The sequence below is a fragment of the Rhinolophus sinicus genome, chromosome 4 (genome assembly GCF_057876585.1).
Source record: "Rhinolophus sinicus isolate RSI-liver-muscle chromosome 4, RSI-T2T, whole genome shotgun sequence".
Lineage (NCBI taxonomy): Eukaryota > Metazoa > Chordata > Mammalia > Chiroptera > Rhinolophidae > Rhinolophus > Rhinolophus sinicus.
This window is the reverse complement of record NC_142504.1, coordinates 102,544,192-102,832,549: the sequence shown is the minus strand read 5'-3', so window position 1 is coordinate 102,832,549 and position 288,358 is coordinate 102,544,192. Positions and strand designations below refer to the sequence as shown.

The window sequence follows — 288,358 nt, the reverse complement described above, 5'->3', positions numbered from 1 at the left end:
TTTCCATTATTCCATCTATATTTATTCATTGTAATTATCTTGTAAGAAAGAGTTGTCCCTTCTTCCTCTTTGACTCATTTATTCAATCATTTACTTATATCAGTATGGACTCATGACTGTTTCTTTTAGTCGTTGGGTTATATATTATTGTTATTTATTGTTTTGCTCAACTTGTTCCAGCGTTGGCTACTGGAGCTCCTTCCAGTTGGCTCCCGAGTCCTTTCAACACCCCGCATTCTTTCTGAGCACTTTCTTACTTTCTGGCATCACAAGGTTCTCTGGGTGCATCTTATAAAGTTTTCTTTGTCCCAACCCCGGAATCAACCACTTCTCCAAAGAGTCCCGATTCCTTTTATTACAGACTGGTGTTTAGAAACCAAGATATGAAAGGGAGGTCATTGATTTTAATATAGATTTATGAATTACGTTGTCTTTGGCTTTCAACACTTTTCTCTCCCGTGTGTGTATCTGTCATGTTTGTTTACCTGACATGCTCATGAGCTTGTTCAAGGCATGGAAATGCACACAGGTCCTTCCAGTTTGGAGAAGACTCGGACATATACTCATATGCCCAGAAAGAAAGCTTATGGTGAATGATACGCACACTCCGAGATATAACGGAAGCATCTGGAGGGAGGAAGAGGAGCCGGAAAGGCTTTAGGTGAGAAGAGATCTCTGCAGAGATCATTGAAGAAGGATCTCTTTCCTTGGGTAGGAGTTTGGGGGATAGCATTTTAGCGAGGCAGGACAGCATTCGCAAGAGCAGTGGCAGGATACAGGAGCACACAGAGCCTCTGGAGGATAAGCCAGGAGCCCTCCCTGTGTGTCTGCAGTGTTTGGGGCAGGAATGAAGGGGCAGTCCACCATGGGCCCCAGAAGTCCTGCACGTTCTTGCCGAGAATGCCAAGAATATGAGGCCCTGACCACTTCTGACCCAAACATTCAAGCAGCTCTGATTCTCATTGTGTTTGCAATGTGCAGCCTTGAGAGCTGACGTAAGGTCTTTCCTCAGTAAAGAACAAGCTTGCTTGTGTTTCCTATGGATGTGGTGAATCCCTGACTTCAGTGTTCCTCTCCTACAATGCAACCCACTACCTGTGCTGACACCCCAAATGGGCCCTTGCGTCACCACATGGGACGTGGGACACATGGGGAACCAGTGAGTACGTGAAGACCTGGCTACTACTTTCACCATAAAAACTAAAGACCTTTATCTCTGACCCTGGAGTCTTGATTCTTCTGCCAGTATCCATGAAATGATATCAAGCTAGTTTATTAGTTTAGAATAAGGAAATATCCCAGACTCTGCACAGCTCTTTATAAGAGAGGAGTGGGAGATCAAGTTGGGAAGGCAGGTTGCATTTCTGGCAGGAAGAGCCTGGCATCCATTTGGGTCTTGTGTGCAACCTGCTATGGAGACTTAAGGACAGTGGACACTGGCTTCTGGCTTCCCTTTTCTCCAAGTGAAATACTTTTATTCATGGCTCCAGAATGATGGTACACATTAATTATTTGTAAAGTCTTATTAGATGCCTGTTTATTTAGATGTCTGAGGATTGTGTTGCTCTTTCTTTGTCTCTCTAGTGTTTGTGGGTTTAGGATAGTAACTAGCACAAAGGCACTACTTAAATCTTTTAATGATTTAAATCTTTTTAATGATTCCAGGTTGAATTAAACTAAGGGTAATTACACAAGGCCATGGGTGTCCACCAGTTGGATACAGCAGAAGGAATCAGAAACAAGTTTGCTGACGCAAGAACTTGGCATAATAGAGCTTTGAGAGAGCAGTAAGTCATTAAAGGTCCACAGGCTAGACAAGGCACCCGGGAAGTGTGACATTTAAAGCATGGAGCAGGTCAGATGCCAGATGTACAGATAAGAACCAGGACACAAATGCCGAGTTGTAAGGCTAGATGCAAAACCCAGAGCATTGTAAGCAGCTGAAAAACAGGACACCTGAAAGGGCAAGATGGATTCAGGGCAAGGTGAGCAGAGACTCAGGAGATAGGAAAGACCTTGGTCACTGAGGTGAGCCCTCAGCCAGCAAGAGGTTTGATCTGTCTCCTTCCCCAGGCAGAGCCAGTCCCATGTGTGACTCAGTCAGAGCTACAAGTGACGGCAAGCTGAGAATAAGGAGAGGAAGTAAGTTCTTTGCAAGTTAGCCCTGGCTTAACTCATGGATGTGAAGTCAAGAGGGGAGAAGTGCTTTGAAAATGACATCTTATTTTTGAAACACTGTAGTAGATTTTCTTGAAGGAGAATAAAATTGCAGCACATCTTTCTTAGTGTGTCCTCATTAAACCCTGGGTCTGCTGACATTTATACTTCTTGGCATCCGCATTTTGCCAGCACATCAGACCTTGATGATCTTTAAAAAGTGATGCTATTGGTGAGAACAGTGTTGATCAACATCGTGGTACTTGACGCCAATTACAACCTCTAGATACTCATAATAGTCTCTGAAAAGTATATCAGGCTATGAAATTAAAAATATGTTTCAAATTCAAAATGTGAGATAATGGTTTTGGGGAAGCTGACAATGTAGAAATCAGCTTCTAAAAAAAGGTACAGTCTAGAAATAGACACATGCCCCCTCTGTCCTGGCCCACATAACCCCAAATTTGGACCCTCACATTTGTAACTCATGGGCATATGTAAGTGCCAGTTGGCAGTATTTTGAACACTTCAGCAGTTCTCCATGCATCCGTTTGAGTTGGGGCTGCTGCTGAAGCTCTATTTCAATGTATTTTGTTTTTCCTGCCATTTCAACATGAAGTCATGAGCTTGGGACCTCTTCCAAGAAGGTCCCGCATATAATTTATTTTCACCCTCTTCCTGTCCTATTTGCCATATCATTCGATATCTCTGTAAATCTTTGACTCGAGGTCTCGGGGTCATTTCAGTGAATCCCAGAATGTCTAACAGTGACTTTGGCACAACATTTGGGAAGTGATCCAAGGAAGATGGACCTTTTGGCTTCTGTTAGAATCATGGAGAGATTTTAGAAGAAAGTGAACACTGGCTAGAGGAGGCAAGGAGAAAATTACATCACACAAATTCCATTTTCCCTAAACTTCTAGCTCTTTTTCTAGGTTAGGTATTATTTTTTCCTTCTTTCCTTCTTCACTGTCCTCAAATTTCTTTTCTTTTCACCTCCAATAGTGTATCTGATAATTGATACACTAGTGTTTGGCTGAGTGATGTACAGGCAAGTTTGGTTTACCAACAGAAACAGTCATAATCATGTAACAGAGGTATAAGCTGGCAAATGTCTTTGACTAGTATAACTAAACAACAGGATGGTTTTTCACTTTCATGTTTACTTTAAATCTAGTTTTTCTTTGTAAAAGTCATATGTTAATAGTTACAAATGGGAATACAGGGAGATATGTCACCCAGCCCTGTATCTAAAGCCACCCACTTCCTCTCCTTGGAGGTAATCATCAGTTTCTCTTTATCCTTTCACAGGTACTTCATGCATATATCAGTGCTACAATGGAAGGTTAGCATTAGGCACCAAGAAACAAACCAGCTGCATTTGAAAGGAGGTGTGTGATAGTATGTCAGCAGGTGGTACTGGATCTCTTGTTCCAGGCAAAGATTATATTTGTTCTGTAATAAAAGGTACTTTGTGCTTCAAAAATCAGGCAATGTGAAGTCCAAAGGCAATTTCAGGCTGGAGAGCGAGGAGATAAGATGGTGACATTTTAGGAATTACAGAACCTTCCTTGTAGTCTCTGATATTTTTATCCAGATAAGATATGATGAAGATGAAAACCAAGGCAGCGGCCAAAGGATCTCTTGAGTCGTCGTCCTGCTACTCATATGAAAAGGTGGGGCGGGAAACCCAACTCTCATTCTGGGGGGTCAGATCAATCAATAGACCCTTGAATATTGATATGCATAAGTGTGTGTGTGATTCACCTGGGGGATCTTGCTAAAATGCACTTGGTGACTGTCAGTCCTGGGTGTGGCGTGAGTGTCTGCATTTCTAACAAACCTCCAGGCGCTGCTGGTCCTCAGACCACACTTTGAGTACCAAGGACCTAAACAGATGCCACCTCCAGAGACTCTGTTTCCATGGGTGTAAGACAGAACTCTGCCTTTTGATGTCTCTTCCTACCTTGAAAGGTAATGCTATTGTAGGTTGACCTTTGGACACACTTTGAGAAACCCAGTTCCTACACCTGGAATTGTCTTTCGTTCACATGCATAGCAAGGAGAACGTGATTGCAGAGGAAAATGGAGAAGACATGGGGAGGCAGAGGGTTCAATCAAGTGCATAGTCTGCAATTGAAATGAAACTTTGCTTCTCATCAGTGAGAAGATTTTCTTGGAAGAAGGATCACGGGACTTCCTCCATTTCCCTGCTTTAGATGTTAGGATATTAGGCACAGAGAATGTCACTCAACACACTATTCCTTGGAATCTTTCCTTCTCCATGAGCTTTGGTTCCAGTCATCTACTCTTTGACTTATCCCAATGAAGCCAGAGAAAACGTCTCAGGGCCCCGGATTCTGGTGGGCTGTCCTGTAGAATCTCATCCCAGGACACCCAAATGCCCTCACCAAGGCTGATTTTGTCCCTGGACTTAGATTAGGCTTCTAGATGTATAATGTGCAAATGCTGACAGGGAATGTACTCAGATTTTAGATATAGTCCTGACCTCTGTTCAGTTAACAGTGGGCACTGGTTCAGAATTAAGTTGGCTTCAGTGGAATGAGTAAGTCGTGTGTATTTCCATTTCCTGAGAAAATGGGCTCTATCTGTGAACTTGGGCACCTTTGGGGGGGCTTCCCAGGACATCTGCCTGGAAGTCATGGACATGTTGCCCGTGTGCATCTGCTTCTGGGGCTCTGTGGGGCAGCTGGCGAAGCATCCATTGGGTGTGAGGGAGAAAGGATGGAAGTGGCTGTAGATGATGAACTTCAGCAGGCATATTTGAGACCCGGGCTTAGGAGCTTCATGTAGAAATGACTTCCCTTTTCTCCTCGTCGCTTGCCAAGCCCCAGCTGAACAGGATAAGGGAAGTAGCGTGGATCGAATTCTTTGCTGCTTTGTGCCCCCTTGTGTTCAGTGTGCTGTTTCTAATCATAACAACTTGACCACACACAAACCCCCGAGGCAGACAAGGAGGGATTAAGTTCTCCATAACTGTGCACCTGCCACTGCTAATGTAGGAAGTGAAAGTGACATAAATGCACTCCATCCCACGCAACACAGAAACAGCAGCCAAAAAAAATCCCCTTGCAAAATGCCACCGAGACGCCCATTCAGCCCACACCCTTACACGGACACAGCCGCTGAGCACCTGGCCTGTGGAATATCACACCACACATCTCGCAAGCCTCCTTGCTCAGGATGGGAGCAGGGAGATTTAGGCATTGGCACACTATCCATAGCCCTTCCAGTGTTCCTACTTTATTTAATTCTCTCAGTACCTGTTTGAAGTGGCATTAAAGGTATTATTATTATTTTCCATAATAGTAAAGATTACACAAGCCTATATTATGGGTTGAATTGCATCCCCTCCAAATTCATATGTTGAAGTTCTAACCCCTCGTTCCTCAAAATGTGAACTCATTTAGAAATAAGGTCATTGCTAATGTAATTACTTATTAGGGTGCACCCCAATTCAGAATGACTGGTGTCCTTATGAAAAGGAGACACTTGGACGCAGACATGCACACAAGGCAGAACTCCGTGTGAAGACGAAGGCAGAGATCACGGTGATGCTTCTATAAGCTCAGACATACCAGAGATGACCTGCAAACCACCCGAAGCCAGGGAGAGGCATGGAATAGATTCTCCTTCAGAGCCCTTAGAAGCAAACCAAACCCTGCCCACACCTTGATCTTGGACTCCTAGCCTCCAGAACTGTGAGATGATCAATTTCTGTTAACTCACCCCGTTTGTGACCCTTTGTTATGACAGCCCTAGCAAACTAATACAGCCCCTAAGTAACAGTGTGGGTACACAAAATAGCTTTTGGGCGATCTTGGTTTATACTGCTAGTGCCTTGTTTGTACCAGTGAGAGCTGTGATTGTGAGGGCCATGGCACTCTTACCATTTGAAAAGCTAATGAGGAAGCACCTTTATCTCCCCTGTCTCCCAATTCAGTCCACTTGGCAACGTCAATTTCTAAACAATCATTCCTCTCCACCCCGAGATCACCTTCAGAATGGCTTTTGTCACTTATTCTCAGGCTATATTCTGTTCTGGTTACTACTGCTGCATAGCAAACTATCCCGAAACACAGAAATTTAATGCAACATATATTTTACTGTGTCTCATGGACTCTATAGTTCAGAAATTCAGTCAGCGCTTACCTGGGTGATTCTTTTGTTCCTCCTGGCTTTTTCCAAGGTGCATAATTAGTTCTTAGCTGGCAGAAGGGCTGGTCTGGAGGAACCAGGACCAACTCAGTCACAGGTCTGGTGACTTGGTGGGGATAACTGGAAAGGGGGCTCAGCTGGGACTGATGACGGAAGTCCTTTCACAGTAGCTACTGATTATAAGGACTTCTTACCTGGACACTGGCTTTCCCCAGAATAAGTGTCCCAAGAGAGCCAGGTAAAAGTTGCATCGCCTTTTATGACCTAACCTTAAAAGTCGCAAGTACCATTTCTACCACAGCCTATTGGTTAAAACTGTCATAGAGTGTCACCCAGATTCCAGGAGAGACTTCTAAGTCTTTGTCTCTTGATGGGAGGAGAATCAAATAACATGCGTCCATTGAACAACAACAACAATAGCACTCTACCTTCCCATCTCTTCAGGAGCAAAGAAAATAAGAAAAAAATCTCTACTTTTCTCCAATTTCTACTCTTGTGTTCCCAGAGCTCAGACTGAAAGGGTACCCCCCAAGGCATACTCATAGATGCCTATTTGCTTGTTTTACTGCTGAAGCTGTGTTCACAGAGATCAAAGTCTGGGCCCATGCAGAGTGCCCACCTCCAGGCCAGCGACCTCTCAGGAAGCCCAAATGGAGACCAGAAGGGGTTAACAGGATCCTTCACAAGTCAGCAAGATCTTAGATATTTCTTGTCTTATCCCATCATCTTCATGCTTCAGAAATTAGTTAGCAGCCTCCCAAGGGCTCTATCATTCAGTAGCTCTAAAGAAAGCCATGAAAGCATCTTCACCTGCTCTGTTTACTGTCTGCATGTGGCTCAATGACAGGCTGAGTCATCTGGAAGAGCAAAGGTCCCGGGAGACATGAAGACCACACCACCAATCTGTGCCCTTCGGAGCATACATCTCTTAAAACCTTAGCTCTATAAACAAAAATCATGGGAAAGGGTCTGGATTTTCTATTTGCCTCCTTTGGCACTCTCTTCTGTTGTTCTAGTCTTTCCCCTACTTCCATCTTGCTCTGCCTTGTAAATAGTCCCCAGGCTGTTTGAATTTGCCAGAAGGGTGACTCTCCCCGCAGAAGCCTAAGGCTAATGAAGCCCATTAGATTCAAAGCATTCTACCACTTACTTGACCCTATAATACAAGGAACAATACAAAAAACAGACCATATACAATTGTTATTTAACCCCAATAGTATAGCCGTGTGTGTGCTTGCGCGCGGGCATGGATGAGTGAATGAGAAAGAAAGGGTGGGAGGGAGGGAGAGAGAGAGAGAGCGTCTTAAATCACCATCTAGGGCAGGGGCGTCCAAACTTTTTTCAATGGTTTTCACCAAGGGCCATATGCGGTAAAATATACAAACAACCAGGCCACTCACTCGAGGTGAAATACGTATTGCCTCACCTGGCTTATTTAAGTAAACTAAATATATTTTTGGAATTTGCTGTGGACCAATAAAAAATGGATTGCCGGCCACAGTTGGCCCGTGGGCCGCAGTTTGGACACCCCTGATCTAGGGATTATGTTTCTCGAAATTAAAAACTATTATGATATTCACTTTTACCTTTGCAAAAATTAATTTTAATGTGTTTAGCACATAGTAGATATTCACCAAAGGTTTGTAGGAAGATGAATGGGAAAAAAGAGGGATTGGTCAAGCCAGTCTACTTTTTGTTTTATTGCTTTCAGCTGGAGACCTTGAATTATAATGACTGGCTGGGAAGTGAGTGGGTTGGTGGCTAGGCTACCTGGGCTAGCTTTGGACATAAGTGATAAGTATAAGGGGAACTAGATTGATCACCCCTTTTAAGCATGGAGAAATATTGTCAGTGCTCAGTGTCACATGCTAGTGGAGAGAGGCAGGGATAGACTGTGCATTTGGGGCTTCCCATGAAGGAAAATACTGGTTTCAGCGCATTATTCAAAACTCATTATTCAAACATTATTCAAAACTACGTGTCCTACTCAGGCCTGCTTCCCAGATACTCATAGTAGTCTGCCTCACAGCAATTTGCCATTGAGCTTTCAGTGCCACCATTCTACTGACACTTCTCTAAAGTGGACTGATAAACTTGAATTCTAAAACCAGTTACATTTTATTAGTCTTAATTCTTCTAGATTTTATTGTTCAACCTTAGCCTATACACAAGTTTTTGGAAAATAGTTATTTTATTATATAAATTATAGCTGCTCATGATTAGTTTAAAAATCCACCCCTGATGGTAGTTCATGCTGCTCTGGTGAAGGCCTTGGGGGTTGTAGTCAGACAAGTCACATCAGGACATCACTATCTTTGAAAGCTTTAGTGACAAGGTGGTGGTCAAGTTGGATGGAGCAGTGGACAGAGTGGGGAAAATAGTCATAAGGTCTTGGTAATAATTCAGTTGGGACGTAACAGAAGCTGATGCCAACTGGACACAAAAGTCATTCTGAAGAAGAATCAAAAATATTTGTTGACTGACTAGATAAAGAAAAAGAAAACTTGAGATGGTTTCTAAAGTTTTAAGTAGCGTGATTGTGATATTACAGCTGACAGAAACTGAGAAGTCTGAAAGGGGATTTGGTTTAGGGGGAAAGATAAGGTTTGGTTTTAGCCTAAGTTGGAGGTGTTCTGGATAAGAACTATTACATTGTAGACTATGGGTTAGTGATACTTCTGAAACCTGAGCTTCCTTCCCCTGTTTTTGTGCCCGAGAAGGAGGCCTCATATGGTCAAATTATAGCAGACCTTGGCGTTCGGGGTAAAGGCGCCAGGGAGGAGAGGTGGTTAGTGCTCTCTTCTGCATGCAGTCCCTGTTTCCCCTTTGATTCTTCTCAGCGGTAGAACCGTCTCTTATGCAGCTGGTGTGGTAAGGGGGATGCTGGAACTTTTCCTGGTATGGAGGTGTTTCATTTTATCTTTAAACCCTTCCCACCCTCCATGCACACACCTTATGTACCCAGAGAGGAACCAGGGAAGGACCTTCCAGAAAGGGGCGGCAGGGTGGTTGGGGAAGCTCACCCTGACCTTTTTTTTTCCTTCCCTGGTCTTAAACTAGTTGGATAAAATGAGTCTTTAGATTTTACATGTGGTCCAAAGGTAGGAGACCAGGGAAGTGTCTGAGTCCAAACTTCAAGCTGGAAATCATGCTCCTCTGTCTGGAGATGTAGGAGGAGGGCCAGTCCCCAATAGGGGAGGGCATGGTAGTCAAGGACTTGAACCTGGACTTTTTAAAAATGACTAACATATAATTTTGCTGGTGCTTCAGAGAGCAGAGAGATGGAGATATAAAATTGCCAGTTACTCATGTTTAGAGGATCATCCAATATATGATTATTGATGAAATCTGTGAAGGAAAATACGCTGAAAGAAAAGACAAAACATATGGAAGTATCTCACAACCCAACAATTCGACTCCTAGACAGTTACCCAATAATAATGGGCATATATGTTTACAAAAAAAAAAAAAAATCTATAAGAAATGTTATAGCAGACAAAAAAGGAATCAACCCAAGTTAATCAACGATAAATGGATAAATGAATTGTGGCTTATTCGCTCAAGGGAATACCATAAACAATGAGAATTAAGTCACTAGGAGCCACCTGACTGACTCACAAGCATAGTGTTGAGTAGAAGAGGCCAAAGTCAAAAGAGTGCATACTGTGTGGTTACATTTCTATGAAGTTCAAAAACAAGCAAAGTTATCTTTATTGTCAGAAGTCAACATAGTGGCTACATTTAGGTAGGGCACACGGGCTCCTGGGATCCTCTTTTTTTTGTTTGTTTGTTTTTTCTTCTTGATCTGGGTACTTGTTTTTTTGAGGTATACCCTTATGACTCATGTCTGTATATATGTTAGGCTTGATAAAATTTGCAAAATGGAACAAAAATCTGAGCTCCAAACATTGGGGAAAGATCTCTTACACCCTTGCTGTCTGAGAATTGGCCAGTCTCTGGATTAGTGCAATGGTGCCTTGGACTGGGCCGAAGACTCTTTCTTTAGTTTAACATCACTTCAGCTGGTAAGTAAGGCAAAAGACATCTCTGAGATCCAAAGTAATGATGACATAAATGGAGCAGATTTGGCCACACGTGGCCCTCAAGTATCTACAAGGACAAATTTAGTGACCTCAGTAGCCCAAAGGCAGTGGAGAATCCACTGAAAAGTGGGGGTTGTAGCCACTTGAATTACTCTGGCAAAGGGGATGGGCGATGGGGTGAAGGTCCACATCAGCCCAGTCTGCCCACCACCATGTTCTATTTCTTAACACACTATCAGGCTTTACACAAGTTTGAGGGCCACTGGCCTAGCACAGTGTCATGGCAAGAGTCAGTGTCAGAGATAGTGTGGGTGGGCGGGATCACATCCACGTAATGTTCAGATTTGTGCCAGACTCATGGCCTACAATATATACTCATGTACACTAGCATTTATTTTATCATAATTTATAAATTTTCATGTAATAACCAATGCAGTTTCTATAGGAACGTGTGAAAAACACAGAAGTGAAAATAGGCTTGAAGACACTGAACTCAGTTGGTCGAAACTTTGACCTTTCCGTGCCAGACTGCGCTGGATGGCAAGGGGCTGAAGCCAAGGGCTGTGTCTTTTGCACCTTTCCATCTCAGCACCTAGTACAATGCCTGAGCTCATGAAAAATCCATCCTGACACAGGAGATGTCGTACATTTAATTGGCTTTGTGGTTTATGGTCCACCTGAGTCACTGTCAGACCAGGTTGCCCTAGAGTGGGACCGCAGTACAACCATTCGAATGGCTGCATCAATCCTTTGGAAAAACCAGAGATGACTTTGATACATCTGTAAACTCACTGCTCATTGGCCCCTTCCTAACCAGGTCTTTTGCTGTGTAAATTTGTCTTGTCTACAGATAATTTAAATCTCATTATTAGATAGAAAATATTATAACTTTAATTGAAAATCCCTAGTTCATTTTAGGACTCAGAGTTGTCACTGATGTGACTGACTGTATTATTTTCATTAAATAACAGCTAGATATCAATATCAGTATTCTAAAATTGTAGCTCAAAGGAATTTTAAGAGAAAAGAATCACTATGATTTGATATACACGATGCATATATACTATATTTTGTATGTATCTATGCATATCATTTGGGTGGAGATTACTCTGTCTATTGCAAGTAAGTGCCACAGGTATTTAGTTTGTGCTACTTTTACACTTTTTACTCTTGGGAGAGTTAATTACAAACAATTTAATTAAGATCTCTAACTCATTAATGTTCTAGTAGCGTAGTGAGTTTGGGTTAGCTCAGCAGGTTGCAAAGGTTTAATTTTATCAGTTATCCTCCCATTAACTCATCTACCATCAGTACTGTTCTTGTTTTTTATCCTTTCCTGCCTGGGGTACTGACAGAATTTAAAATATCATTAAAACTAAGAATTCAGGAAAGACTCCGTTGGTTGCCACCTGTCCCTATGAGGCTTGGATTTCCATTTTGAATCTTTAGAATACAAGATCAAGGATGTCTCAATAATGTTTTCTTCAATGAGACCAAACAAACAAAAAACATATTTTATTTTTGATTAGAGTAAGAGCAATAACATGATTCTCATTAGCTTTGTGAGAAATACAAATTTCAAAGACGATCTATAATTCATTAGAAGCTCAAACACTAAGTTTTTGCTAAGAGTATCACAAAGAATATACACAGAGGGTACCAAAACAATGTATATACATTTTAAGAAAGGAAAACTGTATTAAAATTATAATACTCAATATATACTGATAATAAAAGATGAATACTGGGCACGTTTAACTTCTGCAATTACCATGTTTCCCCGAAAATAAGATCTAGCCAGACAATTAGCTCTAATGCGTCTTTTGGAGCAAAAATTAATATAAGATCCGGTCTTATTTTACTATAAGACTGGGTATAATATAATATAATATAATATAATACCGGGTCTTATTTTACTATAAGACTGGGTATAATATAATATAACATAATACTGGGTCTTATATTAATTTTTGCTCCAAAAGATGCATTAGAGCTGATTGTCTGGCTAGGTCTTATTTTTGGGGAAACATGGTAGAAGAGGTGCTCAAGGCGGTTACCATGAGCATCCAGACACTTCTAATTATAGCAAACTACAGCTTCAGCAAACTACAAGTTGACCAAAGTGTGCACTTGCATACATATTTTTGGCACCTCCAGTGTGTGTGTGTGTGTGTGTGTGTGTGTGTGTGTGTATACACACATGATATATATACATATCATGGGGTAAAATACAAATCTGGTCTTAAGGAAATATTTTTCTGTTTATTCTTTCTGAGAGTGTTATATATAGGCACAATTTATACCTTGATCTCGTTATCACTAACTCAGACTGTCTAGAATGCAGTACATGACCTGTGAAATGCAAACTTACTTGTTAAAAGTCAGTACAGGTTTTTTGTATTTTTTTAATTGACCTTTTTTCAGGTATCAATGGTTTAGTAAGCAAGGAGCCATTAGCTTTCTGATTTAAACAGTAAATAAGGAACAGTTAATGTTGTACCACGATGTTTTTTTCAAGACTCTGACCATTAATCTTATATTTTGTTATAACCATGATGTTTACTAATAATTATTGGGCTTGATTCTTGTTTCCGTTCATGGGAGTGCTGGGGGATGGATGCCAAGCTTTGTGATGCTGAGCTTTGTGATGCTGTATTTAGTTAAGCAAAAATGGTTAAAAAAGGAAACACACTTAGTTCTTTATTAGTTTTCAGTTCTTTAAGCCTTGCAATGAAATAACCTGGGAGCATTTGTTTTGAACTGTATAGATTCTAATATTCTGAGATTGTATCCAGAAATGATTGTATATTCATAAAAAATATGATAAATTCAAAGCATCATTGTAAAATTAGTGCAAAATAGAAATAGTTTTCTTTAACAACTTAAAGATTAGCAATTTAAAGATTAGGTAAATTCAGATTAGCAAAAATATTAATTGTGAATGGATAAAGAAATCAGAAAGAAACAGCTAAGAAAAGGACTGTGGGCCTCTGAAGATAATACTGTGACCCAGGCAGATTTGGGATACTGAACAAACCAATATATGGAATTCTTAGTTACTTTGAATTTCAGATAACAAAAAGTAATCTTTTTGGATAGTTTTATCCAATGCAATATTTGGGACACTTTTGTCCTGAAAAAGTATTTATTATTTATCTGAAACTCAAATTTAACCGGGTGTCCTGTATTCTATCTGGCAACCCTAGGCCCAGAGAACTTACAGGTGATGGGGTTCAAGGTCACACCGCTCCTTTTGTATCACAATCACCACTAGAACCTGGGTCTCACAACATCATATTATTTCCATTCTGTAACATGTTGCTCTATCTAATTGTCCTATGTACAAACAATGTTAATCAGTGATTTTTAAAAGTAAACCTTTTTTTCCCCATTTTTTCAGATGGCTCATGTACAGACTTTTCAGTTTCATAAAATGACACCATTAAAAACCTTAAGATAAAAGCCTCATTCAATTCTCCTGACGATTCTGTAAAAAGGGTTATTTTAACATGGAGTATCAAAATTGTTCTTCACTCTGTGATTTTATGGCCAAGTAATTTGACCATGTATTAAAACTTAAGGAGAATTATGACCAGGGAAATGACAATTAAGGATCAGACTTGCAATGTAAAACTTTGAATACTCTCATAAAAGCCATTTCCCCCCCTCCTCTCTATTATTTTACCATCAAAAATGAAAGCAGAGGATGGCTACTGACTGACAAAATGTACAAACAGTGTCTGAAAAGACAATGATTTTTGCAGCTGAGAAACCTAAATGGAAATGGGCAGCAGTTTGTTTCAGTGGCTGTGATTTTATAACCTAAAGCTGTGTTTTCTGGCAGGAAAATTCAGTGCCTGGATCAGAAGTGTGAAAACATGAGGTCCTCTGCAGGATGCTGGGAAATGAGGCTGGTGGTTCCCACAGCCTTTGAGGCCAGACACTAAAACAGTGGCCAGTTTAGGAAAAACAAACAAACAAACAAACAAACAAAAACACGTAAGAACCTGAGTCTAAAAACCACACTGCAATTTATTTCCTTACACCATCTCGATGGTTTATCTGGAAGGGAAATTACAAAGGGGCTGATTTACTTCACTCTGCACCTAGTGATTTAGGGCATGGGGGCTGATAGCCAGTGGTGGGAGGAAGAGTGTTGAGCTATTCAGTACAGTGCAGTTTGGGAAGCTCCTATCTGTTTGGCTAGGACCTCAGGCTTCCATCTCTCAAAGATGCTACTTAATTTTCTTCTAGAGATATATCCTGAAATATTTGCAAATAACTATGATATGATATCTGGGATTTGCTTCACAGAGACCTTACTGTGAGAGAGGAAAAATGAATGAACTAAGTTAGCCATGCGTTGATATGAGTTGCAGCTGGGTTTGAGTACATGGCACTTCATTATACATCCTTTCTAGTTGGTGTATCTGAAAATGTCTATGATAAAGAGGCAAAGTGTGTGTCTGTGTGGGAGGGAGTGGAAATAGAGACAGAGGTAGGAAGAGAGAGAGAATGAGACGGAGATTATAAAACAAGGCAAAGGTGCCTGGGAAAAGTGGAACAACCAGAGAGGACAGCTTGTTTCAAGACACCAATTTGCAAAACGGAGGAGGTTCAGTTCTTGCTCGGTGACCTCAGGAATGTGAAGGAGGCACAGTCAGGAACAGGGAAAGCTCCCAGAATTACTCCTAGCAATTAGTGAGAAGGTTTATGAAGGGTGGAGTAGGGGAGAATTCAGCCAGTCTGCTTACGAGGGAGGCCAGAGCTGCCCGCTCTAATTCACCTATAAAACCCATTATACTTTGATTGTCAAGTTCTTAGAGATCTACTTTCTAGGACCTAGCAAAGACAGCTTGGACAACCACTGCCAGAGGAATTATCCAGTGTTAGAGAGAGCAGGATGCAGTCGTCCTGCCCTCCTCCTAGAAAATCACAGGCCCATGAGCTCCTAAGCCAATGTTCCTTTGTTCTCTGTAATTCAGCACCCATTGGTCCTTCAACATGGTCAGTATTTGATAGCCCCCAAATGTTTGCCGAGCACGGCGTTGAGTGCTTGGAGGACAAGGGACTCACTGGACCTGTCTTTGCAGAGCTTAAAGGTTTGTTGATGACTTTACAGTCTTGCAGCGGGGAAGCAAGGGAACTGACACACATGACCTGTAGGAAGGGAATCAAGAGTCCTCTTTTTAAATGTAGCCATTTAGTGACAAAAGAAAGCTGAGTTTGAAACTAGTTCCTCTCTGTCCTTCCTCGGCTGGGTAATCTAATTTGAATGCAAGGAAGTCTGGCAGTTGCAAATGCTAGCTGGCAATAGAAGCGCATTTTCATTGACTTCCTGGGATTCTTTGCCTCCCTCAAATATTTTGGATACAGAGAACATGGCACAGATCCTTTAGTCGGTGCTAATGACGAGAAGAACTGCATAATGGAGAGGGCGCCTCATCCAGACAGAGAGAAGTCGCGCAGATGAACGCAGCCGATCAAAATGGAGGCCGCTTCCAAGGCTGCCAGGCTGGCGACTACGAGCGGCAAAGACTGTGACATCCAAGTGTCACAGCTCCAAAGTCGTGGAGTCTGCCAATTGAAGACAATTAGCAAGCGCGACTTCTCAATTGTGTTGACAGATGAGGGAGAAAAATCAAATAGATGTGAGAGCTGTGTTTATCCTGCTGCAGTGTTTTGCAATATTATGTCTATTGATTTGCTTTTTGTTCCTGAGTTATTGGGTGGATGGTGCACTGCTCTGCCTGTCAACCCGGCAAGCTTGCTCTCACAGCTGCTTGTCAAGGGAGAATTTCTACACAAATCACCGCAACCCGTCTCACAGGGGACATTAGGCCAAAGATACTCGGTTATGATTTAATGGAAAGGAAAAAGAAAAAAAACTGGAGCATGTGGCTCAATTTTCTTTTTATAACAATTGGTTATAGCTTTTGAATTCTGTGATGTGGCACAGCCCGCTGTAATTGGTTTTGCGAGTGTTCTACAATCCGGGAAGGTAGGCTGGGTTTGTGTGCCTGTTATTTGTTGTCCTGGCTGACCCTCCTGCTACAATGTGATATGAATGCCCATTGCTTGACAATACGTTGCAACACCTCGCAAATTAAGAGACGGTAGTCAGTCATTGAAAGGGTCTGCTATTTTTTTTTAAAGAATGCGGAACCTCAGAGCCAGCCACGATTGTTAAAGAAACAGAATTGATGTTTGTCGTTTTGACTTTCTCTCTCGTGTGGTTGCCCCTGTACACCTGGGCACAGAGGGGCCCCTCATGCTTCCCAGGGTGGAATGCAGGCCCCAACTGGGCCCCTAATCACACATCATTTTAAATTCTAAGCTTGAATGTAAAAGTGGATCTAATTCATGGACCAGTCTCAAAGAGCCCTATGACTAATACAGAGGAAACCCACTTGGGATAACTCAGGACTATATGATGAAAGCTTTATACTCAGCCATTTGTGTCACATTTGCTTTGGAGAGAGGGCCTTATCTAAAGGAATGACACTCGTGACAGGAAATTGGGAAGCTATGACAAGAGAATAGGGGAGGAATTGGGGGCCTCAGGACTTGTGAGCATCCTTCAAATCAAATTTCACACTCTGCTTCCCTCTCCTTTTATGTGTAGCTCCAGTCCTGCAATACATCTGAATTATGAAATATTATTCCCCCACCCCCATATTTATTAATTTGTTTTCACATGCTCCACCAATGGGGACAATTGTGGAGTCTCTCGGTTCAGAATCCCTACATCCGGGCTTCAAGGCTTCCTCTCTATGGAATGGGTGTCAAGCTGGGCTGTGAAGCTCCAGAAGGCAAAATCACATCCATCTTGGCTATAAAATTAAAATTCTGCATTGTCGGCATGTGTTCGTGTGTACACATTTCTCCGTGGTATTACATATCGAGGCCTTTGTGTCCAACTCATTCACTGGTAGAGAGTTAGGTGCATTTACGAAGATGCATTACTTTCCTGCAAACAACACAGGGACTGTTAAACAAACAGCAGGAAGACGGCTCAATTTTAAATAAAATTTACAGGCCCAGAATGAATGCCCCTCCCTAAACAACTAACTTAATGCTAGGGAATTTCTTAGGCACTGGGGATTAGAAACACCGATTCTAAAGTTAATTACAACACATAAACATGTATTTAAAAAGATAATTATTTGACATTATTTTGGAACTTGACTGAAAATTGCTTTCTAAGGACAGAGCTTCTTCTACAGGGCCTTATATGACTTAGTACATGATGGAAAGGCATGTATCACACAGCAAGTGGGACTCTTTCATAGCCACATATTCCTTACAAAAATTAGTGTTTCCAACTCTTTGTTCTGTCTCCCATTCTGTTATTTCCTCTCTCCAGAGTCTTCTTCTCCTGCTCCCTAAAATGTCATAAATACCATCATGGGAGAGAATGTGGTCTAGTGCAGTTTTATTAAAAAGTCTCACACTTTTTGCAGCCAAATCATCACCAACATATGCCGTTCCCAGCCTGTCCTCTGTTCCAACAGGTTCACAGGGAATAACATCAGTAGCATTGAACACTTCACAATTTTCAAATGCTATTTTATTCATTTAGACACATAGCCACCTCGTGCCAGTTATGTGCACAAGATGCTATAAAAATACAAATTGGTTCCAACAACAAATTCCTGTCCTCAAAATGCTGACCATCTAGTTGTGATTGGATGTTCACAGGAGAACATTTTAAATCACACTCTAACAAAAGGCAGGCATTTCAAGAACAGCCAAGGCTACTTCATGACAAGGAGAATGCCTTCCACATTCACAGGTTTGGAAGGTTGTGAAATGTGGCCACATTGAATCCTTCCAGCATGTCTGTGACATAGTGTTTTCATCTCTGTTCTATAGAAGTAGAAACTGAAATCCAGGCAAGTTAAATGACTTGTCTAAGGCCCCCAAAACTGATAAGTGACAGAGTCCAAGCCCTGTAAAGGCCACATGGGGTAACGAAAAGGCAAGAGTGTGGGGTCTGACATGATCGAGGCTCAATTTCAATTCTTTCTTTCTAGGTGAGCAATCTCCACTGCTTCTGCAAGGCTGAGAACACGGATACCTACTTCATAGAGTTGTTGTGAGAATTAAATGAGGTACATTGTATTTCCCAAAATCTAAGCTATTACTTACTGTGACATCATTATTTTATGTTTCACTAAGAAAAAAACGCTGTCAATCTGCAAATACCATCTTTCTTATTACTTAGGATTTTTATCTATTTATCCAGAGAGGTCTTTTAGACTTCTTTAGATATAGGCTTTCTTTTTTAAAGCAAATATGACTCGTGGGCATACATAAAAGGGAAAATATAAGGGAAATGAATAAGCCAAGTATTCCTACACTTCTTCACATCTAACTTTTCATAGTTACTTTTTGATTCAGAGTTCTTTTTTCTTTTCATTTCTTTTTTTTTCTTTTCCCTTCCTTCCTTCCTTCCTTCCTTCCTTCCTTCCTTCCTTCCTTCCTTCCTTCCTTCCTTCCTCTCTTTGTTTCTTTGTGAGGAGACTGGAGCACTGCACAAAATATGGAATGCTTCACAAATTCTTGCTCGGGGGCCATGCTAATCTCTGCACCATTCCATTTTTAATGTACTCATATGTGCTGCCGAAGTGTGCACTTGACTCAGAGTTCTTGAGGTTTACACTTTTCCTATAACATCACACTCTGGGCCTACAAGAAAAATGGTGATGCAGCATTTCCTAAAAGAATGTTCTACTTTTATATCTGGGATTTCACCCATGATGCTTTCACTAACAGTGCAAGTTTTGATGCTGGAGTGTCAATAGGTGTTCAAACACCAACTAGAACTTTCATTCTTTCTTTGAATGGTCCCTAAGTGTTTTGTTGATTAAAATGCCAAGGGGTTGGGAATTGTCCAGTCATTCCATCAAGAATAATAATTGAACAATGACAATTATGTTATGACTGCTGCCTGGTCAACAGTGATGGCTGGATCCAGTTGATTGTGAGGGAGCCTCCTGATTCCAGTGGCATTAACATGTGAAAAATACTGCCTGTTTTAGAATCAATGAGATACAGTACAGCCTTGTACCCAATACTTAGTAGAGACACAGTACAGCCTTGTACCCAATACTTAGTAGATGCTTTTAAAAGAATGGTTCCTTCCCCTTCTTTTTGTATACACAATAGCTATCAAATTGGTGGATTGCCAATAAAGTGTTCAGAGGAGAAATAGGTATCTTGAAGTAGAGAGATAAAAATTTCTTCATGGAAGAGGTGCCCTCAGCTGGAAAGAGGGATAAGCAGAGAGAGACTGGAAATACAGTGGTACTTAGTGATTGCTTCAGTCGTACCTTAACATTACCCCCCATAATTACCATCAGCCCCACCAAACCCAATGGGCTTGCTATGCCAAAATGACTTTAAGGGGAATTCTTAGCACCCTTCTTCCAGCTATATTGCCACCTCTAACTCTGGAAATTCTACTAAAATTTACAGAAATAATATATATGGCAAAAATGTATATGATATTTTGGGGTGAATGGCTAGTAATTAGAAAAATTGAGATATCTAAAATCAATTGAGTTGTAGGTTTAGAAATCAAGCCAAACTTGGTCCTAAATCTGGCTTTAGTCCTAATAACTGTAATATTGGGAACATTTCTTCATCTTTCTGCATCCCAGTTTCCTCTTTTATAAAATAGAATATTTACGTGTCATAAAGGAGTATTGTATTTAAAGACACCATGAATTAATGTATGTAAAATGTTGAAATGTGCTTGGTTCATATAAGCACTCATCAGAATTTACTCTATAATCCTAATTAAGGTCCTAGTGGCAAGTGATGAGTCAGTGCAAGATCTTAGAATAGTGAAACCTGTCTGCCTTCAAGTATCAGCTTCAGTGTGTACTAGCTGTATAACCACAGGCAAATTATATAATGACAGAGCAAGCCTATTGGGTTCAGTTTTCTCATCTGGAAAATAGGGTTACTAAAAGGACCTATTTCACAGTGAGGATTAAACATCATTGTTAATAATTTAGACACGGGGTGAATTTGTAAGTGCCAAATAAATGTTAGCCATTATTATCTATCCGAGAGGTATGTACTGTTTTCAGGGGATTTCTGGAAAAGGCAATAGCTTCATTCAGTCCCTTAATATTTATAACATACATACAGCCTTATGCAATATAGTAAAGTGCCAGGCAATGAATCAGAGCATTCAAGTTGTCTGGGGAGTTGCTTGTGAGGAAAGCGTTATAGAAACGATTACTTGCTCTACCCATGGGTCAAACTAGCTTTGAACCCTACCAGCTTTTACAGCCAGTTTAATGGGTCTCCCTGGAGCCATGGAGAAGTGTTAGAGCTAGCACCCAACATCTATCCTGAGTTAGAACAGGATTTGCTATAGGACTTGACTTCTAGTCTTAACAAGAGTACTGGATGCAGGAACGCCCTCCCCATTCTATCTCTGCTGAGGGCATGCATTTTCCCTCCAGAAGAGAAAAAAGAATCTTTCCCAACAATCTTCCTTTTCTTCTGCTCTGAGCAGCAACTCAGATCTCTATATTATAATGTTAAGTCTTTATTCGTTCTTCCAGAATTCCACAGTGAAAACCAGGGAATTGCATTGCCCTCTGCTGTGGTTCAAAATTATAATATGACTCAGTACAGATGCCATGCCACATTTACCAAAATGTTACATGCGCAGTCATTTATTTAATTTTCATTTTCAATGAGTCATTTATTTAATTCATCAATATTTTTTCCCCTTTGGTTTGGGTGAAAAGCAAGCTGATGAGTGATGTGGCTCGGATGGTCTGCTCCTCCAATATATTATGTTGGTCGCACTCCAGAGTCACATTTGAATTAAAAAAATAAAAAATAAAGACCCAGAGCAAGTCACTTCTTTTTTAATAGTGTTTGCTCTCTTTTGCATTCCATCTGCTTCTTTTACCAAGTACAGATCTAAACATTTAATTTTACCTTCTTCAACTCCCCAGCAAGACAAATGAAAATTGAATAGCTCTCTAAAAAATATTTCAGAAAATGGAGAAAGGAAAACCTTTGAAGTCAAGTTTTAATTTTTCTGTCAGAATGAGATCTTCCCAATCTGGCTGTTTGCTACTTCAGCAGCCTTCAGGCTCATGTAACTATGAGCCCTTTGGTTAATAACCTTATTATCTTTAGCACCTTGGGCTTTTGCAGGATTTGCACCCTCAGAAAGAGGGCCTTTCATTCCTGTCTTCCTAGAAAACTTCCAGCCATCTTTCAATATGCAAATAAGATGCCATTTTCTCTGCAGGACCTTGTCCAACCTTACCCTTCTCTCCACCAGGGCAAATGTAGCTTCTTTTCCTCTGTGTTTCAGGGGCATTTGGTATCCACACCCCTGGTAGAATATCCAACACATTGTATGTGACCACTGATCCATTTACCTCTTCTACTCAAGTGCACACTCTTTCATGGCCTGGCTTGTGAATTTTTGTCTTCTACTCCTAACTTTTGAGAACATGCCAGACTCACCAAGGGCATCCAGTTGTTACCAAAAGCCTTTCAGGTATATTTATGCAGAAATGGACATTTATGAAATTCTCATGATAAAGGTCTACATCCTATTGAAGATACACTTATGAAAGCAAGTATGACTGTTACTGATTTATTATCTCAGCTCAAATATGTCCTTTTGTTGCCTACTTTTCTGCAATAATAGAGGTCGTATTTGTAAATATTTTCCTTTTGCCAACTGGTAAAGCATTAAATGTTGTCATTGTAGAGAGTGCTGGAGGGACACTGGATAAAAGGGGTTTCTCTTCCATGTGCTGCTGTGCTTGCTTGCCAGATTCCTGCAGGGTGCAATTTCTCCAGTACCTGGCTTCTCTCTTGGAAGGCTGTTCTAGATCCCAGTTTCTGAAGCTTAAGAGGACCCATATTGTCCAGCAGCTGCCCAGAACCTCTTCTGATGGCTTCAGAGTGGGGTGTTGCTGGCAAGGCACAGGCCCCTAAACAGTCTCTCCCACCACTCTCTTGGGTAACTTTAGAGTGGGTTCTGAGGCCTGGCACCTGTCTGTGAATGGCTTTCCCCAGCACCCCAAAGCACAGATTTCCAGCAAGTCCTGTCAGGGTGGCACTTCAGCTACTCCTTGCTGTGCCATAGGCTACAGCCATGCCCGCTCCACTGAGGTTTGTATCTAAGCCCTGTCTGGGGAGGCCTCCCCTGGTGCTAACTCAGTCTGAGACATAGCGGCTGTTCATCGTATCTGTTATTCCTGTATTGTTTGTTGTTTTCTTTAACTCTTCATAACCAAATCCCTGTTACTCCAACCCTCTGTTAATTATCCTTTATGTTATACTGTCCCTGTTCAAATTGTTATGTGGTTTTATCTCCTGAGTGAGTCTTGATTGATTACATCAAGTGCTAACCATGAAAGGTATGAAGAGAATTTTTTATTCTCCAACTTTGGAACCAATGTCAGAGTACAGGGAAGTCTGCAGATCTATCTATCTCTACATTGGATATTTAATGTTGATTATACTAAATGTTGAATATTGAATTTGGAAGTAGTCTCTGCTAACATTTATGCCAGGACTGAGATAATAGAGAGAAAAAAAATACGAATTTAGACCCTCTCAATTTGGAATTTTTGATAATTTAGATGGGGACCGAATAAAAAAAAAATCTTCTTACCAAAAATTTCTTCTAAATATGATAAAGTAGCATTATGACCAAATCTGCAACGATAAGATTTAAAAATTACCATCTTACACTCAGACCCAATATCTTCTACACAGTAGGTCCTTACTAGATGTTGATAATGCTCTGACTGATTGGCAGTTGGGAGGATTCAACCAAATCTTTCAGCTCATTAAAGTAGTTTTTCTCGGATCCTCTTCTAAGCTACACCTATCCTTCCTAGCTGGATTCACTGCATCTACACAAAAGTCAGATTTCTATCTCTGAAGTAATGTCAGTCCTAGTTAATTAGTTCAAATTAGTGGAGTACTGGTGTTTGTTACTTTGTTGTTGCTAATGGTATTCTTTACAGTGCTTATGTGGTGATGTTAAGAATGCATTGAATGATTGATTATAAATTCTACTGAAATAACAGACAGAAGAAAAAAATTAGTGGGAGTCACCTACACACAACAGCCTCTTCTGAGAAATCAGAGTCACATGAGAAAACTAAATACCACTTAGATTACATTACTGAGCTTCAGTTTCATATCTGAATCAATTAGTTGCATTAGTGAAGACATCTACCATTATTAAAACCTGCTTAAGGATCTCATTCACTCCCAACTGCTACTTTTAAGACTTCCAGGGGAAATACCCACGTGATAGGGAACAATTTACCCTTATATTGTTTTAGAAGAGAGCCTGTAATTGTAATGGTTCATTCTGCTCGACTAAAGCATTATTCGCAGGCGTTTCCTCCTTCAGATACAATTCTCTTGGCTATAAAATTTGGCATGGGCCTCCTTACGGATGATATGGACTCCATTTTAATCTTAGAAACAGCGATAGCACGTTTTTTGCCAATTTTTATTCTCTTCACCTTTCCAAATCTTCCAGCTAACTAGTACTTCCAAGGTGGACCACCTCAACCTAAAGTACTTTCTCTCCCTCTTCTGTTCATGCAATTTTATAATATCTAGACTAGGAGTCAGCAAACTTTTCTGTAAAGACCAGATAGTGAATATTTTAGACTTTGAGGGCCCTACAGTCTCTGTTATAACTACTCATCCCTACTGTTATAATGTAAATGCAGCCATAGACAATATGTAAATGAGTGAACATGGCTGTATTCCCATAAAATTTTATTTACAAAATCAGGCAATAGGTCAGATTTGGCCCAAAGGCTATGGTTTGCTGACTGCTTAGCTCAACAAGAGTCTTCAATTTGGGGCATACACAAAGGCTTTCCAGAGGGTGTCCTGGTATGGGAAGCATTAAGGGGATCACTCTCCTGATTATGAACTTCAATCACATTCTTCCAGGCAGTTAATTTGCCTGGTGGGTCCATGCTCCTTTCCTGTCTCCTCTTCAGAAATTGCTCCACTTTATCAAAGAAAGGCATGTCTCTTCTCCATCCTGAATCCTCTTGCCGCACTGTGTAAAAGCTACTGGAGTACAAAAATCATTGTAAAGGGTGTAAAATAAAACAAGAGTGTTCCTTATGGATGACTCAGTCCTGAGGGGCAGTTCTTTGAGATTCAAGCAAAAAAAAAAAAAAAAAAAAATGCTGTAAGAAATCTTGAAGGATGCCTTATTTCATCAAGGTAGAACACTCAGGGCAAAGCACTGTGTCTTCTCTCTCTCTTTCTCTCTCTCTCTCTCTCTCTTTCTTTCTCTCTCTCTCTCTCTCTCTCTCTCACTTTCTCTCACTCTCTCTCAGATTTAATTGAAAATACAATTCAGAAATGAAAAGATTGCCATGGGGACATTCATTAACATGTTTTATGAATTTTTAACAAATGGAGTCAGATTTTATTTTTCTAACATAAAGTAAATCTGTTTGGTTGATTTGTTTGAGAATGAGGACTGACAGTCTATTTGGTAATATGGCAGATATTTTCCACAAATTGAGTGAGCTAAATCTTTAATATATATTGACAGCTCAAAATATATTGATAAAAGTATATTTAAAACACTTAGAGAATATGTAATTCACTGCAAGACATATCTGTTTTGGAACTATAAAATTACAATAAAATTTGTGTTTGTACATTTAAAATGTTTAAGGGGATGCATAATTTTTAAAAATCTAGCAGGAACATAAACAAAATTAAAAATTTTCCTGGTCTAGAAAAATCTTTGAATATTAATCATACAGTACCTCGTCATGCCTTTATTTTTGTCTTGAAACTTACTGAAGTATTTTTTCGTTATGTAGTTTTTCATGTGTGTTGGGTATTGTCTCCTAAATGAATTATAACCTTATCTGCTCTGCTACTTTCTGGAACTGTGATCTCATTTCTTAGTTTTCATCATAACAAATATCTATACTTCCTGCCACCATCATGATTAATCTGGGACGTGACCCAAAACTTCACTGCAATGGTTTCCGAAGGTCCCTGGTGGTCTCCAGTCCCATGGATCTAGTAACCTTTTCTTTGCCCATATCTTCTCCAACTCTTCTGTAGCATTGGACACTGTTACCTCCTTTATGAAAGTCTGTTCTCTCATAGTGTTTATTATACTCCACTAAGCTGGTTGGTCTGCAAGCCTTTGGACACCTTATTCTATCTTCTCTCTGTCCTCAGACATCTGTCTCAATGTCCTGTCTTTTGCTCAACTCTCTCACTTCAACTAAGCTTTGACTCCAGATGATTTCCTCACTTGTAGCCCTGCAGCCACAAAATCACCTGCAGCTCTGAAATCTTTATTTCTAACTAGATCATCCACTAGCACAAACAAGTCAAGGTAGTCAAAACCTAACTTGTTGTCATCTTTCCCAAATAAGCTGTGGCTTCTGAGTTTCCTACATTTGGTACAATTGTATTTTTATTCTGGGCATTTGGGCTCACAATCTCCAAGGCATCATTAATTAACTCCATTCTCTCCTTCATCTTCCATGTTCAAAAGCATATGCTTTTCCATTTCTGCCTCCACTCCCCTAGTTGAAGACTTTCTTTAATCAATGTTGAAATGTTTCAATAGCTTCTAACTGGTCAACTGTTAACCCCGATGCACCTAGGTATCACCTGGGGCGCTTTGAAAAATCCCGACGCCCAGGCTATACCCAATCTAATTACATCAGGATTTCCAGGGCTGGGTCAATGCATTAGTATTTTCTAACACTCCCCAGGATATTTCAGTGTGCAGCCAGGATTGGGAACTCCAACTTAAACTCTTTCCTTTTGTAATGCAATTCACATGTCAGTTTGTTTACACATCCTAAAGGGCAGATGTGATTTTGCCACTCACTCAAACTTTTCCCATAATTCCCTAATGACTAAAGTATAAAATAAGATGTCATCTTGAAATAGTGTTTCATATATTTCATATATATATATGTGTGTGTGTATATATATATAAAATGGGGGTGCCAAAAATGTATACACATGACTTGTATTCATTTTTTGTTATCGGTATATATTAAGTATTACAATTTTAATACAGTTTTTTCCTCTCTTAAAATGTGTATACATTTTTTTGGCACCCTCTGAGTGTGTGTATATATATATATATATATATATATATATATATATATATATATTTGTACAAAAAAACATTGTATAATATTTTCTTTTTTCTTTACTTATCTCTTATATGCCTGTTCTTCTAACATGACTGCAATTAAACCTTGTGTTTCCTTTTATACCACCCACCTATGGAGCCCAATGCAAAACCAATCACATAATCAACTCTCAAAACTGATCGGCGATAGGATTTTCTATCCAGATTAGAAGAAAAGAACAGCAACAATAACAAAATAACCATATCGTCTTGAAAAAGGTAAACTATTTCTATTTTAAGTTCATGATGCATTATTTAAATATGTACAGACAAACAAATGAGAAACAGAAACTCATAGACACAGACAATAGTTTAGTGGTTGCCAGAGGGTAAGGGGGGCGGGGGGTGGGGGGTGGGAGATGAGGGTAAGGGGGATCGAATATATGGTGATGGAAGGAGAACTGACTCTGGGTGATGAACACACAATGGGATTTATAGATGATGTAATACAGACTTGTACACCTGAAACCTATGTAATTTTACTAACAATTGTCACCCCAATAAATTTAATAAAATAAAATTTAAAAAAAAAAAAAATAAATAAATAAATAAATATGTACAGATCAGAATGTAAGCTTCCCATTTTTCTGAAAATTACCACAGCATTTTTTTAAAGTTTATTTTCTCCACTCAAGTAATCTACTGCTATTCCCTTAAGTCCCAGTCTCCTCTGGGAGAACTGCGAGGCAAAGATGGGAAGGTGATATAAAAATCTCAGGCCTCACAGGGCGCTTAGAATTTGGGACGGATGATTTTTTTTTTCAGTTCTGAGATCAAGATAGTTATTATAATATGGTGCAAATTAGAATGAAGATACTAAATAATTTACGCTAATGCTCTCAGTTATAAAGATAACTGCCTCACTTTGCAACTGATATAAATTAAGGGAATATATTTAAATGTATATTTTAATCAATCAAGAAGGCTCGTCTGCCAGCCGGTGTCAGATGCTAATGCATGCTCTCAATGAAACGGTCTGTTTATTAACTAATTAAATGCCAACTGACTGAGTTGCTGAATTCAGACACAGAGAAGGTGACAGTGTACAGTTCCGGTCACTGGGTATGCTTCACAGTCGGAAGCTCAGCCTCTACCTAACTGTGAAAGATAGTTCGTTGCTAAATGACCTAAACTGCTGTTCATCCAAAATGTGAGGTCTGTGGTGGGAGTAAGAGAAGTGAGATGTCAGAAATAAGAATATACTGCCGAAAGCAGCGTTAAGAAGAACTTGTCCATAGATTGAGATCCCTGAATCTCCGATGTTACTGACCAGCTGCCAAGTGAGCACATAGTAGGTTTTTCAGTGAAGGTGTGTGGAATTGAATGAATAAAGCTGAATGTGCTATTAAGTATCCTGTTGAGCTGGGAGAAAGACCTCTTTTCAGGGAATTTTGGAGACTTGATGAAAAGCATATCTAAACAACTGCCAGCATCAAAAGACGAAGACTGATAAAAGACGGAGGAGTGCAGGTATAGGTAGTGAATGCTCCATTGAAAGAAGAACCAACAAATTAGGGTACATTAACAGCTGAGGGAGCGGGAAACACAAAAGAAAAGGCTTTTGAAAGGAAAGCCAGAAGAATGAAACAAACTGGAAACTCACAATCAGGACCATTTCCTTACTAATCAAAATCCATTTTTTCAGCTTTTGATTTTTTTCTACGCTGGCATTTTTCTCATACATTATGGGCATAGAAAATAAAATCAGGCAGGAAAGTGGCAGCTCTCCGACATCAACGAGTTGCTAGCAAACTGATCTTATTTTCAGGCTTCTTCTTGTTTTTAAATTTGTGTGCTTTATTTTCGAAATTAAATGGGAAAACCTGAAGATGATTCATACAGAATCTAGCCTGCTCAAATAATGCATTTACTAAAGAAAATTCTCCTATCCAAATTTCATCCTCAAATGAATTGCCCTTTTCATGATACGTTAATTTTTTCACGTCTTACGGATTCACAAAACACTTTAAAAATGCACTGACTAGAATGAGATTCTGTGAAATGTGGTAGTTACTGAATGTAAAGTAAAAGTAAATATAATTTTGTATTGAAAGTAGTTAATATCTTTTGCAGCTATAAATTTGAAAGCAGACTTAAGCAGAAAACCCTAAGTGGCAGATACGAAATTCTTAGTATCTATAATTTTTGAAGTTCTGCTTTTGTCCTTTTATCTAGCCATCTTTTGATTCTCTATAAATCTTGAAGAGGCTTCCACAAAAAGATCACACCAAACTGGAGAGCTTATCTAGAGGGACACCCTTCTTCATGGAATCGGAGTGTGGGAGAACAGTTTAATGGTCTTACCTACTTTGATTAGGGAGACTGGCTTAAATAGTGCTTATCTCCAGAGTCCTAAGATGGCTGCTGAATTGATTTGAAAAGCTACAGTGCTTTTTTAAAAGAGATTTTATTCCATGACAGATGTAAGAAAGGCAAGTTAACAATGCCTAAGATGAGTTCCTTAATTCTTCTCAACTTAGATAAAACACGAACATGAATTTGGATTTGTACTGCTAGTTGCTTAACCTGGAGTTATTTTCTATGTGAAGGACCAGGTCCTGGATTCCTGAAAGTCTAACTGAACTATATAAATGGGCCAACCTCAGTCAGGACGCTCTGTATTCAAATGTACTTCTCTAGATAAATGATGATACAACCTCTCTCCCCAAACCAGCATTTCAGCTCAGAAAAACCATGGACTTTCCAGGAGACATAAATACTTCCTTTGTTTCCTGTTGGTATCAGCAGAGTTGATGATGTTTATGTTGACCAGAGGAGGAATTCTAATAACGCCTAATCACACGTGGCCAGATGAACACCACCTACCCTTTTTCCTGCAGTTTAAGGGATTCGGTAGTCAGTCTGAGGTTGAGTCCCAGGGCATTTTCATTCAGGTTACTCAGCTTCCTTTAATCCCAGCCCCTTAGCAGTAAAACTCCAAGGATGGTCAATTTCTTCTTACTGAAGTGCCAGCTGAAAAGGAGCTGGGTTCTAATTACTGTGGGAGTTTTACTCTTTTTCCTTCCACCCCAGGCACTTTTCCCCAATGCTAAGATCGTGTAAGGTAGAAAAGGAGGCTTTGGTAGGAGTTAGAAAACCAGGACCATTTTAATTTTATGTCTATGGCATCAAAACTTTATGTCCAATCGAATTTAATTTCCCATTTTAACCTTGTTATCTCTTTATTGCCCGTTTAACAAGTTAATATAACATTGTATCATTGAATAAATATTTTGGGTACCTAGTGCTGCATTAAGTACCCATGTTTCCTTTTGAAAGTAATAAATATTATTATTATTACTATTATTTTATTTCAGGAAGAGGGGGCTATATCTAGGAAGTCGGTCCCATTTATGAAACTTAGTGGGATGTATCATAGAGTTACTGGTATTGAGAAAAATTGTAGTTGTAAGTTGGAAGTGTCCTTAGAAATTAGGTCTTTAATTCTCTTCATTGTATTGGTGACGAAACTGAGGCCCAGGGAGGCCAAGTCATTTATCAAAAGTCACCATCTAATTAGAGGTAGAGCAGGAATTTGAACTTATATCTCCCGAGTCCTTGACCAGTATATGTCCCCTTTGTCTCACTGTCTCTTGTAATAGTTATTTGAGGAAATATGGGATCCTTTTGTACCTTAGTCCCATGATATGAAAAAAATATTCAAATGAATGAGGTCCGCTTTGAGCTGTAGTTCTTTTTTCTACAGTTGTATTTAAGATCAGCACTTTAGTTTGTCCTGAAATGAAAAGAACAAATGCACAATATTACATGATAACATTTCTAAAGCTCCATGAATCACTGGAAATGATATAGACGCGACAACATCGATATACTCTATGCCAATTATCGTGCCTCTCTTATGGGATAATTAGGAGATGCTCACTGAAATATGCTTTTCATTTCCATTCACTGGTAATGACCATGCACTCCTTCAGAGAAGATTTATTTTCCCTCCACCTCTGCTTCTACTAAGCTAAGCACTTATTTTGAACTCATGCAAATGAAAGGTGTGTATTCCTTGCAACACGGTATGTGTGTGTTTGTGTAATTAAGACGTACATATTAACTTTTTAGCTGACACAAGAAGATATAGCTTCAAAATATTGGAAATTTGCTCCAGATAGAACACATCTTCATGTCCTCCATTTTATATAAAACAAGTGATATTTACAGGAATAATTCTCTATGTAATTACACAATTATTAAAAACATAGTAGTGAAGTAGGAGCTTTTATCAAGTCATTCAAATTAGTGCTATTTCATACTAATCACTATCTGCTTGAATGTGTATTGCTTGGATGTGACTGTAGAAAGCTCATTAAATAAATTTTCTTTAAAATTTAATTACTGGGAACTTCTTCAGATAATAATGATTATGGGTATAATTAAGATCTTTGTTCCTCTTTGTTGTTAGACTAAAAGGTACAAAGATTCAGAGAAAAAGAGATCGAAATTGCATATCCAACACTTGGAGAAGTAGTTGTCACAGGCGGTACAGAATATTAAAGAGCCCAATCCAGCAATGGAACATCAAGTTCGAAGGATGGGGATTATAATGTGGCATTTGGTTATTTAGTCTTTCTTTCATTTTCTTCCAAAATTGCCTGGGTTGTATTCGCGAACTGTAAGTAAGAAACAATGAAAGGCCGTTCCCTTTAATGTCTGACTGTAAAAGGTGTTAGAAATTTATAACGTCTTCACTTATAAAAGCTGTAGGACCCAGATCCAGCACTTCGGTAGTTTCATAAGCTTACAGGAGAGGTACTGTGTGTTTTCCTTGTCGTGCTGAATGCGGTTTGCATGCACACACACTGGAATTAATGCCTTTTGACCCTTGCAATTCAGAAAAAGGTACTAGCGCTCTGACTAGTGAAGTTTGCTGTATCCTCTTTCTAAAATGGCGATTGAACTTTTGTATAAACTGAGAGCTATAACAAAGCCTTTCCTAAGATGAGTTTATTTAGAAGCGATAATACTCTTTGAGAAGAACGGCTGCATATCGTTTCTGGATTCCAATACTTTAACAACCTCCCAACTCCCCAGGCAAAGATTGTTCCAAAGCAGTTTTTAGTACACAGAAACATTCTCGACCAGGAAACTCTGGGCTAAGAAATGAATTGTGAATATTCTGTCAAAGACTTCTGACGAATGTAAGAAGTGAATATGCTTTAGCTCATCTAAACCTGACACAAATTATGTTTGTAAAGTATTCAACACAAGAAGTTAGAAAATATTATAGCTAAATAAGAAAGCCACTTACTAGAGTGAAGAGGACCCCTAAGCTCTTGTTCTAACGTTAGTGCTGGAGTGAGTACAGGATGAAGGGTGTTCCATATGACTTTAGGCATCAATCCTCTCACCTAGAACCTTCCTTCACATTGTCAGTCAGTTAGAACCATTGTATGTAAGCTGTTGTGTTGGGCGTCTCATAAAACCTCCCAACTCTCCTTGTCATCAGAAGGGTATAGAGAACCAAAGTGTCACCAAGCAGATCAACACATTAGGAAAAATAGAATCGGCTGTTTCAGAGGGAAACTAACTGACATTTACATTGTGTTTGACCCCCTCTTGTCACGGAGAGTAATACAGTGTACTTAGGGTCCCTAGAATCAGGTAGACTGAATAATAAATAGCCTCATGTTTTCACTTACTGGAGAGAGACACATGGAGAAGGAGAAGGAGAAAGAGGAGAAAAAGGAATACCACCACCACCAAAACAATAACAATAGCAACAACTCAGAAGTCTTGTTGGTTTTATTTTTTTCTCCGTCACTGAAAAAGCCATTTTTCTGTCAAGAATGCTGGAATTTATTTAACAGGAAACAGAAGGTATGGGTGTGATCATCTTTCCTTGGCTCCATAGGTTTCTACACAGTTTCGACAAGTATGGAAAACTTCTGTCCCATCCCAACCCTCAGTATGAGATGTAGGACTGCTGCATTCATTGATGAAATTCTGTGTATCAGTGGACCATTTTTAGGCCACATTCAGCAATGGACAGAAATTGGAGGCACATTTGACACAGGGGAGACCTGAGATTCCTGTTGTCAAAAAGGAAAGGAATGAGGTCATGGAAAAGCCCAGCCAGAAGTTCCTGTGTCCCTTTTAGTGGCCAGGATATTTAGCCTGGCTTGTCAACATATCAAGGACTATGTTTCTGCATCAGCCTTTCATTTCTCATATATGATCGCTTTAGCATGAATGCATGCACAAGACATGGTCTTGATAGGCAGTTCCAGTCTGAGATTTATGGGAGGCACAGGTAATTACTTACATTTTCGAGCATCTTAAACTACTTTGAGACAAGTGACACCCTCATTAATCTAATTTGGGGGGGTTACATTTGAGCCTGATGAAAGATACTGTGCGCCCTCATACTCAGAGAGATTCACACACAAATAATGGTTCATTCTTTTTAGACGTCTGCTGCTTTTGTTTCTCTAAATCATTAAAGGCTATTTAGAACACTTATTAAATCCACAGTGGGATCTTTGCACCCTTAGTTCCTGGGTGCGAGATGATTATGGATAACTTCTATGTTAATGGATGGCAGATTATCACAATAATATTTTTGAAGCAATAATGTTGTAAATGGAGGAGAATGGGTGAGATTATCTCTAAGACCCCTTCTGAATCCAGGAGTGCTTGATTTGATAATCTTGGGTGTGCTGGCTCAGATTGGCACCACCTAGGGGCAGTACATTATGCTGGGGGTGGTCACGTAAACATAGTTAAGAGTGGGTAGTAGCCAGGACAAGGGGTCCTTAGGCAAAAATTAGGTGAGCCTCCATGTCTAGCAGGTATGCTGGGGAGAATTTGTCTCTACAGTCTTTCTCTTTATTTAGATTCTCAGCATACATCTCCAGCTCCAGGTCTCACCCTCCTGGTGAACCCCAGACTCACCTAGCCAGCTCCTTCCTGGCTGCCTCGAAGCTAACGTATCTCTAACTGAATTCATCATTGTTTTTTCCCCACAAATGTTGTATTCTCCTATTTCCAATCCTGGTTCTTCGAACAGTGAGCTAGCAAGTTTCCCCTTCTCTTGTTTTGTCCTCATCAGATCAACCCACCCCTCTCAATATGTACGATCACCAAAATATGAAGGTGATCATGGTACTCTTCTATTTAAAAATTTTCATGTTTCCCTTTTGCCTCCAGAATAGAACCTGCACACCAAGAGATGGCACTCAAGGCTCTTCATAATCTGGTCTTCACTGGCCTTTATGGGTTTATCAGGACATCCTCTAGAACGAGTTCCCTCTACAATGGAAGCTTTATGAGGTCAAGGATGTCACATACTTTGTGACGTGATGATAGAAACCACTTAATAAATATTTGTTGAATAACAAACTGAGTGGATGAATGCAGGATTGTTGCTCCCCATCTCGTTTTTATTATAGATTGATTTGTTCTCAGGATGCACCATGCTGTCCACACCTTCAAACCTTAGCTCCTCTATTTCTCTCTTCTTAGAGCACTGACTCTGCCTTATTTTTTTTTCCTGGCTAATCATTCTGATCAACAATACTTAGTTCAGAACATGGGTTGTTTTTTTTTGTTTTTGTTTTTTGTTTTTTTATGAAGCCTTCCCTGAAACTCCAGGTGAGGCTAACCCACCTTCTTCTGTGCTTTCAGAGCATTCTGTGCAAACTTCTACCCAAATTACCTTGAAGTGCAATATTTGTGTCTCTGTCCATTACATTAAACAATAGTACATGCTCAAAAAGTGTTTAACAAAGTGGTCTTTACTAAGATGTGTTTTCATTCATTCAGATCTGTGCCAGATCTCATCTCTGGAAAGCCTTTCTTATTGGCTGTATATTAATCCTGTTATAATTCCCACAATGCATAGTCCCTGAATCACCACCTTCCAACTTCATCATATACTGGGTGGATTTTTTTTGTTTTTGTTTTTGTTTTAACTGCTTTAATAAAGTATAACTGACATACAATAAGCTGCATATATTTAAAGTGTGCAATTTGATCATTTTTGACAAATCTATGAGTATACAGCCATGAAATCATCACCACAATCAAGACAATAAACATATCATCTGTAATTCATAAAAGTTTCCTTGTGCCTCTTTTGCTTTTTAGTACCTCCCTAAGCAACCACTGCTTTGTTTTTTGTCACTACAGATTATGCATTTTGTATTTACTAGAACTTTCTATAAATGGAATCATAATTATGCACTTTTTTGTCTGCCTTCTTTCACTAAACATAATTATTTGAGTTCCATCCATGTTGTTGGTTCATTCATTTTTATTAATGAATGTATTCCATTGTATGGATATACCACAATTTGTTTATTCATTCACCATTGATGGACATTGGGTTGTTTCCGTATTTTTGGCTATTACAGATAAAGCTGTTATATATACATCTTTGTATGAACATAAGTTTTCATTTTTCTTGTGTTATTTGCATAGGAACTGAGTGGCTGAATTATATTGTAGGCGTATGTTTAACTTTTTAAGAAATGGCCAAACTATTTTCCAAAATGGTTGTACAATTTTATAGTCCCACCAGCAGTGTGTGAGAGTTCTCTTTCCTCCATATTCTAGTTAACACTTGGAGAGGTCTGTTCTAAAAAATTTAGCCATTAAAATAGGTGTGCGATCGTATCCCACTGTAATTTTAATTTGCATTTCCTAAAGATAGTAATATCAAGTGTCTTTTCATGTGCTGCCTTGCCATCTGTGTGTCTTTGGTGAAGCAGGTACAAATGTCTTGCCCATTAAAAAAAAATAGGTTGATTTTTATTACTGAGTTTTGAGAATTCTTTATATATTCTGGATACAAGTCTTTAAGCAGATATATGATTGCAAATATTTTCTCCCACTCTGTGATTTGTCTTTTCATTTTCTTAACAGTGCTTTTTGAAGAACAGAAGTTTTTTATTTTGATGAAGTCTAATTCATCAATTTGTTCTTTTATGCGTCATGCTTTTGGTGTCAAATCTAAAACATCTTTGCCTAACCCAAGGTCACAAAGATTTCTTTCTGTTTTATTTTAGCAGTTTTATAGTATTAGGTATTACATTTAGGTCTATGATGCTTTTAAAATTAGTTTTATAATGGTGCTAGGTATAGATCAAAATTATTATTATTATTTTCTATGTCTGGAAATTCAACTGTTCTGGCACTATTTATTGAAAAGACTATCCTTTCTCCACTGATGGCTTTTGCCTCTTTGCTGAAAATCAATTTCAGTATAACATATATGTTTCTGTCTATTTCTGGACTCTATTCTATTGCATTGAACTATTTATTTATCTTTATACCAATTATCATACTGTTTTGATTATTAAGGCTTTCTAATAAGTCGTAAAATCAGATAATACTAATCTTCCAATTTCATTCTTTTTAAAAGTAGTTTAGTTTACTGTTTTCTTATTTTTACAATGTAACTCTAAGCTAAAAGAGTTGACAATATTTTATTCTATCTTGCCCACCTTAAAATATTTTACTATGCACACTAAATACTTAGTTCTATTTTATCTGATTTATGTTTCCCAATAAACTTAGAAATACTGCAGCTTTTCCCAGTCTCTTTGGAACTTGTTCTTGCTATTTGTCAGAATTCTTTGAGAATTTTTGAAGTGTGACAGTTTTTGCCAAGTTTAGTTAATCATAAAGTGCTCACGTACTGACAAACCAGTCATTCTATATGTTGGGAGGCGTGCTTTCCCCATAGAACGAGAAGAAAGAGGAAGAAAAAAGTCATACACATTAGTGCACAATGCTGCAGAAGGTGTTTTTCTGAACTCTAGACAATGGACGCTAATGGATCATTTGTGCTGTGTGTTGAAGTCTTTTCAATTCACAACAAGAGAAATCATCTCTGATGATGCTTTGCTCAGCCAAGTTCTCCAATCAACCAAATTACAAACACTGAAACTTCAAGAAATGAGACCATCTTTGGAAGGACAGAAAGTCTGTTTGGCAGCTTGACTACTGAATAGCATGGGGAACAAGCTGGTAAATAGTCTAGAAAGGTGAGAATGTATGCGGGATCTATTATTCCATGTATTAATATATATTTTATGTAATATATAATAGTTATATAATATATATTATATATATTATATATATAATAAAATTTAATTATAGTTGGCAGTCAATATTATTCTACTTCAGCTTCAGGTGTATAGCACAGTGGTCAGGCATCTATACAGTTTGTGAAGTGATCCCCCTGATAAGTCCAGTGCCCATCTGGCACCTTACATGATCTTTACAACATTATTGATTATATTCCCTGTAATGTACTTCACATCCCTGTGACTATACTGTGTCTACTAATTTGTACATCCTAATCCCTTCACCTTCTCCCCCATCCCCACACCCCTCCCATCTAGAAACCATCAGTTTTTTTCTCTGTATCTCTGAGTCTATTTGTTTCGTTTGCTTGTTTATTCTGTTCTTTAGATTCCACATATAAGTGAGATCATATGGTATTTGTCTTCTCAGTCTGACTTATGTGTAAGATCTTTTGGACGCTGCTCTAAAGGGTGTATCTTGCAGGTGGCTGGTGGGATGGAAAGGCCTGTCCTGTTGTGATGCTTTGGCTCATCTTTAAAATGAGTCTTGCTTGCTACCATATTATAGGGAGTTGGAGCAATCATATCATGTATATCATTTTATTGTGGTATGAAAAATTGCTCTCTGAAATCTCACCTTGCACTAAAAACTTTAAACATTTAGAAACAAGGACTTCACATCAAAATACAAACACAGATTTTTCTAACATTTCCTTGTACTTAATGCTAAAGCATGGCCACTGAAAAATTAATCTTATTTTTAGAAACATGGTTTTCCTTCACCATAAATTCTCTATGTAATGTTGAGGACATTTAATATCCGCGGAATGAAATCTATCTTGAGAGGCTTACACGACATTGTTTTCATTTTCAGTAATGGATAATCCATCCACTCAACAAATATTAAGTGAACACCTATCACGAACCCTATGTAGGCACTAGGAAACATTGAAGGACAAAACTTCATTAACCAGCATTCTTATTCTGGATGGGGGGAACCTGAGGAAGTTAGAATTTTTCTGTTGGTATTCTGGCTTTGGAGCTCTGGCATAATTTAAAAGTTCTGAGGGTCTCAATTACAGTAAATAGTATATCGATGCCTTTGTGACTTTAAACTCTAAGCTCTGCAACGGCTGGCTCTTAAGGTAGTTCCCACAACTGAATATCCAGTGTTTTACACTGTCTTTATCATATATTAAGGTGCTCAATAGAATTAAACAATATAATTAAAATTCAGGAAATGTGAAAATGTCCTGAGGTCATGAAATATAAGGGAAGAAGCTGAGGGTTCATAGAAGGTAGATGCTCTAGTGTGTGTAGGCTAGGCAAGTGACAGGGTCTTTGATTTATCCTTATCACATTTGCTTTTAATTCATTGGTGAAAATCTTTGACATAAAACCAATCTTTGGGAAATGAGGGTCAACCTTTGAGTCCACAGTTGTAAAGTGATAGTTCTTTATACTCGTATCCCTTCCTTAATAATACATTTTTATTAAAATCCCTTTTATTATGAATGAATTTGACCATGATTATTGTTGTTGCCCAGGTTAATAGTATTTGTAAAATCCCTTTGTACAAAACTCAGACCTTATTTTAGACAGTGTGTTGGGAGAGAAAAAGCCAAAGCTCTTACTTGAGTATTTTTCATCTGGAGATGAATCATAGGCAATTAACAGGAACAATTCTAATTAACTGACATAATTAAAAAACTAATAATGTTTAACATTATTGTTTTATACAATGACATTAGCTTTAACAGCCTAGCAACACATCAAGACCTCATTTCCATAGTCACAGAATATATTATTTATCGTAGGTTTCTTGGGTAACTAGTTTGACAATAGTAACAGTAATGTGGGTTCCTAAATTGTTTTGCCATACAGTTTCATAATTTATGCCATTGGCAGTAATTGTAATGTCTGTATAATTTCCTTTTAATTATCAACTAATGAAATTTACATTCATTTGGGTAAAACAAATATTCACATTCAACTTCCAATCACCTGTCCATGCTTCCATTTAATTTAGTCAAGTTTGATGCCTTTTATTTATACTTTAATATCAAACTGTGAGAGAAATATTAACATTTATTTTCTGATTAGTGTTTAGGGAAATATTGATTATGTGGTTCTTTTCCCTTCTTTGCCTTTAAATTTTCAGTATGAGAATTTTGTAACCTGAGAAGATACACACTTCTTAGTTTTTTCACATTAAACTCCAAGGAGTTTAAGTGGAATTAATTTAGTAAACTTTAATTGCAGAATAATCTCTGCCTGTTCCCTTATCTCTTGATTTATTACAAGCATTTATTTCTACTTTGAAAAATTCTCATCAGTTTCCCAGGGAATTAATTTAGATTTCTAAAAAGAAAAAAAACACAAATTGCATCTAAATTCAAATTAAGATGCTAATTACAATAATTATTTCATCACATTATATAGAAACTTTGTATATATGAGTATAGTAATTTTGAGGCAAAAAGTGTTATTTTTTTCACACTGCTAATTCTTGCAACTTTTGAACAGATGAATTTCTTAGTTTAATTAGTTGTATACAAAGACAATGCCCCTCAAAAGAAGTTATGCTAAATGCCAATCAACTTCGAATTTGAAACATTGATAATAAATAGTCTTGATAAGTGAGCTGAGTGCCAATATTAATCCACCAAAGTGAGATGAGCTTGTGATGAGTAAACTATGGGGGTTGATCATTAACAAGCATGAACAGTACGCTTTGGACCAGAGAGATCACAGTCACAGACTATACTTATCTAAATGATGAAAAACTTATTTAAAAAGTGATTATAACTTTTTATTATTAAAAAGGGGAACACATTAGGAAGAACATTAGTTTATTCCGCACCTGGGCCCCGGTCATCTGGGACAGCTCCCCTCATTGGATGTCCACAGGCTGCACACTCAGGGTTTAATTCTAGGGAAGAAACTGCTGGCAGACTTCATGAAAGCGAATATGCACCTCAGTATTTGGGGAAGGAGAGTTGAGCAATTCTGGCTTGTTCTTTTGATTGGGGGTTTGGAGGCAGGGAGAATCATGGGTTTTTTACTTTTTTTTTTTTTTTTTTTCAGATGAATTCACATTATTTCTCCTGTGCCGCCTGAAGTGAATGTAGACAGATGATACACGTGCATTGAGAGTAGAGTTGATGGGTATGTTCCTACACATTATTTTTTTTTGGTAGGCTAGGGATAAATGTGTTTTAACATATTCATACAATATACCAATTATAATCATTCCTCATTTGACCTTTCTTGGAAAGGAAAATAAGCTTATTGGACTTGAAATCTGCTACTAACCTATGCTAAGATTATGTGTCATGTTTTATTAGGAAGACCCATGGGTTTGAAGCCAGGATAAATAGATCAGCTACTTACTGTCTATGAGACTCTGAGAAAGAGACTTTTCTGTTTCTTTGATTTCCTATTTTGTAAAATGGGGATGGATACAATACCTGCTACTTCAGAATTTACATGGAATTAAATGAGATGATAGAGATCAAAGTCATTTAAGAACTATAAAATCCTATACAGCTGTGAGATACTGTTATGATTATTCTATTCTGGTCTTCAGTTAAAAATGGAACTAACTTCAATGAAACTTCCATTTTGTAGAATGTTTGCTTCCATGAATAGCTATTTAAAGTATGCATTTTCCTACAGTAAATCTATGCCATATCTTTGAACGTTGAAGACTGTTTTTAAATATAAATCAGATAGACTTCCTAACTTATCTGTTTTTCAATTTTAGATTTTTTTCACATGGACTATTTTGCTTCTAAAATTGTACATACTTTAGTAGTAAGCCTCTGATGGATTTTAACAATCATATTACTAAATATTAATTTTTCTACTCAATTGATTTTACTATCGGCTAAGACTGTTTAATAGTGATTAATAAGTAGTTATGTGTTATTCCTTGAGGTCACCAAAATATGACATCTAAGGAGTCCCAAAATGATTCTTAGGTACATCTCCTGTGGCTCAGAATGAGAATTTACTTCTTGATCCTTCAATTTAAGAAATTTACTTTTAATTTAGACAAACCAAAAATAATGAATTTATTTAATATACAAAATGAAACACTGCTTGTTAAAACCAAAATATAGACAATGAATAGAGCATCTGTATCTTGATGATTATGTGAATAATTGTTTTAATATTTATAAAGTCCATGGCAAATTGCATTGGTCAATATAGTTTGTAGGGATTACACTTGGGCCCTGTATTACTTGTGCCATATTCCTATTATTATAACAAGGCCTGGACTGTGATAGAAAATACTATTAGAGTTGGTGTCCCTTTTTGTTATATGAGATGTGATGAAAACTACAGTAAATGTTTCAATAAAAAAAATATTACAGTAAAAGACACATTGCCATTAATCCCCCTCAGAATACTCCCCCTCTCTTCAAATAGACTTATCCCATCATTCTTGCCACTTTCTGAAGCAGTTCTGGAAGTCCTCTTTCATGAGTGTCTTTACTTCATCCTCCATTATGACAACGCTCCGTATCACACATCGCTTCTGGTATGGCAATTTCTGTCCAGTAAAAACATTACCCATGTCCTCATACACCTTATTCACCAGTCTGACATTTTGTGACTTCTGGCTCTTCCCCAAAGTCAAAATGACTCAGGACATCAAGGCAGCCACAAGAGTGCAACACTCACAAAGAGGACTTCCAGAACTGCTTCAGAAAGTGGCAAGAATGATGGGATAAGTGTGTCCGAAGTGAGAAGGAGTATTTTGAGGGGGGTTAATAGCAAAGTGTCTTTCACTATAATAATTTTTTTTTAATTTAAACATTCACCGTAGTTTTTTTCTCACACCGCGTACATAATTTGCAACACTCTCTTCACAGAGAAACATCATCCATGTCGCGACTGTCTGTTGACTGAAAGGTGCTTGGGTGACCAAGGTATGTTATAAGGCGTTCTTCCTCTCAAGATGTTTTCATTCGATTTGGGAAAGTATCCTAAAAAAGTGAAAAAAAAATTACAAAATAGCTTATGGCCAGTGTAAAATGAAAGGTAGAAATAGTAAGCTTTAAAGGAAAATTCCAGAGGAGTTGGTTTGGGACAGAAATACCAATGTTGTTGTTGTAGCATTTTTCACAGAAGCAGTATTTGTTGAAAGCATAGGATGCCAGGATATAAATTCGCTGGTACACCTTACTAATTCTGTGACCTTGAGCAATTTACTTTCTCTTAGTCTCAGTCTTCTAATCTGTAGAAGAGACTAACTATAGTTCCTACTTCCTAAGATAGTATTTTATATTATTATTTTATCTACATTATTAACTATTATTATTTTCATCTTCCAAATGAGGAAACTGAGACATAGTGAGGGTACGTAACTTAGTAATAATATGTTTGGGATTTAAACCAAGCTCTTAAACCTCATGCTACCTTGCTTTTCTGTAACTCTGTATACAGACCATCTCTGGAAAAAAGTGTATTTCAAATTTTAACACAGATGGTAAATACATCCAAAAGTTGTTACTGAGACTTGAATATCTGAAATTCATGAGTGAAACTCAGTTATGGAAGAAGCTCTCAACTTAGTTGAAAAAACAGGTTTAATATGTGGAAGTATACAATAAGTTGAACTACAATTAAATTTTTAAAATATGAGTTTAAAACAATGCGAACAGGAAGTGTCAAAAGGTAGTTCTTGATAAGTGGCCAATTAAGTGAATTGAGTGGTCTAGCTAATAATTACCTCACTAGCAATTAGAGAAACCAGTGGAAGGACAGTTTTTCCCCTGGTTAAGGAGCATACTACCCCACCTAAGAGGTTGTTCCAGCCTCTATGAGGTTCAGCTATAAGTAATACAGTAGAATAACCCAAAATAATAGTGCTTTAAACAAGATACAGGTTTATTTCTTTGTCACTTTAAGAAGTCAGGAGGTCCAGGGCTGGTATGGCAGGACATAGTATCAAGGTTCCTTCTATCTCGTTCTTCCATCTGTGACTTTTATTTGTGGTGATTCTTATGGTTCAAAGTGGCTACTGGAGCTCCAGCTATTAAGTTCGTTTTTTCAATCTTAAAGGAAAAGAGAGGGAGAGAGAGAAGGAAATGCCTTCTACCTTTAGGGATGCTCTCTTGAGTCTGTACAGTCAACTTCTGCCTCTATCCTATTGGCCAGAAGTTAGCTGCCTGACTCCACTGATTTCAAGGGAGGCTGGGAAATGCAATCTTTTTTTCTTTTCTTTTTTTCCCCCTGGGTGGTTATATGCTCAGATAAATGTATTTCTGCTACTGGGGCAACAATTCTGGAAGGTGGGGGCAACAATTGGTAGTCTAGGGGCCCGGTGGCTCAGGCGGTTGGAACTCCGTGCTCCTGACTTCAAAGGCTGCCGATTCAATTCCCACATGGGCCAGTGGGCTCTCAACCACAAGGTTGCCGGTTCACCTCGAGTCCCGCGAGGGATGGTGGGCATCGCCCCCTGCAACTAAAATTGAACATAGCACCTTGAGCTGAGCTGCCACTGAGCTCCCAGATGGCTAAGTTGGTTGGAGAGCATCCTCTCAACCACAAGATTGCTGGTTCGACTCCCGCAGTGGATAGTGGGCTGCGCCCCCTGCAACTAGAAACGGCAACTGGACCTGGAGCTGAGCTGCGTCCTCCACAACTAAGACTGAAAGGACAACAACTTGAAGCTGAACGGCACCCTCCACAACTAAGATTGAAGGGACAACAGCTTGACTTGGAAAAAACAAAAGTCCTGGAAGTACACACTGTTCCCCAATAAAGTCCTGTTTCCCTTCCCCAATAAAATCTTTAAAAAAACAACAACAATTGGTCGTCTATGCTATCCAACCTCATAAACAATGTTTATAGGCACCAGCCCACACACGTGGTGACGGTCCACACCCTGAAAAGATTCAGAGGTAAGACAATGGATGAAGACTGGTTCCTTTCACACCCCTGCTATAACTTTTTCTTGTCCTGGCTAAGTGGATAAATAGCTTGGTGAAGCTAAGTTGCCTTTTCCATAGCTTTACCTTCCCTTTACACTTGTATGCATTCATCACTTGCCATAAGCTTCCATTGAGATCAATAAAAGTAACCCCCAAAATCTTTTGCAAGCAGTATACTGTGATCCCCAGTTTTATTGAGAGAAGAGTGCAATGATGGATCTCTACCTCATTCTGAAAAGTTGAACATGTCCCCACAATCCTCCTGGAAAGCTCTGTAGCTGTAAAAGTAAAAGGAAATATGTGCATGAATTTGCAAAGTATTCGCAAAGGGCACATCATACATAGGTCACTCTTCGGCCTGTGTTTAAATACGAGACTGATTATGTGAGCAGACGGTGAACTAAAATGGAGACTCTATTCCAAACTTGTACTTGTTTTTGTTGTATTGGTGTTCTTGAAATCTTGAAAGATTTATTTAAGCTCTCTAAGAATCATTTTCCTCTTCTGCAAATAAGAGACCAAAATTAGTACCCAATTCCTTTCCTCACAAGGGAGAAAGCTAATTAGAATAAAGCTGAGGCAATTATTTGAGCTCTGTGGAGAAAGGTTAAGCAATTTCTTATAAATTCCTACAGGGAAGGTCATTATTATTAATCCACGAGTATATATATATATATATATTTTTTTTTTTTTTTTTTTTTTTTTTCTACCTAGAAAGCTCTTCCAATTCATCTCTGCCATCCCATTCTTCAGGATAACTGCACTGACATCCCCCTGGTTAAATGTAGATGTGTTTCTTTCTTTTCTGACACTCGTGTGATTCCTGAAATTTCCAGGATGTGTTTGTATCTTTAACGGGGCTTTTGTGATCCTGTTTTGGTCAGCAGTTATTCGAGCCATGTGCTTCCCTCCTAGTATGTACTGGATGGTGTGAGTGGTTAAGCACTCACGCTTTGTGAACAGAAAACAACGGGTTCAAACTCTCTCTCTGACGCTTGCTAATTCTGTAAACTGTAGCAGTTTAACCTTTTAAGCCCCAATTTCCTCAATTGTTAAGTAGATATAATTAATACCTGTTTCATAACACTGTTCTAAGAATTACTTAAGATGATGTATATAAAGCCTCTTAATAGATTTAGCTACACAGTCAGAGCCTAATAAATAAATGCTGCTATCATTTTAGTAAAATAATCCGATATAGAGGTTTTCTTCATTGCTGTGTCCTCTGAGGCCTAAATATTTGTTGGATAAGTGGTTAATAAAAATGTTTATCATTCCATGTGTAGAGTGGGTGGTAATCATCAGATCATCAAGTTTGAAAATGGCAGGGTTAGAATTTGAATCTGGGTTCTCTGACTCTGGACTGTCTGCAAGTAGCCAGCACTCTCTCCTCCAGACCACTGAGGCCCATAAAATTCGCACATAGATACCTGCAAGGACTGTCAAGGGTTCTGTCTCTACTGGTGTTTGTGAGGCTCCATTGGGATTGACACCTCTATGCTCTGATGGACTCCAAACACTGGGCTGTCACTCAAACTTGATCCAACACTTGACCTTTGGAACTGGGAGGTAGTGCTGGGCATCAGCCATGCAGAGCTGTGTGTTCCACAACACACTGCAACAACTCAGCCCTTCGGCATGGGGGGCCCTGCACTGCTCCAAGTCACAATTGCTGTCCTGGCTGGCTCTGCAAAATGCCTTCTCAACAGTGGCCATATGGCAATGCCAGACCTGGTCCCCATGATGGGGATAGGATGTTCTAGCAAATTTTCTCCATGGGTTGGGAGCTAAACGGTAATACTACAAATTCTCAAATATCTATGTTACTAGGGAGGAACAAATATGTTTATTGAAAATATTACAATTAACTTGGCGGTACAGGAAAAATAGACCCTTAAAGCAATGTGGTATGGTTATGATGGTTATGACTGTGCATTTAGAAACACACCTATACACACACACACACACACACACACACACACACACACACACACACACACACCCTTATTCACACAGTAGACCCCTCTGGGACATCATACTGCTTCCAGTTCTGGCTCACTTTATAAGGCACTATGGCAGAGAGATGGGAACTAAGGGTTTTTGAGAGATGGATAAATGTTTAGAGAGGTTACCAGTTTATATAATCCACATATACAAAATTAGGTGGCTACTACTGTACACGAAGAGGCATGCCTATAGACTGAATTGAATGATCTTTGCAAAAACCTATCAGAATTCTTACAGACACTTGAGTATTTGATCTTCACCTGAGAAACTGAGGCAGTTGGTGCTGTCATCGTTTGCTGTTGGTCAAAGCTGCTTTGGAATTCCTTTTTGGGATAACAAAGCTGGGGCACAAACTTTAAATAATCAAACAGTACAAGATATATTTTAGAGTTGGTTTCTCAGTTTTAGAGAAATTGTTTGAGCTCACTGGGCGCTAACTTTGGGAGATAAGATCAGGCTGGATAGCAATATTTAAAGTTAAAAGTAACCAGCGAAGACAACATCATATCATTTTCCTGTGATGCTCACCAGGTTGCTTTGGGGCAGATTTCAAAGATGAGTTAGTAAAATGTTTTGATGATGGCAATACCTGGGAAATAAAAGTGTGTGAACCTCCTAAACAAAACTGAATATATTAGGTTGGTGCAAAAATAATTTTGGTTTTTGCAATTATTTTTAACGTTTTAAACCGCAGTTACTTTTGCACCAACCTAATACAAAATCTGAAGTCTGTTAAAAATTGAAAGCTTTTCTTGAGAGTTATACTTCATTCTCTTTAACGTTTTGCTTTTTCGAATCAGTAGATGATTCTCTTCTCTGGGCTAGACCTAATTTCAGGACTTTTAAAAATAAGCACTGAAGTAGAAATAGCATACCAAGAGATAGAGACAGGGTGCTTTTCTACTCTGCCATTATTTTCTATCTACAGACTATTAAATGTCATTTACTGTCAACTCTGATTTAGGTCCCTGGCTTAAAATAATCTTTTTCCAAAAATCCAAGTCATTTGATGGGGAAGCCGATGCAACACAAACTGCTTAACATGGAGGTGTTTTTATGACTGTTTTTATTACCTCCCCAAGCAGAAATGATTGATTTGTGAAAGCCGATCATAAAGCCATTACCTTATACAGTCTGGTACCTCAGCTGGTCTGAGGGCTGTCATTACCTTATATGTTAAGAGGTCAACAGGACTCTCTGTAACTTAGCAGCAATGTCCAAGTAAATAAGCAATGTTTTGGCTAGTAAAGATTTCTTAAAGGAACTTTGCAATCATTCCATGCGTTGCTTGCTGCAACATCCAATATCTATCTTTGGGAAAACTCTCAAAAATTTTAGTATCACTTACTACAATACCATGATTTGTTAATTACATTTTATTTGTGTAAGATGGAGGGGAAAATCATTAGTTGTGCAATGAGTCTAGAAAGGAAAATTGGACCAAGTTGGACCAAATCGGACTCCAGGATTTCAGAGCCTCTGGAACTTGAATGTGTAGGAATCACCTGAGGACCTTGTTGAAATGGAGATTCCAACTCAGTTGGTTTGGCTGGAACCTTAGTGTAACATTTCTAGCAAGATGCCATGAGATGCTGATGTTATTGGTCTGAGGGCCATGCATGGAGTGGCAAAGATCTCAGGAAATACTTCTTTCTGAAGAGTCCCTATTAAAAATAAATTACAATGAAGAGGCATGTCCTCCTAGTTACAACTTAGGCACATGCTCCCTGTGATTCATGACGTTCTGAAGAGTCGAGCTCTGGAAATCACTAGGAAGCTGTGCCTTTCCACGTGTACAGTGCATGTGGTCAGTTAGTGGTGGGTTGGGCCAGATGTTGCCTGATTGGTGAGTGGCCTGGGATGTGAGCCTTTGAAGTCAGTTCAGGTATAGGTGTATTCGGTTTTTAAAACCACAGGGATCAGGATGATGGTTTTAAGGATCCTAAAACTCCGGGGCCTATGGCGCCTTTGGGTGATCATATAAATCTTCCATGTGAGACAGAAAAAGGAAGGCTTGGCTTTCATTAAGAAATGTGTTAAAAGCAAGAATCCTATCAGATAGTTTGCTTTGATGCTAATTCTTCAATAAAAATAGGAACTTCGGCTTTTTGGTTACAAAAACAATACTTTTAAAACATGAAGACTAAGAACTCTCCCTAGGGAAGCCATCTCTGTTTGCTGCCACCACTTACTCTGCAGTATACTTACTGTATCTGAGCATGAATGGAAGGCCTAGATTTTAGTGTCCCAATGTATTTTCTTATACCAGGGGAAATAATCTAACTACTCCTTGATCAACACCTCAAGAATGGTAGATACAGCTTTGCAGGGCTAGATACACTGGAAGCCAGATGTAAGAAAGTGTGCTATTCACATCCTGCCATATAAATCAGATCAGAGTGTTTGTTTAAGAGTGTGTTTAAAGAAGAGCAAAGTCACATATCAGTTTGTAATAGGAGTAGAAGTTTTTAAATCAGTGTAGAGCTGAAAGTTATTGCAAATTTCTACTTGCACATATATTTTAAAGATGCTCAGACTGACAAAGAACTTGGGTCAAATTCTGCATATTCTGTGAAGGATGGATCCAGTATCTCATAAACTTCGTAGAGGAGCCAATTTATGTTTTGTTGGAACGCCAGTCCTACAAGGTATTTTGAAAACATGAGTCCCATTTTCAAGTGTGTTTGGGAAATGTTGCAGCCAATATGATCCTCATTGAGAGTCCCAATGCATGCTAATCAAGTAAAGGCTCTGAGACATCTTGTCGTGTAAGAATTCCTAGCTGGTAAAGTATTAACTTCCTGTACAACAGCTTGGAAAAGGAGACCCTAATCAAGTTTTTATATATAAGTGGTTTTTATATGTATCAGTGATGATTTTCATATTATCAAATATTTGTGACTTCTATTTATTGTTTCACTGTAGCCATACTATGTTAATTGTATAAAGATTTCATATAGTTTTAGTGAAATTGGATGACTAGTAGAAAATGGTATGAAAATGCAAGCTAATTCCACATCTATATTACAGTGGTGGTTTCCAATCTCTGGTCTATGGTTATAAAACTTTTTGATATTGTAGATATCACATTTGCTCCTTTAGATAGGAACCCCTAAGATGAAGTTCTAAAGAGGCAAGAGCCTAATATAATTCTTGCTATGAGGATGCAATTAATAACTTTTTACTGACTGATTGACTAAAAATGTCTCTAGAATAACAATTACTGTAGAGCTTGAATTAGACTGGGTGCCTTGCAAACACAAAGAGAAAATGTTCTGGCCTTTAAGAATTGACAACGTAATTGGAGAGACAAGACAATCTCCCTTAAAAAGTTAAATAATAATAAAAAAAAAACACCATATACTTAAACACTACATGTGTGGTACAGCTATTTGGATGGTGGCTATTTAGAGAAGGATATTCCATGCTCCTGGAGGGTGAGACAATTTATTTCTCATTCCTTCGCTCACCCTCAGAGCCTAACAAAGAATTCTGTTGAGCTGCATGGGATTATACCGGTTGGCCGGAGTAGTCAAAGAAAGCTTCATGGAAGACAGTGGCTCCAGACCAGTCTCATCTGCTGGATATGAAGACTCAAAGGCTCTTCTTTATTTAGGTTATACAAGCAGCCTCATGGCAAAAGGAATTGGCACAAGGGCAAGCAGGAAAGTCAGAAGAAATCATATGCGAGGGTCTCCAACCTCATCCTTATGAAGTCCCAGCATTTGACAGACAAGCTTAGCCTGCAAAGATAGGGGAGCACTGTTTAAAGAAAGGTGTCATACCTCCCACAATTCGAGGGTGGCTCCTCATGGCACCAATGAGTGCCAAAGGGGAATTACTAGTGTCCAATGAGTAATACCCCTTGGTTTGGAATGGTGGAAAAACTCACACACAGCTATGCTCTCAAACAAATACACAGAGCATTCACTTCTATAATTGCCATTCTCGTCAGTTTAAAAACTCACCCTGTGTTCCACCAAAGACTGTTGGTCCTCCAGCCCTCCTATGTCCTCCATGGATGTATCTGTCTTGCAGATTTTTTTTCTCCTTTTCTCTGAAAGGTAACAGGAACATTTTGTTTCTGTGGATTTTCAGTTATTTTGAATTTTTACTTCCACTAGGTTTGTTTCTCTAACTTGAACTAATTTCAGAAGAGATCCACTGACAGGGACAATAATAGAGAAGAATGAAGACTCACTTGGGCCCAAGTGAACAACATCTTCAGCGATGTACTGATGAAAACAGTCTGTTACTTGGGGAATAACTTGTTTCTGTCAGTTTTCTTTTGCCCATTATTCCTACGCAGGTGTTCATGTCCCACTGTACCCACATATTCATTGTGAAGCTTGACACTTTGACGGGTAATGGACCACAGAGAAGAATCTGATGAATGGGTGACATGGGAATGCCAGGGAGTAGAGGACAGCAGTGCTGGCGGGATTGCTAAGGTGCAAGGAACGGGGATACCATTGTGCTTCCAGTATGATTTCCATGGACCCCCAACCTCTCGTAGCCTCACTGTCCCCGATGACTGGCTGTGGGGGCCTTTGTCAAGCCACTTAACCTCTCTGTGCTTCCCTTTCAGGCTGGTAAGTTAGGGATGCTGCTGCCTACCACTTTGTAACAGGCTTTGGGATCCCCGCATGTTGTAAATTACTTGATATTAACAATAATTACCTACAGATTTTTCCAAACCATTTACATGAAGAATCTTTGCAATATGAGGTTAAATTATAATATGCTTGCTAATAGTCAGTCAGTGTTGAAAAATATACTTTCATACACTTTGCCTGCTCAAAGCAAGTGCATTCCTTTTCATATTTAAGTTTTGTTTGTTTGTTTCCTTCTGGTTCAGGCTTACAACTTTCTTGGCATTAGGAAAATAAAGTCTTCCTGACATAAGCTTTCCTCTACACTTACGCTGACGCACAATGCTTTGGAAACCACTCATGTATCTCCTTTCCTGAAAAAGTGATGGGCGCATTCCAGTATAGGTGGTGTGCAGCTGTGGTGAGACCCTCTAGAATTCTTGGGAACAAAGAAAGCTCTGTGCTGAAACATAACTTAAAGGAACGGCATTAAGCATGAGGCAATTTTCAGGACTCTACCAAAAGGAGAGGTTATCGGAACTAAATTTCAACCAAGAATAATGTAAATAAATCTAACTTGTGTAGGACCTATAAACCAGAGAGACAATGGACAGTGACTAGAAATGTAAGTGACCGGATCCAGGCTTCTGACCTGCTTTGAAGGACAGGTGGTAGACGAAAGTGAGGTCGAGGCTGCTGGAGAGGTATTTTTGGCAACATTTACACTTTCTCCTCTTTGGCTGCAAAATTAATCAACCAACAGCACGTTATCATAAAATTGTCAAGTGGAAAAAACGGAAGCATAAAAGAAGCATATACCACAGCCTCTTACCTTGAGAAGCTTACAATTTAGTTGATGAAACAAGACAATCACCCAAAATGGGCAACCTAGTTAAGTATCCCTTTATGTCATAGGTCAGTAGATTTCACAAAGATGTGTATCTTGAATCTGGAAGAGTCTATTGCAGAGGCTGAGTTTCCAGAAGGTAGAATATCATCCTCAGGAGTTCAAAGGATTTTATCTTGTTCATCACTATATCCCCATCATCTGGAAGATTTCCTGCTGTGTAACAGATGATTAATAAATATTGAATCAATGGAGTAATGAATAGAAGTGAAAGGGAGCAGGAGTGTAGTAAATATGAACTGAGGTCTATATTCAGATGACAATGATTTCCCTTTTCATCAGATGAAATGGGTTGGGCTATAAGAACATAACATCTAACAACAGAGAAAACATACAGGGTTTCATGAAATCTGGGACAGCCCAGTGCCATGAGTGATCCAGTTCATTCCATGTTTCTGCTTTGCCATCCTTAGTATGTAGACTTTGTCATCATTGCTGTCATCTCATGGTCACAAGATGGAGGTTGCAGTTACAAATATCACATCTGTGATTTGGGCAGAAAAAAAAGGGGGGAGTGGAGCAATAGAATGATGGGGGAAAGGCTGAACTACAAAGGACTTTTTTCTCCTAGGGAAGCTTTGCCCTTTATTTTTGTCAATTTCTCCTTCCCCCCAAATTCTCGCAGGCATTTTGTTGTCTAGAATCATGTTAAGAGACTACTATTTCTAACTGCAGGGGAGGCTGAGAGCAAGTTTTTAGGATTCTAATCTCTATAGTAGAGGAAGGTATGAAAGAATGAGATTGAGAAAGGTTGGTGAGTGACCGCCTGTGGTATTTGCAACACAGCATTTCTGTGACTAGTTGATGGTCCATGGGATTGGAAGCTTGGAAGTCATATTCAAGAGGAGTCTACATGCTGAGCCATCATTAGGTGATGTAGAAGTGGCTACCTGCCCCAGGCTTCCTAGGATTCTAGAATCAGAGTGAGTCAAGTGAGTTCAGAAGATTACTGGAATTGCGACATTTACGAAGGTTCCCAAGCTGCTACCAGGGGACTCTGGAAAAGACTAGAAATCTGGTTTCTGGGCAGAAAATACACTACATGGATATGGAAAGAGTGAAAATTTACATTCATTGCATCTCAAATGTGAGTATATATATATACACAGAAGATGCCCAAAAAAATGTATACACATTTTAAGAAAAGAAAAACTATTAAAATTGTATTACTCAATATATACCAATAACAAAAGGTGAAAGCAAGTCATGTTTGACTTCTGCAATTACAAGAGGTACTCAAAGTAGTCACCATCAGCGTCCAGACACTTCTGATCACAGCGAACTACTGCGTGAGCAACGTTGACAAAAGTGTCCACTTGTATACATTTTTTTGTCACCCTCGAGATTTTGTGTGTGTGTGTGTGTGTGTGTGTGTGTTGTTTTGGTTTATGTAACTGATTTAATGATTATCCTAAATAAATTTCTCCTTTCTGGGCATCAAGAAAAAAACCTTTATGTTTATAGCTGCAGTTAACCGTTCTTCAGTATCTTTATTGGATGGTTTGCCCTTTTACGAGTAAATGATGATTACTTAGATTTTTTTCACCCTTTCCGTATCCATGTAGTGTCTGTGAATGTTCACTGCTTTCATATGGTCTCTCGAAATCTCATTCCAATACCCATTGCTCTAGCTTCTGATCCTTTCCGTTTGCTTTCAATTGATAAATCTCTGCCTACAAAATCTTCTTGTCCTGACCCAGACTTATGTGGTCTACCATCTTTATACATGCTCCTCAGTCTCCCCATGAGGCACGGGGGAGCTTTCTGGGTCTCCCTCAAGCAGGTTCCGTTCTTAGTCCATTAGGAACCAAGAATTCTCCTCAGGTTTATCTATCGAACCGCTTTTTTTGGCCGTCTCTTCCCAGGATTCCTGCTTTCAGGGCTCCCATAAACCTATCTAGTGTTTTTCCCTTCTTCAGTGCCCTAAGTCACTCACTCAAACCTGTTATCCCCCTCCTTTGCCTGACAGTAAAACTTCACACTCTAGGTCACCAGGCCTCCTTCAGGGTAGAGAAATGGAAGCTAGTGGAATAGAAAAATGATGATTGACTTAACCCAAGCCTACTTTACAAGACGATTTTCTTCATGTAGTCTCAGAGGAATCATACTTTGAATGTCAAACACTGACTCTTTCTTGTTATTAATGCTTTTATTGAGATATGATTTACATGCAATTAAAAGCACCCATTTTAAATACACATATTGATGATATTTTCTGTTTATTATATGTCTCACTTTAATTCAGTGGTGAATGAACTTAATTGGTATTGCCAAGAGCACAAGTAAAGAGCCCAGGAGAGAAGGTGGGGGGCTTCTGAGGAATTCAGAGAAAGTAGACTTTTTAGTAATTCTCAGTGAAAATAATGAACTTGGGAAATCCAGGTAATCAATATATGACTAGAGGAATAGTCTTGGATGTGGTGTTTGTGGCTTCCTCTCAGGTCTCTGAGTCCCTCTACTGTCTCCAGATTGGCTTCCGGAGACTCAAGCTGGTCAAAGTCCTCTCCCACCCAGGTCTAGATCCCATCTTTGAAAACATGCCTTCTCTTTAACTAAAAATTCTCAATCCATAAAAGAGCAGGCAGGGCTTATTAGATGGTAGCAATTTAAATTAAGGTATAAAAAAGGTTGGGGTTACCTACATTTTCAAAGATTGTCGGTATCCAAGTATCGAATCTAATCTGTAAAAAGTCTATAAGAGAGAGTTTGGGACCTGGGCCTTCACACAATCAATTCATGGCTGTTTCAAGCCATCATCTTCCTGTTTGGGGGATAATTCTGATGCTCTTCTCACTTTACCTTGTCCATCTGGGGGCCAATGGGAAGTCAGTTTTGCAGCTTCTTTCTCATGCCTCTTCTTCACTCTTGCAATCATCCCTGCAAAGGAGTCGTTTCATGTGTCAAGTGCGTGAACCCTAAATGCTTAAAACGGTGAATTCATAACCATGAACATGTAGAAGCCACCTGAGGTTGCTGTAATATTAAACACACAATATCACAAAGGTCAATGATGTGGACTTTGATAGACTCATGTTTGAATTTAACCCTATAAGTCCCATTTTTTGAGTACTTAATTTGAGCCAGACACTGTGTCAAATGTGTTATGCATTTCCCAGAATTCCGTTATCCATGAGGGTAAATTTCCTTTGAGCACCTAAATTACAATAATTTGAAGCCTTATTCTATTTAATAGTGGGAGAGCCAGTCTTTTACTCAGTATTTTTTGGAATCCTTAGGAAACACTTAAAATACATCCCTAAAATCCAATAGCCCATTTTTATCTACAATGCTGGTTTCCCACTCTGTCTCTAAATGCCCCTGAGCCTCTGCTCATGAGCAAGCTTGTCAGCTCCAGGGATTTGAAGGCTAGTTTCTCTGTATCACTTTACTCCACGTGTGGGCTCAGGACCACCCCTCTCCCCATTAGAGGTAATAGTAGAAATTATTTTTATTTAAATTTAAGAAGTGTCTAAGAAAAAAGTCACAGCCATGTCTATCTAGATGGATTTATGTCTGTCCTGTTAATAAAGTCTGTACAACAGCAGGGTTCACTGAGATGTTTATCCTCCCAGTAATCTAGGGACGATTAGCAAGAGGTCTATGGTGGGCCTGCAAAGATGGTCACCACCGATCCTGCCCATTGCTCTTTGTGCATGCCATCATTTCCAATCAAGAGAGAAACTGTTTTCCCTCTACTTGAATCTGGGCTGGCCTTGTAACCTGTGCTGAGCACTAGATTGTGACAGAAGTGAGAGTTCCCCAGTTCTGGGCTGAGACCTTAAGAGATCTGATAGCTTCCACCTTTGTCTCGCATAAGCCATTACCATGTAAAGAATTCAAGTAACTTTTTGGAGAGAAAGGCCATGAGGAGAAAGAGAGAGATTAGGTAAAGTTCTTAATGTCTGATGTCTAGTCAATGGTGGAATTGGGATTAGAACCCAGTTCTGTCTGTCTCTGAGGCCCCTGCACTTAATCTTTCCTTTTCTAGCTCTGTGGTATTGTGCAATTATTTAATTCCTTGTAAGACTTAGTTTATCTTTTTGTATAATGGGATAGTTATAAATTCAGGATGTTTTAAGAATTCAAAAAAATATTTATAAAATATTCTACCACATACATTTTTGCGCGCGCAGGGGCACACACACACACACAAAATGCATAGAAAATTGAATGGCCACCATATGAACATATAAAAATCAGAGATTTGCATTGATACCAAAACCAGTTCAGTTATTTTATTATAATGCAAAGTGATACAGAACTTCATTGCAGCCAAGATGCATTGCAAAAGATGGCTACTTTCTCCTAGATTACCAGTATAGAGTTTGCTGGTCTCCAAAGCTGCAGCACTGGTCACGTGTGTGCATAACAAGGTTTAGATGAGTGAAGGTCATATTAGACCTTCTGGAAACACAGCAGGCTCTCTCTGAGTCCACACCTCACATATATAGGAGCTTTCTGCATTAGTTAGTATGCATCCTGCTGGGCCATCTCACCTGGGCCAGGTGCAACTCCTCAATCGTGGAGTTATGCACTGCGCTGTAGATTTCAGGGATCTGTAAAATTCAGGCATAAGCAAAGTCCTCCTTCAAACTACACTTGAACACATCCGTGAAATACAACCCATGCCCAGGATATTACTAAACTCAGGGCCACAAAACTAAAACAAAAGTCGTGTTTCCAAATTCAGTTCATTCTCTAAATAAGTAGACTGACTATGTCTTGTATAATAAGATGTGCTAGTGATTTCTTTTTAAACAAAAACATACACCAGGGGAAAACTGAAAACTAGGATTTACAACATTACATATAATTGCAGAGTAATGAGGCTGATAGGCCACATGTGACTCTCACTCTCCATAACTCATATACATAGACTTAATGTTCCACTGCCAGGAAAGTCTTTCTTGCCAATGCACTGTGTCTTTAAATATAGGAGGGTGTGAAACTGATCAAAGAACCAGATATTAAAACTTTTTACCAAGAAAACTATGGTGTATTTTTTAACACATGTAGGCAATGTTTTATTTTTTTTCCTGCTATAAACAAAATAATGATTATTTTAGAAAAAGTGGAAAATACAGGAAAGCCAAAAGAAAAAAAAAAGAAAGGCACCCAAAAGTCCATAATTTTTAAATAACCACTACTCTTTTGATCTATTATTTTCCAGTTTTTTTCTTACAAAGTTATTGATTAATATTACATATATTATGAGCAAATATGTTATATGTTTTTAAGAGCCTGGGATGATTAACATAATAAAGTGAACATTTTATCATATTATTAAATATTTTTCACCAACTGGATCAATCAACATGTAGTCTAAATAAATTGATTTCTAACACAAGATAACCAATTGATACTTCCATTTGAAGTGTTAAAGAATACTCATCATTCTTAAGCCTACAAGAACTAAATTTTTTATTTCATTTTAAACAAATTAAAATTAGTACCTCTTTAATTTGTAGACAATATCTCTATGATTACTGGAGATATAAAATTTTTATGTGCTTACTGGCCAATTATCTATTATCTTTTGCAAACTACCTGGTCCTCTCCTTTATGTAGTTTGGTGGAGAGGAGAGGGGGGAGTTTCGTGTTTTACTGATTGGTGAGACCTATTTCTGTGAAAGAATAATAAACCTTTTATCTATCCTTTATTGAAAAAAATTTTTCTGTTTGATGTTTGGTTTTCTTCTGGTCATTTTTCGTGGTAGAAATTTAATATTTTTATGTGTTCAAATCTCAGGGACTTGGAAAGAACCACAAATGTGAACGCATAAGTAAATAAATCTTTCTAATCAGGACATTCCTGAAATAGTTTGGACCTAGGAGTGCATATGTTTGTGTATGCAGGTGGCTGCTGGCAGGTCCTGGCCCAGGCTCACTCAATGGCCTCTAACAGAGTGGCTAGTTTTAACATGCATTTGCTGCGATTGCTTTAAGGAAAGGTACAGGCGTGTTAGGCACCCTTTCTGCTGCGCGGAGGTGGATAACCTTGTGAAGGACCCAGTCAGAGAGCGAGTTGCTTAAAATAAAATGGGAGGAAGACTTTTAAGAGATGGAACATCTGTGATAAACTCATTTTCTGTATGAGTACCAATGGAGATGCCTGTCTGGGTCGGCTGAGCAGCATTTCTATAGCAATCGAAAATTCATTTCATTTCATTATCGGAACTGTTCAAGCACCCCGGTTTGGATCAGGGAACAGCTTCTTAAACCTGCAGGAAGCTCATTTACCCCCGCTGAGGCCTCAGTTCCCTTGCTTATGGGAAGGTGGAGATGGCTTGCTTACAAATCCCAGCAGATATATACTATATATATGATCTGTATTGAAGGAACATGCATATTTCCCAGGATCCTCCATCTCTAGCAGCCTTAGTTTGATCCCTTTCCTGTTTGATTTGGGCCTGTTTCAAGGCTACTTTCCTAATCCGCTCGTCTGTTAAAAATGCTGCTCTCAGTGCATTAGTGAACAGAGAAGTGCCTCTGAGGTGGTGCACAGTGGAACAAAGAACAGAGCATCAATACTCTCAACATCCAGCAATAAGGCAAGCCGAGTATTTTTCAAACAGCAAACAATGATTGAGAAAACTTTTAAAGAATCCCAGATGGCATTTACAGATTCAAAACTAAATTAATGGAGGGGGGAAAACATGCATATAATCTGAAGCCTTTACAATGAAAGCCTTAAGACCTATTCCTTGCCTGTGACTCTCCTGGGCTCAAAAACCATAACTGTAAAGGTATTTTTGGATCCCCCATGTGAGAAGGAACCAGAAGCTGGTGGGCAGCAAGAAGACGCTGGCTAAGTGATGCTCATATGGGGGAAGGTGGCAAATGGGGGCCAGGTGATTGGGTGAGACTAAGATGGAGGTAAAAAAAGAGATGCAGCCAGTTAGAGCAATTTGGTGTTGAGAAAATAGAATGGCAAGGAGTGGGTGACAGCCAAGACAGTCAACTGGTGTGTACCAGTGTCCTAGGACTGGGGGAGGAGGTGCTGCTGAGAAATCCAGGCAGGTGGGCCCCAGTCAGGGTAAGGGAGTTTAGAAATAACTCCGTAGAAGGGAACCAGCACAACCCTCCATCCTTTTGTGACTGCTGTAATAAGCCATGGTCACTCCCTGGAAGGAGCCCTGGGCAGATGACTCAAGCACGGACCCAAGCACAGGGACACAAGGTTCCCATCAGAGACAACGGAGCACTGGTGGAGCAGCTCCGTGGAGGGCTTCACTTAGACTCCCCCTGCACGTCTTGGGTTCTGGCTCCTTCTGTTTGCCCCATTCACTGTAGGATTGGTCTCACACTTCCAGGGTGCTATGTCTGCAGGACAGAGAGAGTCCAGTTGGACAAAGCGCCAATCCATGTAATAATAACGTGATCAAGTTCTGCTATTTTCAGGGAGTTAAAACTGAAAATAATGAATAGTATTTTACTAATTTTCAATGCCTGGCAGATTGTGTTTTTGTTTTTTGCTTTTTTTAATTGAACTTTCATGTAAGATGATTAAACATTTCCAAAGGAAAAGACCAAATTGGGACTTTGTAGGCAAGGTAAGAAGTGGAGGGGTAGGAATCAGCAGACGAATGTGTACTGGAAGCATGTCAGCATTAAGATTCTTATATTTTAAAGGGTCTATTGTGTTTATTTTGTACCCCAATCCATTTCTTTCCTCCAAGGGGTCTGCTTATTATGTCACTGTGTGTGCAGTGGGAGTTATATGATGTCATGTTGCTGGACTAGAGACGTCTCAAGAAAATCAAAGAAATTGGCATGTGGTTAAGCCACTGGAACCAGTTCTGGTCCAAGGAACCTGGGCTCTATTGTGTGGGATAAATGATTGGGCCATGGACTGATGGAGGACAAAGACAAAAACAAAACTGTAGCATATGCCTTTGGTTGAGCACTTTTTATAGACCACCATGTGAAAGAAAGGCTTCATGTGCATTGTGGAAGCCCTATGAGATAGGTACTACTTTTTTCATTCCCACTTACAGATGAAGAAAGTAAATCTCAATGTAAATAAGAAACATTCCCCAGATCACACTAGAATAAGTGGTAGAAGTGGCACACAGATTTCTCTAACCTGGAAGCATCCTGTATTATATACTGTAGCATGTCTTCTTGGTCGGGTAATATTTGTTACACGTAATGTCAGGCTCAGCCTCATTGACTCACTGCTGTTCTGCAAGTACAGGATCACATATCTTGTCAGCACAGTTAGGATACTTTATTTGAATTCCCGACCTTCAACGGATTCACCCTTTGCCTGTGTGAAATTAGTAAAATGGCTGCATTAACATTTCTCTTAATGCTCTTTTTTAAAGAGTACATTTTTAAGCACGGAAATAATGCATTTAAATGTGCTCTATAAAATGTGCATTTGTTTATAATAGACCAAGAAAATTGCAAATGCAAAAGTACAAATTGTTTTAGACACGAGCAATTTTTGTACTGATAGTACTTATAATGGCCTAAAATACACATTTTAGTGTATATATGCTGAGAAATGCATTTTTAAATGTTGACTTGTAATGTAGGCATATCAAAAATTCTCATTAATTGCAAATATATCCTAGTTACTACCTATTTCCTGAATTAGAATAATATCTACCTCATTTTAATGACCAATATAGAGCAATTCACACATACGTAATTTATGAGTAGGAAGCAAGATGGAAAATAAACATACAAAATGGTAAGTCTGTTATCTCAAAAGACAAACACCTTTTTTTTAATGTATTTGAATAATTGTGCTTGTTCTTTGATCTGAACAATAAAGATGGAGATGGGAAGAAAGGAAAATAGTAAAGTAAAACGGCAGGAAGGAAACAAAAGTAGAATTAATGGTGGGAGTAGGGGAGAATAACATTTATTTATCCACATGACAAATAAAAATGAATGATTTTTTGGCAGAAATATTTCATTAAGGTAGAACTGTGCCTTTTTTACTCATTTATATTAGACTTAAATGCCAGAAAAATGTTATTATTTTGCCTACTTTCGTTTATTAAAATCATTTTTAAAACGTAGTTCCCAGACATCCATCTGTCATATCAGGAAATAAGCTAATTTTCTCTTTCTGTCTCTTTTTTCAAATATGCTAAAAGAAATGAGATAAACTAACATAATGTAATTTATCATATATTTTCGCCACTGTGTTAGAATACATATACTTATTAGAAAAACTTTGAAATAAAGAAGAGGAGAAAAATCAGTATTTCTACCACCCAAAGAAAACAAATCTTAACATTTTAGTGAATGTCCTTCCTTCCAGTCTTTTTACCCCCTATAATCTCTAACAGGTTGAAACCAACATTTTTGCCAACTGTTAAAATATCCAGAGTTCAATAATTATTAGGTCCATCATTATTATTTTCTCCCAGATTGTAAAGAAGCAAAAAAAACAAAAACTAAAAACCTTCAGGAACTCTTAGTTCATGCATCTTGTTCTGAGTCCAATAGAAAGCATGTTTTAGTCTGAACTGAGTTAATTTCAACCTTGCATCCCTCACTGCTTTTGATGTATCCAACCATATGTGTGACAGAGCAGAGCTTCCATATACTGTTCCCAAGTCTCTCTCCCAAGTGCATTGTAATGATGATGGAACCAGGAAAGCAGCATCAATGAAGAAATCGCTCAATTCGCAGTGTCAGTGCAGAATAAATCTAATGAACTTAATGTCTCAGTAGGTAGTCATTGGTTCCAAAATTGGAACATAATACATGGTAAGAATTTTCTTCCCTGGAGACCGTAGCCAGTAATATGTCAGTTTTGATTCCACTAGCTTAATTTAAAGTATAAGTTGCTCTCTGCACTACTTAGTCTTTTAACCAAAGATTGATGAGAAAATGTCTACGGAGTCCAAACGAAGGAAAATGTTGATCATTTTATGGGAAATTCAGGTCTACAGGAGCAGACTTTGGATCTGAATGTGCACTTCCTTACTTGACGCAAACTTGAAGTCTCTGCTGTGTGGCTGCTTGAATGAGGACTCACGAGGCTTAGAGGCTTTGGACGTTCAGTTCAGTCAGTCACTCAACAGCCTGACTTATTCTACAGTCTCCAGTTGAGGCATGAGAGAAGTTATCTAATTTTGAGAATGGAGATTTTACATTAATTATAACTGATACAGTTTACAGATTTAAACATCATAGACTCAAACCAATTAGGTATGCTCATTTAGATGTCAGCATTTGGTGCCTTCGTACATGAGTGGCCAACCCTATGACAGAGGAAATGATGGGAGGCTTTGCAGCTTTGGCAATTCTATCACACAGAGTCCACGATTTCTTCCTCAAGAGAGTAGTTCTGGCCTGATGATTAATATAACTTTTTGTCTTGGGGATGTGCCATTGCCTTGATCTTCCCAGCATGGAAGGAGCATCACCCAATCAATATCTCTATATAGGCTGGATGTTCTTGTGTATCTTCACATATACAGAGGAAGCTAAAAAAATGTATACACATTTTAAGAAAGGAAAACTGTATTACAATTGTAATACTCAATATATACCCATCACAAAAGATGAATACAAGTCACGTTTGACTTCTGCAATTACAAAAGGTGCTCAAAGTGGTTACCATCAGCGTCCAGACACTTCTGATTACAGAGAACTACTGCTTGAGCAACATTGAGCAAAGTGTCCACTTGTATCCATTTTTTGACACCCCACCCCACCTTGTATCCCAACAGCTTGACATCTACTTTTAGATAATCAGACAACCAGATTTTGCTGACTTTTCTAGGTTCTATTTTCTCTGCCATAGTTGTCTTATAGTTAGTGTCAATATTTTTGAGGTGCGCACACATACATTTTTAAGAATTGTCCACAACTTCACTGATTAATTTCTGTATTTTAGTATTGCCTTGGAACATAGACCCATTCAGCATGAAGATAGCATTCCTTGTTTGCCTTAGTTGATAATATGAAACTTCATCTTTATTTGCTCTTCCTTATCCTTTCCCTTCAGTAGGATCTGTCCCTTGTCCTCAAATAAGTCAACTACTGTTATTCCTTGATGTCGTTCTACTTGATTTTCTTCTATAGAAGTTACTATGACTGTTTTGCTTATTTGTGAATCAGAGTCATTCTCACACTATCTCTTCCTTTGGTATCTAAGTATTGCATTTCCTTTAGCTCCCATAGATTCTTCTCTGATCCTTGTATTCTGTTTATGATCTGGATAATGAGATGGCAAATTTTTTCTGCAGAGGACCAGATACTACATATGTTAGGCTTTGCTGGCTGTGTGATCTCTATAGCAACTTCTCAACTCTGCCTCCATAGCACAAAAGTACCACAGATGATATTTAAGAATGGGTGTAGTTATGGTCCAATAATATTTTATTTACAAAAAAAGGCAGCAGACCGGATTTAGCCTGTGGCTCACAGTTGGCCAACCCCTGTTATGAACTATCACCTGCCAAGTCAGACTTGCAATTATCCCATAACAGGTTTGGCACATTGAGAATTTATAAATATTTGCAGCTATATTAATTATTAACCATAAGGAAAAGCTAATAATAATAATAATAATATTTCTTAAAGACTTAATATGTCCTAGGTACTGTGTGAAACATGGCACATGAGTTATCTCATTTAATTTGCTTAATGTCTTTATGAAATCTATTTTAAGATTAGTCTTATTTTGGCGCAGCCAGTTCACTCAGTCTGTTAGAGCGTGGTGCTTTTAACAACAAGGTTGCCAGTTCGATCCCCGCATGGGCCACTGTGAGCTGCGCCCTCCACAACTGAATTGAAACAACTACTTGACTTGGAGCTTATGGGTCCTGGAAAAACACGCTTAAAATAAATAAAAGTTTAAAAATATATATTTGTCTTATTTTATAGATGAGGAAACTGAGGCACAAATAGGTTAAATATCTTGTTCATGACTACCTATGAAAAGGTATCAAAATGGTCTACCCCAGAGTCCACTCTAGTAACTAACCACTATTCAGTGTTACCACCCATACGTATGACTCTCGGTGGGAGGATGATAAGCCCAAGAACACCATGGTCAAAATGGCCATTCTAGTTTGTTTTAACTAGCTATCACCCAGAGAAATAACAACACTGCGAGGAATGATCACCCATATCTTAATGATATTAAAGGTTAGGTATTACTGTCTTAGAAACCACTACAAAGCATTTTAGCTAAGGTAACTTCCTTCTCCTTTTCTTATTGCCTTTTGATGATCCACAAGACTAGAAGAGGAGATTTAATTATTACTCAAGAACGTATTTATAATAGGGAGCGTTGACATCATTGCTTAGTTCTCCATTCACACGGTTAACATCAGCAGCAAATCAGAAAACTTCTAGCTTCTGGCAGAAACTTTGGGCTCAAGTAGCACATCCTTAGAGTTTACTCTGACTGCAACCTGGCTGTTGTGTGTCCTTACTCTTCTTTGTAGAATGTAGATACAAGATGAGGGGTCAGATATGCATATTATATCTTCTAGTAGACCCCTTAGCCTCTGTGATAAGGGAGTACACATTTTTAAAAAGTCTTATTCTGTGAAAGAAAGCTACAAAACCTCGGATAAGGGGCTAATATCCAAAATATATAAAGAATGCATACAACTCAACAACAAAAAACAATCCAATTTTAAAAATGGGCAAAGGACCTGAACAGACACTTCACCCAAGAAAACATACAAACAACCAACAGATATTATGAAAAAATGCTCAACTTCACTTGCTATTAGGGAGATGCGAATCAAAACCACAATGAGAAACTACCTCGGACCTGTTAGAATGGCTATCATCCACAAGACAAGTAATAACAAGTGTTGGAGAGACTGTGGAGAAAAAGGAACCCTCATACACTGCTGGTGGAACTGTAAACTGGTACAGCCACTATGGAAAACAGTGTGGAGTTGCCTCAAAAAATTTAAGAATTGAAATACCATGTGATCCAGCAATCCCTCTTCTGGGTATCTACCCCCCAAAATCCGAAAACATTTATCCATAAAGATATATGTACCCCTATGTTCATTGCAGCATTATTCACAGTGGCCAAGACATGGAAACAGCCTAAGTGTCCTTTGATGGGTGATTGGATAAAGAAGATGTAGTACATATATACAATGGAATATTAGCCATAAGAAAAGATGAAATACTCGGCGACAACATGAATGGATCTTGAGATTACCATACTAAGAGAAATAAGTCAGACAGAAAAAGTTGAGAACCATGTGGTTTCACTCATATGTGGGATATAAAACTGAAAGCAACAAACAAATAAAAAATCATAGACACAGACAACAGTTTAATGGTTACCAGAGGGTAAATGGGAAGAGGAATGATAGAAGAGGGTAAGGGGGTCAAATATATGGTGATGAAAGGAGAACTGACTCTGGGTGGTGAACACACTATGCAATATACAGATGATGCATTATGGAAATGTACATTTGAAACCTATATAATTTTACTAACCAATGTCACCCCACTAAATTTAATTTAAAAAAAATTTAAGTACACTATGAAAACAAAGAAAGCTATTTAAAAAAAGAAGCATTCTTTTAGGTTCAAGAATAGCCTGGGTATGGAAATGCCCTCAGAATTTTTGAGGGAATGTTTTTTCTGCAAAAATGAATAAATGTTCTCTGAGCATCTATTACATAAAAATATGTATTCATTACTTAATATGTAACAGGCACTGTTAAGTGGAAGGTAAATAGAATACTTATAAAAAAATTAAAAACCAACTGCCTTTAAAAAAAATAACCTGATTATAAGAAAACAGTGCATTGTAGAAAATCAGAAGAATAAAAACAAGAATGAAGAAAAAAGTTTTAAATCTTCTTTAATTCCTCGTTCAAAGAGAACTGTGTTACCAATTTGAGGTGTTTCATATTTTCCTGTGTATCGTCAACATGTAGATCATTTTTTAAAAAGTAGATCAAAAGGTCTACTTGTGCGTTTCCCTGTACATACTCTTCTGTAGATCATTATCAGAATAATACAGAATATAGCTTTACATCTTTTGCAATTCAACATTATAGAGTATGTTCCATATCATTAAATATCATGCAAAATGGCCTTTAAATTATACATTATATTCTAATTCCTGCTCACCAGGTATCAGGATTTCCTTCTCACAATTATTTGGTACTCACTTGGAATCTTTAGAATGGTTTACTTAAGAAATGAAGGAAGTTAAGACCTTTCCATTACAATGGTTAAAATAAATAAACAAAATCTGTGGTTTAATTTTGGTTATCTGGAAAATTCACTTATGCAAAAACTTATGATGGTAAATAAATGAGCTGTTAACGAATGCATATCGTGTCTGGTCCAAAAATGTCTATCTACATGACAGAATAGAATCACTATTCCTTTAAACTGATGCAGAGAAGTAGAAGGTGTGGTATCAATAAAGTTGCATTTTTAAGTGAAAACAAAAAGGACTATGGGTCTATAGGTCAAACAAAAAGTAAATTGATTACTTGACAAAATTAATTAATATCAATAATTATTGTAATTCAGATATTCAAGATTTCTTTTTCAGATTAACGTTTTTCATCTTGTCACTCCCTTCCCTTTCAAAATACATACACTCACACAACATATCCGCAACAAACAAACACCTGCTCAAAAACTCACATCCATATTCTTGGATTAGTCAATCAATTCTGTTTTGCTATAGCATTTAATCATAAGATTTAGTGACAGGTACTTTTCATATCTTCTCATATCTAACTTGTAGAGTAATGTACGTATGGTGAATTTTGGTGCAGAATCGTGGCCGGATTTTCTTCTAAAGCACCAGTCAAAACATTTTGATCTTTCATATAATATAAGCAATAAAACCCCTTGCTTTACCTTTTTTGTAACTTTGTAAAATGTGATTTGGAGGATGGGGTAGGGGTTGGTTTCGCTGCATCAACAAAACTTCTTGAATCCTTTTGCTTTTTTTCCTCCTCCTTCTTGAAGGTTCTTCAAGTTGGAATTCAGCTCAAAATCTGAGTCTAAACTTCAATTTAGTTGTTAATCCCATAAGGGGATACAAATAACTGCTACACATTCTGGCAGAGTCAAAAATGTACAAATTTTAACTTTTAATAATGTTTTCCCTGTCTCTAATTTCCTGTGTAAGAAAACATTCTCTTGGACAATTACCCCCGTAATAGCCTTGCCAGAATCAATTTCAACTTTAGCTGTCTCAGAGAGTTCAGTAGTAGCAGTCTGAGATTTTTTTTCCTACAATTTTTGTTTTGTTGCACGAGAAAACTAAGTTTATTTTTTAATTGCCTTCTCAAATGCTTTCACATATTGTTAAATACACACAGGACTATATGTATTAGCATAATGTATTAGGACAATATTCAGATTGTTTCCAACTTACAAATGGGTTAAGTTCTAGAAATCATTTTATCCATCATTTGAGGCATGTTACACATTGCCCCCACAGAAACAGTGGTAGTGTTAGAGGGCAGATTCCAAGAAAAACAAAAAATAATTTAAACCATATTGCATCAGTATCAAGCACTTTAAGCAATATTTTAATGGCACCTAGCCACCAATGAGAATAAGAAATTCATTCTGAATTTCAGTTACAGATACCAGAAACCCATCTCTTCCCATTCAGTGGTTTCTCTGCAGGGGACATAAGGAATGACATGTGGGGTTAGGGAGGAATGGGTGACATAGGCATAAATAATCCCCATGCCAATATCTTGTTAACACGCTACAGCTTCAAAAGGAAACACATTTCTCCACATAAATCACACCCCAGGGGGTCCAAACTGAGAAAAAAAGGATAGATTTATCCAGAAAAAATGGGAGCTACAGTCTTCAATATATTCATTGGCTTGGTGTTTGTCTATCAGATTCCTTTTTTTTTTCCCACTGAGAAGAGAGTAAACTTTTTTTGAATAACTTAAAAATGTAATGAAATTCAACTGGCATAACTTTGGAGGCTCAGAAGCTTCTCTCAGATCACTTTTATGTTCGTGAGAATTTCATAAGCAGAAGTGACCGGCATGCTAGCTGCAAGGAGGCAGGCGAAAGCACCACTTACTTGGTGAATCCATCACCACTGAGGGATGGAATGACAACTTCATGGCAAATAAGCAGCCAATCCATTTCCTGTACCCATGTCACGCATCATTCATCGGTTGACCCATTGTTGCCTGCTGAGCCTGAATGAGGTTTCAGAATCTTTTCCCACAGTCGTGCCACATTCTTTTCATAAAGGGAATATCTAAAATCAATGTAATCTACCATATTATCACAGCAAACAAGAATAACCACATGATCATAACAAAAGATGCAAAAAAAAAAAAAAGCATTAGACAAAATTCATTCATGATAAGAATTCTCAGCAACCTAAGAACAGAAGAAACTTTCCTCAACTTGATAATAGGCTTTAGGTTGTTCACAGAGGAGTGCCCAGAACTCAGGGTCAGGAATAAGACCTGTCCCTATCAGCCAAACTGAAAAAAACAAAAACAGAAAAAGAACCAACAAAAACCTTATGATCCACAGGGCATTGGATAGTTGCAAACTTTCTCAAACTTATGATAAAGGGCATCTACAGAAATGCTACAGGTAACGTCATATTTACTGATGAAATACTAGATGCTTTTCCCCTAAGAACAAATAAAAGACAAAAATGTCTGCTCTCACCACTTCAATTCAACATTGTTTTGGAGTTTCTAGCCAGCACAATACAACAAGAAATAAAAAATAAAAGAATTCCAGATTTTAAAGACAAGTTTAATTGCAGACAACATGATATCTATGTAGAAAATCCTATGGTATTTACAAAACAAAAGACACTGGAATTGGTAAGTGGGTTTTGTAAGGTGCAGGATACAAAATCAATATAGAAGTTCATTATACTTTGATGTACGAACAATGAAAAATCAGAAATTGAAATTAAAGTAACATTACTATACATTACCATGAGAAATTTAAAAATACCTAAATAAATTGTATCCAGTATATATAAAGAACTCTTAAAATTAATTATAGAAAATTTAAAACTCCAATTTAAAAATGGACAAAAGATTTGAACCACACATTTTACCAAAGAAGATATATGAATAGCAAATAAACTCATAGAAAGATGCTCAACATCATGAGTCATTGGGGAAATGCAAATTGGAACCATAATGAGATCCCACCACACACTAAGTAGAATGGCCCAAATGGAAGTCTTACACACCAAATGTTGACAAGGATGGAAAGGAACCAGACGTGAACTGCTGGTGGGAGTATAAAATGGTGCAACCATTCTGCACAACTGTTTGGCAGTTCTGTCTGAAAAAGTTAAACATGTACCATATGATTCAGCCATTCCACTTGTAGGTATTTACCTAAGAGAAATTAAAGTGAATATCCATGCAAAGGATTGAACATAAATGTAGATAGCAGCTTTATTTGTCATAGCCAAGTACTGGAAACAACACAAAAATCCATCAACAGGTGACTAGATAAACAAACTGTGGCTTATCCATACAGTGGAATACGAATTAGCAACCAAAAAAAAAAGAAAGAAAACAGAAGAAACAGAAGAACTACCCAATGAACATAAACAAATTTTAAAATGATTTTGCTGAGTGAAAGAAAAGCAAAAAGGGTACATATTGTATGATTCATGTAAAATTTTAGAAAATGCAAACTAGAGCGACAGAAAACAGATCTGCGGTTGCCGGAGGACCCTGGGGCTGGAATGGTAGGAAGAGATTACAAAAAGGTACAAGGAAATCTTGGTGTTTCACAGGTGTATTCATATGTCAAAATGTATCAAATTGTATACTTTAAATATTTACAGTTTATTGTATGTTAGTTATACCTCCATAAAGCTGTTAAAAATGAAAATAATCAGCATTACAGACTCTTATTCACTCCTTTGGAGAGGAGGATATCTGGATGGATAGTTCAGTTCATGCAAGGAAGGAGTATTAGTGTCCAAGGATGGTTTCTAAACAGATAAGAGGTTAAAGAAGGACTATTTTAATTCTGTTTAGCCCAGCTACTTTTATCAAATTACACCGATTATTTTTAAAAAATTAAAATGAGCTATTTATTGGTAATAATGGAGAAAAAGGCAATGTAGAATGATCTATCTGGGCTTTCTCCACTTCCGCTATCAAAATTGAAGACCCTGAGGTTCCAGCCATCGCTGGCTCAAGAATGGATGTGATTGGTGATGGACAACCTTCTTGGACCATTTAAGACTCCCAGCTGGGAAAAACGCAATGCTCATTTTGGATCTTTAAATAAAGAGAAAGCACAGCACTCTCCCTCCAGACCCAAACTCAACTCTTATAATGCTCCCATTCGTCTCTCTGGTCCATCCAACCCAGGCCAGCTCCAAACTTCTTACCCCCATTAAGGGCTTATCGTCTCAGCTGACCCACTTGTAGGAAAGCTACTGGTTCCAGTTCCTTACCCTTCATGGAGAGAGAGAATTTAATCAGTGTGTAGGATCCCACTATGGTCAAGTCTTGCTGACCAGTACGGAGTGATAGCTGATTCACATTCTAAATAAAATAAAAAACCCAAAAAACCCACACCCTAACTATGGGGTTCTGTCCTTCACTACTTCTACTTCTCAAGGTAAGAAAATCCTGAACAAAACAATATTCTACATAACAAAGTCCCCGGAGAGAGCTCCACCCACTCTCCTCTCCTCATCAATCAAGGGCAGATAAAAAAGACAAACACAGTTTTAAGGAGTCTTCTAAACACTAAATGGCCCTAGGAACTGAGGCAGATCACCACTTGTCAGTCCGTGATTTTCCCAGCTATAGAAATGAAAAGATTATACAGAATGATCTCGAAGGTCTCATTCAATTCTATGCAGACACATACGTTTCCAGGCCTTAGTGGGTTTGCAATCTGGGGGGAGTGGAAGACTAACTACCCTGAAAAAAAAGCAAGCTTTACTAGAAAAAAAAAACACAATTAAGTGTTCAATTATGTGGTACAATACTGAGTGTTCTAAGAATTGGGTGCACAGTTATTTCTGAGGTTGGAGAAACAAGTCAAGGCTTCATGGAGAAGTGGTGGTTCCCTCTGGGTCTTAGACGTGATTTATTAGCATTGTAATCCCCAAATCCATTGAGGCGGTGGCTAATTTTCAGGGCAGGAAGTGTGTCTTCCTAATTGTTGTGCTTCTTCTCCCTGGAGCTCCTTGTCTACACCATTGGATTTAGCTCCAAATCCAGTCTATCTTGTCCTGTTTACTGTGGATTCATGTGTGCTAGTCCCAGCATATTGTAAGTTCTTTGCGAGCCAGGCCTCTGCTCTATATTTCTGCATCCAGATTCATCAATTTTTTATTTCAACACTAGAGTATATCATAATCTATATGATAGAGACCTTGCCACACTCTTTTCATAGAATTGAAGTAAAATTAAACGTGTGTGCTAAGGGCAGGTTTCAAAGGAAAAGAAGCTATTAAAGAGAGGAAGGAGGTTGGAGAGGAGAGGGTGGTGATGGTGGATGCTTGTGTGGTACATAAATATATACCACGAAAGGCACACATAAACTACATATATACCGCCCATGGTGGTCATGGGCTGACTGCAAGAATAGCAGCCTCAAACTTTTTAGTAATTTTGTTTTATCTGTTTGTGTTTAGCTCTGTCAACTTTTACTCTGTTTGCCGGCTTTTAAAATCCTTCCTCAGCTCTTTACAATTTGCGATGCCCCATGCTGAGGTCATTAGAAAGTTGTAGTCTAGTGATAGCTGCATCTACTTCCCTCCCCAGCCTCTAGTATCGAGATGGGCATAGATTGATGCTTTATAAAAATATCTGTTTCTTTGTTTATTTATCCCTTTACATTTAATTTCCCTCAGGTAATTGAAATGCTATTTGCCTTGTTAGATTACTGTAGTGTCAAATTTCAGAGCGTGGTTAATTCTGATCTAGCAGTTGGCTGAGGCCAGAGGGCTCCATGAACCTAGACCTACCTGAACAGTGTAGAAATCTGAGACATGCTGGCTTAGGGGACTTGAGCTTGGAGCTTATGATTAGGCTCTGTGCAGCAGAGGGTATAGAAGATTGTGTTAATTCCCCCAAACATTGTTCATCCATTCCTCTACCTTGCCATGTGATTTTGCAGTTTCAGTAAAGAGGTGGACTCTACTTCCCCCGCCCTTGAATTTGAGCTGGACTTGTATTTGCTTTGACCAATTGAATACAGCAGAAGTAACCATGTACCAGTGTCAAGTCTAGCCTTCAGAAGGCCTGGTACATTCACGCTTCTCTGTTCTTGTTACTCTGCCATGGCCATGAAAACATACCTGGGTGAGCCGGCTGAAAGCTGAGACATAGGAACATGGCTGAGACACTCCATCATCCCAGCCAAGGCCAAACTAATCATAAGACCGCAAACGTGTGTGCAAATCAAGCCAAGATCAGCTAAGCCATGTGGACTGAACCCTGCAACATGTGAGCCCCCCAAATGCTCTCTGTCGTACAGCACCAAGGTTTTGAGGTTGTATGTTCCGCAGTATTGTTGTGGCAATAGACAACTGATACAGAGCGCTTCCCTGCAGCCATGGAAAGTTACGGTGTTCGGCTGCAGCTCTTGTTGTCACCCCTGACACACCGGTGCCGAGGGAGTTGTCCGGCTATATTCCTTAGACGTGTGGTCCTCTCTGTCTTATTTGGAGGCAGAGTTGGCCTCTTTTTGGACTGAGAAAGTTCGAGAGGTTCCTGGGCAAGTGGGGAGGGCCACAAAAGCCCTCAAGACGGAGATACTGTACTTCCTGCTAAAAAAGGGGGTGTCTTTTTTAGGGGTCAAGTGATTGATTAGAAAAAAATAAAAGAGATATGGGTGTATTTTATAAGTAGGCCACGCCAGTTATACTCTACTTTCAAGTAACTTGGGGGAAATAAAACGAAATGAAAACAACTAAATATAATTCCTATTCTAGATATGGTGATGTTTAGATCTACTAAAATGTCTTGAATAGATGGACTGAACTATCCATTCATGCAACTAATACTTATTCAGCAGTTACTATATGCCAGACACTCTTTTGGGTATTGGAACTATATCAGTGAACAAAACACCAAAACTTCTTCTACTTGGGGAGCTTCTGTTCTAGTGGAGGGAAAGATAAAATAATCAGCAAATATAATAAGTACATCATAAAATATGCTGGAAGGTATTACATGTTATTGGAAAGATAAAAAAAAATAAAGTAAGTTAAAAGGCATTGGGAGCTCCACAGTGGAGAGCTGGGGTCAGTTACAATTTAAAGGCCACCCTTAAGCAAAGACGTAGATGTGAGAATTAATTGAAGTAGGCGGAGATCTGAGGAAGCAGGTCCAGGCAGAGGCAGCTGCTGGAATAAAGGCCCAGACGTGGGATCTTGCCTCATGTTTAAAAAACTAGAAAGAGGCCAGTGTGACCCAAGTATGTGCTGGCAGATGGAGGAGAAACAAAAAAGGTCAGAGAGGCAACACTATCTGAAGTCTTGAAGGTCATTATGACAACCCTGCTTTGTACTTAAAGAGACAATGGCAGCCCTTGGAGGGTTTTGAGCACGAAGACATCGTAACCTGACTCAGCTGTCTGCTGGGAGAGGCTAGAAGGCAGTGAGGGATGGGGGAGACCAGTCAGGAGGCCACTGCAGAAATCTAGGTGACACATGGTGGCTTGGTCACAGTGCTGGCAGAGAATGTGTTTAAAAAGGGGTGGATTCTTAGTATATATTAAAGTTACAAAAATAAAATAAAATAAAATAAAAAATAAAATAAAAATAAAAAAATAAAGTTACAGCCGAAAGAATTTGTTGATGGGTGGGATGTGGGGGTGAGAGAAAGAGGAGTCCAGGATGACTACAAGGCTTGGGGCTTGAGAAACTAGAAAAATGGGGTTGCCCCTAATTGAGATGGGGAAACTGTGAGACAAACAGGGTTTAGGGGAAAGACTAAAAGTTCTCTTTTACACATGTGAAGGTTGAGCTGTCTGCTAGACATTCAAGTCGAGATAGCCTTTACTGTGCAATACTCTACTAGCATCTAGCTTTCTGCATTCATTAGCAAAACTATTTTCTCCTTTTAAAAACATACAAGCAAACACAGAAATGTATAGGTTTTTCACTTTCTAGAAGGGTGGTGATTATAAATATCTGCTTGCTTTACTTTCATTTAAATTACATCTCCATTTTATTGACCTTTGCATACACAATTTAATTATTCCTCATCAGGATACACCCAGTTATTTTATTTCCAAATTATGAATTTGTTTGGTGACATAAATTACCCATCACTATCACAAAATTTCTCAAAGCATCCGCCACATCATTTCAAGTGCAAAGTAACAACAGACTTGAGGAAACCAACATACTGTCAAATTGTGTATTTAGGGTTCTAATTTTAGATATTTACATTTATTTTATTCACTCAACAAACCTTTGTTGAATGAATACTGTGAACCTGGCATTGTGCCAGACACCAGGGGGTCCAGAGATTTAAAACAAACAAAACTTTTAATTTTTTTAAAAATTTTTTTGCATTTAGGAGCTTGTATGAGGCAGTGGTCAAAGTGATGGAAGCCGTGAGGAGTCAGTGAATAGACTGAAATAGTCATTATAATATATGCAAGTGCTGTAAATAAAGGTTTGAACACATTGTTAGGGGAGCGCCATGTCTCTTTTCCTCTGTTCCACATGCAAGCTTTATGCACACTTTTGCTGTCAATTTTTTGATTTACTAGTTCTTAGACTCAAGCCTTCCTGCTTCTACCCCAGCAAGAGATGCTGGTTGGGCTCAGAAACAACAGGCAGACATGGGTTTATTAGATCAAATATTCACAACTCCTGGGTTACCCTCCCAGATAACAATGTTTAACCCTAAAAAAGTGACCACTCCCGTTCGAATTCTGGCAGTGGGTGATGCTTTGTGAGGAGTGAGCTGCTCAGGTCCCACATTACTGTGTCTGCCTTCTGCACTCCAGCACTGCTTGGGGTCCTCTTGCTTTCTTTTTTGTAAGCCTAGAACTACACCAAGCATGGTATACATTCAATAAAGAACACGAAATCACCCCCTAAAGTGCCATATTTTATAAAATGAGGTCTAGTCTCAATCTTCACACATGATCAACCGAGGGAGTTGTTTCTGTTCAGATGAGAGCTTGGGCTCTGCACTCAAACCGCAGCTCCACAGCTTAAGACCAAGTGCCTTGAGTGAGTTACTGAATTGTTCTATGCCTTGGTTTCTTAAAATATGTGAAAAGGGGAGTTATATTAGTAATTGGGTTGCTCTGAGGACAATAGGAGATAATCCAGGTAAAGCTTGACACAAAGTAGGTGCTCACTAAACTTTAGGCATTTTTATCTTCTGATTTTGATCTTCGATTTTACAACTCAGATTTGGATGAGTCTAGAACCTAAGCTGTTAATGTGAAACAAGAGAGATGTATAGGATAGCGTCCACGTTCCCCGCAAACCCTGCATTTTATGATCCTAGGTACATAGCACACTGCATCAGGAAGCAGGATGTCTAGAAATTTTACAAAATGACCACTAGGTGGCAACATGTTGTCATATTTACTGTCCTCACTGTTTAATTCGCACAGGAATCCTGAAAGACTCCATTCACCTTCAATGATAATTAAGAATTTTTATCACAAATTAAAATGGGCTGGTCACAATCATTATTTGAAGAAAAAAGCTCTAAGTAGTGGCTTCGTGTTTAAAAAAGAACATTTACAATGTTAACTATTACACTGTACAATTTATCTATTTCCTATTCTTAGGCTGTGATGTATTTTAGATTTCATCGTCTTAGATCAAAGAACTGACAAAGACAAAAAAGAGTCAGGAATAGCACATTACCTGTGTGACAAGTAAAGGATGAACTTTTTTACAAATATCAAAGTCATCTCTCTAAAATGAACTATTTTACTTTCTTTTGCTGTTCCTTTGTAGTTTGTTTATTTGGGGAGTCATAGGGAAAAATGAGGGAAAAATAAGTTGATGAATCTGGGAAGCAGCTATCAATGAGAAAACAAGGAGTGAACGAAAACAAAAGTTGTGGATGAGGGAGAAAACATTCCTAGTGATGCAAATTGGCATTAAATATCTCCATTCTGAAGAATGGATTAGATTTATATGTGAAACACAACTATATAGGAAAAACACTATAAGGAGACAATTTAGGAAATGTTCGTATGATGAAATTTTATGTTACTTTATTCAATATATATTTGAGTACATTATTGAGAGTGTCCTAACATACATGGTTAGTTACTTACATTTACTGTAAAGCATTCAGTGGATGGGGGGAGGGGGATAGTTGATATTAACAAATGAAGTTCCAGAACAACTGTGGGCCTTGCTTCTGAAATCCCATTGCCTGGAAGAAAACAATAATATAGCATTCATCCATACACATGCTAAATCTTTACTTTTTAATTGAAACAGTTGTTAATGATTCACCTATGGCCTTTGGAAAGTGACCTCTGGTCTACTATAAAATTAGCATTCCCAAACTCATATTTTAAAGCAACCCTTTAGAATCACTTTTGCTGTTGTTAGTGATGGCGCCGGAGTCCCTGGTGGAAAAGGAGGAAGCACGATTCCAATACATATTATTAAGGAAGGATCACCCAGCTGGAGACTTCAATTATATTGAAAGTCACCCTCTGGTAATACGTACATATTTACAAATGTTATGTAGTAGGGTTTTCTCTGTTTGTTTAGCAAAGGATACAGTCAGCACATGCATGGTTTAGGACTATTTAAAGGATAGTTGCTGAGAGCTGGGAGCTTAGCTTTAGCAAGGACAAAGTGTATCGTTGCTCATTAAACAAATATTTATTGACTTCCTGATATAGGGCTTAGGAATTCATTGTTGATCCAAATAGGCATAGTCTCTGTCCTCACAATTGCTCATAGATTCGAATAAGAAAACAGATAATAAGTAAACAATTATGATACATGGAGTAATGACGAGAAAGCAGGCTAGTGGAAATCTAAAACACAAGAAGAACGTTTACCCAGAGTACACATTGAAATCTAAGTCTACTAAACACATGACTTGCACATGTAAAACAAAGAAACAAAAATCCATGTTGTTTAGTGTAACTAATTAATGATCTTTCAGATCATCAGCAAACACGTTACACGACCCATGTGCTGGTACCTTGCTATCCTTCAAGTAGAACACAATCTATAAAAGAAACTCTTTATCTGATCCCCACCTTGACTCACTGAACTTAACCTCTAGTGTCCACTCCATTGATAAAGTTTATGAGTAATGCTCGCTCCTCTGGATACTGGAAGCTGGTGAGGTAACTCTCTACAATGCCCAGACGCTTCTGCTCAACTAGTGAACTACTATGCTTATTAAGTATCAATTACATTATTTTCCCAAACCTATTCATGCTAGTTCTAGTCTACATTTTAGTTTTGCAATTTATTTAGATCAGGGGTGTCCAAACTTTTTTGAACGTTTTTCACCAAGGGCCATATGCGGTAAAATACACAAACAGCCGGGCCACTCACTCGAGGTGAAGTACGTAATGTCTCACCTGGTTTATTTAAGTAAACTAAATATATTTTTGCAATTTGCTGCGAGCCAATTAAAAATGGATTGTGGGCCTCTGTTTGGACACCCCTGATTTAAATATTATATATACTTATGTATTACAAAAATGAGGAGTTGGTTTTATGAAAAATAAGTTGAATGCTTTGAAAAGACTCAAAGGTATGTCGCTAAAATATTTTTGCTCTCAAAATAGGTGTAGGTAAGAAAACAAATGGGTTAGGAAAAACAGTAAAAACCCAGAAAGATCCTACACTTAGATTGCTTCACAAGTATAGGTCCTTGCTTTTCACTCTAAGAACTGAATTTGGACATTTTAAGCCTTGCTTATGTGGGTGTGTTTATTTAGGATCAAGATATTCCAAGATGAATCATCAGACGTCAGCCACTTAAAGATTTGGACCCTGCTGCAAAATACTGATGAATAAGTGTACATTTACATTTTAAGTTAAAGTAAAATGTTTAAAGTATTTACATACCGTTTTTTATGATTCTACCACTTTAACCAACTTTTTGGATCCTGCTACAATTTTTTTTTTTTACCAAAAATTTTTTATATTCCTTCCTCCTTAACCCCTTGACTCAAGACTTTAGCCATCTCAAATGGTGCCCCTGAGGACCTAACCACCCGAGCCAGTGGCCCCATTCTCATGTATCATTCATTTCCTTTCCATTCTCTGTTCAGTCCAAGTTCAGGCCCCTGTATTTTGCAGAACCCTCCCAGCCAGCCCACTGCCTCCCGTCTGCTCTATACATTGATGCCAGATTAATCTTCCTAAAATACAGTTCTGTTAGGTTGCCCAAGTCCTCCTTGAAAGGTCTGTGGGGTCTGACAGGAGTAGGTTGGACAAAGGGGGGTGGGCAAGAGAGAGAAGAATGGGGAGGGAGCTGCAATAAGGGGCTCCAGAGCCACGTTGAATGAACCATGTAGACTAAATCAGTGGAATTAGCAGGAAAAAAAATCAAACAGTGGTAAAGGGGCAGCCAGGAAAACTGTGCCATACGTGAAGAATGAAGGAAAGAATGAAGTTAAAGGATAAACCATAAAAAGAAATAGAATTGGAGAACAGGAAGATGGAACATAGTACTGAAAGTGGCCAAGTAAGAAGGCCCTGAGTAGAAAGAAGGTGGGCTGGGGTTGGCTTTCTCTGAGCTACTTGGTCTGTGGTTGGGACTGGGGTTGAGTTTCGGAGCTGTGGTGCCTTTCCAGTCTTCTACCTTTCTTTGGGGATTCCTTGGAAAATTGTCTATCCCCACTGCATGCATGCTCGATAGGACTATAGACCAAGATGCTCTTTCTAACGTTGGCCAAAATGATGAGCAATTGACACGTATAGATCAATAAGATTCTCTCTCTTGGAAATCTGAATCTTGGGTGGAGAGAACCAAACGGTTAGAGTTGATTCACTCTAACATCAGTGCCTTGGAAAGACTTCCCCTGGGTCCTGCCTCTTAATCCCTAATCTAGTAGAGCTATCTGGTGTCTCTTGTTCCTGAGCTTTTCCTTTATTTCTGTGACCTCCTTCCAATTAATTAACCCAATATTTCTGTTGGGGGCACAGTTTCTGTTGCATGCTATCTGAGAGCATTGACTGGTTCTCCAGCTTAAAGAGTCATCCTGCCCTAAGCCAACGGCGCTCTTCTGTCCAAACACTCAGTGATGCCCTATGGTCTGGAAAATTAAGTGTACATTCTTCACCATGGAGTTCAGGCCTCCCAAACTATAAAGGCTGTCTGCTTCTCAAGTTTTATTTCCTACTATTTCCCTACTTACATCTGGCTTGCTAGTCAATAAGTTACCATCTGGGGTAAATCATGATCGTAAAATCTAACGGTAAATCATGCCTCCCGGTATCCATATCTTTGTGGAGTCCTTCCTCCATGTGACTTGCTTTGGCCAAGGGGACATTAGTAAATAGGACAGAAACAGAGGCTTGAGAAGTGTTCAGGCACTGGGGCTTGCCCTCTTGGAACGCTGCTGCCACCTTGTGACGAAATCTGGTCTAGCCTATTAGAGGCCCGTGAGAGAGGCCCAGCTGCCCCAGCCACCAGCAGGCATCCACCGGAAGCCTCATGAGCAAACAACCCAAAGAATCACATTGTGAGAATTGATATATGATTGTTCTTTTAAACTCCTAAATGTTAGTGGGCTTTGTTTCATAGCAATAGATAACTGAGACAGAAATTGTCTCCATCTCTTTAATCAGAGCCATAAATTCATTAGATTTTTTTTTTTTTTTTTTTTTTTGGTCTTTCAACTTGTCATCCAGGCACCAGTTTGTCCACCTGGTGCCACAAAACGTGGCTTTGGGGCAGCATCCTTCCAGCGTCCTATAGCAGCGTCCTCACTGCTCTTCCAGACTCCGCCAAGTTCCTTTGTGGCTCCTCTGCCTGCTATTTGGTCACAAAGTCAAGGCCACATGTTTTCGTTTTTTGTTGTTGTTGTTGTTAAGGCAGCACCCAATTAACCAATTTCTGTCTCTTGCAAAATATTGCCATCACATTTTAACGTAATACAACATTTTTAAAAGATGACTCTACATGCCACCTTGTCCCTAAAACTTTCCTCATGTACCACGTGGGGTATCTGCCTTTTCTGAAAAGCAGAACTCTGAGCCTCGCTCATGATTTGCATCATGTTCTTTGCTGCCTTGTCATTGTCTTCTGAGGAGCCTCCACTGCGGCATTTTACCAGAGGTTAGAGCACTCGTCTCTGCAATCCCTATGTTTTCCTCCTCAAAAAGTGGTCTCCAGACCAGCAGCAAGGACAGCAGTTGGGAGTTTATTAAAAATGCCAGATCTCAGGCCCCGCCCCAGAAATACTGAATCAGAATCTGCATTTTACTAAGCCCTCCAGGTGATTTGAATGTGTATTAAAGTTTGAAAAGCATTACTTTGATGCAGTAGTATGTATTTGCATATTACAAGGCTTGGGGACTTAATAAAAAGAATCCCAGTGCCTGGGTACCACACCAGACGAACTAAATTAATTTATAGTCTGGGATGAGACCCACTGTTCTAACGTAGAATTGGTAGATTTAGCAAATGAAAATACAGCACAACCAATGAAATTAGAACCTCAACAGTAAAGAACTTTTTAGCATAACTTTGTCTCAAATATTGCATGGGGACATACTTGTACTAAACAATTCTTTGCTGTGGATCTGGAATTCTAATTTAACTGAGCATCCTAGGTTTTTCACCTGGCAGCCCTATGCTAATGTTTAGTCCGGGGAAGTGAGTGGTTTTCAAATGTCTTTGTGCAATAAAATCACTTGAAGAGATTTAGCAACACGGAGTCCTAGGCCCCCATTCTCACAGTATCTTGTTCAGTGGAGCTGGGCAGAGGCACAAGGATTTATATTCCTGACAAGCTTTCTGGGTGAACCTGTTGATCTGCGCACCATTTTAGAGAACCATTGGTCTAGCATTAGATGAGTCTGAATGGGTGTCTTAAATGTATATAAATCAGTGATTGGAACAAAATTTCTGAGTAGATACCATGGCTATCTTCATCAGCACTAGTGAACATGAAAAAAATTATAATGGAGATGAAGATTATGTAAGGGTCCAGGGCATTGGTGAGGAAATACCTTCCTCATTGGACATAATGAGCTTCAGGAGCCCACAGGGTCCCACTGTGTACCCCTCCCTCCAGGGACCATCAGAAGCTTGGCTTATCTCTAAGAGTATGGCTCTAAACCATAGTAACGCAACGCGAGCCACAGATAAGATTTAAAAAATTTTAAGAGTTATATTAAAATATTTAAAGAAACAGGTGAATTAATTTTAGCAATAGCTTTTACCTCAATTTATCCAAAGTCTCATCATTTTAATCTGTAATCATTACAGTTATCAATAAGATCATTTTCTTTTTCATTCTAAGTATTTGAAATCTGGTGGATATTTTACGTTTATATCACCTCTCAATTCAGACTCGCCACCTTCTAAATGCTCAATAACCATGTATGGCTGGTGGCTGTCTTATTGAAAGATGCTGCTTGAAACTATTGCCTGACCCTGAACTTGACAAGGACACAGCCCGACCTTGGAGTGATCAGCTGGTCAAAGCCCCTCACTCCTCTTTGACCATAGGATTAGGCTTGTTCCCAGGCCAGCGGTGCCCTGGTAATTTTTCCTTTTCTCAAATTCCTAGCCCTGCCCTCTGCCTCTTCACTCCAGTGCCGTTGCTCAAGAGGAAAACACATGAATGGACATCTCAGTGCCAAAAGGAATGAACCAGGCTTAAAGGGACCTTGTTGTACATCCAATGTAATGGAATGTGAGTGGCTGAAACATTGTGTGAGTCCATTGAATCTTTGCTCCAGACAGGTTTTTCCACTACACAGGAAGCTTCAGTGGAGTCTCAGTCCAAGAAGTCCTGTTGAGGCCTTGTTTAATCGAGTTCTAAAATCACAAGTGCCGGAGAGACCAACTAAGATAGCTTGAACCCCATAGCTTTCATTTTCAAGAAAACTGGCTTTATGTAAGTAACACAAGTAAAGGAGAAGAAAATTCACCAAAAGATAATTAGCCAAATGTTGTAAGTTCCTCGGTAAAAAAACAACAACAGGGTGCTATACTTGAAACCATTGTTTGTATTTTTTTCCACAGGTCAGTGGCATATTTGTCCCCTATTTGAAACTCTTTGGGTTGTAAAGACGTCATAATTTAGTGATTTTACAGTTAAAAGTCAAAAACAAGTGGTTTCTCAATCGTATTACTCTACTAGACAGAAAAAAAAATAAGCGTAGATTTTCTGTATATCAGTTCTATTTTCAGAGCCTAGGAAGGTTCAGATAAGTTTCAGGTGTGGGACAGAAGCTCCGAGAAACCTGAAGCTTGGCTACTTCAATGGCACATGGGGCATCCTACAGCTGTGATCCCTGTTGTCACCTGAAATTATATCTAAAGTCCTGAAACTTGGGTTAAATTTAACTTAGATCATTAACTAGATGAATTTCGGCTAGGATTCAGCTGTAAACAATCTGACAGGGTGATTGGCAGCTTCTCATTATAGAGGTGTAGTGATTAATTAACACAGAGCTTAATTAATTTTGTAAGGCAAGGAACAGTATTTCTTTGCAGTGAAAATCAATATTGGAATACTTGGAGCCCCTTCTCGGAGTTAATTTCACTCAGATATTTAGCTCACTTTAAATTCACAGTTCTTAGTAAATGTTATCTGCTTCCAACTATTAAGGTAATTGGGACTATTTATGATAGTCTACCTGAAGTTATTTTTGGAAGATTGTGAAGTATAAATAAATATATTATTTTATTCTTGCTTCAAATTCAAAAGCATGTGTCTGTTATTGTAACTATCAGGATGTTAAACTACATTGTGAAGGCAAAAATGTACATAGAAACTGTGGGGAAATATCGCCCCCCACCCCCACCGACCCTGCATTTGATAGCAGTTATCTCAGTGTCGTGCTTAATGCACATTTAAATCATTTTGTCATAGTCCAAGCCTAGAGAAGTAGTTCCTTAAATGTTGGAGTGAGTCGTAGGGGCTCCACAGAAAGGAGATACTTCCCTCGGCATGTGACTTAACAGTAATCTCTGTTCTGTAAATAAACCAAGAACAGGGGATTTTCTTCAGCCTGGAAAAGTAATTTACTGGGAGAGTCTGAAGAGAGTCAGAGGTTAGAAAGTGGAAGGGCTAGGATTCTCCCTCTGCCTGGGAAAAAGACGTGATGCCCGCCAGGAACCTCAAGATGAAGACCCAGCTACATGGGTCCCTTAGCCCATCCGAAGCCTGGGCTCGGGACAGCAAATGAAGATGCTCCCTTCCCTGAGGAAGACGGCGGGGGCTGTGCCTTTGACCAACTGTGGACACAGGGAGAGATGGGACAAGGTGGGAGCTGGGCCTCATGAGAAAAGGAGCTCCAGGACAGTCCTGTAGAGGCGCAAGGACTTATTACGAGACCAGAAGCCCAGGGAGGACTTTGAGGTGTCTTTTTTTTCCCTCTGCTAAACCAAGAGCAAGAGTATAGTTTAAGGGGCCTTGGAGGGCAAAGTGAGGCAGAAAGGAAATGCCTCTGCTGTGAGAAGGTCAGGGAGGACTGTGGGAAGCCGTGGTGAGGAAACAGGTCCTGGGACTAACTCACTAAGCATCCTGCTACGTCTATAAGCCATGACATTGGGTCACTACATAAGAACTATATTTCACTTTGTGTGCAGAACATTTCTCGCCAAAATAAGTTAGCGATTATTTGGTTAAGCCAAGTTTTAAAGTGAATATCATTCCTTTAGTGTCTCTTTAAGGTCGTGGACAAGAGAGCAGTGTCTCCTTAGGACTCAAGTGTAAGGGTGCTGGGGAGCCTCAAAGCCCAAGAAGAATCAGTGACGGAAGACAGAAGATGAAGTACTGCAGGGAGAATTTCAGGGTCATCCGTGCACACTTGAGGCCCCATGCCTGCTTCTGTTACTGAAGCCACCTGAAATGCTATGCCCCAGGCATCTGGACCACTTGATACCACACATGCAAATCATGTGCACACACAGGGGACATTTCTTTGCTTGTAAAGATAAGCTGTGACTTTGGGTCACTCTCTGTTTTCAAGAACAGGATGCAAATTGATTTCTTTACAGATTTTTAAATGATTCACCTGTTTAAACTGTCCTAAATATCTTCCTTTTTGATTTTTAATAAATTATTAGGTTGGTGCAAAAGTAATTGTGGTTTAAAAGGTTAAAAATATGTGCAAAAACCGCAATTACTTTTGCACGAACCTAATATGATTTCACCACTCATCATCATGAAAACATACATATATAAGCTGTAAATTGTTACATACTAGACATATTAATTGATTGATTAATTGGCCTTCTGATTGAATCCTTCCATGTTCACTGTTTTTCTCCCAATACATTGTGGGGTTTTTTCTAACTCTTTGTTACATCTTCCTCCTATTTCTGTCATCTCAATATTTTTTCTCTATACTCATTCCTTCACTTACTTGATCCAGATCTATATTTTCCTACTCTTTTAATAATTCACATATATATTTACTTACATATATTTATATTCAGTTTTGAACTCCACACTCTCACACGAAACTATTTGTTGCTAAATCTCTCCATTGGGTACCTAATAGGTATTTCAGTCATAAAAGTTTGAAACAAAATATTCCATTTTTCTCTAAAACTTGCTTTCCTTTTGTACTCCATAAAGTTAGGTCAGAACTACAGTGGTGTGAACAGTTTCAAGAAGCAGGTAGTTAAGGAAAGTTCTTCCTATTTGTCTTGGGAATATATCAGGTTTTCTCCTATTCTAGCAGAAAAAGAAATAAAACAAAGAAAATAAAACAAAACATGAGCAGCAGGAGTAATATTGAAATTGTCCTTATCATTTGCAGGTAGAATGAGGATAAAAGGAGAGAAGTGGCATAAAAAGAAGCAAAGGCAAATCGTCTTATAATTTAGGCTCTATCTACACCCAAAATATTTTGTCTAATAGAACCTTCCCATGGCCTTACTCTGGTTTCACATCCCTCTTCCAAACTTAGAAACACCTCGATAATGTATTTAAAATATAAACCTCAACCCTCATACCTTTCTCCACTTTTCTCCTTGCTTCCTTCATTTGGGGGCAGGCTCACAATACAGAAGGAAGTGACATGTATTACTCCAGCTACTGCTAAGGCAGAGCGGACCAAGCTTATCACAGAAAGGTTATGAAAATCAGAATATATTATTTCCAAAGAACTATACCAGACTATGTGCTTTGAAAGGGTATTCCTGAAAGAAAATGGAAGAACATCTAGTTTTGCCCAGAAAGTAGCAATAGTTTTAAGTCATGATGTCCAGGGCTGACTTTCAGCTGGTTTGCCTTGGGTCATCTATAGTAGTTGGTTACGGCCAGAGCTTTTCTGATTGGTTGGTGCCACTGCTCAAACCAGTAGGTACATATTTTGAATATTATTCTTGGTTATGTCATGGTTTCTATATCTATTAGGTGAAAGGAGTCTTAGAAAAGTTTCATCTATTCAGCCAGACCTGTATATACAAGTAGACATTCATATATTGTTCATAAATATTTGTTAATTGTTTTACTATTGAACTCATAACAACAACCAGAGTTTCATTTCCTACACTGATGTTTTTCCTTCCTCCCTTAACAGAAATGGACAAGAAAAAACATATTACCTGAACCTCTTGTCTGTTTCATATGATTTACTCCCACATCTTGACTTTATTTTTCCCTAGCTCAGAATTCAGTCTGCAAGACTCAGGGGCTCATAGAGTTCAATTTTGTCCAGATAAAATTCCTTAATTTCCACATCTCCATTCTCTTCTCCATCCAATGAGTCCCAGAATGCCTAGGAAGCCTGTAGGTCTGGGGGGTGGGGAGGAAGAACTTGGAAAATCTTCCAGCATCAGTCACTACGTAGGGTGGTACTGTCAGTGTGCCATGGAAAGGGAAGAAGAAAGAAGAGAAAGATGAGCAGAGACATCACTAAAAAGGAAATAGGAAATGATGCCTTCATAATTTTGCCAAACCTTCTTGATTTTATGCCTTAAAAAATGAAACATGTAACAAAACTTAATGAACGTTTGGATTATAAAGTAATTTAGTAGCATAGCTGTGGTATTCAGAATAATGGCCCCTCAAAGCTGTCCGTGTCCTAATCCCTGGGAGCTGTGAATTTGTCATTTTATGCGGCACAATGGAATTGGCAGATGTGATTTAGTGAAGGATCTTAAAATGGGGAAGTTATCCTGGATTATCCACTTGAGGTCAATGTAATCACAAGCGTCCTTGTAAGTGAAGGGAGAAGAGTCAGCATCAAAGAGAGAAATGCTGCTGGTTTCGAGGTGGAGGAAGGGGCCACAAGCCAAGAAATGCAGGCAGCCTCTAGAAAAGGACAGAAAAGTCAAGAGAACGGATTCTCCCCAGGAGCCTCCAGAAAGGAGCACAGCCCTGCTGACGTACTGATTTTAGCCCAGTGAGTCCCATGTCAGAGTTCTAACCTGTGAGATAAAAAATGTGTGTTTTTTAACCAACCAAGTTTGTTTCAATTCATTACAGTGGCCATAGGAAACTTATACACTATATCAAGCATTTTGTGGGAAGACCTAAGCGTGCATCAAATGTAGGGAGTTCAAGGGAAATAGTCCCTATATATACTGAATAAAGTGAGAAGGAGTTTCTAGGGCAAAGAGGAGAGGAAAGGGCGTTCTAGTCTGTGGGGTGAGGGTGTGTGGGGAGTGGGAGAAACAGGAGGAAAAAGGAACAAAGGGAGAAGCTAGAGTGGATTTGGAACACTACAAGCCATCCACCTTGATAGCAAACAACATGGCAACATGGCAAGAGATGAAGTGGGAAGGATGGGGAAACTTCTCCACCTTGGGAGAGGGCTTAGGCTTTAAAATCAAGGTAATGAGGGGGTAATGACGTGTTTTAATGAATGGTGGTGGTGGTGGCGGTTACAGTGGTGGCAGTATGTGTGTATTGGGGGGGGCTGGAATGACATGGTAAGATTTACATTTAAAAATATATATTACATATAATTTTCTTTTAGCCAGTGATCCCCAAACAGAAATAAACAACAGTGATTGCAAATATGAGCCCCAGCCTGAATATCACAAGGTAGAGGCGCTGAACACGGGCGCTTGACTTATAGTCTGGGCGACACTGTATAGTGTGCTTCAGGAGGGGAGACTGCATCTGGTGTTTTCTTCTGCCCCTAAATCCTTCCCGTTTAGGGGGCCCCCCCACACAGGGTCACAGTAGGAGGATTTTTTCAGTGAGGGTGCGGACGGTGGTTTGGGGATGATCTCGTCCCTTCACAATCTCCATCCGATCGACCCAAGCCATTCCAAAACATACATAATACTAATATTTTATTTTAAAATATAGATAATCTTAGGTAAAGTGTGGAGAAAAACTACTTTAGAAAATTTGGCTATTTAAAATGATTTGTACATATTTTGTCATAAAAACAGTAATCAAATGCTCTAGCTGTAACAAAAATCTATAAACATTGACACCCTCTCCCCTAATTTCTAACCTCTGAGGCACATGACTGGAATTTTACTTTTAAGGATGGTTTATGGATTCTCCTGAACAGCACTATGTAAGTTGCTAACATTCTTTAATTTCACATTCTCCTTAATCCTGAGTGTCTCCCTGTTCCCCTCCACAGAAGATGTATTAAAAATTACCTAGGTGATAGTACATTTGCAGAAGTGTACGTTTAGTACTTCATACTGATCAGAATTATTACTTTTAGTAATAATAACGTTTCCCATCTCCCCCCAGAAAAGTACACAGTAACACAGTAATCTCACCTTCACATCTGATCTTTTCAATTTTTTCAGGGATGTGATAGGGCTTAAATACAAATGTTTTCCCTTAACTATTAATATTTTTAGTAACTTTGTCAAAAAATACTTGAAAAATAGAACATCGCTTAGCTCTGTTGTGCTGGATTACTCCTTGGGCCATCCATTCTGTTTACCTGGACTAATGGGGTACATTTCTGTCTCTAAGAAGGGTTAAGGCCAGGAAGAGAGATGAGAGTATCTCAGAAAGCAGGACAGCATCAAATCTGACCCAGATCTCAGCTCAGAAGGAAATGCGCTGTTTATGGGACCAACTTACAAATTCAAACAGGAGCAAACCAAAGCAATATAACAAAGGACCCTCAACAGCTGGATTTCTTCAATGTTTAAAGTTGTTATAAACATCCATGGCTAACTTTGGAACATGATTTGTCTATAAATATACATATATGTATGTAATAAAACCATAAGGATAAGTTAACCAAAACTTACCTAATAAATATCAACTTTCACTTCTCCCAATCCATAAGTTCATCACAAACACACACACACAGCACACACCACATAACACACACACACACACACACACAGAGAGAGTTTATTTTCCCTTCGTGTTACTGTGGTGGAAATCAGTACTCAGGATTCCCAGGAAGATTCTGAACAGCCCTCAGATATTGGGGGATTTGGCCTGCAGTTTTCCAAAGCTGTTAAATGTGAGAGTGATTGAGCAAATAATCATGGAGGTTTTTATTTTCCCTAGCCCTAAAACTTTATGAACTTTCAAGGAGACATAGGAGCCAACCTGAAAGGCTTCCCAATGGTCAAAGCTAGAACCATGTGAGCAATAAAATAAATAATGTAGTATCGAATTAGAGATCAAAGTATAAAGTAAATATACATGACTCCATACCAATGTAAATGACCGAACTGATAAATAAACGGGAGAAATGAAACAAATCTTTCTTACAGCATAATTACAAATAATGTATGTAGATACGCCCCCGCCTCCAGAAGGTGGAGTTTTAGTCCCCCCACCCTTCTCTCTCGAGTGTAGGCTGGACTCAAGAAGCGAGTATAGAAAGAGTGGAAAGGGGAAAATAGAGTCACTCTGCCTTGGAAAAGCCCAGCAGACACCACGTTAAGTGAATTGAGGTTAACATCAGCTGTAGTAAGTGATGTTATCATGTGCCCCTCATCCAATGCTGTGACTAGAAAGCCGCTTTACCTGTGTGATCTTCCTCCACCAAACCCATAACCACAGTCTATTCATGGGGAAAACATCAGACAAAACCAAATAGAGATACCCACAAATCCACAAGATAGCTTCGCAGAATTCTTCCAAATATCAAAGTCCAAGCAAAACAAGAGAAGGCTAAGAGACGATCACAGATCAGAGGAAAGAGACATGACACTTTTACAGGCTGTGTGGAATCCCGGATGGGATCAACAGAAAGCTATCCGTGGAAAACTAGTGCAATATGTATAAAGTCGAGTTTATAGTTATGGACAATGTGAATTTCTTACTTTTGACACATGTACCATGGTAACGTAAAACGTGAATATGAGGGACCAACAGCTGCGCGGTTTGGGGAACTTTGTTCTATCTCTGCAAATTTTTCGTAAATCTAAAAATACTCCAAATAACAAAGTTTAATTATAAAACAACAAAAGTAAAAGTTTATGAACTTCAAACAGAACCTTCTTTAGAAGCAGCAGCAACTAGCCCTCATATTCCTACTGCGGGGTGCAGTGCTCGGGACTTGTGTGTTGAGGGTGCAGGCAGCGCACCCCGGGTGCGTGGAGCAGGGCGTGCGCGTCCCAGCGTGGCAAGAGCCAAGCTCCTCCCCGGAGCCGTCCCGGCGCCGGACTCTGCCCCGGGTGCGCCCTGCGAGGCGGAGCCCAGCCCGCCAGCGGCGGAACCACCATTGGTCCGGAGCAGCCGATCCAGGCGAGAGGCCGGAAAGCCGAGGGGAGGAGCAGAGCCGGGACCCCGCGCGCGCTGAGCGCCCTCCGTGGGAGGTGAGCGCTGGAGATCTGCGGCCCCTGCGGCGGGCCCCACGTCACCCCCCAGGTGAGTGGGTGTTTAGGTGCCGCTGGAGCCGGTTCCCTCATCGCAGATCATTGCACCAAGGGCACGTCCCTGTGAACAGGTCCTTGGAGAGGAGAGTATTCCTCTCGGATTCCCCGGGCGAGAAGTTTCTGCTCGTCTAGGAAGACAAGGAGTTGCCTTTCCCAGAGAAAGCATAACCCCTCCTTAGCCCCAGGCACAGCTGATTATTTAAGTTGCTGTTATGCAGTCGCTTTGCCGGGGGTCCCTGCGATTTCTGCTTGCTCAATTCCGAAGCCGTGGAGAAAGCCCTTCGGAAAACTTACTGTCATCTGTGAACCCCCGCGTCGTGGCTTTGAAAGGTCACAGGGCCCATAATTCTTAAGATCACAACCGAATGAATGAAGGTGGTTCTCTTGCCCTTCATTCATTGGTTCTGGCTTCTATAGCTACAGGTGTAGCAAAAGAAGAACAGCTCAGTGGCTGACAGTTTTCTGCTGTCGTGGGATGTTACAGCTGGAAATTCCAGAGCCCTAGGCAATTGTGCAAAGGTGCAGTGTTATGTTACTGAAAGGATGGTACAGGACCTTGCAAGGGTAGATTTTAGACTGGATGATGATATGCGTGTGATTTTCAGCCTTCTTCGGAAGGAAAAAAAAAGTACAGAAAGAATATAAGGATTGGAAGAAGCAATTAGCTCCCAACATAAGTGAAGTTGTGTCTCTTCAGCATTAGACTATAGCTGTTTTGTTTTAGGAATCCAAACCTCCTTTACTTTCTTGGTATTTATAGACTAGATGATGTGTGGAAATGCAAAAGGGAATCACTGTATTCTGCGTTGGCAATAGGGCAAACGTAATCTGCCTTTTTTATTTTACCTGATGCTATTAAATATTCAGTTCTGCGGAAGTCTGGTTTTTCAGAAATTTGAGCTGAGCTGGAGTCTCAGGTACCCTGGCTGACACAATTGGTGCTGTTGTTTCCTGTTGCTAGACTGTCTACCTCCCCCCCCACCCCTCCATCACTCAAAGAGTGAAGATCTCTGACACACAACAAAAGAATTTGTGCTTAGCTGAGGCTAGGAATGCTCTTGCAGTGGCTCCACAATTTATGGAACAAATGAAAACAGTTCCCACTTTCTGTGATGCAGGCAAACTTCATAAGAAGTTTTGTGATTTGCTAAATAACTTAAACCTGGGCTAATTAAAAAGAGGCTTTTGAAATACAGACACTATTTAAGTTGTGTTGTTCACCTTTATGATTTTGTGAATTATTACAGGCATGTTATTTGTTAGCTTATTGATTTAAATGTGCTGGACAACCGTGGGCATGAGTTGTAATCCAAATTCTGGCCAAAGACGAAAAATATAAGTTAGATTTGCCCAAAATTGAAAAATGAGGAGTATGTTTATTTGCTTGGGATAAGGACTGATAAGGGAAAGAATTAAAGATTTTGGAGGCAATTTTAAAACCTTTTAAAAGTAGTTTGTTTCAAATCCTTATGAAGTGAGATATTTACATTAAAATTATATGGCCATGTATTGATTGAAAAAACTTCATGATGGCAAAATGTTACTATCTAATAACACAGTTAAATCAGTTTACATTTTACTAAGCATGAAATCTACATATGTTCAGAAAACAAAAGCATGGATGTGTTTCCATTCAGTTTTAGGAAACATTTGGTGCATCTGGATTTCGGGCCAATGTATGCGTTCATTGAACCAATATTTATTGAGCTCCTATTGTGCAGGACACTATGTTCTGTGTTGGAGACACAAGGGGATCTGGACCTGTGTAAATAAGACACATTCCCGTCCTCATGGCATTTACACCACATTGGAAACTTCTAGGATGCAGGAGACCATAGATTAGGAACACAGCAGTGATCATCCATCAGTTTTGACAATGGCTGAAACTAGATCAATTTTCAAATCACATACCGTCTTACACTGATTTAAGTAGTCAAATCTAAAAACTGTAAAGGAACTTACATGTTATCCGGGTCAATAGTTGGGGATGAACTTAGGAATCATGTGTTCTGGGTTTAATATTATGAAATATTGATATATTAGATTTAAAATTGCTAAATATCACTTTGAGGCAGATTAAATAAACACTAAACTTGTACTGGCTGTCAGTAATTTAGGGGGAGATGAATGGAAAACTTCCAATCAAGAAAATTCTATCAAATTATTTTTTCCTCTAGATTGGAAAAATATGACTACAATTATATTTTACCACAGAGAAAAGAGAGACTTTAATCAAGGCATTTTTGCTTTTCTTTTCTTTTTTCCCCCCGTTTTTAAAAACAGCTTTATTAGAGGTATAGTCTACATAGCATAAAATACATTCAAGTGTACAATTCAATGATTTTTAGTAAGTTTATGGAGTTGTGCAACCATCACCCTAATCCAATTTTAGAACATTTTCATGATCCCAAAAAGATGTCATGTGCTTGTTTGCAGTCACTTGCTAGTCTCACTCCCAGCTCCAGGCGTCCACTAATCCTTCTGTCTCTTTAGTTAGACTTTTCTGGACATTTCATACAAATGGAATCATACAATATATGGTCTTTAGCGTCTGGCTTCTTTCACCTAAAGTAACGTTTATTCAGGTTGTAGCATGTGTCTGTAGTGTGTTCCTTTTTTATTGCTAACTAATATTCATTCCACTGTGTGACTTTACTACATTTTTGTTCACCAGTTGGCGGGCATTTCTGCAATTGCACTTAAGTGGTAAGACAGATACATTGGTCTAGCTTCCGGGGTAACATAATTTGAAAATAACTGATAGAAGCCAACCTTTCATGTATATTTATGAAAAATATATTCCTGGTATGGATTACTGATATTTACTGAATGTGACATAGCTGTGATCTTTCTAAGATACTACCATGAATATTGTAAATAGTAAGTAAACACTGTGCAGATAAAAAGAACCATCAGTCATTTAGTATTCTTGGTTGGGCTTGGAAGGTATTTAATTCTTGACATTAATATTTGTAAAGAGCATACTTTTTCTTTGCTATATATATTTTTTTTTTTCAAATGACATGCATTCAGAGTGGGGGGATTTTGAATGATTGTTTGACCTGACAGTGATAACTGAAGTACTAAAAACACAAGTGCTTCTTAATAACATAATTTAGTGGTATACTTAACATAAAGCATGAATCACCTGTAGCCTTTAGCCAAAACGTAGAAGGGAGTGCATCTGGATTTATGTGCTTTTACTTTTATTATTCTGTAGTTTCTATGACTCTGCTAACGAATGAAACCGATATAACTGTTTCTGTATTTACAATATCAGGCACTAGTTTGATCTCTTAGATCAGAGAAAAATCCATAACAGAAGAAATGACACTCCTTTTTTCTCTGGGGCCTTATTTGGAGCTAGACCAAAATCATAAATTATTGAAGTTCCTGTGAAACAGTACTAGGTTTCTGTGTGTAGTCTGGAGAACAAAGCAGGTAAGAACATTCTAACACTGCAAAAGCTTTGACTTTGCGTGTACCTCTCTTAGCAATCAGGAACCTTGAACAGCAGTTCAATCCGAGCTGTTTTCTTACACACCCCCATTTACCCGGCTTTGTGCCAACTACTATACGATCGATGAATTCTTAAGAGGTTACACTTGACAACCTATGTTTAAAGATCCCCTTAGGGAGATTTCTTTAGTTGAGTAGAAGCCCTTCCATAAATGTTGGTAGATTCTGTGAAACTAATGAGAAGACAATGTGTCTCTGAATGCCTGTAAGTTACTACTGAAATTGCAAGTTCCCATTGGGGGGAAAAAGAGCATTCCCATAATTTGAAGGTCTCAGTTTATTGACAACTGAGAATGCGAAGGATTTTATCTTTAAACTTCTAAAATTTGAAAACAAGAGAGACTAAGTTAAATAATATAGTTTCCAAAGCTGACTGTGCTCAGTTTTTCTGCTTAAAATATCAGAACAACTTGCTATAATAAAACCCCTGGGTGGGAACACTACTGGTTTCATGATATCTGTGTTCAGATGAACTGATCATTCTTCTTTTTAACTTGGTAAGGGTTTGAAAATTTCTAGAACAGGTGTGTTTTTCTAGTCATACACTGACAATTTCATTCCAAATGTCTCCTAAGAGTCATATACTAATTACAGGAATCCAGTTGCTTCCTCACTTTCATGCACTTTGAACTTGGAGTGGATGTGCTCCCCAGAAAGAAGGCTCCATCAGCATTGAGCTGTAAGCATCGTCTCATGATTTTAATGAGCTCACTCACTCATCACTCATGTAAACATGATGTGGCATAAGGAACTTGTGTTTTACCCACAACCGAAGCTGTTTCTCACCCTTGGATCTTTCGATCATCTCCTGGAGTTTGGTAGGATGATACCCTCAGATTGGTCTGACATCTTCCTGGCCTGGTAGGGTGGGCAGAGTCAGCGGCGAAGCTCAGGGTCAGGGCTGCTTCAGGCGGTGGCCACCCTGATAGACTTTGTAGCCACCCATCAGATAGTCTACAGGCAAATGGGCAACTGTGAAGGATAAAAACAGTTATGCATCTAGGAAATGATTAGGAGGCAGGGGTAGATGAGATAAGGCATTCTAGGTTCATGTATTAAGTTTCAATTTTGTTGTTGCGAATATTCTTATATACTTCTTATATATTCCCTCCTACTTTTCCACCTTAGTAAATAATAAATGTGATTAACTTTTTTAAGATGTGTAAGATGTACCCTTGTTTCTGTCACCATATTGAATGTCAGGCTTCATTGACGATACTTGTAGCAGCAACAGTTCTACCGACTTTTCAGTAAGTAGCCCAGTTACCTCCTTTTTCACAATCCTGATTCCATCGCTGTTTTTTGCCATTTACACTTTTGGGGTGGCGTTGGGGTCGGCAATGCTTTGAATGGAGAAAAATCCAGCTAATTGTGGATTCCAGTTAGTTCTGATAAAGTTAGTGAAGGTCCTTGGATTTTGAAATCTCAGTAGTACTTTGCTTTTTCTGCTTTTTCTGGGTACTGTTGGATTATCATTTTTAAAATAAGAGTATGTAAATTCGCCCTTTTTAGTGTAGAGTTCTGGAAGTTTTGACAAATGGTTATAGTTGTGGAACCACCAGCACCAAGATATATCACTCCCCACCGAAAAAAGTCCCGTGTCCCCTTTGTAGTTAGCCCCTCTCCCACTCCTGGCCCCAGGTAACCACTAATCTGTTTTCTGCATAGTTTCGCATTTTCTAGAATGTCATCTAAATGGAGTATGTGGCCTTTCGGATTTGGCTATTTCAGTCAGCATAATGCATTTGAGATTCATCCATCTTGTTGTTTGTATCCGTAGTTCATTCTTTTGTATCGATGAGTAGAATGCTCCTGTTAATGAATATTTGAATTTTTCCCAGTGTTTGGCAATCATAAACATTCGCGTTTTATGGAACGTGAACTTTCATTTCACTTGGGTAAATACCTAGGAGTGGGACTGGTAGGTTATATAGTGTGTGCTTAACTTTACAGGAAACTGCCCAACATGGTGGCACATTTGTATTTCCAGCAGCAACAGGCCGGAGTTCCAGCTGGTCCACATCCTCACCCACACTTGGTATTGTCTGTCCCCCTCCCCTGCTGGATAATTTTTTTAAATGAAACAAATTAGGTTGAAGCTAAAATATTCCAGGATGAGTTTAGGACGCTATAGCTATTTTGCAAATGCCTGAGCATTTTACTCTTAAAATATTTTATAAAACCATAAAAGACATTTTCCAAAAGGTCTCCTTTCTTATAAATGTTACAAATGGCTGAGATACATGTCATTGACAACTGCTTCTTTTCATATTTTCTTCACTGACAAGTCATTGAGTTGACTGAGGTCAAAGCAAAAGGAATGACTGACTGATGGGTGGGGAGGGAGAGGAATGGTGAGGGGACAACTGAGCTTATCATTGACACTTTCAAATGATGTCCTATAAGCAAATGTCCACATATAAATATTTCATATTCTTTGAATGTGTACTATGGGTCGCTTTCTCCACTGAGCACTTTTAATCCCCGTGAACTCTGTGAGGAAGTTAATATTGTCATCCAAATTTTTCAGTTGAGGAAGCTGAAGCCTGGGGAACATTAAAAATGTCCCCAAGGCCACCCAGCTAGTGGGAAGGAGAACAGAGCCTTGTGAACAGCACCAACCTGGGATGAAGCCCCCATTTTTAAGCCATAAAGCCATACTACCTCTGTTCCTGGAATAAATCTATTCAGACAACAAGATCTGTTCAGGCTTCTGAAGGACACACCTGGGAGCTCACAGCAGGAGTTGTTTGGAAAACAACTTGGAAAACCCTGATTACTAAACTAGCTTGTGCCCAAGACACTGAACTTAGAAATCCATTCAGAATGCCGCAGGAGGCAAAGTGGTAAGTTGGAAATAGCCGTGGACTCATGGGTTGGGATCCACGACCATCATTAACTTCATTTTACTAGCTGTCTTTGCTGAATTATGTCGAGCCTCATTTCCTCATCTGTAAAATGGGAACAATAACGCTGACACCGCAGGTGTTTGTGGGGTTTATTAAAGGCAGCATACCCCAGTCTGCATGTGGGGACACGGACCAGATCCTGCGCCCTCCTCCCCACTCTTCCCCAGTGGAAAGGGAGTCATATGATTTACACCCTTTGTAGTTTAGTTGCTCTACTGGGCACTGAGTGAAACCTTATGCTTTTTCAAAGTTTCAAATTATACCAATGAACTGTGTATAGATTATTTCATTACAAAGACTCCTGGATTTGAAGTCAATCTATCTGAATTCAGGTGATGAGGTCAATTTATGACCTTGAAAAACTTCTTATCACTTGTTTGTGATTGGGTTGCATTATATACACAGCGATAGATAGATATAAATTATAGATCTAGATAATAGGTATAGATATATGAGTAATAACTAAGCACAGTGTGTTATAATGATTACTTTTGACAATACATGGAAGTGACTTTTTGGTAAACGACAAAGGGCTTTGTCATCAGTCTATATTTATATATTGTGTTAGTACCAATATTTCAATCCTTTTTTTTCCCCCCAAACTAAATTGCTCTTATGTCATGTCTAAGAGCATTCAATAGCACTGGCTATGATATAAATATATGTGTGTATACAAATGAGTAGCATTTACAAATGATGCGATTACTTCAACTTAAAAAAATCTTAGATCGTTACTTGAAAGCAGTGTTATTATGATGTGGGTTCAGGGTTAACATGCGTGTCTTTTGATAATACTGTGCATCCCCTGCAGGTACACTGCACTGTCACCTGAGATTTAGCCGGCTGACACTGGATGTCACCATTGTGCTGTATAATGTAGCAGCAGACCGGGTGGGCTCTTTAAGATTCAGGAGACGGTCAGTCTCTTCGAGGGTTTGGAGATAGGTTAGCTTTTTTCCCCTCACATAACCTACTTGTAGCACTTTTATTGTAACTCACTTTTTCAGTTTCTACTGTCTAAGCTCTATATAATAGTGATCAAGAAGGATGCAACACTGTGCAATGTTGTTAGCTCAAAACTGAGAAACTGAGAACTCAGAAACTGTGCCCAAACCAGTCAGAGCTCTTGGTTGCAAACCAGAGTAATTGACTGGCTCACTGAAGTAGAAAAGGAATTTACTGGAAGAAAATGGAGCAACATTCAGAATTGATGAGAAAACTCAGTTTGCAAATGGGAGAGTCCAGTGTGCTGGTACCTCAGCAAAGATGAGGCTGTAGGAAGAACAAGACAGAGTCCTTCTGGCATTGCCACTGGTCACTAGCTATCTCCACTGCTGTTCCTGCTGCTGGACATAAAGCATTGCCGTGTGCCAGCCTCTTTCCCTTCCCAGAACAATAACGCGGTTTTCACTGCCCCCTGCTTCCACAAGCCTGATAGCCAATCAATCCTTTACTGGCGTTTCCAGGTTGGAGCACTCAGTTGGCTGAGTCTAGGTGTTGTACCTGTGCCCCAGCCCAAGGAGGGAGGAAGAAGAGGGAAGAGACCTTTCCTGCAAAGACTCATACAGATGGTGATTCCACATTACATATCTAGGAAGGAGATTCAAATGCTGGACAGCCAAACCATGCCAAGCATCCACCATGGTGCTGTCCAGTCAGCACCCACAGAAATGAGTCGAGACCACTGCGCGGTCAACTTTATGACCCCTTCTGTGGGTGACCTGGAGTCAGGTGCATATGCCTTGTTGCATCTTACAGCGTCCCAGACTTCCCTATATCCTGCCTTTCCTTTCACCCTAAGGGAGCCTTACTAGCCAGGATGAGACCTGCTTTAAGTGGCTAAAGAGACAGCTCCTTAGGCAAATTGGAGGTCATAAGTTCCAGACTATTAAAAAAAAAAAAAAAAGAAAATCCGTGCTACCTACATTAAAAGAAAAAGAAAAGTAGGCTACAGTGCGTTCCTACTGTAAGCAAGTCTCAGCCTCTGCTGCTGCTTTCCCCTTTGCATGGAATCCTCTTCCAGATGGCCACAGGGCCTCAGCTCCTGTTAGTCAAGTCTTTTGCCTCAGTGCCACCTCTTCAGATTGTCCTCTCACCACCCATCACCTCCTGTTATTCTGTTACCCTGCTCTGCTTTTCTTCATGACACTTGTCACCACCTCTCACTAGGTTCCCTGTATATTTATTGTTTTGTTTATGTCTTTCTCCCTCTGTACTGCAAGTCCCATGAAGGCAGGGTCTCTGGTTCACTTCTGTGGCCACGACTCCTAAGGTAGCTGTTTTCAATAAATATTTAATATATGAATGAATGAATCAGGGTTAAGTAAAGGAAGGAAACAACTTGGTTAGAACCTGTAGAATATAAACAGTGCCTATAATTAGTATCCTAAGGCTGCTACGACAAAGTACCGCAGAGTGGCTTCAACACAGTCATTTCTTGTCTCACAGTTCTGGAGGCTGGAAGTCCAAGATCAAGGTGTTGGCATGGTTGGTTCCTTCTGAAGGTTTTGAGGGATAATTTGTTCCATGCTTCTCACGTTCTAGCTTCTGGTGGTTTCCTGGCAATGTTTGGCGTTCCTTGGCTTGTAGAGGGGTCACCTGGATTACTGCACATGGCATTCTCCCCATGTGCATGTCTGTGTCCAAAATTCCCCTTTTTATAAAGACACCAGTCATACGGAATTGGGGTCTACCCTACTCAGGTACGGCCTCATTTAACTAATCTGTAGGGATCCTGTTTCTAAATAATGTCACATTTTGAGGTATTGGGGGTTAAGACTTCAACATATGAATGGGAGAGGGGATAAACCCATAACAGCGCCTTATATGTGTTTATTGTATAATGGTTCAGCCATTCTTCTGTCATTAAACAGAGAAGTAGGTTTAGCTACGTTATTCTGGGTACCCAGAGATGTATTGGTTTATCACAATTCACAGTAATGTGTAAGAATTGCTTTGTAAACTGTAAACTATTCCTTAGATGTTAGCATAATCATTTGGGCACATTGATGAATTATTGATGCATTCTCAAGAAAGAACCCATTCCATGGATTTGCTCGTCTTAAAATCCCCCAAAGCAGATTTTCTTTTATAGCCCAAATCAATCTGTAGACTGTTTAAAATATTACCTGGTTCGTCTCTATCACTCAGACTGCTTGTCAGCAGTAATTATGGAGAACGGTTTCAGATTTTATTTACTCATTTGACAAATATGCAAATCATTTATCATGTGCTAGGCACTGTTATAAGTGCTTGACAGATGTTAACTCACAATTCCATGTGGTTTATTATTTGTCTTATTAATAATTAATTTATAATTTATATTAATATCTGAATTTTACTGATAAGGAAACTGAGGCACAGAGAGGTTAAGGAACTTGCCCAAGGTCACACAGCCACTAAGTAGCAGAGTCAAGCCATGAATCTAGGTTATCTAGCTCCAAACCTTTGATGTGTAGACTATTCTTTCTTCACTTTTAGTCTCATGGAAAAATTCACTGTGTGACTGAATAAAACAGAGCTGCTTTGGTTCAAGCTGAGATGGCAAAGACCTATCTGCTCAGCACCTCCCATTCCCGTGGGAGCCCTGTTTGAAAAGCCCGGAACTAGGAAATAACACCTCTTGGAGTGATGCCACTTGTAAGCTGTCTTCAAACCACTCTAGTATAAAACAAATAAAATTCTTTTCTCACTTTAATTAACTGATTGTGTTTTGTTTTGAAAAATTTATCTGCCTAATCTACTTCTGGCAGAAATAAAATGCTAAGATGGATTTTCCCCAGGATAGTAATGCCATATGGCAATTTGGACTTTGCTAGCTGAAGTTCCCCTTGGGTTTCTTTATACAAATCAAGGACTGTGGTTGTAAAAGTTTTCTGAACCAAGAAGAGAAATGGAATGTGATTTTGTATGAATATACTTTACAACCAGATAGTCATGAACTCTGCTATGGGCTGCTTATCTTCTGTGGTTATTAATAATATAAAATAATAACAGCAACAATATTAATAGTTATAGTCCACTGAGTGCCTTCTGCCACCAAGAATTTAAAAAAACAAACCAAACCCCTCATTTTTTACAACTCTAGGTGTCACCACCCCTATTTTACAGATTTGTAAGTCGAGGCTAAGATTTTATGGAACTTCTTTAAGATGGCCCATTGCTGAGTGGAGGGGGTAAACTGTTTTGAGAAACAGCAGTGATTAAGGAGCAGCATTTCTTGATATTAAGAATAAAAGACACGAAAGAGGATATACAGAGGGTGCCAAAAAATATATACACACATTTTAAGAAAGGAAAAAACTGTATTAAATTTGTAATACTCAATATATATTGATAACAAAAGACGAACACAAGTCATGTGTATACATTTTTTTTTGGCATGCCCGATATTTTCAGGTGTACGACAGAGTCCCAATGAGATTTTCAAATTGTGAAAGACTGAGAATGCAGTGGGATCCATTCTCAAGAGTAATTACTTCCTGTGATGAGATAGATGCCTCTTATTGTTTGTTAAGTTACACAATGTGTAACATGCTAAAAAGAAAAAAGAAGGTAAATCAATCAAATGGGACCATAGCTTAAGGGGGACTGAACTGGAGAACAAAAACCAACTCAGACCAAATTGATTTCTTGCTTTCCCACTGGTTTTGCTCTGACCCCCGTCACGCCCTAACCCAGGAGAGCAAACTTTTTCTGTAAGGGACCAGATAGTAAATATTTTAGACATTGCTTGCCACTTGTTTTCTCTGTCACAGCTACTCAACTCTGCTGTTGTAGTGCCAAAGCAGCATAGACGCTACGTAAATGAATGGCCATGGTTAGAGTAAAAATTCATTTATGGAAATTGAACTTAAACTTCATATAATTTTCAAGCGTCACGAAATGTTTTTTTGTGGGGTTTTTTTTTGGTGTTTTGTTTGTTTGTTTGTTTATTTGTTTATGTGAACAGTTAAAAAGAATGTTAAGAGCCATTCTTCTTAGATCATGGGCTGTCCAAACAGATAGGAAGCCAGCTTGGGCTCCTGGGCCATGGTTTGCTGACCACCTCTCTAGCCTGACCACCCCCTTTTGGTTTCCAAACACATTGCTGATTGTCTCTATGGCTGTTTTACTCTGAGCGTTTAAATGTTGTTTTGGACCAAGAGCTTAATCCAGAAGAGACTTCAGAAGACCCAGTAACAGAAGTACTTCCACTCGGCATTCTGTAGAAACAGACTTGCAGAGCTGTGGCTGCCAAATCAACTTTATCCGAAACCAATAGAAGCCGTAGTGGCTGTCGAAGAGGATTTATAATAAAATGGAAAATTCTTGGCATACTCTGTCAACTTCATCGAAGATTAAAGGATAAATGCAAAACTCTGAGTTAGTTATCCCCAGAAGCTATCTAGTTTTAAAGTGATGCCAGTAAATTTGAAAATTCTTTGTGTGTTTTAACACCGTGGATCATTGCTAAATTTTAAATATTTCTGTTGTTTTTTCTCACTAGAGAAGCCAGCCTTCATGTGATGGAAACACCCTTGAACCTGGTGTCCAAAAGTCACAGGTTTCAGTCTCAGCTCTGTTAGTTTTACTGTGATCTTGGGTAAGTAAACATCACCTGTGGGAGTCTTCACTTCCTTATCAGTAAAATGAGATTAATAGTCCTCCCTCACAAGGCTTTTTATTTTATTTATTATTTGAACTCTACTACTTCTTACGGAAATTTCACACCCAAACAAAATAAGTAGAGCAGTGTAAGGAACCCCATGTGCCCTTGCCCAGTTTTCACAATTCCCTGAATTTTGCCCAAACTTCTTTCATCTTTACCCCACCCCATTGCTCCTCTTTATTAGAGTATTTTAAAGCAATTCCAAATGCAATACTATCTCACCTGCAAATAATTCGCTATATATGACTAACAGACAAGATCTTTATTTAAAGAATGTCATGATTTCGCTATCATACCTAGCAAAATTACAGTTATTCTTTCACCTCATGTATTACCCAGGCAGTGCTAATGTTTCCCTAGTTGTCTCAAAAATGTCTTTGTATAGCTGGTTTATTTGAATCAGGAGCCAAAGAAGATTCATGTATTGCATTAGGTCGTGTGTCTCTTAAGACTTAATTCATGGCAGTTTTTCTTCTCTTCTTCCTATCTTTCTTCATATAATTAATTTGTGGAAGGAGCTAGTTATTTGTCCCATAAAATTTCACGTAAATCTGGATTTGGCTGATTGCAACCTTTACCCTGTAGAGTCATTAAACATCATCCTCTTTTTCAGATACAGGCTTGATTAGATTCAAGCCTACTTTAAAAAAAAAAAATCGTATTTCATAGGTGATGCTTTCTACTTGTGATTGTACCATATCCAGAGGACAAAATATCTGGTTGTCGCTTTTTAACGTGTGTCAAGACCGATTAGTAGGGTTCTTCAGGTGAATACATACTTCATTAAGCTCTCACCTAATGTTTTTAGCACCAATTGATAAACTGTTGCTTAGATCCATTACTTCATAAGGGGTTGAAAATTGTAGGTTTTCTAATTGTATCAATCCCTTTGGGTTTGTTAGCAAGAATTCTTTTGAAAAAATTCCCTCATCAACTATTTGATCACCTTGAAATACAGTTCATACAGGAAAGGCAACACAAATGCTTGTTGGTGTTCCCTTCACCCCTTTTTAGGGCTAATATTTAGTATAATGGTGGCCTGTCTCCATTGAGTTAGACCATGAGGATTGGTGGTGGTGGGGTGGTGGTGATGGTGGTGGTTTTTTCTCCTATCATCATAAATTTCGATATGTTTTCAGCCCCTTACAGTTATTTCTCTTCAGGTTGGTTTTTATGTGTTATTCAAGTAGTATTTGATTACCTTTTTGCTTTCTGATATGATAACATATCTCAGGTTTGCTTTATACATTTCCTGTCCCAGATCTAAATCACTCAAGAAGCCTGGTTTCTTTTTAGTAGAAAATGGTATACTGAGACCACAGTCTAGACACTAAGAATATTAATTGCTATTTTTTAGTGGATAGATCTAGAATATACATTTTAAAGGAAAACAAATCATTATTTTACACTCATAATTTTAGTTCAGATTATAAGGTTTTTATGCAACATTTTTGGTTCTAATTTGTATATATTTTCCTCTTATGCTAAAAATCCTGTTCTTAATGACATTAAGACAATGACTTCTCGGTTTTATCATGCATTCATTGGGTGAGTGCAGACACGTGTGTGCTAACACACATATAATAATTTCAAAATAGCAATACCGATGTTTCCGTTAACAAGACTATTAGTAGGTGTAGTTTAAGGTGATTTTGCTATTATTTTTGTCATAGTACACTGGGATAAATAGTTCCTGATGTGTGTTTTAAACTTACTTCAAATAATTCGTATGGACATCCTACCAACTTGATATACAGATATTTATTTCTTATTTTGGAGAATTTTATTTTTTTCATTTTAATTTAGTTTTATTTTATAATTAGGTAAAATAATTACATTGTTCAATGTCAAAACTATAAATCACAGATTGTCCCCTTCCATCCATCCCTCCCTTCTTATAGAAATTATGATACAATATGTCCCTTTCTGCACTGTGCGTTTTCATTGAACAATACATCCTTAAGAAGAGTCCATAGCAGTAGGTGGTTTATTCAACCAGTCTACTTTTTGGAGGCATTTGGACTTTCCCAATCTTTTACTATTACAAATAAGTTTCAGTAAATGGTCTTTATAGGCTATTGAGAGTTAAATAAAATGCAATATATTAAAGATCTGTCTTAACTATAAAGTGATCTACATGCATGTATATATATGTATGTAAGTAATATAGAGATGATTTTATTATAATTATTTTAGTTCCACAGAAATTTACTAAGCACTTACAATATGCTGGAATATAAAGGCGAAAGTGATATACTCCTTACTCTTGAGGTTTTACAGTCTAATATAATGTGGGATGAAAAGAAAAATTTTCTGGGGGGGGATGAAAAAAGAAAAATTTTCCATATTTCCTTCTCAGGTAATTTTTAAGTTTCTAATCAATAATTGTTTTAGCTGGCATTATTTTACATTAAATTAATTCCTGGATTTATGGATATATATAGATGTCAATCATTTATAATATTTTCTACTGTACAGTATTGGATTAGAGTGCTAGTACAGAGCTTCTTGCAGTTTACAAACCCTATAATCATATCATCAAAGAAGTTAGTGTTGTCTAACGGATTTGTGTTTTCCTAAAGACAGAGTTCACGATGGCAACAATAACCGTGACCACAGAAGTGCCCCCAAGGGGTAAGACAGAAGATAATTCTGCCTTGTATGAGTCCACATCCGCTCATATTATTGAAGAAACCGAATATGTGAAAACGGTATGTGGGTGCCAGACATCACGTTAGTATGATTTTTTTAAAGTAAAATCTAGTATAGATTGGGGGACTTGGTTTCTCCCTCCATAGAACCTGAGAGGAAGAGCAGACCTGGTTTGGCAAAGAATAATCTTGATAGCTGACATTTAAACACATGTTGAGCATTTTCCCTTGAGGATATGAACCCCTGTTCCGACCCTTGCAGTAAAATTGAATAATGGGCAAGGAGAGTTTGAAACACCTGTCAGGACTTAATTTGTCCCACACTATTCACCACTGCACTTCCAACTGTTTTATATCATTTCTCAGTTGTTTCATGAGTTGGTGCTGTGTTCCCTAGTAGATGTTTGCATTTCCTGCTGAGTGTCTGTCTCTCCTTCGCTTGTTCCTTCTTACAGTTCAGGGTTGCTATTGCCAATGACTACGTGTAAGCATATTCCTTCATTAAAAACCTGAAATTCTATGAGAACCCAATGATAATGGCTGAGAAAAACATATATTCGTATGAACTGTTTCTCAGAACAGATGGAAAAATTTGGACATGGGTACTTTGTAACATTCAGATCTATGGATTCATCTTAGAGTGTCTTGTAATTCCATAGGTCACAAAGGCGTGGGACTTATATTTTATGCATAAATTTGTATGATTTCCACTTAGTAATTATTCTATAGTAATTACTAAATAGTAAGTATTCTCTAGTAATTACTAGGTAGTAATTATTTTGTAGTAATTACTAGATAGTGATTATTTTGTAGTGATTACTAAACAGTAATTGTATTATAGTAATTACTAAATAGTAAATTAGTGCTAAATTACTATATAGAAAAAATAGAACTAAATAGAATTAGATACTAATTACTAAATAGTAATTATTTTGTAGTATAATATTCATTTAGGTTATATTTTAGGTTTGACTGAGAAAGAGTTATAAAGACCAAATGCTCATTTTCTACAATCCAGATAATATTAGCCTAAATGCAAGTTAGGTTGATGGTAATTATTTAAGTCTGAGATCAATATATATGTACTATTTTCTAGATAAATTCAGTGCACTGCTGCTGGTATAGAGAAAAAAAAAGTATTTGGCATTAAATGCCTTAAAAAAAAAAAAACATATTTTTTTTCTTCTAGATTCGTACTACTCTGGAAAAGATCCGAAATCAAATGTTTAAAGATGAAACAGGACATAACAGTATAAAGCACAAACTAGATGCAAAGGTAATGAATTTATCAAAATGTACCACTTTTATTTCTTCAGTAAATAAACATAAAGCCATACAGACTGTATTTAAGTGATTTTTTTGATAATTATTAAGTTATTCTTGGAAGCTTTGAACGATGAGTATTAAATATTTTGTCATTATCTAAAGACGTTAATGGGCATATGTATGAAATATTTAACCACAGATGTCATTAGTAGGATTGGATTGGAATGACCAGACCTTACTTGAATATTTTAAACTGGGCTTACTTTTCTAAAGTATATGGGAAGATGTCGGCCCAGCCAAGATACATGGCAGCAACATTTCCCAATGATAGACAAAGATACAAACTTTTAGGCTCACCTGGGCCACACCAATGGAAACACAGTTGAAGCCATTAGGCCAAGTGATCAGACAGCTGATAAGGTTAAAGGCACCCCTTCCTCTGCAACCAGCCTTATTTTCTTAAAGTTAAGCACTCTGCACTTAACCTTGTCTGGATTATGTCACATTAAACTTTATCTAATCCAAGTGCATCTTGTCAATGTCAGTCTTATCTACTCTTGAATATGGCCAAAGTCCACCAGCCGAAGGTATGATGCATAAACACAGTCTCCTTGAATCATCCTCAGGCCCCCAAACTAACACAACTAGCTCCAATTATTTTAAGTGTCCTGAAACTGGAAAAAAGGTTAATATTTGTGACTGATGGGAAAGATTAAAAATTCAGTTTTGGTTATATTGATTGCCTATTAGAACTCCAAGTGGTGTTTTCTCCTGGGCAGCTGGATATCTGATTCTGGAGTTGAGGGTAGAAATCTAGGCTAGAAGGTCCAGGCTACAGGATAGAGATTTGGGGAGTAAGGATGGTACTTTAACTTCTGAAACTGGAGGAGATCACCAAGCATGTGAGTGTGGATAGAAATGAGAGAAAATCTAAGCACCGAGTCCTGAGATTTCCAACATTTAGATGTTGGGAGAAGAGGAAAAAGCATCCCAGGAGCCTGAGAAGACAGGCTCATGGATTAGGAGGAAAGACAGGAGAGAATGGAGTCACTGAAGACACGTGAAAAAGGGCTTTAGAAAGGGGGGAGGGGCCTCTGTGTCAGACAGTGTCCATGGGTCAAGTAAATTGAAGACTGAACATTGACCATTGGGAATAACAATGGGGAGGTTTGGGGGACCTGGATAAGAGTAGCTTCTTACGAATGGAGATGAATTGTGTTGCCAGTGTGTCTGCTTGGCCATCTCAAACCACAGAATGTTAGCAGACAAACTGAGCACCAAAAATCAGCTTCTCCCCCTTCAGTATCTAGGCAGCATTGCTGTAGGGACTTACCCATAATGATCTAGGGCTCTACTGTTATAGAACAAAGTCTGTATGCCCGATGCTTCGAAAGGCCAAAACTCAAAATGTCAGAATTTGGAGTAAGGAAAGATTTATTGATTGAGAAGTTGCCAACTGAGAAGACAGGAGACCTAGTGGTACCTCAAATCCATCTTCAAAAAATACAGAGTTCAGGCTTCTTTTATGGCAATGGGAGGGGCAAGAGGTGATTGACAACCACAGACATCTAGGCACCAGCAGGGGTCTGAGAAGATTGTGAAACTTCTTTGTTCTTAGACTGTGGACTCTAGTTGATGTGAGTCAGGTCACAAGGTTTCTGCAGAATCTTTGATAAACATCCATGATTTTCTGTACATACTTCCCTCATGTCCTCTGGAGAGGCACTGTCTGGTAAGGGGCTAAAACTGAAATGGCAAGCAGAATTCCTCTAATGATTAGCATGTCCATAGGCAAGAAGCTATTAACCTAAGGCCCTGGAAACAAAGCAGGCTTGAACAAGATGGAGTCGGAGAGACTGACAGTGCATTTCACTCTGTTATACTGCTACTCTCAACAGTGCCAGCAGCAGCAGCTGCATCAGGGAGCTTGTTAGACATGCAGCAGCTAGAACTCCACCCTGGAACTCTGAATCAGAATTAGCATTTTAACCACATCTATCATTAAGTAATTCCTATGCATGTTAAAGTTTGAGAACACTGACCTATGACCTTTGTAGCTATCTGCCACAGCCGGTAATCTACCTTCTACAAGAGTCTTTCCCTCAAGTATTCTTTAACCAATAAAAAATGAAAATAATGCCTGCTCTGTCTATGGAGAGTAAGAAGTATGCACAAAGGCCTGAAATAGAAAAAAAACCTTGACAGAATTATGATGACTATATTATTTATATGCACTAATTTATTTTAGTTATTTCTGTAAATGTAGTCTGTCTATTGTACAGGAAAGGACATGGGCTTTGCTGTTAAATAAACTTTGATTCTAATCCTAATTCTGGCAGTTGTTTTAGGTATAACCTTGAGCTTATTAGTTAAACTTTCTCACCTTCATTTTCCTCATCTGTAGAATGGACATAGTACCTACTAGTGTCCTGACAAGGAACTGGGTATAAAACATCTAAAAGATTACCTGGCCCATAATAGATGCTTAATAAGTAAAAGTTGTGATAGTTGTAGGGTAAGTGTAATTGTATAGTCACTCCTTGGTCTGTCTTGAAATAATTGGGAAATCAGAAAGAGCACAGGATGGACAACTAAGAGACTATATCCTGAGCTCCCCCACCCACTTGCTGTGTAAACTTGGGCTCTGCTCTCAGTTCTCGTGTCTGGAAAATTAATGTGGTTGAGTTAAATGGTTTCAAATTTCCTTTCTACTTCCACATTTCCTTGATTCCAGGTGAGATTGATTTTATGCTCTAAGTGTATTTTCAATGAGCTGGAGTTTACACAGAATTACACTGGCAGTAACATTCAATTCTGACATCTCTGATTAGAAATTTAAAAGGGTGATTACAACAAAGCATTACTGAACATTGAATATTATGTACTGTAACTATTAGATCTGATTATATTAGTGTTTAATGCAATATGACCAAAATGCATTTATGTCTATAACATAGATTAAAAAAAAACAACAACTGAACTTGTGGATATTACTTATTTCCTAAGAAGGACTTAATGGTATATTTAAAACTGTAGGCAATGTAAAAGACATGAAAGATGTACTTCTACATCTCTTAAGAATCTATTCAAATTTGAGCAAATATAGAGGCCAGCTGCTTCATTTTGAAGTCCCCATTGATATCTGATATTCCAAAGATGCATTTTATTTGTGCTTACCTGAATCTTTCTTGATATATGTAATACAGAGTGATAATTATTGTCAGAGTTTGTAGAGGAAGGGAAAAGGCAGGTCTGAGACTTAAATGTTTGTTCATTTCAGCGCTGTGGAAGCATTCAGGATGGCGCTGACTCTGAAATGGATCCCTCTTGTTGCAGCCTGGATCTGCTCATGGAAAGGATAAAAGGAAAAGACCTACAGCTCTTAGAAATGAGCAAAGAGAATGAAGTATTGAAAATCAAGGTATGGCCATAGAAGGAATTTCTGATTTTGTATTTCAAGCCTTTGAGCCCATAGGATAGATATCTGGATCTGTGAAAGAAGACAACTAACTGCCACACGCAACCACAGACCTATACGGACGCTCACATACGTAGAGGAGCATTTTGACATTTCATCAATTAAATATCACTGTTTTATTTGGGGGCCTACTTGTATTATTAAAAAGATCTTACAAAAGTTCAATGGGTAAAAATCTTTAGTTGTGCAAGATAAATAAGTTCTGGGGGTCTGCTGTATGACATTGTACTTGTAGTTAATACTGTATTGTATGCTTGAAAAACTGTTAAGAGGGTTGGTCTCATGTTAAGTGTTCTTACTACAATAAATTTTTAGTTTTTACATATTTAATAAATATTAATTAGAGCAGTCACAGTCAAATGCCTTACTCTTTTGTTTCATGAATCTGTTGTTGGATACTTCCTATTTTCCATTTTTTACTCATTATATATACAGTCCTGCAATGGAATACCTTGGTAGGTAAATCTTTTCAGCCATCCTTGATTATTTCTTTAGGTGAAATCCTTGAAGGATTCATGACACTTTATCTTTATTGCCTTTACAATTCCAATTGTGTCTCAGTGCTATTTCAGGAAGAGACATCATTTAGTAGCACCGTCGCGGACACTGATGATAAAATGCTTGCAAATGAGTGTACACGCTGATAGGGCACCATGGAATTCTTTGAAGGATTCAGTCTATAAACTCAGGGCACTGAGGTGCGTGGAGCTCTGGTTTGGCCTGGCCAGGGCAGATCTGCCTATATGACAGTCCCACTACATAGGGGTTTCTCATTTTTCATTTTACCAGATAACAGCATCTTTTCTCCTATCTCTTGTCTACAAGGAGCAAGGGGTACAACTACAGCCTCTTTGTTTTTAATTGCCCATCAATCTGTTCTGCCTTGAACTCTTTTTACTGTAAATGTCAAAACATGCACAGTGACCTTTTCTTTCTTTCTTTTTTTTTTCCCCCCTAGCTGGAAGCCTCCAGAGAAGCGGGGGCAGCGGCCCTGAGAAACACGGCCCAGAGAGTATTTGAAATCTATCAAACACAGTCTGAAGAAGTCAGAAATAAGCATGAGGACAGTAAACACTTACTCCAGGTACTCAGCTAGCAGCTTGTCTATTGGAGAACCGACCCCCAGTCATTTATATCCGTCGTTTTGGCGGAGTTAGATGTGAAACAAGCAGTGGCCATGTGACTTGGCAAGCCCTGGGAAGGCAGGGTGCCCATGTTCTGTGTGGATCAACCCCAACCCCTGTTTAGCAGGGTACCCAGAGCTTGCCAAGCTGCTGTCTTGCTACTCTTGCCCAGAGCCCTGCAGAGCACAGGCTTCTGGGAGACTGTGCCTCCCTGCCTAGAAGTCAGGGCTGTCCCAGGAGACAGTGCCAGTGATGGAACTCATGGTTCTGCCTTTGACTAACTGGCCAACCCAGGTTGAGTCATTCTACCTCTTTGGGTTTTGATTTCCTGGTCTCTACAATGAACGAGTTGGGCTAGATAAATGGTTTCAGAATGGTTTGGGTCCTAGAATACACTCTTCAGATTAAACAAACAAAAATGTGTGTGTATGTGTACGTATATATTTTGAAATATACAAATGTTACATATTTCATATATACGCAAAAATATAAATTGAAAATATAAAAAAACATAAATACGTATATATGTGTATATATCATACACACCCACATATATGTTTGTTGTTTCTCTTTAAGTCTGAAGTATATAGTCTAGGACCAATAAAACTTTATCTGAAGAATATATTGTAGGACTGGAAAAGGAAAAATAAATATGTGAGTGTGGATGTGTGTGTGTTTGCCAAACCTCAAAACCGGGATACTCGTCCATGCTGGGGTGGGATGTTTGGATCTGTGAAGTGAGGCTTGTGTGGACCCTAGTGCCCTGTGTAAGTGGTGGCGCTGCAGGGACTGGCGTGCCCATGTCCCTGCCAGGGGACTCAGCCCCATGCTGGAGTTGGCTGGTAGGAATGCCTACCTGATGTTTTCAAGGGAAGCCAGACATTTTGTTTTTCAACCATAAAATCTCAAGTTCTATTAAATACACATGAAAATGTGTGTGGGTGTGTCAGTTAGAAGTCAGCTGTGACATGCCCAAGGGTGGCCTTTGGGCGGCCCCTTGAAGACTACCCTCCAGGGACAGCTACCTGCCCTGACACAGTAGGATCATTATTCTGCTTTTATGACACTTTCTCATTAAAAATAAAACATTTTTGACTTGAACAGATAAGATTTTATGTTTGTTCTAGATACATTTGGTGGACAAAAAGTCAAAAATGTTGCTTTTCTTAAATGAGTGTCTCTCTTTCTGATACCAGTTCACGTAGTATGGTTTATGGTAACAAATGTGAACATTCTGGGAACAATATTTACATATTATTTATTCTCCATTGTTTTGGCGTTGTTGTCGTCCATCAGGTTTCTTTTGAAAGAAATACTGAATTCAAAACGGAAGTCTAACCATGTATGAATTATTCGATTTTTTTGTTTTTTTGGAACAGGAGATAATGTCTGTATAGATTTAATAAATCAATAGTCTGACAACTGTTTTTCTGACCACAGGTTACCAAACTTGAAAAAGAGCAGAAATTGAAACAACAGGTTGAAAATCTGAATCAAGTTGCTGAAAAGCTTGAAGAAAAACATAATCAAATCACAGCTTTGGAGAACCTTGTACAGAGAATGGAAAAGGTAAGTGCCTGGAGAATTAAAGGGATTTCTTCCCAGAATTAAAAAAGTAACACTAAGAGAAATAAGATAACATGAGTTAGAAGTACTCTGTGCAGCTCCTAACTCTTTAGGAAGCATACAGTGATGTTAGTTTCTTCGTTACTGTCAGTAATTTACCTCTTTATAAATACTACAGTCATCAGTCTGTCACTTTCTCCTAGTAAACGTATGACTTAGGGGAACCAGGAGAGGCTGTGAATGGAAACAACAGAAACTATCACACAGCCTACCTTTTACGAGTAACAATATAGAGGATCCCTGTAATCATAGCATTTTTACGTATTCGAGTCAGCCAAGGGTCCACTTTGGCCACCCACGTCCCCTTTAGGTTTGTAAAAACCTATAGCTGCACTAGGACAGACATAGTTCACATTTGGAAAAGACATTCTGTGGAAATTGGAAATGTCAAAAGAGAGAATCCAGGGAAAGTAATAATAGAACAAAAAGAAACTTAAAAGTTTCTTGCTCTATTCTTTTAAGTAGTTGGCACTCCAAATATATACAAAAAGTGAGCACCGAAATTTAGTTATGCATGCCTTAAAATTTAGAATTCAGACAAACCGAGATATAATGTTTTGGGTTTTTTTGGTTTATTTTTTCAAATATACTTTTTTTAGTAGCAAAACAAACTAATAGAAAATTGGCAACTCGGAAACTAAATTGGGGGTAGATAAGAATATAGACTGATTTCTAGTAAATATTTTCTAATAAATTTTTATATTTATTAATTCCTTGATTTGCCTCTGTTCTTCTCAGCCTTATTAATGAGTCTGCCTGAGTTGATGCCATTTTCGAAATGTCACTTCAGAAGCATCACATTTCAATAGTCACATTTCTTGCCAAAGGAACTTTGATTAGATTTTAAATATGTCCCAAGAATTTAATTTATAACACTATGTATTTGGCTGAATTTGTAATCTTAATTAAGGTCCTGTGAGGAAATCATGAAAATTAAATAAGCCTAAACTTAACTGAACCTAGTAATAATAATATACAGCTACATCTGTGCTGTGCAGTGGTTTACTGAGTATTATACTTTAGCCAAAATCACTGTCCTAGAATGTTCTCAAGGAGCTGGTTTGTCCAAGTATGACAGTTTATAAGTGTGATGTTTTGGACAAATTGTAACATTTGGATGAATACTTTGTAGTATTAGAATATTTATCATATATATATATAGTTTAACAAACTACGATAGCACAGAGAATACTAGCATTTCAGAATGAAAGACAATTCTGGAATGCAAATAGGGTTGTTTAACCAAACAGCTTGATTAACTGTTATCACATTTGAATTTAGACTTACAATCACCTTGAACCCAGCACCACTGGGTCAGGTTTAGTGGCCAGCTGTCAGTCCCTGAAAATTAACAAAGAACAATGGAATACAATTTGTATTTTCTAGAAACTCCAGGAAATCTGTACCAGATGTGAGTTCACCTCAGAATTCTGGGGTATATTCACTTGACTATTTATTGAACAAATGTTTGAGCACCTTTCAGGTACCAGGCAGAGCTAGAGGCTAGATACCTATTTGTGAATGAACCAGACAGATAAATTCTCTTTGTGGAGATTACAGTGTAGTATATCTGGGTTACGTGGGATTCAAGGTATTTTCCAGATCTCCATTCTTTCTCCTAGGGGTCCTTAGAGATGCTTACACCCCTACTGAATGTAGGGGATATACCCTAGAAAAACGTTAAGTGGCTCAGATACTGGCAGACATTTTTGAGAAGTGATGACCTAGCATTTGTCTTGATACTGACCCATAACAGTGGGCTGTCTCTAGGACTCTGTGACAGAGTGAGTGGACAAGATGCCCATGGTTCAACCAGGCCTTGCAGTAACCTTCCAGAATACTCTAGTTTAATAACATCTAAGGTGGAGCCTGTCGGAATGTCTAGGAGGCAGAGCGAGGTGGGAATGCAGTGGACGGGCAATGCGCAGGAATTGTTTTATTTTTTAACAGGTTTAGTTTAAAGATACTTTACACGTGTAAAACAAACAAGCAAATAAATACAACTATAAGTAAAGCTGGGCAACATCATCTTGGTTTAAGGAGAGACTGAAAATATAGACTGAAGAAGGGTTTTTCAGGTGGGGAGTGGGTATTAGAATGAAGGAAGGGGGTACTGAGGCTTTTGTTGTATTAGTAGGAGAAAGGCTTGAGTACAACAAGGAAATGCAAATTAGAAATGAATATCCACAACAAAGGTTGATAAAATACCGCCCTGGTAGTGGGTGCCCCCTGGAGAAGGATTCATTTTCTACTCACTTGAACAAGCCACTGCTCCAGTAAATAGCCATTAGTGGTATGAGGTCTGGTAATGAACACATTACTTAAAACCTTCACCATCTGTTCCACTTTAATCAAGAATGCAGTGAGAATGAATTCTATAAACACAGTGATAAGCCAGCAAAAACGCCCAGTAAGAGCATTTTAATATGGCATATGTTCCTTTTGCTAGCAGTGCAATTCTGTTGCATCATATTTGTTTTCTAGTGTCATTGATTTAGCTCTATTAGAATTTTAGAGCTCAAAGGTGCTTCTGAGACCACCTCGTTGTTCCTCATCATTTTATAAATGAGGACAGTGAGAGCAAGGAACTATTCCACAGTCCTCCAGTTACCAATTTCCAGTCCTTTTCATTACATTCCTATCTTCTCTGACGCTGGATAAAAATGACATCCTTGGTTCCTATGTCGTTTCGATTTTAACATTTGGCAGTGATTTAAATTGGTATCTGCTCCATTCTGATCAGTAGAATGGGGGGAATGCTTCAGCTCCGCAGAGGTGTGATTTGGGAAGAGTAGATTGTCCACTAGGTGGCGCTGTGAACTCCTTTTCCTTTCCGAAAGGCACTGTCCCTGAGAAGTACTGGCTGGTATAGTGTGATTTTCTGTGTTGTCAAAGAGGAAGCATTAAGACCCTAAGCTAGATGATAGAGACGTGGCCAAGGCAGAACAGTGACATGTCCACCTGTCTGATCTCCTTAAGCCCTGCATATGAAGATCCATTCATCAAGAGTAAGTCCATTAAGAAGAATGTTTGTGAAACACCATTTTCCTCCCTACAAATTCAAAATATATTAACAGTGCTGTGTTTCTTTGATGATACAATTAGTATCAGCTTACAAGGCATATCGGTGATCCCTCAGAAATAATTTGAACTAGGGCTACACCCAGATCAATTTCTCTATGTAACAAAAATGCTACAGGAAAAAGTTAGTGTAAATTTTAAAAATAACATAGCACATAAGATATGAAGTGTTTGGTATCTTCAAATTATTATATACCAAGGTCCTAATATGTGCCAGAGAAGCACGTAGGCCTTTCACTTATATTATCTTCAATCATCCCAACTTTCAATATAGGGAGTATTATCCCCATTTTAGAGATGTTCAAAAAGACAAAAACATGACTCATACAAATATAAGAATAAAATATAGAAACACGTCAGATGTTTTATTCAACTCATCAATTAATGAGGCAACCAGTAAGATGGTAAAACTGGTTAAAATAAAATATTTTGAGAAACTGCTATTTATAGGCATTTTGAAAAGAAAAAGGAATATACATACGATAGGATTACTAGGTTAGATACGCAGCTGGTTAATATTCTTTAAGGCAATTCATCCATAACCTTTGGGGTTATTTTTTTCTGCCAGGTAGAAATCTATAAATTGACACTCAGCTTCAGGGTCAGGGCTCTAATCAAGTATTAAATAATAAAAGTCAAACACAGACAAATTCTCCAAGAGAAAAATTATCCGAGTCGGATTATTAAACAGTGACCCATTATGACTTTAATGACATGTGGTCATGCTGTATATTGACATGTGGTCATGCTGTATATTGTTTGGATTTCTGAGTTTTGGTTAATTTTTATTACCAGTAATAAGGCCCAGAGAGGTTAAAGCTTTGGCAGCCAGAAAGTTTCAAAACCAGGTCATTCCATGTCCAAAGTCATTCAGAGGTTTTTGCTGTTCAACACTGCTTTGTATTTCACCCATATAAATGCTGCAGCAGGAGTGATTTTAAACAGCAATGTAAAAAAAAAAAATTAAAAAAAAAAATCTCTGACCTTCAAATATAAAAAAGGACACGATCATCCCAGCTTGTTTTTTCATGGACTTGTCTGTTTGCCTTTTGGATGGAAAGAGTTTGGCTTAATAATGACATTAAAGGCATTTCTTTACATGTTCTTAATATCATAATTTCTCTTATATACTAATTAGGAAGACTTTATCAATTGTGGCCTTGAGCCTTCACTACAGATGCATTTACTACTACCAGGGGTGCCAAAAAAAAGTACATCTTTTAAGAGATGTTATCTATGTATTACTTTTTCGAAGTTGAATTGAATTATGGTAGCCATGTGTAGTATGACGTTCACTCAAAAGATGGCGTTCATCAAATGAATACTAGCGTCATTCATTGTATTACAATTTTAATACATTTTTTTTCCTTGCTTAAAATGTGTATACATTTTTTTGGCACCCTCGGTATTTCTCTATTTTCTGACAGATGCCATGTGAATAAGTAGCAGTCAAGAAAAGCAGTGGTGCCTTGGATACCAACAAGGCAGTCTCACGGAGAAGTGTGTGTCATGGTGGGAGAGCCAGTGCCTAGGGAGAACTGAGCAGGCGGTTTGCAGCTGGCGTGAGATGGAGAGAGGCAGGAGAAGCGTTACTGAGCAGGCTCTTTTTCAGCAAGGGGTTGGAGGAGGAGTGAAAGGTTTCCAGGCAGGTGAGGAGAGTAAAGACAGCTAGTCTTGAGTTGACATTGAGCTACTTGAAAACCTCACAGAGGAATGTCTGACCAGGCTTCACTGAGGTGGGTTGTCACATCTCCACATGAAGTTACCTCTTTCACTCAAGACATATTTCTGGTATTACAAGAAGCATCTTTTGTGAACAGTTTGCAAGAATGCATCACCATACATACACAGAGATAGAGAGAGAGAGAAAAAGAGAAAGAGAGACAGAGAGAGAGAAAGAGAAAAGCAAAAATTGTCTTATTTTTTCCTAGGAAAAGAGAACACTGCTAGAAAGAAAGCTGTCTTTGGAAAACAAGCTGCTGCAACTCAAATCCAGTGCTACGTATGCAAAAAGGTTTGCGAATCTACTTCCTAAGTGTGTAGAAATATTCACTTGCGAAGAGGCTAGAGAATGAAATCCATATGAATCAGACTCTTTTGGTTAAAGCAATAGCTACCACAAATAAAGGTGATTTGTTAGGTTAAGATTGGAGAAATACGGCCATAAAGAGGATGCGTCTCATGAGAAGACAGGAATACCACCCTTTGGCACCTAATGTAGTTTTTAGGAACCAAATTATTTTGTTGCTCCCATTCAGTCATGGACACGTACAGTTTCACTCTTCTCTTGTTCTTCCTGTATGATTCCTTAACATTCCCTTCCCTCCCCCATGTTTCACCAGCTGGTTTATATTCTCTGTGTTTTCCTTTCAAATTCCAGAGGAAAGAGTTTGCCTAATACTATAAAAATTGGCCTAATACTATTTTCTGCACTGAGCAGGTGGATCAATCTCTACATTGTCACCACCAGCTTTTGGCCGGCACCCAACCCCAGTCCTTTGGAAGTCCTCTTCTTACTCAAGGAATAGCTTGGGGCTGCTTCCCTGGGGGCTATGGGTTATTTAATTTCCCTTAGATGTAGATGTTGGTTTGACAGTCACCATGACTTAAATTGCATTCTATCATTTTGATGAAAAAATTCAATGTGTTCCAATTTGACATTTCTGATGTTAAAAAACATCTCTGAGGGTAACATTTCTAATGTTAAAAAAAATCTCTTCACCTTTTATAACTCAGAAGAAAATGACAGGTTTTTTCTTGCATATAGCTATGTGTATATCATTATAATATATTAAGCTAATCCTCACAAATGAGGGTTAAAAGATTTGGCAGAAGCATCTTCTCCTAAAAACAAGGTTGACTCCATATTTCTACTTCCATCACTACTGACACATGTGTTGTGACTTTCAGTTTGTACAGTAACCCTAGGTATCTTATTTAATGTAATCCTTCCATCGACCTTTCAGGGAGGGAACAGTTCTTCAAATTGGTTAAGTGACTTGTCAAGACTACTCAGCTTCTCAGAAGTTGCTGTCATAGCATAGCTTGTGCTCATTCTGCTATAGAAGAAATGTTGCCTTTTATTTCTGGAGACCTCTTGAGACCTTCTCTCAGACAGGTATCCTCAGTCCCATGTGACTATGAGCATAAGGCAAGCTTCCGACTTATCCCTCTGCCCTGTGACAAACAGACAGGCCCATTTTATAGTTGTCCTTTGGGGAAACACACTTGAGGTTTGTAAGATAAGTAGCGGGTTGGCTCCTCCATCTACATATAGGAGCTCCTTAAGGATGACAAATCCCTTATGGGAAGAAAGGATATCTGGAAGCTGAGGTTGTAGGTCAAAGCACATTGTTCTTACTTAAATTGTACATTTACCTGTGGTAGTTTGGATGGCTCTCACAAGGCCCCCATTTAGTGCCACCACTGAAAATAACAATGGAGAACATTTTTGACAGGCAAAGGTAATACATATTCCTGAGTTTTGTAGAGCTGCGCCTACCTCTTAGCTTATTCTTTCAGCTTGGTCTGGCCTGGGAAAGGTAAACCTGGCCTCTTCTAATTTTGTGGCTGTGATCCTCAGTTTCCCTCTCTTCCACTGGGGAGTCACATTCAGTGATGGCTACCATAAAGGTGCAGTAGACATTAGATCCAAAACAGCAGGCAATCTGATCCCCGGTAGACTCTTTTATAAGATTCTTTTATAGTTTCAAAGAAGCTCTAGGGTATGACCAATCTCATTATCTTCTCTCTCAAGTGGCGATTCCATATAGGGTTATTCATAGTCCCAGTGCTGGGTGATGTGTAACGTGCACAGAAGTAGTAGCATCTTAGGACAACAGCATAGCTTCAGCTGCCACTTTCACGGCTTTCCTGTATCTCGGTACCTAGCTCTTTTTATTTCTTCTGGAATTTTCATTCCTATAAATATCATAATGCATTAATCCCTGGCAATAAATGCACTTTACGAAAACTTAAAAGAGCTGTATTCCGGGATTGGGTAAATATGGCCATCCTCATGCTATCCATACCCTTTATAATTGTGTATTTCTGCACACCGAGTTCTAAGAAAATCAAAGACTGTTTATAAAAACTCCATAACCTATACATGATTCATGAAACTGGGAATACATCGGATGAGGAGGCAAAGGAGATGCGAGAACAGGTGAGTAATGAGGTTGGCCCACACACTGCGTTCCATGAGGTGCTGTACACCTGCTCACAGGAGACCCTGACTCTATTTTAAATTTTTTAGCAGGCAACCCAAAGAGGAACTTAAGATTAGTTTTGTGACTCACAATGTTCACGACTGAAACCAACCCATTCTTTGGGAGAAGTCCAGTTCTTTTTACTATGTCTATGAGGCCAGAGAGAAAATTTTCCAGGATATGCTCATAAAGAAAACCACAAAGAATGTCTTCAACTGAATCCTTACGGTAACCAAAACAGCTGTACCTCAGAAAGCCCTTTAAGAAAGGATAGCACGATGCCAAAGGCATAGCAAATGTAAGGAGGAAAAGGCAGTGTGGCAAGGCTCAGTAATGCTCCTCTCTGGTGTTCGTAACCCAAAGATAGATTTGAAGGTATCCTGATGAATGGATGGAAAGAGTTCTCCATGAACTCCCTTTTCCTCAACCAAATTTGTCTATGATCATTCCACATTACCAGTGAAAGGCAAAGGCATTTGTTTTCACATGTCTGCAAGTTAAAGATAGGCTCGACCTCCTTTCTTGAGCGCTAAGTAATCTAGCAGGAAGAAGACCAGAAATGGTACTCTGTTTACTCTCCCACAGGGGTGAATTGAGAGGGGCTCTTCCATTCCCTTCCTCAGAAGGGTAGGGCCAAGATTTTCCTCTCTTTTTGTTTGAGACTTGTTGTCTGCTCCCAGTGGCTTTTCCAGGCTTTGGATTTTTTCAGCTCCAAGTGTGGGAAATATAAGGCAAAAAGAAAACCCAGGCACTCACTGTTGTGTTGTTGCCTGGATTCCGAGGTCCCAAGCTAGTCTGCCTTCTCCTCTCCACTTTCCAGAGTCTTCTTGTGTTTGTTTATGTATAATCTTCAGATTTTTGGTTGTACTCATGGGAGTAATAGGCAAAAATGCATCTTCCCGAAAGTAGAAGGTTTTTTTATTCTATTTTAATTTCATCATTTACTTTATATTGAGGCATTGGGAGGCATAGTATGAATCCTAGATACAGACATTTGTTAGAAGGGCTTGGCCTCTTGTCCGCCTGGCCTTTGTTATATTTTCTTCCTGCTATTTTGCTTTAGTACCTCTTTATTAAGACTGAGTGCTTTAACTGAAAGGCACATAACAGAGAATAAAGGGATCTCAAATGGCAGCTTACTGAGGAAGATTCTCATACTCAAAGACCTTAAATGGATGACTAGGTTTCACATTTATTGAACAATCCCTAAGAGATTTCCTGTAACTTCCTTTAGTCACTGACCAGTATACTAATGCAGACAGGCAAGTCTGAAAGCCCTGTGTTTTCAAGAGTGCTTCTAGAAACACTTTTCTTCCATCTTGAAACCTATTTTGGATTTCTGTGTATCGTCAGTGACTTTTTTGGTAGTATTCTCATGGAATAGATGGGGAAAGTTCCTGAGCTTCATATTTTGGAGAGCATAATATCTACCCGCTGTGTCCCCAGTCTGCTGTCCTTCTAAAGACACTTATTTCCCTTTGGTCCCAGAGCTCTGGGTCATCATAGGACACAATGAGAGCATTCTGAATACTTGCCTTTAACATTTTAATGAAATTTTTATTTTTTAAATCAATTTATGAATATTTTATGAATATTCAAAGCCAGTCTGCCTCCGCAAAGCATCCCAAGCTCTTTCTCATTATTTCCCAGTAATGTTCTCAGTCTGACTGCGCTTTCTTGTTTTTTCCCTCCTCACTGGAGCAATTTTGAATCAGTCCCAGCTGTGGGCCAGTTTTCCGTTTGCCTTCTGTGCTGTTTTGATCCTTGTGTGCTCTACTCATCTTTTCTGTGAAGTTCTAATTTTTCTACTGGGGTTCATGTCCTATTGATTTATAGATGTTTCCTATGTATTCTGGATATATTAGTGCCTTTATTAGTCATTTGTGTTACCAATATTCTGAGGCTGCCGTACTCATGTGTATTTGATGACAAAAAATTTAAAATTTTTGTCTATTCAAACTTTCCCTTTGTGGTTGATCCTGTTTTGAGTTCTATGTTTAAAAATCCTTCTCTATTCCAAGTTCATTAAGATGTTCTTCTATATGGTCTTTTGAAAGCCTTTTGGATCCCCAGTTTTATTCATAATCTACATGGAATTTTTCTTTACTATAAGGTGAGGTTAGGATCAGTTTTCTTTTTTTCATATGAATATCCAGTTGTCACAGTACTATTTGTTGAATAGACCATTCTTTTTATAGCATTTTGCAAAATCATCTTTGAAATAAATTAATTCTATTGGCCTATCTCTGTGATATGTGTGTATATATAAAATAAAAGTAGCATGAACGTAGCATAATTTGTTTAATCAATCTTTTATTGATGAACATTAGATGGTGTTTATTTTTATGCTAGTAACAATGAACTACATTTTACATATATTTTGTGACATATATGTTGTGTAATAGTACAGTATTTTATAGTATAAATTGCTTAATTTCATGGGCTGAATAGTCATTGCTATCATTATACATCATTTGTACTTGTGCAAGGATTTCTAGAGTTTTATAGAAATTAATTTTCTTAGTAAAAAAATTGTTTTTAAAGCTTTCTCATGCAAAACCACAAGAGAGGAAAAAATTAAGACTGTCTTAAGTATTGCAAGTGGCCTGCAAATTGTTTGATTTTAAGAGACTATGTTGTTTACTAAATAACAAATTGAGAGACAACCTTAGTGGTTTAGTACTGCGCTGCTCAAAGTACTCAAAGCATGACCCATGGACCAGGAAAACCATTGGCAGTACCTGGAGCATGTTGGAAATGCAGAATCTCAAATCCTACCCTGGCATATTGGATTAAAATTGTAACTAGATCCCTGATGATTTAACAAGATCCTCTGATACATATTAAATATGTGAAGCAATTTTTAGTGCATGACGTGAGATGAAAATGGAGACTCCTTTTCTCTAATGAGTACATGTCCTCTAATATCACATGAATTTCCATGACCTTTGTAATATTTGAAGAGACTATAAAATATCAAAATTGCGTTTGTATTGGGTGTTGGCTACTAATTGGAAAACAATATTAATATCTTGTAAAAAGCTTATTTTCCAAAAGCACATTCACTTTACCTCTTTAAGTCTATAGTATAATTTTGAAAAGTAGTTGAGGTAGGAATGATTATATCTGTTATACTGAGACTTAGAAAAGTGTGTGACTTCAAAGTCACAATGCTCCCAAGTTTGCTGGTCTTGCCACACTGCATGTTTCTTAACTCAAATAATATTGGCGAAAAGAGAAATTAGTCAAAAGCTGTATAATCAATTCCAGTCATCTAAATAGAGTTTTAGGAAAGTATGAATAATCTAAATTCAAACTTCACCCATCTTTCTTCACAATTGTTGGTATAGACTTAAAATATTAGCTGGAATTTAATTTCTTCCTTTTGTTTTCTTGCCCTACTTACAGGTAGCAGAATTACCAAAAGTAGGAAACCAAAAAAATAAAAAGACAAACACAGGCAATCTAAAATGTATACTAACTCTGTGTCATTGGAAATTGGTTTCTGATGATATGTAAAGTCTCCATGTTCTAACCCTGCTACCCCTTGTAATTATTTGGGCATTCTGATGGGTGCGAGGTCTGTAGATGCTCATAGGCAAGACGGATTACATATGTAAGTGTTTTACCTGGCTTAATACAACTTGTCTCAACTACCTGCTGGAGGGCGGGGAGTCACAGGTAGCCAGAAAGGAGCTTTTGACTAATTTATCTTTGAATGGATATTCTCACTCCAGTTTATATCTGAGCTAATCAGAGGCTGCTTTGTGGTTGTCTATCTTTAGTGTGTGTTGTGTGGCATATGGGGCCCTGGGCATCTTACTCGTATGATGCCCGGTAGCAGTGTAGCAAATGAGGAGAGCCTGGCAGCACAGCTGTAAAACAAAACAAAGCAAAACAGCTGTATAGTGCATTAACAGATCTCTTCCTCTTATTTTTCCTTTGCGTTTCCAGTTGCCAGGATCTTCACATGGAGATTTCCCTTCTCCAGGAGCAGATCTCTCATCTGCAGTTCGTGATTCACGCCCAACATCAGAACCTGCGAGGTGTCATCCAGGAGGTCAGATTAATGAAGCATGTTTCTCTGGTAGATGGTATGCTTACAGCAGGAAGGCCCAATGCAAGCGGCTTGCCTGGGCTTTACAAGCAGCGAGATGCTTCTCCCCACTGACATTTCCTTTTTATTCCCATACAACACGGCTCTGTGTTCAATGCCCTCTTTTGTCTGCATGCCGACACCTGGAATGGTCTTGATGAAGATATTTGGGACACTGTGTTTCACTGCTCTTTAGATGTGTCTGTGATTTTCAAAAAGTGTTCTGAGCCAGACAGTGTATTCTCTTCTTTAGAACATGTTGTAGATTAGGCGGCTCAGCCTTTCCTTGAAGAAGGGACGATTGATCAGTTTCATGTAAATTTACGTAGCAGGTGTATTAGGAGGGGCTGTGGCCTGGCCCTTCTCTGGGAACATCCTGATAAGGTTATTGTGGTGGCAGCAAGATGGATGGAGGATTGTATACTCACAACAGTAACATCAAGATGTGTATCGACCTGGTTTGGGGGATGTGCTTTAGACTTGAAATCAGACATTTATTTGTTTGTTTGTTTGTTTGTTTGTTTGTTTGTTTTACTACCCAATATTTGTTTCCAAAAGGAGTCTTTCTAAATAACACAGATACCGCCCTGACATCAATGTAGCGTCTGTGTTTGCTTGGCTAGGACTTCACCAAGTGACTCACGGCACACGAGAGCCAGAAAGGACCCATGTTTTCATTTTATAGATGAGAAACCCGAGGCCCACAGTAGTTATATGACAGCTGGTAGTGGCCGAGTTGGCCTTAGAATCTACGTGTTTCCTCTCTTCCTGAACCATTCTGAGCTTCGTCACCGCACTTCTCCAGGTCCACGTTGCCCGTCGGCTGATGCTTTTCTTCCAAAACTAAGCAGGCACCCCTCATGCCACTGGTTGACCAGATCTTTTCCTCAGGGAGCTTCCCCATGCCGGGCCATGGCCATGCATCATGTCCACTGACCTCTGCGGCTGCAGGATGAAAACATTACATAGCTGAGACATGAAAGGATGACCAATGCTTCTTTCTGCAGAGGCACTCCTGCTGAATTTGGTTTAACAGGTTTTCCAAAGATTCCAATGTTTAACAGCAACGTCTGTATGTTCTCCTCCCCAGGTGCCAATTTGCACTGCTGTTTTCTGTAGCCTGCTGAGTCCGCTAGTGCTTTGGGATTTAATTTTTTTATTGGGTGAACATTATTTGACCACAGAAACCTGTACAATTTCCTGACTTCATTTTCTGACAAGTTGTCTGACAAGATTTTTTCCAATTGTGTTTCCTTATTCTTAGATGGAAGGATTAAAGAATAATTTAAAAGAACAAGATAAAAGAATTGAAACCCTGAAAGAAAAAGTTAACACACTTGAAGCCCAGGTAAGGACAGAATCTGTTATATATTTCAGTGTGAGTGTGAGTGAGTGTGTGTGTGTGTGTGTGTGTTCACTGGATCCGGGAGCCTTTGTATGAATGTTGTATGTGTGTGCTTGTGCATGATGATGGGCCAGTATGACACTGCGTATGTCTGTATGCGAATGGGTGTGTGTGTCTGTGTGTGATTGTGTGTGCCTATGTCTGAGTGTCTACCATGTTTCCCCGATAATAAGACCTAGCCGGACAATCAGCTCTAATGCGTTTTTTGGAGCAAAAATTAATATAAGACCCGGTATTATATTATATTATAGTATATTATATTATATCATATTATATTATATATTATAATGACCCAGTTTTATATTATAGTAAAATAAGACTGGGTCTAATATTAATTTTTGCTCCAAAAGACGCATTAGAGCTGATTGTCCGGCTAGGTCTTATTTTCGGGGAAACATGGTATATGTGAGTGTACATGCAAGTGTCTGTGTGTATATATGAGTGTCTTTTTGTGAGTATGTGTGTATGTGCATCTTCTAAGAATAAGAAATTATAGCTTTGAGGGAGGTACTCTTAAATATTAAAGTATTAATTATTAAACATTTTGTATTATTAATATTACATATAAGATTATGTTAAATTTCACCCGAATTTTCCAAAATATATGGAGGAGAAAGATAAGTTCTCTTGATGTGGACTTGAGTTAAAAGCTCGGTCAAGGCCACGCTTGTGTAAATTCAGCTCTAGGCAGATAGCCAGGTTTGGCGTCTCCCACCCTGAGGTGTCTTCTTTCCTATTCTTCCTTCATCCATATCTGTGTGGTTTCCAAGCTTTGCCTCAGGCCTCACTTCAAGAAGCCTCTTGTAATTTTCTTATTTTTCAGTGTTTCAAAATTTAACATAAAACTGTATGATTTACGGTTAGGAGACGTGCTTTTCTTCCTCCCCACTACCCCCCCTTAACTAGGGAAGATGTTTTTAGTCTTTCAGCTGCAGTCCTAAGTTGGCAGTACCCTTGCCTCACAGGAAGTATGGTGGAGTCCCCGCTGAGTTTGGGGGTACCTGAGGACACCACAGGTGCCTTTACTTCAGCTCGACTTTGTCAAATGGCTACTCACTGACGGCCTAGACCTGGTCACCCATTCTACTTCACCCCTCAGTGTTTTGACTCCCTGCTTGCTGTCCACCGGCCATGTTGTCCTGTCCCGTGGAATACAGAGATGCTCTGACTTCCTCCCATAATCATGCTCCCAGCACACTGTTATGCTATTCCTTCCACCATGTTCTTTCTACTTTTCCTCTATGGAAGAACACAGTCATAAGAACAGAAAGAGGTTGTAAATATTTTCACATCTTAAATTTTGTAAACCTCGCCCTATTTTGTCATTTCTACCTTCCCAGAGGACCACTGTTCTCTTTATTCTGGAGGGTGAACTCTTCAACCCTCAGGTTTTCCTTAAAATTCTCATCTTCTTTAGGTTATATGAGACTATTTGTTTCACAGAGGTGATGCTCAGAGCTCTGTACAGCTGAAAACACAGCAATTGTTTGGAATAATTGGCCCCAAACTAGCGTCCGCTCAAGTGCCCAGTAAGGGCTGGCCAATTTACATCAAGGGACCGCAGATGATGTGATCCATATCACATTAGAGCCTCTTCCTTCTAAGAAATGTCTCTAAAAGCATTTTGTGACCTGTTGGCAAATTTACGTGATAAAATATTTTTCTTATATTATTTTGCACATAGCTGACATATTTATTCTATACAAATTAGGACATCATAAGCAAATGTCATAAGAAAATCATGTAAACATACCATCCATGGGCAATCACTCAGCATGGCTTGTAAACAACTGCTTTTTAGTCTTAAAAATCTGTTCCAGGCCCTGAACTGAGTTCTTTACCTATTTTTGTCTCATCTCAGAACCTGTGAAGAGACCATGGTTATACCTATTACACAGATGAGGAAATTAGGCACAGAGAAGTTAAATAGCTAAATAAGGTCACGTACACCAGTGAACGTGTTTGTAATTTCAGAGGTAATAGTGACTTTCAATTGACTACCTTCTGTGTTCCAGTAGAGGGGCTGGAAGGACAAGCTCACTGCCAAGTAGTGATGTAGGGTTGACCAGAAGCATTAAGCATGTGGCTGATAAATGTGCTAGCTATGTGATCTCTGCACAGTTTTTTTCAATTTTAGAATAAAGAACTGAAAACCAAGGTGGCACTTTGGTCTGAAACTCCTAGGACAATGGTATCCAAGGCCATCTCTACAAGGTAAGGTCTTTCTTCCCCTACCCCCATCTGCCTTCACAACCTCTGCTGAACATTCATGAATGGTGACATTCATCCCACCTGAGAAAGATTCCAATGTATCAATACTTATGGATTCATTTGTTTACCCTCCTGAGACTAGGAACTGTGTTAATCTTGTTCACCATTGAATCCTTGAAGCCTAACAAATAAATACTTAGTAAATAAGTGAATGAATGAACTTAGATACATTTTCCCTCTTTTTTGCTGTAGAAAAAGCTTCAACACTTTCTCCAAACAAAACAGATCATCTCTAGTATCCTCAGTCCTTCATTACAAATATTTTCTGTGCCATCACTGAGCATTTGACTCATAAGTAGTTTCTACTTATTTAAATGTCCATGTCTGTATCTCAGATCAAAGAGATTGTAAATGTCAAGAGGACAGAGATAAGTCCTTGTATTTCATTTTATTTCCCACATTGCTAAGAACAAGTGTCTTCAGTAACTACCTAATAATGACCAAATCAAGCAATAGTAATGACCCACTAAAGCAATCAAAATGATAACTGAAACCATCGAAGTCACTTTCCAGTGTTGACAGAATCTGAAGTGACAAGTTGTAAAAAGAAAAAAGAAAGAAAAAGTAACAGAAAAAGAAAAAAGAACTTTTGGGCTCAAATCTCATTTCCATAACACTCCATGAAATTATCAGGTAAAAGAGAACATAGTCTGTAATTACACGAACCATTTAAAAAGTGGTTAAAAACTTCCTGTTCTTGCAGCATTTGGATTTCTCAGTCTAGTCCCTGTAGGGCAGAAGCCCATTTTCTGAAACTCTCTGCTGCACTGTGCCTGAGCCGTGATGAGCCCCAGGCTAGGAATTCCCTTGGATTCCTCTTCCTCCTCAGAACCCCTTGCAACAGTGCCTCACGTTGCTAATGACATATGTAATTAGAGACTAGAGAGGAAACCATTATGAATCAAGTCTTCTGCACTCTTTGGGCCCCCAGATGCTACTGTTGCTGGAAAACAGGTTCTTGGTGTCGTCACAGGAAAGAATTCAAGGAGGCACCGGATAAGCCAAGCAAGTGGTGAATTTATGAAAAGACATAGGATAGCACATTCCCAAAATAGCGGGAGCAGGCAGGCCAGGAGAAAAGCAGCTGCCCCAGGAACAAAGAGGCTTAGGGTTTTATTCCTTCTAAAATGAGGGTGTTAAATATTTAACTTTTAGGGGTGACATTATAGGCGTTCCCAGGCGAGTCCTCACTGACCAGCCCTTGCTGGCACGAGGAGGGATTTTTGTCCTCATTTCGCCCTTGTGGGAACTGCCATGGCAACGCACAGGTGGAGCCTTTCCCCACCACAATGCTAATAATACTAGACTCCCTTATAACTAGCTCAGGTTCACCTTGAGGGACAAGATAGTGTCTTGGACCTGTTCTCGGCCACTGAAATCTACTTCCAGCCACTCTGATGGCTGCGCCTTTTCTTAAGCAGGATTCACCTCCTTCCTCCTTTGTCTCCCTTTGCTTTCTCCTTCTTTTCCTCCCCACCCTCTCTCCCCACAGCCCTATTCTTTCTACTGAAGTAACCCTACCTTATCAACTTTTTAGCCCCGAGCCGAGCAGCTTCTAATAAAGGGAGAAAGGAAGCCCCAACAGTACTAAACGAAGCAGTGAAACGGCCACATTTCAGAAGCAGTGAGAGAAGTAGTCACATCGCAGGGAGGGATGAAGAGCTTAGAACAGAAGGACAAACATGACTGCAAGGGAAGGGAGGATGGTCAGTGTTTTGCTCCCTTACCAGATACCATGCCCCTCGGGATGGTGAGGCATCCTGGACAACTTCAGCTGTTGTGACCCTGGAGGGAATGGAGCCAGACTGGAGCTGAGGACTGAGCAATTTATTGTCTCCGTATTGTAACTACTCCAGTAGTGAATGCTGAGACTCTGGCTGATAAAGAGGGGATGTGTTGGACAGAGAATGAATGACCTCTGTGGCCAATTCTTTAGCTACGAGTTGTTAAAGGTCTTTTAGTTTTAAAGAGTTATTTTCTTCCTATGACTTGGGAAACGTTGCATGGGAAATTTTTCTAATTGAAATAGGGAAATTGGACAGGATGTGCCCTTTGTTTTATGATCTTTTTAATAGAAATTCCGGTATGAATGATATAATGCTAGGTCTTATGTTTGCAAAATGAAACATGGCCAATGGCCTGCTTTGAGAATGTAAGCGGTAGTATCGTTTGGTAAGTCTGGATTCACCAGCATACAATGGAATTATAACTCTAGGGAGAGATTGGAATATAAGAGTAGCCATTAGAAAAAAAATCATGTACATTTAAAAACAAATCTCAGCAAATCCCTTAAATACCCATAAAATGTATTTCCATGCCATCTCTCAGTAAGTACAAAAACAAAACAAAACAAAACAACAAATTTTTTTCCCCTCAAGAAAACATATAGATGTTTCTTCAGTTAAACACCAGAAGAAGTAGTTTGCTGGAGATTAGGGGTCATAGTGTTAAACAAGGACAAAAAACACGCACATACATATACATGTATGTGTGCATGTACACGCACAGTGAGGAGAAAAGTTCAAGCTCTGAGAAACCCACAGAACTAAACGTCCTAAGGGAAAAGGTGATTTGTTTCCCATCTCCAAGTCACTCCCGTGCAAATCTTCACTGATTGGAATGGCAGACAACAAGCTCTAACTTTCTCTCACTTCCCCTCACTCTCGTCCTAATACAGCTAGGTGGATTTACATAAGTTTAAGGCTTCCACAATGTGATTTTATGGTGTCTCATGGGGAATTAGTCAGAATCAATAAATTAACTGCTGGCTCTCAAATGAAAGCAGTTAATCCAGACTTGGTGGTATGGAAGATGGTGGAGATGGTAATGGTGGTGGTAGGGCAATTATATCCCTTCTGTTTAATGTGCTCCATTTTCCTGATTGTGGTCTTTTCTGCAGTGAATTGAAGACTGAAGGCAGTACCCCCTATGTGATGTTGATTAGGCTACGGAAATGAGCTGGCTGGCTGAAGATCTGAATGACAATGGTCATTATGTGGGTCTTATTTATTCTTTGAAACACAGTCTAAATTTGCATGTTAAAGTGGCTCAGTGCCAGCATTAGGTGGCATATTTTATACATCAGTAGCTGTACAAGAAGACGACATTCCAGAAAATCAAACCAGTATGCATTTGATGAGGGAAACTCTTTCTTTAAAACTTACTAAATGGATGAGGAGACCAGGTACTTTCCCATGATGCAACATGAATTCTTTAAAGTTAAAAAAGAAATCTGAATCTTTTTTTGTAGACTTTTGCTGAAAGGAATGGTTTGATGTTGTCAACTCTGACCTTTTGATAGTGGTTTTTATGTATGTAAATAAGAAGGAAGAAAGAGTGTATATGCATATGAATAAAGGTTACATTTTAAATTTGACTTTTGGAGAATAATAAACACCTTACCAGGAGGTACATTCACCTCCTGACCTATTGTTAATGGGACAGTTATTTTTTACTGAATTATGGGCATCAGAAAATTCTTTTTAGCTAATTCTACAACCCACCCATCCTTCCAAAAGCTGAGAATCATGGCTGCCTCACAACACCTTAGGAAGCCACTGTTCTTCAGTTAGGATTGAAAATTGGTTGCTAAGGCAACCCATACATAAGAACAAAAATGCACTTTGAGACTCTGTGACTAATTTTCTTTTCAATATTCATTATGTTATCTAAGGAAAATATTGGGGGGAGGGGAGAAGACTAGAACATAATGCCATGAGCTCATACCTCCATAAAATGTGTATATTATGGCTTCAAAGGAACAGTGGCTGCTATCTGCAACCAGGAAGAATCTGAATTCATGAATTAGAATTTTATGTCTAGTGCTTTTGTGAAAGTGTGCTTAAATTTTGATACATATGTTCATTACAGGTGGTTTGTGATTGTTATGAGTAAAATCAAAGTCTAACTTGTAGAAATGCAAACCTACTGACACTCAGGAAAGCAGAAGGCATGTCGACTAAAGGAGTAATGGGACACCTTACTCACCTGAAAGGTCGAATTACTTTAAGCCTTTTGATTATCCTCTCTGATGTATAACTTCATTTTCTCAGGAAAGATGCTTCCAACCTGTCAGTGTAGAATGTGAAATGTCAGTATTATCTATGAAATATTTAAAGATATGTGCAAATGAGACATAGTAATGTATTTACAAAGTCATCAAAGTACTGTAATCCTTGGAATGTTACATGACTGTTACGTGTGTTTCATACTTTATTTGTATTGCTTGGTAGTTTTGAAGTCGTAGCTGTCTAATAACATTTAGGGCACAGTTAATCTATGCTAGGAACAATTCTAAGTGCTTTACCTGTGTTGTTTTACTCTTCCTAACAACCTGCAGAAGCAGGTCATATATTATCCCCATTTTGTAGGGGAGGATATTGTGAGTGTTTAAGTAATTTGCCCCACTGCTAACTATGGGTGAAGGATTCGAACCTGTTTCACTTGGCTGTCAATTTTCCTTCTACCTGCTTACTTGGCAGTCTGAGGTATTTCCCAGCAATACAAATGCCTCTGGTTTTTTTTTTGCTACTTTAACAAACACAGCTTCCTTGTTGGCTCTCTGTATTATCGTGTGGATGACAGTTAGAAACAATACTTATTAATAAAGTAAATATTTTGCTGAGATATGCGGCCTTTCACCTGTTGGACTACCCTCATGAGAACTTACTTCAGCAAAACTTCCCCACTAAAAACCTGCTTATTTTACATTTATTTTTCATGACTTTATGCCACATTGAAGTTTTTTTGGTAATATATTTTCAGGCACATTTGTAGAGAAATTGGGATCGTGAATTTTGCTTCAAGTATTTGCAGTGTAGTAGTAGCTCACTTAGGTTCCTTTCGCTCGTAGCTCACTTAGGTTCCTCTCAGACCTCAAGCATCATTCTCGATTGTAATAAATATGAGATTTTGGAATGAACCCATCTAACTAACCTAACAACCTGGATGGTTTCCATTAGACTATGTAGTCTAACATGGAAAATGGGAAGACACTCTTGGATTTTGTTTTGGTTTCACTATACTCATTTTTGAACATGGAAGTATACAGCTCAACGAAGTACAGGTAGGACCTGCTCCTGGGGTCTTCAGCTTCACTTGCGATGGTTGTTGGATGTCCTCAGAATGAGAATAAGCAGTTTCAGAAGGCTAAAAAGAGCTGAATTCTTCAAATACAAAATTATCTTTTTAGTAGCATCAGCAGCATCATTTATTTGTCGTATACAGATTATTTCCTATATCCTTATCATTTCAGCTTTTATCATTTGAAATGTTTTTTAAATAAATATTTCTGAGTGATGAAAGATTACAGTGGAGAAATTTATTAGTCTAAAAGTAGTACCACACAGGAAATACACGAAAAGAAACAGTAGTTCATAGTCTAAGTAATTGTATTGATAATTATGCGAATCAATATATTGGATAAGTAGGTCGGAGGCGGGCCTTGAAGTGGGAAATGAAAAGAAACTTAGTTTCACATCGATTATATAGTTACAATTTATCATTAACAAATGTTTAAACAATTGATATAGTATATCTTTTGAATACTTGCTTATAACATGCCTTAAAATAAAGAAAATTAATGTCATAGTTTGAAATTTTTTTTTCTTTTTACATTAAAATTATGCATAATTGAATTAAATAGTTTTTATTTGATTGTTCATTACAATATAATTCATAATAAGTCAATTGCTTTTGTCAATGAACAGATATTTAGATAGCTCCCTGAATTTTTCTGCGAATTTTCCCTGGATCAAAATTAACAGCAAAGTAATGCATTGTAATTCTAAATTTGAAAAAATAGTATCATTATAAAATGAAGCGCATACACACACTTCTCAAAGTCTTTCATGTTTCTTCACTTTGAAAATTTTTACCTTTCCTCTGACCTGCAAATAATTGTAGCATCCTTATCAATAGCAAAGTAGGGACCCAATGCATCAAGGACTGAAAATCACCTCTAATATCGTAATCATTATAATTCCCTTCCCTTCCTTCTTCCCTCTCACCATCCTCCCGCCTTTCCTCCCTTTCTTCCTTATCATATTTTTTGATGGGAAATGTTAAGGATGCAATAAAGATTTAAATAAGCATATTTAATTGCTTTGTTACTATTAAACTGTATACTTGTATGTGTTTAAAATTATAGTAGAAATATGGAAATTAGTCTTTGGTCTAGCAATGCAAGGTCAGTTTAGCCAGGGGTGTCCAAACCGCGGCCCGCAATCCATTGTTAATTGGCCCGCAGCAAATTCCAAAAATATATTTAGTTTACTTAAATAAACCAGGTGAGGCAATATGTACTTCACCTCGAGTGAGTAGCCCGGCTGTTTGTGTATTTTACCGAATATGGCCCTTGGTGAAAAACGTTGAAAAAAGTTTGGACACCCCTGGTTTAGACATATTCAATGTGTTGATAATGGTGATGTTTCCTTGGGCATGTGTCATGACAAAAATCAATTAATTATACAATTTAAATATTCTAATATTTACTTTGATAAAGTAGTAAAAAAAGTTAGCACTATGTTATTCTACAGTCCACCCACTCAAATTCTCATACAGGATTCATTCATTTTTTTCTCTCAAATATTTATTAAATGCCTCCCACTTGGCAGGCATTGTTCTAGGTGTCAGGGCTACAGCAGTGAGGAGAGAGAAGGGGGTGCATACAGTGGGGAAGAAAGATAAGGAAAAATCTCTACCTTTGTGGAAATACATCCAGTGATGAGGAACAAATTGTAATCAGAGATATCCCGTTGACTGTGAAGAAAAATAAAGTCGACTCTGGGATATGGAGTTACCAAACGTGAAAGGCTGTGGTTGTAATTTTAAATCGGGTGATAACTGAAACTATGGGAACTATAGATTGGTCATTTAAATGGGACAGTAATTTTAAATAAGACCTCTGTCTTTGAAGATAGCATTTAAACAAAGATGAGAAGAAAGGTAGGGAAGCAGCCAGAAGGAGTTATTTGGTGGAAGAGGAAGCCAGGCAGAGGCCAAGCACAGGTGTGGATGCTCCGTGGGCTGGCAGGCCAGGTGTGCCCGCGATAGCCAGCCCGTGAGCTGCACTGCCCGGTGAAGAATAAGTCCTGATATTGTCTGACTCATTTTCCATGCAGCATATGCTCTCAAGTTTCCTTTTTATACATCGTCCCCTTTATTTGATTTGTAAGCTTTCCTCCCGGTTTTCTTTGAATTCTGAGCTGTGGTAACCTAATGACTTTTGGGAATCTGTCTCTCAATCCCCTCCTTTGTCTGTGTTTCCCTAATGGACGGAGAAAGCCCATGCTGTCTGGAAAGCGCAGTGAAGAGAAAACTGCTCTTAACAGGTTCAGTTGCATTGTCTTATTTTGACCTACCCTCTTTTCCTGAAGGACTCATAAGAAACTGCTCTTGGAAGTCGGGAGAGGGGCCTCATGAGGCTACTCAAGAGTGGGAGCGAGGCGCTGTGTGTTCACAACCCAACATACTCACTAGCACGACTTCACGTCACTCCTTGTTCACTTTTTCATAAGAGTGAATGGGCTCATGATGTAAGTGTCTCTGGGGAATCAAACAGATTAAAGTCTTCTGTTGTTAACCTTGCTGGGTTTTTTGTTTGTTTTTAACCTTTTGGTAAAGAAGAGTGTTAGAGATCTATGAAAATGATCCAAAGCTATTGTCATGCAGGGTGTCACGCGGGATCTCTGGTCCCACTCTCCACATTAGAACGCAGGACATGGTAAGGCCAAAAAGGAACACCCACGGAGCCATAGATGGGGGAGTCATACCACTATTTTCTCGCTGGTGGCTGGGTTGGAGACACAGGAAGCAGGAGCCACACTATCTACAACATGCCGTCCACTTCTCTCTGCCAACCAACCTCACTTGCTAGCTGCAATCTGCCTCTCTGCAATCCGCAATCCACACTCCGCCGCTTGCTAGCTCAGCCACCATCTTGCTAGCCCCCATTTGCTGCTAGTGTAGCCACAGCAGTTATATTAGTCACTAATGGCTCCCTAGTTATAGCTGATGGCCAACTAGCCACAGCTGATGGCCATCCAATCACAGTTGGTGGCCATTTGCCACCTGAGTGAGCACCTTTCCACGTGAGGGCAAGAGCCTGGAAACTGCACTCCTGGCTCTGTCCCCACATTCCACCCCTACAGGGTCTCTCCTCACAATCTATTTGATAAGCGTCTTCCACGAGGGGCCCTGTGCGAGGAGCCTGGAGTTGAATGCAATATCCTGGACACAGCCAGGCTCTCTGGGCACAGCCAGGGTTTCTCAGGGCAACACCACTCCTTCTGGGCATAGTCAGACTTCCTGGGCTTCTTAGGGTACCACCGGTCTCCCCAGGCACAGTCAGGGCCTCTCAGGGCACCACCACTCTCTCTGGACACAGCCAGTCTTCCTGGACACAGCCAGGGTTTCTCAGGGTACCACCAGACTTTCTGGGCACAGCCAGGATTCTCACATATTCTCGACAGTGGCTGGTTGAGACACAAAAGGAAACATCCACCAGTTCCACTGCATGGTGGTATGTTCCCAAGCAAACAGTCAAGCGGTCCATTAAATTAAGGATGGAGCCCATTCCCGATAGTCCACAGTCATTCGCCAGGGCTGTGCATTAGCCTCACAATGTGTGCCCTCTCCACAGGTCGAGGGCTCCAAGTCCTCCCCAACCTGGGGGTGAGGGCCTCAGCAAGCACTTCCCAGCCCACAGGGCTGCAACGACCCTCACTTTCTCCAGCCTATGCTGATTGGGGAACCGTCCACATCTCCCCACCCCTCCACAGGGGTCCAGCTCTCTAGCAGCTGCTCCTCCTGATCCTCCTGAGACTGAGTGTTCATACGCACAAACTGCTCCACCGCCCTTCGGAGAGCTTTGGCCAGCACCGTACCCTGCTCACAGCGCCATGTGTCACACGGGGTGTCATGCGGGGTCTCTGCTCCCAGTCCCCACACAAGAATGCAGGACATGGTGAGGCCAAAAAGGAAACCTCACGGAGCCATAGGTAGGGGAGTCATACCACTACAGTCTTGCTGGCAGCTGGGTTGGAGACACAGGAAGCAGGAGCCACACTATCCGCAACCTGCCATCCACTTCTCTCTGCCAACCCACCTCACTTGCTAACTGCAATCCGCGCTTGCTAGCTCAGCCACCATCTTCTTGCTAGCCCCCATTTTCTGCTAGCGTAGCCACGGCAGTTATATTAGTGGCCAATGGCTCACTGGTTACAGCTGACGGCCAACTAGCCACAGCTGATGGGCATCCAATGACAGTTGATGGTCATTTACTACCTGAGCCAGCACCTTTCCACATGACGCCTAGAGCCTAGAAACTGCACTCCTGGCTTGGTCTCCACAGCTATGATAATTTAAAAAACCTGATTACTATGACAAAATGTTTCTAGTACCTATAACATAGCCTCAGTCAAATTATAGTTGGTGTGTTGGCTTCCTAATCTATGATGTGCGTCTTTGTCGTGCAGGAGACCCTGCTCGCTGCGCCATTTGTCGTGCGCCGCGGCCTGCGGTGTCTCTGCTCCCACTCCCCACACAAGAACGCAGGACATGGTGAGGCCGAAAAGGAACACCCACGGAGCCATAGGTAGGGGAGTCATACCACTATGGTCTCACTGGACGCTGGGTTTACCGGACGTGCGACCTGCTGTCCATTTTTCTGCCAACCGACCGACGACTCTCCTCCACACTCTCGACTCTCCTCGGCTCTCCTCGGCTCTCCTCCGTAGCTGCAGCAGTTATACTAGCGGCCAATTGGCTAACTGGCCACAGCTGATAGCCAACCCGCCTCAGCCGACGGCCACCACCACCTGAGCCAGCACCCCTCCACGTGAGGCCGAGAGCCTGTAAACTACTCTCTGGAGCTCTGTCCCCACAGTCTTCTAAATAAGTTTCTAACAGAACAGCAATGCCCACACTCTACTATAACTCTTCTTTCTCCATAAATCGTAGCAATCCAGATTAGAAATGAAAAATTCCTTGGTATACAGAACTGTGACTAATAATACCTTGAGGCCTTGCAAACAGTTTTTGTTTTTGTTTTTGTTTTTTTGACACAGAGTAGGGCACATTTTAATTTTTATTTATTCTTTCCCCTACCCCCTCTGGTTCAAGCTGTTCACTGCCAACCACTCACGGCAGCACAGGGTAGCCCATGGCAGCATACATCAGCATGAGGCAGCCGCTGGCAGCCGGTGGCAGCCCAGCTCCAGGGAGAGCTGTTGTTCACAAGTTTAGCTGTAGAGGGCACAGCTCACTGGCCCATGTGGGAATCGAACCGGTGGCCTCAGCATTAGGAGCACGGTACTCCAACCACCTGAGCCACCCTGCCAACAGTTTTAAAACAAGAGATCCTATAACTCCAGACAGTGAATGTCAAAATAGTCTATATTTTTCTCTCAATATGGGGCATATTATTACTATTCAAAAATCCAATGAAGCATTAGGAAAAGCAAGTCCCTAATGACTTATCTTGAATTATTTAAGATAAAGCCAGGAGGCAAAAGATTCTGCCTGTGGGAAACAACATTAATGTTACCGCGGAGTCAAGTTGAGAGAATGATGCCAAGCATTTATTTGCTTGCAGTGGGAGCATTGTTTATGTTTAAATTAAAAACTCATCATTATCTTGGCAACACCTATCTAAGTAACATATGGAGGGAAAGCAACTCTGGGAACAAGGCAGCCTTTGTAAATGAACATTAAAAGGAAACTGTATGGTTGTGGTCTTGAATTGGCCTTGAACATTGGTCCTTTCACCAGTGTGACTAAGGGAGATCCCACCACCTGCCTCAACACTATATTATGGGGAAGAGATAGGTTGTGAAGGTGCTTATGTACTATAGAATGCTTCAGCATGTTAATTGCTAATTTTATAAATGTATCATTCAAGATTATTAGAAAATTTCCCATGCAAAGTCCAGTCCAGTCTTGAAACAAATTGAGAAAGTTTAGAGAGATGGATAGAATCACTTGGCTGCACCCAAATCACTTCTTATTTCCTAATTCCCAGTAGATACCTTTCTTTTTCAGTTGAGGTATAATTGACATATGAGCATAACATATTAGTTTCAGGTGGATATCAATTTTTAACGTGATACAAGTTTCATGTTAATACTAAGTTAATGCTCCCCACCCACCCTACAGAAATAAGGTTGCTTTGACTACACAAAATAATTGATAAAAATGCATTTTTATTTGAAAAGTGTACAGTAACAATCACTGAATACAGTTCTCAACCGTAGTATTCAAACCTAGACACCACAAAATCATTGGATACTATGAGTTTCTGAAGTCACTAGAACTTTGGTACAACAAAATAATGACCTAACAATGGTTGTCAGGCACCACAGTCTATTCAGGGGTATACAGAATAAAAACTCCATGTTTAAAGTTTTAAGAAACATTCATAGCACTAGACAAAACAGAGATGTGTATAGATGACAGACAAAACAATCGAATCGTGCTTAGTCTAAAAATGACGATGATACCATTTGAAGGCAGAGCATTGGGATACAGTGAAGCACATCAGTGTTACATCAGAACATTGTTTACTGTGGACATATTAAGCACGATAACTTAATTTTCTTAAATAATTTCAGATACCACCAGTATCTTTTACAAAGCTATGGACACAAAAGCCCTATTTGTACAAGGAGGATTTTGACCAAGTTGTTATATACTATCTAGAATATAATTGGACTTCTTGAAAGAAATACAAGATGACATACAAAACGAAATCGAACTCATATTGTTTTCAATAACTCAAGATACTCGTATATTAAACATTTTCAATCATATACAACAACCTGAAGTGGACTACCCTTTGGTACCTTCCAATACATCTATTAAAATAAGCTGTGTCCCTGTTGTGACACTTCTTTTCACAACAAGTGGTTTAAATTATGACTGTCATTTTTTTTTTATTAGTTCTTAGCTTGTGATAATAGTATCCGCTTATCACATGGAACATAACTTACAAACTAATTTCTTATATATTTTCGACATTGAGCCTGACCCAAACCCTGTGAGGCATGCAGGGTTTGTAAGTCCCATAAGAGGAGAAGCCACTAAGATATTTCATAACATACTCACAGTCCCCAACTTGTTCTGGACACTTTCCTTTCTATAATACCAGGCTCCTCTGAAAGAGCATTTGAAAAAATAACCTGGAGAATAGTATTACATATTGTTAGGGATACCATTTTGATGTGCCAACAGACATAAGAACACTAGCCACTGGTTAGATAAGGGATCCATTCGGTTAAGGACCGATGTGCCATCTCCTACATAATTTGCTAAAGATCCTTAAAAACCAAGTCACCGGAGGGATATTAGCCATGACTTCCAGCATCTGTGGGAAAGGAAAGGAACCGGAAAATATTCAAATGACTCAATCCAAAGATGATTCATCTGTATATTTTTTTCTTCAAAAGATGACACCCTTGGGCATCCGGATGGCTCAGTTGGTTAGAGTGCAAGCTCTAGACAACAAGGTTGCCGGTTCAATTCCCGCATTGGATGGTGGACTGCACCCCCTGCAACTAAAGACTGAAAACGGCGACTGGACTTGGAGCTGAGCTGCGCCCTCCACAATTAGATTGAACGACAACAACTTGGAGCTGATGGGCCCTGGAGAAACACACTGTCCCCCAATATTCCCCAATTAAAAAAAAAAAAAAGATGATACCCTTTAAAATAATCCCACCCTTTTGGCACTGTTTTTTGTTTGTTTGTTTTTGTTCTCTCTATATAAGAAGTTAGAAAGTCTCTCAACCATAGACTGTTGATAAAAAGAGCTTGGCAGAAAAGTGTCTTCGTGATACAACTCCAATTTATGAGAAAATGAGTTTCAGATAAACAATATGTGTTAATTTTGATGCCAATAATAAAATATTTGGTGTTTAAATATTTTTATTACCTTAGTTCTAAGGATATAATCCTCTACTTGGTAGAAAAAAGTGATGTATAAATATTTGTCAAGGATCTAGTTACAAAAAATCTTCTTTTTTCCTACTTAAAAAAGTCCACCGTGTAAGTTTGAGCATGACCTTCTCCATGTTCTGCCATATGTAAGAACTTTATTTAGACAAATTGTAACTCTTATGTTCCTTTATAGTTCTTGCTCAACAGTATCATTCTGGTTGGGTCATCACACAAGAATTTTAAAGCAGTAAGTTTATAAAATTCCCTATATACCTAACAATGATTTTTATCAGTTCTACATTATGACACAAGTATTTTCATGGCTTTATAAAGCATTGAGACAACACTTATCTCAGATAATATTCTATATCTACTTTCCATGTATAAGAGCTCAGCACTCTCCCCCGACATAGGTTTATATCATTTTGGTCAAAGATCAAGAAAAAAATATAGCTTTTGGTGAATTTTTAGACAACTTTTTCAAATATAGACAGCATCTTGGCATCTTTAAAAAATTATACAGCTTTTCCTAAAATATTTAAATATTCTAGACTTCTCTTAATGTTTTAAAGCTTGTTAGTAGAGGATGAAAGACAACTTTTTAAAACCACTTTGGTTAACATCAGCTCTCAGAACTTCCTTTTAAAGAGTTATTCAGTATCTTAGGAAACAGAAACTTCAATATTATTTCTTTTAAGGTTGAGTTTTAAACTCTGAAATTCTTATGGATGAGCATTTTTCCTCAAAGTTTTAGTGTGATACACAATGAGTAAATATATGTACTTTTTTCTTCCAACTGAACAGAGAGATACAGAATAGTAAACAATCTTGTTTCATTAACATAAATTTCCAGATTATATACTATACCTAGTTGAATACTTTATCTATTACATGTATTGTTTCTCTTTCTAACTGCTGTAGTCACCCCATTAGTGAGAATATATGTGAGCTTCATCAAAGCTGTTGATTTCCAGTGAACTCAATTTACAATTTAAAAAATATTTTGGCTGTAATTATTTTTTAATGTAGTCATGTATTTCTCTATGGTCAAGCTTCTTTCTCTTATAAAGGAGAGAGCAAAGGACTCTGGCCCAGTTCATCCAACGTGTACAGATTGGCAGAGAATAACTTATACTAGAAGCATAACAAAGACACCACTAATACATTGAATGGCCCACTTGGTTAAAAACAGCAGGTAAACTATTTACCTTGGAAAATGCTGGTTTTGAATTTTTTGCAGTGTGATAGCTGATAATATAGAAATGAGAGCAAACTGGCTAGAATGATGACTTGTAAGAATTTTTAAATTCTTATGTAGAGACCCACAAACTCAACTCTCAGCATTTAACATTTTCTCTGCCAATTTGGGACTTGTCAACCTCATCACACAAAGACAAACATTGTGTTCCCTCAACTATACTTGATGCATTTTTTTCAAAGGATTTTTCTTTTTTCACATTAAAAGGTAACTTTGTCACTAATCACAGTTAAGAGTCTCATGTAATGCTCACCCCATGAGAAGTGAGCTATAAGACCAGCAGATGGTGGTAATAATCTCCAGATTCCGATAATGGCCTTGTTCCTTTTGCTTAAGATATCAAAGACTTCTAGCTGTGTTAGTGTCTCAGTCAGACCTTTCTAGAATATGACAGTCTAGGAAATGAGCTATATGGTGAGAGACAAATTTGGTCACGGACTTATCCGAGGCACTGGGTTAGAGCAATGTAAACATTAAAGCATTGTAAACACTCTAGAAATGGTTTGTACACCGGAAAGGAATTTCATGTACACTTTAAATATTCCTCCAAAATACAATTTGGTTTACTAGAGCATTTGGGAAATAATCAGTAACAGAACACATATGGCTAAAACTACATGCTGGTGAAGGGGATATGAAATTCTTTAAAGCATTCTGTATACTTCATGACTCCAGATCTATTTGAAACTGTACAGTAAATAATACAGAGTAAATTGTGAATTAATGAGAGGAGTAATTTTTAAATAATGTTTACATAAAATTTGGGGTCAGATGTCAAATTTGACAGAAAATATTTTTTTAGATGAAGTGTTTATTTAAAAGTAGAATACTATTTTAAATTAACTTGCTTATGTGTCATATGTTGTAAGTTTTATTTCTCTTGAGATTATAACCCAATAATTGTTACTTGTATAGGCATAGTTCTGTAATTATGGGCATTATCAACCTCTGCTGTAACTATCAAACGATCTTAAAACAGATCTTGAATAAATGCTCATTAAATAACTGACAATGACAGAATCTTGGCCTAAGTAAATCAATCATATAACTGGAAAATAAGTGGAAACAAAAAGACATATCCAAAATAGAATACCTTGAGGATTTTAAAATGGTTAAACATTCCCTATTCTGGAAATGCAGGGATATCACAATTTGAATCCAATAAGTGGATATAATGACCACAGAAGTTCACCAAAGTTTGCTACAGCAATAGTTACACCGTTTCGGTTCACTTTTCTGCAAGGAGAAATATCTTTGATGTTAGCCAATAGCTTTCCATTTTCATGGCACAGGCACTGAAGTCACGGAGAGCATAGTAGAGAAAAACACCGTGGTGGGAATACCCAAGCATGATCCATCTTAGAAGCTGGCACCATGCTGCAGAGTCAGAGGAACTGGGCAGTGAACACCGAGAATTCCACAGCGGGGCTAACCATTCAAAGCTTCCAGATTGCTTTGATTCATGGCACATTTCTGGGTCTAGTCCACCCTAAGGACATTGTAAATAGTCCCTTGGATCTGTGTTTCTAAACCTGATTCAATACCAGATGGAGACCGGTAGGCAGACATCAAGGGTGTGTGTGTGAGAGGGGAAAGGTGTGTGTGTGTGGGGGGGATTTAGGGTTTCCAATGTCTGTAACTTAACAAAAGAAACATGCACAGCCTTAGAAAAATGAAGTTTAATTGGCAAAATTTTATAGTAAGAGGAACTATTCTGTCAAAAAATCATATGCTCATAATAAAGAGAAAATCATGTGCAAGCCTAAGTGATTAACCCAACTTTTGGTGAGATAAGATTGAGTTCTATTCCTGACCAACACTGAACGATGGGTCCACCATGGGCATTTTGCTTTAGGCAAAATAAAAACAAATGCTAAATCTATTGTAATATGGCATGAGTTATCACCACCTTTGATGTAATTAATGACATGAAAATTCAGAGTGACCATAAAATCGATCCATCATTATTCTGAAGTTGTTGATCTATGAAGTGACACACATGTATTTTTGCAACTGATTCAAAGCCAGGGGAGGGTGTGGATTGGAGAGGAGAAATGTGATTTAGAGTTTCCAGTGCTTTTGTAAATTCAAAAAACCCCACAATTAATTGTCACTTTTTTTTTTTAACATATCACCAGCAAAGTGTATCTAAAAAAATTAAGGCTAAATAGTTTTCCTTGACTGCATTTTAAAAGAGATATTTAATAAACAGCAATCTTTAATTTTTCCTTGTGACTATCACCATCTGCTAAGAAAAATGAAATGTGAAGCTGAACACTGAACCAATTTTTAAAATTTTGTTTGAAATGAAAACCTCTAGATTCTCTTAATCCCAACTGATGTCAACTTCTAATTGGCTTGAGTGAAAGTTGGCTAAGTAATTCTTCCAGACATCTGTAACAGTTACATTTAATTTCATTTGTCCAAACGCCACGTTCCCATACTTTCATTTTTCTCCCAGGGCATTTCTCTTGTACTTTGTCATTCACAATCTTGTTCTTGTCTATCTGCCATGTAATAAGAATATAAAAATCTTTTTTTTTTTTTTTATTACACAGTCTCCTACATTTGAGCAGAAGTCTGACATTCATCCTCTCATAACCTCATCACTAATTTAGTCCTAGTACAGCTCATTGGGTGTACACAGTCATACCATTCTCAGTGAGCCATTAAGAATTCTTTATTGTGTATCCATTTTTAGCTAATATGTTTCCCCAATGCAAACCTCAAAGTATGAATCAGATTCTACATAAGAAGTAAACCTAATCTTTTTTTAAAAAATCATCTGTCTGTGTTCTCCCTTTGGTAGCTTATCCCTTTCTCCAAAATGATACGATAGTGTTTGTTCTGACTTAAAAGTTAAAACTGATTTCATCTTGTATACTGTTTTACATACTCGTCTTCTTTGTAAGAAAAACAAATTGGGCATCCATAATGGTGAGATCACTTTAGAAAATCTTTGATCTTATTTGAAGGGGCCACAGAAACAATTGGTCAATTCTTTTTAAACACTGTTGACTATTATGGTTTCTTAAAATAGATTTTCAGGCAGAAAAAGAAAGACATGCCATTATGCATGGTCTACTCAACAACAATTTTGTGGTTTGTCACTGTTTTTGGAAGTAATGTTTGAGTGGGGTTCTTGATGAGTTACTATGTAGAGTCTAGCAGGCACATTTCTTCTCTGCTGGTTTTTCCCCATCGAGCTTTCCAGAGTTTCCACCATTGACAGTGTTGGGGACTTGTGTCTTCTCTACACACTGTTCCATTCGCTTCATTATTAAGTCCAGAAGGGTTTCCACAGCTTTCTCCACATTCTGGCCAGTTGCTGCACTTGTTTCAAAATATGGTAAACTAGCATAGAAGAGATGGCAAATATTTTTGAGAGAAAGAAGTCAGAAAAGATACAACAAAATGTATAAAAGAATCACACATGCAAAAACATGGCTGGCTGAGGGACTGTAAAATAATCATGATTTTGCTGGCCGAGTTGGAAAGCATCCTTGGTTTTTCTCAGTGAGTAAAAATTGGTGGGTTGCTCATTCATGTGAGTATAACCATACTATGGGCAAGAAAACTGATACAGGCGGTACACAGATATTTAAAGCCAATGCATTATCACTGTTTTTTTGTGTGTTTTTTTTAATTAAGATGATAAAACTGCCCAAACTGGTGATCAATATTACTTTCCTCCCAGTTAATTACCTAGAAATCTGATTCAGAAATTAAGCAGGCACTGAATGGATTATTCATGTGAATACAGTCTATTTATTTGGAATCAAAAGTTTCAAGAATACATGTACATTTTTAAAGTCCTCAAGGAGAATCCTTCAGTAAAAATTGGCAGATGTGATAAAACTGCTTTAAATCTAAAAAATAATGACAAGGTCTGACTTGGAGGTCAATTTATAGTTAATTGCATGGGGTGTTTTAAATTTTTGTTAATCTGTCATTTAAGTTATGTAGGATCAGGATTGCAATACTATATCCACATCGGTATTATTCTTTAGAGTTTTGCAACTATTAACTGAGAGGCAGGAGAGTATAGTGTGTGTTCTGACCTCAGACTTCCTGGGTTGAATTCAGCTACTTACCAGCTTGATGGCTTTCCATCAATCATTAATCTCTCTATGCCTCAATTCCTCACTTTAGATCTTCTGCATATGATTATGAGGGGTTAAATGAGTTAAAGTCTAGGAAGAGTTGCTAGCACATAATAAGTATTCAGTAAATGTTAGCTGCTATTGTTACTAAGCAATTGATTTAAAACATCACATTCATTCCTCTGGAAGATCTTTTCACTTATGCGTGGTTCTTGAATCAAGGATTTCTCCTCGTATCAACCTTGTGTCCCCGCCCCATTACTAAGCAGCAGTGTGCAAGGCCAGGTGACGTCTCCACGTAACCAACCTACCCGTATTTGTCAGCCAGGTCCCGGGCTTGCCGTTCGTTGACTTCCCTCTGGTCTGGCAGGTCTGCCTTGTTGCCAATTAATACTATATCTGGATTTTCACAATAAGCATTTGCTTGCAGTTGGCCTTAGAAAGAAAGCAGATGGAACCAGCAAGTTAGTTATAAACAAGTGATGTCAAATGACTGCTCATATCAGATTTCTAACCTAATTGTTCATCTCCAGCTTGGCTGCTTACTAGTTATGTTATATTAGCCAAATTACTTAACTCCTCTCAGCTGCAGTTTCCTCATCTGTACAATAGAGATAACGCCTCATAAATGGCAGATTATGAAGATTGATAATAATGTATGTGAAGCCCCTGTGTGAACACCCATCAGTGCTCTTCTCCACCCGAGGAAGAGCCCTCTGAGATGGATATCCAGCTTCATACCACTTGCTCTGCCAATAGAAGTGGCGGTCATTGAAGATGATTTTACAGTGCATAAGTTTGCTCTTTCCTTTAGGAGGTGGCCTCATTTCCAAGCCCTGAAGTCCAAGGTGATGGTCTAGAAAAGCAGAGCATTTTTGAACCACCACAAATTCATGTAGAAACAATTTTAAGATAGGTAACTTGTTTTTCTCTTTTCACTGTGTGTGTGTGTGTCTGTGTGTGAGATGAGAGAGAGAGAAACAGAGAGAGAGAAGGAGTAAGGAGAAGGAGGGAGGAAGGGAGGAAGGAAACAAAGAAGGAAGGAAGGAAAGAAGGAAGGAAAGAAGGAAGGAAGGAAGGAAGGAAGGAAGGAAGGAAGGAAGGAAGGAAGGAAGAAAGGAAGGAAGGAAGGAAGCGATAAGAATTTGTCAACCTGTGTTTGCCAAGTTATAGGGATTACCTCTGACGTCCATCTCTAGGCATGCTGTGTGAGACTTTGCCAAGGAATAAGACAAAGGCCTACAACACCAATTATCTGGTGTTAGAAATTGAAGTGTTATCAGACATGGCAATTAATAATCTTAAATCTTAACAGTATCCTTCTGAAAAAATTTAAAAACAAGGGAGGGTCTCATCTGCCTTAATAAAGGATGAATAAATCATTCTCTGAAAGAACCTAATAATGTCATCTCCTTATTGCCTCATAATATAATAATAACATCAAAATTTGGATAAAGAAATAGAATAATGCAAGGCAATAGAGACAGATTCTAGGATAAACACTTATTTAGAGAAGCAATTAAGGAAGTCAGAATTTGTTGATATTTTCCCCCATGGTAGCAACTGTGTTATTGAGCTCACATTTAAGGCAGTTATATATTAATTATTATATAATTAATATATAATCTGTGCCAGATGAATATCCCGGAGTTGGGCTATTGCAATGGAACAAAGCAGACAGAGTCTGCACGTTCATAGAGCTCATGTCCAAACCACAAGTAAACAAAGAAATACATAACATCAAGTACTGTCAGGTGGTGGCAGTGACTGAAGGAAATATAAAGTGTATTGAAAGGATACAAAGCAATGAAGAGTACTATTTTAGATGGGGTGGTCAGGGAAGGCTCCTCCCAAGAGATAAATAAAGCTTACAAAAAGGTGAAGAAGATGAAAGAACTTGCATACACTGTAAAAGAAGAGAAAGCAAGGCAGAGGGAATCAGGACAAAGAGCCTAAGGCAGGACTGTGCTTTTGTCCTCCTCAGAACAGCAGCAGAGACTTCTGGTTGGAAGCCCCTGAGCTGGGACAGAGTAAGAGTGAATTAGAGAGGAATCTAAGGCCTGATCACCGTGGCCTTGTAGGTGGGTGAGTGACTCTGGGTTTTATTCCAAGTGAGATAGGAGGCCCCAAAAAGAAGGACTTTGACCAGGGGAATAACATAATCTAATTTATATGTACAGAGGGAGCCAAAATCATGTATATTCATTTTAAGAAGGAAAAAACTATTAAAATTGTAATACTCAATACGTACAGATAACAAAAGATGAATATAAATCACGTTTGACTTCTGCAATTACAAGTGGTGCTCAAAGTGGTTACCGTCAGTGTAATTTTAATACATTTTTTTTCTCTCTTAAAATGTGTGTACATTTTTTGGCACCCTCTGTATGTATATATATCACTCTGGCCACAGACAGCCCTGACAAATCTAGAAATGACAAGACTATCACCAGACCCATGGGATTACTTGTACATCCCTTTAGTATCAAAATTTGTATTTATAATAAAAAATACAATTAGTGTTACCTTAACTTAAAAAGTAAAAATCAAATACTTCTACTCTTCTGTGCTGACATATATTAATCTAGATTTTATAACTGATTAGGTGGCTTTTAACTTCATATTTTATCTAAATTGTATAGACTTTTTTATACACGGCTTCCTCACATTGGAATAGTTTTTGAAAAAAGGAAAATTTCAGTGTGAGCCGATGGACACACTGTACCTTCCCTTCCCGTGGCTGGTGATAGTCGTGGCTGGTGGAGTAGTTTCTCACCTAATTCACCCATGAGTTAACTAACCCATCAGTTAACCCAGGTGCAAGGGCAACACATTTTAGGTGCCAGTGTAACCTCTCAGAAAGGCTGTTTTTCTCTGTCCTCTCTGGGTTAGATAACAGTAGACGTGGGAGCTCACACAGTTCTATGAAGTCCTTTGAGACTAACCGGACAAGTGGAATTAACGGCCTTTCAGTCACAGTAATAAAGACCTTAAATGCAGATGGTTATGAAGAGCCAGAGGCTTCTTCTAAGAGTGTCAAAGGAAAATACAATTCCAAGCCACCCTGGGTGATACACACCACTTTGAAGGTGATGCAGGAAACCCTGAATTCATGACTGCCCAAGGTGAACCTGTGGTACCCAATCTGGGTTCATTCTGTGAGGCAAACAAGCAAATAGAGCTGCTGGGTCCCAGAGCAGTTAACACAAGTTACTTGGTCCCACTTACTCATCCAGTTCCTGACATTTAAGAAGCTCTGTTGACTGGTGAGGTCAAACATTAATAAGAAACCCATAGCATCTCTGAAAAATGCAGTGGTGAGGCTCCGGAATCTGCCAAGAAATCACAGGGGGTAGATTTGAAAGTTAGTCCACAGACATATGATGGTGACAATACAAACAACGCAATTTCCCTTTTCGATATGAAATCTCCATGGCATCCCTTATGGATTATCCTACAGAATGGAATATTGCCCAGGAAGACTGCACAAGGGACATCTGATTATAAATTCTTTTTCAGACCGTGTCCTGGCTTTACCTTCCATCATAGCACTCATACACAGAGGTTGTAACATCCAGTCACACACTTGCTTACACAGCCCCTTGGACTCTTTGTCTCGTTGGTTCACGGGCATCCCACGGTCTACAATTAAAATGTCAGCCACTTTAGAATTGGGACTTTAACGTATACTTTTCAATCCTCCTTGTCTGTTCCCAGAAGAAAGTTTGGCACATGGCAGCCTGAAAATGAATGCTTGTGATCACATGAAGAAAACCACAACTTGTTAGCAGCTGGAACGAGGGTTCTTTTGTAGGGAAAAAAAGAAGGTTGGAAAGAAAACTCTTTTAGAAACATTCGTTGGGGGTTAAAGAGTGGCATTCATGTTTCCTAAAGAACAGAGAAGACACTGAAGAAAGGAGAAAGAGGAAGATGATGGGGGGGGGGGGGTCAGAGAGACTTAGTAGTTGGGAAGACAAAGCAAAAACGCTCATCTCTAATGGAGAATTTTGAAGAATACACTCAGTCACGTGTAGTGTAAAGACTGTCCTTCCCCTGATCCTACCCCTTCCACCCAATATACTCAGTGAAATTGAAGATGTGCTGAGACCCTTTCAACATCAGGAATGGGCAAAACCAGAGACCACACAGGGGGACCATAGAAAATTGGGTTTTACTGATAAAGAGGTACAGTTGGCAATACGTTTTTAGAAAGGCACATAACTTTGAAATTGAGAAGGATATCATTTCCTATCATAAATATCCCAATTTCTGGTCTGCTATTTCAGCCTGTTTGTAGATCCTCTGGTTTCCTCAGGGCTCTATCCGAACCCCTTCTCACTCTATGTGTATTCACTGGATAATCTCATCCTCTTCCCTGGCTCAAACATCACCAATATGATGAACCCCAAATTCATAGGTCTAGATCTTTCTTGCCTTCACACCATGTGCCCAATTACTTGTTGGATATTTCCACTTGGAGGAAACTAAGTCACCTCCAATTTCACTAGTCTAAAACCACACGGCTCTCTCCTGATTTCTCTGTCAGTGGTATCACCATACTCCTGGTTGACCACACTCTCTCTCTCCTTCACCTTCTGTATACAATCAACAAATACATCCTGACCTTCACATTTCTGTCCACCTACATATCTTGCCACTACCCTAGTTTCCAACCCATTATCTTTTGCCTGGATAACGTCAACAGCCTTCTCAATAGGCTTCCTGTCTCCAGTTTTGTTTGGGACCCCCTGCCCTTCCCTGGTTTCTTCCCACTGATGATGTAAATCCTCTGCTAAAAACATTTTAATATTGATGCATTGCTCTTAAGATAATGACTGAACTCTTGAATAAGCTGTTTAAGTCTCTGCACCCACTGACCCTTGCTCATCTATCCAGATTCATCTCTGGACCACCCACAGCCATACTAATCTTCTTTTCATTCTTAGAAAGTTCACTCTCGCACCTGGGCTTCCACACATGCTGTTATTTCTGTGGGTAACCTTGCCTTAATGATTCCTTCACCTCCTACCCCTTTAGTCTGGAAAAGACTCACTGTGTATGAGAATACATATAACAGTATTAAAGTAAATACCACTTCCCCAGGCACCTTCCCAACACCCACCTCTGGGTTATGGTCTCCTTCTGGAACACCGGCCTATCAAGCCTTTGTTTTCCTGTTACTGCCCTAAGCTAGATTGCAGTTGTTTGTTATTTGTCCAAATTCCACCCTAGACTGTAAGCTCCCAGAGGAAAGGAGCTGTGTTTCTAACTTGCTATGCATTACATTTTCAAGGCCCTGGATGTAGTAGTTAGTTCACTTAATGCTTGTCAACTTAAGAGAAACAATATAAAATTGTTAAAGATTTACATGACTTCAATGGAGAACAATACTTTGAATGCTAAAGCAGGGAGAAGAGATATTTTAACAACTATTTATTTCCAAATTAGAACTTCTTTGGTAGGACATACTCATTATGATTACGAAATACCAAAAATTGTACTCAGTTTTTTCTGGTGGATTTTTTCTTTCCAGTCACTGGAAGCTCACAAAGATTATAGTGCTTTTATTGAATGATTCTTTCTCTTTGGAGACTAGCTGTACTCATAAAATTATCTCCTTCTCAACCACAATAGCGTGGCTAACTCAACCACAACAGCCAGCTCTCTATCCTCTTCCTAAGACTCTGTGTGTGTGTGTGTGTGTGTGTGTGTGTGTGTGTGTGTGTGTGTGTGTGTGTGTCTCATTGGAGGACAAGACTGCCTGTCCCCCTCTCACTGCCCACAGCACATGATAAAGTTACTTAGCAATATGCTTGCACTATGGATCTCATTAGGGAAAACACTTTTGCATCGACAGCAATGTGTATAGGATACTCTTGCTCTGGACCAGGCTCACCTACTGGACCAGTCTGCCCAGTACCCTTGTTATACCTCATTCTTCCCAGGATTTACTCCAGATGGAAGATCTGATTTCTAGCTTCACCCACCAACCTTATTCTGTCCCCAGGGTGGGGAAAGCTAGGACCCTTTTTAAAAAAATAAATAAATAAGAGATATCCCAGGGTCACATGATCACTCTTTCTCCCTCACTGGGAACTAAGGCTGTTGTTCTGCATCCTTTAGGCTTACATAAGAGGTATTATTTTTTTCCTCCTTCCCATTATATCACTTTTATCAATAACCATTATCTTATACAGGTTATGCTGCCAGATGCCTCACACATTGCTGAGGTGTGAGGCATTGTTTATCTTGTTGCTTAGCTACACCTTATATTTACAGAATGGAAAATTCTCAAGGGGTGAATAACCCCAGTGTTCCCAAGACTCGCCCTAGTATTCCCCATTTCCCTCATAGAGCAGCTGTCTTGAGAGGACAGATGAGAGAAGCCTGCCATCATGGAAGGCTGACATATCATGTGCGAAGACATATGGGAACCACATTTTCTCATATTACTTCTTCAAATTTGAATTAAATTGGTCTATAAAACATACATCTTTGTGACAACAAAACTGACATATGAACAGAGATTCTTGTGAGGAATGACTTCAGAAGAACCAGCCGTGTTGAAGGATGTGTGTAAATGGAATTCACAGTCAAAAAAGCTAACAGAGAGGCCCGGCACCTCTCCTGGCATTTACACTCACTGAAAGCGAGAACACTTTGGATGCATTTCAAAAATTGAAGTGTTTACAAGCATAAACATTCTAAGACATGCAATACAGAATTTGGAGGTATGGTGCCTTCTAAATATCTCCTCTGACAATCTATTGCTAATTTTTAAAAAATCTAACATTGAAAAGCTTCACTAGCTTGGGGTCTTTTGCACTTTGAAACCCTGTATCTCAAAGACATATATTTTCATCAAATGATGGTATAGCACCTCCAGTTCTAAGCAATCACCACCACTGTCTACTGAGTATCTCTTGTCTTGGACACTGTACCAGAGATGATGCTAAAAAATCTAGTATGGTCTTAGCCCTTATAAAGCTGACAGTTTTGTTGGGGTGAGAAGGTCATAAGTGAATCAAAGAATGGCAGTTAGAGACAAAAATAAAATATTTGCCTTATTACAAGGTGGTATATAATAGGTGTTATAGGAGTCCAGAAGAAAGAGGGAGTTGGTTTAAGTTGGGGTTTCCAGAAGGGCCCCACAGAGGACTTGGAATATGAGCCAGACCTGGTGAAAGGAGAGGCTCAAGGAAGGTGGGAAGGGAGCAAAACATTCCAGCTGGAGGGCAATGAATGACGTGAGCAAAATTTGAAAAGGAAAGGTCGAGAACCATATGATTTCACTGATATATGGGATATAAAACTGAAAGCAGCAAAGGAACAAGACAAACAAATGAAGAAACAAAAATGCATAGACAGACAATAGTTTAGTGGTTACAGAGGGTAAAAGGGGAGAGGGGTGGTAGATGAGGGTAAATGGGGTCAAATATATGGTGATGGAAGGAGAACTGACTCTGGGTGGTGAGCTTACAATGTGATATAGAGATGATGTATTACAGAATTGTACACTTGAAACCTATGTAATTTTACCAACCATTGTCATCCCAATAAACTTTGATTAAAAAAAATCTTAAAGAACAAAGCCAGTCAAATGGCATAGGACAGAAAGGCTATGCGGAAGAATGGAAAGAGATCAGAAAGATCTTAACACCCTTGCCTTCCACTGAGCAGCACTTGTAATGGTGTTAATTTCCCACCTTAATTCGGTTAAATTCTGGAGGAGTTTTTTTTTTCTTTTTCCCTGTTACAAAGTAAAAAGGCAACACATAACAAAAATCTTCATAAAGATTTTCAAAAATCTAATTTTTGAAATCTGAACCAACCCTTACAATGCTAGTGATGGCAATTAACTACAAATAATTTATTTTTATTTCTCAGTACAAATGTATTTTTCGAAACCAGGAGACAAGTTACATATCATTTGGTTTTCAAACGCACATACAGCATTCACTTTAAAATAGGTTTTTCTAAGCTATTTGTGCCCAGAAACAAAGTAATTTACTATTACCGTTCTTGTCCTGCAGTGTCCCAAAGCTGAAGATGCACCTTAAACGTTTTCCCTGACGATTCATTTGGTCCCTGTGTATTGTACACCTGAAAGATACAATTTTCATCAGTTGATACTGCTTTGTATGTTGGCAACACTCAAATTCTCTGGGTTCACTCAGGATGTTTTTTCTCAATTACTATAATCAAAGTTCATAGTGCAGGATAAATATTTGCTGTGTTTTTTTCTTTCTCCCCAGAAGTATCACATATACTCTCACTTTTAAATGTCAAGTACAAGTATGATTTTCAACACAGTTTAGGCGTGCTGCAAACTTAAATTAGACACCTTCTGTCAGTTCCACACACAAGCAGCAAACATTAGATTTAGGACCCAAGTTCTAGGTTCAAATATCAACACTTCATTTAACCTCTCTGAATATTACTTTCTTATCTGCAAATTGGAACTGACTTCTTCCTACTTTACAGAGCTGTGGCAAACTTAAATGAAAGAACAAATGTGAAGTCATGTTTAAAACCATACAGTGATTTACAAATATCTAAATATCTTTTACTGTGAATTGGACTTTCAAAATGACTCAGTCATGAACTATGCACAGAATTCCTCAAAGGTTTCCACAGGATACTTCAAGTCTCCTTTATTAGCCATTTCCTCAAAGGCTTTTTAAGAAAAGTTAAAAGTTTTAAAATTATGGTCCTTTGACCTCTTATTAAGTAAAGCATACCAATTTTAATATTTAATCAGCTCCTCTAAGTATGGCTTAGTGAAAATGCTTAAAGGGGAATTCTTTGTAAGAATTTATACCTAGATCAGTGTTGGAGAGGGGAGAAGGCACAGGAAGACCTGGGAGGGGTTAGAAGCAAATTTGCTAAGAGTGCACTACAATGTATTGACTTTCAGATAAGGTACAGAACATTAAAAAAAAACATGATTTAATTTCTCAATCACCATTTCCTTTGTTGTTGTCCCCCCCCCCCCCCCGTCCCCCATCAATCCTTGAGGAAGGAGTAGATTTGTGACATCAACTGGAAGCTGTCGCCATCTTGGCAATCAAGAATACCTTGGGTGGCAGTGAATCTGGCTAAGCGCATGTGCCTATGCTACACGTCTCACATGTCACAACATCCTTATTGCTGTCATTAGCGTCTAGCATAGGAGAAGAAAGTGGTTGTGATTCTCACTTCAGCTCCCTTATCCTGGAAAATAGCGTGGATTAGTCTCACATTCTGTTCATAATAAGCCAGTGATTGATGGCTGAGTCTACACATAAATAAAAATGCAGCAAGGACGTACAAAGCTCATGTTCCAGCTCCGTGACAATCATCCTTTTTAACGTCTTTGGGGAAATGAATACTTTTCCTTATTGAGCAACTTAACTGAGATCAACCGTTAATGTCTTTAGATCGTGAATAATTCAAGTTTTGAAAGATTCCATAAGCATTCACTTAAAAAAAAAAAACCCCACCACACTATATACACCTATAAACTGTTTATTTTAGTTGCCCTGTATACTTTTGGAGACAAGCAATAGTGTCACTCAATATTTTCCTATGAAAAATGTTGTCGTTGAGAAAGTAAAAAATACCTATTACAAAGTGAAAGATTATAAATTTCATGTGATAAAAGACAGATACCTTGCAATGCAACAAACATAGTTTCTTAATTCTTATATTATATGGGTGGATCAGCACCAAGTTTAACAGTACAGTTAGGAACTCACCACGCGTTTTTCCCGAAAGTCTATTCCCACTGTTGTGATGAACTTGGGATTGAATTTATTGTCTGTGTATCGATAAAGAAATGTCGTCTTCCCCACCCCCGAGTCTCCAAGGGCCAGGAGTTTGATCAGATAATCATAGTCCCCATCAGTCATAGTGATGGTCTTGTTGAGCCTGTGTGAAAGAGGAATAATAGTATGTTACGATTAAAGTTGGGCTTCCTTTGTAGTCCTTAAAAATAAAACATACATTTAGGTTTCCAGGTTACAACATTTGAATGCCTCTATTCTGCCAAATTCTGAATTAACATGTTCAGAGCAGCTTCAGGAGTAAAGGTACATCTATTTTTATTTCACTCAGTACAAATCTTTTTACATCAAGTCAGTTAACATGGAATCAAAGCTATATAATATCCACAGTAGCCATTGCCACAGCAATAGTAGAACTTAAAGAGTCATAACTTTTTGTTTTAAAGCCAGTGCCCTTTTGGGATCAGGAGTATGATGCTTGGAAGAGAAGAGAGTCATAGGGAATAGAAAAACTCATCCAAGACAATGCAGGTATGCTAGAGAGAGAGACGGAAATGAGATATGGGTATTGGAAAAGCCTAGAGGAATATGTTGCATCTAATCATACGGGATGCGCTTTCTATTATTATGTGCATACAAAATATTCCTTTTTAATTTCAAAAATGTAACAACTGATCTGATAACCCTTCAAAACATAGATTTGAAGTCATTTTAAAACCAATATTTAAAAATCTTCTGGTTTGGAATCCTGAAGTCTCTGTTCTCCAAGGGCACGTCTGCTATATGTAGCAAGTCAGTGGAATATTTTCCAGTCCTTGAAAAAGAGGAAGTGGTATTAAGAGGCAAAATTACGGCAATTATGCTAATATTTCTCCTGATGGAAGGGACAATGTCACTTTCCGTTTCTTCCAGTGCTCTAACCTCTCCTGCCTCAGTCTTATTTTTTTCTGCTGTTACAGTGACTATGAGTAAAGATGAGCCAAGAGCCAATGCCAAGTGCACCTATACTGGTAACACCAAAACTATTATCACCACACACCTATGAGTGACACCATCACCTACTCAATAGTTGCTGACATCTCCACTTTTGAGTTTGGCAAAATGCTCTGCTACTTGGTACCACTTTCTGACTGATGGATTATAGACATGTTTTGTCATATCCTTATATAGAAGAAGGCCTATGAAGATTTTCCTGGAATGGGAAAGTTTCTCTCCTCACTATGTGAGAAAGAAGAATATTTCCCCCAACCTCTACAGATCCAAAAATCCAGTACCCTTCAAGAGTTCTCAGGTGATTAAAATTAAATTTCAATAACAGGTTATTCCATGGACTTATCTAAAAATTGTTTGACAATGCTAATCATTTTCTACATGTAAGAAAATTATGCATGTTCATCAATTTATTTTTGATATCCTTGCTTCAGTTAGTGAGAAAACTCAACGTTTTCATGTCTTTGGATAAATGATAAAAATGTTATTTTAGGTACTTAGAAAATCAGTATCATTATAGCATTTGGAAGATTTGTAATTTTTTTACATTAGAATTTTCTAAAATTTGAACCATACTGCTGCTAAATACTATCAAATTTATTACGGATTTATGTTTTTTTAATTAATGAATGGTTCTGAGGAAAGGTGTTTTAAGAGCTGCCAATACATAATTTTGTGCTAAAACTTTCCTCGTCTATAATCTGCTTTTTTCACTGAGTAGGACTCTCAAGGTGGATGTTTGCTGACCATGAATGTTCACTTTTTCTTTTTTAATATCTATACAAAGTACAGTCATTGCTCAGGAAGAGATGCCATCAACAACCTGCCTTCCTTCATAAAAGGAAGCGTAACTATTGACATGATACTCTTCTTGGGAAATGTCTGTGTTGGTTGACTGCCTCGCAGTGACTAGTTCTGAATTTGGATGGTTCTAAATATCTTACCAGAACTTTGTAATTGAAGATGCTTCTGCTCTTAGTCTTTGAGCCAAATGGATTGCTAGAAGAGATTGCTGCCAAAGTAGTATGATTTCTTTCCATGTAAGGTCTATCACCACCACCATTACTCTACCTTCTGCTCTCTTTACCAATCTTGCTCATGTGAAGCTCTTCTGAAGGGTAATAAAGTCTGTCATTTCACTAGTAGAAGCTGCTAATTCTCATGGGAAAAGAAAGAGATTAATATTTATTCTAGATAACCTATAAGTGACTACAGCCAAATTTCTTCCCTGAGCACAAGTCTTGATACTCGGGGGAAGAGATTGAAGCCACTGGCTGCCTAAATACAAGCTAAAGTTGAGGATATTGTGGCTTCCTGGAAAAATGAAAATACTAGAGTCAAGAAGATACATCAGCACACTTTAAATTTTTGCTTAGTTAACTATGGGTTTTTTTGCAATATTTTTTTTTTTTTTGGTGTGTGACAGTGACCAGAAAGGCTGTCTTTAGCAAATCTAATTAAATACCTCCAATATATAATATCATGAGCAAAGACGAAACTTTTTAAAAAGGTAATTCATAATCTAGTTCCTGACAAGGCATGCATACACTTGAGCATTAAATAAGGATTCAAGAAAATGCAACATAACTTTACAAGATCGAACATGATTAATTGATAAATGAGTCAAATAGTTGTGCTTTTAGTTCAAACAAAACAGCAATTTTCATGGACTTCAGTGGTCAGAAAAGATGTACAGGAAGAGAACTTGCAGTTAACCTTATAGCGTAGGGAGGAATTAGGTACTAGGAGAGGCGATACAGAGACTATCTCTACTTGCCAACTACATGACCTATCAGTATTCCTGATCTCAGCCAATTTGTTCTTTGTTGTTTGTACATAAACCTGACTGGGCAATACTGGGGTTGCCTCCCAGCCAGGCTTTGATCCAGAGTGAACAATTCTGGCAAACAGGGATCGATCCCACTATGTCCCACACTCGCACTTTTCTATGAGTGAAAGGTTGTGGACTCTTGTAAAATTGAACATAAATTCCACCTGAAATGAATGCAAAGCTTGGCACTGTGAAAAACCTTTATTTAATATCTCCAATGGGCTAAAGAAATTGACATATTAAGCTAGGCATGAGATAATTTGCCTCCTAAGTTTCTTTTGAAAATGAATTTTATTTCTTAGTTTATATCACTACTCGTATCTATATCTATCTATGTATAATTTTTTTTGTGTTTAGTTTGGTTCCTCTTTTATTACCATGTGATTTTCTGAATCCTAAAATCATATGATCTCAATATTCTATCTTTAGCACAGCAAATACAACACCACAAAGAAAAATAAAAGCCTTGGCAAGGTTTCCTCTTCCAAGAACTGAGCTGAAAAAAAGGAAAGAAAAGATCTGGGAAGGATCAAAAAGCTGACAAGTTTAGCAATATTGTTTATTCCTGCACAATGATTGATAGTCTTGTCAGTTCTTGGTTCTATGGATCTAAAAGGGAAGAAAAAGCCAGAAGATTGCTGTGTTTCAGGAAGTGTGTCAGACATGCCAACTTTATCACTGTGTCACCAGCTACACCACAAGGACCAGAAGGTCTTTAAGATACACAAACTGAAGCGTCATCCTTAGAGCCCTTCATGGGAAGGTATGGAGCTGGGAAGAGTAGGGAAAATCTTCAAAAACCCATGAAGCTCTGTTTAATGAAGAGTCCTAAAGGTAGAAGGAAATCTAAGTGATCGCATGGTCTAGCCCTCCATTTACAGATGAGAAGTCATGTGACTTGTGGGGTGACAGTTTCTAACACAGGGAAATCCAAGACGAGTATTCATTATAATTTGAAATGAAAAGTAGATTAGATAGGTTGAAAATAAAAATATTTTCATTCCATAAGGGAAGGAAATTTTCTCTGGGTATTAAAAGGAACAGGATTTTCCTAGTTGGAATATCTCAAATAAAGTTGTTCATGGTTTCTCTTTTATTTCTCTGGAATGCTTCATTCTTCTTGAATGTAAATTCCATTAGATCAGGAACTTAATATCCTTTGTCCACTGCTGGATCCACAAAGCCCAATGACTGGCATATGGTAGAAGCTTAATACACATGTGTTGAGTCTATACATACATTTAAGCATCTCAGAGCTGTACAAATGTCATGGGTAATGAAATTAACCTTTGAGCAGTTAGTGGAAGCACTGTCCCTTCAAGTTCAGCCCTTGTATTCTCCCTCCTTCCTTATCTGTAAAAGTGAATATGATCACATGGTACTTTCCAGGTCTGGCTTCCTGCGCTCATTTTTCTATTTTAAGTTACACACGAGTATAAAAACCTTCTCAAATAGAATATTTTTATCTTCAGAGGAGGAGCTTCAAATAACCTGGGAAAAGAGAACCTACAGAGGAACTACAATGTTTGAAAATAAGCTGTGCTGGCAGAGAACATAAACTTATCAGTTGAATAGGTCAAGGTTCAGAGAACTGGGCTCCTCCATGAAAGAACTCATTCATCCATCTAACACACACTCACAGGCACCTCTTACTTTGCATGGTTCTGAGAATACACTCTGCTTTCTCTAGCAGGGAGCTTAACAAACGCTACAAATATGTATAAATGACTACTCTAACAGATGGACTTACCCATGAAAACTGGTGATCGTTGCTAGTTCTCAGAGTAACAAGCTTAAAAATGCCATGACAAGCCATGACCTTGTGACTTGAACTTACTAAATTAATAAAAAAATCAACTGAATATTCTTAAGGCACTTTGGAAAACTTAAAATAGTAGACGAAGTATCATTGATATTATTTTGTACCTAGTGTAGATGGTTTCAATAAAATAAACCTGTCAAGCATAAAACGGAAGTTTAATATGTTCTCCTTTACCTTTAATTGGTGTGTGTTGGGTTCCAGGAGATATAGTTTGAGGTCTGGGATTCTCACAGCAAGCACTTCAATTGTCTAAATGATAGCCTGAGGGTGGTTCTTATTAACTGACCTTCAAATCCTGCTTCCCCAAAACCACCTTCAAGTCCTGAAGGTTAGAGTTCAATCATGGACAGCGGAAGGCCTCTAGGGACCTGTAGTCTGTGCTTCAGTAGAACAAAAACCATTTTATGGAGGGAGGGGCCATTTATTAAAATAATTTTTTAGTGTATTTTATAGCATTTTGTTCTGTCAGGAAGGTTTATTGAAGATCATTTTTATTTCGATTCTTCTTAAAGGCTACTTAGGATTAATGGATATAGATATAGGGAAGATTCAAACCAAGTTGGAATTATAAATCAACATCAGCTTAATTGCACAACTTTTACTTACACTGACAATGGTCAACGTGTCTATTGAAGCAATCAAATGTATTTTAAAAAATAGAAGTGTGCATTTTGTTTTATTCTGTGATCAAGGGATCTAATAAAATAGAGAGAAATCACAAATTTATTGAGCTCTGAATTTCAGCTTACTTATCTTGAAAATAAAGAATAAAAATTCTAACACAACTGAGCTTTAAATTGATTTGTCTCCATCGAGATATCATTATTTTCACATATGAAACTCACTTCTAAGCAAGTGACTACGTTTATTTCTCAGAAAAATTTTTTTCAAAGGTAACATTTTTTTTCCTTTTAGCTTACTTTTTGTTATCTTTTGAAACTATATGAACTTCCTTTTTCTTTCTTTCTTTTTATTGCAAGAAATTTCAAACATATACAAAACTCGAGGGAATATTAGTGTACCCCCATAAACTGATCACCCAGCTTCTAAATTACCAATATATGGTCAATCTTGTTTCGTGTACCCCAAACTCTCCCCTAACAGATTATTTTGAAGCAAAGTCTAGGCATCATAACATTTTTTTCATAAATAATTCAGTACATATCTCTAAAGATGTCTAAACTTAGACCTATTGACATCGTGCCTATCTAGAGAGAAGGATGTCAAACATTTAGCTTTCGAGGTATTTGATAGGTCAGAAATAATATATTAATACTGTTTTAGTCTGTATTTCTCTTACACTGATCAAGATCAAGCAACTTTTAACCTGTTTAAGGGTTATTTGTGTTTCTTTTTCTGTGAATGCAAGGCTCATGTCTCTTGTCCATTTAAAAACATGGCTTACCTCTTCTAATTTTTAGAAGTTCTTTATATATTAGGGATATTAAAACTTTGTTATTTCAGTTGCAGATACTTTTTCCCCTTTGTCTCTTTATCTAGCATGTGGTGTTTATGCCACCCAAAGGGCTTTTATGGATGTTAATGTTGTTTGTGGAGACGAAAAACAAATTCTGAGTCACAGTTAAGGGAGGTTTTCCCACCGCAGGTTACAGAGAAATTCATTCATGTGTTCTTCTGGTCCTCATATGCTTTCAATTTTACATTTAAATATTTCACACATCTGGAATTTATCATAATGCATGTTATGAATAATTGATTTAAAGTTAGCTTTTTATATCTGTCCCAATACAACTTACGTACAAATTCATCTTTTCATTGCTGATTTGAGATGCCACCTGTATCATCAAGTAAAATTATATGTAGAATTGAATCTATTTCTGGATTTTTCTCTTCTGTTCCACTGGTCTGATTGTCTTTTTATGCGGCACCATTTTAAATATGATTATTCATAAACTATTTAATATTTGAAAGGGTTATCCCCTCCTCATTGTTTTTATTTTCTTAACATTTTTATGATATTGTTTGTTTTTTTCTATCCAAAACACATATCTTCCATGTGGGCACATCATCTATTGTGACTTGCAGAATTACTTTATGGTTTTCCCCATATAGATTTTGGATATTTTTATTAAGTTTGCATCTACATTTTTTATTTTCTTTATTTGTTTTTATAACTTGGAACCTGTCCATCTTCTTGCTTTTGTTTATTGTTTATATGAAGGTTATTGACTTTTGTGTATTGGTTTCATTACCCAACACTGTTAAATTTTCTTATTATAGTGGTTTTTCAATTCATCATTTTAAAGTTTCTGGATGTACAATCATGTTGTTTATTAATAGGTATGGTTTTAATTCTTCCTTTCAAATTCTTACGTTTCTATTTATTTTCCCTTGTCTACTTTCACTGTCTAATATCTCTACTTCAAGCTAAAGAACCGTAGAGATAATGTGTATCCTTGTTCCTAATTTTAGTAGGAAATTCTCTAGTGTTCTCCCACCAAGCAAGATGCTGGCTACCTTTAACATGAGTGGATACTGAATTTGTCAAATATGCTTTCTTCTATTGACTTCTCTTCTTAGCTTGATTTTATTAATAGATTTGCTAAAATAGCAATATCTTTCCATTTATGAAATAAATTTCACTTGATGATGTATTATCTTTTAATGTGCTGTTGGGTGCTGTCTCTTATGTTTTATTCATCAGTATTAGAAAGATTTGTCTTGTTTTCAAAACAATCTTTGGTTTTGAGCTTCACACTATGTTCACTTTATTAAAAGAATATGAAAGTTTTTCTCCTTTTTCTGTGCTCTGAAGTCATTTAAGTATTATCAAGATGATCTTATCTTTAAATGTTTGAAGGAATTTTCATGTGAAAACATTCTGCCCTGGTGATTTTGTGTGCAGGTGGTTATTAATTTACCTTCCCTATTTCTTCTTTGGTCATTTGTCCATTTTATCCTGTCTCCACTAGGATCAATTTTGCAAACTTGTAATTTTGTAGAGCATTAATCATTTCAGCAAGGAATTCAAATGTACTGTATGGAATGGTACAAACTACTGTCATGTACTTTTTTAAATTCCCTTTGTTTTGATACTTGTTTTTCCACTTGACGTTGCTAATTCTACATATTTTTACTTATTTGTGGAAGGCTTTTTTAAAACCAATGAAACTACCAATCTTATTAACTGAAGAATTTAATTTTCATACTATAGTTCATAGTCCAGTAATCCTATTTTATACTATTATTAATTTTCCCCTTAGAATGTCCTCTCTATCCCTACTGTTTATCTTCTAAATTCAATCATATCCACAATTTCCTTGTTCATGAGTTCTTACACTTCTCTAGAAGTGTATAAAGAAACACTACAGTTTCTATATACCCATCAGGGACTTGGTGCCATGGAGTCAAGTTCTAGAATACCTTGGAATGTTGGTCTTGAAGTTGCTGACACCCAAATTTTCTCAAGGAGTATTCTTACTGAAAACCCTGCAGCACACCAGCAATTCACACAATCAGTGGTAGGATAGGGCTGCTCCCTGACCTAAGACATTTTTACCTGAGTTGAAAGAGCTTTTAAATTATTCTGTTTGCTAATATCGACCCATTCAGATCAATGCTTTTCATGTGTTTCCCTACTTTTGGATCACTACAACTCAGCAGGAGCCAGCTACACACAAAACTATTTTGTCCACAGTTGTAGCACAGCACTGACAGATATTCAAATGGAATCTTTCTGAGAAGGACATGAAAGCAATGACTTAGCATTATCCATAAAGCTCACACTGTACCCCTGGATAGAAAGCAAAAGCATAATTGATGTGTGCTTAAAAATGCTGTTCAGCAGACATGACCCAAATCTCAGGGTTAGTTAAAGCAATGCAGGCTTTTGGTGTCACATGAGTAAATGGTCAGTAGAAATAAACGAAAATCGCTATTTCAGATTCAGAGAAACCTCTCTGAGGGCTTGTGCTTATAAAGATAATTGAGGAATATTCCTAAATGCTTATAAAGTGAAATGCCTCTTTAAAAAAGAGAGAATTTCACAGCCTTCTTGGAAACTTGAATATGTGCAATCCCAAAGCATATCCAGGTTCACGGTGTGGGCATAAGACTTGAAGCTCACATACATTGTCACGGATCTGTCAGCTCACCTTGTTGGCACAGGAAAAACTCTAGATGTGCAGCTCCTCTAGCTCCCATATGACCTCCCTGTTAGCTTCTCTGAATCCTAGGCTGGGTGTGTGTAACTCCACGGTGAAGGCACAGCCCCTCTGACAGGTCATCTGTACCATTGAGGTCAGAGGTGGTAAGAGCGCTAGGCAAGCTCCAGGCACCCTCCTGGATTTCAGTTTGTACTCATGGATTCCTAGTTGACCTCGCTCTCACCCACTTTGTGTCCATCTTTCTTTCCTGACTCTGGTTCTGCTGCCTTCAGGTACAATACAAAATAGAAAAGTAACAGGCATACATAGACTGCGTAGCCAGCTCCCACAATTGCATAAAATTCTATCTGATTAATAAGTCTTATATTCTGCATCACTATCGTGATTCTGTTTTATTTGCTAAAACCCTTACTGACACAAAATGCTAGGATGTTGAGAATCCTACTTCACACTTTTATTATTAAATGTTTTAAAAAATTAAATAATAGACATGGTTATAGCTAAGAGAGTGCCATGGAAAGGATACCTATTCATATCAGATCACCTATGTAATTTACTTCAACTCATAAATTCCAGGTTTGAAGGTGAGCCACACAATTACCACATTAAAGATTGCTTAGTTATCCTGATATCCATCTAAGAGAGTCTTCGGTGAACCGGCTTGTAGCTGAACAGTTTGTTGTATATTCCACTGCAGTATTTCTATATCCCCTGCAAAAAAGACTTCAAGCATTTCACACTAACTTACTCAACTCTACGGCATGGTTTTGGCATATCCCTCCAAAATCTCCAAAAGAAGCTCAGTGGATGCTAACATGTCTCTGTGATCAATGAGCAAGCGAATCAAAGAACTTTCATTTTAAATGTACACATCAGCCTTCAGCTCACACTGATGATTTAAGGGGGAAATGTTGGCTTCTAGCCCAATTTACAGTGTATTAAGCGGATGGCCAATGGGAGAATAACTCTTTTATGGCTTGGAATAGAGCATCTTTAGATAGTACTCGTAAGTTAAAGACTTCATGAAATTCAGAAACAGTAGTTAGAAACTTCATAGATACTTCTTTACAATGTTACTACAAAGGAATTTATGATTACTTCTTCAGTGAGGTAAGAATTACACTCAGGCAGTGCTAATAGAACATATCTATAAACAGAATTTTCATAGAAATATAATTTTTACCAAAGAAAGCAATCTGTGACTGTGCAGAGAAAAATGCCACACACAAGACAACTACAGTTAAAACTGCAATAGCATCAAACTATTAGAAAGGGATATTTAAGAAAACTCAAGTAATAACAGAATGGTATCTAACAACAGTTATATTGCTTTATTCTATATCAGTGACTGTTCAAAGCACTAAGTACTAAGGACTAACACATTTAATCTTTAAAACAACCTAACAACACTAAAGGTTCAACAGAATCTCTATCAAACTCTAGCTGCCTTTGGGCAGAAACTATAACCTGATCCTAAAATTCGTATGTCAATGCAAGGGACATAGAATAGCCAAAACAATCCTGACAGAAAAAGAACAAAGTTGAAGGACTCGTACTTCTCAATTTCAAAACTTACTATAGCTACAGTAATTAGTACAGTGTGGCATTAGCCTAATGATAGCCACGTAGATAATGGAATAAAATTGAGAGTCCAGAAATAAACCCTTCCATTTCAGTCAGTCATGACAAGGGTACCAAGGCAATTCAATGAAGGAAAGAATAGTCTTTTCAACAAATGGTGCTGTGGCAACTGCATAGCCACATTCAAAAGAATCAGTTTGGACTGCTGCCTTATATCATATACAGAAATTAACAGAAAATGGCTCATAGACCTAAATGTAAGCACTAAAACTATGAAACACTTAGAAAAAAAACATAGGAATAAATATTCATAACCTTAGATTGGGCATAATTTCTTAGATATAACACCAAAAGAACTAGTGACAAAAGAAAAAATAGATACATTTCATCACAATTAAAAACTTTTGAAATGCATAAAAATACAACCCCCAGATCGGGCAAAACTATTTGCAAATCATGTATCTGATAATGGACTTCAATCTAGACTACTATATAAAGAATTCTTATAGCTCAGTAATAAAAAGATAAGCAAATTAAAAAATGGACAAAGGGTTTGAATAGATATATTTCTCCAATGATGATATACGAATGGTCAATAAGCACGTAAAAGAATTCTAACACAGCGTTAGTCATTAGAAAAGTACAAGTCAAAACCACAGTGACATACTACTTTCCACCCACTAGGATGGCTATAATAAAAATATGAACAATAACAAGTGCTGGTGGTGATGTGGAGAAATGGAGCCCTCCTGTCTCACTGGTGGAAATGAAAAATGGTGCAGCCATTTTGGAAAACAGTTTGGCACTTCCTCGAAAAGATAAACATAGAGTGAGCCTAAGACCCAGCAATTCTACTCCTCCGTCGATATACAAAAGAAATGAAAACATACATCCACACAAAAACTTGCAGACAAATGTTCATAAGAGCCCCAAACTCGAAATAGCTCAAATAGTTATTAACGGATGAATATGTAAACAAAATATAGCAGATGCATACAATGGAATATTACTCAGCCATAACAAAGCATGGAGTACAAATACACGCTACAATATGAACCTTGCAAACAATATGCTAAGTGAAAGAAGCCAGGAGCAAAAGGCTGCATATTTTATGATTTCATTTATATGAAATATTCAGAATAGGGAAACCCATAAAGAAAGACTATAAATTCGTGTTTGCTAGAGGGTGCGGAGAGGAGGAATGGGGAGTAACTGCTAATGGGTATGAGGTTTTTTTGGGGGGTGAAGGATGATGAAAATGTTCTGGATTTAGATAGTAATGGTGGTACATATTTGTGAATATACTAAAAAACAATGAATTATGTACTTTAAAAGGGTGGATTTTATAGTGTATGAATTATCTCTCGATAAACATTATGTTTAAAGCCCAACAATGTGGGAATTATTATATATTTTATTTTCAAAATAATTGATTTGGCCTAGCTCCACTAGCTAGATGTTAATAATATTTGTTTACAATGAAGCCACTTACTAGTAGTGTCTTCTTGTTTATGCAAAGACTAACACCCTTCTGAAACCAATGGAAAGGGCCTGTAGAATACACTCTATGAGCCTAATTACCACAAATACAATTATTTCCTATGTGTAAAAATATTTATTATTTGACAAGTTCCTGAGAGCCACTCGACTGAGCAAATGTGGTCACAAACCAGGACTGCGTGATTGGAAATCGTTCGGAAACATCAGGGCAGATTGATTAATCAGGACCCTGTGAAATAACACTGGAGTGACACTTGAGTGCACATATAATCCCGTGGGACCCAACTCTGGTTCATCAATATTCCTTGGGGGGTTAACAAATACACGTTAGGGCCTCTCCTAAAATTTGAGAGACCCTAACATGTGTATTTGTTACAAATACAAATTCTGACTCAGAGAGCCGAGTCAGAATGTCTACAGACAGGTCCTGGAACTTGGAGTTTAAATATCTCACTGAGCTATGACAGAAAAACAGCCACATTTGGGAACCATTTTTTGTCCTGCATCATCCTTTACCTTGAGGCCCATCTTCCAGAAGGTTGAGACTCTGTAGCCACCCCCAGCAACTCTTTCTAGTGTAGAAAAATCCATGGGTCAAGACAGGAGTCAGTTTATCTAATCTAATCCTGTTACAGTTGAGAGCAATTTCCTCTTGCTGATTTCCATCAGTGACGCTTGGCACACAGCTAGTGGATTCCTTCTTCTGCTGAAACCTGTTATTACAATGCCCTTAATACACTTTCCCAGCTACATATAATTTTGTTCCCTCACATATTCTAAAATGTATCTCCCTGACAATTAGGAGCTCCCGAAACATTATTTGACTCACTCTACACTCATACACTGCATGCACTGAAGATGTTGCGTGAATGTTTGGATTAAATAAATTAAGCTGCAAGATTTTTTTGAAAGATTTAGCATTTGATCCAATAAGCTTTTCTACATGTTTTTATAAGTAAGCTGCATGGCTTACTTTTTTATAAGGGAGTCATACTTTTTTGAAAACGCTTTCCTAGTTCCGTTTAGACAGGACTTCAGCTAAGGAGCAAGAAAAAGAAACGTAAATTCCTTGAAATTTTGCAAAGCCTTATATTGAAAGATTGATCGCATCACAAGATTTTCCAGCCCGGTGTTGGCCTCTTTGCATAGCTGCAGATTAGGAAGTGTGTGCAAATAGTCCAACACCTTCCTGAAATCAATCCGTAAGAACAGAAAATGGGTTTTCCCAATTTAGCGGTTCTCAAACTTGGCTGTTTTTAAAACCCTCTGATGCCTCGGCCACATCGCAACCATGTGAATCTGAATCCTGTTGGTGAGACAAAAGCATTCGTATTTTTTGACGCTCTCCAGAGGCTTCCAATATGCCACCGAGTTTGAGAACGACTAGCCTGCCCCTTAGCCCAGAGACTCTTCACTACCAATGAATGACTTTTACTCTGAATAGCTGGAGGTAACCTCCATCTCACACCATAGCTAATAGGAGAGAGGAGTGGACCACATTCATGAAGACATATCTTTTTCTAAGAGAGTGGTTGGTTGGGAAGATGGTTCCTTTCCCACCATACGCACCTGCCTCAATGGGCCAACCAGCACCAGTCCCAGGACACTTCCTTTCCCCAGAATGATAAGGGTATGCCATCCTCCGATGCCAATCCATTTCTTTTCTCTGTAGAGTTATGTGATATATGCAAGGACATTGAATATATATATATATATATATATATATATATATATATATATATATATACATACATACATACAAACATATATATATGTATCTCAACAGAAGCTTATACTCTTTAACAATGTTTTCACGTAGAAAAAAAAAGACATGATTTTAAGTTAAAAAGATGCTTGTTTAAAGGATGTTTTACTGTTTTCATACGTTGGCCTAATAATCTTGCAAATTGGGCTCATGTTCCAGCTGGTTGCTGCTGAGAGGAAGTCATGCCAACTTCTACTGATTTGCTTCATTATCTGAGAAGGGGCATCCTAATAAAAGTATCTGCCCACGAAGTCTGCCTGTCTGAGATGTTAAAGAAGCCAAACTAGATGACAGCGAGGGGTTCATAGGCCCACATCTATGAAAATAAGATGAGCGCCATATGATTACAATTTTCTCACGTAAACATAATTCTAGGTGACTCATGTTACCTAGAGCCATGTAATTCCAAGAATAAAAAAGATTAAAAAAAAAATCCAAGATGTCTTTAGGAAAAGAATGTTGGCTGACCATTGTTTTAGGTAATCTTTAATAAGAAGGATTTTATCAGTTTAACAAATTTAATAAATGCTGCAAAAGACAGGTTATATCTACAAAGAATGGAGTTCGTCCAAAGGAAGTGCTTACTTGTCTCACAAAGACTCCACATTATATAGATGCTTATGTTAATTGAAATTTCTAAATTGGAATTTTATTTTTGCAATATGTATGATATGAGGCTGAATGAAATATAAAGAAGGCTATTACACATGTTTCTTAATCCTTAGGTGGTTGGGGAGAAAATAAATAAATGTTAAGCCCCTTCATCTGATTGGTTACTTAAAATGAGCTCTCCACCAGAAAATCTAAGTCTGTTCAGAGAAGGAAAAACTCGTACAAGATGAGCAAATGGGAGCAGAAGTAATCAGGAAAGCTTCATGGAGGAGGTGAGGTGAGAACTGGCGCTTCATGGGGAAAAGGGAAAGGGGGGATTGGGATGAGCAGAACTCACTCGTTCTGCAGGTAGAATGTATACCCGCTGTCACTGGCTACAGGAAACTGGGCTCAGACGGAAGCAGAAGCAGCACTGGTGGGCACGGGGGGTTCAGCTGATGAGATGGGATCTGCAGGGTCAACTATTGACTGTGGTGTCATATTAAGAGGTAGCTGTTGGAACCCATAGCCCTAGGTTTAGAAGTTTAATTTTATCCATTTACCCACCATGTGGCCATGGACAAATTACTTAACCCTTGATTCTTAGCTTCTTTATGTGCAGTTGTACATATGTACAATACTTAGCTCAGTGCATTCAACCACCATGAATTCCCTCTCATTCCCTCTCCACTCTTGACTTGCCAGGAAAAAGGGAATCATTAAAAAAATTTTTTTTTGACTAATGATACAATGTAACAAAAACACAAAGTAATTAATCAATTAACACAGGTTACTTTATAGCCTAAAATGAAGTCACCAAGTTTTTCAGAACAAAGGTAGTATTGAAATCTCAAGGAAAAGGCATAGCTACATTTTTAAAAACTGGTTTTACTTCTACTTAACAAAGCACTAGATTATTTCGGCTACTTTATCCCCTGCTGGAGTTCTGATTAAAAAATAAAATATGTCAACAATGACTAATTACAGCTTTAATGAGTCTATTGTTTACTTCTTGGCAGTGACCTAATAAATTGACCATGTCTTAAACTCACCTAGCATTTTCCAATATAAAACATTTATAATTTTGTCTTTGACAACTTTCACCCCCAGCTGTTACTGGTGAGAAAAGTCATCATTAGCACAAAGACATTTACAGCTATGCCTACCCTCCCCTGCTGTTTGGTACATTTTCAAATCTAATCAGAATAGCACAGAAGTCATCTTATTAGTGCCTCACGAGGAGCCTGTGAAGGTTCTGATAACGGAGAATCCTGGCAGGGCAGTGCGGTTCTCCATTCTATGATATTCGTTAACTTTAGAGTTGGTGAACATTTTTTGGTTAATAACAATTTGGGGCTGAGAAAAGCCATGAAACATTCAAAAGTGTGTGTGCTTTGCTAAAATTACACTTAAATAAGATTACTATGCAGAATTATACGTTATGCTTTTGTCCAACTTTTCCTTAAACTGAAAAAGGGACTTTTATGTGGAAACATAATACTCTCGACTGCTCCAATCCACAGTGGCTGTTCTCATTGAAAAAGTCATGATTTCAGCAAAGAAATAAATACCAAGAGTTGGAGTTTTTATAAACTAAGATTTGCTATAAAACAGTTCTTACGAAATTATCTTTGCCTGTGTTTTTCAGAGTTGACCTAAAATGAGAGCAAAGCTTGTGGCATGCTGCAAGTACAGAAACTGGGCTACACTGGATCTCATCTCCTCAAAACCACCTGGCCAAAGTCCACTCTTGCCCAAGGAGAAATGTGATTACATTTTCCTTTAAAGATTCACATTTTACTTTCTGGTTGTTTTGAATAAAAAGTACAGATGTCATGATTTACTATGTTAAGTCAAAATATTGAAATGTAAATACTAACATTTTAGCAAGAAAAAGAAATCACAATAAAGTATCTGTCCACAAAGAATGCATTTGCTGTATTGGACACTTTTCCAGTTTATTAAAGCCTGTGTCCCAAAGAAACTCTTGAGAATCAATCTGCTTCCCCAACATCAAAGAGTGTTCTATATCATATCTCACAATTTTTAAAAAAGAAAATCCAAATATGTTTTTCAGTGTCTCGTATCCTGAGGTTCCAGGGACCTTAACTGCAAGTGAAGGATTCCTTCTAGCTAAACTAAAGGTTTCCCTGCTGAAATCTGAGCCCATCTTAGTAGGTATTATTACAATGAGAGGCAAAATTATGAAAGCTAAGTGCTTGCATATTAAATTTCAAGAGTATAAATTCTAGTTACAGGGACAACAAAATAGAGAAGTTTCACATTTGTTCTGTCTATATATTTCTGTTAAATAGCATTGTATGTGACCATTAAGGGGTTTACATTTTAGAATAAAGTTGGCTCTGCCCTTCTGGGATAATATTACTCAGCAACTAATCTTCTAGTTCATATTTATACAATGACAAACACAGGCTAATATTAAGTTCATTTTATTTCCCCTAGTTAAACAGAAGGTAGGACTAGGATATTATACACCTGAAAATCTTCCAACTTCTGGAAGAGATGGCTTTCCCTAGGACCTAAAACAGAAACTAGTCCTATAAGTTCTACTATGGTAAGGTTTCCTTGTTAAATAATTGAATAATGTTACAAATGTCAGCAAATGATATACTACATCTCATGGTGGATAGGTTTACATTTTCTTAAGCAATACAAATAAGTAGGATAAAATATGAAGAATGAGTTTTAGAATGCAAGCTGGAACATTTTCCCCCCAACATATTTATATAGCACTAACTGGGTTACATCAGGGATTAATTGCAAGAACTGGCAGGGTCGTAATGAGCACATATGCATACATGCACACAGGCACACACTCATGCATACGCACACATGCACGTATGCACACAGGTACATCTAGCATGGAAAGGACTTTAGGCCTATGCATCCACTCCCAAAAAGTCAATCTTCTGTTTAAACCGATCTTGTCATTCCATAAGTCTGCTTGAATGTTTATGGAGCAAGCCAGAAACACATACAATTTACAATACAAATTTTATAAAATACACACATTTGAATTTTTCTATGCCCACAATTCAAAGTAGGAGAGTGAGGTCATCTTTTTTGTTGAGAATTTGGTTCAAGTTATCCAACATGCAAAAGCTACTCTACCTGTCACGAATGTGGTTGGGTACTATGGAAATGATTCCTAGGTCTCTTTACCTGGAGTAAGGTGGTACTAATTTCCTGGATGCACAGAAGAGGATAGAAGAGGGAGTTCTTTGTGTAAGAAATGAGTGGTACATTCGGGCACAACAGACTATCATCAGCCTTATTAAACGAACCCTGACAGATTGCCCAGGTGGAAGCCTTATGAAGTTGGGCTTTAAATGTGGCACAGGGCACTTCAAAGGAAAGATCAAAAAGTTGCCTGGGGACTCTACACTGTCAACGATCTCTCCCATTCTTGCCTTTGATAAAAACTAGTACAGCCAACACATTTACAGAATCTCTGTATGGAGAACACTAAACCCAGGAAAGAGGAGGATTTGAAGGAAGGAAATGGAAATACATGTTTAGAAATATTGAAAAGGAACAATAATTAAGTAGTAGATAAGAAGTTAAAGAGTATAGGTTTTATAATCAAAATTAGACTTCAAAAATATACTTGCAGCACAGCTCCATTTAAAAAGCAAGGATACTGACATCCTGCAGATTCATTCATTAACTCATTCACTCTCACTCACCCAACACACATTTATTGGGCACATACTCTATACTGAGAACAATAAAGTGGCCTAAAAGATTCCACTACTCTACCAAGACCATTGTAATAGCTGAAACAACCACATGCCCTGGTATGCTCACCACAGACCCAGTTTTCACCTTCTATTCTGTTAATAGCATCTCCTTTCACTCTCAGAAGGGTTGTAATTTGAACAAACTGTGTGGCCACTGCAATTCTTAAGAGCATCCTAACTTTGTCTTCATGTCTCCAACTTATCTTTTATCTTCAGAGTTAGCTTTTAAAACTGTAAGGCAGACCGGGTCACTGTTCAGCTTAATGCTTTCCAATGGCATCCCACCAAACTGAAAATAAAACCCAAAGTCCTTCTTCTGCCTTACAAAGTGCTGTATGACCCGGCTAACGGTTCTCCACTAATTCTCTGTTCCTTGAAGGAGCTACATTTCATCCTGTCTTGGGGCCTTTGAATTAATTACCTGTTCCTTCTGCCTATCAGCTTTCCTCCTCCCCTATTTTGACAAGCCATCTTCTTACTATCATTTCTGAGTCTCCCTACTATCAGTTCTGAGTTGAAATGTTTCTTTATCAAAGAGATCTTGTAGGGCCCATGAATCTAAAAAAGGCTTCTGTTCATTTTTATGGCATCACCCTATTTGGATTTTTGCATAGCCCTTTTCCCCAGCTGATAACTGTCTTCTGTTTCATTATGACTTGCAATATTGCAGAATCTCATGCAAGAGAATTATCGGCTCACACCCTTATTTCTATGATCTCATATGCAAAGTTCTTAAAGGAGCAACATATTATCTTGGATATCAACTTTGGAGGATACATGATAAAAATAATCTGTACATCTAGTAAAAGCAAGAATTATGGTTTTAAATGTATAAAAATGGCTAGTGTTTCAGGAACATTTCAGAAAACATTATCACCATAGGATGCAAATAATTCACATTCTATGTAAATCGAAGGATGACGTTTGCTGTGGAACCACTGTTTTTACTTAGGACTTGATTCCTGGACAGAGGATCTCGTATGGGATTAGACTCTGGAGGAAGATCTGCCTGCTGACAAATTTCGGCTAAGTTGAATTCTCAAAACCTATATTACAGAGATCTTATGGAGGATTAAAAAAGGTTTTACTTAATTTACCATCTTTATTATTCCACCTCCACATATTTTTAAAATAAAGGTTAAGATTGATCTGCCCCTATGTGATCCAAAGGCAAAGTTCTAGAAAATCTCTTGTGTTTTCCCATATATTTTCCCCCATAATTGTCCTCTAACGTGGCTTCTGTGGACAGCTATTTTGAGATACGTTGGGAGATTTTCTTGAATTCCAGCATCTATCTACTCAGCCCAAATGTCTGAACTCCTCATAAAATCCTCATGAAATAGACATTCCTAATGGGTCTAGTGAAAAGAAGTAATATTCACTGTATTAGGGCAAGAAGTCACCAAGGAGATGATATATTAACTAGTTCACTCATTGGTGTTGATTAGATTAACTAATCAAGCTCATAACTTCCCACAGTCATCTAAACTAAGTGTTCCAAGGCAAATTTTCATTAGCAAAGTACTGGGTAGAAACAGACAACATATTTTGTTGAATGGGTTATGAAAAAGAGGCAAAGACTAGAACAGGGCATATGTGTATTAATGAAATTCCTGAAAGAGAAAATATACAAGAAACTTAGTAGGATAAAATCAATGGGCAGATGGAAAGACACTAAAAAATGGCGGAGGGTATCCAAAATCATGCCCCTAGCTTGTCCCTTGCAATTTTGTTCCTAGCTGGCCCTAAAGATGTCATAACACATTCCAAATATCTGTACTGTGACTGGTCTCAGCCCACATTTGTTGAGCTCTTCAGATTCTAAAAGCTATTGTAAATAATTAAGTTGGAAAAATCAATCTGCCCTTTAATAGTGGCATTTAATTGAATATATAATAATCTGCATATTTGCTATTCCACTAAATCTACAACTATGTGTTGGAACAAGATGAAGTAAACGGTGAGGAATAAAGGGGAAAAGTCAAATTGTTCAGTTAGAATTTACAAAGACATACTTGCATTACTGGGTTCCAGATGTAAATACAGACAAAAAGCTACCAAAAACTTCAAATGAAAGTGGTCTGAAGAAAGAGGATGAAGTGAGGCGAAAACATTAGAAGTGAGATAATGAAAGGCCGGGGCTGGATAAAGGGGAATTTTATGAACTCCTGACAAGAACAATATATCATTGTGAGCTTATAAAGGCTAGCCCTTCAACCAAAAGGTGTACTAACAGTAATACACATGAAGAGAGCCTACTGTAGGTAAAGCACAAATGATTGTGATACTTCTGAAAAAGACAGAATCAAGAAACTCCACTCCAATTCGCAAAACACTAAGAAAATTAATAAAACATTAAGAAGTTGACCTGGTTTCCATTTTTCTCTTCTTTCATAGTCTTTAGAGAAAACTATACTTTCTTTGCTGCTATCACAGCATTATCCTTTGCATTCTGGGCCAAAACCCAACTCCAAACTACTGGAATCACTTAAATTGTGGTTTCATGGATGTCCTTTTTTTTGTGTGTGTGTGGTTTCATGGATGTCTTTTTTTTTTTTTGATACTCCCCATCGAGCTCAAGCTCTCTCTGAAACTCACTAGACCTTAAAGAGTTCTCTCTCATACAGTTTTTGCTGAATGTTACAATTTCAGGTTTAGTAGATATTCTAAAGATGCTTCTTAGTGAATTGAAATTGTCAAAATTAAAAGAATTTAAGATCCTACTGCAGCTTTACGGTCTCCAGTTCCATGATAAGTGTGTTTGCAAGATTCAGCCCCACTGATATCCCCACTTTGCCAAACTACTCAGAACACAGTTTATCCTCAGTTTTAAAAGAGAATGTCAAGACAGTTTCACAAACATTTACTGAACATCAACTATTTGCAAGAGATTTTTACAAGTGTTGTAAATAAATATGGAGACAGAAGAAAGCCCCTAAGCTGGGAATAGAATTCAGTTTCTTCTCTCCTTCATGAATCTGCCTCAGAGTTACTAGAAGATATCATTATCAGGAAATAACCTTGAAACAGATACTCACATTGTGTTCTCTGCTGCAGAAACAGAATGGTTTTGTGGTCTGTCTGTATGTCACGCATTTCATAAAACCCGTCCACAAAGGAAAAAGACAGAACATTTGGCATGTGCAGGGACAAGATATCCACCCCTAATGTCTTAATTCAACTTCCTTGTGTAGTCACACATCAAGACGTGGATAGGAGAGATGCACACAATTTGAGAAGAAAGATAAGGTTCATTGACAAAAGACACTGCTTCCTTTCCCCTTAAATCACAACTGCTAATTATGTCTGTTCAAGTGTTTTCATAAGCCCTTCACACTCAGTTGATCCAAGGCAGGTGAACAAACAAATATAAAATCCAAAACTATCTTATAAAGGCCTACAGTGATGAAAGGAACTTGTGCCCAGAGGAATTTTACCTGTTTGGTGTCTCTCGTTGGTTCTCTCTAGAAGGCATTTTAGCTGAGGTAGTCATTCACTGAGAAAGAGAAACAGCCATTCTGAATCCTTTTTTCCAAATTAAGAATAGGAGCTTCTGAATATTGTTGAGAAAGGTGGAATCTCAAAATTAGCTCAGATTGGGATGTGACCCTAGCAATACTTGTAGTCAGACATTGTTGAAATCCCAGCTCCTCTAATTACTAGCTACATGGCTTCAAGGACTTACATAAGAGACCCCTCTTATGTAAATGGAGTCATACAATATATGTAAAGCACCTGCCTTACTACGTAGCCACTGGGAAGACAGTGCGCAGGTGGAGATGATCTCATGGTAAAAAGCACTGTTGGCAACAATTTCTTTGCAATCTTTGCATTTCTTTGTAATTAGTGTTACAATTGCAAACACTCGTTAATAATATTTCTCATTTTGTGCACTGAACCTAAATAGTGACGGCAATAAAGGACTCTGTTCCTAGTCAACCTGTATTTATCTGAAACACTTATAGAGTGCTCAAGTCCTACGAAGAAAAGTAACATAGAATACAATGCTTGCTCTAAAGGGTTTACACTTTAAAAAATGAGTTTTCAGTGATTGTCAAAATATATTGTTAAGGAAAAACAGATGTATGCATTTGTCAAAGAGCAATGGACTATACACTTAAAATAAGTGTGGTATTTAATGTGTAAATTGTTCCTTAGTTAAATCACTGAAAGAAAATCACTGGGGAAAAAAAAAGATGGTCACCCAAGTACAACCCCTAGACACTCTGATGATATTGGTCTGGAGTGTGTGGCTTGGGTACGAGAGTTTAAAAACCCTCCTAGGTGATTCTACTATTTAAAAAACAAAATCAAAAACCAAAAGCAGACACACAAGATGCCAAACAATGAGATGGTAATTTAAGGGATGCCAGAGTAAGCAAATAAAATTCAGGACACTCAGTTAAATTTGATTTTCAGATATAACACTAATATTTTCGTGTAAGTCCCAAGTATTGTACATTCAACCAGATGTCATGTATTTCATTTGACAACCCTAGATAGTATGCTAACTTTTGTGCAAGAAAAGGAGGGGAAAGAATATGTGTATCTAATTGTTTATTTATATAAGCATAAAATAGAGTTTGAAGATTTGCTTCTGGGGAGGGGAGCTAGACAGGAGGAAATTAAAGGAAGGTACTTTTCACTGTATACTTTTATGCCTCTTTAATTTTGAACCACATAAATGATTACATATTTTTAAAACAAATATAATTACAAAAAATTATAAATTAATAATTTCTAATAGGAGTGAAGACTCAATATAGGGAGACAAAGACTAATACATATAATAAACTTAGAAAACAAAATTGATAGGAATTTATTGCTTTATCAAATGCTTTATTCTATTATACTCTGATTTTTCAGTGTAGCTAGATATAAGTAGAATATTAATAACCATTTCTTGAGTTGCCGGACTATAAAACTGGAATTAACATTAGCAACCTCCTGTTGAGTTGCTGTTATACTAAGCACTTTACACACATTAATTCATTTAATTCTCACAAAAATTGTTGTGGGTTTTGCAAATGAAAAGACTAAAACACAGAAAGGTTCATTAACTTGTCCAGAATCACAGAGCTAATGATTGACAGGTTTTGAATCCAGGTCTATCAGAATCCATAGCCTGTTGCTTTTAAACACAAAACAATATCGCCCTGTCTTTCAGAATATGTATTCCCAAAGTCGGGAAATTTATATTTGAGTATGGAAATCAGTGCAAAAAAAAAAAAAGAGTGGTGAATAATCACTTCTATGTACTAACATCAGTCACTGAACTGTGAAACATGACACACTGGTAAGTACTTTGTTTTCAAGTGCATATACAGATATACTTCAAATGATTCAGTGCTTGTGTTACAGGTCAGTTTATAACTGACATTTATACAAATGTAAACATATTCAGAATAAAATGGGAGTCTGCTTTATAGAAAAACTCTGCTAAATTCTTTTTTTAGAAGGGAAGATATTGTAATATGACTGACCTCTATTCAGGTGTTTTTGGACAGTGTACAAAATGGGATAATCTAGGGGTTTGGTAGTTGTCCTTCAGAGTTGGGGGGTCTTAATACAATACATGACTGATGGTCTATGGGTGGAAAGGAGTCTTTGCTAAATTACAAAGACTTTAACTAGTTAAGTTTCTAACTTGAGTCTACCTTTAGTGAATTTATTTTAAAAGTATGAGTAAATATTTGCCAGGGAGAAGCAGAATGTCACTTAACTTATCAAACCAGTATATTTTAATAGCTTATCAGAGACAGGACTAAGTTAGACAGCTAGTTTTTCCCTGTGAATGGTTTTTCAAAGAATTCTCTAACATCTATTTTGGTCTACACAGTCTAAACATTCCCAAAGAAGTGTTCTGCCTTCTGTATGCTGTAGGGTGTCGGGAGTTGGAGGAAAGGGCGTTACCTGTTGGACATGACAATTGAAAGCTGATATTTCAAGAGTCTTTAAAATTAATAATTTTAAAAACAGTTGAACAAAAGCTATCCTCCCATTGAGGAGAGAGCCTCAGGCTCCCTGAATAGTTGTCAGGATGTATGTCAGATGCTGGGCTGGGAGTGGTGGTAAGGCAGGGTATCATCCTCTGTAGACCCAGTACAACCAGAGTAGGGGATGCTGAGGTTAAGGCAAGGCCTGACTTCCCCATGTTCAAACTTTGTACTTTCTCCCAATCAATAGCAACCCTTTTGAACAGCCAGTACTACAATTCCAAATTCATACTTTTAAAAATCAACTCAGGAGTGAACATTTAAAACAATGCCCCTGAGATGCTGTTGGCCAGGCAACGACCCCATTTGTGTTCAGTGTCACCATCTTTGTATAGAGGGGTTTGTGTCATCATCTGAACTTTCTGTTTATTTTCTTCTTTATTCCTTATAAAAGGGAGCATTTTCTTTGAAAGAACAAAATGTAAAAATATGTATATAATGCTATATCTACATCATCAAAGGTTATATCTAAAAAGCGATGAGTAATTGAGGATTTTATATCACTTTTAGATACTGTGTTTCCCCGAAAATAAGACCTAGCTGGACAATCAGCACTAATGCATCTTTTGGAGCAAAAATTAATATAAGACCCGGTCTTATTTTACTATAAGACCTGGTCTTATTTTACTATATATAAGACCCAGTCTTATGTAATATGTAAAATATAATATAATGTAATATAATATAATACTGGGTCTTATATTAATTTTTGCTCCAAAAAACACATTAGAGCTGATTGTCTGGCTAGATCTTATTTAGGGAAACACAGTACCCCTTCAACCCCCCACTCCTTATCACCCCACACTATGCCATGAAATATATATATATTTTTATATTTATACATATTTTATTCAATAGATGTTTTCCAGAATGCATTACATTCTGGTAAGGTATTGCCAGTAATCTGCATAAACTCATATTATTTCAGATAAATTAAATTGCATCTCCATTTAATTGTACTTGTTATATATAAAACTGAATCAAAATTTTTGTTTGTTCTTCTTAATTTTAAAAATAGGGAAATTGAATTGTTTATCTTTTATAAACTATGATGGCTAAAATATTTTTCCCTCAGTTTGTTGACGTCTTCAGTTTTTTTCCCTATAGGTCAGCAGCCTGTTCTTACTTAAATGTCTCCTTATCTAGAGTCCATGGAAATATTGTTCATTTATTTATGAATAAGTTCCATTTAATTTTTCCCATTTAATCTTTTCACAATACGAAGGCCCAAGACTCAATCTAAGAATCTCTATACAAAAATTTCTAGTTTACAAAACAGCCACAGACACTGATTTTTATAAATTATGACAAGAGCTGGGTTAATATTCAAACCAGTACAAAACCAGGAATTTTCAGCTCAAGAATTTGGGTATTGACAATTAATCCATAAAATATATATGGGAAGGTTTAAATGAGTTTATAAGCTTTGGCTGAATCTTTTGGTTTTTTTCTTCATATTTCTTTATTCATTACAGTATTTGAACTTATGCTTTGTACCTTCCTCCAAATCTTACCAGAAAATTCTCAGCACCAGTGGTAGAATGAATTCATAAATAAAAATGAGCGTGGATATGTAAGAGTCAAGACTCAGAGGGACAGCTTCAGGTATATCTAAACTCATAATCAACATATTTCTAATTAACATCATGTGCTTAACGCGTGGTCAGGAATGGGTTGGAGACCCCAGCTTGCCTCATTCTGGGCTGCCACATGTGGATTGTCCAAACCATAGGTAAATGCAGATGTCCTCTTTCTACAGTTACTTTAGAGGCACCGAAACAGCACTCTGCTCAAACATATTACCCCCTCCAATTTGTCAGAGGATTGGGTAGTTCCACCCTTACAATAATTTCATCTGGAGCTCTTTAAGAATGTCAATGTCCGTACATGTTGTGATAGCAGCACATTGTATGTCAGTGTCCCAGCATTACACAAACTTTAGATCCCTGCAGAAATCCTTCATAGAACAACAGAGAAAAAGCGTTAGTGCCTCAGGGTTTGTTATTGTCAATATAAAGGTAATCCTATCAGGTCCATTTCTACATCATTTATAAAACTACAATTAGAAACATTACCCATTATGTGCTTTGTGCCATAGTTACTCTTACAATAGAAAAATAGGAAAAAAAAGTCTCTCTCCCAATAAATTGATATACTTTCTTTAATCTGATAGGAAAAACTATCATACCTATGGTATTATTATTATTATTATTATTATTATTATTTATATTTTTGTTTTTTGCCTCTGTTGCCCAGAAGGTCAAAATTCAGTTTTTTGCTTAAACGTAATAGGCATCAAAGATTCTCTGGCTAAACTACTTTACCTCTTGGTCCTTCTGGACTACATGACTCTGTTTTTCCTTGTTTTTCATTCTTTCTTTAGCTACTTGAATCCATTTTTATCTCTAACTAAACTACTGCAAACACTTTCATGGGAGGAAGTAAACACAGTTGATTCTTGTTGCTCATGGCAGTTTTGTGTTATAAAGATACTGCAAACATTGAATCACGGAATATTGTGCTCCCAGTGGAAATACGGGGTGTAGTTTCTGTGAGCCTCTGGTCATAATATTTTCAGCAACTGATCAATAGAAACTGTATATGTCTTTCTGTGTAAAAACATATATGTAATATATGTTGTTGATTCCTGAGCATTGAGTTCATAGCCAAGAACACTGTAAGTCACGTATTTTCTCAACGCACATTGCCGCCCTTTTGCACTTAGGAACACTAGACAGCACTTCAGCACTACATTTGGGGCCATTTTAAACAGAAAAACTTCCACAAAAATGCAAAAAATGTGGCACTAAGTAAACCGTGAAAAGGACACGTGTGTACAGTGTGAGAGCTGAAACAAGAAAGTAGGGTGTCCACTTGTTTGGCCTCCGATGTGCACATCAGGAAACTCAAAATTTTTCCTGTTTCCATGCCTGTCTGTGGATGACCACAATACATCAGGGGTATTGATGTGGGGGCTGCAAATGAATTTTAACCAGTAGGCAAATTCACAAGTACACAATCAGCAAATCATCAGTACTGATTGTATGGTTTCCCAAAATGAACACTATTATATTTGGGCCAATTAGCACATTAGCAAAAATTAGAATATCAGATTATTAAGCAGAAGGGAGGGCCCTGAGGGAATGGAACTTGGGACAGGTACACTTTGATAACCTTGTGGAAATGTGAGAAAGGTCAGAGCAAAGGCAAGAGGAGCAGATCCCAGGGGAGTCCCATAAAAGACTCAGGTCCCTGGGGAAAGGAAAAGAGAAAATGGGTGAGCCTGAAAAGGAGAGAGTATTAACTTATTTTACAATTTTACTTTTTTCCTATTGCAGTGACCCTTTTATTATATCCATTGTCGCTTAATGAGGGAAATTCAGAGGGACTTTTTTATTCCTTCAATAGATTACTACCCTAAACTTAGAAAAATGCATCAGACTATATAACCAAATATTATGACGCTAATATGTCTGAAGGAAAAGTAGCCTAATACATAATGAGTTAATTTTGGCCAAATTGTTAGTAAAACTTATAACACCAGGTTCTGAGGGGAAACTCTTCTTTATAGAGTTGAAGATGAAAAACATTATTAAACCTGGAATAGCCATTCCACTTCTGCTACACCGCCATATTCACAGCAGCATCAACACAACAACATACACTAGGCAAAGACTGGTAGAAAGCAGGTTGGGAAAGACACATGTGAGTTTTGTAGCGCTAGTAGTGAAGCAAATCAGTCCATTCAACTAGGATGCTGCACATAGTAGGTCCTCCAGTGATTAACTAGGTAAGAAGTAGCCCTAAATTAAAATTAGCTCATAAAGTGAACTCAGTCTAATTTTCTGTCTGTACTTGGCTTATCACCAACATTAATTCACTCTCTTGGATCTTTCATACAGTGAAAATTATTGGAATTATCAACACCACAGAGCTCTGTAGATATTTTAATGCAAGGCTTTTTGTCATGGTTGTTGGCTAATTCAACGTCTTTTCCCACAAAGTTATTTCCTGTGGAGGATATTGATATGTAGATAAACCATAATTGCAACTGAGCTTCACACATGAACCTGGTTTGGTTCTTGGTCACACCCTTGTTATTTCAGACTCCACCCCAATTCCCATGGTCCTCCTCTCCTCTTCACTGAAGCCCTCTCAAGGTTATGGAGTGACTTTTCTTCTAGTCCTGTGGCATTTACATTTCTTGTCCTTCATTTGGTCATGATCCTAAATCTACATGGATGAGCAATTGGCATACAGATTCCCGCAGATGAGGAATGGATGCCCTAATAGTCATGGTTTTAAAAATTATTTTAATCTTGATTACCTGAAAGTGAAGACAAATATATAGCTCCAGTTTGGTCAAAGTGTATAGAATTTGAAGAACTATTTCAAAGAAGACTTCATCATTCACATTTTATATTTCAGAAGAATAGAAATAATCCTCTTACACCATATGATATTTTAAAGTGTTAGAATCAAGTAAATTGAGTTGAGGGTTAGAATGTGTCTGATTTATTTTTCCTTTTTTTGTTAAAGGTTATTGGGGTGACAATGGTTAGTAAAGTTACATAGGTTTCAGGTGTGCAATTCTGTAATACATCATCTATATATCACATTGTAAGTCAGTTAGCTCTGCTTTATATTTTAATAGTTTGACATTGATCACCTGGCCCAGCTGACATGTAGTAGGTACAAGCCAGTATGGCTTAAATGTTCCTGATCTTCCGATTGGTCAGCAGGTCCCATGCTGGTTTTTTGCTATCACCCCTGGCTCCTGGGGAATCAGGACAGCAAACAGGAGGGATGGTTGCAAAAACATCTCCGGCCTATTTTTTAAACCACTTTCAGGAGCAAGCTCTCCTAAAAGAGAGTCAGAAGTGTCTTTCTGATACAGGATAGTTTACAACTGCTAACACAAAGGAGTGAATTTTTTGAAAATCTAAGGGTATAGGGATGCTATTAACGTAAAGCTTTAAAATATGTCAACTGTACATGGCGCTAATTTATTTTAGTGCCTTCCTGAACCTCGGTCATCAGCAAAAGTTTTACCACAAACTCCAGTCGGTTATGTTACTTGTTGACACAATACCCAGTGACAATGGTACAAGTAAATTTGAAGGTCGGTGATTGACTTTAGAGAGGTTGAGAGTTTCTCCTCATTCAAAATTATTACAAATGCACAAATTCAAGACACAACAAATATTGTTGTATGAAACTAGCAACTCTAAGGTGAAATTATTAGTTGCAGTAGCCTTCCAAACTAAGAATATTTTTAATAGGTATTTTTGCTCTTAAAGGTAAAGAAAGATAAAAACTAATGGCAACGACATCTTGAAATATATTGCAGTTAATATTCTGAATTCTGTTTTGACCCACAGGACAAACGAATTCTACCTATCCTATTGCTATATTCCCAATGGTTTCTTTCTTTGTCTTTCTTGATATTATCATCTAAGCTTTGATGGACTTGAAAATGTTCTGATAAACTATGTTATGCTTAAAAAATTAGTTGCAAATATCTATCCAATTTTTCTTTTACACATAAAGTTTTACAGAAATCTTCTTCTGAAAAATAGTTCAAAAAAACCTTGGGTCCTTGAAAAGAGACCAGAAATTATTTCAGGTCATTTGATCAAGTGTTCTAGTATTCATAGTTCTACAAAGAAAAGCCCATAAAAATCTTTCCAAAAATTTCAGTAGTCACCTAACCCCTTACGGTAAAACAAAGAAGAAAATATTTATATATCCCTTCTTACAAACAAGTGGGTAAGCCACTTCCATGTCAGTTTTCTAATTTTCTCTGACTTAAAATAAAGTATTGTTTGGAAATAAGCCAAGTGCAGATAGAGAACCAGGACTAAATTTTCCCGTGATGAACTAGTTTTATTTTAGGGCTCTATCTGACACAGCAGTCTTCTGCCGTTAGACATCTGGCCTACCTTGTTCTTGACAACACCGCCAAATTTGTTTAAATGGCAAACGCTGGACTCCATTTTGCTTACTATAATCAATTACACATGTTTTTGTCTGTAAGGAAAGTCAAACTGTTATCTCTTTGTAATTCCTGTGAAGTGCCTAAATACTCGATTTGGAACCATTTTATCCTAAGTGTTAATAATAAGTGTGGTTTTCCAGGCTGGTAGGCTGAAGTATACTGGTGTCTGTTTCTTTTCTTTTTTTAAATTTTATTGGGGAATATTGGGGAATAGTGTGTTTCTCCAGGGGCCATCAGCTCCAAGTCATTGTCCTTCAATCTAGTTGTGGAGGGCGCAGCTCACTGTCCCATGTGGGAATCAAACCCGCAACCCTGTTGTTCAGAGCTCGTGCTCTAACCAACTGAGCCATCCAGCCTCCCCTACTGGTGTCTATTTCTGATGGTAACAACTCAGAGGGCAGTAATGCTGTTAAGAATTACTCTAAAATTACTGAGATCCAAATACTCAAGTGATTTTTTATATCAAGTATCTATGAGGTTGGCCATTTAGTTTGCAACAGTGGACCTGGACCTTTGTAGAGAAATGAGTTGTTTATAAGTCTACCTCTTATACTAGCAATTGGCTGAGGTTAGCTAAGAAAAACGCCAGCACTCCTGATAGAAAAATGTTCAGTCAGTTTGATGAGTTAATATTACTTTAGTCTATGGGCTAACGACAATGTCTGCCAGTTTACCAAGTCTACTTATATATACTGATAATGTTCATCCATGAGACAGGAAACTGAGAACTTAAACTATCAAAGATACACAATCCAGTGTAGTGGATAATATTGGTGAGCAAGCCTCAAACTCCAAGAAAGGACCAATTCCCTTTCTGAGGATGGACTTAAGAGACTCTATAAAAAGGATATGTTTTCTACAAAGGAATATGACCATATTTTCAGAAGCAGGGATTTGAATCCTTATCTAACCTAGAATCTGCCCTGGTAATGGAAGATTTTAAGTGGTGGCTGCTCCAGAAATTCCAGACCATAGTGCCACCATCCATATGGGCTACATCAGCTCTAACTGATAAAGTTCTTTTTGCCCCAAACTGTTCCCATACAAATCTATTCGTAAGCCTGGAACTTCTAACATTCGGTATGCATTTGGATCTTTGCTACATGTTATAAAGCAAAACGCTTACTGAGAAGAGTAATTTGTTAGTTGTTTTCAGTCATAGCTACTTTAGCAGAAATTAATTCATCAGAAAGACTGGTCAACAAGTCTTTGATTTTCCAGCTTGGTAGTAAAAAATTGGTACCAAACAAGGTAGAAAAATATCAAAAGAGAAAAGTGGGCTCTGAGATAAAGTTCTGAGAGAAATCAATTTTACCCTAGACTTGTACTAAAAAGAAAGTTCTTTACTTGACTGTGAATAAATGTCAAACAAACAAACAAAAAAAAGACTCAAGGAGACAATCTTACTTCCATGATAAAGTAGACATACAATAAAATTATTTGCCCAGGCAGGAGTTTTGGGACCCCAGGGAATGTTTGGCCTTATAAAAAGCTTCATTATTTCCAATTACATCGCAGAAACTGAGGATATATCATTTCTCTAAAAAGTCTACAAAAAAGCATCTTTTGTTCCTTCCCTAATAGAGCTTCATAGCACAAGCAATCTTAAGAATGATATGGATTTACTTATAGACACCATTGCCCTCGTATAAATGTAGTCCTGTAAATTCACCACTGCAATGGATATCATAAAAATATTCACTCTCCTCTTTAATTCTAGTAACGATTTATTTTAGATTCAGTTAAACAGAGTAATTTTAAATGGGAAGTAAGTGAAATTTTCTACTTAAAAAACAAAAGATATTATTCAAGGTCTAGTTTACTCCTTAGACTTCTCTTAATTAGTGCTAGATTACATACATGCTGTCAGTATCTGGGGGTGCTAGATAATACATCAGGCCAAGAGGAAGACCCTAAGTAGACAAAAGCTTTTACTTTTTGCCTTTATATAGCCTATCCTTGAGGCCCTATGGTTTGGCAAAGACCTCTCTGTCTGCCTGGATCATTTAGTTCAATTTTGCCTTTATATCATTCCTTTAGGAGCTTAGTTTCTTGTAACACAATTGCCAAAATCATTATTATGGCAACTGTGTTAGTTTCTTGCAATTGTGTTACAAGAAACTAAACTCATAAAGATTATGTCTAGAATGGGAGAAGTGTTTGTTTACTTTAGCCTTCTTTCATCTTTTTCATACCTTGGCATATATACTCTATGAATGTCCTGAAATCTCTACAAGTTATATGTAAAAAATCATTCCAAACTGGAAGCCTTTGTAAGAAAAGCAGAATTTGCAAAACTGGGCCCATCAGAAGGAAAATTATCAAACTTTCGATCTTCTTTCGCAATGGCCTAGATCCAAAAATTGGTGCATTCAATGAATACATTCTTTCGGTGATAATATTTCAAAGCTGGAAATGATGGTGCTTGTTGTCAGTCTTTAATCAAGAACTTATTATCAATGCAGATTTTCACTCCTAACAACCATATCAAAGAGTCGTAATTTACAGTGATCATAAGTTATAGGAGGACTTTTTTGTATGCGTTAATGATATTTCTGCTTTTTTCTTCATATTATTATTATTATAATACTCCTACACAAGTCCAAATACTCTGCAAAACAAGACATGTGTGCCCATTATATTAACTTGCCTATAGACAAACCTCAAACAAGAAAAAACATATTTTTCAAGAGAATATGAAATACTGATGTAGAGGGATAATTTAGAAGATTCACAGTTAGATAATAGCTTAGTGAGTAACATAAGTAATCAAATGCGTTAGGAAAAATGTTCAAAAGAACTATAGTCAACATGGTTCTAATTAGAAATCCTGACTGAGAAATTTCTAGACGTGGATTATGTGTCTAACTCACAGGTGAGTCATTAAATGTTTTTTTTAGGATTTTGCTTCTCCATCTATAATAATCAGAACACAAATAACTGGGCTATTGGCATATTATAAGACGCTTTTATGAAAAACACATTTGTTCAGAACTACATGTCTGAAATGATGCATCCATAACAAAGAATGCTTTAACCCCCTGGAATCCAGAAGGAACACAGAGAGAACACTTCAACTGGACAAGCAGACATGCAGAATGTTCTTATACTGATTCCTTAATGATCAGAAATATTAGCAACGGAGAGGGAGAGACAATCAAATGGTTGTATAAAGAATGCTTGTAAATGTAATAAGATATTCCCCAGACGTTTTAAAACAGTGACCTGGAAGGCGAATTACCCTGGGAATGGAGATGAAGTGGGAAGAGGAGTGAGGAGAGAGAATAACTTTCCCTAAACTTAGTCAATCACTTGGCATATACTTACAGGTCCATCACTTTACAGTATTTTACATTTCATTAGAAATACGGTGTTTCCCCCCAAATAAGACCTAGCCAGACAATCAACTGTATGTAATGCGTCCTTTGGAGCAAAAATTAATATAAGACCCAGTCTTATTTCACTATAAGACTATAAGACTTAGTTCACTATATGACTGGGTATATAATATAATATAATATAATATAATATAATATAATATAATACCAGGTTTTATATTATTTTTTGCTTCAAAAGATGCATTAGAGCTGATTGTCCAGCTAGGTCTTATTTTCGGGAAACATGGTAGCAGAAGGAATCATTACAAGAGAATTAGTCTTCAATTCCTTTAGACCATTGCATTACATTTTTTATGCATTGGTAAGTTGATCTTAAAAGTGTCATAAGTTCAGTCATAGCAGAACTAGAACAAAGCTACTGAGTAAAATGAAGAGAATGGGAGTTAGTCTGTTCTTAAATTAATATGGGCTGGGGAGCAGTTATTAAGGCGTGATAGTAATGAGCCCAAATCCATAGATTCAATCATTTTAAGAATCTGTTAGGTTTTCCATTCTATGGTACCAGAACACACTCCTACTGAGGTATGACTTGTCATTTTCACAGGGCAGCTGGGAGAGAATATGGGTGAACAAAATTACAGGGAAAGAAAAGTGATCACCCCACAATAAAGGATAAATGAAGTCATAGTCATAAACTAAGCGCTATCAGCTTATTTAATAAATCCTCCCAATTTAACAATAATAATAACGATTAACACACATAATTAGATACAACCTTACATTTCCCCTAAGTCACTATTACCAATCTGATTTCTCCTAGGATGTTTAGATTCTGGAAGCCATTGTCCTGAACAAGTCCAACTGAATGACCACAAGTACCCCAAACACAGTATGTCTTCTTCCCTCAATATGCTTCATGTTTTCTATACCTCTTTGCAATTTGGGGGACCACTACTCATCCATCTATTGCCTCCTTTAACCAGCAATGAGATGTTATAAAAATTTTTCTTTTTTCCCAATGCCACTCGTTAACAATTTCTCTAATCTGACTTTTCTTCTCTAATCTTACAATCACTGACCTAATTTCAGACATTTTTCATTTCCTACTCCTAAATGATCTCTCTAGTGTTAGCTCCCTTAAATTTATCTTTCTCCTTATTACCACAATACAGTATTTAAACCACTAATTTTACCAGTTTACACTGAAATTATCTGCTCATGTTTCTCTCTACTTTACCAGATTATAAATTCTTCAAGAGCAGGAACTAGGTCTTATTCATCTTTACAACCAAAGTGCCAAATATGATGCTGATACATAAAAGGCACTTAATGAATTTTTTAATAAAAATTAAGATGTATAAAAATTATACCAGAGATGAAATTGCTACTATCAATTTTAATACGGTGAGCAGATCTTTTATTATAATAAATAACGTTGTCAATTTTAACATAACTAGCTCAACATATTCTAAAGTTCATGCTATCCAGGTAGAATGTATACTCTCCAAAGGATGTCAGTAATTTGGGGGTTTCTTATTTTCATCTTTTGGATCAAGTGACCATGCACAATAACATGATTATCGTAGATAGGACTAATTATGAAGCAGTTTTGAGCTATTTCTTTAACCTCCTATTCAAATTTCCACATTTTTAAAAACATGTGTCCTGAAAAATAAAAATGTTACTGTTGGTTATAAAATATGATGATGCCAACAAAACATTTTTCTTTAAATATATAGTTAACATTTATGAATTTGAATTGTTCCTTTTCTTTTTCGAAGTAGTTCTCTGTTCTCAAGGTGCGTATCCCTGTAGGTGTATAAATATTTACTATATTGATTTTAAGAATCAACATTACTACTCTAGACTAAAGACCCCATGTTTCAAGGCTCTATTTCATTAAAATCACCTAAATCCAACACCTTCCGTGAACTAAAGGATAGGAAACTAGTTTCTGGTTCCCTGGGCCTCATGCATGAGTTTACTTTACAAGTCAAATGGGAGTGAAAACCTGTAGGAAGTTAGAACCATGAAAACCACACTTGACTGGAAAATCTACTGGGAACCAGGAGGAAGAATATTATAATTCAAGGCAAATTCATCTTCACAGCAACTCAGTTATTATCATATTGTTGTTTTACGGAGAAAACCACAACATAGAACTCAGAGAGATCCTCACAGCTTGCACTGGAAACATATGCACACCAGGCTTTCTTCAAATCTGCAGAGGAGACCAAACCCTCACAGGCCAGCGTAACTTTCGCTGTTAGAGTTAAAAACACACTGAACAAGGGTCCTGACACTCCATTTTTCAACTGGCCCTCATCTTTAACCAGGAATACTCTTTTTAATCTCAAGCAGAATGAATTCTCATCAAGTATGTAAATTCCTGGGGTGGGGAGAGTACACCGCAATTAAGGAGGTACCCAGGAGCAGTGCAGTACTGAGTTATGCATTCTACTTTAGTTTGCTTGGTTTTTCTAGTAGATAAGTGAAAAATTAAAATCTAACAAGGGAGATTGGGGAAATTGTATAGGTTGATATCAAAATAACTAGCACCTGATAATGGTCTAAAAAGGTCTGGAGAGATAAGCAAACCCTAAATTGCTCATTTCATTTTATGAGAAATTTAATAAAATGCTCTACTACGCCATCTTCATTGACTAGCATCTCATTTCCCACTAAAGCTTAAGGAACAGGTCTTTCTCACATCACGTTCTATTTATTTATGCCTGTTTCATTATGTCTTAACTCTCAGTTATGAAAACCAGAATGTGTTCATTAAAGTGATTTTTTTCCTAAGATGTTTTGCAGTGTTGTTTTCTGTATTGTTTCTAGTAGAAGCTTTTACCTCCAAAACTGAGAGGCTGCATTTGACAACAGTTATTCCCAACCTTAGGAAGATTGAACTCAGAGATTGAATGGGGGAGGGATACTAGGAACAGAACCTGGTTATAATAGGTTCCGCATAGTTAGTTGTGGTATCTATCTTGAGTTCACTGAAAGAATTAAGAAATTAGTAAATGGGTTGCATTGTTCCTGCATTTCCCAGCAGTTGGGAGAAAACTTCAGAAAATCAGAGGCACAAAGTCAGTCCAAGGAGGCATCTGAGTCGATATGCAGAAGCTCTCGATCTTGGAAAAGGTTTCCCCTTTTTATTTTTAAGCACTAAGAGATGCCTAGTTTATCTTTTCCTCTTTGAAAAATGTTAATTGTGTTCCATATTTGAAATATTTTGACATGTCCAGAAACATTTATCAACATTACATTTGAGAAGAGCATATTCTGAACAAAAGACCATGAGAACTGAGTAATTATTTTAACAAACTTTTGAGGCTTTGAGGTCCTTGCCTAAGTTCAATTGGACAAATAGAATACAAAGCAATTCTGCTTTTTCTAGTTATTTTTGTTCTGGTGTATCCCTTAGGTCAGATTTAATACACAGTTTCATTTTTTTCTGAGCAATTTAAAGTAAGAAGAAACAAGAAAACATATTGGGTTGATCCCAAGATCACTATAATTAAAAATAAATTTTTGTGCTACAGAAAGAAGACTAAAAGAAAATCTGTACTTTTCCCCTAAGCCTTTTAAAATAAAATTTTTCCCTTTTATAGCATCTATACATTTCTTTCGTTCTTCTTCTCTCTCTGTGTGTACATATATGTACATCTCTCTCTCTCTCTTTCTCTCCATAGCAAGAATTGTAAATTACCCAGGTATAAAGCTAGACAATAGGGACATTAAAAGAATCAATCTATTCCTTCATTTTTCACACAGGAAAACATCAAGCCTTACAGAGAATGAATGCCATACCCATAGCTATATTATTCAGCACTAGCAGGATTTTATTAGGGATGGATTTCTTAATGGTTTGATGTAAAGCTCACTAATTTATGACATCTAATCTGCCTTCTCTGAAACTATTCCCAAAATTATGTGGGCAAGTCTTGACATCCTTGAATATAGTTTTTCTTACCAAAAAAAATTTTTCTTCCTGTATTTCTGGAGGTTAAACATTTGATTTATAGGGCAGCTACAACTTAATTTACTTTGATCTATGCTATTTCTTATAACTGTATTAACTACGCTTTCACTACACATTATCTCTTAATTTGTGGTCTAAAATATCTATCAAACGTCAAACAAATTGCGTTCTTGTATTTGTAAGATCACAGTATCGGAAGAGAGCTTGAAGGGCATTTAGTCCAACTTCTACTACAAGCTGTCTCTACAGCCAATAAGTGTTGGGGTGCTGCATTTCTTGGTCTTTGGTCTCCGCTTGTCCCTGCAATGACTTCCCAAGTGGTCTCTTCAGTGTCACCTTGTGCTCCTCTCTACCGCCTGCCTTCCACTCTCTAACTCTCCTGTCAGATCACTGAATGCATCCAGCTCTTTCTTAGGTCAGGAACTCAGCAGATGCTTTTGCTCTGTCTGGATTGTTCCCTCTCAAGTGTCCGCCTGACTGGCACCCAGACATCTGTCAGGTCTCAACTGAAACAATGCTTCCTTAGATGGATCCTCTCTACTGCTCCCAATGTTCTTTCCCACTTAAAGAAGTTACTTCCAGTCACAATAACTTCTCAGCCTTCTTTTCTTTTAATTTTCTTTTAGTCTTATCTTATCCTTCCTGGTTTTGAACACTATTTCTTTTCATTGGAAAGAAGAGGGAAGCAATAGACCCTGAGTAAGTCCATTTTCTCTCATATCCACTAACTTCCTTAACTCACTGTTTTGCTCTAAACAACATTAGAAGAATCTTTGGCTCACCTTAGCATTTTTTCCAAACTTCAGGCCACTCTTGGTTTTATTCTTCCTCGTACTATACTTACAGCTCATTTAATACCTTGGTAAGTATTTCTAATTATGTGTTCCTTTATTCATCCATTCTACAAGGCATTTTTAAAAATTGATTTTATTAGAGCCTCTATGTAGCCTCATGAATTTTTCTAGTGGTATCTATCTTGAGATAATAGGAAATGCTATTTTCAAATTTTTAAAAGTTAGTTTATCCGAATTCCTTATTTTTAAGAACTCCATCTCCTATCAACACTGCCAATGATTCCAAATTACCACATGCATTCATCACTTCCCAGTCCTCCTGTCACTCATCATTCTAGCAACATCTGACAAAACTGAACTTTCCCCTTTTTATTAATTACTTCCTGGTTTGGGTTCCCTGACAACATGTTCTTCTGGTTTACCTCCCTTTTCACTGGCTTTTTACTGGCTTCTTCTATGCAAGATCCCTCAGTGTTAGACTAAGCCAGAGCTTGGCCCTGAGGGCCCTACTTTTCTCTCTCTTTCTACTATCGCGCCAGGTGATGTCCTCAAGACTGTGTGGCTCTAAGTAGCATCCACAGGCACATGATTCCCAGCTTTCAATATTTGTCTGTGACTTCTTCCAACTACTCCAGATTCTCATATCCCAAAGGACAGTTTGACATTTCCACTCAGATATATAAAAAGATCTCAAAGGGCTGGACACCAATTCTTTACTTTCCTTTCAAACCTGTTTTTATGCTAGGTTTACCCACCTTAGGAAACAGCGTCACCATCTACCCTGTATTTTTAGTATAAAACCTGGTGATCATTTTGATTTTTCCTTTCCTTCATCCCCACCCCTTATCCAATTAGCCAGCCAGTCCTGTCAGCCCTGCCTTCAAATGTTTCCTGACTCTATCTACTTCTCTTTGGGACCACTGTTTCCTCCCTGTTCTATGCCACTGTCATCTGTGGTCTACTGAAATAGCCTCCTAACTGGTCTCTCTCCTACTCTGCTTGCCTTACAATACATTTTCCTCAAGGAGGCCGTGGTGATCTTTTAAAAAGATGGCCTCCCCAGAGGCTTTTCCTCACCACTGCATCACACAGTCTCCCTCCCCTGCCCAGCTTACGCTCATGATTATACTTTACATTTTTTAATAGCACTGAAACTTGCACAATTACTAATTTATTTATTGGCTTAGGTGTCTAATGGAAGATATTTTAAAACTATGTGTTAAACAGAGTTTTACTCTCATTATTGGTATGTTAGACATATTTTCTACATGGAAGGAGGGCCTGTGAGAAAAGGTTAATGTTTAGAGAACACGAATAATGATTGCAAAGGGCATGAAATAAATTAAGTAATATTCGCAACTCCATTTATGGGGTTTACAATATGGTTTTTATTGTGCTTAGTGATATTGCCACTTCCTACATCTATGTAATAAACTTAAGCTCCATATACACCTAAGAAGGAGTTAAAAAAAAAATCATTCCCCTTTAGCTGCCATCTTTAGAAAGCGACAAATTCATCATGAAAACAACTTGTTTGTCCTGTTTTTAGTGTAATAGTTTTCCTGCATCACAGTATTACAATGGCTTGCTTAAGAGCTGCACTACTGGTCAACCTGCCTTGATGAATCAACTCAAGAAACTGGATTAATTGTGAGCTGAGCATTATGTGAATAGATGGTCTATGTTTTATGCTCCACTGATCTGAAAAGACCAAAAAAAAAAAAAAAAAAAAAAAAAAAAAAAAATCTAGCCAGAAATTTCCCAGAGTGAGGGTGGGAAAAGAGCAGCTTTCTGTTCTGAACCACCTGGAGTTTTGGATAACTTCCACTTCTCTAGAAGAATAGTTAAATACATGAAAAGCAATTCAGAAACCAAAAGATAATTTTAGTATACGTTGGTGTGCCAAGGAGCTGGGTCGATCAATTATTGTAGGATTACCTTCCCTATCAGGTCAAAGATTCCTGTTCCAAAACGAGCCTATGAGAGCGTTGTGGTTTGCCTACATACAGCAGATCCCTTTAATTCTTTCTTGGCAACTATGAGAACTGGCTCCTCCAGTTTCATCTGCAATGTTTTATTTCCCTTTCGAAAGCAATGATGGTAACATTTTATGGGAGGCCATAGTCAGTTCTTACGCAGAAAGCCTCATTAACATTAAACTACTGTCAAGATTACCCTTTTTTGGGCATCCATAAGAATCCCCTCTTGCTTTCAAGAAGGACTGATCCCATCTGGGTAGAAGATTATGCTAGGAAACTGTGAAAAATATTGAGGGAGAATGGCTCTCACTTCCTACTACAATTTGGACTTGATAGTAACTTGAAAATTCAATAAACTTAAACACCTGAGGCTATAATGCTGAAGCCCATCCTTTCTGTTAACTTTTAAAATTTAGAACTATATAACCATGTATATAATATATATTTATAATGTTACTGAATGTGCATGAATGTAACTAAATATTAAAAACAGTACACATTTTTAACCAAATTCATAGCTATTATTATGTTAAATAATAATTTTGTTGCTAATCGTACTGAAACTGTTACTAATTTGGGCTTAATAGTGTACCATTTAAACAACTGGAATCATACTCTTAGCTTTAGATCTTGAAATAAAAAGCTAGCAAACATGTTATAGATGTGACTTTAACCAAAGACAACTTATTCCCAGGAAGGCAGCCTCTCTAGCTTTTGCATTTCACCTGCTTCAATCGTTTTCAGGTAACTAAATAATGTTATTTTGGAAACTAATTTATTATGCCCACTTGAATGAACACACACGCTCACACCGTAACAGCTGCAACACTTGGATGAGAATTTGGAAATAACTGAGCAAAAAATTGGAAGACACAAATAACTTTTGATTTTCTACAGCTGTCTCACCTGAGGACGTGCAAAGAAACGTCCTCTCAGCTGCCTGGCTTGCCTCACTAAATTGCTTCTTAAATGAAACTCTATAAACAATCGTGATTATCATCATTATTATTATTAATGTCTTGGTTGTTTTTTGAGATACAAATGGAAAGAAACTGGCATTGCAGTGCCCAGCTTTGTATCCTAACCAGCTGTTTGAGATGCAGAATACCAAAACAAAGACAGCCAGCTGGAGTTTTCTGATGCCATCCGCCTACACACATCACGTCTTCACTATGATTTCTGTTGAAGCGCGATGTACGGCGCTCACACAACCAGGCTCCGCTCGCCTGTCGGCTGGCCTGCCGCTCCTCATCCACGTCTTACTTCCTTTTCGCAGGCTAGCAGCTGAGAAAACCCTGAGTGGGTGGGTACACATTCCAGCAATAACAGCCCGGCTTCCCCAACTCACCAGCCTGCGAAGTTTCCTTTGCGAGAGGGCTGGGTGTCAGGTTTCAGAGGCTCCCTTCCCCTTTCCCAAGCCCTTGAACTCCTGGGCTTCCACACCAGCAACACGCAGGATCTGCTTTACAGAGCAACCATCATGGGGACAGCTCCTTCGTTTTCCAACCTGTGGCGCTGGATCGGTCCCACGCTGCACTGTCCCCGGCCCCTGCCCGTCAGGACTGCAAGTGGCAGGACTTGTAGCACCACCCCTGAATCCTCCGAGACGCCTGGGTCTGGAAGGTTTGTGTGAGAAGAAGGCGTGTCTCCCAGTCCTAACGCGGATGTGCGGAGCTCACCTCAGGGCAAATCTTGATGGTGACTCAAACGGGCTTGGCTCCTGGTTAAATTCTCCTCTGTGGAGCCTCAAAGCTCGAGCCAGCAGCTCCTTTCTATGTCTTTATTTTCCCGTATTTTCTTTGATATCTCTTACTGAAAGAGCAGAGGGCACTGTGAGAACTGCCTCCAAAACATTGCATTCTCTCCTCCCAGAGGATGTCTCATTAACTAGAGAGAGCAAAGCATTGCCAGTGGAGAACGGAGAAAAGCCTCAGGAAATGAAAGTTGGAAAGCAATCGATGTTTTAAAAGTTAGGATCTATAAATATGAATACATCAATCAGTATGCTAAACGCTAATCTTTGCCTCCTAGTCACTTCAGAGATCAGTAGTTTAGTAAATAGAGATCCAGGCTATGAGATCAAACAAAATCAGGACACACATTCACTGAACAAATATTTAGTACCCACTATGTGGCAGACCCTGTTCTAGACACTTTGCAATCATCCACAGAAGAGATCCTGGTTGGCTCTGTTGAGGTCACGTTTCAGACAGACTGACATCCGTAGTTTACAGACTGATGGTAAAGGTAAGAATCCAGTTATATACATATAATAGCGGCTGATTCATTCCTCTGTGAATAAAGTTAAAAAGTTACAAACCTGTTGCTTGTACTCATTCATGTTGGTAAACAATGAGATGATTTTGCTTAAATTTTGTTATGGGACCCAGTTCTGATAGGGTGCTGCAGAGAATCAGCTAGGAAGCCTCTCCTAGCGGTGGGAGGGATAAACGAAGACCCCAAAACCAAAAGCGAACACAAACAAACACTAGCAAAGAAGTGGAGGAGTATTGGAGAAAACATTCGGTCCCGCGGGAATCTGTTCCTCCAATTGGAAAATATAGAAGAAGTTCTATTTTCTGTGCCTCAATGTCCTTATCTTGAAAATGGGGATAATAAAATGCCTTCTTAGGGTTGTTGTGAGTAAATGAGATCATGTCAGCTAAATGCATAGAACAGTGCCAGCCACAGTAAATTCTATACATGTGTTAGCTATCGTTTTTATTGTGGTAGCACTTATCTACTTCATTCTCCCAAAGTAAGGTCCAATTCATAAAAAAATATTCTGATCCACCAGGAGAAAGTATAGGAGGGTCAGGTTGTAGATTTTCAAAAGACATATGCTGGGAATCTATAATCATGGTAAATCTATTTTGCATCCATCAGCAATATCTAAATATACGACAAGTGTGTGTCCAAGGGCCTGGAGAGAGAGAAAAGAAGGACCGTAACCTTAAATTTATTCCACTGTATGTAGCACATTAATTTAAAATAATTATCTGCGCTATACAATGATAATCTGTGTTGTTCACCTCGTTCATGTGTTCACTTACATTAACCCTAATAGCTATTGTTTCCTGTGTGCAGTAGAGTTTATAAAGCCCTCACCCATAGACCATCTCACTCGACTTTCACAACATTGCTCTGAAATAGGCGAGGCATTTGTTATTTTTTTGGTCCCCATTGTATGAATGAAGGAACTGAGGTTGAGACAATCCCAACAATGTGCCCACAATCATGAGGGTCCATAAACTCACGCCCGCTGATCCCAAAGGCAGGGCTCGCGACAGTCACTACATCATGCTCCCTCACTACTGTTTCTAGAAAAAAATCCTATCATGAGAAAGTCTAACACACACATTTATCACCTGCCCTCTTTGTCAACTTCCTCAGATACGTGTGTCAGCTGCCTTGCAGGGTCAACTCGTGCAGGGACAGTCACTTGCCACCTAAGTCCTGTCTTTCAGATTCTGGGGCTCAGAAGCACTAGAGTTACATAGTGACACTACTCAGCTAGTCCAGAGTGGGAGAATGTTTCTCTCCCTCTGGGAACAGGGATGCTAAGGAGAAGGAGGTGGGAATACAAGAAAGGAATGAGTCTTGGCCTCCTCGTGAAAGCCACTTTGAACAGAGGCAGGGCAGAATGAAAGACCCTGGAAAAACCAGGCGATGGCATTATGTGTCATAATAAAAAAATAAATAAATACCTTCCTGTACCTGGAGTTTCTGTAGCATGAATTAAATAGACATAATTTCTGTCAATAGGCTTGTCCTTCAATAAATACAGCACTGAGGTCAACAGACATAAAAGTACATGGGAAAATTCTAGTGGAAAATGGCAAATTGATCACATGTGTTTCTGCTCCCCTTCCTCAAACTCCTCTCACACAAGAATAAGTGATTTAAATATATATAAATCATAAAGACAAATAAAAGGGAGAGGAGACATAAAAAGACAAAATAACCTGTAATCGATGGTGGGAAGAACCTAAGTCAGGTGGAGGCTGGGTAACTGGTTTGGAAGAGAAGAGTTAAACCATTTGTAAGCCTGTAGGAGGGGTTATGGATAAGAAGCAAGACAATTCTCTGTGCATAACCCAGGGAGGCTCAGGCCTAGGAGGCATAAACACCGCCATAGAAGGAGACCAGCTGGTGGGGTGACACAGGGGTTTGGTTAGACGTCTGTATACAGAATGCTGGACCCAAAGTTCCTGTCTCCACTGCAGTGCCATTAACCAACCACAACTTCGTCCATCTGCTCAGCCCGGCCTCCAGGAGACTGGAGGATTATTTTTTGGAGAAAGTAAACTAGAGGAACTGTGGTTTAACAAGATGAACTAAACATGAGCATTTTTACTCTGCTCCTGCTGAAAATGAATTAAAAAGAAATTTGTATATAAGATAGAAAAAAAAAACTCTTGAAATTGAAAATATACTATGAGTCATAAGATTAATTTGACAAAAAATCTTCAGGAAACTAGAACAAAAAGCTATAGAAATAAAAAATTGGAGAAAAGGGAAATTTTTTCTGACTAATGAAAATCCCAGAGAGTTCTAGAAAAGAGTTTTTTTCTTTTTATCCAGAAAGGGATGAAAAAATTAATTAAAGAAATAATGCGAGAACAATTCCAGAAATGAAGACCATGAATCTTTGGGATCAACAGTTCTACTAAAAGCCCAGGAGAATAATTTTTTAATTAATTGATCAATCAATTAAACATACTAAGATACATCATTCTGAAATATAAAAACCCAGGAATAAAGAGAACAACCTAAAACATCTTCCAGAAACACAAAGTAGATCACATCAAAGGAAAGGAATAATTTACAATAGGTATAACGCGTGCTAAACAAAACAAAACAAAGGATATTACTAACTCCAGGGAAAATAAAAGGTTGTGAAAGAACAGAAACACAATGATAACACACCACTTTGCTCAGATGTGGATATAATAAGAATAATGGGAACACTGAAAAGAAAGTAACCATAAATTATGATATAACTGTATGTAGAGAGTAAAGAAAAGACAGTCTGTGTTTATGTGTGTGTAAAACAACTAAATCCTCAACTCCTATAACATAGAGCCCATAGATAACGGGTAAAATTGCTAAATAAAGAAATAGCAGAATAAGGAAAACATTTTGAAATATGTCAGTACAATAAAAAAGACTGAAAAAGTCAAATGTCTTCCTGTGGGGATTGAGACTTGAGGAGATTTGTGCTAGCTAGTTTATCAGAACTTTAACAAAAAAACTAAAAAACTTTAACAAAAACAAAAAAACTATGAGATGTATTCGCTAAATAAAAATTAAATTAATGTTAAAGTAGCTTTAAAATATACACAGGGAAACAAAAGACATGCATTCATTAGGGAAAACATTCAATTTATTAAAGTACTTACATTTTTTTTTTTGCATAATAACTTATAAGCAGTGGAGAAAGTGAATTTGGGGTGTAGACTAAAGATAGATTGTGAGGTTTGCACAGTCATTTATTCACTCAACAAACATTTACTAATAACGTGTGCCTCATACTGTGCCAGGCAGAGGGCATAAGGTAGAGAAAACAAAGGAAAACTATAAGGTGCTGTAAGAGAAAATGAGCATTGTAAAGCTTTAAACAACAAATATATTTGGTTTCTCCTCTCTTGTCCCTCGTGTCATGAGCCACTGACTTAACTGCTTTTCATCCTTCAAAATATTATACTCTTAAAAATTGCCATCTTTTCTCTTTCTACTTGAACCCCAAACTGGTGAGATCAGAGGTTTCCTAACTCACCCTTTTCCTGGGATTGCAGGGAAGGTTTTGTCAGCTAGCCATGCACAGATTTGCCTCCAATCTCTGCTGATTTTCAGTTCATACGAAATCTGTGTAATCAGAAATAAAAATCAACCCCTCCCCAGTTTGAAGAAACCCCACAGCATGACTAAAAGTCACACGACTGGACTTCCAGGTCGTGCCAGTTTTACTAACCACTTTGAAAGATGTTACTTCAAGAAATATGTAGGCTTAAGTGAATTTCTACTAGCAAATTACTTTAAATGGGTCACACATCAAGATCTATTTTAGGCATCAAAGTGGACTTGTTCACATGATTGTATGTAGGGCATCTACTCTATGATGAGGTCTTTTTTTTTTTTTTCTCAATAGGGGAAATTTTATTAGGGAATAACTCTCCAATAGATTTGAAACAATTCTAAATTATAAGATGTTTTCCAGAAATTCATGATGCAAATGGTGAAGCGAGTGCTACCAATACATACAAAATCCAAGCAAAGGTTCTTAGCAGCTGCCAGTAGCAATGCAGGTGCACTTCCAAATTCTGACTTTTTATTATTGGCAAGAGACAACGTTGCCAAGCTTTGTTTTTGTATGATGAGGTCTTAACCTCTCTATTTCCAATTTCATTTTGCCTCTGTTTCTTAGAATATGAAACCAACACACACTGGGACCTTCTATAGAAAAGGACCAAATGGTTTCATGAGTAACATTTGCCTGTAGCCTTGATGCAAGCCCTGACTTGAGAAGCCATAGTAGCGAGTAAGCCATTATTCTGGGTATGAATAGTATTCGACCCCTTTATAAACAACCACAGAAAATCTACAAGTATAATTATGGACAGAATTAAAATTACAAAATTGTTTAATCAAATTAACAAGTTGATTAAGAAGAAATAGATTTATATTAATAAAGAACCTAAGCAGAGAATAATGTAATGACAATACATATACATAAGCATAAATATACAGAGAGGTGCCAAAAACATGTATACGCATCTCTTAAAATGTGTATACATTTTTTGGAACCCCTGATAGTTGTATATCAATATATATAACTGTAAGTGTAAGCATAAGTATAGTTATATACAAGCGCATGTAAAGTATATACATATACTTGCTTAATATTAGCTTTATAGTGAGCTACAGAATAAAATGTTATGTGTGCCTACAATATAAGTGTAAATGAATATATGGTGATTTATTCATTTTTCCCAAAATATGTTACCAAAAAACAGTGTTCTTATTCACAACTTTTGCTACCTCTTAACTGCAAATACTTCAAATTGTCATGTCACACAGCTTCGGAATAATTTTTTCTTAAATTCCTTTGCCTTTTACCCAATTTTCAGGTGATTTTTCAAGCATCCAAACTAACATTGACCGACATAATTTCAGGCAAATTTGTATCCCCGCCCCCCAATTTTTTTGATCAAATTGAAGTACCTTCATGAATGTTCCATTATAAGATATCTACAGCGACACCAATATATACCTCTCTTTTTTAGGGTATAATTTGAGAAATGATGTTGTCTTATATTTGATCACACATGATGTTAAAAGATAATTTGCAAAAATAACATTTAGTAAATGAAGATTTGGTTATAACAATGAATTCCATGCTAAAAGATTTCTTCTTAAAACTATATTTTCAAATATGTCAACTGTAATCAAAAAAATTTTTAATTAAAAAATCTCTATTTTTCAAAAAAAAGTAATGATGCCTTAATGAATAATCTTACATTATAATTACATGAAACACGAGCTAATATATTTTTATCATAGATATGGTAAATGTCTACAAGCACATAATGAATTTTTATTATATTTCTACTACATAGTTAAATGTTCTATTTCCAAAATGACATGAAAATCATAAGGACCATAGCTGTACAATACCTCCTGAAATATGCATTGTCACCATATCCACTAAGTAGGTTTCTGTTCTGTGGAATTTTTCACTACAGATTTCATTACTACTGTAGATTGAGAGAATGGAAGAAAATCCCTAACATACTTCTTATAAAGTATATGCTTTTGTTAGAACCACTCACCTTCTTTTACATAAGTTATAAACAATCTACTTTTATAATTATAAATCTGGTGTGAGTCTTGAGAGAGGGGAAGATGTTTTAAAAGAACTGATAAAAGAATGCACGATCAGAATGAATATACCACAATTAATAAGAACTTCTCATGTTCTTGCATTTCCCCACCTATAAAATGTGGTACATATTAATCATCTTCTTGGTATAAGGCTTTCAACCCCTTCTCTGTTTGTAAGGTCTCCTGCAATGCTTATCTTGGTGGCAGTCCCTTATGAAAGTCAAAGGGGTCAGATACTCATTATAGTGGTAGCAGTGTGTATAGCCTGGATGCAATAGAATTGAGTGGTTCCAACGGTGGCATTCGTGTGATTACATATGATTAAATGCCTTTAGGCTTATGCCAGCTTGCCCTGGAGCGGGGGCAACAAAATATCAAACCTGGGAAAAGCAATCTTACAACTAAAAGAAATATGAAACATGCTAATTTACATAAGCAAAGAAGTGAGAAATGCATATGCGAATGGGTTCTAAGGGTGTTTGTATCAAGGAAGAAGGAGCACAATTTTAGAACAGATGGACTGACTAATATAGATGCCCAGGATAAAATGTACTGATTTGATTAGCAGTGTTTGTAATTGTTTTTTCAGTTTGATGAAATTCAAAACTAGAATAAGCCATGTCTTAATTCAAAGAACCACCCTCATTCTTTAAGAAGGAAACTGCAACACTATTACAAATACTTACAGAATATTCTATATTTCTTCTTTCTACATTTCCCCAAAGGCTCATACAACTACTTTTCAAAGTAAAAGGCACTGGGGAACAGGAAACTTTCCAGAACAGTAGAACATTGAGGAATCACTAATGGCTAAGTAACAAAAAAATCACTGCAAGTCAGATTCAAGTCAAGGCTAATGGTTTAATCAATTCTACTTCACAGGGGATTCAATCAGAGTTTCAGCTCCATCTCATGTTTGTCATTTTCCTATTGGCTAAAGGATAGTGTGATAGAAAGGTTAATTTGGAGATACTGAAACTATGCAACACAGCCCCAGAGACTATATCCAATGGGATAGTTACTCTCAGAAAGAACTGCAGACATGAGTGTCACTATTAAGAACTCAAATGATGCAAAGGAGGTGCTTCCTATCATATCTCGACTTGAGTCCCTACATTGACTTGTGTAGAAGGTGGATGGGTCTTCAAGAATAAAGATGAATATCTATAAGCTTAATCAGATGACTTCAAATGTAACTAATGCAACTAATCAAATAGACACAGATTCTAAAATAGTTGGTATACTTGGATAGGTGGGTCTAAGTCATTTATTTGCTGAATTACCCACAAGGTTCTCCAATTGATCCACATTTTAGACAAAGCACTTCTGCTTCTTGTACTTGATACCAGAAAATGTATAATAAAAGAATTGCCTGCAGTACATAAAGTAGGGTGCTTCATGGAGCCTTTGGCATTTCCTTCGAGGGGGAGCATTTTGGAAGCTTCTGTCTGTAGTAGTCTATAACTGAGGGTCTCCCAAGTTCTGCATAGAGTAAGATGAACAAGAATTCTAAACCAAAAGGCTTGGGTTTTACTCCAAGTTCTGCCAAAAGACATCTGTGATGGATTCTTCTTTGATCGTACATGTTAAAAACAGAGGATGTAAGAATAATTAATTCTGCTTATAAAAATGTCATGTCTGACACCAGTATAGGTGTCCAAAGGATGAATGTTGAATGAGTAGGTAAATAAATGAATGTGTTCACTACTCTGACATCTTTAAAAAGGAAGTTTTCACAGAAAAGGGCAAAAGAATCTCTTATCCATTCTGTGACATATTTCAGCAAATATGATTTTTCATAACTAAGATATTAAAAGTTGGGGGAAAAGATTTGTGAAAATGATTCAAAGCACTACATATTGGACTCTCAAAGATAATATAATTTGCAATAAAAATGTCCACAGCAAATTAAGGGAACTCCGTGAGGCAAAATGGTACACATGTATGTAATTTTTCTTAATGAAAATTAGAAGGAGAAATTTTGACTCCCTCCTATGAGTTATTATAACCTCATGTCATAATTAAAGGTAAACATACAGGCAACTCTCTCTCCTACTATTTAACGTAAGATAAATAAATCACAGAAGTGCCTTGGCTATCTATTGCTGGGCACCCTGGGTTTGTCACAATCAGAAAATACATGGCCCAAACTTGTCCTTGATGATATAAGATCTTGTAACACTGGTTGTCACAATTTGGAATCTGCTTTCTACGACTAACAGCAAGTGTTTGCCAGTTATCTTTCCTCTTCCTCCTCCTTGACTCTATCACTGCAAAGATAAAATCATTATCCCTAAAACTTCTGTTTTATAAAATAAGAAAATATTTGCTGCAATCATTCGTTGATTGTTAATAACCACCCAATTAGTTAGAGAAAAATGTAATATACAATTCCACACAAGTCCATCCTCAGTTGTTTCAGCATAAATAGATCTACAGATTCAAAACAGCACTAATACAGGCTTTGGATAATATTGGAAATTTGTGAACTAGCTCAAAGTTGAATCTAATTCCTGATGCCGTAACTCCATGATCCCCATGAGTCCTGTAGTAGCAATTATTATTGTATGTAAGCTATCCTCGATTTGACATTGCTTTTTGCCCTCACTTTGGCCTTAGGGGACCTCGTACATTTGCTGGCTCAGTTAAGGGTTTTGGGCTATGACAAGGAAATACTAACTCCACTCCTCCACAGGAACTCCAAGGGTTTGCTGCTTACACCTCAGCAGCAAATGAAACTTGACTTTATACTAATGAAACTGTACTTTATACTATTAATAGAAACTATAAATAGTTTCATCTCTACAGCTCAATTTTTTATGTCATAACATAAAGAATTAAGTGATAGCCAATAAACCAGTTGAAGAAGGCAAGGGATTAGATAATCAAATTTAATAAATAAAAACACTAAAACAAAAAAAAAAATTGTATTGAAAGAGAGAATCTTTACTTAGCTGGTAAATTAATAATATTAAGTGGAATATCAAATTGCTTGATGATGTCACAGAAGTCAAACATTTATAGTTTAGTCAAACGTTTTATAGTCAACCATTTTAGTTTTGAAAATTCAAATCCACATTTTTGGCTCTCATTGGCTAGAATAATTATCTCATTATTTTATTTACCCATCCTCAAAATTAAATCACTTAGTCTCTACTTATCCTTTTGGTGTCCCAGTTTAATGCATAGTTCTTCATTTAATTAATATCTACCTATAATTTTTAAAACGGCATTAAGTTTGACTGAATATTTCCCATGATCATCATGCTTCTGATGAGAAGGAAAAGTGTTGATATTTTTTTTAATAAACATTTTTGTTCTAATATTTTACATTAAATTTCTTTCTTTAAAATGTTCTGATATTTTTAAATCTGGTAAGTGGTATTAAATATAATACAGTTTGGCCTAGGACCCATGTAATAATCATTACAATTTTCTTGAATTTCCAGTATTGTTTTTGATCATTTTTAAAAACTGTTTCTATTTCCTGAAAATATGAAGCATTCTATTCTATCTTAGCTTAATTGATGTATCCATTAAATTATGTTTAATTATAATATCCTTTTATAGCTAAAGAATTGCTAGTTCTAGGTTCATTAATTTTACTAAAGCCAAAACCTAGGGCAATTATTATATTGTAACTAATCTATAGTAGAAAATGTAGACTATATTTTTATTTATCAACTTAACCCAAGAAAGGTAACGGCTGCTGGTTTAAATTTTTGCACATAAGTATTTTTAAAAGAATAGTAATGTACACAATCAAATATTTACAGTATATTGGACATAAGAATGTGTCATGTATAGTTTATTAGTACTAAATAGTCAAGTCCTATGCCCAAAAGGCTTTGGCTTATGGTTAGTTTGGACTTGGCACCTACTTTATTTTTTCACTTATTTGTATCTATTTATACCCCAATTTGTTTCAGAAAGATAATTTTTTTCTATAACTTCATAAAATACAGTAAATAAAACTGAAATCAATAACATAATAGAGAAATGGACAATAAAGTTGAACAGGCACTTTACAAAAGAGAGTACCCAAATAAATATCCAGTAAGCATGAAAAAGTGCTCACCTTCTTTGGTCATCAGAGAAAAACAAACTAAACCTTAATGAGATATAACTATGCATCTACCAGTCTGACTAAAATGACACAGCAAGTATGGACGAGGACATGGAGCAACTGAAATGCTCATTCACCGCTAATGGAAGTGTACATTGGTTTGACTATTTTGGAAAACTGAACTTGGGCAGAGATATGGCCCATTCTAAATATACGGTTTGTGGAACTTTGTAATGTGTACACCAGGAGTCTTTTACAAGAGCGATTTGTAATAGCTGCAAACTGAAAACAACCTACATGTCCACGAATAATAAATTACAAAATGGAATGTAGGTGTATTCATAAAATGGAATATCACACATCCATGAGAATAAAGTATTACTACCTGCAAGAACATTAACGAATCAAACAAGCATAATATTGAAGGAGAAGATCCAGGCGCAAAACAACATAATCTGTAGGATTTCACAGATATCCTTATAAACTTCAAAATCAGACAAAATTAATCGCTAGTATTACCAGCCAAGACAGTGATCACCTTACGGGGACCAGGAGGAGTGACTTAGAGGAGACACGAGCAGGCTTCTAGTGGCGTTCTACGTCCTGTTGAATACATGTTCCATGTCCTGTTGAATATATGTTTATCTTTTCTCCATCCCAAAACTCCAAAATATGGCAATGAGGGAATTAAAAAGGCTTTAATCCATAAGGACAATAGCAAGAGGAAGGTACAACAGATATTTTGAAGTTAGCAAGGAGATAGAAGTGTGCTAACTGCCTTATCAGAGTGAAGGAAAGTCTCTGCAGAGTGGCTCCTTCACTGGAGACCCAGGGTGCTGCAAAAAGTACTGGGTGGGTATAAAGCTGAAATATAAGGATTGAGGGAACGTCTCTGTGTAGAGTACCTCCTCTCCCACCCGAAGCTTAGGAAATAACTATTTCCGAGCAACTCAGCTGGGTGATGAAGCACAGGAAGGCTACCTGAAAAGCAATTAAACAATCTAGATTCTCATGACTATTCATTTTTTTCATAGGAAATGCATTAGTTTCATGTAACACGTATAGCGCACGATGTAAAAGTAATGGACTAGATGCTGGGCATACAAAGATCATTTCACAGCAAAATTTACACCAAAGCCATGATTCCTGGTCTTAAGGAGTTTACAACTTCAAGGGGAGGGATCACAAAGTTTTCCCAACTCTTTTATCCACTCATTCAACAGGTAAGTAGTGAGCACTGACAAACTTTATGAGGTTCTGACTATGAATTTCAGCACTATGTTAGTTCAGAAAATTTCCATAATCTCTCTAATCCCTTGTTCCCCCTTTTCTATGAAAGAGATACTAATACCAATACTAACAATAACTGCTTCATAAAGTTGCATGCCTGCAGCACACTTAGATGGGTGTTTCTAATAAACATATAAGAAAACACAGCATTCCCTAGAATTAAGTATTGCTCAACCAAAGGTACTAGGAGGCTACTAAGTGACAAGCCTTACAAAGTTTAATTTTACTAGAAGTGAGCAGGGAGTGCAAAGGGATTACAAACGAGTAGGAGGAAACTTTAGAGATGATGGATATGTTCAGTATTTTGACTGTGGTAATGGTTTCATGAGTATATTCACGTGTCAAAACATCAAGTTGTACACTTTAATTATGTGCAGTTTGTTATAGGTCAATTATACTTCAATAGAGCTGTCTGAAAAAAGGAACGTAAATATAAAACTAGGCTTAAATATCCACCCCCTTGAAGGAAACACCATCCTCTTTTTATTTGACTCAGCCCCCTCCAACTCTAACCCCCTCAATGTGGGGTACCTGAGGGCCCTTATGCTTCTATTTTATATTTGAAGATGTTTGCTTATTCACACAGAGTATATTGTTTCAACAATATTGTCAGATCAGCTATTCTCAAAACTCAATTTACACAAATGCTGAAAAGCTGGAGAGTTAGAAGAATAAATTATGATTGTTTAGATTCTTAACTGTAAAACCTAACTTCTTAAGCTTCTTAAAAGTCAGTCTAATCCAAAATATCATTATCTATACATGAATAGACGTAAGCATACTCTCCAAAGCAATTAAAAGAAGATAACCCAATGTACCAAGAAATGTAATCTTACAGGAGGGTCTGTTTAATACTATTTATGCTTAATTTTTGAAGTGTTTTATATGACATGTCCATAGATACTCAGTAAAGGTGGAATTGTATTGAAGTGAATATTTTATAATCAACTGCATCTACTTAACTAAAGCTTTTCTACGTGTTCTTTGCCCCCAGACACGTGGTTTTGACTTTTGTACTAGTGAAGCTTTTACTGCAATAACATACTATAGTAAATCACTCCCAACCTCTGTGGCTTAAACCAATGTGTATTCTCTAATTGGGAAAATTTCACTCAAAAGGTTTTATCATGTACTACTTGCTCTAATAATTACCTTTCCTTAGGAAAGTCCTTCTGTGGCCCCTGGGTTGTTATCTTTTCACTCTGTTCTCATTTTAGCTCCATGGCTTTCCTTTTGCTTTCTCTTAGCAATTTGTCATTAGCTCCTGGTCTATTGAAGGCCCTTCCAATTTGTGATTACAGCTAGATATTGCTTGACTACTTTTCCTATTTTCTGTTATTCTAATGAAATGTTCATATTAATTCTGTTCTTTTAGTGAGGTGGGGGTACTTAACTGTGTATTCAGTATATCGTCTTGAAAATTGGAAGCTTTTGAAGGTATATGTATACGTGTTTGTGTGCACTTGATAATTACATTACATTTTTTACTGGGGATTGGAAAGAGTAAACTGACTTAGTTTGGCTAGTAAAGAACTTCATGAGGAATCATAAATTAATATATTTTTAAAACACATTCACCAGTTTATGGCTTTGTTTGACTAGGTTGACATATGGCCAGCCTGGAACACTGGGCCAACATGTGGAGGACAGCTGCGCTGAAGGGTCAGCTGGACTGTGACTAAGAAACCAATTGTTCAGATATGGAGACTGATAAGCACAGCATTACTGAGCATATCCAGATGACTATAAAAGGTGTATGGTATCTTAATTAGTAAACAATGAACAAAATTTAAATATTTATAATTGCATAATATGAAACCAATTTTGTTTGTTCTTACAGGATGCCTTACTTTTATTATGATGGAAACTCCTCTGGCTTTTGGCTGTTTTTTAATCCATGCTAAGCATGTAATTAGTGCAAAATTCACTCCTATTTTGTAAGGTACAAGCAGACTGGGGCCACGAATAAGGTCTAAAAGACAAGGCCACGTATCGTGTATTCCTGTGTTCAGAGATAGATGCTACCTCCTGGGGTGCTGAGGTAATAGGGCAAATTATATGGTCGCACTTATTTTCTGACTCTTTGCCTCAAGCTCAGACATGGATGGTTTTCAGTGTGCCCCCTGCCAGCACAGAAATATCCCATTTTCAGAACTCACCTGTGAGTACAAGTGCAGATGAAGGGTTTGGTAAACTTGGTCATTTTCCCACTGAATATCTAAGAATAAAACTATGAAAATATCGCTAACAAGACATTACAGGTACTACTTAAACCTCACAAAGGTATGACTGATACACATTCACCATTAATAAGGGGGCTGTTTCCATCGCTGGCAGTCAGATGATATACATATTGATAGAGGTAAGAAATGAGCTTGTTTTGTCAAAGGCTGGGGGCTCAGAGGGGTGGTGGAGGGACTGCCACCACCCCTGTCAAGCTCCAGGTCCTGAGGAGGTGATCTTCTTAGGGCAGAAGGTGAGGATGTATATGGAACCTGTCCAACTCTCCTGCCTGTTGCCCCCTCCTACAAGAAAAGTTCAACCCTTGAGAAAAGACTTATCCTCAAAGTCAGTGCCCAGAAAAACATTCAGAGACATATTTTCTTGAACACTAGTTTTTTCCCTGAATGTTCAGAGACATTCTATTCAGAGATACTGCTCATAATGGGTGGTATCTCAGACAGGAAAAGAAACGTTGAATTAAAACTAAATGCCAGTTAACGTAACGAAACCTCAAAAAGTGGTCCAGCATTTCAGAATAAGCTTTATATCTTCTAGTTAATTCACTTTGCTCAAACCTACTCATGATTGCTTTTAAGAGATCTAGAATGTTTGCTTCTGATGTTGAGGAGGTTGGTATTGATGTGATTCCTTAAATTTTTAATGTTATTTTGGCTAGTGTAAACATAACGTTAATGACTCATGTTTCTGATCCACTTAACCATCCCAGCTTGACCGTAACTAACAAAACTTCCTGAAAGCTAATCTAACTACACCATTTATATCTGAAAAGTGTTATAAAATGATATGTATTTATAGTCCATGCATGTTATCTTCTTTGATAGTTTAGAAAATTGTTAAGTTTTTGATTGATATATTGAGGTATTCAATTTCAACAATTCTTCCTTTTATTTGTTCCTGACAACATTCATCCCCATTTTTAAGTGATAGTTGGGCCAAGAGTCAAGGGTATCCACAACGTAGCATACAGACACGGCTACGTGAGAGTCGTGCACTTTTTTATCGTAAGAATTTCAATCTGCAGATACTGTGCATTACTATTAACAGTCAAATTAATCAATCTCGAAAGAACCGCACATTCTTAAAATAAATATTTCTAATGCCTTTAATTCAATAGGAGATCTATTTCCTGAAAATAGGGACAATGAGTTCTCTTTTTATCATTTCATTAAGTAAGCAATTTTCGAAACATTTTGGGTAAATAAACCTTAAATATTTTTCAATATACAGTTGACCTTTGAACAACATGAATTTGAACTGCACGGGTCCACCTATACCTGGATTTTTTTCCATAAATATGTACGGTACTGTAAATGTATTTTCCTTGTGATTTTCTTAACAACATTTTCTTTTTTCTAGCCCACTTTATTGTAAGACTACAGTATATAATACATATAATATATAAAACATGTGTTTGCTGACTGTTTATTTTATCAGTAATGCATCCAGTCAACAGTAGGCGATTAGTCAAGTTTTAAGGGAGTGAAAAGTTATATGTGAATTTTCAACTGCGTAGGGGTCCCTCCGCCTAACCCCTGTGTTGTTTAAGGGTTAACTGCACATTGAATAAGCAGACTGCCTGGGTAGTAAAGTGCCCCATCACCCACTGCTTTTGTCCCTCATAACTTCTCTCCTCTTTGATAGAAGCCTTCGTGTTTATTTTTCCCAAGTCCATGCAGGTGAATACAGTGTTATTCTTAACACATTCTCCATGTCTAGGTCACATTGAAGTGAGAAACATTTCAAGTGCCTGATGAAAAACAACAGTGCCTGTTCTTTTTTTAACACTTAAGTTATTTAGACCTAAGGCGGGGGAAGAGCCTGAACTAAAGAACCCTTTTTACGATCATTTTCATTGTGATAATTCCTGTAATAATAACTTCTGAATTAGTCATACATTTAAGCCCTTAAAGACATGAACGGGAAGGAAGTAAGGGCGTCTAAGAGTGTTAGGAAGGCCGTACTTCTTGCCTTTTTTATTTGAATACCTGATGCTTGTATACACTTGAAATCAAAGGACCAGTGAAACAAGGAGATAGCGAGACCGCTCCTCTATTCAAAGCCTTACATGCGCCCCCACAAGGTGACAAACAACGGTTTCCATGTCACACCAGGCTCCCTGTCCCTAAGCAGAGGTGGGTTCTGAGTTAAGCAGAGGATTCAGACACCAGCCACCGTTTGCAGTCCTTGCCCCAAGGCTGAGTTCATTGCTTATCTGTACCTGCTGTCAACATATTTCAAAAACTGCGACTCTCCACAGACTACAAGGTGTGGGCACTGGGGGGGGGGGGGGGGGAAGGAAGCAGCAGGAAAGTGTTGCATATCTCTGAAGGGAATCCCACAGCTTGCAAGCAAATCAAGTAGATTGAATGTATCATTCACTTTTATCACAATAGATAGTGATGCAGCAGCTAAATCAAACGCAACTTGGAAAAAGTGAGTCCACGGTTTCCTATGAAATGGGTTTGTGCCAACTTCTGAGTAATAAATACATGATTTTGATGGAGCAATATTTATTTATTCAATCCATGCATTTGCGGACCTAACTTGTATTTTCCAAGGGAGAAAACAGTAAACGCTTTTCTGAAGCATTTGGATTTATTCAACATGAAATCCCATCTCTTGAAACCTGATCTTTGATTGAGGAACCAAAGTTTCAAACAACAACTAAAGGCACCTATTTGGTAAATGATGAGTTACTCGAGATTACATTCATCTCTATTAATATTTCCTAAGAGTTATCGGCCCTTCATTTTCAGGGTATGATAATACATGATCTCTAACCTTACAAATGACCTGTGCTGGGATGGTCAAATCAACATGACTGGACTGGAGTCTTTTCAGAGAGGGAATTCTTCAATCACATTGGGATAAAGACCAAACTGCTCGTGCATCCTCCAAATACATGGAGCAAATCATCATCATTACGGTTATAAAAATTGTTCCGTGCTTTGGAGATATGCCTAGAATAGTACCTGACAATTTTAAACAGAAAAACATAAACTTCTACAAGTAGAGAAAATGGCAAATATGAAGTTTTTAACCTTATACAATCATTGGTGGAAAAAATGAACCAGAAGGAAAGGAGATGCAGAGCTATAACTCTTTCTGCGGTGCTTTCTTGTCTAGCCTTTTCTGGGAATGACTGTCACAGTGGCTCCTCAGTCTGCCTGAGTACCCCCCCCTCCCACCTCTCAGACACGCGGTAAGACTTCTCCTTCCCTGAGACTCAGAATACGATGTAAGAGAGGCCGGCAGAACACCTGCATATGGGTAAGGCTTCGTTGCCCAATAGCTGACATTTTAAGGAGGGCACTCTCGAGTGAGAGCTCCAGAAACTCCTCTCCCAGATCTGTCACATCTGTCTCAACACTGCATGCAAAGGGCCCATAGCAGTCAAAGTTAGGAAACCAAACAAAAACAAAAAACCGAAACCTTCATTTAAAAAGGTGGCCGCACAATAAGAAACTCCGACATACCCTATTCAAGTCTGGTCAGCCATCCCAAGAAGACCTTTTAAAGCAAAAGAATCTAGCTCCAATTCAGGATCATGCATTGCACTATCATCTCTCTTTATTTTTCTTTCATTTAGAACGCTCCACAGTCCTCCTGGGACCTTCACGACCTTGGCATTTTTGAAGAGTACAGACCAGTCATTCTGTAGAATGTCTCTCGGTTTGGGTTTGCCTGATGTGTCCTCACGATTAGACTCAGTTACTCCTTCCTAACAGTCAAACTTGAATGTGCATAGGAATCTCATGGGGAGCTTGTTAAAATGCAGATTCTGTTAACAGGACTACGATGAGATCACGGCTCTGCATTTCTAACAAGCCCCCAGGACATGGACGGTCTGATCACACCTTGATTAGGAAGATCCCAGAAGACATCGAATCAAGAAAAGGAGGCTATATTAATACCGTGTACCCACCTGCCCCTTCATCAGGTTTTCCCCATCCTTCATTCCTATTTAATGTAGTCACATCCAGAAGTCCAAACCTTCCGAAATTATTGATTTCCCCACTAGAAATCCAAACCTTCCAGAATTACTTTCTTCCGTCCTTAAAGGAACCCACCAACCTTTCCTGACCATCATCTCAGTGAATAGTTCCAGCATCCCGCAGGTTGTTCAAAATTCAAAACCTAGAAGTCATCCGTGATTCGTCTCTGTTGGGCAGCGCCCACAACCAGTCTAGCAGCACGAGCCAATTCTAAAACATCCCAAATCTCTTCACGTTTATTTGTCTCTACTGCTCCCAATGCATTGCCTATCACCATCACCTCTTGCTTGCAAATATTGAGACCAGTTATTTCCTAACTGGTCTCACTGCTTCCACTCTTGTTCCCCAACACACAGTCACCAGGGAGAGCTTTTCAAAATTACCTAAGTCAGGTTGCTCTGGTGAAAAAAACCTCCAACGACTATTTTCTACAGTTAGGGGGGAAAAATCCAAACTCCTTTCTTTGTTGGCAAGGATTTGTGTAGACTTCTCTCATCCCACGCTTGCTTGCACACTTATTTTTTTTCTCTGACCAATAAGAGTCATGCTCCTGGCTTGGATGTGCTTTCTCCAGAACTTTGAAGAGCTTGCTGCTTTGCATCATTCAGACCTCTGTTCAAAACCCAGCCTTTCCAAGGACCTCCTGATTGCTTTCTCTGAAATAGCCCTTTCTCCCATTTCTGTACTTTTCTACTCCCTACCTTTATTTATTTTCATGATAAGTACCGTTCCTCCCTGAAACTATGTTATTTATTTGCTTACTTGCTTTGTGTTTCTTTTCCCTTCCAGATATAAATTCATCAGAGAAGGAACATTGTGTTGCTTTTTCATTGATGTATTTCAGCTCCAGTGTCAGCCATAACAGAAACAATCAATAAATATTAACTAAATGAATGAATGAGTGTTACCCTAAATCAAAGTGTTTAGGTAAGCAAGGCACTGCCAGTGAGGAATTGGCAAACCTACGGACTCCTCACATGATTGCTCACTATCAATATATTCTTTGCAAATCTGCACATGCTCCGTCAACATAGACTGGAGACTGGAATGATACTGAGTCATGTGCAGCCCTTGGACCATTCCTCTTGCCATGCCCAGGAGCTTTCTTCAAGTTTGCAGAATGACAGTAGTCCAAGGAGATATCTAATCCTCAGAGAAGGCATCCCAGTGTCCCCCATTCTACCCAGGGGATTTCTTCTGACTTCTTCTGGTTTCAAGATGGCAAAAATTGAACCTACCCATTCAAACTCCCTTTGCCCCATATTCCGTTGAAAAAAAAATAAAGAATTTGAAAATAAGAAAATAGCTGTAGCAGTTTAAGAAAATAGGAAAGGGTAAAATCACTCAGCAAGAAACTTGAAAAATGTCAGAAGGATATAGATTTGGCCTGAGAGAAAATCCTATCCATGCTGACCCGTCCACAGTTTTAGACAAGAAACAAACAAACAAAAAGGACCCACCTTGGACATACATGAAGAGGTTTCCACAACAAGTCCTAGAAAAAAGGAGAATCTTGAATCACCACATACCAGATACAAGACAGGCACTGAGCCAGTGGGTGAAGGCGAAAAGAAAGACTAAGGGAACAACCACTGTGTCCCCAACACCAGCTAACTTGAGTCTTTCAGATCAGAGAAACAACGGAAGAAGCTCGGCTCAGCCCAGTTGTAAAACCTCAGTGTGATCCCTCTCTGGAAAATTCTTCCCTATCTCCCACTGGCAGTTATTGCTGGAAGCGATACTGGTGATACCAGTGATACCGGTAGAAGAAGCTGGAGCGAAGAAAAGCATCCTTTGAATTCTCCTAGGACTGGGTTTCATCGCACTTTCAATACCTCGGACCCTGACTTTATTGTTGTGTTTATCCTGCTGACAGAAACAGGGGCTTTGTTGTTTAGAGAACCCCACAGCCAGTAACTGACACAAAGGGAACAGAGAGGGGCCAGGACACGTAATTGTGGATTACTCCTGGCCTATGTATTCTGAAGGAAAGTCCATGCACTGTTGCATTTCCTTATTCACAGGTCCCAAATTCAAGAAGAAGTTCTCAGCAGCCCTCCTCCACACGAAAGGAAAAAAAAGTAGGAGGGCTAGTTCCACAGGGGATAGTACAAAGTGACCTACACAATTGCTGCCTGAGTCCTCATCTTTTTACAGACTTGAACCGATTTAGAGAAGAAGACTTCCTAAGGTGGTGGTTCTCACTGAGGGGCTATTACGATCCTCCCTTCCACCCCCAGGGTGACTTGGCAAGGACTAGAGACATTTGTTGGTTGTCACAGCTGGGTGGTAGAGAGTGTACTACTGGCACTCAGGAATCATCACACAAACACTGGCCAGTCCCTCAGCTCCCAACAAAGAATTATGTGGTTCCAAATGTCAACAGTTCTGAGGTTTAGAAATCCTGCTCAAAGGTCAGTGGGCCCAGATGGACAATGGTAAATATGGAGCTGGCCATGAAACAATAGGGCATCATGGGGACAGTGGTGAGCTGAGCTGTGATAACAGCAATATGGGCCCAGTGACGACAGATGTTCCAATTTTTGAAGAGAGGGGAGGAGTTTGGGTTTTTAATGGTGATTTATATTGTTGCAAACCAGTTTTATATTGGAGTTTATAAATGATGGAAATCAATTTTATAATGTTGAAAACCAATCCAAATTAAAATATAGAAACAAAACAAATAAAAAAGTAAAACCACTCCATGAGCCAAAAAAAATATGTCAGTGGTCTGGATCTAGCCCACGGACTGCTGGTTTGCCATTGCAGATTTCATTCTTTATTTATTATACATGAGCTGACTATAATAACACAATTAAGTCTGAGCACTTAGAACAGACAACAGTTTAAAAGCAGGCATTATTAGTCTGAGCAATTACCAGAGAAAATGTCTACCTCTAAAAAACGTTAATATAAACAAGATCTAAATTTAAACAATATCATATACTTTATATGATGATGCTGAAGAGGTAAGCAGTGGGAAAAGTCTGAATATCTGTAATATAATCTATTTCAAATAGATAATGCAAAGAATATACCGTAGAAGAGTAGACAAAATAAAAGAAAAAAAAACACAAACAGGTAAATCTCAAAAGAAGAATTGCAAACAGTTGCAAAGATGCTCAGTTGCCATGATAACCAAATATATGCAAATTAAAATAAGATATTTTTCATCAATGAGATTAGAAAGGAAATAGTACCCAGTGTTGCCAAGCAATGGGGAGAGACAGAGAGGTACACTAATGCACTCTTGGCAAAAAAAATTTCTTTGCAATCTACAATTTGTAGCAAACTGAAAATGTACAGGTTCTTTCATGCACAAGTCCACATCTAGAAAATTATCTTAAGAAAACAATGAAATAGGTGGATACAGATATACATACAACTCTGTTCATTGTAACATAGTTTATAAGAGCAAATAATTGGAAATCACCCAAACATCCATTCATAAAGGTTTGGTTAAATAAATTATATTAACAACACACAATGGAGTGTAGTTCTACAGCAAAGAGAATGAGACATCCATATGTATGGAGAAAAGACAGCTTATGGTCTCGTTTACATAAAAGAAAAACTCAAAATATTATAAATGCATAAAATAATGGGAGGGAATGAGAGAAAGTACGTTGGAGAAGGCATTGAAAGGAATGTTCTCAACAGTTAATATTGCTGTTGGTGGATGCTGTCACTGCTTGTTTCTGAGTGGTGAGATGTGATATTTATTCTGCTTTAAAAAAAATCAGTCTATATTTTCTGCTATTTTTCCTATATACAGAGGGTGCCAAAAAAATGTATACACATTTTAAGCAAGGAAAAAAACTATTAAAATGTAATACTCAATATACACCGATAGCAAAAGGTGAACACACGTCAGGTTTGATTTCTGCGATAACAGGAAGTGCTCAAAGTGGTTACCATCAGCATCCAGACACTTTTTTTTTTTTTAAAGATTTTATTGGGGAAGGGGAACAGGACTTTATTGGCGAACAGTGTGTACTTCCAGGACTTTTCCCCAAGTCAAGTTGTTGTCCTTTCAGTCTTAGTTGTGGAGGGCGCATCTCAGCTCCATGTCCAGTTGCGGTTGCTAGTTGCAGGGGGTGCAGCCCACCATCCCTTGCGGGAGTCGAACTGGCAACCTTGTGGTTGAGAGGATGCGCTTCAATCTTAGTTGCAGGGGGCAGAGCCCACCATCCCTTGTGGGACTCCAGGAATTGAATTGGGAACCTTGTGGTTGAGAGCCCACTGGCCCATTTGGGAATCGAACTGGCAGCTTTTGGAGTTAGGAACATAGAGCTCTAACCGCCTGAGCCACCAGGCCGGCCCCCAGACACTTCTGATTATGGCGAACTACTGCTTGAGCAACAGTGACCAAAGTGTCCATTTGTACACATCTTTTTGGCACCCCTGGTATACTGCAAGTAAATCTTGCTCTTGTAATAAGAAAAAAAGGAATAAATGTTGTTATTAAAACTAATATATTATTAATTTCATGCATAAATCTATCTGAAACACACACACATATACAGTATAGTGTGTGTGTGTATATATGTATATATATATATATATATTCTTAAAGGTAGAATATCCACATCTTATACCCTAGGGGAAAACATACTATAGTATTTCTATATATAAAGTTCTATTTTATGATCTAAAAAACCATTATCACCAGACTTTACTTGGCCTATTAGGTATTAAGAAAATTTAGTTGCTCTATTTGTGTCTCTATAAGACTGAGAAAGGGTAGTTAATTATCAAAAGTAAAAATGCCAGTAAGTTAGAAAAGGAGACATTTTTTCAGCCATTGATAGTAAATTAAGTGGTCCAAACAAAATAAAGTAAAACATGTAAACTTATATTTCCCCCCAAATTCCAGCATCATCAATTAATACCAATTTGGAAGTGAGTCACAATTTTAATTTTTCAAAAGTATTAGACTAATGTTATAGAAAGTTCAATTTTTATAACTAGTGCTGAACATAACATAAAATAAGAACTTGCAGGTAGAAACCAACTGGCAATACCATTTTTGTTTTTAAGTTTTAAGTGGAAACTGCCAGGGAAATTGAACAAATGATGTTTCCTTATGCAAGTAGTCCTAGAGTGATAAAATGTAATTTTGAAAAAATGTATTTGATCTTTGCCTTTATCTCCACTTCATCTGATGATTTCAATGTTCTTGTAATCTCCTAAATGTCAACAACATACTCAAGAAATGGATACTTAAATTTTCTTTTGAAATGTATAAGACTGGGGGTATCCTAATACAGTAAGTAATACTTTGAAATGCTGCCACTACTGACAACGTTTTTCTAATTTTCTTTGGAGGCTTAATACATAAAGAAACTTCACAAGTGTAGGTTGACTTAGAGAGAATATGACTTTTCTTTGCTTTGACACTTATCTGAAGGAACTAATATTCTCACCTATAAAGGTGTGACATCAGGATGGAATTGAGACAGAGTAAGCCTGGGTGCTCTGTGATTTGGTTCTCATCTGGGCTCTGCCATCACTAATTCTTTGATCCTACATCTTTGAGCTTCTGTGTCATCATCTGCACAGTGGAAGAGTTCTGCAACATGATAGCTAAAATCCCTTTAATCCCTAACCCTCTACGAATCTATGAGCAGATCCAGGAATATGAGTCTGTGCTTTAATCCTGGATCCCTCGGGTTCCTCTCTCTCAGCATCTCTCAGCCTTTGAGGAGGGTTGCCTGTATGTTCAGCCTGCTCTGAGGAAAATAGCTGTCTCCTGGGCTTCTGATAGTTTCAGGAACCAGGAAATAAATAGCTAAACAATAGGAAGGGGGGATGAGCTCTCAGTATGAAACATTAATAGGAAAGAGAAGCAGAAGGACTAGAGAAATGGCAAGAGAGGTCAGTTGTCACATTACAGAATAGACTAGTGACTTTCACATTAGCGCCACCTAGGGAATTTTGAACAAAATACCCAGCTTCATCCCAATCAATTAAATCAGAATCTTTCCGGGTATGGCTCACACTGATATTTAAAAAAAATAAAACGAATAAAGACTCCCAGATACCTCTCTTGCACAGGCAGTATTAAGAATCACAAGACAAGACGATGGTGAGAGTATCATTTGAGAAAGAGAGGAAATAAATTAATTCAGAAATATTCTTATGCAAATTGAGTTGTTGTTTTTTTATAATATCTACAAACCTAAAAACGTTAACCGTTCTGGATTTATAAAGACATCACAAATCACAGTCGATGAGGCAGCCAAGGTTGAGAACCACTAGAGCGTGAGCCACTGTGTAATATTTTAATATTTGATCCTTATTAAATTCCAAACTTAGGTCATTGAAAAATAGAGACAGATAGTTGTTTGTTCAATCTGTCATCATCAATAAGAAAGGCTCTAATTTATGCTTAACTATTCTGACTAAAGAAGGAATGAATTAACATTTTGGCATTTTTAAAAAGTTGTGGATCCCAAGAAACAATGTGAAATTCTTAAAGGCCTGTACATACACGCTTCTACACTCAAATGCCTGCTTGCTTTCTGTGCTTATATAATAAAGGAAAGAACCACAGGCACATACATATTTGGGAGGGGGCAGGGAAACCATCCAGACACTGGATATAAGACAACAGGGAATGCTGGGGACTGGGGCATTCTGGAGGCTCCCCCACTCTGAAACGGGCCACCTCTGCTCACCTTAGCAGGTCATTATCATGGGACATACTGCCAGGTCTTCCCTTCTTTCAAAGGAAGTGGGAAATTAAAAATTTTATGTGAACTCCGATTTTTTGAAAAAAGTAAAAGTTACTTCAATAATATTTTCAACTTTGTATGGATCAAACATTTTTTGAGCAAGATACATATACACAATTTATTAAAAATACATGAACGCATTCAAATCTCACTGTATGATCTAACCTTTAGCAACCTATACAAATACTGAGTGACTACAGTTCACGCGAGGTAAGAAAATATATGTATACGCCTAAGTTAAGTGTTCATAATTTGCACGATATAACTTTGTCACACTGATTCTTTAAAAACCAATTTAATTGGCCTAAAGTTCCAGTAAAATATCCATTCAAGCAGTATTGAACCAAAAATATCTGAATTTACATGGTGCCCAGTTGTCATCTAAAAGTCACCATTCTGGGATTCATGAAGAGACCAACTTTGAGTGTGTCGCTAACATCAGTTATGCACATCTATATTTTCAGTGTATCTCTTCCTGGGTTCCTCCCATTTATGCCTAAGTCATAGGTTAGCAATTATTTTCTGGAAGTGACCAAATTAGCATTCCATGGTCGACTCCTTATGGATCAAGCTCCCAGTACGTTTCTTTCAGGAAACTGTCCCCCCTCCTTTCTTTCTCAGGTTTTCGTTTGGGAAAACATCGTTGGATAACTTGATCCTGCCTTTTGTCACAACCGATTGCTTCAGGGCCAGGTATAAGACCCCAACTGGTTCAATGGGCTGCTTCCCAGGGGTATTCGTAATTCCGAGAGACTCAACAGAATCTGGCTGTTCTCTTGATGAGTGGAAGTGTCAGCTTGGAACATATTATTGGCATCCATTTTCCACCATGGAGACTGAAGTGGAAGGATTTGGTTTTGAGAAAAACGGAAGAATAAAGCCCATGTCTGGAGGGAAGCAAGGAGATGAGAGAGGGAGAGATCGGACACACTTGCTTCCAGGCCGTTTCTGTGGTCCGGCTTCCTTGGTTTCCATTAGACACCCTTGTATCCCCACAATAAATGAACTTTCTTCTCCTTACTGTGAGTTAGAGTCATTACAATTATAAAAATCTTTACTATAAAAAAGTGGTATAACAACTAGAGATCTAAAAGTACAATAATCACGGTGTATAAACAGCACATACAGATACAAACTTATATGAAAATATATCTGTATACGTGAATGTGTACAAAGGTACAGAAACGTACACACACACGTATATCTATCTCCACAGGCTCCATCATTGACATTTTAAAGCTGAAAGCGAATTATTTCCTGATTCAGCCACCACATTCAAAATACTTTTTAGAAATGGATATCAGAGTTGCAAAAATCACAGTAGGGGAGGTGATAAGACACATTCTTCAAACGCTGAAAGAATTATGACAGTGATAATTAGCTTGCTGTGTTCCCCCAAACAGTTTAAAATGTTTTCCTAAGAATCTTGTCACTGTTATCCTAAGAAATCCAGAATGACCCTGGCACTGTGTCAGGGGCACATTTAGTTCTGGTTCTCATACAGGGTTCTGATACTTTATCTCATCAATGGAACCGAGCTAAGTGCTACATGATATATTTCCAGTTTTAAAAAATATGCTGCCCTAGCCATTATTCACCGATTTGTTACTATGGTTTTCTGAAGTTGCACCAGAGTCAACATCACTCCTATTCAGAAAAATGGACATATATGAACAGTCTGTGTTTTACCATCAAATTTAAAGAATCAGTTTAATTTTAATACCAATTTTGAAATTCACTGTAGAGGTTTTCTTGGAATTTATATGACAGTCAATGACAAAAATATATCAAGCTAGCCATAAAGTTGTACCTTAATGTTGTTTTATACAAGAGAAACAGGAAGGGACAAAGCTAGGAAGAGAAGGTTCTCTTAGAGTGTTTAAATATGGTAAATTGTTTTTGCGAAAAGCATCTTCTCACACCTCTTAGTGAGGAGGATGAAGAAAGGCTGCACAAAGCAGAAAGAGAACAAAGCACGAGGTGCATCTAGGGACCTCATTGGGAGAAGAACAGAGACGAGAGAAATAAGGGCATAAGGCTGGGTTAAACCAGAACGAGATAGCCTTGAAAATAAGATAATAATCATTTATGGCTCATAGCTTTTATTTATTGAGCATTTACTAAATGCTATAGTATAAAGTCTTTCATCCCTACAATCAAACACAGTGCCTGGTACAAAGCAGGCGCTCAATAAAAATAAGTTCAGCGAAGGCATGAAGTCTTATGCTCCTTAATTGATTTATATCAGTGATGTATACAGGTGTTTTTATCTCCTTTATAGGTTCACAGAGATTAATTGACTTACCCAAGTGTCACAGGCAAATTTGAATTCAGAATTACGTAAGTCAAAGGCCAGTTGTTTTCACCTATGCACTCTGAGCTAAGGAGTTAATTTCCGATGCTACAGGAAATGGGGAAATGGTAGCAGATTTTGAGCAAATTGGGGGTCAGGCTAAGTAGCCATTTTGGAGAAATGATGATGAATATGCCTCGTGTGGCCAGTGAGAGCAGGATGCCCAAATGCAAACTCTGGAAGCGCCTTCGAGAACGGAATGGCAATTATGGCATTTGTGAGGTATTTAGAGAAAGAGTATACAACTTACTGGCCAGAGGAAAACTGCCAGGCATTTCTACATTGGCTGAAGATTTCTGAGAGAAAACCTACAGTAGTTCTGAAAAAGTGTAAATTATTATAGCGAATTGGCAGGGGAGGGACTTCTCCACTTGCACATTGACTTCTGTAGTAAGTTGACTTTTTGAAAGTTTTTCTTGTCTGACACATTCTTGCTATTTTATATTTTTACCAGCATCAAGAATTGCAAGTGAGAGGTAGACTGAGAACAAAGGAAAAGAAAGAGGAGAAGAAAGGAAGAGGAAGAGGAAGAGGGAGGGAGAGAGAATGGCCTCCATTATATCCAAAGAAGTACTTAAAAACCAAATAGGCAATTCTTAATTAAATTTGTGAGCAATCTTGGCTTTGATTATATCATGAAGGAAATAAGGAAATACAGTTCGCAATTTAAATCTATCTTTAAGGAGGTAAAAGGGAAAATTAAGATAAATAGCAAACAAACTAAAGTTAATACTTAATGTTAAATGTAGTCAGGCTGAAGAGCTACAGCCAAGGACGCAAATAACACATTCTTGAGTACACAAACTGCAGCTGCATTTCTTTTTTATCTAACTACTGAAACCAAAGGTAAATTATCTCCATGTTGCTCTCTGAATTTCCTCCAAATCCTTCCAGTTTTTATTTGAGGACTTTCCACTGAGTTTAAGTGCAGGTAGAATACAGACCGCAGGCGTGCTGGGCTGCAGACACTCTGCCATCTTTTCTAACTGTGCAAAAATCAGTTTGCCAGTCAATGCATTTCTACTAACATTGTCTCATTCCCCACCTATCCCCAGCCCCACCCCCAGCTGACCTGTGACTACTGCAAGGTCTCTCTTCTCCTTTCTCACCATTCACCATGTATCATTCTTGACTCCTTCCCTTTATCAGGCCAAAGCGCCAATTCCTCAATCCTGTAACAATTATTTCACCTTATAAAAATTATTGTAAATTTAAGAATTTCTCTCACTTCTCCCAAAATGTACATGAATAAAGGGTGCTTCTAAGCACCCTACTTTTGTATATCATCTCTGTCATTGGGATCAGAGTCATTCATCCACCAGCTCTTCCTTGTGTGACTGGTTGTGAGCTGGAGTTGTCCTAGCACCGTGGACACAGAGAACAATAAGACTCCATCAGTTTTTACAGCTCAGGAAACAGGCACAGAAGCTGACAACTGCAGAACAATGGTGAAGGGGTCCACACAGAAATCTGCACTGGACATCATGGCAACACTCCTAGAATCTAGAGGTTCAATCAGCCACAGGGTTTCAGGAAACCAAGGGACAGAGACTGGCCACTTGAAGTTGACTGACCCAGGTTGCCTACAAAATACAGAGCCCAGCAATACTCACCTATAATGCAGGCTGCTCCTGCTCTCTGCCTGAAAGTGGGGGGCTGATAGTATGAGTGATGGAGGCCTCAGAGCTGGATCTGCTCCCTTGGCTTTGGGGTGGAATACAAAGGTGTGTAGGGAGTCAAGGGGCGGGGCTGCGCCTGCAGCCAGACCTTGCCTGAGCAGGAAACCATTCGGAGGAGGGGAAGTGCCCTAACCTCATTCTTTCCTCCTACCTGAGATTATGGGCAACTTTCTTTCCTCCCTGGAAACTCTGAAGGGCCAGTTTCTCGTTTTCTAGAAAAAAACTACAGTCAAGCAAATTCAGTTTGCAAAGAAATCGGATTTATAGCCAAGGATTTGCAAATATTCCATGTTCTGCTTTCTGTGTCACCTATGGCCTAGTTTCTGAGTAAGCTGCACATCAATCTTGGAGTAACTTGCTTAAGAGCTATGATCACAGCCTATTAACTCCAGTATCGTTTCCACAAGAAATCATCAGTGGAAATGCCAGAGGGTTTTCGCTTTTCCCTGTGGTTACCTTATAGCATCACTGTGCTTGCCAGCCAGCATCTGACCCACTGCAAGGCGCCTAGATGTTCAGCAGGCATATGATGATGAGTGACGGCACCGAGGCTGAGCATGAGCTCATGTGGGTGGTGGGGGCATCAGGGAGGAGGTCGGAACAGAGGAGAAATTGGCTAGGTCACGAAGAAGAGGGGTGCTGTGGGCATTCAGGAAGAAGCAACAGCATGAGCAAAAGCTGTGAGTGGAGGCAGCATGGCTGACATGGGGGACCTTACACGTAGTTCTGTCAGGGGGGTGGTGGAAGATGAAGATGGAGAAATAGGCTAGACTTCAGGGTACACTGTATGTCAGGTTCAATTCACGGGCACAATTATTCTGGCGTCAGACTCCTTGTGGTCCACATGCATGAGTAGCATCCGGAAGGCTGGGATGCACAACCTGGCAGTTGAAAGACAGGAAGAGTTTCTGGATGCTGAAAGGACCACATCCCTGCCTGGGCAGCGGGTGTTTGGAGACAAATCCCTAGACATTTTCTCCTCGGCAAAATGATGCCAAAAGGACAAAAATTAGGCCAAGAAATTCAGCCTGTTCTCTGGAAGAGTAATGGATAGAATATTGTTAATTTGGCATCAATTCCAGACTCAAGGAAAGGTCTAAAGTGCAGCTGCTCATTCCGCCATTTAGCTAATGGGAGCTTGAGGATTTGCCAGACACCCTTTCTGGGCTTGACACGATTTCAGACCTGCTTTATGTTGAAACTGTGATCACTGCCTTCTCCAGGCAGGGGCTGTGCAAAAGGAGATAGGCAGACACTCTCTCAAGGTGAGCGTGGGCGAGAAGCTGAGCTGCCTGCTCCAAGGTCAGGCCCTCGGAAGAAGCAGTGGAAAGGACTGAGGCCAAGTTCCTCCCAGGATGCAAGAGCTGGGACTGACCGCCCAATACAGCACATATGCCTCTTTGGTATGTGTTCATTCAACCACCGAGCAGATAGTTGTTATGTGCATAGTGTTTGCGGGGAGGCAGCAGTGACCGAAACATAAGGAGCTCGGATGGAGTGAGGAGAGACTGACAATACACAAATGAATATAAACTGTCAGATGGAGGTAAGTCTTATGGGAGGGGGGCGGGGGGAAGCAGGCTAAGGGGATAAAGAATGACAGCAAAACGATGCTATTTTGGGGTCTTGAGCAATTATTGAACAGTGTTTCTTCCTTGCAAAATAGAAATAAAAATAGACGTGAATAGTCTCAACCTCTCCAGGTTGTAACAAGAATTAAATATAGCAAGTAGAGAGTAATCGGTAGCTTAAATGATTACTGAGGGTGGGACCAATATCATACTGAAGATCTCTTAGAAGTCTGTCAAAGTAACCTTCAGGAAAGTCTTTGCCATCATGAAAATTAGCTTTATAGAATGATAACTGTTTCTGACTAATAATACATGATTTTTATTTTCTTATAGCCCCTCCTCTTTGGGAGGAGGAAAAGTAGAGTTCAGAATAAACTGGCATAGACACCGCGTGTGTGTCTTACTTATTCATTCACATACAAATTCTTAAAGACATCTCTGGTGTCTATTTGAAGGCAACGATACGTTAGGAAAAAAATGTCCTATTATTTAAAAATTAAATGCATGACATATTTTGGCATTAGAGAGCTGTGTCTATCCTGCTTTCTGTGTCTGTATCCTTGGCTACAGTGTGCATTCCCATGTTAGGAAATCTTCCACGTATTTTCATTACGTATTGGCAACATGTAAGACAGTGCCTGGAAGAGTTAAGTGCTGGGAGGATGAGGTTAAATTGACCCGAGGAGCCTGGCTGTAAGTAACACATAAACAACAGCCACAGGGCCAGAGCACAGGCCACCCTCCTAGGCTGTGCTTGCATAGCATGGAACTGGGGCTCACAACCATGGAAACGGAAATACCCTTTTCCCTGTCCTCCGTAGATCCTCTGTGAGATGTTCCCCTTGGGGAGAATTAGGCCCAAGTCATCTCCGCCACTGGTTCAGTCACGTCCTCTGCTTCCTTAGCCACTGCCCCAATGCAGTGTGCCACGGCATGTTGCTCAGCCTCCACTTAGAAGGTCCATTCAGGGACATCCTTACAGAAGCTGCACATACCCACACTGAATCAAGGCCTCAGGAACAGGAAAATATTGATCCCTCTAACTGTTGACTTGACTCATAAAAACATTCATTTTCCTTTGTGTTTTAGAAAAAGAAATGTCAAAGCCGATGTCGGCTCAAGTCAATTAAATTCAGAACAAAATGTAAGGGGATTTAGCCAAAAGAACGGAACATGATTTGAGAAGGTGAAGAAGGAAAGACAGGCATAACAATTGGTCTACAGCTTTTTAAAATAATTCTACAAATACACTGGATTTGATACTGCGTGTAAAAAAAAAAAAAAGTAATCAAGTAAAAAATGCATGAAAGGAGCACAAAATTAAATTATGAAGGAAACTAGTATTGTTCTTCCAGACAGCAAAGAGAAAATCATATGAAGAAATGGGGAAACAAATGAAGGCACTGAGAAGCAAATGTAATACAGCATATAAGGTGGGACATGCAGCCTGGTGATGGCGTATAGTATACGCTTAATAAAACCTTGTTAACTAAGTGAATAAATAAGAACCATGGCTTATGAAACTAAGTATGAAACAAATTGAGTATAAAATAGAATATCTTAAGTATTATTCTGCAATAATTAATAAAGGAAACTGGGTTTAGAGTAAGGAGTTTAACTGTCCTGATTCAGTGTCATTAGTTCAATGCAAAACATCTCGGATCCTCACACTGGATGTCTATTTGAAGTTTGGCTACATACAACTATTAAAAGGAAAGTTCTCACATTTTGATTCAAATTGGTGCATGGAAATGTAGAAACAATCAATGCAGATAAGCCCAGAGCCCAATGCAGAATGTAGGATGAGCCACCAAAACATTCTCTTTTCTCTAGAGGAGAAAGGAGAGCTCTAATTCCCAGGCTTCATTTGCACATGCTGTTATTCACAGATGACTAAAATGTGCCACTTTGTTAGTCACCTCCTGGGTCCATAGCACGTAAGCACAGAGAGGAAATGGTCCAAGAACCATTGGCATGCAACCCATGATACATTATGTTACTAAATATCTGGCATGGCAATTGGCTAAATCTCATCAGCCAGTTGCCAAATGTCATTTAACAAAGCAGTCCCCATCCAGGACCTCTGTGTGACTATACTGATAATATTATCACTGGAGGTGAAGAGACACATTCCCTAAAGAAGCTCATCATTAGAAATAAACATGGCAGCTCATCAAAAAGCAAAAGCAACAGGAAGAAATTGAGGAGGAGCTTTTCAATAAACCAGAGTGTTTGTGTAGGTTTGCATGTGGTTTAGTGAGTGTATGCAAATATGAAAGTCTTCATTCTGTCAAGTAATATAGGTGATGTATTTTTTTTTCTCTTAATTGCCTAAACTAGTGACTAGACTTCCCCAACACCATAAATAAAATAAACGTTTATTCTTGCCAGCAGTCTTCAGATCACAGTGTCCAAGGCTGCTTGGGTTTTAGTTCTTCCTTTGAACTATTTTGGGAAAACTGAGCAATGATTCCTCCTCAGCCTGGCTTCTTTACAAGTAGAAATAGCCTTTGTCATTTTGCCAAGCATGAAGTCAAATGTGATGTTTGAAAGAGAGAGTGGGAGAGTTCCTTTAAAGAACTTTTATCTTCTTATTTTGTATGATGGTCTTTTGGGGCAATCTCACCCCTACACACAACATGCAAGCGTCTGCGTTCTCAATCTCTCTCTCTCTCTCTCTCTCTCTCTCTCTCTCTCTCTCTCTCTCTCTCTCTCTCTCTCTCTCTCCCTTTCTCTCTCTCCTCACAATCAGCTCCACCTCTATGATACTTCCTAGGATATTTCTAACCCAGATCTCTCACTGCAGCTCCAAATTCATATCTTATGAGGCATTTCAAAATGAAATGTGTCCGATATTGAGAACATCGCCTCTCTACTCTTGGAAACGTTTCCCTTACTCTTACTTCTTTTTATGAATGATGCACACATGAATCCAGTCCCAATCCAGCCAAGATCCTGAGTCATTAGATATTTCTACGTATCCATCCACTTCTCAGTTGGTTTCATTAAGAACTAACCTGGACTGTACCTCCAAAAAAGCTCTCTTTTCAGTCTCCTCTTCCCAATCTGATTGTCACTGCCTCAGCCTGCCAGGATTCAGCATTTTCTGGATAGTGGTAATAACCAAACCGTGGTGTTCCTTAGCCAGTCTGATTGCAATCTAACCCATTCATCTTCCCATTCTGATGCTGCACTGAACCTTCAAAATATACATCTTAGCATGCCCAGCAAGTGCTGAAAAAACCCTTCAATTTAACAAGAAAGGAACAGACCCTAAATGAGGAAAACTATAGTGACTTTGCTCTCAAAATTAATATATATAATGCAATTAGAATCCCAAGATTATTTGAATTGGATCAAGTGATCCAATTACCTTTATATGGACTAATAAGTGCTGGAGAAAATTTTGAGAAAGAGTGTTCAGGGATGAATAAGCCTTGCCACATAGTAGAAAGCACTATAAAACTGCTATTACAACACATAGTATTGGTATAGGAATGGAGAATTAGCCCAATGAAACAGAATTGAGAATCCAGAAATAGATCCCAGAATACAGAAGAACTTAATATATGATAAAGGTGGTATTTCAAGGCAGTGGGGAAAAGGTAGTTTATTTAATAAATAGTGTTGGCCCAATAGGTTATTTAACTAGAAGAAAATTAAATAGGACCCCGGACATAACTTATATACTAAAATAAAGGCCGCATGTATTAGACACTTCTTTATAAGGTATAAAACCACAAGATCTTGAAAGAATATCTTAGTAAATACATATACAGTATAGGAGAAAGGAAGACCTTCTTAACCACAACCAGAATCCCCAATGCTATAAATTAAAAAATATCATGTAAAAGTTAAATTTTTATATGACACAATATAATATTAACAAAGTCATCAGAAAAACAATAGATTTTGAATAAATATTACCATTGCAGAAAACAGACAAAGAGCTCTCAAAAATTAACAAGGAAAAATAAAAACAACAAAATTGGGCAAAAAAGAAAGAGGTTATTTCCAAAAGATCAAATCCAACTGGTGAAGGAATATAAGAAAAGATGCTCTAATGTAATAAGAGGTCATTTGACATACAAAGGACTGTCCAAAAGAAAAAAGAACTATATCACCCAGTGTAGGAAAGTCTGTAGAATAAAGTATACTTTCACATCCTGCTGGCAGAAAAGTATGTTTTTTATAGTCTTTTGGGAATATAATCCAGCAATTTATTAAAATTAAGTCTTTAGAAATAGAAACACCAATTGGTAAGAATATGCATGTATACATATGTGTATATGTAGACTGCACACAAAGAAAAACTATATCAATAGATGAACAGGTAAATTACTAAATAAAATATGGAAAATATGGTACAGTCGCATTTCACAAAGACTTGAAAATATAAATTGATTTGGAGGAATTTCAAAGAGTCATCAGTGAAAAAAGCAAGATGCAGCAAAGCATATATAATACAAACAAATTCTATAAAACAATTACAACCCCACCTACGGATGTCTGTGTGCTTTTACATAGTTGTATATGATTCTATAAACCGTAGGAAAAACATGAAGGTTAGATTTGATTGTTAACATTGATTACCTGGAGTGGGTAATTTGGTGATGAGAATATCGAAGACAAGAGGCTCCCCTAATGCAGACCTCCCCTGAAATGATTCTAGGTTACTTTTACAGAGAAAAATGTTCCTTTATAATCTGATTACTTTATTGGTGATAAGGCTGAGCTCCTTCTGCGTCCACACAATGGGTAAAGCTACACAATAGCAGCAACATTCCATGTGCGGAGAATAGTACTTGTGGATACCTGTGTGCTGTGGTGTCAATTGTGGGAAACAGGCAGAACAACCAAGCTCTGGCTTCAGCTAGTGATGGACTGACCAGATGGAATAAAACGAGTGTATACGAGGTCTGCCAATTAAGTTTGCGAACTTATTGCAATGATGTTGCTAACCTTTTTTTATATCAGAGGAATTTATTATGGATTTGTACCAACTGGACAAACAGTTAACTAAGTTTACTATTTGGAAGTGCTGAAAAGGCTGCATGAAAAAGTTAGACGACATGAACTTTTCGCCAACAATTCATGGCTCTTGCATCACGACAATGCACCAGCTCACACGGCACTGTCTGCGAGGCAGTTTTTAGCCAGTGAACAAATAACTGTACTGGGACACCCTCCTTACTCATCTGATCTGGCCCCCAATGACTTCTTTCTTTACCCAAATGTAAAGGAAATATTGACAGGAAGACATTTTGATGACATTCAGGACATGAAGGATAATACGATGACAGCTCTGATGGCCATTCCAGAAAAAAAGAGTTCCAAAATTGCTTTAAAAGGTGGAGTAGGCACTGGCGTTGGTTCATAACTTCCCAAGGGGAGTACCTCAAAGGTGACCATAGTGATAACCATCAATAAGGTATGCAGCACTTTTTCTAGGATGAGTTCGTAAACTTAATTGTCCTACCTCATATTACATAAGATAAAAATGAAAGATAAACAACATTCATTGACTTCATAGTTTTGAGGGTCATTATCTAAAATACAAAAATAAAGTGATTGACTCATTGTGTTAGGGAACACCTTGATACACACATAGTTCCTACCTGTGTTATGTTTACTTATATCTTAAAAGAAGACCATTAACTGGTCACGATCTACTGGTGGTTCTCTCAAAAAATGCTAGCAGCTAAATAACTGTAGCAATTAAATGCCCTCACAATCATTATCTTACCAGAGAACTATACTATGACCTCTAACCATGTAGTGAGAACAGCTGGGCGACTCCTGAAAAATCAACACTGCCCACCACACGTCAGGGTGAGCCACTTGGTAAACCTTGGATATGTGTGGAGTTATTTGCCCTTCCAGGTGAGATGGAATAAAGTCGTGTGTTATTATACTTTATAGAGCCATTACAAATCTGGAACTGAACCAACTCTAGGAAGTCTAAAGTTCACTGAAGTCTGAAACTGGCAATTCTGGAAGTGTGATAGTTGAGCACTAATTCTAAAAATGTGCCACAACAAAAACATTCGTGGTGTGTCGTTATATAGATTTGGGAAATTACAGTTCCTGGTAGAACTCAATGCTTATTAGCATATTAAAGTATCTGAAAAGTCCTGCTGTAAATAAAGAGGTTTAACTTTATTTAATGTATTATTTCTCAAACATACTTGAATAGGAAAGCTCTTTTTTTGTGTGTGCCTAACACTAGTTTCTGACAGAACTAATCTTCCATAGAATAAATATTAGGAGGTTGCCTTATTGCAGTCAGCAGGGAAATATGCTATGGCCCAATATCTCCTCTTTCAGTACTTCATTTTATTCCAAATTATCTAAAAAAGGTTTCCTGCAGCAGCTCATTGTAAGGTGGGGTGGAAATAGGGAGAGGAGAGGGAAAATGGGATATCTCAAGTTAACAGTGACTCTCGACCGCCTGAGTTTATCATCTCGTTGTGTATAGGGAGACACACACACAAGTAAATAAAGGCAGAAGACAGTGAGTAATTCAACCTCCAGTATCTCCATTAGGTACAGATGAAGGCATGAGGATTTTAGACGTGCTCAACTGGGACAAAGGCCGTTTTACATTAGACCCTGAAGGATATGTAAGAAGGATAGTGCCTGGCACAGAAGCGATCAATACATGTTTGCTTAACAAATGAAGGACATTCTGGGCTGGGAGCAACATGAGAAATATCTTGAAGTCAAATTGAAAGTAATATGTTAGTCTTGGAGGAGTGAAGAAATCTAGGCTGCTTGGTGAGGGGGTGGGGCGGGCATTGTGCTGGAGGGGAAAAGAAATTAAGATGAGAGGGACAGGATATATGCAGAATATAAAACTATTCTGATGAGGATTCAAGAGTTTTCCTGAAGTTGTGGGTCTTCTTCAATTTTAGCATGTTGCACACACCGGAACATGCAATAAGCATTGAAAGGATGTGAACTAAAAGAACAAATGAATGAGTATGAATAAAATAAGTACAATGGAGAACTGGAGGATTTCTGTTTGGAAAGTAAAAGGACACAAGCAGTCTCTTTTGGAAAATAAATCTGGTTGATGATGTTTGGTGTTTTGAGACACCACAGACAACAGATATCAGTTAGAAGACAAAGGTAGAGGTTGAGGACAAACTTCTAGCCTGGAGTGGATAAGTTTGAAATGCATTTTGAAGGAAGAATCAATAAGCCTGAGGATTAACTAAACAGAGAAAACAAAGAAAAGGGACACTAAAGAAATAACAACCAACTTTAAGCCTAAGAGAGTGGTAGTGCCATTAACAGACAAAGGAAAATTCCAAAGAGGAATAGGATTTATGAAGGGATTGCGTGTTGAAAGCATGATGGTAAATATTCAACGGGAGATGTTCCATCACCATAATGGTGACGTAGGCGAGCACAACTGCTCACAAAGAACTCATCTTAGCTCATTTTCAAATCAGATATGGAATGATTATTATCACCCCCATTTTTCAGATGAGAAAAATAAGTAGGAGAAATACCAGGTTTTGCACTAAATACATACACTCAGCAAGGAGCATAGCCAGGACTTCAATCCCCATTTATAGTCAATGTTCTTTTACATTCCAGGAGACACACTGGATTGAAAATCAATGTCTGGTCAGAGAGAGAGAGATTTGAAATTTACCCACATTGATATGAGAGTTGGGGAACAGTATTTATTCCTTGAGAACTGAGTTCAGTTTGATGAGCTTAAATTGGGTGCCTGGTATGTGCTCAGCTCTGTGACACTGATGGAGGAATGAGAAGACAATAAACACAGGGTGAAGAACTGGCATCCAGAGAAAGCTAAGAAGGAAGACAGAAGAATCAGTACACAGGCCAAATTAAATAAAAACCTAGTTAACTACCATTTCGTGAGTACCTACTGTGTGCAAGACAGGGCGTGGTTGACTGAAGAAGAATGTGCAGGTGAGAGAGTGCAATGTTTCTGACGTCAGGGCTGGCAAAGAGGGATGGCTTGATTAGGGGTAAGAAATACCACAACCAGGAAAAAGAAAGAAAATTTTCTGTTCTCAATTCTTTTCCTCCTCTTCAGGCAAACCAAGAATGAAAAACAGGCTCAATGAATACCTCCCATTTCTCTGATTTGCCAATTTCTACTAGGACCAAACTCTTGCTTGAGTCCTGGACTTAGTATGGGGCTTTCTTACTAAAATGGTTAGGGCCAAGGGAGAAGAAACAAATAATGCCTAAGGATTTAAGGGAAAAAGCCTGAGTCACAAAGTTTTTCAAATATATTTGGAATGAAAGAGACTCCTCTCAAACAGAATTAGAAAACTCAAATGAAAACAATTACCATACGCAGGATATTTCAGTCTATCACCCAACTTTCTAGCTTCTCACTCACTAAAACTGGACATGCTGCATATTTGGCAGATCACTAGTATTATTTGCTGTCCTTGGAGCACATTCTAATTATTTCCACCTACCAAAATCATGCATACCTTCATAGTTTTGCACAAATACCACCTCCCCCAGGAAGCCTTCCCTGAATACCTTGGTCTGAAATGAACTCATTCTTCCTGAGCTCTATAGTACTTTATGTTTTTGAAAGAAGCCTGTCACTCACTAGTCTGTACTGTGACTTTTCAAAAACCGTCATCTGTAAAAACAAGAATTTATTAAAATATTTTAAACACCAAAAATAATGGCAGACACAGCATGTGAACCATGGTATTCTCAATTCAGAGCTTTTCCATTATCCTCATGTACTCTTTTTGTATATATTATTTACTCTTTAAAGTTTTAAGTTCCCTGATGGCAAGGCCCAAGTTTTATACATCATAAATATTCACCAAAGCATTGAGCTTAAAGGTGCAATGAATATTTGATGAATGGATGAATTAATCTGTTAGGAAAAAAAGTGGGAAGTAAAATAATTTTTTTTACTTTAAACATTTACTCATATATGCCTGGGTATGTTATGACACACACTGTTACAGGTGCTGAGGATATGGATGGGTGTGAGTGAAACAGTAAACATCCCCTCTCTGCACCCCCCTCCCCCCACAACACACAGCCTACAGGCCAGAGCGAGGAGCCGTACAATAAGCAAATAAAGGAGTAAAGCATTTGCCGAAGAGTGATAAGTCCTAGGAAGAATAATAAAGCCGGGAAGAAGGATAAGAAGGGTGTAGGGGGTGGGGAGGGATGTGCGATTTTAAATAGACGATCAGGGAATTCCTCAAGGAGGATGTAATCTCTGAGCAGAGCATTAAGGAGGTGCCTGGGTAAGCCACGCACATATCTGACCAAAGACTGCTCCTGAGAGAGAGTAGCAAGTGTAAAGGCTAAGACAGAAGCCTGTCTTGGTTGTTTAAGGAATAGCAACAAGGCCAATGTGGCTGAAGCAGAGAGCGCAAGGCAAGAGTAGAAGGAAGTGAGGTTAGACTGCAAGGGAGCATTTTAGTTTCCTAGGGCATCCATAACGAGTTATCACAAACTGGGTGGCTTAATATAGCAGAAATGTATCAGAAATCAAAAATCAAGGTGTCGGCAGAGTTGGTTCCTTCTGGAGACTCAGGGAGAATCCGTGCCATGCATCTCTGCCAGTTTCTGGTAATTGCTCGCAATCCTACTGCTCTTCGGGCTGTAGGTGCATTGCTCCAATATGTACCTCCACCTTTGCATTTCCTTCTTCTCCATGTCTCTGTGTCTTCTGCTCTTCTGTCCCTTGTAAGGACACACTCATTAGATTTAGGACTCACCCTAATCCAGTAGGGTCACATCAAAATCCTTACCTTAATTCTATCTGCAAAGACCTTATTCCCAATAAGGTCATATTCTGAGGTTGTGGATGGTCATGAATTGGGGGGAGACTCTATTCAGCTCACTATAAGGAGCAAAGGTAAAGCACCAAGAGCAGTTAGGAGGCCATTCACATGTCAATAATCCATCCGTGGAATCATGTGGTTTGAGCTGGTAACAGTGGAGGTGGTGAGAAGTGGTCCAATTAGATCTCTTTTTTAAATAGAGCCAAAGGGATTTGTGGACACATAGAATTATTGCCTTACTGGGTTTTTCTTCGCAGAGAAACACTGGTGTTTGGAATAGAAATGGTTAGTGGCAGCTCCGTAGCTGTCATTGCTTGTTTGAGTCAGTCATGAATGCCCCAATAAAGGTTTACAAACATTTGTATGTAGGCAAGGGAAGTAATAGCCATTTTCCAGGTTTAACATTTAATGTTTCTTATTAAGTATATCTATGACAATATATTTTGTTGCAACTCAAATAGAGCAAAATTTTAAAGATATGTAAGTTGTTCTGAGGAAAGGAAATACATTCAGAAGACAGGGATGAATAAATGTATTGCATTTCTTATGCAAAGCCCAGAACCAAAACAACTCTTTATTCTGATTCACTGTATCTATTTGAATGGAAATATTTTACTGCAGGGAAGAAAACTGATCTCACCCTGTCTAAGAAGAAAGAAAAGACTTGCATCTTAAAGAGCCTTAGGAGTTGAGCTCAGCTAAAAAAATAATAATGAGAATCAATATGAACTTTTGAGTGCTTTGGTAACAGTTTCAGCTGAAATCTCGATTTACTTCCCAAGTTAGGACCTCAGGGAGACAAGACATGCAGAGAGAATGAAGGAAATGAGATACTATAAATTATCTTCATTGTGATGTCAGATCCTCAAGCAAATTTATTGTTATTTAGTACAAAATAGAGACCAAGAATGTCCCTCATTTAACAATTGCTTCTCCATGGACCTTTCACATTGATTCAACAAAGGTCTCTTGTTATCTAAGGAATATTCTCTCATTTTCTAAGACAGGCATTCAAAGGCCTCTAATGTTACTCTCATGTTTTCTCCTCCCTCCAAAAGAAACTCAGGGCTCCAGGTAAAGCCATTCAATGTCCCCAAACATGGTGTTTGATTACTCCAGGCCCTGCCTATCCTACCTGAAGAGGTCGCCATGTCTCTCATTCAAAGTTCTGGTTTTCATGACCTGGTTCAGTCTCACTTTCTCTGTGATTCTTTACCCTGTGACATCAATTCACACAGCAAAAATTTCTCCTTTTACTAAAATATGCATAGTCCTGCCATGTCATCCTTTCTTGCGTGGACTAATACAATAGCCCCCTAACTGGCCTCCGTGCTTTTCCCCTGGACTCCTGTAGTCTATTCCAAAATGATATTTTCAAAACATAAGTTAACTTACGTTATTCCTTGCTCAAAATCCTTTGAGTGGCTTTCCATCTCACAGAGTAAAATGCCAAATTATCTCTCTACGATGAGGCCCCATCTCCACCCGCAACACAAGCCATTCACTCCTGGTCGGGTTTTCTGTGCGTATGCTCCCACCTACCTCAGCTGACCTGAAATAATAATTTTCTTTCCCATGTTCACTGTCTTCACCCTTCATATTTTAGCTCAGTCATCACATTCTCAGAAATGCTTCTCCATTCCATTAGGTCAGGTACCCTGCTTTTTTGTGCTCAACACACCGTGTTCTATTTTTTCACAGCACTTATCACAGCCTGTAATATATGCTTGAATGATTATGCAATTCAGTTCTATGCAGATAAGGGGTCATATCTGAGTTGTCAAGATTGTCTCCAATGTCTGGGAGGTCACCCTGCACAGAGAAGTGAGTAATTAAATCCTTGTTTAATTAATGAATAACATTATGTTCTCTACCACTAGGTTGATATGAATTATATTTTACCCAGCATTCTTAGTTATCTTTGTATTTACACCCCTCTAAATACATGACCTCTTGCAAAGTACTGTGTTTCACCAGTTAGGGACTTGCCATATTTCTTCACATTAGTGGTGATTAAACATTTGCCTACTCACCAACTACTATGTGCAAAATTCAGTGCTGCTCACTGATAAAACGTCAGTGCTGCTCACGGATTTTAAAAAAATGAAAAGGAAACATTTGTTTACTTCTGGTAAGAATATGGGCATAGAAACTGGTGGGTGGTTTGTGTTTAATTATGCAATTCCAGAGTTCTAGAAGTACTGAAGTCTTCTGATCCCACAACCTCATTTTAAAATGAGGCATCACGGCCTAAGCAGGTTAAATGAGACAAAGCTAATTTAGTGACCATTCAGGGACAAGACACTCAATCTCCTGTCTGCTAGTCTGATATTTGTTCCTACTTCAGCAAACAGAGCACATTAGAGTCATCAGCCCAACATCTTCGTTTTAGGGAAAAAATACGAGTAATTTGCTTGTCCAGAGTGACACAGTGAACTCATGGCAAAAATTAGTATTAGAATGCAGCAGGGTCTCTTGGATTCATTCTCATTCCTCTGTTTTACGTTTGTTTGTTTGTTTTTGGTCACCTCCAAGCTGGAGAGAGGCATCTCTGTCTACTGACCCCCTGACATTTGAGACCCATCTCAGTGATGTTAACTCTTAATACTTTGTTTACAAGACATTTGGGGTATTTCTCTTATTGTACTTTGTACTATAATCTGCCAGTGAAGCTCACAAACTTGTTGCAACCATGTTGCTAATGTTTTTTGATATCAGAGGGATTATTCATTATGAATTTGTATCAATGGGACAAACAGTTAACCAAGTTTACTATTTGCAAATGCTGAAAAGGCTGCATGAAAAAGTTAGACGACCTGAACTTTTCGCCAACAATTCATGGCTCTTGCATCACAACAATGTACCAGCTCACACAGCACTGTCTGTGAGGGAGTTTTTAGCCAGTAAACAAGTAATTGTATTGGAACACCCTCCCTATTCATCTGTTCTGGCCCCCAATGACTTCTTTCTTTACCTGAAGATAAAGGAAATATTAAAAGGAAGACATTTTGATGACATTCAGGACATCAAGGGTCATACGATGAGCTCTGATGGCCATTCGAGAAAGTTCCAAAATTGCTTTGAAGGGTGGACTGGGCACTGGCATCAGTGCATAGGTTCCCAAGGGGAGTACTGTGAAGGTGACCATAGTGACATTTAGCAACGAGGTATGTAGCTCTTTTTCTAGGATAACTTTGCAAACTTAATTGTCGTACCTCTTTATTTGGATTCTTGTTTAGTTTCCTTCATTTAGTTGTCAGCTTCTTGAAGGTAAAACCTTTATCTAGTCTATTTTTACATAATCCATAGTTACTAACACAATGCCGTACACATAATAGCTTTTATAAGTATTTGGTAAATTGAATGGAGTTAATGAGAAACTACCACATATTGTACCTACTATGAAGGCCATTTCTGAATCAAATGACCAGGGAATTGACAACAATCTTAATTATTATGACTCCAATGAGAAATTGTTGCAAGAACACTTGGCTATTATCCAATAGAGGACAAAGAATTATCTGGAAACCACAGGAAGAAAACCCAGGTTACAAAACACAGCATTGATGTTACATCTAACATGCATCAGATGCTTTAAAAATAGTTCTTTTGTCCTAACCTCAAACCCTCTCATCCTCCAGAGAAAGGAAAGACATTACACTCCCTGAGTCACAACTGGTTTCACAAAAGGATTTCTCTTTGTTCCAAATGAATGACAAGAATAGTGACAGAAAAGTACAATTTTTTATTTGAATTGGGTTTCCTACAGCATGCTCTCATTTCTGAAGAAAATTGCATTATTTCTTTGTGGTGGGGGTGTGGGGAAGGAATGGGAGAATCTGGTAAATACTACAAATGGACACTCTGAGGAGAGCATTCAGCAAAACCCACTTGAGGAGTTAGAGAAAGATACAAATCAAAAAATATGAAGGAAATTCTTGAAGGCTCTACATTTATAATAAATTAAAATAGTAACTGAAGCTTTTAGAAATTAATTTTAGTTTGAATCAAATCATTCAAACAAGTGAGCTACATATAGAAATTCAGAATTTAAGTTAACACAAAATCTAGATTTTAAGATGTCCCTTATGTTTTTCAGTGTTTAGAAGAATTTGTAATTTGTTGTGATCGTTTTGGTCATTTCAAACAATTATTTACTTCCATACCAAATTTTATATTCATGATTAATTTACTTATAATCAAATCATAGAGGTTCCTCCAAATATTATTATAAGCTTCAGGCCCCACAAAATCTATTATTCCTTTTTTTACTAGGATAATTTCCACAAGAAGTATCCAAATAAAAGTAAGTAACGCTTTTCAGTCTCTATTCTGTCAAAACATTCTTCCTTAGAGACAAATTACATTGTCATTGCCACAATTTATATGACTTGTCCATACTCAGTTTTAGTGGCCACATACAAGTATTCATTGTATACAGAACAAAAGATACTGTAAACGATACAATCAGATAATCAACAGTTTTCTCAGGAAAGAACAGAGTGAATTTCATACTATCTTTTTTTTTTACTATGCCATCCATCACTGTCACTCAAATTAAGATGAAAAGTTTATGGTGGAAAGGTAGAACTCACTGCAAATGTTATAAGGAAATAGTTTTTTAATTGATATCCAACAGATAAGCAGTAGTAATTAGAACCCACTCAGATGTTGCTAGAGCAATAGCTCCTTTCCTGCCTCACCAAACGTTCTAAATTTATCTCCAAACTTGGGTTCTGACTTTCCCCGATATTGGTATGGATATCCAAGAGTTTCCAGCATCCCCTGCTCTGTTCTGACTCTGTCGTCCTTTTAATACTTGTGATCTGTCCGTTTTCCTATTCTGTGCATACTTTGTGTATTGATATTTATGTATGTCCCCTACTAGTTGAGATTTTGCCTATTCCTGGGCTGCAACCAAGACTGTTGGGCCTCATCTCCCCAAGACTTGCTGCTTTGAGCCTAATAGCCCTCTGTCCATCTGGTTCTTGGCTCTATCCTGACCTCTAGCGATCACTGCAGGGACCACCCTATCTGAAGTCCTTATTTATTTGTGTGTTCTATGAGATGGATCTGGCTAAACAGTCTCAATGAGGATTACCCTAAAAATTGTCTACTTACATGGAGTACGCAGCTTTAGTTACAAATAAAGAAAGAACTGGCTGAAGATTAGGGTGATAGGTACGGGAAATTTACCTTCTTTTAAGCAAAATGAAGTTTCTCAACTGACCTTCATAATTTATTCCTGTATCTATCACCTTCATTCTTCATCCATTCATCCACTCATTTAACTTGAGTAGTTGGCAAAGTGATAAGGCAAACTAGAAAATTTACATCACAGTTTGGCCTGGGGCAAGTCTTGTCCAGACTCGTAAATACATTCAGCCCAGAATGGAACAGAGTATGTTTCTGTTCAACAACACAAATTCTGGATTGAATAGCCATAGGATTCCCTGATGCATCATATTCAACAGGTAGTTCTAAATAAAAATGTGGTTTGTTCCCAGGAGCAGGAGGAGGAGGCTGGGAGAAAACATTGTGCTAGAAAAGCAGTATTTTGGGTGAGGGCAAATTGAACCAGCATTCAGGGTTCTGAATGAATATATCTATATAGAGTCACTTAAAACAATCTGGGAGACTTAATAGGAAAGGCTTCAAGTTGAAAGAGAAGAATATTGTGGACTTCAAAGAAAGGCAGGAATGTGGGTAATTATTCCAAGAAAATGTAAGAGTGCTTTCCTGTTGTGCTTCGGTGACTTAAGGAAAATATCTCTGGGAGAAAATAGGCAATCATTCCTATTGATTTTTTTATATGGAGGTCATATGTAATAGAATTACCTGGCTGACAGATCAATTATGATCTCATACTTTTTTCAATAGACTGATGGCACTACTCAGGTATCATTCTTTACTACCCAGTAACAGATGTTTTCACTTTTGTATAGAGACATAAATAAACTGCAGATAGATTGTACTACCCAGATCCTTCATGAAATGGCCTATCAAAACAGTCACTATTAATGACCAGAGGTCTCCATGGGTTAATTATTTTTGATTTCATGCAGGGCTTTGAGCCAAGAACAGATTGTGGCGACACTTTTATTTGCTTCCCTTGTTATATTCAGCATCCTTTCGCGCAATATTTTTGTGTGATCATTGCCCACCAGCAACAGATTCATTTGGCTGATGGAATTCTAGTGGCTGTGCTAGAACAAGGGTATTTGCTATTGTCGACTTTTCCTCCCAGGAGTTCAATTGAATATTAATAAAGATGGGGATCTGAGGTCAGACGAGGCATTTGCAGGATGAAACTACTGCTGAGTGACAATCACATCAGTCCATACAGCTGGCCTGTTTTATTTGGTGTCTCCTTAGCTCTAGAGAGCTGAGTGCCTAGAAGAAGAAGCCCATTTGTCATTTAATGTGGTCTGCAGCTGTGGAGATTACATTGTCACATACAGAAAAATCCTAGAGTCCCTCATAAACCAACCAAAGCATGGTGCCATAGAGAAATTATTTCTGGACCCCAAAACCCACCTTTAGGTGAAAGTTGGGGTTTTTTTTTATGAGTTCAATTTATTGTCACAGGCAGTGAAAATATACGGATGACATTAGAATTTATACGTCTAGGATATTTTACTGAGATAATAATGTACAGGTATTTATCTAACTTGTCAATTTTTTATATATTTGGATTTATATTCTCTTTTAAACAAATTTTTATTTTTCAATTACAGTTGACATACAATATTATATTCGTTTCAGATGTACAACATAGTGATTAGACATTTATATAACTTATAAAGTGATCACCTCAATAAATCTAGGACCCATCTGACAGCATACTTAATAGTTATTACAATATTACTGACTATATTCCCTATGCTATAATTTACACCCTCATGACAATTTTGTAACTACTAATTTATACTTCTTAATCCCTTCCCCTTTTTCACCTATCCCCCCAACTCCCTCTTCCATCTGGCAAACATCAGTTTGTTCTCTGTATCTATGAGTTTGTTTCTGTTTTGTTTGTTCATTTATTTTGTTTTTTTAGATTCCACATATAAGTGAAATCATGTGATATTTGCTTTCTCTGTCTAACTTATTTCACTTAGCATGATACCTCTAAGTCTATCCATGTAGTTGCAGATGGCAATATTTCATTCTTTTTTATGGCTGAATAATATTCCACTGTATATATGTATCATTTCTTCTTTAGCCATTCATCTACTGATGGACACTTAGATTGCTTCGATAAAATGGAAACAACTACATATCTATCAACAATTACTTTAAATGTAAATGGATTAAATGTTCCAGTCAAAAGGCATAGGGTGGCTGAATGGATAAGAAAACAAGACCCTTACATATGCTGCCTACAAAAGAGTCACTTCAGATCAAAACACACACAGACTGAAAGTAAAGCGATGGAAAAAGTTATTTCATGAAAATGGAAACAAATGAAAAAGCTGGGGTAGCAATACTTATACCAGACAAAATAAACTTTCAAACAAAGGCTGTAACAAGAGACAAAGAAGGACCCAGTAACTCTACTTCTGGGTTTTTATCTGAAGAAACCCAAAACGCTAATTTGAAAAGACATATGCATCCCTCTGTTCACTGCAGCATTATTTACAGTAAGTGAAAGTTTCAAGTAATATTCTTAATGCAAGTAAGCAAGCATTTCCAAAATGCAAAACAATATACCCTGTACAGAAAACATTCCATTTCCAACATTTCTCTTTCACAGGCGACTCAATACTTCATAATAACATATAGCAATAAGAATAACCTATATTCATATAGCTAATGCAGTTTACAAAGCAGTTTTATAACAAGGATACATGTGCCAAGAGAACTGTCTCCTTCAACCATCACTGCGTGTAAGCAGGCACCATTTCCTTCCTCAAACTTCTCTCAGCAGCAGTAGAGAATCAACAAAAACAGGAGGTCATGCTGTTATAAATATTACTTCTAAAACACCAAGTGTGAGAGCGTGTATGGAGTTGAGGATTTGGAAACTAATTTCTTTCTTTATAAAATAGCTAAACTTTTGGAAATAAGTGAAATAAATTATCCAATGAAATAAATTGTATACAAATTGCCAAACAATTAATTTGCACTGATATATTACCTTTCTTATATTTTTGTTGTTCTATACATTAAATGCACCTGTGAAAGCCTATAAAAAAGTTTTCCTTTAGGGGAAAATTCAGGTGGAAGAAAAGATGAATAAGTAAACAACGAAATAAATTACCAATAATGTATAGAGCTGCAGTGCCATGTGGCTTACCCATTTTTCTGGGACTTACAATCTGTCTAGCATCGTGCTAAACTCTTTAGATGTATTCCCTGATTTAACTTTCACAATCAACTTGGGTACAGACAAAGAAATGGACGCTAGAGAATTTCAAATAATTTGCCCAAGGCCAAATAGTTATTAAGTAGCCAAGCCTACAAATTAGAATATAAGTGTTAAAATGTGCTGCCTGAAGATAGATACAAAAAGTGGAGAGGCAAGTGGATAGCTTAGAAAACAGGAAAAGGGCATAGAAATCGCAAAGTAAGCAATTATACATGTAAATATACTTGTAGAGCTGGCACAGCTATTCCATTAGAAGGGTGACAGGAGGGCTTTCATAAACCATTCGGCTGCTGAAAGGAGTATAGAAACTTCTACCCTGTTTCTCTGAAAATAAGACCTAGCTGGACAATCAGCTCTAATGCGTCTTTTGGAGTAAAAATTAATATAAAACCCAGTATTATATTATATTATATTACATTATATTATATTAAAGTCTTGGTCCTATATTATATTAAAATAAGACCAGGTCTTATATTAATTTTTGCTCCAAAAGACGCATTAGAGCTGATTGTCCGGCGTGGTCTTATTTTCAGGGAAACACAGTAGGCTGCCTACTACTGCCTGAGCCAATTGCCTTCCTTGTATAGGTACATTTAAATAGGTACATTTAAGGTTACAAACAACAAACAAATAAAGCAAAAACCTTTCCTGTTGCTTTCTTAGGACTTCGCTATTTCGTTCCTCTCATATGATCCTCTTACAATGTGATTATACTTTCACACACATTATTGATTTTCTTATTTGATTACTTCCCTGCTACACTGAATTGGCAAAGCAGGGGTTTCCTTACTTAATAGCAGTGGTCTTCAATCTTTTTGTTTGTTTGATCATTTTTGATGATGCACTCATTTTCAGTTAAAATAACCACCCTTAATTAGACATTTCAATAATTGGTAGCATTTACAGTTCTTCCTAATAATCATCCCTTTTGCAAAGTGATACATGACAACTACACGCTATTAAATATTTTTCCGAATGACAACTTTCCTTAAAATGGACTCATAATCGCAAAACACAGGATTATCGATAAACGTAACCAGGGTTCACTTTAATCTTTCATTTATTGTTACTGTTATTATTCCTAATCAGAAATTGGGACAGGTTAAGTAAGAGGCATTAGTTATTTACACATCTTTTTCCTTACTTTGTTGATCTCTTCTACAGTAATTTTTAAAAAGAGGTAGCTCATGTTGGAAAGGAAAAGAGTGGATTGGACGCTAGGAGACATGGTGTTTCTTCCTACTCTGTGACTTTCAACAAACTACTCAGCCTCTCTGAGTCTCAATTTTCTTGTCTATTAAGATGAAACGGGTATACTAGAGCATCCCTAAATGTACTGCCAGTGCTGAATTTTTCCACGTGATCTTCCAAATATAGGAAGTACAGGAAATTTGAGAAGTCGTATCACTCAGTCACCTGAATTCAGAAAATAAACTCTTCTATAGTACTTACTATTGATATGCTCCGATAGAGTGTTTGCTATGTACACTCAACCTTGTCTGCACACGAGAATCACCTGGGGGACTTTTAAAACATATTAATGCCTGAGCCCCACCCCACAGCAATTAAAGTCACCATCTCTGGGGGAGTGGGTGAATGCTTCCTGCTTTGTAAAAGCTCCTCAGATGATTCCAGTGGGCAGCCAGGACTGAGAGCTGCCATTAAGCATGAATGAAACGAGGTTTGTGGCTTAAGCTGACGGTATCAGAAGTGGGCCAACCACACAAGGTGTTCCCATGCCTCAATTACACGCAAATCAAGCACAGAAAAATAAATGGTGGTGTTATGAAGTACTAAATTGAATAGTTGCAACAGTAATAACTCCTGTATCTAGAAGAACCATACCCTCTTCCAAACCTCACAGTTTGGATCCTAGAATGGTAGCCAGAAGGGGACACTGGGAACAAAGAACCCCAACTAGTATGAACTGTTACCTTGCAGCCCCAGGAAAGTGACAAAGATAAATTTTAATTTCAGGAACTATCTTCCCAGCTCAGCATTTTCTCTAATTATTGTGTCCCTTCTCCAATTGCTTTCTCACAGCCTAATAAATATAATGCTCAATTTTTATGGATTTTTGTATTCCGTGCTTTGTTAATTTCCCTTCATCTTTTATATTTTCCCTCCTGTACCTAGGTAGATTTAACCACCTCGTTAATCATATTTTATGTAATCTCAGAGAAATGAATCCATACATGTACTCATGGTTTCAAAACACATATCCCACGCAACCTCACTTCTGAGTTTTTAGGCCACATTCCAACGGACCCTTTCATTCACTGTGCCCAAAATTGAGGTCAGATATTTTCAACTATCCCCATAGTCTTGTGAGTCCCAAATTCATATCCCCTGCCTCGATTCACTTTCACATTCAAATATCTAATTACTTATGATGGCTCCCCCAGCAGTGACAAAGGCACGTCCAACTCAATGTTTCCAAAACTAAATTGATTATCTTCCCCTTCATGTCTATTTTTCTCCCAAAACAGTCAATATTCTCAGTCAGTGGTATCACCATATATGTAGTCAGCCAAGCTAGAACCCAGGGTGTCATTCTTGATTGTTCCCTTCATCATTCGTTCCCACATCCATCAATCAGTAGGTGTTACTGATTTGCCGTCCTCTGTATTTCTCCTATCGTGCTCTTCAACACTCCTGCCCTTGCCTCCTAGGTCTCTCATCTCTTGCAAGAACTACTATTTCAGCACCTCCGACTTCTAGTATTGTCTCTCAAACCCATCAGCTATGCAGCTGCCAGAGTGTAAATGTTAAGCCTGACTCACTTAACTTAATCATTGCTCATTTAACTTTTAGTGCCTCCCCAGGACAGGATAATGTCCTGTCTCTTCAGTTGGCCACAGGTCCCTGTGGCCTGGCACCCGTCTCCATCTCCCCTCACAACTCCTATCAGCCTCTGTCCCAGGCTCGAGTCTCCGGAAATAATAAATTGCTCGCAGTCCTCCTCCAACTTGTTGGTAACCTGTGCCTTTGGCCCTTTGCCCCTCCTTTTCTTAACTCCTGTCCATCACCTAAGACTCATTTCTGTTCTGTCCTCTTCCAGGAAACTGTCCCTTGCCTCATTGCCTACTAGGTTCCTCTTTGCCTTCATAATATTCTGTGCAATTCATTATCATTAAAATTAACCCTCCTCTTCTTCCTCTACAATGTGAGTTTCTTGAATTCAATGACTATACTCTGTATCCTCAGCAACTGGACAGAGTCTGGCACTCAACAAAACATTGTGAATTGTGAGTACATCCATAGTACTCAGTATATACTTCTTCCACAGTACTTATTACCTTCTATGGTACCTACTGCGTTTTTCTTCTCTCTTTTCAACTAGGCTGTTAACTCCAGGAGAGCTGTCAAAGACTATGTTGTATTTATCTTTGTTTCTTCAGGGTTAACCATATTGCCTGACCATAAATAGGTGCTCTGTCAGTGACAACTAAGAGAAAGGAGGAAAGGAAGGTCCAATTTTCATATAAAGGTTCAGCATAATTTGAAAACTTGAAACATTCAAAACTCAAGTAAAAGTGTAATATCCTTCACTTCTCTAAACAAATGAAACAAAGATTTGTAGAACTTTAAGAGCTAGTTACTATCTTTGCATATCTGACTGTAGAATATTTGTCTTATAATATTCCAGAGTTGAATCATCATAAGATTCTGAGAGAAATCATCAATTTCATTGATAGGAAATGGAAGGAAATGGTTCCCTTTACCTGTAAGGATGGACAGAGACATACTAAAAAGAATGGCTAGTGAGGAAAGATGGAACCTTCATTGTATATAAATGCAACATGAGTCATTTATCTTGTTAGCTTAGGCACAATGTTTTTGAAAGCATGACATTTATTGATGCAAAATCTCAGACATCAATGATGAGGGACTTAAGAAGTATTTCAAAAAGCTTTTCAGTAGGTGTTTTGAAACAGTAGATGTCTTTAAAAGCCCAAAGCAGGAAGCATAATTAATAAAAAGCATTAATCGGTAGTAAAAATATAGCTAACATTGTTATAGCTTGCAGCAAGAAACTAAAACAAAAACAAAATCTCTAATATTATTTGTAGTGTTGCTGGGGAACGCTATGAATATATAGAAAAAAATTGTTCCTTTCTTCCTTCCTCTTCTTTTCCCATCATTTCTCTTCACTCTCCTTATCCCACCCATTTAGTAGCTTTTTTTAGTATTAGTATGTTCTTTTTAGAAATAAAAATTTTTTTTAAACCATTTTCATTGCTGCTTGTACGTGGAAGTGAAATATAATTTAGAGAAGCCTTCCACAATCTCTGTTAATATAACTGAGGAGGTGGATGACTCATATTACAAAATGACAGCTGTCAGCCCGTCATAAGAAGTTAGGGTCTATGAGTCCAAACTCCTGTGACAGACAACAAAATCCAGCAAGTCTTAGCCTGGGAGTGAAGACAAGGCATTCAGGCTGGAAGGGAGTTGTGAGATCTGTTGGAGACCAGGTGTCTTTTGTGAAGGTGAGCCACTGTTTGTGAAGCACTTCACAATGTGTCAGAGCCATCTGGGTCGGTTTGCTTGCTACAGACACAGATGTGTGTACCTCAACCCAGACCTAAATATCAGATTCCCTGGAAATAGAGCCCAAGCATCTGCATTTTGCCAGTTTCCCCTAAGGGGGCAGAGGCATGTTAGAGTTTGGGGACATCTATTTTAAGCCATATACAAAATATCTGTAACTCCTGCCTCTTTCCTTCCCATTCAAGAAAAGCACATTATTTTAGGGAGAGCCTTCAAGTCCACTTAAAAGTAGGCAATTCATTTGGAAACTTCTGTGTTTTGCTAACAAGAAATTACTAGCGACATATCGCACAGTGAATCCCAAAGTGTATTAAGGCACAGAGGTGAGAACTGCTGAGAAGTTTGAGAGAATCCAGCTCATTGAATTTCCACAACTGTTGTGCTGACTTGTCCATAGAACGCTCCGAAAGCTTACCTTTCAGAGCCACCCTCCCAGGAAATATGTTCATCCTTATGAGAACTCAGATGATTTTGTGGACGTAATACATTATAACTTCAAATGGGATAGGATCAAACACTGAGAAAGTCTTAATAAAGAGAATGTAAAATACTCGAGCTGGGAAGTCTAATTTCACAATCGAATAACTAACATTGGCCCGGAAATGCATGCATATTTTGGAAAGTCATAATTATTTGGTAGGCAAAGTGTGGGAAGCAAAAAGAAAATCTAATGAACTCAAACATGGGTGTGTGCACACACACGCACGCACCCACACACTGAAATGCCAAGAACTATCATTCAGATTTTGTTTAAAAATCCTCCCACATTCTTCAGAGTGAAATCACCCACGGTGGTCATTTGCTAAACACCACTACCTATCTTTCTTAATTTGTAATTCACATCCATGGCAAAAAGGCATTGATTAGTCTTATCCAGGTGTTTTTTTTTTAATCTATATTTAAGACTTAAAAACAACTATGTATTGAAAAACCTTTGTTAGTTTTAACCATATTACCTGGAAGGAGTAACCCATAGATATTAACAATCATTATTATATTAATATGTATTTTTTATAAGGTAATAAGAAGAAAGTGAGACGTTGGGCTGGCACATTTTGATCATCATTAGAGAAGAGAAAAAATTCTATAGGATGGAGTCCCTTTTTATAAGTAAAAATAGAGGAAATTCAGGAGTAGTTTGAGGTTATAGAGGATTTGAGATTGTGGGGAGTGGGGTGCTAGTAAATGGTGACTAGGTCCGGCAGCACCAAAGCCAAATGTGAAAATTGTCTCCGCTTGGCCTGATGGAACATTACAAGAGAATCTGAAGCAGACACACCTTTCTTTGCTACATGGAAATCTGAGAAGCAGGCAGCTCAAGAAGAGACTGATTTTACTTTAATTATAGGTAAACATTAAATAGATTTCTGCACTGTTTCTCTTCACTATTAGGAAGTTATTCTCCTCATGTCCTCTAAGCCAGGATTCTTAGATAAAGCTTGGTTTATGTTATACAATTTAGAATAAGTTACTTGAAGCTAAACTATTATGCAAGTGCACAAAAAATAAACTGGGGATTTAGTGTAACAGTAATCACTGTTATGCATTAAGCACTTATAGTCAGACACAAAGTATTTTACATACACTAATTTCATTTTCACCTATGATGAAAGATACTATTATTCTCCCTGTTTTCAGATGACAAAACAAAGGCTAATCAAAGTAAACAAGGAGAGCAGGTGGGTGATAGAGACAAAGTTTACATTCAAGTCTGATTTATTCCAGTCACTTATGTCTTAATTCCCCCCTAAAGTAAGAGTATTAACTACAGAAAAAGCATTAAATGTAAGATTCCTTTACCTACAAACTCCTCTGATCTATATAAAATAAGGTCAAATTTATTTTAAACCTCCTCACAAAATTTCAGGAACATTTTTACAGATTAAAATTTGACCCATGTGGAAATACTACAAAAGACGTCTTTAAAAATTATTACATCATGGAGGGCTTACCTCCATGATGTAATAAAGGACCTACCAGGGATCCTCCCGATAGCAGCTATATCTAATAATACTCTTGCCATCCAGAAACCAAAGTCAATCCCTGGTTTTTATCCCATCCAATTGCCAATTAAGAGTCTTACCTCATACCTGAGACCTAAGCAAAGACTATTCTTGGCATCTAACAACACTAGCATAATCTTTCCTCAAGTTTTTCCCCCAGTTGGGGACTATTTCTTTTCTTATGAGCACCTACTAATTTCACTCTTCTCAGACACAGACAAAAACTAGTCAACGGACTTCCTGGTCCACTTAGCAATCTCCTGCTAGCTTCATCCCGTTCATCAACAACTTCTGACACTCCTCTCCCACACACAGTAAGATACTTCCCTCTCTATACTCCCATAGCTTTCTGCACATGTTTCCTGTGGCTCGTGCATCACGCTGCTATACGCTGTAGATCCTGCACCATTTCACAACCAGACTGCAATATCCATCTTTGTGTCTATCTTGGCCAGCATGGTGGCCAACTCATGGCCAGATCTCAACAAATATTTGTAAATTGACTGACTGAATAAATACTTCCAATACTCCTTTTGAAGTATCCTTTTTTCTCAGGTGGCACTGGTTCTGACCTTCTTTATATCCTCCTCTAAAATGAAACAAACTAGGGGATGTATACCGTGAGTGATGAGATACAGGGTTATCTATGATCTGGGCCTCAGAATTTTAGTATTATCAATGTAGTCCAAATCTTAAAGGAAAAAAATAGTTTTTATCTTCTCTTAGAAGATGCTTTTATTAATGTAACATTCCTTCACCATTTTAAGAGAGGCAGTACAATGGTTCATAGCACAGACTCAAGCACACTGCTTGGCACAGATTCCCTCAAGAGATGTTTCCCAGACATCAATTGTGTCAGAAGTAATCCTCTAGCCATTGGTTTTAGCCACTATTATCTCTTGCGGGGACTATTGTGTCAGCCTTGGAGCTGGTCTCCCTGCTGCTCCCCTTGCTCCCCTTTTCTCAGAGTGAAATAGTAACACGTGACAAATCATGTCTCTCCTTGACTCCACCTCTTCCGGCGGCTTCCCATCTCACTCGGCATAAAGGCCACAGTTCGGTGAGATCATCACTTTGTTCCCCCCGGCTCTCTGTTGTGTCTGATCTCATCTATTATTCTCCTCTCTCTCCTGTTTTTTGAGCCATAGTTACCTCCTTGCTCTTCCTTGAGCATGGCAAACACACTCTCATGCAAGGACCGCGGCATTTACCACACACCACTCCCTCTGCGTGAGGTGCTCTTTCCTGCATTGGTTATCTGTTACCTCCTTCACTCACTAAGCTCAGGTCTCTGCCTAAGAACCACGTGGTCAGAGTTTCCTTCCCTCACCATTCAATCGAAATCATCCCACACTCTCTGAGCCCTTGCTCTTCTCTAATTATCCCCATCTGTCATATTATAGATGCATTTATATATTTTTGGTGTTCTATCCAGAGCTCAAGGATAACAGGGATTTATCGCCAGCCCCTGGAAGAGCATCTGGTACACAACAGGCACTCAATAAATATTTATTGAATAAATAGAATACCTTCACTAATAAAGCTTATAATTATGTTACGAGGACATAAAACATTGAAAACTACAGCATATAAAAAGCTAAATAGCACAATACTGGGATGATATGCCACATGGTAATACAGGATTAAGGGCCAGATGTGCCATCATTGACATACACAATAAATTTAATGTCCCTGCATGCTTGGGATTATTGTACGGGTTCAGGAAAGAAAATTATTCTTTCTGTTTCTACTTAGGCTACTGAAAATCCCATCTCAAATTGGAAGACACACTTTTGAGGATGGTCAGCTCCGGGAGGCTTCCAAAAGTAGTACGGGGTCTGATCATCCTGCCAAAAGTTGTCCCCACAGTATGAGTTGACAGGGATGCAAAATTTACAGGGTTGTCTTGCACCCTCTGGAGGAGATGAGACCTATTGACGATGGCCTGCAACATGGCCGCCATCTGCGGAGGAAACCAGAATGTTGTACAGCCTCTGGTCCCAATTTCAGGTTGGCAGTCTCCTGCTTGTGGCTTGACTCCACAGATTGGCTGTGTTCTCTCTCACAATCTAGGCACACAGAAAATGTGGAAGCCAGACTGGCTTACACCTACCACTCAGCTGTTTTCAGGGCACCTGCTCTTCGAATTACTTGCTTTGTACTCAGAAAAAGGCAAATAAACTTGATTATTAGCAGAAGCTAAACACAGAAATGAAAGTAAATCTATGGCAGAAACAACAAATGAGTTCTTAGGAAATAAATTATGGATGATTTAAGTGACCTTGTATTTTTTAATATTTGTATATCTGACCTTAACTTCTTCCTGCCTTCCATTATTATAAATTCAGATAATTGTATACATGTTCTTTTAGGATTTAAAAAAAAAAAAAAAACAAGCTGAGTTTTTAATAAACTCAGACAGATGAAACTAAATCCAGAAATGTTAGCTACACAATAATCTGCATTTATGACAGTAACTTCAACACTGTGCTCCACCCACCATTATGACTCAGAGAAAGGCCTCAGGTATCCAGTATTCTTGGGAGATGTGTTCCAAGAGGCTTACAGCTGCCTCCAGGGTTACAATTTAAGTCACCTTTACAAGCAATTGCCTTAGAAGATTTCCTCCCAGTCATTTGCCCTAATCAGAAAATAAGACTGTTTTAAATTTCTTTTCCCTTTCAAGTTTATACATGAAAACATTCACTTTTCAGTGAAAAGCTGCATTAACTTTTATGCTGAAACACCTTTATTTGTAGCACGAGGCTTCAGGCTAAAACCAACCCAAGACTGAATTTGCCAGAAGGAAGAATGTCAGAATTCTCAGAGCTTGTTTTCATGAGTAGTTAAACTCTAAAACATGTCTACAAAAATCACTGGGGCCTTGAGTTCTTACCTACTGCCACTTTCTGCCTCTAGGCAAGTGGAGAACCAAGCTGTCAAGACTGAGAGGTGGGTCACTCTTTATTTAGCACAAGGACTTGAAGGGTTTCTGCTTCAGCAGCAAATTCAATAAAGTTTGACTACTATATAGAAGCTTAGCAGTCACTCTGTAGGGGTGATATGCTAATCCATAACGCTTTCCATACACCTACGTATATTTTTTATAAGCTAGATATACAACAGTGTATGTAGTATGCTAACTTTCCTGAAACAAAAAAGGGACAAAAGACTATATATTCATATTTGTCTGTATTAGCATAAAGGAACACTGAGTAGATAATAAAATCATTAGTGTCAGAGAGCTGTGGTCTGGGGTACTTGATGGGTGGGTAGAGCAATGGAGGTAAGTCTTCTTGGTGTAGCCTTATTGTTTGAACTATGACCATTTATGACTTATTCAAAAATTTAAAAGGTCCCATAGGGAGATATGCCCTCCCTTAATAATAATATTTAATTTTGCCTTCTCTTTGAAAATAATTGGGATACTACTTGGCTCTTTGATTTTGTATGCCAACGATATTATTCAATATTCATCACTTCCATGACACGCTTCTTGTGAAGAGAGACCACACTTAGATTATTATCATGACCAAAACCTTAGGTAGGGTTTATTGAAAATGAAGACCCAAGTTTTTAATCTTGTCATCTTTTTTTCCTGAGGAGTTCCTCTGTTCTCTTTCTTCTATTAATAAAAATGCACCAGAAATAAAATTTCTCTCTCTCTCCATTTCATCATTGGTATCACCACTCAATTTTAAAAATTACTGCTTAGTGAGGACAGTAGGTTCTGGTGTCAATATCCTAATATTTACATTATAAGGGGAAACTGTGGCTCAAGACAATTAAGTGACTGCTCGTGTGGCTAACCCAGCATACACACTTAGCTCTGACTGATTAGAAAATTCTTACTCTGCCCACGGGCATGATTCTACTGAAAGGAAGTGACACATTGACTAGAGATGTTCCATGTCCAAGCTGTGGAAATTCAGGCAAGCATCCTGTAAATGAAAAATTGGAGAGATGTTCCTTATTTCCTTTCCTGTTCTAACATCCAAATGAGTTATGCTATTAATATACATTGCTGTCTATAATGAAAATAAGTTCTGGAAATGTGCATTAGAAAAATGATCTGACTGCTAAAATGTTTATCCAATGGATGGAAAAATTAATGTCTTATCATTTCCTTCTTAACTGTGAGGCTCTATAATTCTTTCTGTTTAGATATCAAAGGGATTAGGAGGACAATGTCTATGAATCATTTCATTACCCAAGGGACTAGTTAATAAAAAGTATAAGATAAAATCAGTCTTCTACAAAGATCCTCAATATTACTCCCTTACATGAAGTCAATCAAGTAATGGGACTTTAATAATAACAGCCATGGGATGAATTCTTTCTTTAGTCATGTGAACTTGTCACCAGGCCTTACACAAACCATTGAAAAAAAAAAAAGGTAATTGAGCTGTATCAAAATTAAAACTTATTGCTCTTAGCAAAGAAACCGCTAGGAAAGTGAAAAGGCTAACAAAACTAAACATTCTAACCATATGATCCAGCTGTCACGCTCCTTGGTTGTTACTCAAATGAATTGAAAACTTATATCCACACTAAAACCTACACATGAATGTTTATAACAGCTCTACGCATAATTGCCGGAACTTGGAAGCAACCAAGATATCCTATAGTGATGGATACATGCCACTATACATTTGCCCAAATCCATAGAAAATACAACACCGAGAGTGAACCCTAAAGTAAACTACAGACTGAGTGATTATGACGTGTCAGTGTAGGTTCATCAATCATAACAAATATATTGCTTTGGTCAGAGATATGGTAGATGATCAATAAATACTAATTTCATTCTTGTCTTTTCAGTTCTTATGTAGAAAATATAAGTAATGTCTTCAAAGGCAGTCAGCTGTACAATATTGAGAAATAGACAAAAGGGTAAGATTATGAATCAAAGTTAGTCATCTAAGAACAGTTAAAGGAGTCTGGTATTACATGACAGTTCTTTCCACTTTTGTGATTTATAATATCACCTGGGTTTTAGAATGCCCTTGCTGTTAACCTTCCTAATTCTGGTGTCTCTCACTTTTTATTGCACTCACATGTGTGCATTTAGCACACATTTACTATTTAGTCACTACATTTTTAAGCACACATTCTTGTTTTTGAACTTTGTCATAAATTCCCAGAAGGGAAGGTAATGTTTGATCTATTTTTTTATGGCTGATTTGTACAGAGGAGGCATTCAATAAAAGTTGAACATATTGCTGATACTGGTGATATTGATATTCTCATTTTTGAAAATCTCTCGCCTCATCAATATTATTTATTCAAATAACTTAGATATTACTAAGTTACTTTCATATAAAATGAAAAATTTTATTTAAGAGATTCAGCCAGGTAACAATATTTTGTTTTAATTTCCCTTAATATACTCATAAATCTAGGATCCTGAATTTATTCATTTGTTCCATCTTTCAATAAACATGTATTGAACATTTTTTCTTGCCAAGCATTATGCTAAATGCTGGAAATACAGAGATTATTATGTGCTCACATTCTAGAGGGGATGTCAAATACAGCAGCAAATTTATAATGGTGGGATAAATACATCATGAGAAGTGTGTGTGGAAAGGGAGAAAGAACACCAAGATAATATTCCAGATAAGGTTCAAAAATAAAATTTTGATCCATCTATTCATTAGCTAATCTAAAATTCTGCAATCAAATTTAATGTCCTTTAGATATCTGAATGTAGATTATCTATAATTGATACTATAAATAAAGGTTTAATTATTCGAGCATTAAAATTGTGGTGATTTTACCAGGCAAGGAGAGTAACCCTTTCTCTGATTACTTAGGCACCTGTAGCTACATATGCCTAAAGTCAATAAACCTATCCAAGGCTTGACTTTTAATTATAAGAAAGAAACTTTGTTTGCATGAGACAGTCCAGAGAGTCCACAGTGAACCAGTAAATTATGGTAAGATTAGAAGCTGCCCTCTTCCATTTTGGTCAAGATGACTACTACATGGGCAGCTTTCTTTCACAGAGGGAAACATTTTTGGCAATTTTGAATGAGAAATTAGTCACTAAGATATTGTGTATTTATACACATGTTTCCTTGATGGCAATTTGATATAAGAAAGTAATCTGTGCCTATATGCTCTTTCTCTTTTTGCCAAAAACAAAAAAGGAAATAACATTGAAAAGAGATCTTTCAAGTCATTAAAGCTTCATCCAATAAAAAACTGAAATGCTCATGCTACCTCCTAGGCCAAGGACCGTCTACATGTTTCCTTCATGAAATTTCCTACCCCACTCACTCCACAACGCTCCTTTACCTAGAGTATCCCTACTTATCCTCCAGGTCCTAATTTAAATGTCATTTTTGTGGAGATGCCTTTCATGGCAGCATCCTTCCAAATATACACCCCAGCTCCTATCCCAACAGACTAGGAAAGGGCTCTCTTCCTAGGCTGTCATAGTACTTCTTCATAAAACTTACAACATTGGTCATTAATGCTATTTGTTTATTTTTTGTCTGCCTTACCAGTCTGCACCCTCCATCTGGGTAGACACTGTTTCTATTTTGCTTGAATAACAGGCACCTAAAAACTATTTGTTTAATACATGATAAAAATTAAATGAAATTCAGGGAAACAATGCTTTCATTTTGTTAACAAGAAATCCAAGGTAAAGTAGCTCTTTATTATAAAGGTAATTTTCACAATTTTTAAATAGCATTCTATTAGGTAATGTTCTATTTCCTTAGTGCACTATTGAATGTTATTATAAAACCTAGGTTGTGTTTAACTTTTGCGGCGATAAGTGTAATTCCATTTTATCATAATTGAGCACAGAAAAGTAAAATTCTATGTCAAGCAAACAGCTATACAAATTTCCTTAGATACTGTAGTTGCCCTGACTCACAGACTCACATCGTCTCTGTTTTGACTCACTCTGGTTTACCAGAATCATTTACCATATCCCAACTTCTATGGTTTTGTTAGGATTGATTGAATCACCTTGAATAAACCAAATAATACATAATATACCCTGGTAGTTCTATATTTTTTAAAAAGTGTTCATTGCTCTAAAGTCTTTTTTTATACTACTACCAAAATACATCATGTATCATTTGGTTTACTCACACATAACTATCCTGTTTTGGCATAATCATGGTACATATTAAGTCTGTTCAGATAGGCATTTACTGTCTGATTGTACTTTCAGATGGTTATAAATTCTATCACAATTAAAAGTGTCAGAAAAGTTCTCTGAAACATGGAAATAAGGCAAAAATTTGGACAGCATGTCTTTTTAATATCATACAGGGGCCATGACCACCTGAGGATTGTCTAGGTAGGCAAAGCACTGTCTCAAAGAACTTTCTGTGAAGACAAAACTGCTGCCCAATATGGCAGCCTCTTGGCCAGGATGGCCCTGAGCACATGAAAAGTGGATAGTGCAACTGAGGGACTAAATGTTTTATTATACTTAATTTTAATTAATTTGAGTTTAAATACTAATAGCCATATTTAAATAGTTAACACCTGCCTTATTGGATGACACCGGTCCAGAGGAACGTACTATTCAGTTTGTCTCATTTTTTGTTATTAAAGTTCCCACACTTAATAAAATTACCTGTTAATTTGTAGAATTTTGTGCAGGAGATATGCAAATAATTTTTCCTCAGTGAACAAGCAACTTCAAAGATTTATGGTCTATTGGATATTAGTGAGCTTTAAAATTTGACTCAGTAATTTTACTGTAACATGTCCTTGTTAAATTGCCTATATGTACGTAATTTCTCATATTTTCTCTGAAGCTATTAGAACATCTGCTTCCCTTATTAATTAAAAAGTTACATGAAATGTTTACATGTGTTCATTTTATATTTGCCAGAGAACCATGTCAGACTTAAACTTAGCAGTTTTTGAGGTCATCCCCAATAGCTTCTAAAATTCACTCATAAAACTATTTTTGAGATTTCTCGGAGAGCACCTGAGAAATCACAAAGATTTGTTATTTTTGTTTTTTAAAGTTAAAAACAAAGAAAATTCTAGAAATGGTCAGGTTGGCTTGGCAGCTTCATAATTACTAATTAGTTCAATATTATTGGAAGAGTTGCATGGGAATAATCATAAAATTAAAAGAGAGGCTCCAACTTTCTTAGGCTAATTTGTGTAAGCAAAACATAATTAATATAAATATTTCAGAAATTATTAATAGATGCTTTTTGGGGAAGACTCTGGAGATTCTTCAGTGTCTTCCATAACACGTTCTTACCCTCAGGGAAAACATTGGTCAAGCCATTATGAAAACCTATTTGAGGATTTTACTCCCCTCTATTCTGACACCATTGGTTGTTGTTGTAAATTAACCACAGCCAATCAGTATCATCAAACAGCTATTCCTTGCTGCCTGCCTGAAGGCTCTGCTATAAACGATAGGTTAGAACTGGTGTCTTCAACATAGAAGGACAATTCCGGAACCTCATAAAAAGGACAGTACAAAGCGTTCTTCAAAGAACAGACCCCTAAGGATGGCCTCCAAACCCACATAGCTTAGACAATTTTCAGGCTCTACTTGTGGAAAGAGTCAGGATTTCCTGAACTCTTTTGGTTCAGAACCAAACATATCATACGAAAGCAGACTCCTGGCCCCAGACCCATGACAACGAGGATTATTCACCAGGACTCAATGAGCTCATGAGGAATATTAAATTGTGGTTATTTGTCTGAAATATGGTTGACATCATTTTAACTTTCTAACTTTAAAAATATTTTTTAAAAAACCTTTCTCTTTTTTACTCTGTCTCTAATTCTAACCTTAGAAGATTATGCTTTTGTCATTTTCACTATATACCTAGTCTTTTTAATGCTTTTCACACTGGTCATTACACTGTACTGATATACATCATTAATTAATGAATTAAAGAAAATATTTTATAAATGTCCATTTGCTATTTGCCCGAGAGTTATGATTTTACATTTTGAAATTGTACTTTAACAAACTATATGTTGATACAATAGGCCAGGTTGAAAATTATAAGACATGGCTTCTCCTTCCACATCTGGCAGGTCATGACTTGACCACTTGGAATTCAGGTTCTTCATCTCTGAACTGGGGGTGCTGGACCAAGATTTCAAAAGTTCCTTCCAAACTCACTTTAAGTATTCTAAGTCTGAAGTTTGAGCAAATTAAATGTATTACTGAAATAGAATATTACTAAACTAAAGAAACTTGAAGATTCAGAAAAGAACTCGAACAGACTTGGAATATACTAAGTCTTTCACTGCAGTAACAACTAAAGGGGTCCATTCAAAATGAAAAAGCATCATTTAAATGAAATGATCATGTTGCCAGGAGCAATTGGTCTTTAACTGAGCCATTTGTTCTACAGATAGATAACTTTTGACACACACAGAGAATGATACAAAATTTATATCTTTCCTAGAGTTGTTTTGTTTGTTTTTTGTCAAGGCATAAAAATAAGGTCATTCTTTATCAGAGAGCATATACAAAGCTCGGATATCAAATCTTCCCACCCTTTTCAGAGAGCAAAGTTACTATAGATTTGAAATGGAATTTTGATCTAGTTTGAATTTAGACAAATGGAAAATTGTAAATAACTAAAATGTTATAAAGAAGGGCAGTGGAATAGTGTATTAAGGATCATGAAGAGTTCTTTATTCTAAGGTTTTTAAAAAATAGTTTATAAAAGAGAAAGGCAAGATAATAATTAAAACAGTTTAGATAAAAATATAACGCCTACAATATTCATAATGCAGATAAACCATTTTGGTATTCCATCAATAATGAATTCTTTTGGTACTTATTTTATGCAGTGATTAAAATATTTTCTGTACTAAGAAAATAAAGGATATTGCAATATAGACCATCTTAAATCCAGTGATGAGTTAATTCTAACCTTGAAAATGAGATTTATCCACAGGGCATAATAGTTATGAGAATAGGCCCAGCAGAAATTTGGCTTCAGAATCAGAATCACAGATTTACTAAAAACCAATTATTTATTTGGTTATCATGAAGATGTGATTGAATGGGAAAATTTCAAGGGTGCTCAGTTCAGAAATCGGGTTGTTTTATCTAAACCCTTACACAGTACCCTGGGTAGAAGGTAAAAAATATACCTTGTCAGAAATAATCCCATGAGATGCATGGATAAAAGTGAAGTTTTTAATGGGATCAAACAAGAATTAATAACTATTGTTTTTATTAATAACTATGTTTAAGATTAGACACTATTTTTAAAATTTTCAAGTCTGGATTATATTATCTTTTGTTTTGTAGATGGCTAATTTGAACTGCATACATTTCTTATTAAGTAATATTAACTGTGTGGTATTGATCTGTCATTTGTATTGTTAGCAAACTAACAATATGTGCTTTGTATTGTTAGTAAATTTTTATGCATAAAAAGAATGTTTACATAGATTTAAAAAGAATAATTTTATTGGTTGCAGGTGTCATATAAAACCTTTAGATTGGGATTATAAATTGCATTGTTCAAATTCTCTATCCTAATTTTCTGAAAGAATTTTGGTAAAGTCTCTCATTGTCACTGTGGATTTGTCAATTTCTCTGCTTTTTATGAGTTTATACTATTTTAGGTTGTGTTATTAGGTACTTACAGGTTAGGGATAGATATTTTTCTTGTGAATTGTATGCTTCATCATTATTTAACAACCCGTTTAAATCCTAATTCTGCTTTAAAATCTATTTGCCTACTATGATTATTGCCACTCCAACTTTAGTAATTATCTACCTGTTATTCATGTATTGCATTTATTCCTCATTTAATGATATTAATTTATTACTAAAGTTCAATACATTGAAATAAAGAAACTGAGACCTAAATAGATCAAGTTACATTTCCAAGGTCACATGCAGCATGACAGAGCTGTAGATATATTTTAATACTAGCAGCACTAAGTCTCATGAACTTAAATTTTACTTCCTTACCTGACCCTCTCCACTGCTTTTGTCACCTCGTCAAAGGCCTTTGCTCTTTCCTGGTTTTGCACAAAGAGAGATTTTAGTCTGAGTTTGACAGTTTGTCTATGGCTGCCTCTCTGGAAGATTCCTTTTTCTCCTACAAGGTCAGGAACTAGGCCAAATGAAATCTAGATCTACCAGGGACTTGCCTCCACCACCACCACCACCAACCAGGCCTCTTTTCAATGCCAGTGTCTTTCATGCTTTTGTTTTAGTTTTCTATTTTGGATTCTGTCTGATCAAGTAGCTTCAAGAACATTTAGCTGATGATCCTGGATTAATATTTTCCTTTGAAGTAACTGGGACAAACACTGTTGAATCATTTTGCCCCTCTGATCACTGCATTGTGAAGATCAATAGGCGGCAAATATTTAAAAGGCAACCCATAGCAAATTTTCCACTTAATTTTTTTTTTTTTAAATATTCTGGTATGGAATACACTTGGTTGTTTGTGGGCAGGCATATACTTTATGGCTGCACACTGATGAGATGACAAAATTCCAAAAGTGTTTAGATGTGAGTCATTACAAATATCAATGAACTACCTCCTTCATCAATGAACTTGCTTCTTGAACTTGAGCCTGAACCTTGTGCTGGGCAGTAGGAAGAGCCATGTTCATCTCACCGAACATTTCAAGAAGTTGTTTGACAGACCAAGTTGTTTGACAGACCAAGTTTAGTAAGCAGTCCTGCCAGAGGACATGTGTCTAACCTCCTTGGAGGTGGTCATCTCAGTCCAGCATTTTCTGGAAGGGACACCTTAATTGATCCCCACTCACCATCATGTCGGTGCATTCTGAGGAGACAATCACAAATCTACCATGACTGCATCTAACACAACTCCTAATTGAGACACGGCCTTTAAAAGATTCAGGAACAATACTCTCTCTTTCTGCCGTCTATGGGAGTGGCTGCCTTTTCTCCCTCAACATGTGTGATATAGAATCATCAAAAGAATTTAAGGAAAGGGGCACAGGAGTGACAAAATAGGTCAATGTTTTTTTATTTGACTACTATTCAAAGGAGTAAATTCATAAAGTTAAGGCAACACTCTATAAGTCATTATGGCCATGGACACTTGAAATATTGTCATGGACACTCCACATTTTATCTTAAAGAAAAGCTCATTATTCTCAAAACTCTGTAAAGTTTTATGAAGGGAATGAAATGCTCAAAATTTCAAGGTTTAGGAGTGACACAGGATGGATTTAAAGTGCAGCACATTAGCACAAAGTCTGCCCTCTTTCTATCATAGCACACTGCCACTCACTACTTAGCTGCCTCTTGCAGTCAGATTTCTGATGATGTGTCACTTTTTCACACACACACACACACACACACACACACACACAATCACAAAAAAAGCCACCAAATCATTCTTTATCATAGCACTCTCCTCTAATTTTTAGTACCTATCAGATATATTCTGGTTCATTTAATTTGTAATAAGTTAAATAACAATTTTAAAATAATTTTTCACTGATTCCAAAGGGCAGACTATAATTATTACACTATATTTTTGGGAATAGCAAAGCTTATTTGCAACTTAAATATCTATGGAGTCATGATTAATATTTATCAACAGTTTCCTTTGAGGTCTTAACTTCTTCCTTCTTCAATCAAAGACATAAGTGGAAGGGAATAAGAGTATATTAGTGGTGTCTCTTGTTCACATCAGTTATAGTTATGTGAACCAGGAAGGACAATTAAAACAATGTTTTGGATACATTTGCTTATCAATAATGCATGGCACACATTTCATATTGTTAATTGGCCTTTTATACTCAAAGTCTGACTCTCATATATTTAAAAGCTTTCTGCTGTACCTACAAACTTATTTCTTAATAAGTAAAATCAATTTCAGGAGACAAGATTGTTGCTTTCGAGAAAACCTTCTTCCCAAAATGATATGAATAATAGTTTACCCCTTTTGCTAAACTTCAAAAAAAGAAAATACATAACTTATCCCTTCTGGTTCACACAACCATAATTGATGTGGACATGGCATACCCCTATTATGCTCCCTTTCCCTTCCCTTGAAGTCTTTTATTTAAGAAGAGAAAATCATAATTAGATTTCTAAGAAATTCTCCTTAGATATAACTCCTATTTATTGTGGAGTCATGCTTGTATATGCGACCAACAGATTTTTAAAAACTCATGTTAGCATTGATTCAGGACAAATCAATGATTGTTTGTCATTTCTTTATTTTTGTTTCTTTATTCCTCAACAAACACTAAAGGCTTCCCACAGGCTTACCATGAAAATGCAGCTGCCTTATTGAATTTTCTGGGACTTCTACTAGGAGACATCTTTTTTATTGAAAGCAGAGGTGCTCAGAAAACAAAAATAAAAGTAAACTGAAGTGCTAGCACAAGTTTTGCTGATGTTCCTTTTCTCCCTTCACATTAGCTCCTTCCACGTGATTTAAGAATGTAAAAGCTGATTTCCATAGTGGCTGCGCCAATCTGCAATTCCACCAACAGTGCACGAGGGTTCCCTTTTCTCCACATGACTAATTCGAAAACATTTATGTACCCCTATGTTTATTGCAGCACTATTCACAACAGCCAAGACATGGGAACAACCAAAATGCTCATCGGTAGATGACTGGATTAAGAAATTGTGGTATATTTATACAATGGAGTATTACTCGGCCATAAAGAATAAAATCTTACCATTTGCAATGATATGGATGGACCTAGAAAGCATTATGCTAAGTGAAGTAAGTCAGATGGAGAAAGACAAATACCATATGATCTCACTTATATGTGGAATCTAAAGAATAGAATAAATGAAAAAAATAATCAGAAACAGTCTCAGAGACATAGGGGAAAACTGAGGGTTGCTAGATGGGAGGGGGTGAGGATGAGGGGGAAGGTAAGGGGATTAGAAAGCACAATCAGTAACCATAAGATTGCCATGGGGATACGAAAGACATTTTGGGGAACATAATTGATAATGTTGTAAAGATTTTGTAGGGTATCTGATGGACACTTGTCCCATTTGGGAGACCACCTCAGGGACAGTGTAGATGCCTGATCACGGAACTGTACACCTGAAGCTGAAGAGCAATGAATGTCAACTATAATTTAATATATATCGTCACAGGATGTGGAGTACAGCATAGGGAACAGAATCAGTGAAATTGTAACAGCTATAAATGATGTCAGAGGGGTAGTAGATTGGGGTGGTGGGGTTATCACTTTTTGAGGGGTGTAAATGTCTAACTGTCACACTGTTTTGTATACCTGAAACTATTTTAAAAAATGTAAAAGCTGTCTTTTCCCACCTCCTTCTTAAATGTTTTACTAAGCACCCTATTCATGTGAAATATATTGTTCTTTGGGGGGGAAAAAAAATACTGCTGAGGGGGAAACCCATGTGACCAGACTGGCTATTTGCTGAATCTCTTTTTAAATAAAAATATGTATGTTAACATTAATTTTGTAGAGCTATCTACTTTACTATTGTCCGTTAAATCCAGATAATAATGATATTCGCCTAGATCTCCTGGGCAGTGAGAGACTTTTCAAGGCCTAAGGGGATTATCCTCAGGGATTAAAATCACCAGATAATCACTACTTTCACACTTTAACAAATTAGTTTTACCTTTTGCATTTTCGCCTCAGTTTAAGCCCCACTTGTTTGCCAGCAACGCCGGGCTACTGCTGTGCATTCTTCCCACTGTCTTTGGTCAAGTAGTTCCAGCCAGTGGACTAATTTTAGGACTTAAATTCCAGAAGAAAGTTCATATTCTGAGAATATCAAATTCTGAATATGATCTACGTTCTTGGGATTTGTTTCCCCCCATCACTATCAAATTCAATGAATCTCTAGAATCAACATATAATGACGTTATTTTTAAATTATTTGTGATGAGACATGTATAATGAGTATGACATAAAACTGAAACCTAAAGCTGCAAATTATACGTTGGGCAAAAATTTTCAAAACTAAGTATTAATTTGAAGAATTGACTCATCTTTCCAGACTTGGATTATGGAAACATTTTTTAAAAGAAGAGAGAGGGAGAAACTTTGTTAACAGAAAGTTCATGGAGTTGTAGTATGTTGTTATACCAACTAAAAAATAAATGTAGAAAATTACTTTTGCTTTACAAAATATTGAAAGACTATTATTACCCCCAATCTGATTTCCCTCCCTTCCTCCAGAAGGAAGGCATTGTCTTCAGAAAAGATTTTCCTTGCTGAAGATATATAGCTATCTTAATACATTTTTATATACTTCTATCATTTGTATTTAGAGATGCTGCAAATTAATTGTTGAAGTCATTTGTGATTTTTGTTACGTATTTTAAAATATAAGTAGCATATTTACATGGTAAATATTCAATCAGAGTGTTCAAAATATTAAAAGTATAGAACAATAAAATAAGACTAACCCTCCCTCCCTCATCTCCTGTGTCCTCTTTCTTCTGCAAAATAGAGTTTTAGGAGAATTATAGGTATATGTTCAAAAGTTTAATATTTAAACAATTTGAAATCTCATTTAGGATAAATCAAATATACTATACTTAAAATAAATTTTGAAACATTTAAAGTATTTTAAAAATTATTGTTAAAATGCTTTTCATTAAAGTCACGTTTTCAATATTGATGCCTTGCTCTGAGTCTCAGTTTGGTATTTTCTTCTCTGAAATAAATTAATATCTTAAACTTTCCTATAAATTGACCATAAATAAGGCTCAACATATTATTCATTTTTAAGTATGTTTACCTATTACATTTTATATAAAATACCTAAATTTGATCTAATTTCTAAGGTAATAATCTAACCTAACAATTTGACAAAGCTTTAAAGTTTACAAAGACATTTAATACATGAAATTGGCATCAAGGCGCTAAAAAAGCATTTTCAATTGATTTGTATGATTTCAATTGATTCAAATTGAGAATGTCTGATTTTTTTCTATAGAGTCATCTGCATTTGGGTTTTCTAATAAACTACTCCCTTATCACACATAACCAAATATATTCTTGAACAGGAAAGGAGATCTTAGATTATTGTTTCTGTGTGTAATCTACTAATTGTAGTATTGAGTATAGTATGGCCAAGAGAAAGCAAACTAGAGTTTTTCTTCAATGGCTTTACACTGAGAGGTACAGAATGGTTTCACAGCTTTCTGGCAGCCCACATTTACGGTAAGAGTATTTGGAACATAGAAATAAAGAAAGCATAAAAAGATTCTTACACTGCACCACAGCACTGATTAGAAAGGACAATCTTTGAGCTTTGAACACAGAAAACAGAAAGCAAAGAAGCAAGCCATCTGCAGCCCTGAGCAAAATCTCTTTCCCATCAAAACTCTGCTGCAAATCCAGCTTCTCCTCTTGCAAACCCACAGGCTAGAGGAGGGAACCACTGCCACTCCAAAGTAGAGTTTCAGGCCCATCATTAGTGGTTTCTGTCACTGTCTTGGTGCTTTTCCTTCATGAATGAAATATGCAAATGGAATCTTACATTGGCTCTTTCAATGAGGAAGAGGAAGGTCAAGAAACACAACTAACAAAACCAGCACGTTAGAGATCTGTGACCGATGTACTTACACCTCCAAATGCCTCCAGATTTCAGCCTCTGGGGAATCTAGCCCATTTCTTTATAGCACTGTTGCTTCCATCAGCTGTGGAAATTAACATAAAATAATATAGTAACCCAACAAGTACTGGACAGCATTCCAGAGCATCAGATTAAGTGAACACTAAAGGCGCACTGACGGTGTACAAAATCTGAATGGTAAATAGCAAGTAAATACCTTCCAATCGACCGGAAGGGGGAAGGATGCTGAGCTGCTACAGCTGCTGCTTGCTCTCTTGTGTAACAGCAAAGGCGGCTCAGTCCCGCTGACAGGCTGCGAAGAGTGGCTGCCTATGGGCGTCTGGGCGGTCCTAGCGCCTGCTGCAGGTTAACGCACAAGGTAACTCCGAGAAGCCTATTTCCGGTGACATTTCTGAGGGGTGTCACCAAGTGTTTCAGGGATGCTTGTTAAGCATCAAGGTAGTGGGGCTTGAGTTTGGGAAAACTAATTGGTAAACAGGGTCTGCTAATGTTTCCAGACACTGCTGGTGAAACCAAAAAGGATTATGGATGATCTTGTCCGTTAAATAAATGGTACTTTTGAAAATGTTAAAGCCAGAAGGCATTTAGAAAGAAAACTAATTCGCACATCTACTATATTGACTAATCTGTTTATTTTCTTCCACAACCACCCCACACACACAAATTTAAAAAGTAAAGCGAAAAAGGAATAAAGAAGTAGGGGATTTTTTAAAGTTTGAAACATCTTTTCTTACATTTGCAAAAAGTGTTAAAGGTCTAAAAACCCCATGCTTGGCATATTTGGTTCAAAAACCTCAAAATAAATGCAAGAACAAACAAAAATAGAATTTCAGAAGCTTTTTCTCTAAAAGGCAAAATATACCAGACTCCATATACCACTTCCTTTCATTTTTATTTATTTGCTTCACTCTTTTCCTTTGTAGCACCTTTTCCCACATAATATTCGTGTTTCTTTTTCTTTTTCTTTTTTTCAAACTTTTTAAAATTTATTTTAAGTGTGTTTTTCCAGGACCCCTCAGCTCTAAGTCAAGTAGTTGTTTCAATCTAGTTGTGGAGGGCGCAGCTCACACTGGCCCATGTGGGGATCGAACTGGCAACCCTGGTGTTATGAGCATGGCACTAACCCACTGAGCTAACCAGCCGCCCCATATTTTTAAATATGTTGTCTAACTGCAACATAATCTCTGTGAGGGAATGTGCTGTATTTACTTTTATAGAGTAACACTTTTATAGCCTAAAAGATTGCTCAGCACATAGTAGGTCCTCAGCAAATATTCGTGAAAAGAATAAACTGGACACTAAGCTGACAAATTACACTAAAGAAAATAAGTACAGAAATTAACTCTTAACTGATTAAGTTCAATTATCAGATCTCTTTGAGCAACTGTTTTATTTAAGGGACTGTTAACTGCTATACATTTGCCTGTAAGGAACTTATAATTTAAATGTAAAGAAAAGATATTGTATGAAAAAAAACTGTATGTAATCAAACAAATATATGTACATCTAATATTTGCTATAAGAGAGTGAACACTGTAAGTTAAGATGTGCCGTTTTTGCTAGGGGCTTCTATGTTTTGACATTACGGGTATGGTATTGAGCTGAGGGACTGGGTTTGAGAATTCAGCAGTGGTTTCTTCCCTCCAACTCCCACCCGAATATATAGAGTTTGGTTGGCAGTAGGCAGAATGGTTCAGAAGGGACCAGAATTTAGAAAGTCAACTCCAGTAAGATTTGTTAGCAGAGTAAATACAGATACTAACACAGGTAAGGAGAGGGAGGGCAAGTAGGTGGGTACTGCAGGCCCTGGATCAAAGCCTCACATTGTCAGGGAGTCAGCAGGAAAATGGTCCAGCATCCAAGAGCCATTGTCTTCCCGAGCAAGGAGGGGGCTGGTGGTCTGGGCTTTCAGACTGAATAGGTTACGTATGACAGCCAGTAGCAAGGTATTACTGGCCAATAACAAGGTATGCCAATAAAGCTGAGACTCAGAGGTGCAGAGGCCAAGAGGGGAGAGAGAGAGCGAAGATCAAAGATTAAAGTAAGACTGTCTCCATGGAACACTCAAGGAGGGATTTTCTCATAGAAAAAGTACAGACCTAGAGGCTGAGGGTCAGCCTTGAGCCCAACAGTGAGGGGCACTGATGCTTTTTAAAATCGAAGTATCCAGAAATCAATCAGCTGGATTAATCTCAAGTCATGTGTGGGTCAAGCAGCTATGACTGTGGTTGGGGAAGAACTGCAGAGAGAGGGAGCCATGCTGGTCATTAGAAAGCTGAACCAGAGTAATTTTGCCTCAACGAAAGAAAAATTGCTTTCTTGGGCCCACAAATTGTGATTCAATTGTCTACTGCATTTTTGTCCACTTTTCAATCCAGCAGGTTTTCTGAAATGAGATTATGTTTTAAAAAGGAAAAGACCAGGAGCGGTGGGATGGCTCAATTGGTTAGAATGTGAGCTCTGAGCCACGTTGCGGTTAGATTCCCACATGGGCCAGTGAGCTGCGCCCTCCACACTTAGATTGAAGACAAAGAGCTGCCGCTGAGCTCCAGGTGGGCAGTTGGCGGTGGGCAGCCGATTAGTTCAGTTGGTTAGAGCGCGGTGCACTTAACTACAAGGTTGCTGGTTGGATCCCCACATGGGCCACTGTGAGCTGTGCTCTTCACAACTAGATTGAAACAACTACTTGACTTGGAGCTGATGGGTCCTGGGAAAAACACACTGTTCCCCAATAAAGTCCTGGAAATACACACTGTTCCCCGTCCCCAATAAAATCTTTAAAAAAAAAATTTTTTTTTAAATGTAGTTGTTTAAAAAAAAGAAAAAAAGGAAAAGACCAGCAGCAAAAGGTGCTAATGCACCCTCAGAGATGGGAGTGGCTGTCACTGGCCCAAGAGGGAGGCAGTGCCCCTCTGTCAAGCATCTCTTCGTAGCTACTGATCTTTATGAATGTTGGAGAGCCTCCTGGGGAACCTTCACTATGTCCATGGTTGGGTCTCTGAAATACACTGACATGTCATCTATGGGATGATACCAGGTGGAGGGAGGAAGAATAGGACTGCTGAGAGACATGTCACCATACAGGTATAGACAGATCGATGGAATCATAGATAGATAGATAGATAGATAGATAGATAGATAGATAGATAGATAGATAGATAGATAGATATCAAAAAGACTCAAACAATATAAAAATTTTGATCTAATGGATATAGACAAAAACAGAGAATGAACCTTCTTCTCATACAAATATAGAACAAAGTTGTTCATGTACAAGATCATAAAGCAAGTTGCAAAAGTTTGTAAAGAATCAATATCACGCAGACCATGTTCTTTGACCAGAGTGCAACTGCTTATGTCAGTGACAAAATGATAAATAAAACATTCCTACACAGTTGACAAATAAAGCCACACTTCTCAATAATTCGTGGGCAAAAATGAAAATGATACAGATATTTAAAAATAATTAGAAATGTACAATCACTACATATGGGAGGCTATGAAAGCATACTTAAAGATAAATTTATAGTCCTAAGCTCATATATTAGCAAATACAAAGGCAGAAAATTAAGAAAGGCAATAAATATTAGAGAAGAAATCGATGAAATAGAAAACAAATTTACACTAGAAAGAAATATCAAGAATCAACAAATCCAAAAGCATTTGTTTTTTGGAAAAAGTTAATGAAATTAATATTTGGCTACAGTGATTCAAGTTAAGGAGAGAAGGCACAAAAACCATTTAGAAACACTTTATAAAATAGTAATCAGTTTTTGAAAAATGTACACAGCATCTGTCATATAACCCAGTCATCCCAACTCTAAGTATTTGTCCAAGAAAAATGACAACTATAAAAGGCTTATATGAATTTTCATAATAGCTTTAGTTGTAATAATTGAAACTAGAAAATAACCCAAATGTCCATGAAGAGATGAATGGATAAACAAATAGTGATATGTCCATACAGTAGAATACTATTCAGCAATAAGGAATTACCTATCGATACCTGCAGCAACATAGATGAATCTGAAAGTCATTATGCTGAATTTTGTAAAAAGCCAAACAAGAAAGGGTACACATTATGTGATTTCATTTATAAAAACTGCTAAGGGATGCAAATTAACCTACAGTTGCAGAAATCAGAGCAGTGGTTACTTGGAGATAGAGTAGAAGAAATGATGGATTACAAAGGGGCAAGAGGCCTGTTGGGAATGATAGGTGGCGGACATGTTCATTATTTTGATTGTGATGATGGTTTCACAGTGTTTCCATAGGTCAAAACTCACTGTGTTAGGGCCTGTCCTCAAGAAGTAGATATCACAACAGGACCAGAATGCAACAGATCTAATGGGGGGAAACCTGTGAGAGAAATGGGGAGGGGAGGCAGAGGAGGCTGGGAGAGCCATCAGACCACAGTGCAGAACTGACCCAGGGGTAGGAGGCAGGAAAGTAAAGGAAGCAGGATGGAAAACAGGAAGGTCTTGGACTAGAGCGTAGTTCTAAGAAATTTTGGCAAAGCTGATGCGGAATTCTCTGGGCCCGTCAGTGGAGTCCTGCATCTCGCAGGAATAGCCCTCCCTTAGTTCCTTGCTACATCTGGTCCTTGCTACATCTGGGTAGGAGTAGCCTGTGCGAAGTGTGACCTGGGCCCAAATGCAACGCACAACAGTTAGCAGCGTTAGTCAATTACTCTTTGAGAAGTAGATTCCCACCAAATTAGACACTTTAAATATGTACAATTAATTGTATGTCAATTATGCCCCAATAAGATTATAAAAACAAGAAAGACACAATGGCAGATAGAGGTGAAACATAAAAGCAAAACTATGGCCAACTTTATGCCAGTAGATTTGCAAACTTGGAAATGTATAAATTCCTAGGAAAATGTAATTTATCAAAACTGATTCAAAAGACACAGAAAATCTGATTAGCATTATAAATGAAATTAAAACAAACAAATACCCTGCAATCCAGTAATCCTGTTATGGGATGATACCCACAAGAAAGCTCATGGCAGCAATGTTTGAGTAGTAAAAATGTGAAGCATTTAAATAGACATGAAAAGGAGACTAGACAAACCAGCTGTGCTCCATTTACACAAAGAATATACAGCAGTAAAAATTATAACCTTAACCTATATACAACCAAAATTTGGAAACATATTATTAATTAAAAAATAAATCCCAGAAGACTAAACATGATATAGTATTTATAGAGATAAAAAAGTAGCAGAATTAAACAATATAAGCATTCAAGCAAATATGATAGAGCTATACATTATAAAAAGCAAGGAATTCATAATTAGTCTAGTAATCACTTCTGAGATATGGGGTGAAACATGACATACAATCTATTAGTAATAATCTAATTCTTGGATTTATGGGCATTGATTATATTATTATGCTTTTTACCTTACATACCTCTATCATTAATCCTTTGAATGTAGCAAATAATATGCATCTTCTTAAAAGAGAAATCAGTGGAAATGTAATGGCTGTATGCGATGTCAGAGGGGTAGTAGATTGCGGGAGGGAGGTTATCACTTTGTGAGGGGTATAAATGTCTAACTATTACATTGTTTTGTACACCTAAAACTAATAATAAAAATTTTTAAAAATTAAAAAAATAGAGGTACAAAAAGAGAGAGAGAAAAATCAAGGAAAGAAAAATCCTATTCCACACAGAGGAATCAGCATGTGCAAAGATATTAGAGCAGCACGTTGGAATCATGACATGGAACAAATGAGAAAAAGCAGGAAAGCTACTGAAGCCAGGTGAGCTTGGTATTGGGAAAAGAGAAGCATGGTTCCTGGGCATCACATAGGACCAACACCACTCCTATCTATCATAGCTCACATCTTTTCATCTTGTTAAGAGACAGTCTTCGCAAATTCGACCTTGCTCCTCTGAGCAAGTGCTGATTAGTCATGCTATGACTGCTGATTTCCAAAGGCGTAGCTCACAGAGAGGCTTTTCAGGTTATTCACCATTAATTCAGAATTCATGGATGGATGGAATTTTCCAATTTCTCATGAAGACCAGATAGATTTTCACTTTGCAAACATTATTTAGTATAGCATTTCAATATGTAACTGCATTTCACTTCTCTCACTACAAAATTTCAAATAAAATAGCATTTCCCCCTGGTTACAAAAAAAAGTAATACATTGTTATTCTAGACAATACAGATAAGCCCTGAGTATATAATAAAATTCACTGTGATGCCAGTGCTCAAATGTACATGCTGTTTAAAGATTGGTGTACAAACACATATACAAATATTGTATTTCACAAAATTAGAAATATTTTAGATATCATTTTAAAGCCAGTCATTTTTCCATGTTGTTAATTATTTTTGTTAATATTGTAACATTGTCTCTAATTCATTACATAATATTCAGATATACTAGGAATTGGCAAATCATGACCTGTAGGCCAAATCCAGCCTGTCACCTGTTTTTGTAAATAAAGTTTTATTGGAACAGAGCCATGCTCATTGGTTCATATATTGCCTATAGCTATTACAACAGAGTTAAACAGCTGTGATGGAGACTGTATCATAAAACTATTTTGGACCTTTGCAGTAAAAGTGCCAACCCTTGCTAAAAGACACAACTGAATGGCTATATAATATTTTATATGAATGTATTCTAAATTAACTAATTTCTCATTAGCATACATTTTGACTATTATCCAATTTTTCCTGTTCTGTTCACCTTGGCTCACAAATCTTTTCAGCCATCCTAAAAGTAAAATAAATAGGTCAAAGTAAACTTACTATATAAGGTCTTTGAAACATGTGGCCAAATTGCCCCCAGAAAATACCACCAACCAACATCATGGCTACTATTCAGAATGAAACTTCTGGATGAAATCGCGTTCCCCACTGCATACACATTCTTACCGCCTACTTTTGATCGTTTACTCTTGGTGGTTATGAATGACTTCATCACAATATTAATGACGTGTGTTCAGTCTATCTTCCTCGACCTCTCGCACGCCTTTGACATACTGACCCTCTTTTTCCTTGGATCTGAGGCCCACCAGGTCTCTTCACCTCTGCTCACTCTATATGCTCCTTCTTCCTTAGTTGTTCTTCTCCCTGCAGTATCTTCCTGGTGGAAATTTCCCAAGAACAGGTCTTGACTTGGGCCTAAGCGGTCTTTTTTCTCAGTATTTACGTTTGATATCTTCTCATATCTAACTTCATAGTATCCTGCCACCAGGGCCTACATTCATTCTGCATATTTTACTTCTACCTTAGAAGGCTGAAGTAGCTTCTTTACTGGCCTACTTCTTATAGTTACATCTTCCTCAATTTTTTATATACCCCTGTCAGATTGTTTTCTGTTTTAAAGGTGTAATTGTATTAATTTCTGCTCATAAATCTGCAATGAATTTTCATTGCTTACAGAATAAAATTAAAATTCCTTTCATTGTTATTAAATACTATTCAAATTGGCCCCAATTTACCTTTCAGGCCTTAATTGCCTTAATTAGATTATTTTCCAAGCTGTTAGTTTTAAAAAATTGAACTGTTCCCTGTTCTCCAATCATGGGTTTTTAAACCCTTATATATTTTTGGTGAGTTCTATATGTATAGTGTCTTTTTAACATTTACCTTAATGCCCTCTGTTTAACCCATCAAATCATACCCATTCTTCAAGGCCTAGATTTCACATTGTTTCTTTTACAAAGTTTTTGCTTCGTCCCATCAGCCAGAAAATGTATCTGCCTCCTATGAACTCTCCATAATAATTGCATGTTTACCTGTACCTGTCATATGATACTTACTTTCTATACAATGACTTCTAAAATTATCTTATTTTGCTGTTTGTTTTACACTAAATTACTGCATGTGTTGTGCCATCTTTTTCTTTGAATCCTCACTGTGCTGTCCACAAAATGGAGATTATTATAGACTGAATGAACGAACTGATCATTCACCAAATAGAGGAAAGAGAGACTTGAGGTAGTTCAATACTTTGTGATTCATCTAGCATTGGAATAAAAGCCAGAGAATTACAAATTCAGGTCTTCTAATAGTATCACTGTTACCACCATTTACTCACCTAAACATAAGTACTATTAGACACAATACATATACCTCATAATACATCAAGATATAGTACTAATACATCAAACCATCCAGGAATGACTCTGTTTCTTTGTAACTAGATTTCATAAGGGTAGTTACCGCTGATCCGTGGGACGAGGTGGTGTGTGGTGTGGCACTTACCAACTAGAAAGCAGATGGATAAGCTGTATTTAAGCTTGAAGACACTTTCCAGATTGGAAGCAGTAAAGACTTCTCATTATATTCTGGTTCATTATATTATACGCAGACTAAACAGTGGGTTTTGTTTTGTCCTCTCTCTATAGTGTTAAAGATTTATTTACTCACAAAATTCCAGATGACAGAGGGACAAGAACAGTATACGAATTAATATTTATTATTAATTACTAATTCATAATTAATTATTAGTTCATAATTAACTTTATCTATAGAACGTAAGTACATCAGGTGACAAAGAAGCTTTTTTTTAATTATAGGAAGTCAAAAAATTCCCCAGCATAGTGTAGTAGCATATTCATGTATGTTTTCCTGAACATTAGCTTTATCTAGATTTTCTTGTAAGGAGTGGAAAGAAAAGAATTTGTGTTGAAGGCAATTTTTGTCTAGGGTCCTTCATTGTCCAGTGTATCACCTTGGATAAATTCTTTCACTTCTCTCGGCTTCTGTTTCCTTACCAGTAAAGTGAAAGGGCTCAACTAGGTGACACGTAAGACCTTTCCTCCTCTTGAGTGTCTGAACACTACCTCACCATGTGTAGAGAATGGAGAGCCACGTCTCAAATCCACATACTGAAACTGCCACTGAAAAGCCCGCATTATTTGTGTGACGGCCACTAGAACTTTTGTGTTAGATGACTTCCCAGGATGTCTCCCTTCTTACCCCAAACTGAACTCACATTGCTCAGGGGCTTCTACAGAGCATGTGTGCTGGAAAGAACCTAGATCAGCATCTTGGGAATTGAATCTTCATAGAAGCCACTGTGCTGTAAAGGAGTTCTTTAATATAAAAACTATTTCCTGTTTAGAAATGACTAAGGAGTCCTGGCCTTCTACAGTGAAGTAGATACAATGTCCTGGTCCGGGGCACGGATGGATGCATTTATGAAGCTCTCCCTATTTCAATGACTCTGTCAGCAACAGTCACATGTTTTGCAAGAATTTTACTTCATCTTTCTTTTTACATTTATATTTATAATAGTGCAATTGCAGCAAATCTTTGGAAAATCATGATGAAATCATTTCCTCTTTAGTAGTTATCAGGCCAGGACAGCATTTACAAATATCTGTTCTCCCTAGTTTGCTTTAGTTTATTTTCCTTATCTTCCCAAAAAATCTTGACTGTTCTATCGGGATCACGTTTGTGCTATATTTCCTTGGTCAAAACTTTTGCTGATTAAATTATAATAATGGCACACTAGAGCTTAAAAGGATCATAGAACTAATATAATACAAGCCCCTCATTTTAAAGTTATTAAAATTGAAAACCATGGGGATTTAATAGTTTGAGGTCACTGTACTAACCTAGGTTTCTCAGTAAACAGAGGCAAAGCTTGAATACTGATTATTTATTTATTGGGAGGGAAAACCCAGGATGGTGAGAGAAAGGGAAAGGGGAGGTGAGGTAGGAAAGGATGGAAAGTAAATGTACAATGATGTACATACACATATGAAAGAAGTGGAGCTCAGGTAGAATTTGGCTTGAATAGTGGCTTTTGTCAAGTAAGTGTGGGAAGGTCCCGAAGTCATTCATGAAATGGCTCACTCAGGAAAACGAGGAACCGACGTGCATCTCTCTGTGTTCAGAAGCTATGCAAGGAAGCCTATAAGCCTTCCATAACCAAGAGTTATTTAAGATGGATATTCATAATGGCAACAATACTATATAAAATGCCTACATATAAACCCAACTAGAAATGAGCAACAACTACAGAATTACATAAAGAAAACTATAGAACTAAAAGACATAAATGAAGCCTTGATTAAGACAAAAAGAGAGTGAAAGCAACTAAGTTCCTGTGTTGAAAGAATTTAATATTGTAGGGATAAGTAGTCTCACTATATTCATTTACAAATGTAATGCTAATAAATATCACCAAAAGAATTTTTATAAGAATTAGCAAACTAATTTGGAAAATAATAATTAGTTTCGTCTTGCCCTATTAGCTATCAAACCACACCATAAAACTAGATTAACTTGGAAAATTATAGCATTGGTGCATAAATCTACACATTTCATGATGGACCAATTGAGAATAAAACAGAGACATGTATATATGAAAATGCAATTTATGATAAAGGTAGAATTCAAAATCAGTTGAGAAATGACAGATTATTCAACAGTTAGCATTGGCACATCCATTTGGGGAAAAGATGTCAATAAGTCATTCCATACACAAAAATAAATTCAAATGGATTAAGTAATTAAAAATCTAAAAATGAGTTAAAAAGAAACTATAATGCAATATTTTAGAATCTGAAGAGTTTTTCTGGGAAATACACTAAAGCCAGAAGTCATAAAAGTTATATATAAATTTTTAAATATATAAAAATTAAATATACTTTATATATCAGAGTAAAGATTAACATCTATAATTAATAGAGAACAAAATCAAATTAAAGAAAATAAAAACAAGCCACTTAATAGAAAAATGGTCATATTAGATGGGCAGCAAATTTCCAAAACAAGATACACAAATAAGGTAAATGAAAAGATGCTCAACCTTATTGCAAATCTGGGACATTATAAGTGAAATGAGTTCTCATGTTTTGCCCAACACATTGCCAAAAATTTTAAAAACTGATTCTATACATAAGTGACAAGACAGTAGGGAAAGTCACTTGTTGTCATACTTTATTTGTGGCATACATTGCTAAATATTTTTAAAGAGAAATTTGATGTTATTGATCAAGGAACAATACATAAAATACAATTCAATTTAAAATTTAACACTCTTATTCACACGTACAATTAAGTTTGGGAACTCATCCTGGAACAAGTGCTGCATACCTCATGGCTGAATATCACTACAGTCACCTTTGAAGTACTCCCCATAGGAAGTTATGTACCGACGCCAGCGTCTAGTCCACCCTTCAAAGCAATTTTGGAACTCTTTTTCTGGAATGGCCATCAGAGCTGTCATCATATTACCCTCGATGTCCTGAATGTCACCAAAATGTTTTCCTTTCAATATTTCCTTTTTCTTTGGGTAAAGAGTCCCTGGGGGCCAGATCCGGTGAGTAGGGAGGGTGTTCCAATACAGTTATTTGTTTACTGGCTAAAAGCTCCCTCACAGACAGTGCCATGTGGGCTGGTGCATTGTCGTCATGCAAGAGCCATGAATTGTTGGTGAAAAGTTCAGTTCGTCTAACTTTTTCACGTAGCCTTTTCAGCACTTCCAAATAGCAAACTTGGTTAACTGTTTGTCCAATTGGTACAAATGTGTGATGAATAATCCCTCTGATCTCAAAAAAGGTTAGCAACATCGTTGCAACAGGTTCACAAACTTAATTGTCAAACCTCGCATATATGCATGCAAATGCCATGATTAGGGATGGATGGATGCCCAGTCATTTATGTGATTACTTCTAGAAAGACAGTAAAACTGGGGGAGGAGAGAGGTGAAAGGGAAAAATGACATGCCTCATTTTATTTCTCTATTTGTGAATCTTTTACTGGAATTTTTTAGTCAGATCCTATTTGTCTAAGATAGTTTTAACTTTTTACTGAGCATAAGTTATGTTTTGCACACACACACTTGCACACTTAGTTGCAGAGGGAAATAAACCTCTGTGTATATAGTTGGATGAATTTCCACAAGCTGAGCAAGTAACAGCAGTCAGATCATGAAGCCCTCTCCCCTCAAAAGGTAACCATTAGCCTGACATCTGACAACTAATTATTTTTACCTATTTTGTTATTTTATGTAAAAGGAATTGTATGCTTGGTAATTTTTTTTTGTACCTTGCTCCTTTGCTCAATGTTATGATTTTGAGTTTATTATAGTTTCAGATTTTTCATTCTCAATACTTTCCACCAAGTGAATATTCCAGAATGTATTTATCAAATATACTATTGATGGTCATTTGGGTAATGACCCAATTTAGGGGTAATATAAACAGTGCTTCACTGAACAGTCTCCTACATGTCTTTTGGAGAATGAACATCCATTCACGTTTCTGTTAGGTACACACCCAGAAGTAAAAGTCCTGGCTATAGGCTTTACATGTTATTCTTGAGAAGATGTTGCTAAATAGTTTTCAAAAGTCGTATTTTATCAATTTCCACTCCCACCTATGGTGTACAAGACTTCAGTTTACTCTACATCCTTGCCAACATTTGGTATTATCAGTCTTTTTCACTTGACCATTCTGGTGGTTATTTAGTGGTATCTAGTTATGGTTTAACTTGCACTTTAAAAAAAATAACTACTAAGGTTGAGTACCTTTTCATAGATTTAATGTCTAAATCATATATATATATATATATATCGAGAGAGTATTTGTCTTTCAGTGGGTTGATTTTTAACTTTTTACAGATATCTTTCGAAGAGTAATTTTTATTTTAATATAATCCAATTAATCATTTTTTTTCTTTATAGTTAATCCTTTTGGTGTCCTATTTAAGAAATCTGCTACTCCAAGATGACAAAAATGCCCTGTGCCATTTTATCTTACTTGCCTGGTTTTTGAAAAGGAATACAAATATAAAGATTAGTAAAATATTTTATACTAATAACACCTAAAAATTGAAGAACTAACCACCAATAGAATTTTACAGTGAAAGTCAATACTTTCATTGTTATGATCTTGTTAGGAAGGAATATGTCAGTCCCATTTAGCATTACAAAGTTTAATACCACTTCAATATTTGTAAATTAAATGCATTGCCACTTGACTATAAAACTCATGACTACAGTGACTAGGCCTATGTAGCAAGTATAGGTGAATTCTTTGAAAAAAAGATACCTTAGGTATCTTCACATTACTATTCATTATCCTGACAACTAAGGAAAGAGACTTCAAAGAATATCAAAGGGGACTTAAAAGATACTATATGACTTCTGTGTTCAATTGAAAATGGTTGTTGGGTTTAGCCAGCACGTATGAGAAAGCTCTTTCTGTATCTTATTTTAAGCACTCTTTCTTTATATCTTCTTATAAATTTCCTCATTCTCATTTTCTTGGACTAGAAAAAGGATTCTGATTCAAGATGGACTTTACCAGAAGAAATCAAGTTTGTCTCTTGTTATTCTGTTCTTTTTCTTACTGTAAAGTTTCATAGGTTTATAGCACTCAAACAGATTTTAAAGTCTTATCCTATCCATCCTCCAAAAACAACCCAGAAATATGAGAACTAATCCTGATTATGTGACAATTTGCCAAGACTTAAGTTATGCAGGAAACACAGTCATCTGGTTCTAGTTTTCATTTTGACTAAATACAGTAGGAAGACTATAAACAATGCTGAAAAATCACTGAAATAAACTAGAAGACTTGTTTTATTCAATGTCAGTGTTTTTCTAAATTTTTTTTTATATTCCAAGTTCTTAAATGATGATTGTAAAGTATTACAACATTAAATATATTTAGCATCTTAATGAAGATAATGGGTTCCATCATTCTCCCAAGGGTTTGGAAAGAAATGATATCGATTTACTTGATTTCGTAGGTACATTATTTTTGTATGTATTCTCCTTTAAAAAAATTCCACTTGTCACAATTTAAATCTGAAACTTGCCACTTGAGTATTTGTCATTGAAATAGCTCTCAACTGCTCTTCATCCCCTTGGTCTCCTGTAACTCCAATCTGCCTTACTATTTTCAAATTCATCTTCTTACTTTACCCAATTTTTGTGTTGTTTCCCTTTGTTCCTTAACCTTCAGTGGCTCCCCATTACTGAAGGATAAGACTCAAAATATCTCAGTCGAGCATCAGGGGTCTTTTAAAAACTGGCAGGAACCTACCTTTCCAGCCCCTACTCATAACATTCCCTTACAAAAACCTTGATGGCTACTTCTGGTCATCAGGTATCACGTGTACATGTAATCCCTTCTTTTCATCTAAAATAAAACAATTTTCTCTTTTTCTGGAATACTTTCCTATTCTTTCTCCTTGACCATCTACCTCTTTCAAAGCTAACATCAGGACCCCTGCCTTGTCATTTTGCTAATCAGTCTTTCCCATGGATAAGAACGTCTATGGAATACATTTGGTCTTGCCATGCATTTGAGGGCGACCAAACAGTGCCTGCCTTCCCATCCATTCGTGCATCCATTTATTTTAAATATGTTAAAAACCCACTATTACTAAACATTCATCTAGGCAGTAGATAAGTCCCTGCTCTCATGAAGTTTATTTTTATTCTGGAGAGACAGAAAATGAACAAAAAACATGTGTTTCTAGATGATAATACGCACTATAAAAAATAAAGCAGAGTACAGTCATAAGTCAAAGTGACGGGGCAGGTATGTGATCTATTTTATAAACGAGGATCAGGGAAGACTTCTCCACTGAGGCAATATTTGAGAAATAATTACATGCTAGGCAAAGTAGCTTTGACCTGCAGTAAAAGGTATCTGCATATTCCCACGGAGGGAGAATATCATATGCAAATCTCTAGCAAGATTTTCTATTGACTAGGAATTCTACAGAATTATTTTTAAAAAACATGTATCTACAGATTTCTATGATGGAGACTTGTTCCTTTTTCTCCAAGTAAAGTAATATATCTAGTGGAATTTCACCTGAGTGGAGGTCGCAGCCCAGGGATGTTACAACACTGGATCCAAGGGTCTCCTGGAATTGCTGAGAAGGTAGTCTGAACCTACATGGATTTGTTTGTGGGCAAATGGGCAAATTCTTGGTCTTCCTCTGAATCCATTTATGAGAATCTACAGCAGTTCTGGAGTCCAAGATGATACAAATGCATGAAGTTTCCCACCTTCAGATAAAGGCCAGGTAACAATGAGGGGGAAACCTAAATATGCCTTGGCTATTACTCTTAAAAGAGAAGAAGGGGAGCATGATACACTTTGAAGATCATCTGTTTCCTGTTGTCTGCAATTTCCTTCTCATTATGATCAAAAGAACCAAGGTGCTCTCTGGCCAGAGGATGAAAGAATCCCTAATTTTGGCAGATAGTAACATCCCAATAAAGTCATCACATATAATTATTAATATATAACTGTTGAGTAAATAAGGTATTCCATCATCCTCACAGTAATTAAATGTTGGAAAGGAATGAATATATGCAAAGATGATCAACCCAATTTATATCAAGGAAATAAGCGAGGAAACTAAGTTTTGGAGCTAATCAATGCCAGAGTTTTAACCTCGTTGCCTAGTTTGTGTTTGTTATAAATGCAGTCTTTTTAATTTGGCTATAGTACAAATGTGCTAAAATGGGAAGTATTTATTATATTTAAAATCACTATTTACTTTTCTGGTATAAAATATGTTGCTCTTAGCAGGTCTATGTTGCAAATAAATCGAAAATAACTTTATTTAATCTTCGAAAAAGTTGAGACTACTTTCTATTGGCCCGAGATGTTTGAAAACAAAGTTTCTGAAATGACATCATTAGAAGTCATTGAAATGAGATTCTGAAGCAATTTGAGGGAATTTTTGAAAATCAGAGGCATTTTTATGTATCTCCCATATTTCTTCTTGTTTGTTTCATTTTAATATTGACTCACCAGACTTGCTCACATCCTGAATTAATTTCTTTTCATCTCTCTTCTATATTGAAGCTATCTGTATAATTGTTAGTACGTCACTACTCCATCTTAATTTTTCAGATGACTAAACTGAGTGTGAATGACTCCTTTTGGGAGTAAGCTGTTAACCTGGGTATACTTTGAGCTTTCAGCTGGAAAAGCACTAGCCGATAAAGGTGTAATTACAATTTACAGCCCCTGATTCTGCAGCACGTTGCTTAGCTACTAACTCACCCTCCTTGTACTCTGATCTACACATCCCCTTTTGCGCTATTTCTCTCCTTCCAAAAGCTATCATGTGGACACATTTCACTGTTACTCTTGTCTTCTCTCTATATAAAAATGAATAATTTTGATTACAACTTTATTTTCTAAGAAGGGGAAAAGAATCCATGGAGAAAAGAGTCAAATTAATTTTAGAACTCTTTATTTTGAAAACTACATGCCTGCTACATCTTTAATATTTGTGCAGTGCTACAAAATGTTCCCCATAAAATGATGCATATACAGGCATGGGCTTATTCTTGTGAGTAAAGCTTTAAATGAAATGATTTTTAAGTGGTTTTAGAATATCTCATAATGCATTGACCATCTGTCTTCTAGATTGTATTTTCCAGTAAGTGACTCATAAAAAGAAATTCCTCTCAAATTCAACAATATGTGTAGATAACATTTGATAATATTTATTTCTAAAAAATGTTAAATACTAAAATACGTTATGGTCTCTTCTGTTTTGATATTGATGAATATCAAAATAAGAGACTTTTGTGTGATGTATTTTATATTGAATAAGAAATAGATTAGCCTGTCATTGGGAAGACTAAAATCTAAATGGGGAAATAAGATTTAAAGAAATTATACAAAAATGTATAATTATATTATTCAGTGAACAATAGAATGATTCAGATCCATGAAGGCAATAAAGGACTCAAGATTAGAAATAGGTACCCTGAGGTCAGGCAAGTCTAGTAAGGCTTCAGAGAATAAGGAAATGAAAAATTTGATGTAAATGAAATGTAGGATGAGGACGGCAGAAAGTGATGACAGTAGCAGAGAGCAGATTTTTATATAAGAACAATATAGAAAAAAACTTTAAAAATGGTAAACAGATGAGCTATGTGAACTGAAGGTTTTACACTGGGATGATATGTGAGATGAAGTCAACTGATGAAGAAAGGTTAAGTTTAAAGTAAACTCATAGGGAAAATGTAGGCATTACGAAACTGTAAAAGTGGACATTATTTTTGCGTGGGCATTTTAAGTGACATATGGTACCAGTGGAAAATGTTTTCTACTCATTTCAGTGAGCTGTAAATGTGGAAGATTTCTATGATCGTATGAGCATAAAACACAGATTTTGACATTTCATAAGGCATAATAAAAATAAACACAGAAATATTAACACTACCAAATAATCTAAGAAATGAAAATGAATTGAATTCTCTTACACCTTCATTAAATTTACTCTGCTATATCTATTATATTCATTAATTTTACAGCACTATTACTTGGGGGAAAGTTTCCTGAGGTTATATGCAGCCAACTTCACAGTGAAAAATAAATAGAAATGCAAAAACTAACATATATTTGATTGTTAGCCATAAAGATAAATTATTGGCCACTACTTGGTTTAATACTGTGGCATAGATTGTCATTACTCACTGTGTATCTCCTCTGCTGCCCTGTATTCCCCAACTTCCCATGTAATTAGCTTATGGCTGTGTGACTAGTTTTGGCCAATGAATTGTGAAAATCGATGTGCAATGTGTGTCACTTCTAGGTCAAGACAGTTAAGAATATGTGTGCTCTTGCTCTTCTTCCTCTCCTCTTGCTACAACAACTTTGGAAGTCACATACTACGATGGGGACATGACAAAATGAAGAAAGCAAGGATCTGAAGATCACTAGATGGAAAAGGAGGCCTCCAAAACTTCATAAGAAAAAAGTAAGCTCTTGTGCTAAGCTCTGTGCTTATACTTCATGTAAGACCCATTGACCATATCTGGTCTGTAGCCTGCTTTTGTATAGCTTTCAAGCAATTGATGTTTTTTTACATTCTTAAATGGTTAGGTATGGGGGGAAAAAGATTATATTGTGATATATGAAGTTATATGAAAATCAACTTTAGTGTTTATAAAGTTTTATTAAAACACAGATGCTCTCATTTGTTTATATATTGAGTATGGCTTACTTTTGTGCTATAATAAGAGTTGAGTATTTCTGATAGAGACTATCTGGATCACAGACCCTAAAATATTTACTATTTGGCCCTTTATAGAAACTTTTTGGTGTCAGTGCTACACATATCCTAGGCACCCACGGATGAATCCCCAACATCATGTTACTAGTTGATTTCTACCATTTGTCCAATGATAGCTGATGCGGTGACTTCCATTGCAATGAAATACACTAGTAAAATGCTACAGGTTGAATATTTGTGTCTCCCCAAGATTCCTGCATTGACACATTGGGGATTACCAATGTAATGGTATTTAGCAGTGATGCCTTTAGGAGGTGATTAGGTCGTGAGGATGGAACCCACATGAATGGAATTCATGCTCTTATGAAAGAGCCCCAGAGAGCTCCCTGGTCTTTCTTGATATGTGAGAAAATAGGGAAAAGACAACTGTCTAGGAACCAGGAAGTTGGTCCTAACCAGACACCTTACCTGCTGGCATCTTGATCTTGGATTTCTTCTTATTTTTTAATCTAAGTTTAAATAAATAGGTAACGCATTCACCTGGAACAAAATTCAGAAGGTGCATTGTATTGTCATCACTTAAATTTGCTAAGAGAGAACTTAAATCTTCTCACCAAAAATAAATAAAAAATAAATAAATATGTGCAGTGCGGTGGATGTGTTAACTAGACCTTGGACTTCTTAGCCTCCAGAACGTAGGAAATCTCTGTTGTATAAGCTACTCAGTTTATGGCATTTGTTATAGCAGCCTCAATGGACTAAGACAGACACTACTAAGTATTTATGGAATAGATTGCCAAAACAGTGATCCTGGGTGTGTGTGTGTGTGTGTGTGTGTGTGTGTGTGTGTGTGTGTGTAGAATTATTCAATGTCAAGTGGTTCTTTTCCTTTTCCTGTTTATTTCTGGCAGCTTTTTAAACATGTAATAAAAGGCTTAAAGATTCAGATTCATCACCAGCTACTTCTGGCCTTCATCTGTGTTTATAATATTTCAAAAATCCTTGTATTGTAGGAGTGAGATGAATCTCTTTACACAAATAATCACATAATCTACTTCTCCCAGAAAACTATAAAACTTTGGAAATGTAGAGAGAAAAGTTTTGGCAGCTAGATCTCTTTTGATCGTTTTTTATTATTATATTCCCCTTTAAACTCTAGGAATCTTTCTATTGGGTTATTTCCCTCAGAAATGCTGTTATCACTCTGTTGTAAAAATCTCCTTGCCACTCCACTGTCACTGACCAGCTTCTTTCCTTGCATAGACTTTTCCAGTCAACACATCCCTACTTGGTTGCTATGCAACCAATCCTGGGATGCGGTTTTACTATGCATGTGCTTTCCCTCAGATGAATGATTTGTTTTACGTGTTTTTGTTCTGCCACAATGTGAATCTAATTCTTTACCACATTCTCAACTGTGGCTCTAATCTTGGGTTTTGACAAACTATTATAGTACACAAGACCTGAGATTTTTACTCTTATGTAGGATTTCTTTTCTAGGAAGTCTTCTTTTGTTGATGTCTCTCATGATTTTTCCTTTTTTCTTATTACATGTTGGCATGAGTCTCACTGTCAATCAGTCGAGACTTCTCAAATTTACATTCTATCACTGTGGAATGTCCATTTTTTACTTGGTTACTTAACCACAAATTGCACTATAAACACTGAAACTATTACACTTAAGACTCATACGTAAGTTATTGACCTTTAGATTTATATCATAGTCTGGAATTTTTCTAGGTTTGTGATAAAAATGGCAATGATAAAATTTCATTCATGTGTTAATTCTTTTACAATTAAACATTTATGAAACTAGCTACAAAATGTGTATGGACACTTGAGAGACTACACTGAACAATTGAATGTATTAAAAGCTAAAATTATTTGTATCCCCACTGAATCAATTAACATTAAAATCTAATTAAATGTAATGAAATGATTTATTTTAAAATCTAGGTACTTTTCTGAATATGTGAAAATAAATCCCATGTTATTTAAAGTAAATCTGAAAAAATAAAATAAATTTTTGAATATCTTACCTTACATTTTGGAACTATTGTATGCTAGCCTTAAATCAAGTAACAAAGAAATATCACTTCTAACCTAGCAAATTGCCAAATCTTTTTGAAACGGTATAACTAGTGTTGATAGAAGGCAGTGAAATGGTTGTTTTGCATATTTTAAAGCATTGGTATAGCCTTTTCTGGGACAATTGTTATGATGACAAGAATTTGAAATTATATCTTCATTTTACTTTCCAACTTCTTGACTCAGTAACTTCTCTTTCAGACATCCATCCTATGGAAATAACTGACATTCAGAAAATGAATTAACTTCAAGGATGATTATTGTACAGTTGTTACTGAAGGCTATAATTATGAATTTTGTTTTCCCAACAGGTTTCCCTCTCTTCACTTCTCTCCTCCTCAGGGTTGCACATGACATAAGCTTTCTGGAAGGTTCTCTGATAGATTATTTGATTTTTAAAACAGGTCTGGCACACAATGATGAAGGATGACTGGAATGAATCTTGTGACAGCCATGTTCTAGAGAGAAGTTCCATTCAGCTCTTTCTTCAGCTCAACTGCCCTAGTTTCTGTCTTTCTCAAGACTTAGTTATTTTGGCAATTTTCCTGGTTAATTGCTTGTTAGTCTTCCATTTATTTATTTAGTTAGTTAGTTAGTTATAAATTCAATGAATCAATTTTTTTGGCTTAAAAAAAGAATCTTAATTGATACAGAAATCTGAACCATAATAGTCATTGTAAGTACACTCCTTTGGGGATTAAGGAATATTTGAGATGGATTACAGAATCAAATTGAGCCTAAAGGCAGAGAAAGTTTGGATATACTCTGG

General features: G+C 37.8%; 2 protein-coding genes across 4 annotated transcripts; one reads left to right on the top strand and one right to left on the bottom strand.

Moving 5' to 3' along the window:
- Positions 1–88,805: 88,805 nt before the first annotated feature.
- CCDC68 (coiled-coil domain containing 68) lies at positions 88,806–131,865 on the top strand. 2 transcript variants are annotated; one of them, XM_019722023.3, is made up of 12 exons: positions 88,806–88,984; positions 100,909–101,004; positions 103,657–103,781; positions 104,911–104,997; positions 108,268–108,408; positions 109,424–109,549; positions 111,030–111,158; positions 116,228–116,310; positions 122,459–122,564; positions 123,865–123,948; positions 126,143–126,219; positions 129,176–131,865. In XM_019722023.3, exons 3-12 carry the CDS (start codon positions 103,665–103,667, stop codon positions 129,231–129,233), a joined length of 1,008 nt encoding a protein of 335 aa, XP_019577582.3. In that variant the 5' UTR covers positions 88,806–88,984; positions 100,909–101,004; positions 103,657–103,664; the 3' UTR covers positions 129,234–131,865. The 2 variants fall into 2 exon arrangements, with proteins under 2 accessions (XP_019577582.3, XP_019577575.3); XM_019722016.3 differs by having other exon boundaries at positions 88,807–88,984; positions 103,653–103,781.
- Positions 131,866–140,651: 8,786 nt separating this feature from the next.
- Positions 140,652–267,825, bottom strand: RAB27B (RAB27B, member RAS oncogene family). 2 transcript variants are annotated; one of them, XM_019721990.3, is made up of 7 exons: positions 267,706–267,825; positions 267,500–267,573; positions 154,308–154,479; positions 152,588–152,673; positions 147,799–147,902; positions 144,882–145,005; positions 140,652–143,821 (listed from the first exon to the last, which is right to left on the bottom strand). In XM_019721990.3, the coding sequence occupies exons 3-7, from the start codon at positions 154,458–154,460 to the stop codon at positions 143,632–143,634; spliced, it is 657 nt and encodes a 218-aa protein (XP_019577549.1). In that variant the 5' UTR covers positions 154,461–154,479; positions 267,500–267,573; positions 267,706–267,825; the 3' UTR covers positions 140,652–143,631. The 2 variants fall into 2 exon arrangements, with proteins under 2 accessions (XP_019577549.1, XP_019577556.1); XM_019721997.3 differs by lacking the exons at positions 267,500–267,573; positions 267,706–267,825 and adding an exon at positions 195,741–195,878 and having other exon boundaries at positions 143,494–143,821.
- Positions 267,826–288,358: the final 20,533 nt, after the last annotated feature.

Excerpts from the sequence above, each read along its gene's own strand:
- CCDC68 (XM_019722023.3), top strand. The coding sequence starts at position 103,665 with ATGGCAACAATAACCGTGACCACAGAAGTGCCCCCAAGGGGTAAGACA. Across the intron at positions 109,550-111,029 it reads ACAGTAAACACTTACTCCAG|GTTACCAAACTTGAAAAAGA; the intron begins GTACTCAGCTAG and ends TTCTGACCACAG. Across the intron at positions 126,220-129,175 it reads TCCAAGGCCATCTCTACAAG|TGAATTGAAGACTGAAGGCA; the intron begins GTAAGGTCTTTC and ends TCTTTTCTGCAG.
- RAB27B (XM_019721990.3), bottom strand. The coding sequence starts at position 154,460 with ATGACTGATGGGGACTATGATTATCTGATCAAACTCCTGGCCCTTGGA. Across the intron at positions 145,006-147,798 it reads AAATGTCAGGAACTGGATGA|GCCAACTGCAAGCAAATGCT; the intron begins GTAAGTGGGACC and ends TTTCTTTCTAAG. Across the intron at positions 143,822-144,881 it reads GACCTGGCTGACAAATACGG|TTTACCATATTTTGAAACAA; the intron begins GTAGGTTGGTTA and ends CTTCTATGCTAG.